This window comes from Echeneis naucrates, chromosome 3 (genome assembly GCF_900963305.1).
Source record: "Echeneis naucrates chromosome 3, fEcheNa1.1, whole genome shotgun sequence".
Taxonomy (NCBI): domain Eukaryota; kingdom Metazoa; phylum Chordata; class Actinopteri; order Carangiformes; family Echeneidae; genus Echeneis; species Echeneis naucrates.
The window spans coordinates 9,680,939-9,936,341 of NC_042513.1; the positions used below are offsets into that span (position 1 = coordinate 9,680,939).

Sequence of the window (255,403 nt, forward strand, 5' to 3'; positions counted from 1 at the left end):
TTTAAGCCGTGGTGTTCCAAGCAAGGCAAGATGTACTTGTCCGGCTAAAGTTAAAGATAGACATTCATTTAGAAAAGAGCTGAAGTCAAAGTAATAGCTCATGTTATAGCTGTAATTTATTTCCCTCTTGCGACGGCAGCAGGGCCACTTCCAGCCACTGTATCCATTATTTTTGTCATTTTCATGTGTGTTCCCTTAACAAAGGCTAAAGCTTGACCCATGAAACCCAAAATCACTACGATAAGACCTGGGCACTGAACGCCCACAGGCTTAACATGTGACAGAGTGAATGTGAGACATTGCAAGGACTCTAAACACTATGAAGAGGACGGGATGTACTTAGTGGCATATCACATGGAGCGATTCTGAGTTTGGAGCTGTATGTTTTTACATTGTTTTATTTCCTCCCTTTGCTTCCGGTTTGTAAATGAGATATTTACGTTGGATCAAATCCAAGTATCATCATCTCATTTCATGACAAACGAAACACTTTTGTGTCTATCAGTCACAAATGAACTTTGTGTTTAAAATTACTTGCAAACTTCTTTGGTTCAGCTCCATCTGTACTTTTTTTTTTAAACCATTCCCTCCAGCCTTATTTCTTTCTCTTTTTTTTTTTTTTGTTTGTTTTTTCTATAGTGTACTATGTTTTTCCACTTCTAGATGGAGATGATGAAGAACTTTGAGAAACCGTTTTTTAAGGGCTGTCAATGTCAACCGGACAGCTTAGTTCCCTTGAGGAATAAATCAGCACCCATGGACTCCCTGCGAAAGCGCATCAGAGCCCAAGCGTCCGTGCGGATGCTCACCTGGGAGAGGACGGCGGTCCTTCTGCTTTCTCCCTGATATAAATCAACAGGTGCGCCTGACAAATTACACACACTTCTCATCCAACTACATGCACCAAGAAAGTTTAACGCTGCGGCAAGTAGATTGTTACTGGGGGACGTCATTGTCATTGTGGGTTAATGGTTAATATGTTGAAGATTATAATAATTTTATTTTTCCACCCTACTGTTTACTGTCAGCATGTAAAATATAACCTTGAAACTTATAACCTTTAAAGTTCTTCCAAGAAAGTGAAAGTTAAAGGTGAACCGTAAGGGAGCAGCCGGGCGCAATATGGAGACTTTCAGTGCAGGGAGGACTGCCAATACATCAACAGACACAACGGACCTTGAATTTATGAGAGACTGGCTATAGCAAGTAAAATAGCAGGCAGCTGACAAATGGATACATTGCTGTTGTTGTGTGATCTGCTTCCCTCCCGTGTACCTTTACCTTTCAAGCTTGCTCATTTATCAGAAACAATGATTCACTATATTGGGGAATTGAAAGATCATTATTCTAGCAATCAGGCATTATGTCATTCTGGATGCATTTACAAGGCATTTTCATTTGACTGGACAACATCGGCCTCCATTCTTTTACACAGGTAGCTCCAGTTATTGAACATGGTGATTTAATTGTGGGAAGAAGGCTGAATCTTTACCTATCGATTGACTGACCTGAGTTACTTGTGTGATTTATTTTGGTAAATAATTTTATTGAGCACTTGACTTATACTTCCAGGACTGAACAAAAGACTTTGGAATTCTGTAAAAAGTCAAAAAAGTAAGCAAGTAAGTCGTAAAAGTAAAGTCCACTTGTGCATTTCCTCCGGGTACTCCAGTTTCCTCCCACCGTCCAAAGACATCATGTTTGGGTTAACTGGTGACTCTAAACTGTCTGTAGGTCTGAATGTGAGTGTGAGTGGTTGTTGGTCTCTGTCTGTCTCTGTGTGTTGGCCCTGTGATGGACTGGTGACCTGTCCAGGGTGAACCCCAGCCCTCGCCCGGAACATTTGGTGGGATTGGCTCCAGCACCCCCCAACGACCCGTAAACGGTAAGCGGTAGAAGATGGATGATTGATTGAATTAAATGAAGTCCACTTTCGGCATAATGTCATAATACAGTTTGTGTGAAGAAGAAATAGTTTTGTGTGTCCATCTACTTTAACCTGGTGAGTGTGTGGGAGATTTCAGTAAGAATTGCATCACGATAATCTGACATTAACTCAACATTTAAATCAAAATAACAGAAGAGGTCATGTTCTTTCCTAAAGTCCACAATTTCACCCAATTAAAGACCAAATTTCAGAGTCACAACGTCCATTTTGAGCAAGACCACTATATTACTGGATCCATATATGGGGAAAAAAAACTTAATGTTCAAGTCCCCCAGACCCTCAGACATCCTGCTGAGCCAGCAGTCCAAGAGACAATGCGGTTTGCTCTTGAGTTCAGATCAGGAACTTTATTGCATGTCATCCCCCTTTCTTTCTTTCTCTTCTCTCCCATCTATTATCTCATGAATACTTCAAATGAGACGTTAGGAATTTATTTATCTCAGCGTGTGGCTTTGGCCTGAGGGAATATTGAGGGATCGTGAATTATTTTTTCTCATTTGTCCTAATCTTTCACATGACCATCATTCACAGGCATCCACACGCTGAAATGATGAGAATCCCATTTTGCTTAGCAAGAGCAATATTCATAATGTATTAGTGTGAAGGGAATTGATCATCGATGATCATTTCTCTTCAGTTTTCATGCCTTTCCATACTCTGGTATGCAACACCTGCTCTTCTGATTTCCTCTTTACATTTTACAAGTGTGTCTAATTGCATTTTTGCAGAGTCTTTTTAAAGTTGATTTTAACAAGCTAGCTGCAACTTGTTAGGAGTGTTTGTACCGGATATTATGAGATTCAGTCGACTTTTATTGTCACAGGAAAAAATCTTTCACAACATAAAGAGACACTTTTCATGTGACATTTTTTTCATTATAACAATAAACATTTTCCTTCTTCCTCAAATTTCCTCCAGCTGCTGAAAAACATGCATTGAAATAATTTTATTGTTATAATTTCTGTGCTCCCATACAGTTGCAGTTTAAGACATGAGTCATCTTTACAACCACAAGACCTACCAAGTCCATTGCCCTATGGTACTAGTGAAAAAATATATTAAATAAAGTTCAGTGATTTTTTTTTTTTTTTTAACGACAGAACAAACAAAAGCCTCTAAATTCATACGCTGACAGCTGAAAAGTGAATAACAGCCCACTGGGCGTCCTTGTTGGGCACCTGAACGGTCAGCAGAGGCTCTGTGAACCTGTCGCCCCCCCTCACCCAAAAAAAAAAAAAAACCATCGAAATTAAAAAAAAAAAAAAACACAATAACCTCACGCTTGTCACCACCTCCCCGGGACCCCGCTGCTGCCTCCAGCGCTGGTGTGTGGTGCACCCTTAATGCGCCTCCGGTGCGCATCAGCAGGGACGCACGGAGGCGGAAGACAGTGCGCGCCCACTGGAAGCTGGCTGAGCCGCCGTGTTCCGCCCTGCCCCCCCCTGTGCGTCCGCACACACACCAAACACTGCTGCTGTGCATGAACGAGAAGTTGTTGGCACACGGAGAGCCTCCAAGGCAGCAGCTGTCTTCTTCCTACGGATTCTGTTCACGCCGGGAAAAATTGGACTCTCTCTTTTTTTTAATTTATTTATTATTATTATTATTTTTAAAGGTGAGGTGGAAAGACAACGAAGCTTTTTTTTTTTTTTTTTTTTGCGCTGAGGTGGATATACCAACATCTAAAGTGAGGAGTGATCTTTTTCTCTTGTCTTTTTTTTTTTTTTTTTTTTTTTTTTTGGTGGGGAGGTTTGTTTAAATTAACATCTGACATCAGGGTCTCTGTGTGTGGAGGAGGTGTTATTTTTTATTTTTTATTTATTTATTTTTTTTTGTTTAAAGAAAAAAGAATCCAATCTATCAAACAAGCCCATCTGGATTTCTCCCGTTTCGCTACCAAGGATTTCACTGATGGATGCGATGTGTAGGCTGCAGGTCGCCTTCTGTGCTCTGTCGGTGCTGTCCCTGTCATCAGCCGGAGAAAGCAAAGCGCGGAGCTGCAGCGAGGTTCGGCAGGCTTACAGCGCCAAAGGATTCAGCCCGGTCGATGCGCCTCATCAGGAAATATCAGGTAGGAGCGAGTGACCGATCGCCGAGACGCTTTTCTGGCGTCCACGTGTCACGTTTCAAACCATTTGATTGTGATCCACAACCTGAACCATGTGATCCTCTTGGAAAGCCCTTTTGGGGACATTTACCCCCCCCCACACTTCTGCAACTGTCCCGTTTCATTAAGGAGATCCAAGACAGAGTGTCAGCATTTGGTTTTGCAGCACAAGTCTTCATGAGAGACTTTATCATTTGTCTGGGTTCGTCTATTTATCTTTCCTCGGCTTGTTTTAGTCTTTTGTTTGTTTGTTTGTTTGTTTTTTAAGTATTTTTGATTAAAAAAAATCAATGGGTTGGGATTTTGGCAGTGATTTTTGCCAGTTGAAGGTCGTTATGACCCTCTACAGTCTCACGTTGATCAACCACAGCAAACTAGCGTTTATTATTTTCTCTCTTTCTTTGCCATGAAGTAGACCAAAAGGTGGACTTTATACCCCGAAACACCAAAAAGTAACACGAAATCCTAACCCAGCTCTTCAGTCTCATGCAGATGAAAATATACTAAAGATCCTTAAGACCTAAAATAATGGGCCAAAGTGGCATGGGATCACAATCTCACCCACTTCACCTTTTCCCTGTTTATGCATTTATTTTTACCCTGAAAAGAGAAGGCTACTCCCCCCTCTAAAGGCTACTTCACCCACATGTCATGTGAAATTATGAAATGGTGACTAATTTAACACCAGAGGTAAAAGCCCAACAATCATATGTGGCACCTCAGTGTGTAACTGAATGGCAGTCAGCCACTTATGAGATCAATGATAAATGAAGCCTCCTAAACAGAGATGGTGAAACAAAAGAGGGAGCAGAGAAATAGGTCCTGAAACCGGCTGCATACCTGTTGCTCACATTCAACAGAAGACCACAGAGCTTGTTGTGGTGGATCTGGATAAAAAGTGATTACTGTCTACCAGCAGGGGGCTGTATGCACTCAGCACGAAATACTCTCTCTTCATCCTGTTTTTTTTTTTTTCTTTCTTTCTTTCGTTATTTTCGATATTCCTCAAGACTACACCTTGGGTTTTAATTCATGTTCTTTGGTACAGCAGAGATATGGGGTTTAACTATCTGTTGTGTGGTAATCACATTTGTGGTCAAAGCAGGAAAGAAGATTAGTCAGTAAACATATTCTGCTTCATGATAGGGAAGAGGGGAAGCAGAGAGACCTGAAGTTAATCCCTCTATTGCCTCTTCCAGAAAACAGAGATACTGTATTGGTAATTGGCAGTGTCAGGCGGTAATGATCACAGAGCTGACTTATTTGGTTTTAATGTGGTTTTGGCTTGATGGGAATTTGATAGTTGTGTTACTGATCAAGCAATTGTGTGCCAGTCTATATCACTGTATATGTGTGAGGTATTTTGAGTGTGACAAATGCATCTCACGCCATTTTTTTACATTTTTTTTTTTCTTGGTGGGACTCTAAATTAATCAAAAGTATTTTCTTTTTGGCTTGTGTTGCTGCTGACTGTTCAGATATTTCAAAGAATGACAAAATAGAGAAACCTCTCTGGTTGGAAAATACAGGCAGGAAAAGTATGCATAAGGAGCCGTAAACTACAACTTCAAAAGCGAAAAGAAACGCTTTTTGCCTGTAACGATTCTACTCCAGCGGCAACGCGTTCAATTAATCAAAGGTTCATAAGGAGACATGTTCAGCAAATGACTCAAATTAAAAGAGCAGACCCTCTGATTAAACTCATTAGTCTTTTTGTTTTCAGAGACACTTACATGAAACACTTAAAAGCACTAATCTGTTGTTGCTACATTATTATTTTTGTGTGAGTATTTTTCCCTTGTAAAGATAAAGAATGGGGAATAGGACAGATGTGTTTCCCCGTGGTGTCGCCCCCCCCCCCCTTTCCCATTTGGTCACCAGTGTTGCCAAGTGATGGTTTGTGATTGAACTTTAGGTAGCAGATGTGAACATGTTATTAGTTTTAACTATATTAATTTGTGTGTGTGTGTGTGTGTGCGCTAAAATATTTAGCACTGGAACATGAACATGGTTCACTTAAGAATTTCTAACAACTGGTTGATATTTGGACTACTTGTTCGGCGCTGTTTGAGTATTTTAATACATCTGGAGACAGATTCTTGGACTTGCAGCTGTTTTTAGTCAGACATTTCTCGGAGTGAAAGTCATACAGTTGTCTGCTTTCTGACCACAGAGTAAATGTTGGTTTCCACCATCCCGGAGCAGGGAAAAGGATATCTTAGCAGCAATGCAGAGCACATAGAATATACATTAACAAAATTTGAATGTGTGTTAAAGATAAAAAAGCTTTTTGTCTATGTGTCCTATATGGTAGCCATCCTTGCTTTCTTTGTCAGATTGGTCTCATTACCTGCTGCTGAAATTCTGCAGGCCTTCTGTTATTGAATTATTGCAGAAATGTTTGATTTGCTGTCAAGGGCTCCGCAGTCATAAAACTTATCCAGAACATAAAAAACCTGGTAAACCATCAAAGTGGGAACCCCAAATTGATTTTTCAAGGATTACACCAGAAGGACGAGTCATTCATTTGTGGCTTTTTCTATCTTTTGATCTAACTCTGTAAAGTTACTGCTGGGTGATTTATTTAATTTTATTTATTTATTTTTCAGTGCTAGTCAATAAGTGAACAAGCTGATATAATTGTTTCTTTTGTAAATGTTTGTGATATGGTGTCACTCTACCTCAAATTAGCAGCACACATAGTTTTTATTTTGGGATCGAAATAACTATTTAGGACTGATGCAAAGAAAAGGTTGCTGGTAGAGTTCGGGGACTTGGGTAGAGAGTAACCATGCGATGGCACTCTGATTAAAGACAGCCACTTTCTCTTTTTTACCCAAGGACTCTTCACGGCTTGGGCTTGCTTATAACCCTAGGGTGGTGAGCTTTGGAGCCCAGTAAGAAAAATCTTCCTGCTCCAGACTAGTTTTGACACAGTTTGAGTCCTCCTGGTAGACTGCCAGAATCTTTTTGCAAGGAGAGAGAGATAGAGGGGGTGGAGGGGGGGGGGGGTTAGATAGAGAGGTTGTACTGAAATGCACTGCTCTATGTGGGGAGAATCTGAAGAATGTCTCAAAGTAGGTGGTGAACGGCTTCATTACACTGCACCAGTTTGAGCCTGTTATTCCTCTGCTCTCGTGTCTGTGTTGTCAATGAACCATTGCATGCCGGTGTGTTTTTATGCAGCAAGCAGCCAACAATACAGCTCTGCCTGTGAGGATCACCCTTGTGTGCATGTGTCAGATGTTAGCTATAATGTCATGCACACAATGCTGTTTGATTGTCAGCCCTTTGTTCATGAACACAAGGGCTCCTCAATGCTTCAGTCAGGCCCTGCCTTGGTGCTCCTGCTCTGAGGCTTTGCCGTTAATATCAACATCCACTAACACAGAGCAGTTGGGATTCTCATGGGTGGACTCAGCTCTTTGCTACAGCTTAGAAACAAAATCATTTGATGTGCTACAGTTACTATTAATGCACTGTCCGACTCTAATATTTCCTTTCTCAGGCATAACAATTACCTTTGGGGTTCATCTGTAGCAACCTGAAAGACAATTATTTGAGTTCTTGTAACAGAACTGTTATCAGCTCTTATACAGTACAAGCATACAGCATAATTTTTACCCCTCGTGTGAATTCCTGAGGCTATAGTTCTCTCTTTCTCACTGAGCTCTGCGCAGCTGTTTGCAGGTTTTCCGATGTGTGCAGTTCCCAAACTTAATTGAAACACAACCTAGCTTCCGTCCAGAGATCTCTGTTGTTTTTTGATAAATGAGTCTCGCGAACCTTTAGAATCCACCATAGTTGTTATTGTCAACATTCGACAGACATAAAGTGCGTGGCTGTTGTTCTGGAAATAAAAATCGCAACACTCATTACCATCTGAATGTAAGATTCTTATGAGGCTGCCGAAGATTTACTTAATCAGAACCATTTCTATACTGCGTATACAAAGCCCATGTTGTCGCACTGTTTTAGGAGAGATTGCATCTTTTTGAAATTAGACATGAGGAAAATTCAAATTAAATTTGAAATTAAATTTTTACTTTATTCATAACAGGATTGCTGTCTGCTGTATTCCTCTGTTGCAGGATTCAGCATTTCAGGTTTGTAGCTGTCTGTCATCATGCTGCACTTTTTGTCTCGATCATCAAGAATTTCATTTTATTTTAATCATATTTAACTGTCATTGCATTTCTTAGTGATAGAGTAGAGAGAGCGACACAGAAGGAATGGGAGATAGAGGGGATAACACGTAGCAAAAGTTTTCAGCTGGTTTCAAACCCAGACAGCTGTATTAAGGACCCTGCCATGAGATGTGATACCCGCTCTGCTGGGTGAGTGACTGCAGGACACTCTGTCTGGACAGAATGACACAGTATAGCACAAGAATATGGACGTTCAAGATATGATTGCTCTTCCGGTGTCTCACTCATCCGTTTTTTTTTATTTACTCATCATGTTGGGCAGCAATACAAAATAAATCTGAAGGTAATCTGTGTTCGCAGCCAGATACCTAATCACTAAATAATGGAATAAAATGAGAACTATAGTGAAAGAGTGGGAATACTCATCCAAAAGCTGGGGAGCTAGCTGAGGAAATAGCCATATGAAAATTAAGTGGGGCATCTTTTTTCCAAAGCACATTAAGATACTCTTGGTGCTTCCAAATTGGAGATAAGCCTCTTGCCAGCCTGTATACATCTTCAGAGAGAACGGTTAATTAGATGTGAGGGAGATTAGATTGTGTGTGTTTTGCATGTCTGTATATGTGCTTGCAGCAGTTAAGCACGCTTTCAGTGTCTTTCATTTTCGTTACATCTCTTTTGTGATTAAAAAGTGACAATACCGTTTTGTTTTTCATTTGCGGGAACAGATTGTGTGAATTAAACATCCAAATGAGTTGGACTGTCAATCTTGCATAGATCATTTTCCCTCTTTCTTTTTTTTTTTTTTTTTTTTTGTCAGATTTTCATGAATGAGAATGTCTGACAGTTGTCCTGACCTGAGAAATGTGTCAACCCTCAGCAGGCATTCATGCCTGAAATGCATGCAATGTCTGGAAGCTTCCAGGAAGCCGTCCTCAGTACCATGTATGGTGTTTTCTGAGTGGTTTGAAAAGCCTCTGGCTAGCATAAGAGACTGCTGGAGCACTTTTTTTCCAGTTTTCAATCAACTGCTGGCCTAATCAGTAATGGAAGGGGGATTACAGATCTTTAACCTCTCAAGCCTCGGGAGGAACCATAATATAGCAGCAAGAAGTTAAATGATAGATGTGATTATATGTATTGGGGTTAGCATGGAGAGAAAAGGGATCACAAGAAAATAAGCAGGCAAATAAACAAATTTGCTGAGAAAAAGAGCATATCAGGGTGGAGAGCCTCCTTGACTAAGAATGTGTTGAAATCATAACTATGAAGTGAGTGAGCAGCTCTGGGGTTTCAGGTATGCTGTAATATATCTGAATTTGACAGATTCGATATGGGAGTCATTGTGCTGTGGTTAATAGGAAAAACTTGAGCTAACAATAGGGGAAATTCACATGTGGTGCTCCTCTGAGGAAAGGCTTGTACTCTTGCATTTGTTTGTGGCGCAGGAATGTTGTTGAGGGCAGGTCGGGGTCACATTGTAACATAACTTGACATGGAGGGATTGTGGGCGGGCGGGTATTAAAGACTACAGGGCAGCTTTCCTTTTAATCGGCCCTTAGAATGAACTTAAAGCTGCATAAAATATGCTGTTTCTCATCAGTTCTTCTACTTTCATTCTCCAGCCATTTGGGTGTGTGTGTGGTTTTCCTGTCGTTATTCATTATGAATGTTAGAGAAAACAAGGCGTTTGGTTGTGTTTATGGTCCTTCCTTTTGCCCACAGCACATGTTTTGCCCCTGGGGGAAAGTCTCTGAATAGAAATCCCAAGCTTGACACCAATGATAAGGCTGGGAAGTGGAGGAAAAACCCACCTGGGTATATCATATCAAGGTGTCAAGGATGCAAATACATTTTGCACTGGGGATTTTTATTTTCCGAACAGACAGGTACACATGGCTGAGGTGATTTGCTAAATATGTTTTTCCCTCAGAGACTTGGACGTAAACAAGCATTAAGCTCAGATAAACATGATGGGCCAAGATTGTCATGGAAACATCAGATGCTGCCAACAAATGCAGACAACAATGGTGAAACTGGTGTCAGAGACTTGATGATGACACTGTTGTTGTTTTTCTCCTGCTGAAAGGTCTCCGTGATGGTTTCACTGTAGTAAAAACCACAGGGGGCTTTTGATGCATCAAAATCAATACTGTAGGAGCTTCAACATGCAGACATCTTTTAGCACAAAGAAAGCCGCAGTCGTACATCAATGGTTATCTTTAAGGCATGTGAACATCATTCAAGGCTCTAAATATAGGCATGCTTTTATTGCCCGACCATTGAAAACATTGGCATAATAAGTTAAAAAAAAAAAAAAAAGGGGCAAATGATTGTGAAACCAAGAAAAGCTTTTCTGTAAGTTCACATGGAAGTGTTTAAAAAAAATAGAACAAATAAGGTTCACAATGTCGTGTCATTTTGACATTGCCAGCTCTTCCCATACAAAGCCAACTGTGTGTCATTCTTTCTCAATAATTTCTCAATTCCTCCGTATGCCTGCACGTTTCAGCCGCACAAAAAAAATGTATCTCTACCACAATCTACATCGAAAAACATGTAATGAATCAGCGTGGAAGTATCAAGTCATCTCCCCCAAACAGCAGGGGAATGCCATTTTGTGTAAACTTGGGAATTTGTTGGCGTTGGAGTCTGTTTTCAGTGGTGCATCTGCTGCCCAGTGTCCTGATGCCTTTTTAAGGGGCTTTGAACAATTATGGAGCTCTATGGCACAAAGGAATTAACTAAAGCTTAAGCTACACAGAAAATATTGGCTAATGGCAGCAATTTATTTCTGGAATTGGTATTTTTGTACGATTTGTCGTTACAAAGTGTAGTGCAGGATGTAAGACTAGACTACTCCTTAATTAGAAGAGCTTTTGCGAGTAAGTAAATCAGTCACTTAATTATGCTCACAGTTATTTCCACTCACAGTCTCTAGTTTTACCAACACAACAGTTCTTTTCTGTTTTCCAACAAGGATCAATTAATTGTGTTGTGCAGACGAGAGTAAATCTGTGACGTTGCCTTGTACTCTGTGACCTGAAACACAAGGCGATGCTGTGTTTGCTTCCATCACCGGGGCAGCACCGCGGGTAGAAAGTGAAATTAACATACGACTGCATTGGGGATTCTGTTTAATTGTTATTGATTGCCAGAGGTAATAGAAATATGTGCATCCAGGTCATCCAGTATTTATGCAACTGTATTTACATACGTTCTGGGATTCATCTCGAAAGTGTTAATGATGCATTTTGTGCAAATGGTAGAATGAGAATGGACTCGTTTGACAGTTTACAGCCCAATTACCTTGACATGGATTGATTTACAGTGATTATATTGCATTCAGTATGGCAAGGGACCTCCAGCTGCAGGACTGCATGTCTTAAGTGAACAGATGATGAGGGCTCACCAAGTAAAGACACAAGAGGAAACCACTGTGCCTCCTTTGCAGAAGTCCAAGGACCTTTTGTAAATGGTATTTTTGAAGAGAGCAGTTGTTTCTGTGTCACACAGACAAAGCATGCTGTTCCAGTTATAAATGGGGAAATTTATACCGATTACATGAGTTCATGACTCAGTTTAGTGTGATCTCGTTCGTGCCTTTTTAGGTGGAAAGACTAATTGGAGGTCGTTATTATTTTTATGTTAATGTAAAAATATAGAGGGCTGGTCTTAACCCCAGGTCACATTTCTGGGCTTTAATTATAACATTAAACGATAGGCTTTCCACTAAAATGCTTTGGGGGATATAACGGCACTCCTGTGTGTCAGAGGCCTGCTCTTGGTTCATTCATCCCGTGTCTCCTCGCTTGCTTTTCACTCAGGTTAATGCACAAAGGTCGTTTTATTCTGTCATCGCTGGCAGCCAAAATTATATTAATGTTAATATGTGTGTTGGTGTGTGGATGTTTTCTGAAAAAACAAAGAAAATTTAGCATTTGGGCTCAACAGTTACTAAGATTCTTTGAAACAATATGTTGAAAAGATTTAGCACAATGGCTTGTAATGGTTGTACAGTATAACGTATGCATGATGCCGCCACATATTGTATTTTTCTATAAAAGCGGCTTCTAATGGAGCGTGTTGGATGTATGATTTGGAGAGTGCCGCAGAGCGACATTAGAAGTCATCTGGAACTAAAGAAGTACAGCAGGGGTGAACCAACAGTTCATTTAAATCATTGTGGCTGATGAGAGCGTAGGGCAGTCTTGCAGAAAAGATATCTGGGCTCACTAGTATCCCACCACTGATTCGAATGGGGCCACATAGTGCATCTCCAGGGAGTCGTGCCATCATGACTAATGTGACAAGTTCATATAACCTTAATGTGAGGACAGAACCAGTTGGAAGTCTTATCACTCTGAGATTCTTGATGAGGGCTGAGAAACAATATCTTCTGTCCTTGGTTTCCTTTATTCAAAGCCTGTAAGAAGGGACACACGTTTTGAAGGGACTAAGTCGGATATCTGGGTTAATGAGCCTATGCCCATGCTTTACGTTATATACACAGTTGAATTTCTCCGCGTGTCAAATGAAACATCTGTCATTGTAATGCTTCTTGGCACCGTCTTTTTCTCTGGCTCCTGGAGGGTGCTTGAATCTGAAGAGAAGCCAGCCTCATCTCCTGCTCCCAGATCCCCGCTGTTTCCTGTCCCCAATGCGGGCTGCCGGTAAATGAGTGGGCTGGTCATCTCACACCCTGCGGCTCTACCTCGGGCTTTTCGGACCACCAGCTGTTGTGTTTAGGACTGAGTCATGCACCAGTAAGCATGATGAATCCTGAGCAAAAGTACGAGGCCTTAACCTCTCCTTATGCCTCTTCTGCTCGTTACCTACTCTAATGTTGAGCAAATGTGATGAACTGTGGTGAAAACTTCAGACAAAATGCTATTTATTTTTTTTTATTATTTTTTTACCAGTCATCTTAAAGTTTAAGGGAGCTCCATTTTTTTTTTTTGATAGTTCATTTGAATAATTCTTCACCATGAAGCATTTGGCTAGCAAAGAGCATATGTGCACACTGAGCATGACAGAAATTGGGACTCATGAGGTATCGATTCGCCTGCTGTGGGCGTCTTTACCTGATGGACCTGCCTGTTCAGTCTGTAAAGCAGGCAGGGCCCGAGTGGCTTTCAGTGACCGGCAGGGCTTGCTAACACGATGTAAAGATTTTCCTGGCCACTAGTTTTTAGTGCAAGCCACCAGTTGGATAGGTTATTTATTCATTTTTTTTCAAATGTTTTTTGTGTGTACCTTTTTATATAGAAACACAACAACCTTTCAAACGCACAAGGATAATAATGAGTCTTCAAATATGAAATAACTTGATTCGGAAAATGTCAGTGACGCAAACATCCGCCTTTTTATATACAGTCTTTGAGGTATGCACATGAAGTGTTGAGTGTTTGTGGGCTCTTTTGAAGACTCTTTTTTTTTTTTTCCTTTCCTGATATACTGATGTAACTGACCTGTGTTAACCATGTTTGTTGACATTGGGATTGGTGTGTCACCTGACAGTGGCCATATGTCTGCTGTAAGACAGGAAATATTGTTGGAGAGTGCTTACCACGTGTGCTAGCAAACACATTGCTTCTCTGTATCTTTTTAAAAAAATATGTTTTATGCCTGAATGTCCCCAGTCAGGAGAAACTAAGACCTTCACATCAAATTGCTGTCTGCGAACATAAGAACCAATGATGTCCATCAGTGGATGACTGACTGTGGCCAGTTGCTGTGGTATTTTACCACTTGCGATCGTCAGAGCATTCAAAACGTGGTCTGCTTAGACTTTTTTGATTGATTAACGTTTGGTTGACTATCAGGGGTCACACCCAGCACTCAGGGAAACTTCACACTTTAAAGTTTTTCATAAGATTCTGCTCCAGGTTTTGTAAATCTGGTGAAAAATAAATCTTTATTTGCTTGACTATAGGGCAGCACAACGGCATAGTGGGTGGTGCTGTTGCCCCACAATAAGGGTTGTCAGTTCCACGCCTGGGCCCTTTCTGTGCGGAGTTTTCATGTTCTCCCCGTGCTTTCGTGGCTTTCCTCCTGGTACTCCGGTTTCCTCCCACCGTCCAAAGACATCATGTTTGGGTTAACTGGTGACTCTAAACTGTCCGTAGGTCTGACTGTGAGTGGCTGTTGGTCTCTGTCTGTCTCTGTGTGTTGGCCCTTCGATGGACAGGTGACACGTCCAGGGCGTACCCCGCCCTCACCCAGTGGAAATTGATAGGTGGTAGAAGATGATTGAGTGTTTTACAGACGTCAGCAGATACGCGAAACCACTCACCAGAGTACATCTGTACTGTTCTTAAAGATTTAACATGCTTAACTCTGGCAACTAGTCCTCTAATGTTTATATAAGGTGGGATAAGGTGATGGCTGTGTTCAAGGCCGTGGCTGTGGATATTTTCTGGAAACAGTGTAGTGCAGACTAATATGCAGTGGACTTGAAAACAGGTCTGTCAAAAGGATATTAGGTTGGTTTTTTTTTTTGTTTGTTTTTTTTTGCCACAACCATAAACTTGCACAGCACGTTGTAATAGAATTTTTTAGGTTGTAATTTCTCTTCAGAGGGCGCTACATTAGTATTTACTTTGTGTTTTAAATAAAGCTTCAATACAGGTAAACTGGGAAGTTGATTGTTAAATAAATCTGAGGTAACAAAGCTCGGATGTGAAATAATCACATGAATTCTCACATACTGTAGGATAACTGCTTCAGTCTATTCACTCAGTATGGGTTTTTCTTCTGCCGCTGAATTCGGCAGTTTGATGTAACTGGGGATCATGGGATCCGTTATCTTTATGAACCTTTTTATCTATAAGGGTAGGAAGAGGGTGAAAACAGTAAGGCGGAACCAGCAAGGGACTTCTTTAATATTCCTTTAGTCAGAAAGCGTTAATGAGTCTGTGTGTAATGATTTGGAAATACGTATGCCATTATTGTCTTATTTCCTCATACAGGGTTCATTACAGGCTCCATTGCAAATTCTGTTTTGGAAAATTGGTCATGTGCATTGCCTGAAGCGTTACAGTATATTGTACGTCTGCTTTTAATAGGCAGCACACATGATTGAAACTCCGGACCGTAAGTTCCACTCAAGGACTCAACCTGGAGGTGACTTACCTTTGCGGATTGAGACACACTGTAAATGTCAGAGTTATCATATATGTTAGTTGCAGACATGCTTATTAAAGCGTGAATGCATAAGAAATCAAGTTAAAGTTACTGAAGGTGCAAAATGATATTTCAAAAAAAAAAAAAAAAAAAAAAAAAGCACATGAGTCATCCAACCTGTACATCAGTGGGAGGGGGTGCAGCAGGTCCTGTGCTGCTCAGATTTCAAAGCATATTTGAAGCCACCTGGCTCCAGTTGATGGGAATTAATGTGAATTTCACTGGGATGTGCTTTAGACCCCAGAGTCATGAATCTGATTTGACTTTCTTTTTTTAGAAATTATATGTGTGTTAAGGATACTTTTTCTGTTCATTTTGTGTAATAATGGCATCAGCAAACACTCAGAGCTCTAAGTTGGATGGTTCATGTCATATTGTGCTTACTGTAAAAGTTCAGATGAAATGAAATTTATTTTCATGTGAAAATGTCAGACTTCATATACAGTATTTATTTATGATTCCCACCTCAGAGGGTATTTCTGTAACGCAAATCTCCACATATATAATACTTACATCTTTGTTATTTTAATGATGCTCCATTAGGTTGACAGATCTACTTTTTTATGTGCTGTACCTGACAATACTGTTGTATTACCACTATCCATCCTTCACACATTTCTGAATCGTGGTCTGGGACTTCTGTCTAATTCCATGTCATTTGAAGCATTTAGTTTTCAAATTTCCAGCTCAGTGCTTGTTTTTTATTTCGCTGAACTGGTTTTTCAGCACTGGACCTGGCTGGTGCAATTCTGTCATTGCGCAACATGGAAGGCCTCCAGCACTTGTCATCTTTGGGGAAATTCACTAAAAGATGTTTGGCAGAAAATAGGATGGGAAAACAGAAATGTTGGCCCTGTGGGTTTTCAGCCCAAACGAGGGCCCATTTATTGTCCACCATCCGTGTAGGCACGCAGTAAGAATACCTTTCTGATTAAAGACATACTCAAGATTATGTAGATGGAATTCACATTTAAAAGAATCCATTCCCTTATGTATCTAACATGCTGTCATTTTTGATGAAAGCCAGACTTTTTAACTGTAAACAAAACAGTCAGTGTCTTATACATGCAAATTGTTTTCATTAACCTCCACCTCCGCTGCTGTCATGTTTCATGTGCGCAGGCTGTTCATTAGGCTAAAAGGAGACCTGAGTTTACATCATATTGACAAGTGTGCCATAAACTTGAATAAATGTTTGATTTATTTCAGGGCAATAAGCTTTACCCTGCTGCATCTCACCATACTGTGAACCTTATATTTATCTATGCATAACTGCCGCACGCTGTTTCCAACTCGCAAAGTTGTTTCAAAGTTAGAATATCTTTAAGCAGTCTTCAAGTGTAGTAACATATGGTTGGAGCAATTGTGGGAATTATCTGTGTCATCTTGTTTGGACATATTCAATTTGGGTCTCAAGCCCCTGTGGAAATAGTTGAAAGTGGGTGATTTGGGTGATGGAGAGGAGATCCAGATGGCAGAGCAGCAGTGAGATTAATCGAGCTTGATGCATTTTTCCCACTTCAACATGCAGACAGATGTGATTTAACACCGTAATTGGATTTACTTCCAGTTCCCGGATTTCTCTTGACAAGTAATAACACCTTAGAAAGCATGAGCAAACGTGCTTGTAAAAACTCTAAATCCTCATTATTTCGTGTGTTCTTTCATCATCAAGTAATTATCACTCATCATCTCTTCAGGTTTAATAGGCTATAGAAGGCAGCCTCTTATGGGTTTTAATTAAAATGTTGCATACAGACATTTGTTTATTTTTTTTGTTTGTTGTTTATATTTTATTTTCAAAACGCTTACATTGTAAACAGGCCTGTTACTTTTTCTTTTTCTTTTTTTTTTAAACCTCCACAGATGACGACATGACGTAAAAGCATATGTAAAAGACGTGACAAACTAGAGAGGGAAAGAGGGAGAAGAAGGTGGGGGGGGGGGGCAGGTAGCCGCGGGAAGAAGTCTAGTGAGTGAGGAGACGGTAGAGAGAGAACCAAGAACTTGTACTGTAGCAGAAATTATCAAATGATGTATTGTGTTTCATTAACGGCAACAAGTTGAATCAGTACTTCTACTTAAGTACAGAATATGAGTACTTTTGTCACCTCTGGAGTGCTGGTAAGTCATCTCAGTGGGTTAAACATCACTTTCTGATCGTCATTTTTATTCATCAGTTTACTCTTTTGTGTAGAATGATTAAAAATATAATATATTTTGCAATAAACTGAGAAAAAGTACCAAGGGAGTCATCCGACAGTTTGTATCTCACATTTGCTTCCCTTTTAGAATACATTACTGTCCGTTTGTTTGGAATCAGAATATATCCCCTTACGTTCAGAGACCTTGACTCCTTCATCATTTTGCTGATTTAATAAGTTACTCTTTAAACAAAACATACCATGTGGAGTACTAAGATGACAACAGAATCTACTAGTTTTACCTTTTATAGCACAAAGCTTCTCCTTTGTGCATAACGCAACAGAGAACTCATTCTCTCTTATCATTCAACACACTTTAATTCAATTATGGAAGGCGACTGAGCAAAGCTTCGCCCTCTAATCTAGGTCATGTCACATAAAGAAATGGCCCCTTAAATATGCTGCTGCTCAAATAAAGAAAGGCCAGTCATGGCCCCGATGTGTGAGGGGCCTAAACTGTACCTGAGTCAATAGATCTCACCGATAGAGGTGTCACCGTTTCACTGAGGCTCGGCTGGTCTTATCTGAACCTGCCTGAGCGATTTAAGCCGAAGAAAGTAGAGTGAAAAAGAGAAATTGGCAAAAGACAAAGAACAGAACTGTCAGGGCCTTTCATTTAGAGAAAGTCTTTACCTAACCTAATAAATCTAGTAATCTTTCATCTGGGCTTCATTGCAGTGGGTTCTGTTGTAATGCTAACAGTACTCCGTTTTTTAATGGTTCTATGACCTTTAGTTCACAGAGAATCCGTAAAACCCCTAAAACCATTTTCTACCATCTGTGATTGAACATAAAAAATACAAGCGCTTTACCCAAGTTCTGAATGTGCTAATAAGACTGAGGAATGTGATCGTCTTAGACCCAATAGTGTGCCAACATTTACAACTTATGTATGTGCATTAGTCATGTTTGGATTGCATGTTTTACTTTCTAGTACTGCGTCAGAATGCAAAACAATATAAAACAGTAGTACAGCTACTAAAAATGGAAAAAAAGAAACAAGCCAATGGATTCTTCATGGGATCTGCCCTGTTGCTGAAATACAGTTTCCGGCATTTGCTGCTAGAGTTCATCCCGTTTCTTTCCCTTCACATTATTTCAATCACAGTGCCTCTTTGTCTGATAGTTCTTGAAAGTGCTTTATCAGATTGCTGGCATTGAAATTGGGGAAGTCTCCATTCAGTGAAAACCTTGCCTTTTGATAGTAGGACTTTCCCAGTAAATTATTGCTAAATCACTGTCAGCGTGATAGTGGCTAACATCTTCTGAATCATAAATTTATTCAGTCATACTTAAAATGACGCTTTTAAATAAGATACAGAGAATATGTCAATAGCTGTATGCTCGATAAAGGAAATAATGGTTTTTTGGAGAGAACCAAAAATGGGAACCGAAGTTGAAAAATAGATTGAATTATGGATATTGTGGGAGACTTGGCCCAGGAAAACTCAGCTACTGAATTGAAATGTCAAGAGCTTGGAACTGTTCCTACAGGCCTCTGCCCTCTGTTTAAGGCAATGAGTCTCTGCTCACTGGAGCCCGGCAGCAGCCCGACCTTAAGAGCAGAGACGAGCTGCTGCTCCAGAGGCAGCTCTGAATAAGACTGGATCTGGAATTTGGTGATAGATCGATGTGATAGTAAAAACGATTCATTCAAGATGGTGCTTCCCTGTTATTTAGTTGGCTCTCTGCTGAGCTGTGGAAACCCCAGTAACAGGCAGCAGTCTAACATATCCTGGAACTAGATAAAAGCGCAGCGTAATCTCATTCAAAATGTAGGTTACTTGCATAATACCTATTGTATATACACCAAAGTGTGCTCTTTCAGGCTCTTTCTGAGTACACTGGTTTCAGAGAAACAAACCTACAATAAACCTTGCAGTACAATAGACGGTGCCGCACCCTTGAGGAAATTAATTAAATTTTCTGCCTCAGTACACCTTTTTTATGAATTTTCAGCATGGATGAATAATAGATTTTTTTTTTTTCTCTCTCTTGACTTCATGATCTATTGGCTTGTTTGGCATGAAGCTCTGGCGAGAACGTCTTCACTTTATAAGTGCCGGCAAAAGTGGTCAAGGGATGTACCAGATGGTGTAGCATATATGCAGCTTGCCCTTTGGCCAGGTGGACCGGTTAAATCTTTTGGGAGTTATTCACCCTGTCTGGTGTTATACCCTCGATGGGCATAGAACAGCTTCTTTTCTCACAGCTTCGCTCTGATATTCTGGAGCTTTCCCATTTCCCCGCAACATATGTTTATAGTTATGGGGATTAAATTGGAAAAAAGGCTCTCCCTCTACTCTTTTAAATCACCCAAGTAGAAAATTATTTAGTAGTCATACAATTGTGTTGGGCCCTTTAAATCACTTCTTGGTGTCTGCCATTGGTGCTGTTATGAGACTAGAAATTTTACCTTTTGGTGCTTTGTGATCATGTTGATTTATAAAATACAAGGAATTCTGTCTCCTTGTATCTGAAGGTGTCTATCTGTAGTGGAAGCCTCTTTCTCGCTGTTACTGCAGCGGAACAATGCAGCTGAGCAGATTTATAGTGTCAGTGGAAGCAGAGATGGTTGATACTACTGCGGTACCTGATCAGTCCGACTAGCAGAGATTATTTGCTAGCTTGAAATTGAAACAAAAAATTAATTAAAAGGCAATTCAGTAGAAAAAGCTTTAACTGTAACAATGTCAAATAGCACTTAGGGAGATTGGTTTATTTTACCCCATTTTGATTATTCCATTAAATCTTCATTTAACTTGACCTAACATGTTGGAGTGGAAGCCTTAGGACCCCCTAAACCTCAGCTTTGAAGGCTTATCCTCAGCTTTTCCTTTGAAGCCTTATCATGAGCCGGCAAAGCAACTGAGACCAATTGGTGTTCGATTCAGTGCTCTTCGACTGTTGAGTGCCCACACCTTGTAGCACAACAAGGGATATACTGACCCACCTGCTGGCAGCTATGTAGCGGATGGCAAAGCAGAACATTTACTGAGTAAACACAAGTTAGAGTTGCATGACCATATGTCCATCTGTCCACTATCCACTTTATTTGAACATGTCAAAGAGTATGTTCTTTGAATTGAGCAAGTGTGAGTCTGAAAGGCACAACATTTCTGAGAAATCGCCCCTCAGTGCATTTTTGAACTTGGCATTCTCTATTATGGACTCATTATTTTTCCTGATTTCATCTTGGTAACACGATTAGGAAAACAAATGCTCTGTCTCTGTATGTCTTATCAATTTATCCCTTTTTTTTTTTTTGTTTGTTTCAGTTCGAGATTAGATGCAGTGGCTTTGAAATCAAAATGTGGGGTAGCACAGGGAGCGTAGTGGTTAGCACTGTCGCCCCACAATAAGGTCGCAGGTTGGGCTCCTGGCCTGGGTCCTTTCTGCGTGGAGTTTACGTGCTCTCCGTGGGTTTCCTCCAGGTACTCCGGTTTCCATCATGTTTGCACATCTTGACATCATGACATCATGTTTGGGTTAACTGGTGACTCTAAACTGTCTGTAGGTCTGACTGAGAGTGTGAGTGGTTGTTGGTCTCTGTCTGTCTCTGTGTGTTGGCCCTGTGATGGACTGCTGACCTGTCCAGGGTGAACCCCGCCCTTCACCCAAAGTGAGATGGGATTGGCTCCAGCACCCCGTGACCCAGAAATGGTAAAGCAGTAGAAGATGGAAAGTATTTCTATAATTTTCTTTTTTTTTTAAATCATTTTTAATAGAAAAAAATCATGTGTCTGGAGTGATCATACAGTTCTAACCTCTGTAAATGAAGTGGAACTGATGAGTAAAGATTTTCAGAACAGCTATTTATAAGTATGGCCATTTCTATGAAGACAACCTCAGTAGTAACATCAGTGTTACAACTTCACTTTCTTTTACTCACCATAAGCTGTCTCCAGATTTCATGCTAACTTCTAACAGCCCTGTGATGGCTGGACTGTCTCATATTAGTCCAGTACCAAGTCACTATCCTGAAAATACTATACTATACTTATTTTTTTGATTCCACGGAGGCTGAAATTCTTGCCAAACTGGAAATGTACTGGAAATACATGGCAAAATGTTTTTGACAGTTGTCACAGTGAGCCAAAGATCTCAACAGCAATGGTGTTGATAAAGGAACAGTTTATCTGTCTGTAAGGAGTTCTTAGTAGTGAGGAATAATGTATTTGCTTCTGCCAGTCATTTTCCTTGTCATTAAGAACCAGGAGAATAAAAGCATACAGTAGGGAAAATGTAGGCAGAGAAGCCCAGTAGCAGCCCTCATCTTTAATACATCTTAGAGACTTTAAAACTGTAAATCTTCCGTATCATCAGAGCGTCTGCTTCAATTGTTGAGCTTTAACATCACACAGCTCCCTGGCATGCTGCAGCCTCCTCTGACAGTTTTAATGAAACACTATTTAAAAAAAAAAGTATAAGAACTCTACCGTCCTTTACGCCTGTCTGTTGGACGTGATTGCAGTATGTGCCTACATATGAAACTTCAAACACGCATGCATGCTTCTTTAACATCAAGGGGTGACAACCGGAAGACAGGCCAAAGACAAGACATCTCTGGAATGAAGCGTAGCATATGATGTTGGTTCTTCTTTTGTCTCTGCATGATTGTAGTTTCATCCACTTCCTCAAATGACCCATTTGTGCCAGACTTTGGTTGTTTCTATGTTTAGAACATCCTAACACGTGATAATCTTTCATTATAAAGTAACATTTATAATGGATTGGGAGCTTTGGATTTTGTGAAAGGAGCTCTGTTTGCAGCTGATAACGTGCTAAATGAGCATTGTCTCACAAACTTTTCTTCAGTCATTGATCATCTTCATGCGGGCCTGTGTGAGCGTTCTGACACTGTAGTCAGCAATTTCATCTAATCACAATGCTCGGCTTCAGTCGGGTATTGCAGCTCGTGAAGTTAGTGATCCAGCGGAGTCGAACACATCTGCTCATCGGCAAGAAACTGAAGTAAACAACTAATGTGTGGTTGCATTTGTAAGATGAAGAATATTTCTTATGCCTTGCTTCTCTTTAATTAGGAAACATTTGAGATTATGCCAGAACATTTCATAGTGGAATCCTCGAAGAAAATTAGCATTTTTCCTCAATTATCTTGCCTTGTGTAATTACATATATTTAAATCTCTGTTCAGCCTGTTGTGAAAGATGTGCAGCCACAACATCTGACATCTGCACTTGAGGGAGGCGCAAAGACAAATCGCTACAGAAACAAGTTGCACTTGGACAAACATATGAGTAAAGGCCTCTTTAGTCTAGTTTCTCTCTAACGGCAATGACTTAACCATTGGCTGTTGGACGTGATTGCAACCACTTAATCATAAATCATAGATAAACCTTTGATTAAATAATGTATTATACATGTACGTACGCCTGTCTATTGTTGCGTGTGTGGATCCATGAATTTGTGATCAGGTGAAGGCTATAATGAATCATGAATGTGGGTAGAAATGGCAGACCTGAAGCCTCAGATACAGCTGTTATATTGGATATAAATACAGGAAGGCTTCTCTCTGGATCAAAAACATCTTAGCCACACTAATGCCCCTGTTGTTTTTTTTTTTTTTCACCCTGAGCTCACGTATTATATGCATTTCTCCAAAACTCAAAACGGCTGAATAAAACCTTTAGCTGACGGACAGGACACATTACCGAAAAAGATAAAGCTTAAAAGTGCAGTCCCACTTTGGGTTTTTAATAAATGTTCAAAAAGGGAAAGATTTAGTCTCAGTCCTGATTTGGCAAGCCATTTTAACAGATGTCATGGACGTGCTCTGGGACTGTTCCCAACTTCCCACTTGCCCCTCTTCACCTGCAGCCATCGGTAATGTGAGCAATAAAAACAGTTCTCAATATTTTTTTCTCTCCCTCAGGGCTCTTTTGCTACCAGCTCTACCTCCCAAAAAATTTGTGAAGGAGGCTGTTTATGTATGCATATTGTAACACAGGCTTTCAGATGAATTGCCGTGTGTTGACAGATTCCAAACAAGTCTAATATTCTTATATTAAAGTTGTCAAAATAGGTGGAAGAGTATTTATTATAAATCCTTCACATTTTTTTTTTTACAGCAGCTATAAAAAAAAATACCTGTACCACATAACATCAGTTACATCATACTGCTTTGAGAAAGGTGGAGACACACTGATTCTATTTATTTCATATTTAAACAGTTTTAATGTTTAAAATTTCTATCTTTTTTTTTTTTATCTGTTGAGCAATTGTGACTACACTTCCACAAAGAATTTGTTTAATTCTTCTCTGAATATATTTATTATAGGTTTTCAGCCTAAACAGACATCTGTGGCTTTCTGTTGTTTGTCCCCATTTTTGTTGGCACCGTTGGTATTGAGTCCTACAAGCTGAAATCAGCCTGACAGCATCTGAGCACAACTGTGATCTCACAAGCATGCAGTTTATTGACAGCTTGGCTTCAAATTTACATCTTGTGTACAAAGAAACCAACTAGAACATTACAGATACAGTCTAGTACACCTAAATCCTACGTAGATGTGAGGACAATAGTTCATTCAGGTAGGCGTTTATGCTTGTTTTGTACTTCTGAAACTGGGCTTAAGAACTATAAACAACGCTGATCTGCATTAGGATTTTGTGAAATTACACCACATTGCCAAAAGTATTCGTTCACCTGCCTTGACCTGCATATGAACTTAAGTGACATCCCATTCTTAATCCAGAGGGTTTAATGTGACGGCGGTCCACCTTTTGCAGCTATAACAGCTTCAACTCTTCTGGGAAGGCTTTCCAAAAGCTTTAGGATTGTGTTTATGGGATTTTTGATCATTCATCCAGAAGCGCATTTGTGAGGTCACACACTGATGTGGGACGCGAAGGCCAGGCTCTCAGTCTCCACTCTCATTCATCCCATAGCTTCTCTATCAGGCCAGTCCACCTCATCCATGGCTGTATGGACCGTGCTTCGAGCACTGGTGCACAGTCATGTTGGAACAGGAAGGGGCCATCTCCACACTGTTCCCACGAAGTAGGGAGCATGGAATTGTCCAGATATCTTACATACCAAGAGATTTTGGACAAATCTCGTTTGGTGTGTCAGTTTTGGTGAGTCAAGGCAGGTGATCGAATACTTTTGGCAATACAGCGCGTCGTGAAGAGTTCTGTGCTTTATTATTTTGGGAAAACTGCTATTTGTAGCCTGCTGTTAATTTGGGTATGTATCTTTAACATGGAAAGCAGCCCGACAAATAAAAAATGTGAGCAAAGGAGAGAAGGAGTAGCCTTCACATCATAAACATCCACCTCACACAGTAGCTGACTGCGAGCTAAATCCTTCATTTTAAGTTGGTTTATGACACAGCAGTCACAATTTTCAAAATGGTGAAAGCAGATGGATATGTCAAATGATATGTTAATTTAAAAAAAAAAAAAGAGTCAAAGGAGAATACAGTCGTGCATGACTTCTAAAGATGAACAATGTTTCTTTGTAGCTGTCATTCACACTTGAGGGCACTTTGTCTGTTATTGATCATACATATTTTTTTTTTTTGGCCAACCTTCACTTGGCAACAGTGGCATGCTTTTTATTTTGATAAAATAAATTATATAATAAATTATAAATTATATAATATAATTAATTATATTAATTATTATTATATAATTCAATAATAAACTATTACAGTTCAGAGCATCGGGGCTCCCTGTTGCAGTGTGATAAACTTAGACATTTTCACATGTGCCAAAGTTTTACGTAGGTATTATTTCCACACCTGCAATCCTTTAGGCTCGGGGAAATATAGCCCACAGGACTGAGGTGAGGTGTTCAGTTGGTTGTTTTATTTGCTAACAAGCTGCCAGTAGAATCTGATTCCAGGTCAGAAGTAGTTAATGGAAAAACCTTTACTCCAAAAACACAATGTGACTGGTACTTAAATGATGTGTCCGTGAATGGGAGCTCACATGAAAGCAAACACAACACAAAGTGGCATTACCTGTGGTTGGAAAAATATACAGCGATTGATTTCTGTCAGGAAAACTTGAAATTCAATAATGAAAAAAAGAAATTAACAAAATTGTGTCAGCCATGCTACACTAACCTCAAACCAAAATCCTGCATAATAGACCTTTCTTGACATGAATTGCAGCGATCAGAGCATGGAAGACAGATTTTTGCATTGTGGTTTGTGCCTCCACACACTTGAAACAAAGTGTGACAGCTGTCGCATTGTTGAGAATTGACACCATTGTTGTTTGTTAGAGAAACAAACAAAAACAACAACACAAAAAAAAAAAAAAAAAAAAAAAAAAAAAACCTTGAAGAATCACCAAAAAGAAATCAACTGCTGCATTGCAAACTAGCTGGTTGTCTTAGAGAGTTCGCGGCCAGGAGGCGTCTGCATTACTCTGGAGACAACGAGCTCGTGTTGAGCCGTTGACGGTGCACCTCATTACTGTAACCTGGTGCCTCTCTAAGGACTGATTAAGGATTAAGCACATTTGAGAGTGCCAGCACGTACATACTGCATCCTCTTTGTTTAATTATCCATGCACAGCTCCTTCATCTGCAGCTTACTGTATATGCATGCAGAGCATCAGTGGCCCTGCCCGCGCTCACATTGTGGAGTAAAATCCATCTGGAAAAAGTTTCAAAATCAGATGCCGTTCCTCACCAATCCCCCACTGGTGCGGTGGCGGGAAAAAAAAAGAAACTTAAAAAAAATATATTATCTTGTCTGTTTCATGCAACTGCTGGCCAGACTTTTTGTTCCTTAAACTTTGGATGTTGGCCTCAGATGTGGAACGGGAGGCCGCATATAATATATACAGCATGAAAGCAAAAACCTGGCTCCTCTAACATTATTCTGTTTTCTCGGAGCTAATCAAAGACCAATAATTGTTTCCCTAAGAGTTTGCAAAGCTGCTGCCTTCTTAAGATGTTGCTGCCCAGGAAGACAGGCAGTTAAAATGTGCGTACTTTTGGTCTTATGTCTGTCTTTCTCGCCTTTTTCTTTACAAATCTCTGCTTCTAACTAACATGTAATCCATGATGGAACCCGCAAGGCTTTCTCATAGGCTACTGATGCCAAGCTCAAAGTCAGAGCTTTACAATGAAGTGCTTCTTTATGAAATAACAACAAAACAAGGCCTGTAATGGAAATCATTTTTAATCTCATCACTAGAAGGAGAACATGACGCATTAGTTTGGAAGTGGGCATATTCTGGCTTCGGGGTTCTCTGCGTTTGAATAATTTATGAAGATTACTCACTTTCATTTTCTTACATCTCTGGCAGTTGTTAATATTCGGTTGATGGTGCAATTTCTGGTGAATTTAGTCAAATGCCAGGTTATTTTCTCATCTTTAAATGTGGTAGAGTGTGGCGCTGTCATGTTGCTTTGTTGATTTACAATCTGGTGTAAGCTTTTCAAGATCAACAAACATTCGAGTTGTGCGGGTTCTGTCAAAGAGGATAAACAATGAAAGTGAAAATCTCCTTGATAGTAAAGTCACTCATGGACTTTTTCCATTTTCGCCCTAAAGCTGTCCTGGTTTTGGATGTAATCTGTACTGCTTTAGGAATCTGCATCTATTTTGCTGAAATCAGTGTCGCCTCTAATCTCATGTTTCTCAGTCCCTATACAAATACTTGGTGATGCAGCCATCGCCGTGCTCTGAGATACAGCTTGCGTTCAATGCCTGATGGGCTGACCCTGGTTTCCATCAGATAACGGTGCAGATAATGACTGTGGCGTGATTTATTTATTTATTTTTTTCTTTTCAACATTCCAATGATTTTTTTTTTTTTTTGTGATTCCATTATTCATGCCCGTTACCGTCCCCAAAAATCAAGCTTGTAATCAATTTGTTTAATTATTATTTCATTAGTGATGCCACACCACTCAACACGTGGAGACATTTCAAAGAGTTTCATTATGCCATGAAGCTTAGATGAACACTTGGAACCCGCTCAACACCAAACGACACACTAAGTTCTAATTATGCATGCTAACTAGGTATTGGGAAAGGTTTTACTCTCAGAAGAGATGGGTCTCAAAGAGTTGCTTGAAGTTTGATAACCTCACTGAGGAGGACTCCCAGAATCACAGAAGTATTTTGATGAAAGACTCAGCCCAGCCTTTTGGAGAACCAACTCTTGTGCCAGTGGTGTGTGTAAAAACAGCGCTCTATGTCTTTGTCTCTGTCTTTTTCAGGTGAGCACCTGCGTGTCTGTACTCAGGAATACACCTGCTGCACATCCGAGATGGAGGACAAACTCAGCCAGCAGAGCAAACTGGATTTTGAGAGCCTGGTGGAGGACAGCAGTTACAACGTGAGGACGACATTTATCTCGAGGCATAAAAGGTTTGATGGTAAGCTTTAGAAGAATGGTTTGTTTTCATCTGTTTAACATGCAGGGACTGTCATACATTTAAGTTGTTATCCAGTCTCCACCACCTGGTCAGAGAGGTAAACACAGACTACTGATGGCATGATTAAGGATTACTATGGCCTTTGTGAATAGAATAATTCTTTTTTTGCTAAAGGAGAATCGGTTCATTTGTTAGGTTCATAACTTCAGTGAATAGAATCAGAGTGACTCGGTTTAATCAACAAAATGTTTTCTCGACAGTACGTACCAGACTTGTGGCAGGGGTTAAATTGGGCCAGGCTTCAGCTGTGGCACATAATCATAACCTGGATTTCAAATTATATCAATCAGATTTTGGGTCTATAGAGCCCCTCACCACATAAAAAATTTCAATTTAAGCACTCGTTGTGGCACATTAAAAAAAAAAAAAAAAAATCACTGATTTGGAGCTGTGAGACTTTAGCCTCTTCACTCAGGCATCTGTGTGTCTGCATAAGTATCTATGATCAGGTGTGAGAGGGAATCCAGGTCCTTCAATACGAAAAGCGAGACTCATAAATCTTGAAAAAGGAAAAGTTTTCTTTGGTTCTTGGCAAAGTGCGTGCACAAAAATCCACTTTCCTTTCTCTCCGTACATGTTAAGTGCTAACAAACTAAAAATTATGTGGCAGCATTAAACTGAAAATGAGAGCTGGAATGAGAGTGACTGATGTTTCACCTGGCCAAAAATCATGAAGAACATTTTCAAATTTTTCTCTTCTGAACATTGAATGATTCATCTTTTGGATTGGCAGTGGACTGAGGATAATGGCAACATGTCCCTGCAACTACAGTAGAACGGAAATTAAAGCATTGTTGCTTTACTTGGTAAGATTAGTTCATCTGTATAATTTAGAACATATAATTTGTATCAGAATTTAGTGCAATGTAATAGCCACATTTATGCGATTTTAAAAAAAAAAACTATAATAATAATGATAAATCACAAACTATCCAGAATCACATTTAGCTTCCAGGTGCTCAGTTGAAGCTGGCACAGATGGTCACCAGCAGCAGGTTATCTTTGCTGCTGCTGATTAGACTTAGTTCAGGGGGCAACTTGATAACAGGTCAAAATGTGAACAAGGGCAGAAAGCACCGCTCTGTAACACTGCCATGCTTGTTACAAACAAAGCCTTCAAGTTATGAAGAATAAGATGTGCCAGAGTTAGAAGTATATGTTGTTGTATCAGAAATAAAATTAATCAGCGTTTCGATGGCTATGAGAAATGAATTGCATTCGGCATCAGCGGGTAGTCAGACAACCACAGAAACTTGATTAGGGCCTCTCTCAGGGCTACTACTCTTTACTGTTGCATTAACTTTTGAATTGTTTCGTTTCTGTTAGTGCCCTGAACTTATTAACCTTCGATCCTGGCGTTGATTCCATGCAATAATAATAATGAAAATAATCATAATGAAAATAGAGGTGGGATCTTCAGACACAGAGTTTGAAGGATTTAATGGAAAACCTTTTATACGTCTTGGGAACTGTAGTGCCATCACGGGGTGCAACCCATTTTTAATTGATAGCTACAGGTTAAGCAAGTGTTTGAAATGCACGATAAAACGATATAAAAGCTGCAGCGAATTGCAACATTAATAGCGCCTCGTCACAGATGATGCCTCCAAGAACAATGTACTTACATCTGAACCGCTATACGGTAACATTGGTGACACAAATCACTTATGCAATTCCATCTTCTACACATGCCTATATTGCCAGGCCACTCATCACATCCCTTCTCCCTGCATTAAGCTCCCTCTAACTCATGGGGTTTGAATCATCCCTCATCAATTTTACATGCCCTCATTTCTGTCCCTAGTTATTTATAGGGCCCTATTATGAAAACCTTAACTTACTTTTTGATTACTGACTGCTTCCCCTGGAGGCCTGTGGGTTTTGATGCATTATTGAGCAATCCTGAAGCCATAAATGACTGTTGCACACCAGAATTAAGGTTTGGATATTTCGCAGAGCCCGTCAGCTTTTGCTTACATCTCTTCGTACGCCTTGCATTCTCCCAGAGAGACTCGGAGTCCGCTCATATTCCAGTCCAATTCACGCGCAGTGTGTAGGAAGAAACTCTCAACCAACTTCGCAGCACTGCAACCCCCTGCATTTTTTGGCTCAGTATGGTTACTGTATAACACCGTTTTTTTTGTTTGTTTGTTTGTTTGTTTTTTCCAGATTCTGAAATCAGTTTTGGTCTCCAATATGGAAGCAGGGAGCTGCATTGTATCTGTCAAAATTTAATTGCAGTGAATGAACCATGATAAAAGGTGCCTCATGCTTGGTCAAATGGCGTGAGACTGAAACCGCTGTACACACTGATTTGTGGCCACTAACAGCGTCAAACCGAACAGCTCGTGTATCATATGTTTAAAATGTCTCAATTTTAGTGGAAGGAACATTTTAGACAGATAATCCCTTGGCTTCAATAATCTCAAACACTGATATTAAACCTTGCATTCCGTTGTGCAAATGAATCCAATGGGTAACTTGCTTGGAAATGCGGATTAAAGATTGAAGGGTCCCGGAGTCATGTGTGATGCAGCCATTTGTTCATGGTGAGATGTGGCCAGGGGGATATAGCCCATTTGAAAGGCGAGGTCACACCAGATCAACTGGAAATGCAGAGCTTGTGAAATAGTTGCAGCTCATGGGGCTAGCTGACAAAGTGCTGCTCTTTGTGTATTAACATGCTACCCAACAGACAACAGACACACCAACTTATGCATCTGTCATAAGATTTCTCCATGACAACAGGTTTGCTTATATCAGCCAATCGCTACCCTGATGCTGAATTGAGGCAGTCTATTCCAGAAGTATGCTTTCATGGGGGCAGCCAGGGGTTAGGGCTTTTGCAGGTTCAGATCCCGGGCCTGGGGCCTTTCTGTGTGGAGTTTGCATGTCCTCTCCCACCGTCCAAAAACATGCATGTTTAGTTTGGTGGGTGACTCTAAATGGTCCGTAGGTCTGAGTGTGAGTGGTTGTTCATCTGTATGTCTCTGTGTGCTGGCCGTGAGATGGTGAGATGGAATGGGGACGTGTCCAGGGGGAACCCCGCCCTCATCCAGTGTGAGCCAGGATTGTTTTCAGCACCCCCCCCCCCCCCCCCCCCCCCATGATAGCAGATGAATGAATGAATACTTTCATGTCTGACTGCTGTCTCATGACTATTTACAAACATTGTTTTCCAGCACTGTGTTCTCTAGCAGGGCTCCCTCCTCTAAAACGGATTCTGGAAAAAGCAGATTCTGCAAGCTCTGATAGCATCTTTTCTTTTGGATTCTCCAGCTGCCCGTTCCCTCAAAGGTCAGAACTGTCAAGACAGTTTGCTCTCATTCTGTAGCAAGAATGCATGTGTCAGATTTTAGCAACCCAGCGCTTCAGGTCTGAACAGATTGGGTGGAATCCCAGTGACTCTAGCTGCTGTATTTCAATCTCTTCATTTTACTGGTGTTGCTCCAACATGATTCATTTGTATTATTAGTGCTATTATTATTTTTGTGTATAGTGTATATTAGTAATTAAAAATTGTCATTTATATCAATGCAATTAGGCCTCCATTCTAGGGTTTGTGAGAACTACCATTTGCTCTGTGGGAGCTTTGGAGATTAATGGAACAGTATTTGAAAGAGTTTGACTCATTTATATCTGGAGTATTTTATTTGTCATTTGAGCTTGTCATATAGTAGATACTCATTAGCTTCTGTTTGGTTGAAGTCTCTGTCTTCTCATGAGACCTCAGCAAGAGATTAGTGTGTGTGTGTGTGTGTGTGTGGTTGGTTGACTAAAGTCTGGATTGAGCAGCAGCCTTGGTTGACTGACTTCTTTGATCCTGCCCCAGCAGAGCTTCTCTGCTCAACGTTGAGAGCTGCGGCGCCCCTCATTCACTTCAACAATCCCTTATTCACATGCGACTGAAACCGAGGCTGACTCAAGCAGAGTCCCCTTCTCTCTAATCTGTGGTCTCTACAATTTCACCAGCTCTTTGTGGGCTGTGTAAGCTGGGAAACACAATGGAAAAACAGTGCCCAAGTTATAGCTTTCCATATTAATTCTTTTTCTGTAACATTTTATTTCCAGATGAAGCATCCTTTGTTAGACGAAGACAACGCCAAAACGCCAGGTACAGCTTTTCTGGTGCTCGTTTTTCAATGATAACTTAGGAGTTTCTAGATTTACTGCTTAGTGCATTGAAGTCCTCCTTGCATCACAAAAAATGAGTGAAGAATCTGAAGAATGGACGTCAAACGTCTTTGTTATGCATGAAACGGTAGGAAATGGGACCTGAAATATTTCTCTCTTCATCTTCAACACGGTTGGCCTGTGCCTGCTACTGTGGCTTCTTTTCAACAGAACGAGGGAGAACAAAGTGTTGAATCACAGTCAACAGTCCACTTCAAATAAGGATTCATACACATTTATTGTAGTGAAATCGTGCAGCGCTGCAGCACTCCCCGTGACCTGGAAACGGAGAAGCGGTGGAAGATGAATGAATGAATGTAGTCAAATAATGTAGTACGCAGCACGCACGCGCACACACACACACACACACACCTGCAGCTGTCACCTGTAGGGTTACCAGGGCAACGCCCTGAGAGGAGAGGCAGAGAGCTCTGAACGAGCTGATCTTTGGCTCGGTGAAGCCCTCAAAACAGCAACTCCTATCAGAGACCTGATCAGACAGTGATCGCCACAACATCTTCTTGAGGCAGTGCACGGTTTTTGGTGTTTCTACAGCCTAAAATGTGGACAAGACAGCGATGTAAAACACAGAAACTGTTCTGCTTTCCTCCTGAGGCGCACAGAACAAATTCTGTTTCGCTCACTGTTAAAGTAGACACATTGTCTGAAACGGGACAGGAATCTCTACAACTTCGGAAAAAAACTGTGGTGCTAGCTCACACTATGTGCCCTTCAGGATGATTTAATAACATTTTTGCTGATAATTTTCTGCTCAGCTCTGCACGCCCGTCTAACTGAGCATTCTGTGCGGTACACACCCATAAGAAAGTGGAAATTTGTCCTAATACTGCATGATACCTGAACTTGAATTTGCTGCCCAAAAAGTATAGAAGATATGAAATAGCTGAAAACTGCGATGGATAGACAAGATTATTGTCAACGTTTTCAAATTTGAACAGAGTTTGTAGCTAGAAGTATGGGAAAGTAATACACAAACATAATAGACACCCATTAATTTTTTTTGGTTTTTGTTTTTATTGGGGGGGGGGGGTGTATCCGGTAGAGAAAATAGATAGCACACTGATCGAGACCCAGCCACATGTTTTGATATCTGCTTTGCTGGGTTTTTCTCAAGCCCAGGACAAGTGGCGAATCATAATTTGGATTAAAGAAAAATAATGAGGAGGATGACAACAAACACAAATGCTGGTTTGACCCGAGGCAGTGATTATAATGCCTGGGAATACTTTAAACTAAGTTTTTATAAGATGAGTAAAAGTCATAATTGTAGGTGCATTCATAAAATATAAACCTGATCTTAGAGTGGCTTCCAATCTCAATCTAACCCTAAACTGCAACAACTCCTCCAGCCTGAATGATCATACCGGCTGTTTGTCCGCTTCATCTGACATGTCAGAAAGTGAACCAGACGATGATCGTGATTTTTACAGTCATAAATGACTTTTTGTTCCAATCACAATCGAACAGCGGTGTCCCCTGTGAACAGCCTGTATTGCGTTGGCCCTACCGTTCATCCCTATTGTCCAGAACAAAGACGTTTTTGCTTGCTGCTGTATACCACGCCTGGCTTGGTTACTACAGCTACAAGATGTTGCCCAAGAATAAAATGTAACCATTGCATGTAGTGAGCCGCTGGCACAGATAACCTACATATCTGCACAAGCATATGTATTTAGCCTTTGGAAACAAATATTACAGCTTCCACGCCCTTCAAGCATTTTACAAGATTGATTCTGCTTTTGTCTCAGACTGACCAGAGAAATGTTTTGCTTATTTGACACAATGCTGCAAGTGTGGAGTTTTGCCAACAAGTCTCTCTACGAGATGATGGATTATTTTCTTCTTCCTAACATCTTTTTGTGTGTCCCTACTAAAGAAAATCTTCCACTCTGCTTCGAAAATGAGACTTTGATGTTATTACTACAGTGCTATTGATTTTAGGAGTATGACTTTAAGATCTGAATTTATTCAATGCCAGGTGTAACAGAATATAATAAAGCATCCTTACTTCGAAGTATCACAAACTGAGTTTTTACATTTATTATTCATGTTTGGCATTCACTGAAGCACTTACCAAGTAAAAGTTTGAGAATTCCCAGCAATTCATAGATGACATCAAATGGTTACATCAAAACAGGATCTCAAAGGTCCTCATTATACTGTACTTGCCCTAGTTAGGCTCTGAGGTTATGTATTGGAATTATAATGCCACTTTTGCCTCTTTGAGTGTAATCCTCTTCAAAAAGCAAACAATTTGTTTGCTTAAAATTTTAGTGATCATCCTTAATATCGTCCTGGTGTAACGAATTATCTTTGTTTTGCTTCAGCAAACTTGAATGATAGCTTTAACACATTTAATTACAGCCTGACTGTTGCAGTACTGGAGTTCGTGGACTGACTTAGAGTTCCCATTATCTTTTGTGCATTATATAATAGCAAGCATTATTAATTTATACTATGAATAAATTGGATAAGGAGGTTACACAGTGCATGATTCTGATGGGTTTTGGCCTCATTTAGACATTAGAGACTGGGTAAAAGTTGGACTTCTGTGGCCTCCTAGATACTGATTTGGCAGAAGTAAAGCTGATGAATTACAGGGAGTTTCATTGGACACTAGGGGGGTGCCACTCATTAAATGGAAATGTAGAGAATCGCATCATATACTATATCAGGTTTCTTGAGATAAAGATTAAGTGACGATTAAGTGTAAATCTAATCTTGCTACTCATGGTGTCAACAATATTTATTAGTCTTGTGCAGTTAATCTGTATTTCTAGACTTTATTAATCTATAATGGGGATCATGATGACTCCACTTTAAATGGAAAATTCAGCAGGAAATTTAAAAAAAAAGAAAAAAAGCTCTCTAGATTTTCATGACCATTTCATGATCGGGCCACAGTAAATAGTTTTTATGGACTGTGGATGTGCGTTAGTAAAGTTAAAACAGCCCCAGAACCTGCATTGTTTATACCATGTTTGTTTGAGCGGAGCGTTCTTCCTCTGCTGCTCCATTGCTGCATACATTCGCATGTTGCCACCATCTATTATATCTATTTTTGGAAACAGTGTGACATCCGTAGCAGAAATCTGTATCACGTCACCTGTGAGACAAACAAAATTGCGGGCCCACTAGAAATCTCCACTGGATACTTTTAAAGTGTGTGCGCTGAAGTTGTGTCTGATCAGATTGCAATTGTCTATCCCACAGCATAACCCAAAACCTGCTTTCTTGTTTCGTGCAAAATGTGTAAATAGCAAGGCAGATGAGCATCTTTTCCCCTTAGAACATACAAAATCAAATCAAGTCATTATTTATACAGCAGAATATTCCCGAAGGACTGCACTTAAAAGAGCACTAGACACACTTTCCTTTGGCTGCTTATTGGTAAAAAGGAGAACAAATATAATCGGAAAATGCATTTTAAGAAACTAATACACTGAAACACTAAACTATTCACCTCCTTTTCCAGGACACATTACACCTGATGTTACAAATGGGCAAGTCTTGGTAAACATCCGATTCTCCGAGACCATCATTACACAGGATATGACACTAAATTACCCACGGAGCAGGACATTAGGGCCGTGGAAGGGCCACGCATCGATTTAACCCCTACAGTCCGTTGATGGAGCAGCAGCCACTGTGACAGTTGCATGTCCATTTCTAATGAAACCCAAAACCGTGTGGACTTGCAGTTCCTGGAAGTGTTCATAAATAAATAACCTCTGTTTTGGTGTCCCTGGGTTATCGTAAGTGAATGTCAGGATGATTGCAATCCTCTGAGGACTGAGGGAATGGGCTCTGTCCAGCAGTGCTTTAGCTGAGAGTTGGTGGCAGCCTCCATCATCCGGCACAGGCTGCAGTCCCGGTGTCACTTTTGTACTTCAGGATGGATGGGTTTATATGGCCTGGACTCTGTCCCACTGGTGAGCTTCAAGGAGAGCTGTAAAGAGGCATACCTTTCCACAGGCTGCTGTAGCAAAAAAAGAAAAAAAAAAGAAGAAATCTATGGACCTGCAGCAATGTGATTCTTCTTTTCAATGTATTTATTAAATTGCAACTTTGTGTCAGATATTGAAACACATATATCGTGAAAACTCACTTTCAAAAACATTCTATCCTCAGGATATTAAGTTTGCTGAGGCTACAGCAGCGATCGACCCACCTATTGAGAAAGATGAAAAATGTTACCCCCCTCCTGCTAAGATGCTGATTTGTTTCCCTCATAGACCCCCACTGTTCCATCTCCTTTTGATTCCCATGCATCATTTACAATTGACTGAATGTGATGGCCTTGACGTTGGCATCATTTTTAGTTTAGCATTCACTCAAGATGTGACAGTGAGTAATTGGCACGTCAGGCCTTACGTACAAATTGCAGCAGCAGTAATTTGACATCAGGAGTGCGAGAAGGTAAGGCAGTGATTATTCTTGCATTTCTGATAAAAGCTGAGATGTCAGCTCATTTCAGTCTATTCAATTAAGAATGAGATAGTTTGGTTTTTTGGGTTTTTTTTTTTTGGGGGGGCCGTTTATGAGATGGTCAAGAAGCCTCTCCTCTCAAAGTAAACCGCCTATAGGAGCATGTCTTCATTTTTAGGAAACAATAGGACAGTGATTGAATTGTTGGCCAGAATGTATGTGTGGTTTTAGGGATGGAGAGCTGCATAGTCTTGTTCTGTCCAAGTTTTGAAACGCATGCAGATGAGCACATTGTGGCTGGCTTGTTCTCTTTTGTGTAACTACACCAGGTGAAGAATTTGCAATTTAAATGGGGTCAGTGTTTAAAAAAAAAGAAAAAGAAAAAAAAAGTTTATTTCCTCGGGTGTTTAAAAAATTAGCGATGGAAGAAAATTGACTTTAGTGGTGTTGAGGAGGTTTTCATTTGTCTTAAGTATTAAATTATACACATCTACACATGCATTTATATAAGAAGGCTAAGTCATTTTCCAGGGACATAGCGGTACTATAGCAAGTTGTCAGCATCAAAATAAAAACCTTGTATGGTTATTATTATTATTTACTTTTTTTTTTTTTTTTTTTTTTTTTGGTTCATCCTGTGAAATATTTGTTCAGGTGTTCTGCTGCAGCTACATTCTCACACGCACTCACCATTTGCACACGTTTGTCCCAAAAGCCTTGAAAGAATTCTAGTCAATCATATTGTACATAAAAATGGCAGGGCAGAGGTAGAAGCTGCAATATTCTCATAAAATGGCTCTGAGTGAGTGAGATACTGCAGCTGTGCAGTGTGAGGCCATGACGGTGGCCCTCCTCATGCCTAGGCAAACCTAATCATCATCAAGAAATGACACAGTTGCCTAACAAGCATGAAAAAAAAGAAAGAGAAAAAAAAAAAAAACCTCTATTTCTTCTTTCTTTCTTCTGAGGACCTCGGTGACCTTATTCTCAGGTGCAAGAGACACTGCAGGATAGGATAGATTAGTCTGACAGAGCTCTGCCAGGAAGCTTTTATGGGAGGCAAGCACTCCAGCAGCAAGGATGAGACAAAGCTGCTTATCCATGGGGTCTCAGTAATGTAATGATGTGCACCGCCAATTTCCTCCTTGCTATTCAACAAGTGTGAATCTCATCCATGGAGGAAATCACTTTGATTTTCTGAGCCTTGCTAATTGACTTCTCAAGCCCCCTCTCAACGTTGAACTGTGTCAGATGTTGGATGGCACAGAAATGCCTGAAGCAAAGGAGGTAGCTTTTGTCAATATAATTAACTGAATAGAGAAAGGAGCTAGAGCTTAGAGATTTTGGTTTGGAGCCAAGCCTGAAAGTGCCTAACTTGGTAGCTACCTTTATATTGTACTACTCTGAATTAATTACATCATTGCTTTCCTGGGGTAATCCTTTAGTGTTATTGGATTGGAAGGCCAATGTCTAATGTCCTTGTCAACATTGACTGGGTGTTATCAATGTAATTATTATCTGAGTACTATATTCCAGCAGTTATATTAATCTACTTGAAAAGTAGATTGAAAGTGTTTTATTAGAAATATGGATTTCATGCATAGTTGAAGTGTCAAGCCTCTTCCATAATAAACAGGGCCTTATTAAACTTAAGAACTTTAGAAGAAATTGTAATAATATGTGGCTTACTGTATGCAAGAAAATAATATAAGCCAATTACTGTACCAGAAAAAAGTTTGGACACACTTCCCCGTTCTTTTAATGGGAAAAGTGCATCCAAACGTAGAATAATAACGTCCAATTAGTCTTTAAAAAGCTGATCAAAGTTGATGCTATTCTTTCTTCTTAAAACCTGCTGCCTTCATATAACTAAATATAAGTGGCATTACTTTAGACAGCATGCAACAAACCACCCACACATTAGTTTGTTTGTTTATTTTATTATTTTTATAATTAATTGTTTATGTACAGCTCAAGCAGTGCCGTAACATAATAAGGCTGGAATGAGTGAAGGAGTTGTTAAAGTTACCTTTTTGGCACACACAGTATTGGATGGTAAACCTCATGATGGAAATCAACAGGCATTTTTAGCCACAGCTATAACCATTTCCTCAAATTTGCTGCAAACACTCACTTGGGTGATTGACTCGATTTTTGGTAATGGAAGATGGAGTTCCCTGTGACCATAGAAAAACACTTGCTCTGACATAGTTGTTGACTTCACACATTAATGAACTGGAGCTGAAGGTCCAGTGGTTTTCAGACCGTGTTTTGCTGTGATGAACTGAATCTGCATTAGCTGGAATATGATAGAAATTTGCCTTTATTTCACAGTCCAGTTAACTGAATTAGTTGGAAATGTTCGCACGTCCTTTTTTCCCACTGTTTTTCTTGTGCTACCATGTTCACTTTAAAAGTTCATTTCCATTTCTAGCATGTTTCCAAGTGTTTACATTTTTAGTTACGAGAAGTTCATAGGCCGCAGTCGTTACATTGGCTTTGGGTTCATGATGATGGAGACTTTTTGCCTTGCAATAAACTCTGAGGGTTATACACGGTTATAGAAAAGCTCTGAGATGTAATCAGAGGAGTGTGGAGCAGATTTAGAAGTAGCTTACCTAACATTATATTTTTAATTTGCCAAAGCAGAATCCTCAAATATTGGACAGTAATCTGTCATGGTTTCTTTCATTGAGCAGTTCGAGATATTTACCAGTGCTTGTTTGCGATGATACGGCGGCTGTGCATTGTTTTTATTGCTAACAAAAGCTGATGTCTTTGATAAGCCAGTGAGAAAACTATTCAAACATTGATCGTCTCTTTTCTCAAGTCTCTTAGGGGAGGACACTGGCAGAGCTTTGCTGTGTTGGTAGTTCGGGGTTTAGTAACATTCTTTATATTTCAATGGTTTGTGAACAAATGGGATCACGTATCGACAAGCTTGCATCATCAAAGAGATTCAGCTGTTTATTTAGCAGAGAAATGAATTAAGAACCCAACACAAGGCACTGTAGGTACGTCAGCAAATCTACTCCAGAATATTTATGTTGTTTTTTTTTTTTGTTTTTTTTTTTTTAGTATACACACTACACAGTGATTTGAATTCCTCTACTATTGACTTCAACAGACTTTGCTAGAGTTTGTCTCAATAAACCAGTATTTTCCAGTATTCTTTTGGACAAGTGCAAGACAAATAACAAGAGCAACATGCACTGGATGGGGCTTGAGACTTGTTCCTTGAAGGACATTGGGTGGAGGTCAGCAGGTAAGGTGCGGCGATAAGAGATACAGCTCCACCCTCTGTTGGGGAATAGATAAAGAACCTGCTGACATTTGACCGACGAGGAAAAGGAAATGGAAACCAAAGTGAAAGATTGAATGGAGGTGCTGAGAAAGTGGCCTGCTGTAACAAATGACTTAAGGGATTGTTCAAAGTTACTTTTTTGGGTTAGTTTAAAATGCAGTTTGATACAGCTTCAAAGAAAATATTCAACAATGCCAGCTCACCAAGCTGTTGGATTGAATTATATTTCTTGGGCTATATTGCAGCCACTTTCTTTTACTCAAAAAGAGTACATGCCATGCTCACATAACATTGTGCATGCAGATTAACTGAAACAAGCAAAATATACTGTTATAATTGTTGTTATAATTTATAATCCACCTCAAAACGCATCTTCTGTATTTTATGAGTTGGAGACCGTGCTCCCAGGAGATGTTCGCCAAGAGGTGAGGAGCACCCTTTATTAATATCAAATTAATATAAACCTTAAATCCATCCCTTCCATGGCTTCACGTTTCTGCCTGTTTGCAGCCTTTATTTCCATACCCAAATACGCACAGTATCTCATTAATTAACACTCTGTGCGGAGGCAGGATACTGTCCATTTCTCCCTGCAAGAGTTAGGTGTGAGAACGTGCTGAAACTCTCCGAGCCTTATTAACTACAAAAACAAACCGACTATCTGCTGCCAATGGTTTGTATCATTTCCTTGAGCCAAGAAAATGCTCGGTATCTCGCAGAGTGAGACAAAGTCCCTGCTGGAGCAGGCAATCACTGAGGCAGATAGCGATACCAGGGGAAAGTTTCATGTTTTATGCGGCGTCTCTCGTGCTGAGTGGTGATGTTTTATATATTTCATTCCAGTCAAAGCAGAGGAAAATATTTGATTTATCTGCTGCAAGATCAGAGCTAGTGATTTTTAACAGGTTTGTAAATACAATGATCGAAATGTTTTAATACCACAGCCACCCTCGCAGCTCTGTGAGATGGTATTGAAGCACCACTTGCGTCAGCTTGCTAAAATGCTATAGAGATATACAGTAGTGATATTTCAATTTAACACCATAAACGTGTGATTTTTTTTAATTAATTAATTTATTTGTTTATTTATTTGGTCCCGAAATTTGTTGTGGATGCGCCTTGAAAAGTGAAAAGTCACACAGATTCCTCCCTTGGGTACACTGAATAATTGCAGAGAGATGCAGAGCAATCAGTCTGAAGGTTTTTGAGACGTTTCAGTTTGGGCCAAAATGTTGAACTAACTGGCTGAGACGATGACTTCATCCAACATACAACGTCACGTGTATACATCGCTCTCGCCTTGCATGCTTGAGGCCTTTTTTGTTGTTCTCTACCTTATCTTTTGAATTCAGCACTTCTGGCTTGGCTCGTAACAATGACTCACACTTCTCAAAATTGATAAACAACTCCTGCTCTCAGGAAATCTCGTACACAAACACGTAAAATCCATCTCAACACAACAGTCTTTTCGGTACTCATGAAAACATTTCCCCTCACCCCCAAAAAATAACTTGCACTTAAATGTCCAGAACAGGCAGTCTTGAACCTTTAGAGAGCAGACTAATAGGTTTGTCTGAGCAACACTAATGCTCCTCCTTGCCAAAGTGCTCATCATTCTTTCCTCCATGTAGTTAGTGGGCTTACATTAGGATTACAGGCCGTAAATATGAGTAAGCACAAGAATGGCGATCTTTTGCTTGATCCTGATAATTTGTGATACTAACATGCACACAGTTTTAAAACAGTCCACCCTGTCATTTATTTTGTTTATGTCCCTAAGTCATCAGTTTAGATGAATTCATATTCTACCTTTCTCTGCTGCACACCCGTATTTATGCTTTTGAGCCTCCTGTTGCAGTTATCCAGGGGATTTTGTAGAGAGCCTGGTGAGAGGCCATAAAAACTCATGTTTATTCAAGGGAATGAGAAATTTGTCTGCATGGATAAGATGCAATGCACAAGAAAAATGAAGCTCACAAAAGGTTAAACAAGCCAAAGAAATGTCATTAAAATGCCACTTAAACATGATTTGGCCTTTTGGATTCTTTCATCACATCAAACTTTTTGTCAGCGCTGTGGCTGGAATATGGGTGAAAATGCATTACGGTCTCACGAAAAGGTCAATCAAGATCTGGTTTGAAATAAAACCTGAGCTTTAAGATCAATTTTAAAAGAATACCTTTTATTCATCAGAGAGCTTAATTATTACAATTAAATTGTGATACTAAACATTATACAAAAATAGAAACAATATATTAATATATATTAATTAAAATTAAAATAATAGAATGAAATGATGAAAAACCCAAAAACATATAATTATAAACAGTTTCCTATGCAAGTTAAAATCCAAATAACCACATGTGCTGTAATTAACTGAGCCGTTTTTTGGTTTTATTTACGTTATGTTTCTGTCTAATTGTGTTGAAATGATGGTTTAATTAAATGTTTATGGATGGGATTATGCTGCCTACTCTCACTCACCCAGGGAGCTCTGCTTCATTTGATGCTTTTACGCTCATGACCTATTCAGGCCTGATGTTCCAGACACAAGGATTTAGGTCTGGTCGAGGAGAACGGGGGGTCAGAATACAGTAAAGAATGCAACTGAGACACGTGTGTGTCTATATCTGGTTTTAAAACAATCTGGAAAATAACAATGAAGGAATTATGACATTGGTCCTTTTTTCTTTTTTTTTTCTTTGTTCACAATAATGGCAGTCGCTGCATTGTTTAGTGCACTAACCTTGCTTAGACCTTACCATGTCTCCTTCTGAGACCTGATGATAAATGGTGAGGTATTTACATCTTTTCTGCAAATAGAACTGTGTCATACTGCTTTATCTTTGGTTCATGTGCTGGTCTGGCAAGTTTTATGATAATATTTATAATAAATAAAAGAAAAGCTGTCCTGTCACCCGCTTACAGATGTCCCAAAAAGTGGGCTACAAAGGAAATGTCTATTGGGCCACAGGGGAGTTTGTGTTTTTGTTGTTGTTTTTTATTTTTCCAGTTTTGTATTTTGCCACTGGGAAAACTTGGGCATCAAGCATCACAGGCGACGTGGTTCCAGATCTATGAATACATCAATTGCAGCCTCCAAAAATAATATAGGGCGACCTCAATGTTGCCCAAGGCGAAACCCAGGGCAAAAAAAAAAAAGGAAAGTTAATTACTTGTTGCCGCTCATAATGCTTACCATAGTGTTATTTGTGACGTCGGCTCAAATTGAGCCCTTGGCATTTTGTTTCCTCTCACTTGGATCAGGTGGCAACACAAGTAACTAGGTCTAACTTTGACTCCACCCATCTTCTCTGAGGTCAGTCTGTGCTAATTAGTTCAGCCACCCTGGCAATACCTCACCTTCATTTCTCACCGGATGCGAGCTACATCAGTTGCTGACCATGGAGGATTTCAGCCCTTCATTCCCGAGTCTCAGTTTGATGGGCCCCATTCACAACAAATAATAGGATCAGGATGGGTGTGGGTGCAACACAATCACTTGGACACGGCCTATAAACCTGTTTTCTCCCAAGTGCAGGAAACTTTGTTGGGGCTGTCAAATTTGGCTGCACAGGGCTGTTAAAAATGGCAAAAAGTTTGTTTCAGCTGAATAATTGTTTTTGGAATATCCAGATGTGATGATGTCAGTCTGAGTTCTTTTTCATGTTAATGGAAGTTTCTGCAGTTACTTAGTAATTTTGGAAGGAGTAAATCTTATCAGCCAATAAACATCCCACCATCAACATCATCAAACTGGCCTTAACTTTGCTGTGGCTGCTACAAACTGAGACTGAATTACAGTTGAATCGAGTGCACCAAAAGTTTGAGGATATAATTCTGAGCAAATATTTTAATTGCTTTGATAGTTATCTCCGATAACAGTATGAATTGTCACTTCCTTCACAATCTTATCTTAATCTTTGAAGTGTAATGCAATTAGCCGTCACTGATGTGATCCCCACATAACTAATTTCCATTGTGGTGAAAAGTGCTGCTCGTTACGGCGAAGCGGGTGCGTGACTGAGATTATTTTAGTCTGCAATTTTCCAGCTTTGCTGTAGCAGAGTTATCTTTTTGCCTCCTTTGTTATTGTGCTCAACAGATTCTTGGATTTCTCTCTTTTCTTACCAACTAGCTGTGTTCAGAGCAACTTGGGAGTGACCCATCCAAATCAGGTGATGTTATTAGCCTGAAAAATGAGGGACAGTGGAGGAGGTGACACAGCTTCAGCTTTCATTAACTCTAAATCACTTTCTACACACAGTGCACCAGTGCGCAAAGGTAATTAATTTCCTCAAGGGCAATTATTTTAGTGCTTTGACATAATGACAGGAACTCCTCAAAGTTCAATCTTGGTAGATAGTGTAGGTGGCTCTGATGGAAAATGATCCCCACAGGCATTATTTAGTCAGTGATGTGCTATCTCAGGTAATGAAATTCATTCACTAAAGACTGTTATATTTATTTCAGAGAACTTAATCTGTCAACTATCTAGAATAACTTCAAAAATACACCCTGGCAAGAGCAGTTAACATTCAGTAGTAACAGTGTTGACATACAAAGACAGAAAATAATAGAAATACGATGCAAAAGTCTTTATATTTGTCACATACTTGACCCTGGTTGCTGAAAGATGCGCACCAAGGGTTTAGTTTGGGAGAAAGCATCCTAACAGGAAATGACTTGATGACACATTTCCAACAAGCAGCCAGAAGGTCAGGACAGAAAAATATGGGGCTGTAGTTCAGCATTTAATGTTTATATTATGTTGTTTCATTAATGGTCATCAATTATAAGTCTAACAGTGCTAAGAAAGTCATTTTTATAGAGTTTTAAAAACCTGTTACAAGGACACTTCATACTCTAATTTGGCATCCTGAACATAAGCGAGGACAGATGAAACCTGTCCTTCACGCTGTGGGATACACCGATGGCACAGCTCCTGTGGTGTGCAGTGAAAGGCCCATGTGGTATACACTGCTCTGGTCCCATCCTCGTGGCACAGGCTACTGATGGGTGCAAGGAGTGATGATTGCACCCGGAAGAGCTGAGACTTGTTGATTTTTGACACCGATTGAGGAAAAAGATGTGAGAACTTGCAGACTATAAAGCTGTTGGGGTCATAGCCTTCCAAAGCACTTACATCCATCATTCCATGAGCCATCTTCTCCGTACGTGCTTGATGATAATGCCCGTTTGTTTGGCCAGTATTTTTACTGCTTTATTGCTTTGCTGGTCTCTTCTTTTTGATGAGGTTGCCAGGAAATGTCAATGTTCTGGCACTTGAATTGGATTAGACAATTTGTTATATCTCACTCAGTGGTGCTGCAGTCTCAGCGAGCCGGAAAATGAAACCCAAGCCATTTAAACACACCGACAACATTTGAAGTTGGAAATTTCATTACCGTCCAGAGTTCCTCTTTGAAAAATGTGTCCGGGATAACACATCAAACGAGTCAGCTGTGTAAGGGTTAGTGTGTCATCGTACCCCAGACAGAAAAAAAAATAAATATTGGTTTGGCCATATTTAGTAGCGCTGCATAATACTCTGGTCGGAATAAACAGAAAAGAGGATTGTCAGCATTAGTTACAGCCTAATGGAAGATCAGTCGCTAAGAATACTTCCTCCTCTGTTCTCCATTATTGTCCTTAGGACTTGCCTTTTGGCTTCAGTCTGCTCATAAAATTTACCACCATCCTTTATTTAAAAGGCAACTCCCTCCTGGTTCACACCATCATTCAGAAAGTCTTAACCATCATGGCCCTGTCCTATCCACACTAGAGGCAATCACAAATCACTGCTCTATTTAAATGATTTAGTTGCTCTTTCATCATGCTGTGTGCTCCTTCTAATGCCAGTGCCTTTAGCAATTTGACAATTGCTAAGGGATGATCCTAATTATTTTCTTTTGACAGATTTACCTTTCAGTTGCATACAATGGGTATTGTACCTGTCCTAACCAATAAACAAAGTATAAGCTTTGCTTTGCCTACATTGCGAAACAAAACAAATCAGAACGAATCAAAAAAAATATTGTTAAAGCTACACATATCAGATATCTATATGAAAGCATGGACAATAAAATACAGTATCCCCTACACAGGCAAAATTGGCTGTGCCAGTTTTTCAATATAATTTAATATCCAATTACAAATGCAGTTATATGTAGGTGAAATGGATTTGTTTGTATAGTAAGAGGTTTTCATCATGTTTTATCTGAAATATAAGCAAGAATAATAGTTCATATATATATATATATATATATATATATATATATATATATATAAATGATTTTATTGAATTGAACTGATCCTTTGGCAATGAATGGATAGTTGATTAATCAACATCCCTGAATATGTCCATTACTGTAGCAAAACTTGCACAAAATGCTGCAAATGAGCAAAACTTTAAAACGAAGAAAAAAAACAAAACATTTCCCTCACTGTGGCATTTTTACAAGCTAGTACATTTCTTCTAATCTGCTAACATTTCTCTGAGTCTGTTAATACTATTACACACAAAGCACAGACTCACACAAAATCACAAAATGCCCCTTCGGATAACCTTAAATACATTCGCTAAAGAATCACCATTGATAGTCACCCTAAAATCCGGAAGCAGAAATATACTTGCAGTTAATTTTGAATCTGAGCAATTGCATAAGACCGCCGCCTTCACCTTCACCACCATCCTTATTTATTGCTCCACTAAAGAGGTGAAAGCTAATCCCTGTAATTATATTAAAGTTATTATGATATATAAATTAACCCCAGATAGAGGTTGCAATGCTCAGTTGCATTTAGCAACACGTTATGCAGAATTTGTCCTGAATATTTGATTTTTCCCAAATTAGATCTCAGAGTCAGTAAACCCAAACAAGGAGCAGAATGTAATGACAAACCCTGCGGTGCTGTTGGCTGTGTCACCGAATTAGCCGTCACTCCGCGCCTGCTTAACGTACAGTAACAGCTATTTCCATCATGTAGCTCCTCTGTAGCGCTCACAACAACATGCAGATACAGTGAAGCAAAGCGCGTCTTATTACTGTATTTCTGTGATTTGTCCTGCCACTCAGACATGTAGTATTTCATCCTCCGCTGTGAGGGCATTACAGTCACAGTGTGTGATATAAATTCAAAGCACTAGGCAACAAGCTTTAATGTGACAGCTTTTCTTCATGTGAAAAATTAAGAAATGCGTGTGTGGCTCCACAATGAGGACGCCAGAATGTGAATCTCTGTGTTTGTGCTCGTTATCCCTGAATTTTTCAGGTAGAGCTCGTTTACCTAATGTAGCACCACTTGTTTTCCATTTATTTATTATTCAGGACACTTTAAAACCAAATCTTGGAATGAATGATTTCCAACCTGTAATATTACTTTTTTTTTTTTTTTTTTCCCCTCTTCGTGATTACAGTAAGTTTGCTGCAGTTGCAGACATGTTAACCCAAAATAATAAAACAATGTTTTTTTTTAACAACTTGAAAATTATTCATTCTTTATTTATTGGTTAGCTGGCTGCTTGCTGTTATGTCTAAAAGCCCTTTTTCCAAACACAAACATGTGACCCCCTCCCCCCTCCTCTCTGCTATCAGAGAGCATCAAGTACAGCCAAGTATTTCTTTGAGAACAGAGCACAGGCTCCCTTTCAATTCTGTCTGTCAGCTATCTGCATAAAAGTCCTCTGCACTCAACATTCCACTCAGAGATTTCAGCAGATATTCACTTCACTGACAGGAAAAAAATCGGTCTTTGTGGTGGGTGCAACTTTAATTTTAAAGATGTTTTAATTGAGCTGCCACTGTGTGATTGATGGGCTGTGAGAATCCCCACCCCACCCCCTCTTCTTTTATAACCTGCGACACAAAACTTTAATTACCAGCTCCTTGGACTGATACTGTCAGCTCCGGTGTGATATGCATCATGTATGTGGGGACAATGGATTTTTCCACCTGGTTGCCAGCTCCGTGCAGTATCACTGCGCACAATGTCATCAGTTGAAAATGCATTGTCATCAAAGTGGAGTGATATTGCCTTGGGGTTGAGTCCTTAGGTATTCATGTATTCCCTCATCTGTTTACACTCACTCGTAGCTTAAAGGGAGTTTGATTATGATTGATGAACAATCATGGATGGAGTGACCGACCATTTTAATCAACGTCTGCACTACGTCTATTGTTCATGCAAACAATTCATAAATTAGCTTCATTGTTTCTTCTTCTAAAAGAAGAAACAATGAAGTCAAGTGTCACTTCCTTATAGCTTTAAAAAATGAAAAACAAAAACAAAAAAAAAAAAAAGCTTGAACACCTTTAACAGTTTAGGCAATGCACTTCAGTTTAAATTTGGTCATGCCTTGGCCTAAATATTAATTTTGCCTAATGTAAAAAAAAAAAAAAAAAAGTTCCTGTATTTTACCAGAAATAAATCATTATGATTTTATAAGCTGTTATCCCACTATAACTGCAGTAATTCCATCAGTGTTGCTTAAACATGCTCGTAGAAGATGAGGTATTGTAGAGCATTATAGTCTGACATGCAATGGACTGGAAATTCTTTACCAAGTCTTAATAGAGACACATATAAAATTGAATGTGACTGCACTGACGTGCATAATTTGTTATGGTATTTTTTTTTTTTTATTGAACACAGAGAAATGCACATTACATTTATTGCACCCAATTTAGCTACATGGCCCTTGTTAATTTGTATATGCATCTGCTGATGCTGAAAGTGATGAGCAGCTTGTTTTGAAATGAAATCTTGAAAATGAACATGATAAAACAAGAAGGTTGTAAAAACTGAAGTTGCAGACAGATTATAAGGAGGTCTGTTCTTCTCCCTCAGCCTGCAACTTGAGCTGTTTTTTTTTTTTTTTTTTTCTCCCCCCCCCTCCTGGTTTGGGATTCATTTCCATTCTGGTTGTTATGCCACCATTCCCACCTTGAAGAACACCAGACTGAAACGCACCCCATGCCAGCTTGTGAGAGCACACTGGTCTCTCCTGAAGTCACTTTTAACTACAGATTACTGTTTTCCTTATTAATTTGGTACTCCTATTTATTTATTAATTTACTCAGTTCAGCTTTCACCAAATCTTGAAAAAAGATTGTAACAAGGAAAGAAAAGAAAGTCTGTGGCTGTTTACCATGTGCGTTCTGTCATTGGCCTCTGGCTGCTGCACTTAATGAAATACATGATGAGCAGGCGTCACACAACATCACCTTCATTGATTGAAACAGAAATGTAGGTCATTTCTGAAAGGAGCAAATAGTACAACAAGCCTGTGGTAAAGATAGCAGAGAGGTCACTTGTTTGGAATAAGGCTCCTTTGAATTTTGATCACTGCATAGAAGTTAGCCAAGCCTGCCATTGACATTGAGGCACCTCTTGAAAATGTGCAGCGCAGTCAGACCGGTGTAAGGTTATTGTTGCATTGAGTGCAAAATGACAGCTGTAGGTGAGAGGAGGTGTCAGTCATTTAGTCTTGCCTTCATCAAATGAAACAAAAACTCGACTTTCCACATTTTAAGACAAACTGCAATTCACCACGGTGGTTTCTATAGAGATGGACTCTTTGGTAGTCAGGTACCTTCAGGTGCTAATGCCACTTTAATTCACAACACTCTTCAAAAGTCATATTTCCAACTTGTAATCAATGTTTTCATAGCACTTGTTCATTTTAAAACCTGTTTCCTGCTGTTATTACAGACATGTCTGACCGAAAGCTCACCTCAACTGTCGAGCCATGACATTTACCCTGCAAATGCTGTATACTCATGGGTGCTCATTAAAGGCTGCTGACTTCTTGCACTGTGTGCATCTGCCATTGCTTGAGATTGATTTTAGACACCTACTGTTGCTTTGAATTCCTATTTGGTGGCATTCGTACTTATCACTTCAATCAGTGCCATGACTGTTTTCTTTTTTTATGTGTCTGTGTTCTCTGTTGCCTCCAATGACATTTCTCATCTTGTGTCATTAGGATATGTTAATTCACTGTAATTAAGGTCTTGTTATCCTGCTTTCCATTAATGAATGATTGGGATTCATCAACATCAGCGTGGTTGTGAATGAGAACAGATGTTTCTGAATGACTAATGAAGCAGGCACAAGTGTTTAGGCAGTGGCTCCTCGCGTGCAGAAATTCATAAGCAAACAGCGAGAAGCTTCACGCTGTCAGGCTCTGAATATAAACTCAAATACTGACACTGTGGCTTTAGTTTAGAGGGTACGACAGGTGCACGAAAAAATGTAAATATACAATATGCAGTTTGGAATAAGGAATATGTAGTAAAATAGGATATATGTTTATTATTTTGTTTGTATAAGGGTCCTTCAGCAATTAATTTAAATATCATTTTCCATCATTGGGCTTTGCTCCCTGTGATAGAGCTGGAGGTTTTACATGTGCTTTACAATTTCACTTCTCAGAAACGAACAAGTGAGTGTAAACCATGTAGCCAACCCCTGAATACGTCATGTGACATCAATCACATTTTATTCATCAGTCATCACTGAGAGGCTGACTAATAAAATAAAAATTCACTGTGACTTGATAAGAGCTTATATATATATATATATATGTTTTCATGAAATAAGTTTTTCGATAACAACTATTAATGTTGGTCATTGTTTGCTCTGCTCCTAATAGCAAACCAATTATCCACAAATAGAAGGGAAACACAGAACCAAAACATATTTGATGCTTGTTCGTCCATTCTTGCAATCTATTCAGCGTAATAAATTGAAGGGAAATTGTTATACACACACACACACACGCACACACACATGCACGCATATTCTGTTTTGTCCATCTTGTGCAGGTAGTGATTGCTGGAATGCTGGACAGAACAAAACTAAACATAATTGTACTGATATAGAGAACTGCTGGCTTTAAATCACCATATATGCACCGTTCACACAATGTTAACATGTACTGGAGGTTATATATATATTTAAGTTTGATCAATGAAAAAGTAAAAAAGTATTTATAGTATTACGTAGGGCTGAGATAACTGTTAAAGAAAAACATATATTTTAATAGGTAGCATTATAAAAAAAAATATGTTTGTCAAGGATGGTGTTTTTAAAATTTTCCCTTTTCGTACAACCTGGTGCACCGTGTATATTCACCATCTACTTGTCAGTGTGATATTTCTTCAGAAACATAAAAAAAAGTAATGATTGATGGGTTTGACAGAGCAAGGGGGATGTAGGTGTCAGTTGCTCACAGTGAAAGGGAACATGCTTTTTGTAGGCAGCCAATTTCTACCTGCAGTGTCGTGGGGGGTGCTGCATCCAATCCCAGCTAACGTTCCTGTCCAGGGCGGGGTACACCCTGGACAGGTCGCCAGTCCATCACAGGGCCAGCACACACACGAGCCATCATTCATAACTACGGGCAATTTAGAGTCACCAGTTAACCCCATGATGGCTTTGTACAGTGGGAGGAACGGAGTACCCGGACGAAACCCACACAGGCACGGGGAGAACATGCGCAGATAGTCCCACAGGGCTGGGAACTGAACTCACAACCTTTTTGTTGTGAGGACACAGCGCTAATTACTACTGTATGCCTCCATGCTGCCCTGATTCCAAATATTTTTTGTTATTCTTCCACAAGAATGGATGTTATGCATTTACGGTGCACTGGCAATTCATGTGTGTGAGGTTTTCCATGCAACTCTGGAACTACAGGTGACAGCTGCACGTGTGTGTGTGTGTGTGTGTGAAGGCAAGTGGTGAAAATAAATCCTTTAAGATAAGCTCAGTTTGTTGGTTCATCAAAAGCCTTTCCAACGTTACCTGCCGAAAGTAACCCTAAAATGTAGTTGCAGACAATTCTAGAAAACTTTTGTGTACACATGCTAGTTCTGCCCCAGAAACTTTTAGAATTTTTCCAACTTTTACCACTCAAGAGATTTGCATGAGTGTTGATTCCTAAATGTATTGTATCAGTGTGCATACACCCATGTATCGACATGTTTCCAACTCTTTAGACCCCAAAGGCGAGAGTGCCAAATGCTATCCAAGGTCAATAACCTAAGATAATTCCCTGGCCAAATATGTATTTTGGCCAGCAGAGAGCAATTCACTTTTCATGAATTAGCAGGCTGTAGCTGTTATCCAAACCCCCTCAGTAAAGTCTGTTTTCCAGGTAACCAGCTGTGAAAGTACATAAAAGTCCAACAGTAATGCAAGAAAAGAAAAGTGATGTAGTTTCTCATTTGTTCAAGAACTAGTGTCCCTAAATTGTATAACACTTTGTTAAATTGTTTAGATTTTTATTCAACTGATTTGATATTTTTCTATTAATTTTGACATGCATACCATTTACTTTAGTTTTTTATCTTTTGATGAAAATGCCCTTTAGATTCTGGATTCTGGATCTCGTGCTGATGAGTAGCATATCAGTTTTGTCACTGTTTAATTTGAGGAATTCGGATGGAAACCAGGATTTTATTTCTAGGAGGCAGTCTGTAAGGGAGGGCAGCACGGCGTCCTTTCTGTGCGGAGTTTGCATGTTCTCCCCGTGTCTGCATGGGTTTCCTCCCGCTGTCCAAAGAGATGCATGTATAGGTTAACTGGCGACGTTTAATTGACCATATGCGAGCATGGTTGTTTGTCTCTGTTTGTCCTTGTGTGTTGGCCCTGCGAGTTGTCCAGGGTGTACCCCGCCGCTCGCCCAATGTGAGCTGGGATTGGCTCCAGCAGCCCCGCAACCTGGATATGGATAAAGCGGATGAAGATGAGTGAGTGAGAGAGTCTGTGTCATCCTTGTAGCAATAGAAGTATATGTGATGTTTCCAGAAGGGGGAGTAGGTCAATGATGAAGAGCAGGGGCCCCAGGACAGAGCCCTGGGGAACACCTGTGGTGACTGGGAAAGGTTGTGATGTGAATTACTTAGGGTAAATAAACTTAGAGCAGCCAGAGAGGTGGGATATAAACCAGATGGTGGTGGGGGGGGGGGAGGGGGTGTTTGATGCCAATATAGAAGAGAATTACAGACTGATGATTTTTTTTTTTTTTCCCCCGGCTTTATTAGAAAGGTCTCAGGAAACGAGGGAGAGAGCAGAGGATGATGTGCACAAATGAGCTTAAGGTCAACAAAACTTTGGTATCAACGTCCACATAGGCATTTTTGCCATGAATAGCTGCTGTTGAACACCACAGAGGTAAAAGCATTTGAAACCCCTCTCCCACCACCTCTAAAAGAGATTTGCTCTCATTTTTATTCGTTGACATGTATTTATTTAGATTTAGTCATCTTGATTTCGTTTTTCTATTCTTTCACGTCTCGTCATATTTTGTTGATATTTGATATTTGACAAAAGCATTTTTGTGACAACACTGATTTAAAGGTAGTAAAAGCCAGCAGGTCTGACCACTGAAGTCAGGCAAGTTACCTCATTTGGACGTTGGAAGCGTCAAAATACCGCTGACAGCCTCAAGAGGCTTGTTTTTAGTCAGCTACATACAATAAAATCAAGGAAGCCCTGAATATCTTCAGCTGGTGTCACTCAGCACTGGATTATACCTGCCTGGAAGTAAAACATTAGCAGAGCCACATTTGTAGTCAAAATTGATGGGCTATTTAATCTGATGTAATTATTATCTGAGCACGCTTCTGCAGTATTCTCCTTTCACGGTACTGCACAGAGTTATGTGTGATCTGTTCTTAATGAGCACTAATGTCATTGCTGGAGATTTAATTAGTCTGTGTAAAAATGAATACATTTTGTAGCTTGAAACTTTTCTTTCCAGCACAATGCAAGCTTTCCGTGTTTTAATCATTTTATTTATTTTATTTTAATTTTAATCGTTTGAATTCAGTTTGAATTGCAATGGGCATTCACCAACCATGCAAACATGGAACCCCCCACCTCCATTTTTTTTAAAACCTATTTAGCAGACGTGGGCACATAAAAGTTCTTTTCTTTTCTCAAAGTGAGAAGTGTATAGGACACATAACAGCTTCTTTATTGAAGTATGTATATTTTTATGAATGTGTTTAATTTATTTTCAGTACTTCATAAATAACTTTAAGTGCATTGTTTTCAGTGTTAAAGTTGGACAGATGGTTTTGAAGGACTTCCAAACTAGTTTGGACTTGTTTACTTCTGCTTGCTTCTACAACTGCTATGTAAAAAAAAACAAAAAAAAAAAAAAAAACCCTACTTTTTCAGGATCCTACAATGTCAAGTATCATGAATAAAACATCTGGCCTACAAAAGATGGCATTGTTTGGATTCATAAATATAATATTCATAGATCAATAACAGGGAAGAAAGAAAGAAATAATGCTAATGTATATAATGGTGTTTCTTCTTTTGTATTTCCATATGTTACCAATCTCGTGAGCTCTTTAACTGGTTACACAGATACAGGATTATGTGTATAACACACAGGGGATAATGCGCCATTGATTCAAGTCTAATAGAAAAAAAATTGATGAAACGAGCCCTTCAGGCTCTTAATATTTAAACAAATGGTGTAATAGCAGGTCATTCAGCTGAGAAGAAACTAGAATAAGTGGCTAGGGACGTGTTTTAGGGACGGACATACTGTGCCATTTTAAAATAAAAAAAGGGCGTTGACTTAACAATGTGCAATAAAAGTGAGGAATACAAAGCTGGTCAAAGGAACCCAGAGCAAATCTATCGTGACCCCCGCCTATTTTAGAAGTGATGGGAAAGCAAACCTCTTATAACAAGCATAAACTGTGGAGTCAGAGGGTATGCAGATATAATCTACAGTAAATTTGGGAAGCAGTCATACTGGTGGTCTAACAGACTTTGCAAAACAGTGGATTATCCTCTCAGGGTTCAGGATTTCAGTCTCAGCAATTTCAAAGTACTTAAAGTCTGGCTGTCTGCATAAAAATATCTGAAAGTACATTTTATTTATGATGACGGTGATTATTTATTATTATTTTTTTGTATAATTTTCTTTTTGTTTTTAAATCATGACTTTACAGGCATTTTGCACTGGATCCTCAATGTACATTTAGTAGCCCACAAAATGTATTTCTTTTCCCTCCACAGTGAATCACGTCAACTTAATCTAAATAAAAAAAAAAACAAAAACAACTATAGAATAATCCTAAAATCATAATCTTACAATTATCTTGTCCTGTGGTCTCAATGTTTGCATTTTTTATTTTCATCTTCAATTCATCTACTGCTTCTGATATATTTGTTTTCTGTGATTGTGTGTAGTGCAGCTCTTGTTCATGAACAAAACTGACAGGATGTGAACTGACTCATCCCGCTCGATGGTCATAATACCACAGAAGCGAAGGGTGTTTTTTTTTTGTTTTGTTTTTTTTTAAAAAGGCCACAGTGTAGGGCTGGGACTGTTATCATTAACAAAGCAAAGAAATGTCAGGCTGCCAGAATACCCAACCAGGAGGCGAACCCATGAATAATGTTTTATTGGAATCCATGACACATGAAATGCATGCGGAAGAATATGTGACATTTGTTCATGGAGAGGTGCGTCATGATCTTCTTTACATTTTCGCCTGCGCACTCAGGAACAGGGGAGCCTATTAGCTAAGCGTCAGTGAGACTCCCCAGCTACTGCTTCTTCATTTTTTTTTTTTTCCCCCTCTCTGATTTTGTCTGTGTTGGCTGAGTTAATGCTTCAGTGATCAGGTGCTGACATGGAATACAGCCACTTTGGGTAGATGATGAAGGAACAATACTATTAATTGCTCTGAATGTTCAATTAGAATTATATTGTATGCATTTGTACATTTTGATGTCTATGTTTGAAGTAATCCACAATAGAAAATGGCACTTAATAAAAGACAAATTAGACTTTTAATACATTTCTGAAAAGACATCAGCAGGAACACCTTGACAGCATATCCTTCTTCAAACTATAATTTAGCATATATATCGTTTATATGCAGTGATCCTGACTCCCACATTATTGGCTCCTGGGTACTCACAATGTTGGGACTGAAAGCTATGGAAAGCTCAGGTCAGAGAATTTCTCACTGCTGTGATTCTTCACTGTTTATTTACTCTTGCACATCTATGCTTAACTCTTGCAAACCGGACATATCAGAAACCTTTTGGGTACGGAGCGGGTCGATTAGGACCCACCTCGAGAATTCCCTCATATTAAGTGTTGATACCAAATTTTGAATCACAGTTTTATTTAGAATGATTAAATAGCCTATCTGACGTTAATAAAGGCAGGATTAACCTTTAAAATATGTTCCATTGAGTGGGGAGAGTGTATTGGTTTTTTTTTTTTTTAGGTTTGGTTTTTTTTTTTTTAGGTTTTTGCTAAATTAGTTTTCGGAGCCAAACATCTATAACACAATATCATTTCTTTTTTTCAACAGCCATAGTGACAATATGTTTTATTGAAAATAAAAATTTTATGAATGTTCTGGAACAGTTGGAATTTACAAAATAATTTCTAACCATTGCAACCATTAAATGCTGCCCTCACAGCTATATCATAAAATTCAACATTAATTAGCACTGAACACAACATAAAAAAAAAGAAAGAGGAAAAAAAAAGACTCTCGAAACTCGCAGTCTTACAAACTCTGCATTCAAAGCAGTGGTAGACTTGTGTGAAACTTGCACACGTGTCTCCCACACTTGCAGCAGGTTGTCCCTTTTTCACAAGGCAGCAGTTGCATCGCTTCCTTTTCTGTCCCCTTGTGTTGGCTTCTTGTGGGACTTGATCAGGGCTCGGCTCAGATTGCTGCACAGCCCTTGCCAGCGCTGCTGAAGCTGCTGTGCGAGGAAGGTGCTGTCGCTTTTCAATGCGAGGAGTAGCAAGGGCCTTTCCAAGTTCGTCCAAAACTTGGTAGCCCTCCAGGTGTAGGGTTCGGCTCAGTCCATATAACGAAGGCATTTTAGACTGATACGTCAATGATATTGTAGAACAGCACGAGAGGCCCGCGACCGGTCCTCCTCCTGCAGCTGTCCAGGTTATCCACTCCTCCTGTTAACATTACAGTCAAGAATGATGGCTGGTTTTCTGTCCTCCCGAGCACTCACCTCTTCAGCTTTATAAAATGACTGATGATGTCATTCTTGTTCTTCTTTTGCAAATATGAGACCAGTGTGGTGTCCTCAGTGAAAGCAGACTTGGAAGAAAAGACCTCTCTCCCCTTTGGGTGCAATCAGAACGGGTGGCAGCTCAGGTTTGTTCCGCCTCACGGTGCCAAGGTGTCACGACAGTGTCACGACAGGTGACAGTTTCAAGGCCCCCCTTGAACTCTGTTACCTCCGTCCCATAGACAGCACGCACAGACATGGACTGGAGAGTCTCACAGTTTCAAGATTCCCTAAAACCACCATTTTCCTTGATTTGACACACACTGGTGGAGCAAAAATCCATCAGAACAGGTGCGGGTCAAACTTGAGCAAAAGTCTAAAATAAAAATGAAAGAATCACTTTTGGGATACTTTGGGTCACTTTAGGAAAACTCATCAAATTTCAGGCCCAAAGAATTATTTTTAGGGTATTTTTCCTGCTGTCGAATGTCCAAATGGGTCAGATTTGACCCGTGTAGTCTGTAAGGGTTAAGAGAGACAGTTAGTGCAACTTGGATGCCTGATCCTTTCTTATAATGTGAAACAAAGCGTAAACTAAGTGCGAGGGGGCTGCCGATCACCTAGCAGGTGGTGAAAGAAGAGATCTGATGTTCGCAGTCTTTGCACTCGCTGCAAATTCACAGTTGTGTGCAGGGAGCAACAAATGTGTCCTACAGTGAAGAAACGCCACAGCACACACTTAAATACCCTTCAATACCATTTATTGTGATGTATCCCACAATTCATAGCAATCTCAGCACGTATTAGGACTGATATGAAGCACAATTTTGACATATATGTATTATAATCTGTTCAAATACTACAAATTGTCAAAACTGGTTATCACATAACATTAACATTATCTGTGACTTGTGATAGAAAGTATAAATATGCTGCAACTCTACATCAAGTACTTAGAGAAATGAATCCTATCCATAAAAATGGAAATAACAATTTTAAGAATGTATGTGTGTCTGTCGTATGCACAGCAGCCAGAGGAGCTTCTACATAGCTCAATTTAATTTCACTGTGAAATGTATGACTCCTGAAATGTGTTCTGTCATCTGACAGTCAATGTGGTGCTGAACGGGCGATTCTAGTTCTGCTTACTCTGACCACAAATGCATGTTTTTCATTGATCAAGTGATAAGATAGTAGGACGAATCAACAGTACCAAAGTCAGCTCTGATATTATGTGGCACCAAACATTCAAAGAAGGCTTTTATGAGAAATACTGGGAATGTTAACAAATAACTATCGGCCGGCTTCCACAATAGAAAGAGATTAGATCAATTTGGTGGAATATACTGCAGGGAAAATATTACATGTTGGATATGAAAAAAACATCTTAAAACAATTACCATCCATAACCAACCTTAAGTAGGCTTATTGAAAAAATGTAAGTGAGTAAGTAGCTTGTGAGATATTCCACAGTCGGCAATCTTAAATTGACAAGTCTCTTTCTTGGTAATCTGGCTTTGAGACGTCAGTCAACCATTACCACGGGTAAAACCCAACTAGATGATTGGGTCTTCGATGTTGGGATGACAAAACAGGTTTTTAAAGGTCTTTAAGGATGTTGAAAGTCAAGTTTTATTATTTAATGCCCTGCTTTATAAGGTCTTCATACTAAAACAATAGCAAATATAATGATACAGAATGTATGTTTACCTTTTGATGCGCACCTTTGGCTTGAAACCTGTTCCTCACATTATTCAAAGTAAATTAATCTTTTTTCCATATGCTGTAACACAATATTCAGTCATCGACATTTAGGCCAGCTCGACAAATAAATAGTTTCAGTGAGAAACTAATGCATCTGGGAATAATGGTGGGTGTTCAGGATGATAAGGCATACTCTTGTCTATGTCTAAAACTTATGAACATTTGGATACAGTTAGCAATCAGATCCTTTACATTAATCATTCATGCTACTTGTGGCCATTATTTCTGCCATTAAATTATTTATGCTCTGGGCCAACTTTCTCCACATAATCAAGTACCTACTGTTGGCCTCTGTACATTCCTCCTGTATATGCAGATGGTGTCATAAGATAAGATTTTAAATTAATATATACTTCAAGCTAATCATACTTGCGCGTTTGTTTCTTTTAAATCTTTTGTCTGGCTTTTTCTTGTAGAATATGAAATCAGATACTGCAGTTGTTTGCATAATGACCCAGGCTCCTGTGTCCTTTCTTTCCCTTCCTCCCCTTACCCCAAACCATCCATCCATCCAGAGTTTTTCTTGGAACTGCTGGACAATTCTGAGAAGTCGCTCAACAGTATGTTCACACGGACATATGGGAAGCTGTACATGCAAAACTCAGAGGTGTTCCAGGACCTCTTCACCGAGCTAAAGCGTTACTACACAGGAGGCAACGTAAACTTGGAAGAGATGCTGAATGACTTCTGGTCCAGGCTGCTAGAGCGCATGTTCCAATTGCTCAACTCCCAGTACCACTTCACTGACGACTACCTGGAGTGTGCCAGCAAATACACAGACCAGCTAAAGCCCTTTGGGGACGTGCCCAGGAAACTCAAGGCCCAGGTCACCAGGGCCTTCATCGCAGCGAGGACATTTGTCCAGGGGCTAATGGTGGGCCGGGAAGTTGCCAGTCGGGTTGCCAAGGTGAGCTAAATAGTCTAGTACTGCTTGTTACAAGTAGGTCTACGCTTTTCAGCAGCACTGTATTTTGTTTTCAGATAAAAATAACAAATGCTGAAATCGTTGTATATATGTCTTTAATAGCAGAAGTCGCTGTAGCGCTGGGATGATTTCAAAGGGCATGTTGTGACGTACACAACATGTACATATGTGTGTATATATATATGTATATATATATATATGTATATATATATATATATATATATATATATATATATATATATATATATATATATATATATATAGTGAGTCCCTTTTTTCATACAGATGCTTTAGTTCACAGTACGCTGTATCCTCAATATTTCAGTCAAGCCAAGGTTTGCCAAACAAGATTAAAGCACATTTTCCTCCTGCGATTTCTCATATTTTTATTTGTGGTGTTTGTATTTTGTGTTCACTTTTTTTTTTCTTTTTTTTTTTTTTACTTGATGACAATTCTTCGTGACAATTTGTGACATCTTCCTTGCTGAGAGTTAATTAGATGGTTGAATACTTTAGTGGTGTTGTTTACAGTTTGGTTTTGGAAATTGTTTGGTTGGTAGGTTTCTGAAAAATTAATATGTTTTTGAAGCATTAGCATTTGCTTGAGATTAAAATGTGTTTTTAAAGGCTTAGAGGATATGTTTTCTAATTCCATGTTATACACAGAAAGTTATGCAATGGATGTCTAAAGTGTGGAAATTATATAACCAACTCTGTGTTCTTGTAGTGGCACACTCCATTCCACTTCTTCATCAAACGTTGGATCAATCATCAACATATGTTACATTTGGTTCAGAGTTTATAAAGCAGAGGTTAAAACCCAGTCCACCATTTATGAATATATAATATATTAGTAGCCATGCAAGAATATAATCCTTTTTCCTATTAAAGGATCAGCAGTTGCTGTGTTTCAGACGTATCTGCTGACATCAGCGTGCTAACCGCTTTACTCCATCTCCACATGTCTTAGAATTTCAGTTTGTGATACCAGCTGCTCTGTGAGTCAGTGTTGCTTCCAGTCTGTCCATAAGTTAATGTAAGAGCAGCTTCCTCCAAAACTATAGTTATGCTACAGCTCCTAGTGGCATTATTGTTATTACAGCTACTATTGCTAATAAAAAAAAAAATAATAATAAAAATAATAATAATAATAATAATAATAATAATTAATCAACATCATCATCATCATCACAAACCAGGTGAATGGTAATTTCATTAGACAACACTGAAGTGAAAAGATATCTCTATCAACATCAGAATAGAAATATCCCCGAAATCATTGCTGCTTAGCAAGTAAACTTTCAGTTTTCTCTCAGACAACAGAAAAAACACATAACTTGAAAAACTGGCTGTATAAATGGGTGCACTGTAAACAGGAGAATGGAGAGGATGAGAAAAGCAATACCAGTGAAGCAGTAGATAAAGGAATGAAGGCAAGTGATGCTAGGTAGAATGCAATTATGATACAACAATGACGTGAATTTACTAATTTATGTATTTATTAATTTATCATATCATATCATATAGAAACTTTTATCTGTAACTTTCCATTAAATTTCTCAAAGGGATTAGGAATGTGTATGTCTAAGTTCTTCCAGAGAAATCTGTGAACCAGATTTGGACTTTTATTCCTTTTAATGCAGATAATTGTGAAAGATAAACAACTGACATCCCAACATGTCATAGACGCATTATCTTAAGGTGACAGTCTACTGAAATCACCCCCCCCCACTGTACACTGCTGCCATGTATCATCTCTGAAGAGTCAGTCATCCTAAATTGTTTATCTTTGTCTTGCAGCTTGGATTCGCCAAACCTCAGTGGCTTAGCTATTTCAGACAAGGAGTTAAAATGAGCACCTCTTTACGTCTGTTTTAAAAGGCACCGTCAGTCTGGATCAAATCCCATACTCCCTGACTCATCATCAATTATGAAGCAGGAAACACTGGAATTACTGAAGGCTGTCAGGGTGGTGAATAGCCACAAAACTTGTGGTGAAAAGTTATTTAACATGACAAATCACCTTGACCTGAGAAGCACCCTCAGTCCCCGCTGCTGTGAGCGACAAAAAGCCACTTAAATCTACTTACAATGCAATCGCAGACTACATGCCAATTTTTCACTTCTCAGGCATAAGCAAAGTACGAGGCACTAACTGTTAAATTTTTTATCTGTAAGCGACAAGAATTTATGTACTTTCTGGTATAAGGCCACACTTGTGTTGTTGAAACTACAAACATCCTTAAGCTGTGTTTGGCTTCGAGAGTCCTCCATCAGTTTCTGTTATCTTAGCAGATCATTCAAGAGCAAATAGTTCTCCAAGATGCCCAATAGCTGGAATGCTGTAACAAGCAGACCTTCTGCTATAATAGCCCATAAACCTGAGAGTGGCCTCCATATAGACTATGTCAGGTTCATACTCCAGTTTCTAACTTCAAATTCTTAAGTTTGGGAACAGGGCAAATACAAGTCTGCACCAAACTCAGTGTAGTAAAAGACACATTTTATATCTAATGTCTAAAGTAGATATTTTAAAAAGAATTCTTTCTGATATGGACACTTCTCACATTTCTCGTATTAGAAAAGAGTCCACAAAGGCAGCACTATTGTTAAACTGTGAAACTGGTATTTATTGTTTTACCATCCCCTTTTTACCAACTAACAGCAGCAGATACTATATTTAAACTCTGCCGTTACATTTCATCAATTCCAAAGGATTTGTACTGTAAATTCAAACCCAAGCGGCAGCAGAGCCACCAGTAAATTGCCAAAAGATAATATCACGTCATGAATAGTTGCGTATTAAATCATCTCACAACATTTAGTGACTTTTCCTGCAGGTTTTAGCTGAAAGTGAAAGTATTTGTTTGTGATGGTTGTACAACAATTTTCAAGTATGTCCGCATTATACAGTATGAAATGGCTGTTTACTTTAATACAAGAGGGAACGCTGACGATGATCAGCCCCACATAATTACTGCTAACGGACAGTTCTCTGTGAATGGAAGTCAGGCCAGGAGATATTTCACCCCATAAAATAGGATTTGTACTCGACTTGGACTGAACAGTTTCCTGGACGTCGATCCTGGATTAAGAGCAGAATCTCTTTGGATTACAGTTTATGATGACCATTAAGAGTTTTATCCTGGGGGGTACTTAAACCACAGTCCGGCCACATTAAGACCTGCTCAGAGAAGATTGCTGGGATTTGGGCCCTCTGAACGGTTTAAAGTTCAGGCATTTAGAGCACTTATCACTCACTCTGCATTGGAAGCTGGCCTAGTCCGTGCTGCACGTTTAGGCATGAGGATGGAAGGAAGTAGGTTATTTTACACTGAGGGATTTCTTTATTTATTTATTTATTTTGATGGCTTATATTGTCATGCTGATCTCATTATACACTCATTTCCTACCACGAACTGTCAGATAATCTAACATTAAGCTTCAAGGCAGTTTCTAATCTTTATACAACGTTTACCTTAGATTAATGCGCTGCCAGATTACCAAGTCTTTGCTGACATGTGAAAAATACCAGTCAAGTGCATGTGGTTTATATATAAAAAAAAAAAAAAATCTTTTCTACTGCATCATCACTACCATACATCAATGCAGCCCACTCATTGCCAAGGCAAAAAAAAAAAAAAAAAAAAGTCAGCAGCATTTAGCACACAGACATGTTTCATTCTCTGTAAGTACCTTGAATTTATTGGACATGGCTAACCCATTCCTTATGTTGCCTCATCTAATAGTATGAAACCACAACTTTCAACACAAGTCAGAGAGCTCACACGCCATCCCATTTATTATTGTTATTTGTTCTGCACGAGGGGAAAGAGCGGACTCTCTTAGCAGTTCGTGACAAAGAACGAAAGCCCAGCCTTGAACAGCTCTGTCAACTTAGTTGCAGAGGGACAGAAGAATGTGTCTTTTGATGAGATGCGTCTGCTTTTTGAAGGTCTTACATCACACCCTACATTTTATTTTGAGTTTATTTCTGCAACTTCATTTCTTATGCGCAACGTATTAGGGAACAATAGTGTTCGTGAGGAGCTCTTTAGTATTTTTTTGCGTATGTGCACTGACGTTGTGGGTGCGCTACTCCTTTTGCATTACCGTGCTTGGGTGAAAGTAAACAGGAGGAGCGATGGGATACACCATCATGATCACTGAATGTTTTTATTCACTGTTTTTGAAAAGACAATGGACATATAATTTTGATAATGGTTATATCATTTCCGCAATGTTCCCTGATGCGCTTTGTCTAATTTCTCCATCCAGCAATCTGTGAAAATCTAATATTTTGGAGATTTAGGCTGTTTTGCATTTTTGAACGTCTGATAGTGACTGAGTGACATCATCAAGACTCAAACTGGATTGGAAATATCTCTTCTTTCTTCTTTTTAATTGCAATGTCAATGTATGGATGACAATAGTAGATTATTTGTTCATCTATGCATTACGAAAATGTGTTTTCTTGGACCCCTAAAGTAGAATTTCAAGCCCACAATAGGTTTGTATGGACGTATAAATATATGACAGCAAACTCCGTTTCGGGCAGGATGAGCCTCCTCTGTGCACGAGTTTGGTGCATCCATCTTTCTCAGCTGATGTCCATTTCTACAGATACACTGGACAATCTCATCTGTCTCCTTCTTTATCTCCCCCTCTCATGCTCCCTTTCTCTCTGTCTGTCTCCCTCCTTTTTTGCTGGCTCACAGCTCAAACAGCTTGCTGGGGATAAGGCCGCAGCTACAGTGCTGTGACAGCAGATGGCAACTGGCTCAATAGGTTGGCACATCATCGGGAAATGTGCTGCACCAAAGATGTCCCTTTTTAATTAAAAGATTTTGATCTGTGGTGAACTGCAGAAGATTTGGAAAAAATGAGAGATGGCATGTGGTTTGAAATAAAAAGACATGATATGAAAGAATAATAAAGACATACACTGTCCACTCCTTCCTGCAGTATTGCTCCCCACTATTTTACATACTGTTACTCGTCAAAATCCATCACTCCTGACTTAATCAGCTTCATAGTGAGTGGCAAGACATTTAGGAGAAAAAAAAACAACACAAAATTGTAAAAATGACAATGATATAAATATTGAAAAAAAAAAAATTAACAATTCTTTTTATCTGAGAAATAGTAAAAATACGTTACATCATCAGACTGTACCACAACAGATCACATCTTATGACTACTGCTTTGCACCTTGGTTCCAAGTGAATGGCACCACATCTTTGTTATAACAAGCACTTAGAGAGCGATGTCGGCACCGATGTTGTGACATTTGTCCGGAGGTTTCTTGGCAGCCACAAGAGACCTGTTTGCCTCTGACATTCAGGCTGAGCTGCAGACCTTCAGAATCAGATGGACGCACGGACGAGTGCCGCGCTTTAATCCAGCATGCATGCATGTATGGTTCCTTCTCGAAATGGTGAGTGGCTTGTCGGAGTATCTTGGGCTTGGCTTTTAATGTGTTTGCACTTGTCTTGGTAAATTAAAGAAACACTCCCCAACTGCTGCTGCAGACATGCCACCTAACATGGTATATGTCAGGGCAGATCAGCGGACGATCCCGTGCACCAAGAAAGACAGATTCAGGAGCTGACTGGTATGGGTCGCAGGGGCCCGCCAAGTACCACTGTGTCATTTCATGGAGGCGCAGCTGCTCACATGTGGATTATTCTGTCAGTCTCAGACATTCATTGATTTGACAGCGACTGATTTTAGTGCTATCTCTGTGGAAATGTCTTTGGCTCCATCTTACATTTAACATGCTGTGTGGGGAGATGCGATGAAAGTTCACAGAGAAGCGCGGAGCGGAGATGTGATTAGTCAAAGCACAACATGCTATAGAACGTGTTTCATTATCAATGACGTCTTAAGTGCATACACTTTCATATCCGCCCCTGTCTGTGACTGCATATGCTAAAGAATTAATATTCATCACAAGCTTACCCGTTTGCTCCATCTCAATCTCCAAATCTATTTTTTTCAACTGCCATCGTTGTGTTTGCAAAGACAAATATGTCAGTGAATGTCCGCCTGTTTGTGTGGGTCTTTGTGACGCTGTTCTAGCAACATGAAACTTGTCACTTCCACTGGATCAACATCTATTTTGTTAGGCATACATGAGACAGTAGACCGTAGTACTTAAAATTATAAGCATGTGCATTTGGGAATTGGCGGGTGGTGTCAGACTCCAAAAAATATATACTCATTTACAGCAAAGTAGGCCATTTATCTGCCCCATGCATTGGGAGCTATTTGAGCATTTTCTGCTCTGGCACCCTTGTGATTAAGACGTGGCTATGTTTAGGCACATAATAGTATTTGGGTAAGGTCAGATCTCCTTCATGCTTAAAGGAAAGCAATGCTTTTTTGGCGAGGGCAATGTTTGGAAGGCATTACAATAGAGCTCGTTCATCACAGAAATTGCTCCCTTGATCCTGAACCCCCTTTTGTTGCCTCACTGACCAGCCTGTTTCTGCAAAGCACTTGGATGTGCACAAGCACCCTGAATGTTTTCCCCTTCTGTAATGTTTGTCATACTTGATGCTTTCGTTTTCTCATTAAAATCAACATCACATGGGGTCCAGTAAGACAGGAACCATTTGCTATTGCCTCATTAACTTTACATGTCGACTCTTAGTGAATTTGTTTTTCGTGTTTTTAGGACTGGCATTTATAACTGATACGTCTGATAACTTCAGCAACATCCTCACAGACTGTTAATTAGTTTGTCTATTTGTCTTCTTTTGAGATCAAAATCATTTAAGTAGATTTTTTTTTTCCCCTTTGGACACATCCACAATATGCTGTCTTTTTTTTTTTATGTCGGGTGAGGTTGTTTTTCATATAATAGATTTATATATATTGCTCAGTAGAAGGTGTTCCTGTGTTGTTTTATACTGCCTGGCTCACCAGCATCCCTCATAGATGCACTGTCAGTAGGGAATCACATTAATCTCCTGTGAGACAAATCTAATCTAAATACTCAACTCAGGTTAAAAACAAGAAATCAAACTTTATCTCATGTGCAAATAAGTTGAGTGAGACAGTTACTGTAAGTGGAATAGAAGAGTGCATTACTTCCTGAAAACTTGTCTAACGTCTCACAAAATAAATCACAAGAAGCTTTTTCTTAGTTACAAGTACGATCATGAGCTATAAAACAACGGTTCGAGTTCTATTTTACATCCCATGGTATGTGATAAGCAGCAAATGTGCTTTATGTACTTTATGTTGAAAACATCAGCAACAATAAAAAAAAAAGCAACTGCAGATGCGCCGTAAAACCTTATTTTTCGCACCTTTGATGTAAAAGGAATTTTAAACACAACAGCTCATGGACAATGTTTGTCTAGCAGAACAAAGACGAACAGACACCTGCAACGAGGCTCATGTTTCTCATGAAAGCAGATGGTAGTCTGATTTACACAGTGACCAATCACTCATTCCCATTGACACTAATGGTTGTTGAATCGAGTGGGGACATTTGGGGCAGCAATGCGGTCTTACATCCGTGTCCAATCACTGCAAAGAAACACAACCTCACATGATAATTATGACAGAGCTATTGAGACAGTTTTTTGGCGACGGCCCCGCTGTCCCACAAGTGTTTCCCTTGATTGGCCTTGGTAACTTACAAAGTCATTGTCATTTCTCACAACTTCATCACTTGGTGGCACAAAGCAATTTTCTTCGTTGGTGTTCTTCCAGCTCTGTTCACCCTAAAGGGAATTTACACCGTACGTGCATGACAATACCGTCGGATAGACAAGGTGATACATTCAAAGAGCATCTTTTAGACTTAGTTCTCATTACAATACTGAGCCTCGTCTTTTTTTTTTTTTTTCTTTTTTTCTTTTTTTGTAATGATTCAGTTATCTCATATTGAATGCAGGTGAGTGTAATGGCTCCCGACTGTACCCTTTATAGGATGACTGGAGGAAGTGTTTGCTTTATTATTGCTCAGTCTTATTGAATTTGTAATCTAACATTTTTAATCCTCAATGAGGTTTATGCTCACATCAGGAGTCTGGCTTAACGTCTGACCACATCTTCAAGACTAATGAGTTGGCTGCTGTTCATGCCTCACCTCACCAAGTACCTTACAGTTCAACATGAGCAGTGCAGAATGGGGGGGGGAATCTAATCACATGGAATTTACATGCTTAAAATATGAAAGCCTTATGAAATGTGAGGTTTAAGGACGAATTCAATGTTGCTTATAATGAAAACATAATAACAACAAAAAAAGAGGAAAATTGTCAGCATCATTAGTGCTTTAAAGTGTATCTTTTTTTTGGGCGATAGGTGATCTCTACTTGTTATAGAGCAGAACCCCGCTCTCTTTGCTCTCCTTACAGTGTCATAGCACTTAAACTTCAGAAGAAAGCGTTCATGTTCTCATCTGAATCTGGATCGAAGGCACCTCGCCGCCCAACTATTACTTTCATCCTGCTGAGAAATATTCCAACCAGTCAAGTGTAAATAAATGCTAACAAGATTATCAGATTACTCCTCCTCCAGGGCATCCAGCAACTGCTGGGCACAGTTACTGCAATGATGTTAAAATCCCAATAAGATAATTGTGTTACGAGACACCATTTTCCTGTAAATTTTCCAAATTTTCACAAAGCTCAAGGGCAGCTTAAAACACTTTTCCTATTTTCAGTGTGAAATATTTTTCTGCAGTTGCCACTAAAAAGCCACACTGGGCATAAAGAGTGTAGCTGGAACAGGTCTATAGTAAAGAAAATTAGCTCAGTGTTTCCTTTCTTGTCTCTTAAATAGGCTGTCTGGAATCTCTACCAAGTTTAATTGAATTGACAGAAACACTTTCATCCCGGAACTTTTCTATTAATTATTTAAAATCCTCAGGGAAATACTGTATAAATACTGTACTATACGGGGCAGAAGAAAACGTTTGCTGGTACAAAATTGTAAAGAATGATTTATATTTTTATTCATTTTTGATGTTGAGCCTGCAATAGTTTTTTTTTTTGTTTTGTTTTTTTTTTATTGAGGCTCCCATGTTATCAAGTATATTCCACCTGTCGACAGTTTCTTTGTTTTATGATTGTTGTTTCAGTCGGCTTTTTGATGTCTTTGCGTGTGGTGTGGTGAACTGGGCTGGGCTGAGCCAGCAGAGAAAACAAAAAAGCACCACCTCTTCCTCTGTCTGTCCTCCCTGTGTCACTACTGCAAAAACATGTACATGAAAAATTAGCTGCTAAAATAAAATAATTCACATAACTTGGTAGGAAAATGTGATATTTAATCTGTGGGGTTTGAGTCGTTGGCGAGGGAGTGTCTCCTCCACGTCTCAATTACAAATAGACTGATGAATTGCATACAGCAGTCAGATCTGACTCATGGATTTCTATGTGTGTGATTTTTGTCAATACGGAGCGTAAATTCAGGATGTGTGGTTAACTGAAAGCTAAATGCTGTGGCTATGTGGGCTGCCTCTGGAGACTGTTAAGTACTGTACAAGCTGTGAGGAAGACAGAAGGCCACATTTAAAATTGAGGTTTGCTGTGTGTATATTCTATGAACAAATCATTAGATATACTTAAAAAAAAAAAAAAAGAACTATGATCTACGTAAATGTGTAATTCCGAGGAAAAAAAAAAATCTTTGGGAAAATAAGATGCTGTCTGTTCTGTCCAAAGCAAATGCTGTGATTGGTATTGACTTGGTTGTGTTCCTCCAAATGTGGCGAGAGCACCTGCCTGTTCCTTCTGTTTGTCTGCTAGTGTCTCCTCCGGTTTTTTCTCCGTCTGTTTCATCTGTATCTGTCTCCCAGTTTCCTTGGTATTTGTTTCCCTGCGTCTTTGGCAGCGTCTTCGGCTTTCCCACAGCATAGTCTTTCTCTGTTTGCTCTTCTTTGTACTTGGACTCACTCCAGCATTGCTGTTGAATGAAAAATTTTGTTAAATAGTCATTAATGTGCTACACAAAGTCTAATAACATCACGCTGATAATGAACATTTGATGGCACAATAATGAATGTAGAAATTATTAAGAGAAAATCATATATATACATTTTTCTTTAAGTCTCATTGTTTAGACTTTTGCTCACAGGATATTTGCATTGAGTGAATCGTTTCTTATATAGTGTTAACTAATTGTTTGAGGATGTGATTATTAATGTATTTCTCAACAACTATAACTCCTGCAGCCCCCTAAGACAAGGCTGGTATATGTAAACTAATAATGAACATCAACATAATACCTATTATTTATATGTAATAGTATAATATATAACAATTATAATATATACATAATATATCATACAATAACATATAATGTCTGGAAACTGTTGGCAAACCCATGAAAATGTCATGTTATAATGTATTGCATGACAACTGTGAAATGTGTCCAATCAAACTCACCGTGTTTGTGAGGAGTGATGTCAACAATTTACAAGAGCGCATACAAGCACCTGACATGTAGTGACAGAATTGACAACAACCAACCTCATTTGGCCCCCTTACAAGACGTTGCGTGATGTCAGCGGCAGATTGCAAATGTCAAAGATGGTTCATTTGATCCTTCTTGCTGGCTGCCAAGCAGAAGTGGAAACAAATACACTAATAGTGTGCATCTGTTTCTTCTGCCTCTCTGCTGCTGTATCGCCTCTCATCTCTTTTGCTCTCTCTCGCTCTCTTTCTCGCTCAGACACACACATTTGGATACACAGGTGGTGTGATCATTGTAGCAGTAAAATCAAAGACAAACTGCAATGTTAAAATCGCACCAAAGCTGGATGTGGCGTAATAGCACGACCTCAGATGTTGCCATGGAGCCACGAAGGTGTGCAAATTTCCTTTTTTAGTTCCTGCACACTTTAGCATCAATAGACTCTGTTTCATCAGGCTTTGAGCTGCTGCCTTCCAAATGTTTTCTTGTTTGTTTCTTTCGGTGGCATTAATTGGGGCAAAAGCGAAATCAATGAAAATGATCACATTATCAAATATAATGTGAGTCACATGCAAATTCATGCGACTCACAGAAAAAAGAATCTGGTATGTTGGAAATTAACCTCTCAATGACAAGAGAAATTAGAAGGAAGAAATTGAACTCAAAAATAAGGTAAAAAAAAAATATATCAACTTTGCACGTATTGCATATAAATTTTCCCTGGAAGAGTAATATCTCCTGTGTCCTTTTTACCATCAGGAGTTTTTTCTTTGATGTGGATATCACCAGACCAGGCGTTGGAGCGTAGATGTTGGTGGAGCCCATGCTGATTAAAGGCAAAGTTGTGATGGAGTCTGTTTTTCTTTTTTTTTTTTTTTTTTTTTTTTTAACAAATAAATAAATCATAAAAAAAATATAAATCTTAACTGGGAATAGAAAAAATTGCTTGTTTTCTCCGAAAGATTAGATTACATTTTCTTCTTTCTTTTTTTTTTTTTTTCTGACCCATCTCCTCAGATTTCATTTTTCTGTGATGGGTCTATTGGTCTTAAGCTGGCTGGCCCTTCCAGTAACCGTGCCGCTGGCCGATATTACCCACCGCCTCCCACACACAGACACTATCACACGTACACACTCCAGCAGGCTCGGGAGCGTTGGATGGACGAATTATAAAGTCAAGCATGAATACAGAGGCTGACAGGCCAATTATCTGATTTTTTTTTTTTTTTTTTTTTTTTTTGTGGGGGGGGGGGTTGTTCTGCACCTCACCTCTGGAAGGAAGCAGAAGTGAGAATCCTGTCACTTTCACTCAAGCTGATACAGTGACATGGCCCAATGACAAAAGGCGCACGGCCTTAACAAGGACACCAGATGGACGGAGTTGCAAACGTCATCTTGTCATATAGTTTTATCTGTTGTGTTTTCACGTTTTAAGCTTCAGAAGATGTGATGTAGAGCGGAGTTGTTTTTTGATCGCCCTCCTCATGGACCGTCAATTGGCAGTTACATTCCTTATTGTATACAGTTTTTCTTCCCTTAATGGGGGCTTGCAGTGGTCTCTGTTGAAACTTCATGATGTTTTGTAAATATTACTTTCTATAATCACTCTGGGAATCCTGAAGTCAGCATGCCATAAAATGAAGCCTGAAGGCTGATCAGCTTGAAAACACCTGATGTAACCGCAGAATGTGTCTTTCGCCCGTAGGTGAATGTGGTGCCAGCATGTGGCCGAGCCTTGACCAAGATGCTGTACTGTCCATACTGTCGCAGCCTGCCCGGGCTGAAACCCTGTCACAACTACTGCCACAACGTCATGAGGGGCTGTCTGGCAAACCAGGCCGATCTAGATCCTGAGTGGAACCTCTTCATCGGTAAGACCAAAAAAAAAAAAAAAAAAAAAATTCTGGCTCAATTTTTGTTTTCCTTTATAAACCTTTGTGTGTCTGTCCATCTGTCTGTCTGTCTGTCTGCCTGCATGTTACTTTTCCGAGGCAGTGCCTTTGAATGGTCTCTGTGGGATGACGTGTTGTGTTGGATTCAGCTTTAAAGGATTTACGGAGACAAAACTGAAACCTTATTTACACAACCATTCCCTTCGTTTCTGTTTTCCTGTCTAAATGTTGTTTGCTATTGCTGGAGCCCTGGCATGATGCTTAAAGCCTTGGCCCCTGCTGTTTGGGATTGATAAAGGGGAGCAGATTCTCGGGAAGCACATTTTGTATAGTGTTTCCAGCTAAGCTTGGTGAGTAATATAGTACTTCAGTCAGACAGTAAGTAGCTGGCTGCTGTAAGCCCTGTAAGCACTCTGTGTGCTGTAAGGAAGTACATACTGTAGAGTGTTGCCTCTGGATCTTTTGTAGGCCAGTGCTTTATTTGTCATGTACCTCAATCCCCCTCCACATTAACAGATTTATTCTTTTTTGAGGGGGGGGGGGGGCTACATCCCTGAAGACTCCGTGTCAAGTGAACTGTACCCCTCAGCTGTCGGCTGTTTTGTGACAGGCCTATCAGATGACGTACTGCTTGTTCTCTCTGATGGCACGTCTGAAGTCTCAGATCAACACAGGCCCCTGTGCACTGAAAGAAATGTCTCACAGCTTTATTACATGTGTTAAAAAGTAAGTGTTGTGTTCGTTTGTGAAGAGGCAAATCTATTGCTGCAAAGGGACACTGTACTTGACAGTAATGGGAGAAGCTGTTGCTGCAACAGATTGATGAATCTGGTTCGACAAAAACACTCTTGAGTGGTGTAGAACAAGAGGACTTTTAATTTTGCCAGTTCTGAGGGGTTTGTTTTTGTAAAGGTAGTGTTGCTGAGTTTATTATAATTAGAAATATGAAACCCAAAGGAAGTTTGTCTTCACCATGAAAGACATATTTTTGACTGGCATTTTGTATTCATTATCTGTTACTAAAGAACTTCGATTTGCTTACCGTGCAGCTTGCAAGAAATATTGATTTGCCTTTCAGAGACAACTTCTAAATGTATCACAGGTCACTTCTCACTTCTCACTTCTCACTTTGCACAACCTTCAATTTTTAAAGAACCCTCAATAGCGTTTACCTGACTCTGTCCGTCCTGTATTGACACCATCGATTGGTCAGGAGAAAAGAGACTGAAGGCTTTTTACAAATCTTTAAACTTCCACATTAAGGAAAAAGTCTGAAGCAGAGAAAAGTAAGATGAGGTTTGAAAACTGGATCATCCTGAATACAGCTATGTTGGGAACATTTATGTAATATATATATTTTTGTGTTTGTTTGTTTGTTTGTTGTTGGGTTTTTTTTTCATGTTTTGGCTGAAAAGAAACTGAAAAATAAAACGAGGCCATCTCATATATACATTTGTAGAAAAAGTCAAAATTGAGAAGTCTGTTGAAACATCTGTTTCTGGACAGAAATCTGGACACACCAAAAAAACTGAAAACAGAAAAAGAAAACTAAATTACGAATAATTAAAATGCAGTTAATTCACAAACAGTTTTAGTAACCGAATGATGGTTGGGTTAGGGTTAGGGTTTGTCATTAAACTCTAACACTTGTCATCCTAATCATCAAATAAAATCTGGGATTGCACAGTCAAAAATAGACACAGTGACTAAAAAGCACTTTTTTTTTTCTACACTTTGGTGGTGATACATGTCAAACAGGATTGAACAATATTTGGTCTATTTATGTGTTATTAGAATTAGAATTGCTGGTAACAATACGCTATACACTATATTTTCTGGTGAGATTGCTTGAATGAATTGTTTTGTATGCATTCATATATCTAATTTGTCATAGAAGATAGTGAAGAAGAAGTGTGGTCAATGAAAATGAATAAAAGCAACAATAGAACACATATTTTTAGTTGCCTGTGAAATATCTACTGTTTCTTTAGGGCTTTGCATCCTGTACAAAGACATTAAAATGTCAGTTAACATGGAGGTCACGAAAAATGTATGCGATGCAAAGTAAAATCAAACAAAGCCAGAAGCTTTGCTAATCTGAAATTCTAGGAAAGCTGACAAATGAGTAGCAGCTAGCAGTCTAACTATATCCTGATAAACAGCATTAGTTTGTGTATCAGGATGTCAGTATCGCACTTCAGCATTTCCCAGGAGAGGAGAGCAGATGTGCTGCTGCTGCTGTGTTCATTTCTGAAGTATGTGTAACACTGAAACAATAATGACCGTGGTGACTACTTTGTAGACTCCGTATCTATGTGCAGCGGGAAAAGAAGAATGATTGCAGCTTTCCCATTTCAAAATTACAGTGGCAGTACAGTATTTTAAAGTCGGTAAAGGGGACTTCAGGGCTGTGAATGGGAGACAGACTGTCGCTGAAGGATGAGCGTAGACCTGAGAAAGGATGTCACATATGTCATATACCTGCTCGTATCCATGCAGGGATTTTTGGCATCCACGCTTTCAGTCGCGTGTAAGTGTGTGTTTGTGTGCGAATGATCAGGGAAGGAATTCACGGTTTGTCCTATGGATGACCATGCCATCAGTCACCTGCCATCATGACAAATTTACCCAGCTCTGCATCATGAGAGACACATCATTATCATTTTTCTTGTCAGCACCTTGTTAAAACATCCTCTGAGAGAAGGCGGGAACGAAAGAGAGAGACAAAGGGAGAGAAAGAGACATGGAGACATACTGTTTTTTCAGGCTTAGGCCATTATCAGCGTCATTTTGATGTAATGATCTCGGCTACACATGACCAGAGTTAATGGGAGATTTTAATTGACTTGACTTGATAGAAGGTTTTTGGTCTGAACTTGCCTGTCAGCTAGGATCCGTCTGTGTTTGCTTGCTGTCGTCTCTGCAGGTCCTCAGACATGCTCCCACAAGCCCACAGACATGTGAGCATGGATCTTTACGTGTGGCCCTGTGATGGACTGGTCACCTGTCCACAGTGTGCTCTCACTCAGCCTGGATTGGCTCCAAATTGTTGAGTGTTTGAATTTATCCACAATATAGTGCATCAGAAAGGTTGGTGAATTCACAGTCCATGTAATTCTTGATACTAAAATAATATTGTCTGCATTTCATACATGTAACAAACAATAATGTGTCATTCAACAGGTATCACTGACGACACAAAGTGACAATGAATATCAAAATTTTCTGTTCACTGTCTCTACCTACAGCTGACAGACTCTAGTCAGTCAGTTCAGATGGTGAAAATGATTCTTTCCATTTCCATCTGCAAATATGTGAATCATTGGGCAAACATGAATGATGTTCATCGCTCCCAATGCAAAACAATAATCCACCATTAATCCTTATCAGCACTGGAGGTGCAATTACGCCAGTAACAAACTCATGCTGAAGCTCAGTAGAAACATGAAGCCAAGGTAATTTCTCAAAATGACAAGTTAAAATTGCTTCAAAATATTTTCAAAACAAGTAAGCCACTTTCATTCAATTCAAAAATGAATTATTCACTCCTTTAGTCAGTTCTCCACCTCCTTTGCCATCAAAGAGGTTAACAAACCATGAGTCTCATAGGAGCTACCAGTTCACATAATTAGGAGAGTGATATGCCATTGAATTTTTAAAAACAGGTCACACAAGACAGTTTTGAACACAGCCTAAGCCTGACTGGACCGTTTCTCTACTGCATTTTTAATTTGAACAAGATCAGACACTCTGGTCCTCCCAGTGACTCGAGCGCACTCATGCAGAAGCAAATCAGATTTCCAATGTTATATTTCCCATTTTTTTGGCTTGTGGTAGTTGTACAAAATCATACCAAGGAAATCAACTGTGTATCTGGATCAATACTATTAGTTAAATTATAAATAGATGAAAAAGAGCCTAGACCTACTTTTTGCCAGTATTATTCTTGTCAGTATTTTAATCCATGTACTTTCCCTGCAAAGGGGAAGACACCGGCCCAAATATTAAGAATGATTTTATAGGCACCTGCTCAGGATGAGTCTGGCGTATTTATTGAACACTCAGCACATTGAAAGTGGTCACATAAAAGTTGTTGATTTCTCACAGATTCACCCATGAATGAGTGCCCCATGCCTCGAGGGACTTAGGTAGGTACTATACATATTATATAACTGAAAACTCCCTTGGGCAAAGGAGGAAAAAAAATGGCGTTTTCCATTAGAAATTAATCAGGCATGGAGCCATACAGCCTCAAGCAAGAATTAAAAAAAAAAGAAAGAAAAAGAAGTTGGCACCATGCAGGCAGCAGTAAATGAATGCCATTACAAGAACTTTGTCAGTCAGTGGATGGATAAGTAGATGGATGGTAGGAAAAATGGACAGTTTATTTGCTAATATAGAAGGTAATTTAATTATTTCACCATTACATTAATCAAATACCAAAACAAATACATACCTGTCAGGATTAATGGCAGTTAAATGGAAAACAGAAGAGCAAGGCAGCTGAGCGCTCATAGTTAAAGTATGTAGATAATGTTGAGAATATAAATATCCATACTCTACCATTACCCGATGTGTGAATCCACCAGCAGCAACCCTGTATTCAAAGCTAAAAGATGTCAGTCAGATGGCAGTGTTGCTATTTAAAAAAAAAAACAAAAAAAAAAAAACAATAAAAATCAAAGCATTGACAGTCACATATTTCCAAAACTCTGTTGAAATATTTGTTGAGAATCCAAATCTGGCAGTAAGTACAAAGACAGATATAAACGTTTATCCTGAGTTAAACCTGAAGAGAATGCCCTCACTCCTCGAAAATGGTGCGGCCAATATAAAATTGAAACTTGAGCCTTTTCAAATCGAGCTTTGATCCTGGTCATTTCTGAAAGTTAACTGTTTTTGGCGTAGCCATCAAAACCCCATTGCTTCTCTACGTCTGCTGAGCTGAACCGGATATACACAGGTACGAATGTGCCATTACCTTAGCTTTTTATTATCACCATATTATCTTTATCACAGTTTTGGCTTCTCTTCTGTGGATTTTCTTTGTTAGTAGATTCCGTGAAATGTCATCTCAGATAAATAAGTAAACAAAAGCGCCCAACCCCCTGAACGGGCTCAGAGAAAAGCATCAGCTACAAACCACAGTGGTGTCCAAATCAAAAAGTAAAGAGTGCAGTTGGCATAGATGGTGCAAGCCGGCCTGTGTGCACTATACTGTGTCATTTTCTTTACAGGGTTAGGGCTTATGATTTATGTTGAGAACGCATTAAAGTTTAAGATGCCTTTCACCAACAGCGCCTTATTTTTAAAAACTGTTGCCATACTGGACAAAAAACCAGAAGTTATTTAAGCATGTAGAAATAACCCTTTCTCTGAGTACTTTATGTGGCTGACTCATATTCACAATCCATCAAATATTCATTGCGCTGTATGAAAAATAGGTTGTCAGAACTCAGCTGAACATATCATCTAGGTCTTTAGGGAATGAGGAGCAGAATTGCAACATATTTCCCCTTCACTTTTACTGAATTCCGCTGAGGCAATTTCTGCACTAGTAGGGTGGTACTCTGCTAAACATAAGCAGCTGAGGACTTCACAGGACTGAGGTCGGCCGCCCACAATGACCTCCAGCCAGCTCCTGATGAAATCAGCACGCCCAATTTCAGGCTCCAGTGTAAACAAATAGGAGTGCTCTTCAAAGGCAGAGACCACTACCAAGCAGAAGAGTCTATCTGGAGCTTTATTCACTCAGTAGATTCTAACAGCATGAGCACGTCTTAAATCATACGGAATACAGACTAAAACATGAAACAGTTAAGAAAAAAATAAATTCCTACAACCGGAACGCTCTCCAGTTGTAAATATTAGCTGGGGAAATGGAATATACGTAATAATTATAACAGGGTAAACAAAATGGATGCTCTACGTCACACATAATGGGTGCTTATCTTTTGTCTCATCAGTAGCAAGTCGCAGATTGATTTTGCAATTTTCGCCATAATTCGTGAAATTCTATGCAGAACAGATCGAATAGTAATTGTTTCATTGGTTATTCAGTTAAAGCCAAGTTCAAATCTCACCCAGCTATCACACACTCAGGATCTGTCCAGCAGCTTTGTGTCAAATCTGGTGAGGTTACTATGCAGTGTAGCTGTGTGTCAGACGGAGCCCCTGGATATTATTAGAACTTAATTCGGTGTTAATTGACAATTCCAGGTTTGCGCATTAATCTTTATGCTTTTAATTCACCTCTCTTCAGCCAGGCTACTGCTCTCTGCTCTATACTCACTTGTCCTCTAAATCACTCCCTTCAGTCAGACGGGTCAGCTTAATATCCTGCCCTGCCAATAGCCTGTGAGGAGGCAGAGACTTTATGTTCCTTAAGTCTCCTGACAGGCATTTTCAAATGCAGGCCCGAGGGCAGCAGCTCAACCTCATTCTGCAAAGGCAGGGCAGGACAGTCTTCCATGGTAATGACTTTCCACAGTGGCGGCCTACGCTGTAATTGCGACTGTATCTGTTCCACTGTAATTTGGAGATTCATGCCTCACTTATCCCGAATTATCTAATGTGTCAATTTTAAACGGCGCTTAAGATTTTCTAACTCAACCAGTTAAAGTTTGAAAGTTTAAAAACGGGCTCAGCGAATGATGTGCTGGGTTCATGTCCCATCTCCTACAGTCTGTGTTGGTTTCCTTCGACCACAGGAGCCATCTTTTGACTGAAGCTAAGTCGATCCCGTGGCCTCGATGAGAGAACACTTGGCAGTCATGTTGTTGAAGTCTGATAAGTGATTAGTGATTGTTACGTACAAGGACCTCTCGCCCTGATTTTGTTGAAGTGCTCCCAGAGTTCCTGCCAGCTTTCTGCTGTTGTGCTGAAAATGAATTGTGTTTGCTACGCTCAAACAATGAAATGAGTTAGTGATTGCAATGCAGTGTTTTGCTTTCGCTTACTTACTGTCCAAAACCTTAAAGTTAAACCCGAAGATGATCTGATCCTCTTAGCAAGTATTGTTTAGTTAGCGTCTGTTCCATAAATGCCATATCATCACCATATTATCAACAACCAGGGCATTGTCGTTTATTTTGATCCCCCGTACATCTTCCTGCTAAAAGCAGCAGCTGAAGTTGCTAACAGAAGAAGCATATAATGAATTGAGCCCTTTTCAAAAATGGAAGCAACTGGCTAAAGGAATTGACTTTTGTCTTTTTATAGTCTGTTGACAAAGATCTAAATTATTTCAATTAGTTAAATACTGCATTAATCAATCAGGCTCAACATGTGATCATGATGATGACTTAGAAATTAAGTACTCCAGCAAAAAGGTCATATTTACACACAGCATATTTAATCGCGTATGATCTAACGATTCACTTTGCCTTTCTGGAACTGGTGAAGAGCGAATGAGTGAGTACCCTTTCCCTGATTGGTTTAGATGCCTGCAGATGCCAGCGTGGACACAGAGACAAAAGTCTTCTTGATATTGCTGACCTTCCACTTAACCATTTCTAATCCCTCAAGCAACGCTCGGTGGATTTTTAGTTTTTTCGCAAGACAAGATGGAGTATAATGAAAATGCCAGACACGTAATCTTCATCGCTGACATCTCCCAGTGTTGACATGATCAATAGCACCGTCCCTGAGTATAAATTCGTTAATATCAGATTGCTTTAATGAAAACAAAGCTTGGCACCTGCATGGGTAAGCTAATCTGTTAGGGTATCGATTGACTTGCTGACTCATCCAGGATAATAAGGTCACTGACCCTGTGTTGTTGTTTGTTTGTTTGTTTGTTTTCTGGTTATTGCTGTTGTTGTTGATGATGATGTTCTACATTTGATTAAGTGCTGACATGAATGTTGGTGTGTCCTTAAGACATGAGCGATATTCAGTAAATCAAAAATGTGTCTGATTTCATCACCTAACAGATGTTTTGAAATGGGCATAATGGTAAAATTGGCAAAGCTGAAAGTCATGGTTGAAAGAAATAATTAAATGTCTGGGATGCAATTAAAATGTAATTAAAAGCATCAGACACAGACATTAAATCATTAATTTATTGATTACTTTCAAAATTAAGAGCACCAATGCAAAGTATTAAATAAATCAGAAGTCTAGTCATTCAATGACTGGAGCACTTTACAAATGTGAATCAATAATTTGCATTCTTTTAGAGGTTACTTTTTAGGGTCGCACATTTAAATTAAATTTGTACTATTGCTGTTTATTATCCTTCTCACACTCTGTGTGTGTGTGTGTGTGTGTGTGTCTGGTCAGGGAAGTCATTTGTTTGTGTTTATTCTGAGTGTACACATTTGGAGAAGGCCCCATCATTCAAAATGTTATTTGGACCCGCGTCTGAGCATAATGAGGTTTTTTGCAGTTGACTGTTGTTCATGCTCAAAGATGACGTGACCACATGATGTGTGTCCGTGTGTGTAACATCTGTTTTGACATGTGTCTTCTGTGTTGTGACAGATGCTATGTTACTGGTGGCAGACAGACTGGATGGACCCTTCAACATTGAAGCAGTTATAGAGCCTATTGACATCAAAATCTCTGAGGCTATCATGACCATGCAGGACAACAGCATGCAAGTGTCAGCCAAGGTACGGTATGATCAGCCGGCTTGGTTCAGCACGCTCTGAATTTTGTTTTCAAAAGACGCATATTTAAAACAATGTTTACCTAAATGCATCATTGCAACTTTTTCAACTTTTTTTTTTTTTTTCATTTCAACTTACCGAAGGGCTATGGCATTGGAAAAATCTGTCGTTGGGCACATCCGATGTTTTAAACATAAATTAAAAGCTCAGTGATATTTTTGTCATAAGCTTGGATGCAGTTCAGACCAAAGCGTTTATAGCAAGAAACATTTCATTTTGAAAATACTTACTGTAACCAGGACTTTCAATTGCAAGCGATGACATATACACAGTTCTTTCATGAATTTGCTGCTAATGTGACACTTTCTGGAACAGCAACATGGGCACTGATAGACAGCATTGGTTCCACACTGGCTCACAGGCCAGGAAAAAAGCTGTTAGCAAATTGACAAACACATTTCAGAGGAAAAATGTTAGTGGTGTACTCTACCGTTGAAAGATTTAGCCCCGGCTCTGTGCAATGTTCATGCTGTTTCAGGCTGCAGACAACCTACTTTGTAGCCATTCAGGACACCAATACAAACCTGCTTCCTAAAAGTCACTGTATATACAAATAATAAACATAATATACACATTATATATTTTTTTTTATTCAATATAATGAGGAAATATTTTGGCATGAACTTGCTAACATGCAAGAGCTGTAACTCATTTCTTCTTTAAACTCTTTCGAGTTTAAATAAAAAACATCCTTGAATTTTTTTAAATCTCTAGCAGCACTTTTGGATCAAACAGATGAGTTTTTTTCAGATCAAAAAGCAGGATTTTCAGTTTGCCCGTTAATTCTCATCCTTCGGCATATTCTGACCTATCTTCAGACACAGAGTTAGAAAGGTCAGCCTGAATTAGATGTTCCATTCTTTTCCATATCAAGAGGGCTGCAATTTACAATTTTGCCCATTGTCTTCACACTTCATGCTCCCTTCCCTGCAAGGTTATGCTCGGCTGACAGATTGCCACAAGATTACAATCTTTTCCCCACATTCGCATTTCATCCATATGTCACCTTTCCCGAGACGCTACATTTCGCTTAGTGCACTGGGCCACGATGTGCTGTGGTTCTATCCCTGCAGAATTGACCTGTTAAAAATTGGTTTGCATTTGTCAAGTACAGGATAGCGGAATTGTAATCATAGTGAAGAAGTGATAAATATTAGAGAAAAGACAGCTGGTGTTGTGACAGTCATGTAGCACATTAGACTGCTCAATCACATACTGAGCCAGGGGCCAGCACACCTCCCAGACAGGAATGCTAATGAGCTACAGCGCTTTTAGGCCCCAAGAGCCTCTATGGAACAATCCATTTTAAAACAATCAATTCTGACAATCAACCTCTGTGAACTACACATTGATTAATGTGAGACTTAAATAATAATAGATCTTTATTCCATGTTTCTCTTTTTAAAACGGGTGGTTCCAATCACACAATCTAATTGGTTCATAGGCGTTGAATAACAAGGGTATTCAAAAGATATGACCTCGAATTTCTTTTCACAGATTTATTATCACTCGGTGAATGACAAGCAACACAGTAACATAGAAAGGAAAACAAACAGTTGGATGACCGCTGGCTAGCGACTTGCAGCACTAGCAACAAAAGAGCAAGCAGGCAAACAGAAAAAAAAAATTTTGAAAAATGAAGTGATGAAACGTAGCAGTGCAGTATCTGCAGGCGGACCAGCAGGAGCTACTTTTTTGTATTTACTAAAAAATTCATAATTGTGAAAAAAAGTAAAGTTATTTGACTGTTACTTCATTAGCTCAGTTCATGCCGTGAAGCAGACGTACAATATCACATCGGGGATCGTTGAACAACGCCCCTCATCAGGGATGTAATGAGGACGCTCCACAGCCTGTTGTGAGCTGTAGCTTCAATATGTAACAAAACAACTTTACATTGTATTTCTGAAAAGTTTGATAACTTCAAAAGTCTTTAGAGTATTTTCCTTAAATATAGAGTACAGGCATTCCTCCACTTACACCATCCTTGACCTACGACGTTTAGAGTTTAAATTCCATCGATTATTGAGAAACCGTATTTTGACTTGTGTGGTTTGGCCTTCTTCAGCCTTTGCAACAGAAGAAAACTGTGTCATGCTGCAAAAGTAAGTCCTTGACTTACGACGCCACCTCACCTTATGACATTTTGAGTTTAAATAGCGTCATAAAGGTGAGTGGCGCTAGGAACTACTTCAACTCGTTCGGCAGATGAAAACTGCGTTTCAGGGTGACTATTTATGACTATGACTGGTCTGACTTACACCAAATTTAGACTTTCACCACGTCGCAAGAGCAGATCGTCGTCGTAGGTTAAGGCCCCCCTGGATAGGAAAATACTTAGAAAATATGTTATTGGGCACATAATATAATATAATATAATAGCATTTAACATAAATTAGAAGCTCTGTGATTTTTCTTTTTGTCATAAACTTGATTGCAGTTTAAAAGTTCATGCCGTCTCAGACTGCAGACAACTTTCTTTCAGCCCATTCAGGACAGCAATGCAAAGCACGATTTTTCTGATTATAAGAAACACACTGACACCGACTCTTCTCTGTCTCCTTTTAAGCATTTCTTTCATTGTGTTTGTCTCCTTCTCTGAACTCATTTTAGGTCTTTCAAGGCTGTGGCCAACCAAAACCATCAGGAATAGGCAGGTCTGCACGTGGCATCTCAGATGTGTTCAGTGCTCGCTTCAGACCGTACACACCTGAAGAGAGGCCAACCACTGCAGCTGGAACAAGTCTGGATAGACTGGTACGTGCATAAGAGCAACTATAATGTTGACTGGGATTTGGGTGGGTGGGGGTGGGGGGGTAAAATAATGAGATGACCAGTAGAGGTCCATTTAATTTACATTTAGTCTGTTAAATAGAAAAAATAATACTGATATAGAAGTAGATTTTAAGCAAGGTTGTCATACAAGTGAAAAGAAAATAGATCTTGTGTAACGTTATTTGTGTGAGACAGCCAGTGCATTTCCAGAATAACTGTTCTGCCTTCACTTGAACTGAATCAGATGGATTATTTATTTACCATGACATTTGGTTAAATCATTAAAGACAATGCTGGATGTTATTCTTTTCTCGACCGTATATTTGTTTTTCAGTAACAGCGTGAGAATGAAAATGTCTTTTGTGCTATTGGAGGAGGCATTCCTCATAGCAGCTTACTGATCTTACCAGAGCTCAAGTCCAAAGGCCAGAAAACAACTGAGATCCACAAGAACTATGCGTATACAGTCCAAATAGAACTCAGGCTCTGCATTGCATTTCTCCGAATTTTTATTCAGTGTCAAATAAATAAATAAAATATTAGCTCCCTTCAGGTCATGGTATGCACTTGTATCACAGGTACGTTCACGGAAGGCAGACGACCCTCTTATGTCTTATTAATAAGCACATACAGGATCACACACTGACTTTTATAAAACTGTTAAAAGAAGGTGGCAAAAAAGTTCAAGCATATAAACACACAGCTAATTTATGTTTTAATTATTATAATGTTTTTTCTTTTAGAAATAAAAAAAGGTACTCCTGGCTGCCTCCTCATATTGCATGGCCGTTGCTATGCAGCAGAAAAACAAGCTCCCATATATTTTTATTACATTACTTGGATTTTGTTTTTTGCATTTAGCTCTGCATGCCAGTAGGTCTCTAATGTGGCTAAATCAACAGTCGGTAGCATGTTTGGTTTTATTTCTATGTTATGATGCTGCTTGTCAGTCACACGGCGATATGGGCTTATGAAAAGTAATTCGACGTCACAGCCGTTGAGTACTTATTATTATTATTTATTATTAGTACTTATACTTATTATACAACACCTGTGAACCAAACAGATTGCTTGATTTGAGCTACCCTCATAAGATTAGGAAACTGCTAGAATCGAGTTGGGTTTTTTTTTTTTTTATTACATTTGAAAATGTACCAGTTTCAGTTACGTTGAGTGAATCTTGAAGAGTCTAAAATGATTCACTCATACATTGATGAAAAATGCTCAGACATTAATTCATGTTCCTGCATACGCCTGTTTTGAATATCTCCCTCTCTCTCTCTCTCTACCACTCTTCTCAACCCAACCGGTCGAGGCAGACAGCCGCCGCCCCTGACTGCTTTTTCCTTGCCACTGTTGCCAAGTGCTTGCTAATCAGGGATCTGTTGGTTCTCTTTAAATAATTTTATAAAGAGTTTGGTCTAGACCTGTTCTATATGTAAAGTGTCTAGATGTAACTTTGTTCTGATTTGGCGCTATACAAATAAATCTGATTTGATTTGATTAATTGTAGCTCTATAAGAAGATCACTGACACGTGCCCCAAGTTAGACTTCGTCATGAAAAACACATATGTTATACCGGGTCCCACAACCCTGAAATATTTACCCCTTTTGATACAAATCACACTGTGAATAAGCAGAGATAATGACTTTCATTCAGTATGAGCATCTGCAGTTTTGTCCGCAGTGAATTATTCCAGAGAAAGCTGTTGTTTTCAAATTCTTGGAACAATTCATCACTGTTAATGAACATGTAATTTTGTGGGATATAATGCTTGCACTGAAAGACAAGTTCGGGTTTTATGGTAGGATGCGGAATGGATATTATTAAGTCATCTTGTTTATGCTATCAGTTTATCTTTTGACCAATCCTTTTAGCAAATGCTGCCTTATGTAATCCTTGCACAGTGGGTGGGTAAAATCTTGTCCTTTTAAATAAAAGGTATACTGGATAATCCTCTGATGTATAAATTGTTTGCCAGGATTAAAAGAGAAAATTTGCAGGAGCAGAGAATTAGATTAAAGGGTGTTGTGTCTGTCTTTATAAGTAGCCCGCACCCAAAATTCAAGCTGTAATTTTAAGACATAAACATGTTGAGTGTCCTACAAAGCGCCAAAGCCATAAAAATGTTATTAATGTATTCGGCTTATCGTTACATACCAGTCTTGTTTGAAATTTCCAACCAAGCGATCCTCTTTGCTTCATAACATGCACATCAAAAGGGATGTGAGTTGGGAAAAAAATTACTAAAAGGCAAAAGCACATTTAAAGGAACTCCACAGGTTAATAATTCATCTTTACGTGCTCTCAGGCCTTCTCATGAAAGATGAGAGTTATTCTTCTAAAAAAAAGTGAGCTGGGTTGCTTTGGATGAGGCTTCTGACTCACTTAATGACATCTCACTTATCTTACACTCTATTTGCATTTTTTTATTGTGTATATCTGTATAAATGAAGGAGTTCATGTTACGGAAATATATCTGTTCCAGACCACCCCCCCCCCCCAAAAAAAAAAAAAAAAAAACATGAAGTGATTACAAGGATCTTGCTAAACTGTGTTGACTTTGTTTGCATTTTATCCTTTAAATTTATCTCCCAGTACAGCTCGCATATTGAATAAAGCGTTTTGAACGAGTAAAGCTCATGGTGAGACGAAGCTGGTGGATGGAATATTTCAGTGGAAACATTTGTCATATAATTTTTTGCTCCACTAACCACTAACGCCATTATTTTGCTCCGATTCACCTACTCTTCTTCCCTCAGTCCTGCTATTTCTCTGATGTCCAATTAAATGTCTCTCTTCTTCATTTCTCTGCTGCTCCCAGAGGGTTGTCTGGAGGACAATGCAACAAAGTGTAAGCCTTCCATTCCTCCTCTTACCTTCACCAAGTCATCTGTCTTGTGGTGTTTTAATCACCCTGCCCGTAGAGCTCCACTTCACATTATTCAAAGTTAATATTGACTGCTTGTTTGTGACATGGCTGCATATTTACTTTGGTTGAATTATTTAGCTTTCACTTCTGCCCGCAACTCGGTATGTATAATGGTCTTTTTATTTCTTATTTTGCCCTACAACAACGTTCTGAGTTTTTGAAACTCAGTAATTGTTCTCATGTATTATTATTATTTCCTTGTTGTCATTGCGTTTCCTTCACGTTTTTTCAACCAGTCAAAGACGCACTGGTTGATTGGAGATGCTGAAGTGTTTACTTGATTCCCCCCCACTATTATATAGCTTCACAATTTGACAGTCGTCACTGCTACTGAAATGTTTGGTACAGTAGCACGTTCCTACTCTGCCTTTACAGTACAGTATTTGGTGTAACATCAATACTTACATCCCGCTGAAAACCTTCAACACAGAGGACGAAATTCATTCATACAAGATGTGTACAAACTTGCTCACTTTACTCTGACACTGCATGTGATTAGGGCAGCAGATAAGTGCATCATAAGTGCAGGAATTGTGAGAGATCATCTGCCTTCAGGCTCAGAATCAAGGAGCAAAGTTTGGTAAGATACGTTTATGAATGACTGGAACACTTCCAGCCATGATTACATTATTTATTGAGTGTTTCCCCTTTAATCCATTTGTAGCAGGTCTGTCTTCTATAGCTCACATAAGACCCGAGAGTTGATAAGTGTTTACCTGCTGTTTAATCCACCTCCTTTTCCAACAGTGATTTAATTCTGAAATCAGTCTGTCTCTATGGGTCCTGTTGCCCATGTATGTATGTATGCCCCTTATGTAAGAGCTTTCTTTGCTTCCTTTGGATATTGTATTGTATACTGTAAATACACAAAGTAAAAGTAAAGCTCTCTTTTTGAGTGTAAAATTGGTTTTGTGTCTCTTCAACAGCCAGTGTCAAAAACATCTTATATCTTTTTGAGCAATCTTATCAGGATGTGTTACAATTTGAGAAATATTACTGCCGTTGCTTTTGGGACTAGATTGGGTTGGTCAGTTAACTCTGGTCCAGACTGAGATGTTTTCAGAATCCTTTTTCAGACATTCAGGATCCCCTGAGGTTTTATTGAATTGTGTTTATTGGGGTCATGCTAAGACTTGTTTTATCTTTTTTTTCCCAAGCCCGCTTGGAAACATGTAAAAATTTGATTTCTATCTCTTGCAATGATTTGTTCATAAAAATCCCTCAACTGCTCAACTGGATTCAGTTAAGACAATCTTTTGAAACATCTCGGGAGTGATTGAAGATCAAGGAAATCATGAAGAAATCTAATATCTAATATTTTGTTTAGTGTGGGAAGTGCAGTAGCAATTGTTGGGAGTTAGGAATAGATAATTGGAGGGGAGCTCTGCTGAAAAAGAAAAGCTCAGAGCAGGTCATTTTAAAAAGGGAAAGACTGAAGGAAATGCCTGTGAACTCAGTTCACCTTTCAAAATTGTTAACTATGAACATGAATTAGGCCATTTTAATCTATGCAAACTAAACCATGAGCTCACTCCAGTGTAGTGTGAACTTGCAACACGCTGACTGTGGCTCATAATAAGGTGCTGATGCCAAAAACCAATGGTTTTTTGTTGTTGTTGTTGTTGTTGTTGTTGTTTTTATGTGGGAGCTCGATGTGAGTGTTCAGCATCCAGTGAAACGTTTGAGTATATCCTCCGCTGTGTGTTGTGTATTCACATTTGTATTCAGCAAGAGTCGGGAAAAAGTCCAGACCCAGGGTGTCCAACAGCAACATTTATACTCCTCATTTATTTTGCCAGTGATGAGCAGATGTCTGATGACACAATTCTGACACCACTGACTTTGCTCTTGCTCAGCTTAAACTAACATCGCTGACAGGGCATTCATTTCAACTTCTCCATTCCACAAATGCTTGCAGGAAAAACACGATGGATGTTTCAGAGGGATTAAATTATTGATTTATTTGGCCAATCTCTAAATATTTTGAGACTCTAATGGGTTGTTTGTTGTTGAGCACCACTGGAATGGAGATTCAGATGGAAAGAAAGTGAATCTGTCATTAACAGTGGCCAGGCTTCTCTCCACACTCCATTTCACAATGTTTTAGCAGTGCTGTGCCAGGAAATGGCCTGGCAACAGCCATTTTTCTCAGAAAGAAAAAGTGTAAAATAAATGGTCAGTCTTTTATTTCTTTGATCACAGTAAGGCAGTGGTGATAATGAGCTCCTGTGTATGCTTCAGTGGGCATTTGTTGTTTGCATCCTCACTATACTTAGAATACTAAAATGTTAGTGGACATTTAAGGAGACACACTGTGAATCTGAATGAATGGATAGCAACCAAGAGCTGAACACCCTTCACATTGTCTAAGAGATTCCCAAATGAAACTTCCTTCATGCCTGTGTAATCAGTCATTGAGAAATCCTTCCACTCAGTGCACTTGCAGACACAAATGCCAATTCTAACCAATGGTAACACGGCCGAATTGGTTAAATCCATAACCAGTCATGCCATAAAATGGATCCAGTTACAGCTCTAATGAACTTCTGGCATGTACTGCAAATCGGGCCTCTACCATTTTTTTTTTCTCTCTAATGGCCACAAATTTTGTGTAGATCAGCAGGCGAACAAAGAACAAATGTTAAGGCCAGTTAATCACACTGGCATGCTAATTAAGTATAATGGGCATGCTGAGCTAATGCTTTAGCAGCAGTAGCAACTGCAATGTGTGACTGCTGTTGGGATTTTTAAACTTTGCGCAGTATTGTGCTGACAAAGATTTGGGAAAAAAATATTTAGTTGTTATTGGTGTCAGAAGACTCTTGACTTCTAATGGACTCTTCAGCGTTCCACTAACCGGAAGTTGTCGAAAATATTTCTACGTAAATAAAAATCGTATAATAAATCAATCTGTCTGAATATTATTGTAAAAGATCAGGCAGAATATGATTATACAAATTTAAAATATTTTATTGCCCTTTTTTTTTTTATGAAATCTAAATGAAATAATTCAGTTTAAAGCGAGATGGTACAACATAACTTTTCCGGCGTTTCACGATTCCCCCCTCCTGTCAGAGACTGTTGATGATCCTCAGGCTGAAAATGATGTTCACAGACGAACGGGATGCCTCGTTTATGCCAAACGTCAGCCCTTCATTTCGTTTTATAGCCCACAGCCACCGTTTCCTGAGATCCAAATCATTAGGAAACTGGTGAAAAGCTAATTCTGGTTGTATTTTCTTTGAGTTGCTACAATGCATAGAAATTCTATCGAAATGATTCAATAAAATGATCCAATATTGCTGTCAGTCAAATTTATATTAGATTTATTGCATGGAAATGAATGGCTCCCAACACAAGGTCAGTATTTTCCAGTGTGTATAGATGGACACGACAGGGAGATGTGAGAGCCAAAGACTGCTGCCCCTTCAGTTCCTTTACTACAGTACTGCGTGAATCCGAGGAATAACCACACATCAGCCACACCCCCTTTCAAGCCTGCCACAAATTTGGCAGGCTTGAATGGCGGTTTCACAGTGTCATTTTTGGCGGCCACAGAAGGCAGGATGTATCCTGTCAGGCCATTTTTTTCATTGCGACATTAAAAATCTATAATCCTATAAGGATTTTTTGTCGGCCTACATCTTCGTTTAATACTTAATCCCGATTAGTTTAAGATATTGGGATGTGTGAACTGGGCTGTCTCAATATACATATGGCTCCGTCAGTCAAATGTGTGTAATTGGTCTTGCTCATTCAACAGACACCTGCCTCCATTCTCTCATGAACATGAATTTTAAAGAAAGAGTATCTTTCCAGGGGTCTGTATCAGTGTTCTTGTTTTAGGCGAACACAAAAACACGAGGGCTACATAGCTATTGCGCTGTCCAGCTGTCTGGTTTATGAGCACAGTGTGGTCCATGCAGTGGGGAACACGCTTGTAAACTCCAAAACCTTGGTGATGTTTTGTTGTTTCCTAGTTTCAATCTCCCTCGGTTGCTTTCTTTGCATGTTCTTCTAGGCTCTTGCTGCTTGCTGCGGGAACGAACAAGAGAGAGAGCGCTGTGATTTTCACACCTACAGTACAAACTCAACAAAAACCTCCGACTGAGGTTGCAAACAGACTTCCTGTCAGATTTCCAATTATACTCACTTATGACAAATGATTGTGAGTGACAGCCTTTCATCATCTAAACATCTCAAACAGTAGGAGTTTGATTCGCATTTCAAAACCTGCCTGAAACAAACAAGCCTGACGTTGTGAAATGTGTAGCTCTCTCCACACAGACAACACGACGCAGGCTATTTCACCTTTGGTTGTTAGCAGGTTGTAATTTGTACTTGAATAAAAAGTAGAGGACAGCACTGATGTTCTGTTTCTGAATAAATTTCATGACAAACAATGACCTTGGCAACCACACGAGAGCTGCTGTTTATACAACAATCAATGAAAGCCATCGGACCTCTTGTCCTTCGACACTATATAAATGTTGCACTGTATGCAAGAAAGAGATTACCTAACATCCTGTGTAAGTGTTGAACGTACGCGTTGTGATGCTTTCCACAGACTTCAGTGTGGCATTTTCTTTGCTGTTCATTTGCCTCAGCAGTGAGTGCAAACTTCCTTGTAAAATAACCAGCAAATACTGTCAGAGCATTTCTGTTTACATTTAGCGTTGAGTATTGGCGGTGAACTCGGAGAAAAGCTGAACAATCAGATATGTCCACAGGGGTAAACAAGCAGACGTCAGTCACAATATTTCAAGAAAGATCAGCTCTACCTATTTTACACAAGATGTTCCCCCTCCCAGTCGGAGCATCACATTATTTCCATCTTTAGAGTAAATGAGTCTAATTACCCACCCCAAGCTAAATTTGGGCCCCGACTAGTCCACCACAACTTGGCTGCTTTATCCCCCTGAGCAGCTTTTCAGAAGTGGGTGCCAGAAAGCCACAGCACGCACAGGAATCTGCCTCACAGCTCATCTCCAGGCTGTTGAGTCCACTACTGATTCCTGTGGCACTGTAGCCTGCACATCTGCCTAAAGGTAGGAGGTGTTTACCTTGGTTTAACACAGCAGGGCCTTGTGAGGGAAACTCATTGGGCTGGTGGGATCAAATAAACCACAGTATGTCCAAGGAAATCCTATTTAGCACATTATTCAAAGCACTGAATCACAAAATGCCAGCCCATTGTGCCTGGGGTAAACTCAGCCAGTTGCTATGTACGTAACGAGGAACTGACCACTCTATGCCACTTCCCTTAAGAGGTTTACCTGCTTTATTTAAAAATACATCTTAAGCATGCTTATTCAAATCTCCCAGTGCAGGGGGACTGGCTGAAGCTGCAATACCGTTATGTAGCTCCGTCTTTATCCGTGTGGCCTAGAAACTGGGGAACGTTTGCCGATGTTTTTGTATGTCCGGCCTATTCATCACGGTGAAATAACACCACTGAACAACAGAGCCATTCTCTCACTTTCCACTTTGGTTTGAGGAATGTTAAAACATTTGCTGCAGAAATGTCATTGCAATTTAATGACAGGGTGTTTTGTTTTTTTGTTTTTTTTTTTGTTTTGTTTTTTTTGTCACTTTTGTGCATTTGGATGTTGTGATCATGTTTGGTCAGAGTTACAGGCTACAGTGTTTTTGTCACTGTGATAATTGGCTTTGGTACTACAAAAAAAGAAAGTACACACACTTGCTTTTCTGTCAATAACTGTAACCCACAGTCCATTGATACTGATGCCACCCCCACTGTAAATTCAATCTTTTACATTCTGCTTCATTCTCATGTTGGGGTTACCATTTCAATCTGTTCCAGCTTGTTATTGTTTTTTTTTGTTTTTTTTTGGTTTGTTTGTTTGTTTTGTTTTGTTTTTCATTTGTGGGGATGTTAATGCATGCATCAATTTGAACGTTTTATACATTTATCAAAACTTTAACCTAGTTGGGTTTGTAACTTTACCTAACAGAGAAGCATCCCTTTAAAGAGGCTTCACCCCCTCTCTAAATGGTGTGTTTACCCTTGGGATGGGACACAAAACCAGCTGTGTATGAAACTTCCATCTGTGCTTACATTAGTCAGGCCACGGTTCGTTTAACATGGATGTGCTGTACTTGAACTGCTCAGTATCCCGATCATTCGGGGGCCAGTTTTACTGCTTTATCATAACATGACTTTGGCTCTGGCCAGAAAGACAGAACTAAATAAACATAAACACATCGCAGTAATAGCAGTACGATTTAGCCATTATCTTTGAGTCGTTGTTTTTCTTTTCTTTTTCACCTTAATTCAGTCGCACAGTTTTAAGTTTAGGTTCATAAATAAATACAGTAGATTCTGAAGGTTTGCTTTCCAAGTTCAGCTCTCTCATTATAAGAATTGTGCTTTGTTGCTTTTTGTGTAAATTATAGTTGTGGTTTTCTATTGGATCAGTGAAGCAATACCTGAAATAAATGGCCTCCAAGATATATATATATATATATTTTTTTTTTTATTATTTATATTTTTGTCTCATTACTGGAATGACCTCATAAAACTGCTATAGATAATGGCTGCAGGGTTGGTCTGCACAGGTGTGTGTGTGTGTGTGTGTGTGTGTGTTTCATTCATTAGCACAGCAGTGGCGACAATGAAGTGCTAGATGTGATGCTGTGTATTTTGTTGGCTTGTAGCTCACCCAGGGACCCAATCAAGTCATTATCACTATGTTGACCCCTCTGTTATTCATCTTTGATTTTCTGTCTGAGTAATGAATCATTTACAAATTTAGAATCCCTTAGTAGCCTTTGTGCAGACTTTTAAAACAAACTGATGGTATGTTTTTGTCCAAACTGTCATTTTTATTTAATTATTTGATTATTTAATTATTTGTTTATTTGGTTGTTGTTTTTGCACCATAATAGGGTACATAGGAAAGGGTTAGACCAAAAACCATGCAGTGGAATATAGAAGCAGTTACCTAAAAGACAAAGCGTGTTTTATGTTGTGGTTGTTCATGTGCTTTTTCATGCATGTACTGTTACAACATAAAGTAACCTGTGAAAGAGATTTTAGGAATTGGTTAGTACTGTTGTTGGTTTATGATTAAATGGGTTAGGGTTAAGGTTAGGGTCAGACGGATCAGGCCATTTGCAGAGAATTCAATGATTTCAGCAAAAAGTTATTTACAGTTAAAAGGTTATATCGTATTTTTATACTTAAATACTCATACTGACATTGATTTCATAGTGAAAAACTGCTACTTTATATTTTTTCTTCAATAAGTCATATCAATAGGTCACAAGAACAGTTTTTTGAGCATCCCTAGTTTTTGCATATAGTTTTGCCCTAGCTCCAAATCCGACCATTAGCACCATAGATTTAGATTTCTAGAGTTTCTACAATTTGGTCAATTTCTGCTTTGACGCTGTCTATTCCACCAGAGCAGGATCGACAATGGTGAGACTGTCAGACGCAGAAGGGCACTTCTGAGGTCTGACAGACAGGCGGTAAATCTCTCGTTGGTTTTTCTAAATGGATGTCAGAGTTCTGGGACTTTGCATGTTCTCCCTGTTCCTGCGTGGGTTTCCTCCTGGTACTCTGGTTTCCTCCCATCATCCAAAGATATCATTTTGGGTTAACTGGTGACTCTAAACTGTCTGTAGGTCTGAGTGTGAGTGGTTGTTGGTCTCTGTCTGTCTCTGTGTGTTGTCCCTGTGATGGACTGGCGACCTGTCCAGGGTGACCACGCCCTGGCTTTGGCTCCAGCACTCCCCACAACCAGGAAACGGAAAAGCGGTAGATGGATGTCAGAGTTCTTCCATTCTGGCCCCTCACATGTTCACTTTTTCATTCATGTTTTAGACAGGTTTATGTTAATTAAATATCCTTGTGCAATGTGTCATCCTATGATGCATTCCAATCCCATACTAATACCAGCATTTATACAGCTTGTGTGACTATATTACAAATATAATTACAATCACATTAAGTGTACACACATACAAGCATGCAGAGCTGTAATAATCACAAAGGTTGTTGGGCAAAACAGCTGTCATGGGGAAATGCTGTGATTTGCATTCAGACTATGCCTGCTGGCTGAACTAACAGATGTGATATATATGAACCTCCACTAGCTGTGAAATGAGCTATATATGATCAAGGAAAAAGCTTAAGTATTGCATTAACTGGTCCACCAATTGTGAAGTGAGAATTGCAGCAGCAAAGCATTGTCTGAGTCTTCCTACTCGGCCAGAAGAGCCAATGAAGACCATTCTGCACTCGAATCCAGTGATGGATCAGCAAAATAACCCATAATCTTGAATCGCTTTAGTTAGTTGAGGCATTAAAAGTTGAGGCAGCAGCTGAATGAGTCCCCAAGTTGCTACAAATTGTTCTTCAGATACTTGCCTATTCTGCCAAGAACCCAGCCTATCTAAAAGAACTCAGAGGCCAGAGGTTTTGATTTCCCATGTCAGCCATTCCTCACACAAATCTGATCTAAAATTGATAACTTATCTTGTCTATGTGAAACAAAAAGGGCCAGCACTAACCCTAACCTCTGGACTTCCATGGTCCCACAACCGCAGCAAGGCCTGACTGCCCACTCCTTCCCATCTGAAAATCGTAATGCAAAACATATTTGATGTTCTCAGTGTTCTGGTCTGAGCATTTGAGGCTGCTTAGCTATCTTTCTACTCAGTACTAACTTCTTAGATGGACTTCTGTGCGTAACTTTGTTTTACTTAGGTCCACCACAAACGTTATAAACAGTTAAAATAATCAATTCCGTCTCCCTCGCATTTCTGTTTGCTGCTACCTGACACTCAAATCCTACGTGGGATGGGAGCTGCTTTGCCCAACCGCACAGCTGTCACACCACAGACCGTGTGTCTGATAACATTGATGTCCCAACGGCAAATCCAACATATATCCAATATAACCATGCTCCGCCAGACTCATTCATTCATTCATCCATCTTAACCACTTATCTGTTTCCCGCTCGTGGGGGTGTGCTGGAGCCAATCCCAGCTCACTCTGGGTGAGGTCAGGGTTCACCCTGGACAGGTCACCAGTCCATCACAGGGCCAACACACAGAGACAGACAGAGACCAACAACCACTCACACTCAGACCTACAGACAGTTTAGAGTCACCAATTAACCCAAACATGATGTCTTTGAATGGTGGGAGGAAAAACCCAGGCAGACACGGGGAGAGCATGCAAACTCCACACAGAAAGGCCCCAGAGCTGGGAATTGAACCCACACCTTTCTTATTGTGGGGCAACAGTGCTAACAGCTAACAGCACAATGCATAACATTGGTTGCTGTCTGCCCCCAACTGTTGTTGCCCAATGCACAAAGAAAAAAAAAAAAAAAAAAAAAAACAGACCACTGCAGCTTCTTCACTGAATGATGGACCCATGGGAGGATTTGAGCAAACTGTTTGGCAAATTGGATTACTGAACCTGCACAGAGCTAATGTGGACATCAGATGCCCTTAGTGAAGCTATTTTTAAAATATAATATTCTAAAGTGAACATCTTCCTACACCCACATAGTACTTTTGTCATTAGCCTGTAAAGCCAATGTGTGAATTCATGAGTAACCATTTATAGTTACCTTACCCTTAACAACTGACTAACATTCACCTGGGTTCAGAAATGGATACCTTGAATTATTCATTGACTCATGACGAAAGAGTGAACCTGAAGTTGAACAGTGATAACGTTTATTGCTATATCAGCAATTTTGTGGCAATGCAAGTGGTTGCATGAAAATAATCCTTCAAAGGAAAAAAGTATCTAAATAAATAAATATAAAACAAAGTTCAAAGTGTCCCTTCACTGTGGAATCCTCCTTTAAAGAATTAAAGATCAGGGCTTGCATCCCTCTAACTTTATTTCTTTAAGGAAAAGTAGATGAAGGTGACCTTTGACTTAATGTGTTAGTTCTTATCTGGTTCCTGAATCATTTGAATGAGTTGATGGTCCTGATGTCCTCAGAGGGCAGATTCAGGGCCAGCCACACCGCTTTTCAGTACCGTCCACAGTCAAATGTCTGTCAGGTCGGCATGGCGTTGACATTCAGTACGACTGGATCGTGGTCTAAAATAAATCAATATACACACAAAATGTAGACAGAATTACCATCTTCTCTTTCTGTTCATCATGAGACCTCATTACTTATCACCGTGTGCAAGATATTTTAACAATCAAAATGAAATAAATCAAATTGCATCTTCATCATTAACATTGCAGTGAGTGAATCCTCCTTTGACAAAATGATTTTAAAGTCAACAGAAATTATTATGATGCACCTTGAAGGCTACACCACACTGTCACTGCTTCACTGAGTTAGCTGCGGACATTTTCAGTGTTATTAGTAACCTTTTTTAAGACAGTCTAGGCAAACTGCAATGATAAAATCTGTACAACAGCAGTGTTAAACATAAGGTGCCGTTACTCGGATTGGTTCTAGAGAGAGTATCTTAATAAAGGTCAGCAACAAACTACAGTCAATGACAGCTAGTTTAGAGGTTTAGCTTAACAACTACATCCATGACTCACCTACTTGATAACAAACAACCATGAGCTAATCGGACTGAAATCAGTCTGTCCAGACAGTCTCAGACTGGTTTTCTGGTAATATGTGGTATTCTTGGGTTTTTTCTTGGGAAGTTTCCTCTGGTGCCTTTTTTTTTTTTTTTTACTTTACCTTTTGTGTGTTGTTTTTTTTCTTCCGTTGACTTAAATGTTTGGCTGTGAAGGACTCTGTGACTGGTGTCTGCTAAAAGAGCATCCTCAACAGAGAGGTTTTACCAGTGAAAGTGATCAGGCGTTTAGGGTTTAATCCCAATATAATGCTCACATGCAATATGTGTAGCATGCTGTTTAACTAAATAACCTTGTCTCCCAATAATCTTTTTGTTGGTCAGGCTGGCTTGCCACTTTGAGAATGAATTTGTGATAGCAAACGGCTGTGCAGCCTAACCCTAACCCAATATTTGTTTATCCTACAAAACAGCCTAAAAAATGTGGCTTGGGATGCTCTGCTATTTCTGCTGTAGTTGAAAAATCAACTCATATGAGACAGTGACCTGAGGCAACAGCTTTCTGCAGAGCAGTGCAGCAGTGAGTGAACTCTGAGCTGAGAGCTATTTAAACTGGAGTCAGACTCACTGTCCAGAGCACTCAAATGTTAATAATCTAAATAATTCAGTCTTAGCACAGAGTATATGTGTTTATGTGTGGATGCTTCTATTTATTTATAAGCAGGGTTTTTCACTACTGTAGTTGTACTGTAGATAAATGACGACTCGAAGCTCTCCCTTTTTGTGCATTTTTCTGGACATTGGTTATGGTTATTGGTAATTGGTTATGGAGCGACTTCCATCGGGCTCACAGCGCAGCAGGCGAAGTAACGAGACCACCGGGTCCCCTTGGATTGTTGTTGGAACTGGAAGGCAACGCAGACAGCGGAGGGAAAGAAGGCAGAGGCAGGGACGTCTAGGCTGAGGAAGCAACCACACAAGCCACCTGTGTCGACCCTGTATCTCTCCAACGCCAGACCCATGGTGCACAAAACAGAGGACTTTTGAAACTGCAACTGATGTAGTGACTGACACTGTTACCGTCAGTTGCTACTGCTGTGATTATTATGGAAAGATGGCTTCGCCCGTGGCTCCCCGATGCCAGTGTGCAACTTGCAGGCGGCACTGTAACCCGCTGGGATCGGACTGAGGAAGGGGGGGGCTCTGTATTTACGTGCATAATGACTGGTGTAACAACAGCGTGGTCATAGAATTGTTCTCCTGACCGGGAGTATGTGTCTGTCACATGCCGGCCTTTTTATTTACCTAGAGAGCTAACAGTAGTGGTTGTCACAGCTGTTTATATTCCACCTGATGCCAATGTTAACACGGCGCTCTCTCTCCTGCTGAACACAATGAATGAACAACAGCAGGCCACCTGATAGTGTGCGCATTATTCAGAAGGCCCACTTGAAGACTGTAGCCCCTGAAATTTGGGCTGGAAATGCACTTTCTGAGTTACAGAACTGTTTCGACCACACAAACTGGGATTTATTGAAACACCAGGACCTGGAAGTATTCGCAGCAACTACATTGGATTACGTCAAGTTCTGCGTTGGAAATGTGAGTGTGGATAGAAACATTTGGGGTTTTCCCATACTAAAAACCCTGGATGACCGGCCAGGTCCATGCACTCCTCAGAGGCCATGATGCTGCCTTCCATTCTGGCAACAGAGCACTATACAATGTGCTTACCTGAAAAGAGGAATTAAAAAGGCTAGGGCAGACTACAAGAGAAGTATAGAGACCCACTTCTCCAGCAATAACTCCAGGCAGGTGTGGTGAGGTCTACAGCACATCAGGGGACCTGAGTGTGTTACTCACAGAGGAACTTAACTGCTTTTTTGCTCGCTTTAAGTCACTGCAGCAACACTCAACCACTCCAATCCTCCCCCACCAGGGTCCAACACGCCGCAACTCACTGTAGAGGAGCATGACACGAGGAAGGTGCTCCTGGCAGTAAACCCCAGGAGGCTGCTGGCCCCAATGGGATATCCATCATGGTGCTCAGTGTGTGTGCCCACCGACTCTCGTCCATCTTCAACCGAATATTCAAAAAGGATAGTTGGCTGAGCAGTCGTATGTCAGCAGTGTGTACAGCAGGGGGCTAAGGACGCATCCTTGGGGGGAGCCAGTGATGGGGGAGGACATGATGCCATGGATTCTGACAGACTGTGGCCGGTGTGTTAAAAAGTCCAGTACCCAGTTGCAAAGGGAAGGTGTTCTTTGTTGGCTAGAGTATGCCGGATGATGGTTTGAAAATCGGAACTAAAGTCAGGGAAGAGGAGCCTCACAAAACAATCCCCACTTTCCAGGTGGGTGAGAGCAGAGTGTAGGACTGATGGCACTGCGTACGATGAAGAGCGGTTCTTTCTGCAGAGTGAGAGTGAGATGTTAAAAATCTCTGTCCACATTTTTAACATCTCATGAGTTCATGAGCACAGGCTTTCAGCACCCTTCACGGGATATTGTCCAGACCTGCTGCTTTTCATGTGTTGATGCATTGCAGAGTTCTTCTCACATCCTCAGCAGATACCCTGAGGGACAGCTCATCTGGTGGAGCAGCCAGTCTGGAGCTGGGGGCGGGGTTAGAGGCTTCCAAGCGGAGCACACTCAGCCGGGCTGTGTGTTCAGGCCCCTCCTGTACTGTCTCTACACTGCAGTCCATCCCACATTGACAACATCATTGTCAAGTTTGCGGACGACACTCTCAGTGGTTGGTTTAATCTCAGAGGGGGAGGTTAACAGCCCGCTGTTCAGTGTTCTGGCACTGTGCCATCAGAAAAAACAAGAGATCATCCTGGACTTAAGGAAGCACACAATAGAACCTGCCCCTGACATCAATGCTGAACCTGTAGAGAGGATCCACACCTTCAGGTTTCTTGGTGTCCTCACCTCTGCTGACCTGGCAGCAAACTGATGATAACCTTATACCACTCAGCCATTTAGAGCCTGCTGACTTACTATATTACTGGAAACTGCCCTGAGGCAGACAGGAGGAGGCTTCAGAGGATCACCAAAGTACCACAGAGAATTGTTGACGGCCCTGTTTCCTCATTGTATGGACATTTACATCTTCCATTGCCTCAGCAGTGCACAGAATATTATCAAAGACAGCTCACACCCTAGTTTCCAAATGTTTTACCTGTTGAACTCTGGCAGGTGCATCAATGCAGGTCCAAACAGACTCAAAAACAGTTTCTTCCCCAGAGCCATAAACACTCTAAACTCTCACATGCGCTGACGTTCACCAACTTCTCTTTCACTTATTGTGCAAAAGAGTCATCATGGGATCATTTTACCTACTGTTTATTCTGGTTTTATCAGGGTATTACTTGCACTGCACTTTTTCTACAGCACTTTACAGGAATAACATTTTTTAGAGTGTCTTTGGTTTAATAATGGTCATGTGTTGGTCATCAAACATGACACAAATATGATTTCTTGCAATCAATGCAATCCTGGTCAGGGTAAGCAATTTTGATATTAATATCAATATGACTGGGAGTTCAGTCAAAGAGAATTTTATTTCGAAGTAGTCCTCCTTTATCTGTCAGGGAGACTGTCTATAGCTCACACAGAAAGAGTGGGATCATCTGGTGGGCACAGGTATAGCCAGGTGTTCTCAGTGTACCAGCGATATGAGAAGCCAAACAGATGGATAATTGCATTCAAAGAGATGGCATTAATTGCAAAGTGAAGGGGGCCCAGTACCAAACCTTGGGGCACTCTGTTGCCTAGACATTGATTGGCGATATGGCCTAGGGCATGTTTTCGGGGGTGCATACCTGTTGCACCCCAGAGGTCTTGACACATTTTCTATAACAAAGGTAAATTAGAAAAAGGTTGTGTCCTTGAGCAGAGGAGACAGTTGATGGACATGTGCTTGCACTTTTTGAAGCCTTGCAGGCAATTAGAGCGCTGGGCATTTAACCAGCAGGGAATGGTTGTGGGCAGTTCAGATAATTGGTACTTTATGAACACCATCCTTTTTGGTGAAGAAGATATTGGCTGAGGGGTCTGTGTCTGGTAGATGTGGTGGTGGTTTGAGTAAGATTTTGAAGCTTTGTGGGTTTTACTTGGAAAGATGCTGCATTATACATTAATAGCCATCCATTCCCCAATTAATCATAAATGGGTTTATTTATTTATGTTTATGTTTATTTATGAGCTGTTTTTCATTTTGGCCTCCAGTTCACATTTCCTGTTTGCTGACACAAATTGAACCCTATTATTCTCAAATTAATGTCACATTGCTGGGGTTACATTTTAAAATTCAAGTAAAATGATGGCCGAGATCTGAGCTGATGCAGATTACGGTGACAGTGCCAGGGAGCCTCAGGCCATCATAAATCAATGCTACACCAGCATGTGTAAAAACTAACCAGCTTTGGTGACAAGATTACCACATCAAATATGAGGGCAGTCTCCTGCAGTAGTGTCCTGTTGGTGCAGGCCCCCTTTGCGTCCTTTTAACACTCAAAGCTTCGCTCTATGCTCTTTTCCAAATCTCCAGCTAACTAGGCCATGATGAAGGCTGTGTGTGTCTGTGTGTTTGTGTGTAGATGTATGTCTATGAATGTAGCTGCAAATACAAGATAAAGGAATGCTGCTGTTTATGGTCCTGAGGCATGATAGAGTCATCTTGATGACTCTTGCCCTCTCTGACCTGATTGTCCACCAGCCTCCAACATCAATACAGGCCATTTTACATCCTAAAGCAAATGCCTACCGCAAAGCGCAGTTGCTCCAACAGAGTGCAGCCATGGCAAACTCTATCTCTCTATCTATCTATCTGTGAATAATACAGCTGGAATAATCATTGTCTCTATTTAAACTAAATGACCTTTTATTGACAATTATATGTATATATAATATATCTATTGCCATCCTATAATACCAGGAGTTTCTGCCCCTCAGTAACATACCATACCAGTTTAACAGATCAATCAAAAAAAAAGGTCTACAGCCAATAAAGATTTCATCAGCCCTGTCTGTGCAAGAGAGAGTTTGCTCTGTGTGTGTGTGTGTGTGTGTGTGTGTTCTAAAACAGAAACCCAAACAGAATCTCCAGCCCAATAACCTCATTGTCTATATTATTAATATTATTGGGCTGCCTTACCAAAGTTTAAGTAAAAATATATACAAATTCATGAACTCATCTAAAACATTGCTAGCTTTGGATCCCATCAGGTGTGGTTTTTGAAAAATAAAAATCTTTTGAATTGTTTAAGGCAGATCATTTTTACATTTTTGCTTCTCGGAGCCTTGAAGAATTCGGCAACTGAAGGAGGTTGAAGTCTAAAACAGTTTACCCCAAAAAAAAAAAGAAAGCAATGCTGTTGAAAGCAAGATAATTTCATAAAGAAGGTTCTGACACCAAAACAATGTTTTGTCTCGCTAAAATACATTTTAACACGCACACACTCACATGCTCTCTCAATGAATATGTCATCTATGTGTGTGTAAGGCAGTTTTATAGCTTCACTGTGTTTTATAGCTTTATCGGAAACAGAATGAAGTTCCAAACTGTCGTAGATATAATTATCAAAACTATTTTTCCATGTTAATGATTAGAAAGAGAGAGCGAGAGGCTGAGAGGACGAAGAGGGTCTTACAAATCGCCATTCCTCATGGGTTTTTAATTTATTTATTTATTTTTTCGTCCCTTTGCTGGTCATCTGGTCAAATTCTCTGAAACCAGATGGAGTCGGTTAGGGGTGACTACTCGTGCCAAGTATCAAATTCAAAGCCCCCAAATTTGTCTTGGATGAATCAGAAATGAACACCGTATGGGTGGAAGTGGACAAGCAACAAAACAGGAAGAAAAAGAACTCCACTCCACTAGCACATACGTCTGGATTAGCCTACAAGAACACAAGAAAACGGGGTTGCTCAGTGTGCATAACTTTAATCTATACATGGATCTTTTTAAACTGTAACGCATAATTAACACCAGGATCATTTTGTCTTTCCATTTTCCTAGTGGCGTCTCATGAAATGAATTCATTTTGTTGCTGCAAAAGGCACTGTTACTAAGCAGGACAACTGGACACTCGAGTCATTTCTGTCCTCTGTTTCGTCCCACGGCAGGTGATTGACATCAAAGTGAAGTTGAAGGAGTCCAGGAGGTTCTGGTCTAACCTGCCCGATAGCATCTGCTCCAACAGCAAGCTCACGGAGTCTGATGATGAGCAGTGCTGGAACAGCCACACAAAGGGCAGGTGAGGACTTCTGCAACTGTATATTACCACAGCAAAGTCTCCCCACTTCGCAGCTGTCATCGCTTTGCCTGCCAGGGATTAAAATAGCCACACTGTGTTCCCACATTAACATTCTTTCTAAGTACAATGGCTGCTTCGTATGTGGAGAACTTCTATATAAGCTCTGAGCCTCTTATACTCAGGGGACTGTGGAGTTTCCAACACCTCTTATCACCACTGCAGTGAGTAGAGTATTGCTGAGCCGTACAGTAGATTGGACTGTTAGTTGTTTTCTGTGACAGTGAACCAGAGACACTGGCAAGGAAAATATATCACCCCATCGCTTTTATTGCACCAGATGGTGCAATAAAAGACATGTTAATTCTCTTGTTTGTGCCAATATCTTTTTAAGCATTGCTCTAAATCTAGTAGGTAAATTGATTTCTCAGCGACAGTAAAACACAAGTCTCAGACCATGGGAGGACCGTACTGGAAAGTCACAACTGCGCCGTTACAGTCCCACCAAACAAATTAGGTAAAGTTCAAACTCTGTGTTGAATGTTTAACTAAGACACAGCTGAAAGTAATCAGCAGGCCAGTGCACACTCAGATTTAACCAGCCATCATGAGGAAAACTGAAGGTCTCTTTTTAATTTCAGAGGGTGAGCTGTTCACCCACGTTTTCACATTATCAAGAGGTTATTAACATGTGGAGCTGTGGAAAAAGGGCAGCCAAGTCCTGGTCAAAACACGCTTGAAAGAAATGAAAACAATGGCCGTGCAAGAGACTGACACTGCAGGACCGGCAAATAAAACCAACTCTATCAACTCTGTAACATCTGTAATTGGATTAGATTGCTTTGGTTTGGGAGAGAGCTCTGGCACACAGCCACGTAAGAAACAAATCTGACTAGACAACAGAGGTAACTGGAGGGAAACTCCTCGACATGTCACAGTATATGAAGCGTTTTAAACCTGCATCAAACACGAGCAAATTGAGCGACATATTCTCTAAATCCCCGTCAGATGTGCAGCATCATTTTTTGTGGCTTTCTTCCTTTTAGATGTGTTTTCAAAGTGGTAAACGTGTTTTTACAGTCCGTTATATGTTGATGCAGTTGTCTCTGCTTCAGTATCATCAATGCTGCTTCAAAGCTTAGTTTATAGGTCGCTATTGTTTCTAACTTACAGTTCAGCACCACATTAGAGACTATGAATGTAAATTGAAGTGAAATCTAGAATCCATTCGAGAAAACATCATTGTTGCATACCATTTGTTTTTTTTCTTCTTCTTCTTTTTTTTTTTTGTTTCTTTTGTTTTGTTTTCTGTCCAGATATTTCCCTGAAGTGGTGAAGGAGGGTCTAACCAACCAAGTGAATAACCCAGAGGTGGATGTGGATATTACCAGACCTGACACACTGATCCGGCAGCAGATCATGGCTCTACGTGTTATGACCAACAAGCTAAAGAATGCCTACAACGGAAATGACATTTACTTCCAGGACTCAAGTAAGTTTTCCAATCTCCATTGGTGTTTTTGAATGTACAGAAAGACTAGATGAAATGAAGAATAATTATCTGAAGCAGAACACGGAGACAAACTTTTCTCTGTTCATTTCAGTCACTGAATGTCGGTTGTGAGACATGCCCTACTCACATTAAAAACACACAAAGAAAGATTAAATTCTATTGCTTGAATAAAATCTCAAGTGTGTTTACATAGCAACTCATCATACAGCCCTACAAGATGAATCGGTGTTGCACAGAGATTAGACTGACACTATTTGGGGAAAGTAAACAGCTGCAGGTATGGTGACTCAAACAATGATGTACTTCGCGCACAATGCCGTGATAGAAACCATCCTGTCTGTCTGATTCTCTGGATCCTCCTGAGCTGACAAGATGGAAGAACCCCGCATTGCAAATAAAATATGTGGCTGCGAGACAGCTGATGCCAAATTTTCTTTTCAGTTGCTGTCACATTTGTTTTCCTATTTATCTGTTAAACATCAGACACCCAGCGCTGAAGCGACTAAAATTGTTGCAGAAGGTTGCTGAAGGTTTTCCTGCTCTCATGCTCGCCTCTTTGGAGATCAGCCTTTCTTTCACATTGCAAATATCATTATTTCTTGCCCATTTTCAGTCATGTAAAAGCTGTTTTATGCTCTGTCAGCTGGAAAGGCCAGTCAAACTAGCTCTCATAACAAGTAGACATTTTGCTTTGCAGTCAATTAATTTCAATAAAGTCACAAGTCAGACAAAACTGATTTGGTCAGTTGGTCTGAACGGTCCAAACAGGAGGACGTATCATTGCTCATTAGCTCTGTGGCGCTGTACGCAGGTCAGTGGGACAAATACAGAGGAAATATTCTCCCATTCACAACCAGGCTAATTAGAGCTGTATTGAATAGTGCCGATTAGAGCGTGCACATTGTCAGCTAGCAAGCCCATCAGCTCCGTTAGCTCATGGCCAGCAGTCACTTAACCCATTTGAAGAACTTGCACACCAGTTAACGCTACTGCTACTTCTGTTGTAATTGCTTGCTTTCATCTTGATATGACACCCTAACACACAATTTCCGGCTTAGCTTTGCACAAAATTGAATGGAAACAGTGGAACCAGCAATAAACAAACTATGGAGAATCAACACTGAGCCTAACAGCACTATGACTGGAACGTGCTCACTTAATTCACTGGTGTTTATTCAGATATTAATCTGTGAACATTTGAGCAATTTAGATCACAAGAGTAATTAACTGATTTAACCGTCACCTCTTCACTCATACATACAAGGCAGCTTGTAGTAATTCAATATCATCAGTTCCCCATTTCCACGGACTAATTGCTTCCTGTGATGATGTTATATTTATGTATGTTTTTATAAATGTTTTGTTGTTTGTTTGCTTATTTGTTTGTTTTGTTGCTGCAGGTGACGAGGGCAGTAGTTCTGGCAGTGGCAGCGGCTGCTCTGATGGCTGCACAACAGAGTTAGTTTTTGTTGGAACAGAGGCTCCTGTAATTAGAGCTGACAGGAGTGATGAACGCACAGCAGTAGCAGCCGCTGCCAAGTCACTTTCTTGTGGACCCTCCCTGCTGCTGGTAATGGCTGCCCTCACACTCCCTCTGTGGGCAATGCAGACTCAGCGGAGATAATACACAAGCGTAGCCTGATCGCTGACTTTTATACTGTTACGTACAGTATGTTTAACAGCAAGTTCTACTGCTGTTCCCACACTGGACAAGTAGAACCTCCTGGAAACCTGTCAAGAATGGCTAACTGTATGGTAGGACTGGAAGTGAGTGCAGCGCTGCATCCTACTCGTCCCCCAGAGAATGCACGGGGACATTACTGAACCAGCTTTCACATCGCTTAAAAAAAAAAAAAAAGAAAAAAAAAAGTGGTGTTTTCTCATTAATCTAAAGTGGGTTTTGAAATCAAATGCTTCGCTTTATGAACGTGGTCCTATCTTGATGGCTGTGATTTTCCAGATGAAGGAGAATTTATTTTCCTTTTTCTTTGTATGAAGTTGTGAAATCGAGGCACCCATTTTGTCCTATTAGTCTTCTCCCCCTCAGACAAAAGGAGAAAGTCTTAATGTGTGCATGCGTGGAAATGATGTTAACTGACAAAAAAAAACAAACAAACAAACAAACAAAAAAAAAAAAACAACACAACAATTTTTGAGGTTTTTTTTTTTTTCCTTAACTGCAGGCTACACAGTTTTGGAATTGATGGTACAAGATTGTACAATGAAAGCAGTTTACCTGGTTTCCCGTTCAGTTGTATCAATGCAGCTTCAGGAAGCAGCCGTTCTTTCAGCCATTATAGTTTGCACAGATTATTTTTGTTGGCCTCGTGAGTTTATAAAGCTAAAGGAATCATCCACCCCATAGAGACAGAAGATCTATATTTTATGATAATTTAGTTGATTGTATTGCACTTAAAAACTGTTGGAGTATGTATTTCCCTGGAAGGACTGTAATCTTTCCATTTTAGTTGTGGCTACATTTTTAGAAATATATTTTTTTTGTTATTTGCTCACAGTTAAACACCAAAAGGAAGTTTTTGCAACAAGTAAGCAAGCCATTTTTTGGAATGATAGAGACCTTAATGATATTTTCATTTACTTTCTTGGTCTTTGTGCTTTTCATGATCCGTAGAGTTCATGTGCAGCACTCTGTCTCTGCATTCACATTTTATGAAGTAACACAATGAAATGTGCAAGCATTCCTTTGGCCAATGAATATGTCACATTTTAATAGTTGCTCCCGAAACCAATAAAATTCATCCATTCTCAAAAGTGAAAATTTGGCTCCAATGTACACGTGCACATGTAGAAACTTCCAGTGTGTAACCAGTCGTTTGGTAAGATGGTAAAAAAAACATAAATTGATCATTTAATAAGTGAGTTTGAAATATTGATAGATTAAAACAGTGATGTTATGAGCTGCCATAATTTTAGCCTAAACATGGTAACATAAACCTTTAAAATACGTAGGCATTACTACAACAGAGCCCATCTGCTGCAACTCATATATAATAGCAGAAGTTCAGAATACAAACATTTTAAGTGTAAAACTCACCAATGCATCACATCATGGATTTGGTAAAGATGCGTTGGTTCCTGTTGCAGCCCTAATCAGAATATACCCACCACCATACAGCCCCCATACATGTTGGCTTTGTGGTCATGTGCTATTACAGGACATGTAGAAAGTCAACAGCTATAAAAGGAGCAGGGAGCCAAGGTGAGAGGGCTGCGACTGAGCTTTAGAACAAGTGTTACTATTCATAACTTCCATTTATCTCCTGCGGGCTTTAACCTCTAACAGACCAAAGAGGCTTTGCGAGCCAAACCAATACCTTGAACTCTACCCGCACAACACAATGGTAATGACCTCTGGTAAAGGCAGATTCCAGAAATACTGCAGGTAAACTGTTGGGGGGAAAAAAGGGGGGGAAGAAATGTTCACTCTTACACAGAAGCGTCTCTGAGGCTGCCAAACTCACGCTGGAGTGTGTGTGAAGGATCCAAACCCATCAGCTCATAAGCACAAGGAATGCTCCTGAAATACTCTCACCGAGCCAGTAAGTCTCTTGGCTCCAAAAACACCTTACTCACAGCCTCAGCCTGCCGCTCTAACAAATTGTCATCTGATGTGAGCCTTTGGCTACCTGTCAGCTGCATAAAAAAACAACAAAAAAAAAACAAAAAAACTTTTGAGTTTCACCTCCCCTGAAAAAAAGAATATCTGATTTTCTTAGGCACAAGTCAGAGGCACTCGTAAACTGTGGTGCCTCTGTGGTTCGGGGTTCGGGGTTCTGCCGCAGACAGCACAATGAGAGCAATCTCTCCACAGTGGGCTCATACTGTAGCTCACAAGTGGGACCCCAAGCACAACAGGAGTCCCACTGCAAAACCATCGACCTCTGTCACCTCTGTTTTTGTGCACATATCTCTAGCTGGATGGGCACCGATTTCCCCTGTTGCTGTTTCAGTTACTATTGGAAAGTGGATGCAATGAGCTTTTTTTGTTCTTTTTGTGGATTGGTGAATGCAATTTGATCAGCAGCACACGCCACAGAGGCGACAGCGAGCCTGTTGAACCTCTCCTAGGTCAAAGCCTGCCAGAGAACCAGGAGGTGCAACTAAAACTAAACACACATAAAAGAGCTTACCCACCTTTCAATATCTAAAATAGTGTTTATTTAGCTGCTTATGCAGATGTTACATGAATAACCGTCTACGGCACTTTCTCCTGAACATTTTGGGCCGCGCGTAATCTGCCAGGTGATGGTAGCACAGAGAGCTTGTCGCCCAACTGTGAAACAAATAGTGGGTTAGACGTTTAGGTGTATATAAAGCAGTGACTATTTCAAATGTACTGAGTATTGAGTGATTTTTTTTTTATTAAAGTAACTAGCTGTCAGAGCTAATCTGTGCCAGCAATTTCCCTGCTCGGTCTGGATTGCAGATGACTGCATTAAAAAGAAGGTTTCACATCAAAATCTGGGTCTGTTTCACGAACTCAAGACACGCCGCTCTGTTGATCGAGAATTTTCTCATTTTTAGATTAAATGCTAATAAGGTGTCCTGTCCCTACTTTTGATTTCATGTTAAGTGCAGTGTCATGTTGTTTCCTAAAACTAGACTGAATTGTGCGGTAACAGTTCAAATGATGTATGTGCTTTGGTGATTCTATAATTTGTGAATGAAATAAAGATATAATACACAGAAGGAGGAGAGCGTCAATCAGAAACATTAACGGGTTATATGTCATAATTGGAATAATCCAGTTTTCGGCTGTATTGACAAAAGATTGCGGAGGCAGATAGTTCTGAGCCAAGCTCAGAGCTGAGGCCGAACAATCAGCAGAGTGTGTGTTTTGGGCGGGATCTTAGCCGTGTGGCTTCAGATACTGGCACCGCTGCTTCAACGCTGAGGCTTAATGGCTGGGTTTGTTCAACTCGGAAAAAAAAAAACAAAACAAAAAACTGCAGAAATATCTGCAGCCAACCGAGCACTCACAAAAGTGCCAGCGTGACATCAGCGATGGCATCATCAATCAGTTTTGGATGGGTGACGATGGTGCAGATTTTTACGAAGGTTTTTTAAAATACATTTCAGTTAATTAAGGAAAGGCCATCTTAGAGGAAGATCCTATTTCCCCCCCAAACGCTTGTATCGTTACAAAACAACTTCTGTCATAACAACAAGAAGTATGTTTTCCATTTTTCCACTGCCTTGTATATTCCTCTTTCTCCTAACAAGCTATGTAACCCCGTTCAGACACACTATTCACTGCCTGAAATGCTTCAGTGCTTAACTTAATTTGTTTGTGAGCTGTTTTTGTTTGTTTGTACTTTTCTCTTCTATGTCTCAGTCATTATTTGGCATTTGAAAAACTGAAAAAAAAAAAAAAAAAAAAGAGATTTTTCTAAAGAATGTTTAGAACAAAATGTTTTATGCAAGGTCTTCTCCATTTTGATGTTAATTGTTTGATGCACTTTTGCTGAAACGTATGCTGTGAGTGTGGTGCTGTTGTGATTTGCAGAATCAGATAAGTAAGGAGCACATTAAGGTTTCTGGAGCTGTCAGTGCACGCAGTTTCACGTGTTTGGGGGGTGGGGGGGGGTTGAAGTTGATAGTTATATAAGCAGACATGCCTTACCATTTTTTAAAAGACTAAAATGGATTGCTTATTTCGCTTTTGTTACACATTCTTGTATACAGAAAATAATACAAAGGTAATAATAAACATTTTAATAAAAGTGTTAATAAGAGTGTTTACTGTTCTTTTCTCACATCTGTTCAAATACGTTGCTTTGGGGCCATTTTAGGGGGTTTAATCATTCACGTTCTTTTCTGTAGAGAAACATGTATGAGCATTCGAGCCTGTATCAGTGATTAATCTGAGAGGTTTCACAATCATAGCAGGACAACACAAAGCGCCTGTTGCTAGGATAATGAGCATTGAAAAGGGTTTATTGATTTAGAAATGTGGTAGTAGTGTGACTTCCTGCCATATACAGGCTCCCATGGCAGATATTTGACTTTTCACAGTAGATAGCAAATAACATTTATAATGGCTCTGTTCTATTCAGGAGTCGCGGTGAGATTTCAAAGTGAGCAGGAACAGTACAACCGAAGCAGCTTTTGTTTTCTAATTGTCCATTGTCCATTTTTTAGTTTAAGCTTTCATTGTCTGTGCTGTGAGAAAATATTAACCCAACATGCAGAATATATGAGGTAAGACACCAAATTTCATATTCTCTTTCAGCATTAAAGAGCAGATTATGGTGGTGCTTCTTTTTTTACATATTAATGCATTTTGGAAAGCATGATGAAGGGCTGAGCTAATACAGTTCCAGGCTAAGTTACAGACGATGAATCCCTTCCTTAAAAATCATTACCGCATGAAGACTAATGAACTCTAATAACACCCTAATTCTAAAACAGCAATCACTTTATGTTTTATATCTTCTCCTTCCGTGTCTGTTCTGACCTGTTCTACACACAGCCTTCACAAATTACTTTGAACTTTAAAAATGGGACAAAATACTTCATTTTCAGACCTAATGTGGCACTGAGAGTTGTATGGAAAGTAACGCAATGATACATTATTAATCAAGCACAAAAATAATGTGTTCTGTCATTCTTCAACCCCATGCTACATTTAGATTAATGTGCTGTTTATATTTACAGAGCAACAAGATACATTCTAATGTTCCCCACATAAGCATGAATAAATAAAATTATTTTTCAATTACACCAAGAAACAGGTAGTTTCAAGCTCTCGTCAAACACAGTTAATTAAAGTGTTTACCTGTTATCCATCAGCCTTCTAACTTGGTCCTGCATCACGTTTTTGTCACGGGAGGAAGCAGAACGTCTGGCAGAGAGAAGAGACAGAAAGAAAAGCTTATTGCAGTGCCTCACGAAGAACAGCTGAACAGCTCCCCTAAACATCCATTTATTCACCTTCACATGACATCAGTGGGAACACAAAATGACTTCATGTTTGAACCAGAATCATCCACCATAATCTCTCTTTTTCTCTCTGTACAATTATTGTTTCAATAAGTGTTTCAGTTCTAGATTGCAATGTGAAAGGGCCAAACTCCAGATGAAACTCGCTGATGAACGTTAATGGATTCCAAAGACAGAGCTGAGGTGTTTTGGTTAGTTTATTTTTTATTTTTATTTTTTTTCCCCCTGTGGGATTCACTTGATAATTTTGGATTGCTTGTGCGTAAACCTATGTGACTGTAAAAAGGAATTAATTTCACTTCAATGTAGTGCTGGAGGAATATTGAAAAGTGCATTTTCTGCTGGAATAGTTTTTTTTTTTTTTTAATTAATGAAAAGAATTTGTTTCTACGTTTTATCTTAGCATGGGGATATTTGAAAAACTTTTATACAATGAGACAGTTTTAGAAATACATTTGTTTCAGTGATTGCAAAACAAGCAGGCCATAATGGCAGCTAGCCTACAATGATGATATGAGCAATAGATTCATAACATGGACTCTCTTATGTATATGGTTAATACCTTTATGACACCATTAAGAACCTTTGCCTTGTTCTCATGTAAATCTGAGGCCTCATAAGATAGAGAAAGGAAAGGAAATAATCAACTTACAAGTAACTGGCATTCGTTGATTTATTTCAGATTTCGCTGCTGCTTCAGGTGACTCCAACCAGGTGTCTGTGCGACAACAGTTTTTGTCAGGAACAAACACATCCAGGACACTTGGCAAGATGGAAACAAAACAGACTTGTCACCCATTGTTAGCTCACTGACTTAATGCGCCAACAACAGGAAGTAATGTTATACTTCCCGTTGCCTTCCAAAGCATTACCAGCTCAGGGTTAGCATATCATTAAGTCAGCAGCAGGTGTGGTTGCGTGTCTCTTTCTCAAAATGATATTCATCAACATATTGAATTTCAAGCATTGTTGGTTTCCTTCCCGTCAGCTAGATAAACAGTTACAATCTAATGTTGTTTTGGTTTAACTGAATCATCAGTTACCATCAGTTCATTCGATTAATAACTGTATTGTATGAGCAAATTAATGTCAATTGCAAGGCCTGAACAGGAGTAATCCTATCATTCAATGTATAAAAGCACATCAATAAATAGCTTTTTTAAAGCCTGATTTTCTCCAACAGTCTTACATAACAGATCTGGCAATGACACCGGTGCCTTTTAATTGCCCTTCACAACTCATAAAACTCATTGTTGGGTCTGAAAGTAGGGTGGTGACTGTAAATATTAAGGTCTGAGGACATGGTTAATGGATTCTCTGATGACACATTTCATCCAGGCTCTGATTGTAATTGCTTTTTACATGACAAGTAATAGTGTGAGGGCTTTAGAGACAGTGGAAAAATCCCTTGAAAATAGAGACCTATGAAATTAAACCTTGGTTTTCAATTTTCACTCCCAGAAGAATTGAGCAATTAAATTGATATAACCCAGTCCAATGTAGTTAGACATAAATAAGCTTCAATACACGACATCTTTTGCAGAAGCGTCATTAAAAAGTTCCCTGTTGTAAAATGTGTACTCCTTTGCTTCAACATGTAAGACCAGACATTGATGTTTTCGCCACCCATTCTCTCTATATTTACACTTCCCCTCGGAACCAACATGGCAGATTCAATACACCAGCGCGCTTGGTTACTACGAAATTGATATGAGTTTGCTCGGCAGAGTTTATTGTCATGAAAGCCTTGTTCGATGCCTGCAATTCAAAATGATTAAACTGCTAAGATATTACTACGTTGGTTATGTGTAATGACGTAATGATTCTTTTGGATATGTAGTTCCGTCCGAAAGATATGAAAATGTGTCCCTTCCTCATTACCCAGAGCCATTTGCAATTATGTTACACGGGCAAGCGCACTTTTTTACCAGTTTCATACATTAGAGGTTTGAAATAGATTCTAGCTCTGTCTCTTTCTGCAGTCTGTCTGTCTCTGGATTTAGGATAAAGACTGAATTACACAGCAGAACAGTCCTAGATAGCAGAGACAGAGGTTACCCTCCCCGATCTTTCCACACAAGAAATAGTTCTGTGCAAAACCGTCCCCAAGGGCCTTGCCACCTTGGTACTGACAGACTGTGTATTAGCATGCATCAGAGAACAGAGAGAACGGTTTTATCCTTTTAGACCCACCGCATGACTTGACAATGAGACCAACCTAGGGAAACCCATGCAGGAGATGTTGGACCTGTCACTGTGTCGATCCGTATTCATGCATGCTGCCACAGCAGAAGCATATGGCTCCTGTGTCAAAAGCTGCAACATGCTGCCCTTTTTTTATTCAAATGAAAGGAAACAAGGCAGCTTGGATTCATTAGCTCGGAAAATAGAACATTTGCAGTCGGTGACCCCAAACCTCAGGTTTGTAGAATTGATTTTCTTTTCCATTTACAAAGTTTCAAATGCTGATAATTGTTAATATGAACACGAAATGGTAAATGTGCTTCTAGTCTTCGAACAGAAAAACATCTTTTCTCCTCAACTATTCATTATTTTAGCATTTAATTAATTTCGAACAATATAAAAGGCTGAAATAATTACTTAATTAGTTGGGTGGCCAAATGAAAAAAAAAAAAAAAAAAAAAAAAAGAATAACTGGCAACAAAAAAAACATCCATCAATCATTAATCATCAAATACAAATATTAAATAACCTTCTAATTCCATTTTACATTAGAATAAGCTTGAAATAATTCTTTACTGAATGAACTCAACAACGGGGAAAATAACAGCACACAGCAATCATGACCTGCAGCTCTGCTTTAACATAGCTTATCAGTTTCTAGCATTATTCCACTATACAGTACAGGCCAAAGGTTTGGACACACCTTCTCATTCAAATGAATAGGAAAGTGTGTCCAAACTTTTGGCCTGTACTGTATTACAGAGGAAAACATTGTACTTTTTACTCAGCCTCATTTAGTTTGCATATTTTAGGTCACAAGTGTAGATATATTTCAGATTAAACCTGTGCAAAAATGATACATTTATGGAATAGAATTACTGTATTATATAGATTAATCTACCCTCAAGATATGATTTTTTAAATTGTTTCACTTTACCAAAATCAAATTGCTGCATTCATCTTCATGCATCAATATAGTCCAATAATACATTCTTTCTTTCTAAATTGGACTCAGTGGAATAAAATTTAATGATTAGTTTTATTTCTTTACTTGGAGTACACTTTGATGCAAATCTTTTGTTAAATTTGAACAAAATCACTTGACTAACAACAAAGCAAAATATAACATAAGTGTGTGAAACTGAAGAATTTCTTTCATATACTTGACATTCCAAAAGTTAGGAATCATAAATTATCTACAAAACCTTTGAAGTAATACTATCAAATTTTATGACAAATCTGTTGAATGATATATGATCGCCTGTTGCTAGTAAAAAGTTTGTGATGGTAAAAACAAAAATGAAATTATCACACTGTAGGGAAAAATCACCACTGTGGTCTTTGAACTGGGTTTCTCTTCTGGATTTGATTGGTTTGTTTTTTTTTTTGGCAACCATACAAATAAGTCATCTGCAATAGAAAAACCCGGATTGTGTTACAAATTTAAATGATCTGTTCAAATGATCAAACCCAATTTTCAAAAAAAATCTTTTAGGGACTTTTTGTTCGAAACTATTTGGCCATTTAGCGCCGCCTGTGGTGCTTCAGGTGTCTCCATGTCTGCACTGACTGCGGAACACTTCTCATCTTCTATGTGAGTGTGCTCTAATGTTTCATAGCCTCTCATTTGCACTTTTCTTGACATGATACGAGCAAAGGCATTACTTGTAGCTAAAAATACTGCACCCTGTCTAAAATGGTGTCATTTTTTATCATGTTTTCTTTTGTGTGTGGTGGCAAAGTGGCATCCAAAACCCTGATCTACTAAATGTTTCATTCATATAAGCGGCTGCTTCGCTGCCTAATTAAGAAGCATGAATAATGCAGCAGCTTGTGTCATAAATGGAACTGGCAGTGCCTCCGCTCTGGATGTAGAGAGAGAATGTGTCAGACCTCAGTCAGGAACTGGCATTAGGCAGGACACCTACCTTGCACCAGAGAACTCTGGGAAAATAAAGTGTGTGGAGATTGGCAGAAGGGGAATTAGGGGGCGATGTGCAGCAGAGGAGAAATATTAGAGAAGAGATTTAAGCATGACTTATGTGATCTGAATATTTGAAATTTTGGAGGTTGGCTCCCTTGGCAAATGGGTCAGTGGCCACAGGGATGGTCCAAGTAATGGCAGCCGTGCCTGTGTAGGCTGTGATAAGTAGGTCAGTAAATTACATGGAACTCCTCTTCCAAATCATCATTGAAAGTAATGATGGCGTAAGTGAAGCACTGCATGAATGCAAATATTTATTTTTTAATTCCCGAGGCCAAAATAGATGATGTTGAGTCTTTTAATGCAGCAATTATAATGTATTCACGAACAAATGTTTTTGTGCTTTAACACTACGGTTCAAGCAATGCGATTACTATATTTTTTACCCTATTTCATGCACATTTTAAGACTTAGTGGCGTCGGGGGGGCGGGGGTTCTCACTGTTTGCGAAATTAGCTCTCTGTTGTGTGGTGCACAACTGACCCTTCCAGGAGTACAGCTAAAGATGTGGGGTGGATGAAGTCTTCAGACACATCAGGAGGAATGGCAATTAAACACATCTTTGTTCTAAAAAACACAAAAGGTGATAAAATTTGTTCTGTTCTTTATACAGGGTAGTAAATGCCCCTCTTTGGTGAGTAGAAAACAAAATACAACCTGTTCTTTGATGCCATTAAATCCAATTTGTGGATGAAACAGTTTCATTTGAAGTTCAGTATCAATTTAATATATTTTATTTTTAAACGCTTGTCAGTTTTGTCTTTGCAAGGCACCTGCTGGTGTTTCTCTCTTCCACTCTAACTGGCCTAGATTTTTTTTTTTTGCATTAGACAGCGGGTTCACTTGACACCATAGCAGTATATCAAATAACATTTCCATTAATGTTAGACTCCTGCATACGCAAATTTCAAGTCCATTTATGATATTTACCAGCACACCTGATCCCAGTATAAAGGCAGCCCTCAAGGCTCATGTCTGCAGAGTTTCACGTTGAAAAGGCACACGCCTACAACTGATACTGTGCTAGTTGGCAAATATTTAAATGATGTGCAAAATAATATAAATCATCTATATGAGCTTCTGAACTGTTCAAAATGCATTAAATGCATTACATTAGCATGTTCGTGATGGACACAGAAACAGTAAAACTTTGTGTTGAAAACTCCACCATTGGAGAAAAAACAAGATGAGTGAAGAGGAAAGCCAGCGAGGGGGAAGGGATGAGAGGGATTTAATGTGAAACCTGTGCTCTAGTCCTGTCTGATAATCTGAAAGCAGTGGGTGGGAAAACAGCTTGAAAACACACACTGGTGAGATGGTGTGAGATCGCGAGACCGAGTGAGATTTTGATTCGTTAAATTGTGGCATCGCACTGCTAGATCAGATCAATAAGAAGAAGTTCTTTATTTGGATTATATCCTCAGATTCCCCAGATCACGCAGAAGTTCCCACACAACATTTTTAATTAAATTTAGAAATGAAAGAATATCTCCAGAGTGGAGGACCTGGAGATCCTCATCGACAGTCACTACCAGCGGTGCATCATGGAGCTTCCCTCAGACAACCCAATTAAAAAAAAACTGGATCTGCTCAGCTTGCTGCACCAGGAGATCAAGGACCTCAGAGTAAGCCTGGAGTTCTCACATCAACGCCGAGCTTCGAGCTGACGTCTCCTCCATTACAGTACAGTGGAGGTGAAACAGCTCAAAAAAGAAAACAAACTTCTAAAAGTAACTGTCCTTGACATGCAGTCCAGGTGTATGTGGGACAATCTGATCTTCTCAGGAATCTCAGAGAGCTCCCAGACAATCCAGAGGTCCTTCCAACAGAGGCCGTAAACAACATCACCTTCCACCGCGTCCACCGAGGAGGAAGCAGTCCCTGTTCTATCATCGCCAAGTTCGAGCATTTCCAACAGAAGGTGCTTATTAAGAGCAAAGGACGCAAACTTAAAGGCACTTCTTTTGGGATGAATGACCAATTCCTGAGAGAGATCAACGACAGGAGGAAAGGAACGCCGTCCGAAAGGAAAGAGGACTGCACTAACTGTAGACAAACTGTACGTTGATGGTCAGCTGTCCGGAGACGCCAACATCACCCCCTGGCTCTTCTGAAGGGAGTACCATGAAAGTACCATGAAAATATCAACTGGGCTATATATACCAACCAACGTTAAAGAAAAAAAAAGTTGTCAGTCACCACCCATCCTGTCACTCAGCCTGTTAGTGTCCCCCTGCTTTTCTTTCACCTTTCTCCCTCTCCTCCACACCAGTGTTGCCAACTCCTCAGTGAGGAAAGCAGCTAGTGACTGTCCTAAAAGTTGCTAGAACTCGCAAAATAACATAATCACTTAATTTGCATTATTTATTGACCAAAGGCGTGTAATTGTAATAGACACTGTGGGAGAGAGTCTAACGTCGGGGGAGAGACAAAAAGAGAGTAAAAAAAAAAAAACCACCTTAAATGCGTTTAGTGCTATCAATGAACTCTTCTGTTGATCCTTTCCTCTTTTTGCCTTTGAAATAGGCCATCACTTCTCTAAATGACTTCATGACTTTAATGCTTTGTCGAGAGCCTCATTAAATTGGCTAAATCAATCTAGTCCTGTATTGTTTAATGTTAGAATATAGGGTAACCAAATGTCCTTCCATGGGGAAACGTTGCATTTACATCCGGAGGGGGGGGATTCCTTTGCAGTCTGGATGGAGAACGGAAGGGTGAGGATCTCCTCTCTGCTCTGACAGCCTTTGGGACGAGGCCGCTGTAGCACCCACTGCTACACGTCAGTCTCCACTAAGACCAGAAAAAGTTGCTAGATTTGTCGCAAGTCGCTATTTTGAAAAAATTTTACTTAAGGGGTCTTAAAAGTCGCTAAATCTAGCGACAAAGTTGCCAAATTGGCAATACTGCTCCACACTCCCTTTCACTCACCCCCTCACCCCCCACATGTCCTCGATGCCCACGTCAGTAACTTTGCTGCTTCTTTTCCAGGTCTTGATGTTCAGTTTTTATGGCATTTCCTGTGACTTTGCTGAACACACCTCCCTCTAATATCCACACATTTACAATCCAGCATTCACTTCCAAAGTCCACTCTAATCACTGATTGTAGCCCTCTACATACTGACAGCAGCAGAAAGTTACACACAGACACATGCTGGCCGTTCGCCACAGAATGACTGAATGCTCTCTCTCTCTCCATGTCTTACTTAACTATAGTATCCTGGAATGTGCATGGCATTCACTCCTGAATCCTTCTAAATAGATTGTTCTCATAATTCAGCAAACATAAAGCAAAATTGCACAGAAAATCAACAGCAGCATACACCCAGTTATAATCAGTGATCATTCACTGATGTCCCTCCACCTTCAAACAGAATCCACCCACTTGGTGCTTTAACACCTCATTACTAAGGGATCCACAATTTGACTCGTTAATAAGGAAGGAATGGAAAAAGTTTTTGGAAACAAATGACTCTCCAAATGTATCTCCATCTTTGATTTGGGAAGCTGGGAAGGCTGTGATCAAAGGCAAAATTATATCTTATCTGTCTTACAAGGAAAAAAAACAAAACATTGAGGGTATGATAAAAAGGACTAACACAACAATATGCAACAAAATGGAATAAACTATTACGGACCCAACTAGAAAATGTGAAATTAGAAATAAAAAATATCCTTTAAAAATAAAACAACTCAGATACCAAAATTCTGAACATAACAACAAATCAGGCAAATGTCTTGCAAATCAACTCCAACCCAACAAAGAAAATTCTCTTGTAGCTGCAATTCAGGACTCAAACAGCAAATAGACGCAATCACCCAGGAAATCAGTCATATATTTTACAGCTTCTATCACGCTTCTGTATTCAACAACAAACAACCCAAACCTAGAAGACATTCAGGCCTTTCTCAGACATCTGTTTCAACTGACTGAGGAACAAAGAAACTAACTAACTAAAATATGCCTGCAGGTGAGGCGGATGGCTTCCCTGTTGAACTTATGAAACTCTGTCTCAAATTGTTTCGTAGGCAACTGGACTTGTATTTGTCTAAAAAGACGGTGAAGACGTTCATAACACTCTCAGGCAAAAACTGGTACATCCCAAGGACAAGATACCACACAACCAAAAAAGCAACCTGGTATATGCTGTCCAATGCAGTGATGAATGCAAAGACGTATATATTGGGGAGACTAAACAACCTTTAAACAAACACATGGCCCAACACAGAAGGGCAAACTCCTCAGGTCCTGTCTCGGCTGTCTATTCCCACCTAAAGAGAAAGGCACACTCCTTTGAAGACAGCAACGTCAAGATCTTGGACAGAGAGGACAGATGGTAAAAGAAGCCATCTATGTAAAAGTGGAAAAACCATCCCTTAACAGGGGAGGAGGTCTGCAACACCACCTATCTCCCGATTACAATATCGCCCTTTCATACCCAGGAGAATTAACAACTTAACCTCAGATGACTCAACGATCGTCGTTCACCAGGGGTACAACGACCGTTGTTCACATGTGACCACAACAATGGTCAACTGAAACCAGTACTTTTACAGGTACTTTTTGGTGAACACGCCCACAGAGGTTAAATATCTGGGTCTTTCTCCACTGCCTTGGTCAGACTAGTGCGGACTGGTAGACCAACTAACATGAACTGATGAAGCCCCTTGATAAAAGGCGAGACATCTTCATCGTCTTCTTAGACAAATACAAGTCCAGTTGCCTACGAATAGATGCTTTACAAATAACATTATAAGGTTCCTTAATTTGATAAGCATGTTGCAGTGAGGCAACACAGAAGTTGTTGTATCAATTGATGCAGAAAAAGCCTTTGACAAACTTAACTGGTCTGTCCTCTTTGCTACCTGCAAAAAAATTGGCTCTGGGGAGTCATTTATCCAGTGGGTATCCACACTGAATAACTCAGGCTACAGTCACCACAAAAGGCATCACATCACATCACATCACTCTGCAGAGGGGAACCAGACAATGCCCCCTCTCTCCTCTGCTGTGTGCTATATTCATCTAACCACTGGCATCAGCAACAGGTCAGAACACCAATATCAAAGGTATTCACAATTCACTCTACTTGCAACAACCTCAAAGATCATTACAGGAAGCATAACTGTATCTAAAATTTCTCAACCCTCTCTGACTACTCGATTAATCGGTCCAAATCAACAATATTACAAATAACAGAGAATGCTCGGACCCTGCAGATCTCCAACTTTCCTTCTCCACAGGCAATATTAAATACTTGGGTATAAATATCTCCAGAATTTCTACTATTGTAAAAATTCTACTCAGAGGACAAAAAGACAAAAATTTGCCTCGCTACCTTTCAAAAAGATAAATCCTAAGGAAGTTTGGATGCTCCAAATTTCATGAATTAATACCTGGTAAATCAATTGCAATATACCACTGAATGGATAAATCCAAATGCTGCTACTGTCACAACACCAGTATCTCTGACCTCCCCCTCATTACAATGACCCACAAGCATCATAACTGTTTCAAAAACCCATGATTGCCTCCGCACGCTCTGCTTGGTGGAAAACTCTAGAGACCACAGGCTGGTATTTAGGGAATGCACGCATACATGTGCGGTGTCACTTGCCATCTCATGTTGGGTCACGTCATGAAGAATTGATGAATCCTGCCTAAAATGGGCTGAGGTGCACTTTCATTCCTTCACTATGTACCCCCATTTTTGACTTGACTCCTCTGTTGGGACACCTTCACCTATCTGGACTTCCATCTCTCCAAAGATCTACACAGAAATCTTCTGGACTCTCTTAATCCTGAGTGAGGCGGCAGGAAAATCACAGGATCCTTCACTCCGTCAGTTCCTACCAGCACCAACTGTTTCCCTTCCCCTGTCCATCCTTCCACATCTTTCCCCTGTATTCACTGAGGTGTAGCACTGCCCACCCTGCCACACAAAGGTCATTTCACTCAATATAGATCAACAAACTAGCTTCCAGGGAGGGCTGCTGATGGTCACACACACACAGAAATAATAAAATATTGGGCTGCAAGAGTATAAGTGCATCAGTCTCAAAAAGTAACACTCCAATGCAGCACAAATGCAGAACAAACAATACTGATGAGTCTGTTTCATACGCAAAAAAAACCAAACAAAACTCAGAAAACGAGGGGATGAGCAGGTACAGACTGCAGTCTGCGGGAGATGGGATGTACACGTGTGTCCGCTTGTGTTATCATTAATGGCTGGAAACGCACAAGAAGAAACCTCTGTGACTTCTGGCACAGCACCATGGCTGAGATTGGTGCTCTGACTGCTCTCATTGTGCCTGAAATGAAAAATGAAATAAATGAATAACAGATATTATACAGTTGAATTATGAATAAGTTAATCTGCGAGGTTCTCAACCTCACTGTTGGATCCAGGATGTGAATGTTCACTAAAATATACCTGTGATTATCCATAATGGCTGCACTGTTATGGGTCAATGGAAGCACCTGAATTCCTCCTGCAGGCGTAGATACTGCCATTCCCTGCTTCAGTTTACAACAATAATTGGATTTATATATGTGCTAGGACGTGCACAGCAGAGGGATGCATGGGTTAGGTTTGTGTAGGAGGAATTTGCCAAGTGAGGCAGCCTAACATAAACTTCTGCCAAACTTGAAACGTCAGTGAACTCTAGCTGTGGTTTAATGTAGCAATCCAAAGAAAAAAATATGAAATGCAAAAACATTGTCAGTTTGATTTAATAATAATAATAGACCTGTACAACCTGAGCTAATGCAGTGTTACTGCATTAATAAAATGTCCATGGTTACAATAGACATCAGCCCTATTTAGCAAAATGTATCTCTTTGACTCGTTCAAAGTCATGTCCTGTAGTCACAATTAAGCTTTTGAAAACATTGTTTTTGCCATGAACAACTTGAAGAATGATATAAAGCCTTGTCTGTGTCTGCACTGTGATGATTAAACCTCCCATCTAAGCTGAGGCTTAACATTAGCTGTTGTCAAGGTCACAGCAATAATTTTGAGTGAAACAGAAACCTTGATGGGAATATGAAATTAATCTCTGTATAAGTTTAAGCGGTGCTCAGCACTATTCTCCTCAGAGGATCCCAGGAGCCCTCCCCGTTTTTCCGAGATAAAAGAGAGTGTTTCATAATATCTGAGGCTTTACCTCTGAGTCATTTTGAAGACACCAAAGTGTATTGTAATTCCCATCAGTCCAGCCCATGGAAAATATGTCAATAAGAGCTATTCAAAATACCCACTTCTCCCCTTTTAAAATTCATTTCATTAAAACCCCAATTTCTTGGCCCCTGGGTGAACAATCCTACTACTATCCAGGTTCTTCAACTTTCAAAAGAAAATGACAGCACTTTGAACACCTGTCGAAAATGAAAAGTGATATCACTGTTGATAAAGTTTGACTATAATCTTTAAAAAAAAAAAATAAAAAAAAAAAATATATATATATATCCCAGCATTTAATGTGATTGCCTGAGACTGAGTTTGGTTACCAATTACAGTAGAGGCCTTTAGTACAATGAACATTTCCAAATATCAAGGAGAATCACTTTATTATTATCTCTTTTTTCCCAGCCACAAGCAAAGTCCTCTTCCATGCATATAAGATGGATATTCTTTGGCTTGTGCATTGTGGTTTCCTCCAAACTAGACAAAGGTTCATTCCTTTAAGAGTTAATGCAAGTGTTTAATATCACTTGACCAACACTTTATGGACAGCAACTATATGCGGAGCAATAAAGAGTAAGCAACAAAAGAAAGTTGTTCACTGAAATATATTTCAAATCGTGTATATCCTTCTCTCACAGAAATAACATAATGACATTGCCGAAGTACTGTTGTTGTGATGAAGGAAACATGATTACTCGTAATTTTGGTGCTCCTAAAAATTGTTGTTTGGAAGATTGCTCTCAGACTTCATAAAACCAGCAGTTGAAACATCAAAGATCAGGGTTGTTACATTTGCATTCGTTGGGTAGTTAATGAAATCATCAAGGCAGCGCTCCTGCAGCAACGAGGCAGTAACTGTGAGGAGTCCATGACAACATCTAAACACTCGGAGGGTTTTAACTGGCGCATTGTACAGATAAAAGGCGGAGCTGGAAGATTCACTTTAAATGGCAGACTTCAAGGCAGCTGAATGGGCTGCAGCTGCCCAAAGAGCTGCACTCTAAGGAACTCCTATTCAACAGCATCAAGCACAGAGACCAACTTAAAGATATATACAGGTGCTGAAGGACTGAGCTGTAAATTAAAGAGCTATGAAGTTGCATCCTTATTCCTGTGGTCCAGACAGAACAACAGGAGAGATTAAAATCCTGACCTGTCTCTCCCGCTTCTAAAGGAATTACGTGCAATACCGCTGAAAAGGAGCTATGGTGAGAATCTATGCATGTGTCATTTTATTTTACAAAAGCACTAATATGTCATCTAATATATAATAAAGAACTGAAGCAAAGAAATATAGACCATTGTCTCTAGTTAGGATCTTCAAAGTTAGGAGTGTCATGAAAGTGTCAAATGCTAATGACACTGACAATCACTGGAACGGCAAACAGTTACTTTCAACTGCAGCAAGAGGAGGAGGCTGAACCAAGAACTTGGCCTGCTAACTGTCGCCAATGAAGAATATGGAGCATCGTTTTAATGTTCACTTTCCTTTTCTCTTCTAAACACATTTTATTATCCTGGGGGTTTGTTTAGAACCTGTCTGACTGCGAGACTGCTGCTGTCTTTCTGACCTATTTTTAACAGTTTTGTTATGTTCCAAGATCTCAGCAGTTACCTCGCTGAATACAATATGCGTTTCAACAGACAATCCTGTCTATGAGAGTGAAAGTTGCAACAAAAAGCAGTTTTTACCATTTTGAACCTAAGTAGAGATGTATGTGACGTATGAATCTGGAAAATGACGCCACCCATGGAACTGAATGCTGGACAGCAACCGCGCTATTCCCGACCTTGTGACACATTAGGACACCTGCTGGATGACACCCGTCTCGAAGAGGATGCGGTTTCATTAACATTGGCATCGGCATCTGGTCCCTTTCTGTCCTCTAGACAACTGTCACAATGTGTAGCAATAATAATCACACAAGCCATTAAATTGAACCGTTTTGCTTTAAGCACAGGAGAACGTGCATAACCTGACATCTACATTTAGCCTCAAGGCACCACAGTGTGTGGTGCTGCCTTTTGTCTAGCCAGACCCCGACCGCCATCATTCACACCGTTGTTCTGTTGAAGGTAGCTCTGTCTTTGATGGTTCCAACATGTAGATATAATCAGTTAATGGCAGCAGATGTGCCTGTAAAAACGCTTCATACAGACTGAAACATACACTTGGACACACTTTTCTATTCAATGGTAAAGTGTGTCCAAACTTTTGGCCGGTAGTGCAAAAGTGGAGAGTACAGCAAGAAATTATGTGCATGATTAAGCTCAGAGTTATCATTTCTAAACCTTGAGATGTAGTTTAAACAGCTCTGAGCTACGGCCGTGGCTCAGATGCTCAAAGTACCTCTGTGATATCACAATAAAAGTCTAATGTGGTTTATTAACAGAACAAATGACTAAAAACTGTTTCTTCCCCCAGGCTGTATCCCAGAGCTCCCCATAAGCCACCTGACAACCTCATGAACATTTGCACATGACTGCACTATTGTATCATATCCCACTACAAACATTACTAATTTCAATGTACATATGTATTTCCTTTTTACATTTTTTTTCTTTCCACTGTTTTAACATAGAAACACCGCAGTCAAATTCTTGCAATATTTTCCATATACCTGGCAATAAAACCAATTCTGATTCTGACAACTACTACTATGCACGCTTCAGGACAACTGCAGCGTGAGGAAGATCACAGGCTTTTAAAATATGATCATGCCATATGAAACTGAGTAACTGGGGAGATTGTGCCTTTGGCTGAAAAGAAAATTAAAAAGAATATAAAGTGGCATTGCAAATTAGAATCCAAATTACATTTTGCACTGCTAAGTGTTACGTAAAGATGAACAGGATTAGAAATGGTCACAGGTCACACACAGTACTCAAAGCATAAATGACTGGAAATATAACTCAATAAATTAAGTTCACATTATGATAGTAAAAATTAAAAATAATAATTTCTTTTACTGTTTTTTACACCATGAGGTGGTACAAATATTTCATTCCATTGGTCCCTATAGAATAAAACAGTTCATTTTAGCCCCATGGAGTGTCATCAGTTAATTTTCAAAATGAGATCTATTCAGTATAGTAGCTTCAATGTTGTCCCTGTTTATTGATGTGGTATATACATTTTCACTGACCCGTGAAATTTTGCTGCAAATGTATCTATATTTTATAGCTTTACAATTATTTTCACAATATATCTGAGGCAAAGAAACAATGTACTGTGCCACTGAATCCCTCTCGCTCCCAGCCACTGACCAGACATGCACGACCTATGTGAAACAATTCATTGTCCTTTTTTTTTTTTTCCCCCTTGCACAGAAAAACCTGCCAAGACCACACCAGCAGCATGCAGTCAGGTAGCAGGCAGAAGCAATTGGATTCTTCCTCACCGCCGGCTCCAGGAGCTATCAACTGCCACCCAGGCCGACGAAGGTTGAGAAGGATTGAGTTCGAAAGACGATAATAGACTCCTGAAGAAACTAATCTATTTCTAAAGAAGAAAGGAATATGAATCCTCTGTTGGAAGCCCACCTCTCTCCCTTCACTGTTCTTCTTAGTAAAGGTGTTTGGGGTCAAATTCGCAATTGAAATGTATCAAACTGATGCAGCAGGTGCTTTTAACCTGAAAAGAGAAACGCCATGAATGTTTCGTATACTTGTCTGATCATTCAGTTTTCAAAAACGCATATGATCACGTATTTGACAGGCTGCTGTGCTCTACAGATTTTTTTTACAAAGGGCTGAGAAAAGATCAGCAGATATTTCACAGGAGCAACACAGAGGGGGTGGTATAAGACTAACGGTCTATTTTAATGGTGTGATGACAGTTTGTTTCTTGTTTTCTTTCATTTCAATCCAACACCAAAATGAACCTTTTAGGCTACTCGACTCTTTACAGCAGTTGTAAAAACCCATTTGAGAAAAGCACAACATATGCTGTCTAGAGTGCACTGAAGTGTGATACGCGAAGTGAATGCTCATATGTATCCACAAAACCGTACATATCATTTGCAGGAATACAGATAAATTAATACAAAACCTTTACAAAGTATGCCATTGTTATTTGTCAAATTTGTCATTGGTAAGTAAATAATTATTAGCGTTCAATGCTAGGTAACTGGTAGGAAAAATATTCAGTTAATATTTGAAAAGCTGAATCGAGTGCTGCGTTACGGAGGCCAGTGTCGAGTCAAATCCACATGATGACTTAACTCGTACCTCGTCCTGCAGTTTGTGGAGGAGATTACGTCCACTGGTCCTTTCATTTCTGGATAAATAAGCTTGGAATGAAGTCTTGAAAAGTTTCATGCTGCAAAAAAGGCAGCTGTTACAAGGCCAGGGGAATATATAAACAAGGTAATATCAAGATCCAGATGCCTCCAGTCAGTCCAAGGCCTCTGGATTTGCCCTCCAATTTTGAATCCTTGGCAGGTGGATGATGATGGTAATGATTTTTGTTATCGCTGGTCACATCTGGATTTACTGTGAAGAGAGAAGAAAACCAAATGCTAGTCAGGATGTTGCTTTATATATGAAATCATGGGAGGTGTGTTATTTTTTGCCACTTTAACTCAGAAGATAAACGGGTTGCATACGCTTATTGTTCCTTCAGAGGGTTAAAAAAAACAAACTCCATCAATGACAGGGCAACATTAAAGGGAGTAAATCTTGTTTTTTCTGGTAATAGTCTCAATAGGGGATAAATTTCTTATTTAGCATGCTAATGCATAATTAATTGAGTTAATTTAGAGTTCATGGTCACTGTTAGAAAGGAAATGGTTACTTTCGTGTTAGATATTTTAAGGAAGAATTCACCATTTTTTATGGAATTTGTTGGTATAAATTGAGATGACATTTTTAAATATTCCATGTTCGGTGTCAGGTCTTCTCTAATCTGAAAAGAAATCAGCTATCAGGTTTGTCGTTTGTCGTACATCAGGATAACCATTAAGGGAGTTCATTTTCAACCAGCCTATTTATAGCAGCTATGGGGCACCTTCAGCCTTTATCGCTTACCCCGAGGTGCAGCAGAAAGCATCTTAGGTACTCCTGTGTGTCAACAGTCATTAGAGTCCCGAGGTGGTAAAGCTAAATGCACAGTCACCACAAATTAAAATAGAAAGAAAATAACGTAAATCAACAAAGGACTTCTGTATGGCAAATATTTTTTCACAGTATTTTCTGTTCAAGATTCTCTTCAAGCGTTCAGTATTTGTTTCATAAAACACCCAAAGTGACTGTAAGTCCTCCATCAGAAGAGGAGCAGGTGATGCTGCAGATATATGGTGCATTTAGCCACACTCACATGTCCAAACAGAAAGAGAACTATTTTAACCACCAAGAGACTATTAAGGTTTTAGTTAGATATTTTGTGATTTGGCATTTTATAATTCATCTGCGAGGTGCATTTGCTGCAGTACGTCGAAGTTCATCAGGCTGGTGTAAATGCTTTGTTCATATTGTCATGCTAAAAACCCCTGTTTTTCCTCAGGTAAAATTGGATAAGTTATGCTGAAATGATATAATTTCCATTTGATGAAAAAATAAGTGTGTGCTATTTTTTCTTATTGTGTTTGTAGCAACTTCTACAGTCGTATCGCTGAAGCAGAAAACATCAGTAGCTTTTCATAATCAGCCTTTGGTTCCTCAAACTGCTTTATCTGTTTGTGAAAGTTTGCTTCCTAAAGTCTGTCAAACTTCCAAATAAAAATCCACCCTGCCAAGTAATATGTCAGTCAGTCACAGCTGGACACTCTGTTGATGAGGTGAAGCTGCACATTAGACGGCTCATTTGTTAATTTTATTTTTGCCTGAAGGTGAACTGAGGAAGCTGAAAGTGGGAGGTGTAGTTGTAAGTGAAAGTGGAAACATTTAAAAAAACAGTTGAGACGAACTTAAATGCTCCGGCCCCAAGCTTAAGCAGAGTCCCCCCTCCTCCAAAAAAAAAAAAAAAAGTAAAGGAAAAAGAAACACACACACACACACCAACCTGTTTGTCTACACCTTTGAAATTACACTTTAACAGCAATGGATATCAATTTGGACAACTGCACCAGCCCGGCTGCCAACATCCATCTTGCTGTTTACGTCTCTTTGGAGGCCCCAAGTGTTGAGGTGCATGAAAAATGGCATCCTCTTTAGCCCAGCTGATATCACCTAAGGACACCCCAGGCTTCATCCTGCTTCATCTCCACAGGGACGGGGCGAGGCTGGACCTCAGTTGATGACCAAATGCTGCGGGTCTTTCCAGTCTCTGACCTAGGCCTCGGGGTCCTAAGTCATTTGTGGGCAGGATTACTCTAAACCAGACCCTATCACAGAATATAAAAACCGTGCTATCAAATCATCTCGCCAGTAGACAAACATTACCAGCTGTAGATGCCATTTGTATTCTGCCTGACTTCCAATTCCACTCTGTACAGTCCGCAAGAGTACCCTGAGAGAATACCCTTTTACATATTATACTACACATAACCTAATATAACATAAACATAGTACGATTGTGCTTTTAAATGTAAGTTTCGTATACAGCAGAGTGTGATAGGTGGGGGATGGAGAAAGAACAGGAGCAGGAGGAGAGACGATGCCATGGAAAACACAAACAAAACAGTATTGTTTAGCACTGCGGGAGAACTGGAGGTTCCAATGAGAAGTGAGTAGCACTGCGTAATGATAACTAAAGGTAACTCTTGCAGCAGCAGGCACTGAGCGGGAACATGGAGCAGAGATGATTCACCCTCTTGCAGATATAAGCGGTAGGAAATTGGTCTTGAAGGGAAAAGCAAGGAGAATAATGTTTCAATATAATATATTTGAGGAACTAGTTGATGTTTAGGAATACTTTGAGTATAACCTGAATCTTCGGTGTACAGGATGTACGCTTTATATTCCAAGCAGCTGTACAGAATACAAATATAATAAACATATGTCCATGTAAATACGTGGGATGATACTATAACATGGAATATAAAGTGAAGAAAATATGGCATGATAATTGTAACTACCGTAGTACTTTATTGGTTCTGATCTGGGGTCCTAAGAAAGCATGTCTGACGACACTGCAGTCCAACAAAGCACCAGCACTAATCACAACCTTATCGAAAATAAACTAGTTCTACTTTAACATTTAGTTTACCACCTTTACTACATCACCGGTTGTGTGTGGGGCCCACAATGCCAAGAATAATGGTTAGATATCTTAGGGAAAAGTGATTTTTCACGAGCACTCTGAGGTTTCACAACACGGCAGACGGTTAAGGCTGTAAAACTCTGCTCCATTTCATCCAGATTAGACAGTGTGGCATCTACACGAAAGGGATTTTTTTAGATACTGAAACAAATGCTCAAACACGGATTTGGAGTACTGGAATTTTGATTATACAGTACACACAGTTACAAACTAAGTTGGTGTTACTGTATATCAAACATACACACTCAGCTTTGACTCCGGCTGCTTTGCATCTTCAATAACCAGCATTACTGCTCAATCTCAAAATGGCTTCCTTTTATGAATGATAATGAAGGCTGAAACAAAGGAGCATATTGTCCCTAACCTGAAAGTTTGCAAATATCCTGAATATAACAACCTAATAGCACGGACACCTTTCGACTGCAATTAAGTGTCTACTTTTGGGATTCAAGCATGAGCATAACAGCTGTGGAAAATGGGGGTGCTGTAACGCCCCTATTATAACAGCAAGATGGCTTCACACCACCATATGCCCTCCCTCCCGTTTCGACAGCTAACTTACTTACTCATTGAAACTCATCGTTCAAGTTAGATTGATTGATTGATTGACTATAACGTACATTTTGAACACTATCATTTGCACATCACAGTGAAGAACATCTTGAAATCTACTGCATTAATTTTGGAAGGCAAAGGGTTTGCGGTACTCATGCGCCACCCCCACATTTAAAAGCACTGCTCCACCCTCGGGTTGCGCACATCTGATTTTGAATATTTTCTTGGAAAGTGTTGTTGAATTGTTATGTTTTAGTGAATCCTCGGCAAAGATGTTTTGAATGTTTGAAAAGGTACTTGGTCTGAAGAGAGACATAGGCTGGAAAGAGAGGCTTACAACTGAAGTGAAATCAATACAAGCTGATTCCCAAGGACTTGGACCAACAATGATCAATACCACACTAACTGCACCAGTAAAAAAAAAAAAACAAAAACACCTAACAACTGCAGTGGCGGAAAGGGCTTCCGTGTGATTATAAGAGGGTAAGCCTTTAGAGTTTTAATCTTCAGGTTGTTTATTTCCTCAACATTTTTAAATTTGTATTCGCAGCTTCCTTTAGTTTAGCGATTTCACTTCTTTGGGGATGTAAGTCATGTGGAAACTGTGCTCCTCTCTCAGTTTCCAGTGACTCCAAACTGTTAGTCATTTATTACAGTTAAAAATAAACGGCGCCTGAAGTGACGTGAGAATGAGAACATCACATTTGGTGAGATTATGTCCCATCACTGTGTGCTTTTTTTTTTTTTTTTTTTAAAGATAAAAATAAAATAGTGTTAACAGTCACAAAACCCGTGACAGATTGATATCTTTAATTAAATATTGGTGTACTTAATGTGCCTATAAAATACTAATAGTATACGAGTAATTCATATTTATGTGCAGGTTGCATTAAATCTAAGTGCAGCAACTTTAATGTACATTTGAAGGACTCACATTCAGTGGAAATGCTTACATGCAGCAAAAAGCACATGATGTTGTGAAAGGGCTCCGCTTTTGAGGAGATTATTGAAAAAAATCCAACAGCAACAAGGGATTTTCCTGAGAAAAGTGATCCCCGTAACACATTGTGGACATTGAAGTATTTACATTTCACTTGCACCTTTCGGCTTTGTTATTGTCAGTGCCTGTATCAGCCGGTTTATAATGAACACAAATATCAGATGACATAAATTTGAGGGAATAGGCTCCTACTGGGGGCCTTTTTATTTTGAGAGCTAAACCATCAGTGAGCGCAGGGACCTTTCAGCATGCTGTTGACTCTGGCCTGTGGTAGGAGCCTCACTATCATTTAGCCACATTGATTTCTGTGTTATTTGACAGTCTTATTAGACCGCCTGCTGCCAGGAATAAACCTTCAAATTGAACCTGAGTGAAGCGGTGGAATCTTTTTTTTTTTTTTTTTTTTTTCAGTCTGCTGTGAACAAATAAAGTTAGAAATTACACACCAGCATTGCAATAAGAAGAAGCAAGAACAAACACCAGTGATTCAATTCTCTGGTGGTTACTTTCAGAAATGTTTCAATATAATTAGAGGTTGAATGGTAGTCAGTATATAGACAGGGCTCGTATAAGGAGATTGCAATAGTATAAGTGAAATATATTATCCTATTGTAATCTGCCTATGGAACAATGTGTGTGTGTGTGTGCGTGTGTGTGTGTGAGAGACAGAAAAAAAAGCATGTGTGAAGTGTTATCCAATAGCCTCAATATACCTCCACTCTTTTTTCTCATTACCAGGAAAGTCCGTCATCACACTCCTAAATTGTTTGCAGCTGTTCATCTCTTTGACTTGTTCAGCCTTTCTCTGAATAAACAAATAATAATAATAACAATAATCAAAAAAATCAGCCTGTAGCATCTTTTATTTTGCAAAGGATGATAATGACTTATGGCTTTTGTTGATACAAATTAAAAACAGATGACTGAAGAAAGGAAGGAGCATTAATGTGAGAGTCTGATTAACTATTAAAATTTGGATATGGAGTGAAAATTGATGTCTATCACAAATCACGAATCGTGTATTCTACAAGCATCTACTGTTGTTAGACAGGATGATAATACCAGTCTCAAATATGTGTCATAATTCTGTGGTCTTTTTGTAAGTTTTTGTATGTTTTTTTTTAAGGCATTGAAAAGGAGTGATATATTTATATATATTATTTTTTGCTGTATGCACCAATGTTGCCCTTACTCTTTCATCTGAGGTCCATTTATGAATTACATATGTGGTCAGAGGTCTGGAACAAGGCAAGCAGACACAGAAACAAATCAATAAGCCAAGCAGTTATATAAACTTCAACACTAACTACCACCTCTCCGAAAATCCCTCATATAACTTAACCTACATACATTGAGCAGAACATGGATAGATTTATCCTGATTCACTGCTCAGTCTAGATCTGGACATGGGTCCTTACTAGACCTTTACAAATTCTTTTCCTCACTTTGTTGTTAAATCACAACCAATAAAAAGCACATTTGGCCAGGCAGGACACCTCCAAATCACAAAGGTTGATTATTATTGGTCTTCTTTCTGGCCTTGAGATAAGGATTTGTTCATCGCCTTTGGTATTGTATTGTAAAGCTGCAATTGTGTGGCAGAGTACCTTTCCACCAGGGTTATTATTAGATTAACAGATTAACATATTTCTGCACGGGAAATCATGCAGTAAATCAGCATGTACTGCATTTACTGCGCAGCGCAACTCCTCAATGTTTTCGTCCTCGCCCGTATTTTTAATCTCAGAATCTATTTCTATGATTTGATACAAATAGAAAATGCTTTTTATCAATACATGTACTTTAGCATCCAATCCAATCCATCAAATTAGACAGCATTTGACAGGTCTATGCTGCCATGTCAAACACGTCTTGCTTGAGCCGTCTGTGTGGTTGCATATTTTCTCCGAACAAGCATTGAATGCTAACATCTTTGTTCAGAAGGCCATTAAGGGCAGGAAAGCCCAACAGATCCACGGGAAGCCTCAAACTTCATCACCCCATAGATGATAATACAGAGAGCCATAGAGGGGAAAAAAATAGGTAAAATCATTCTTTTTACACGCTGAAACCCACACAGTAGCAAATACACCAGTATAAATGTTCTCAATAACATTCCATGAAGCATGTAATTAATGTACAGCAGTAAAAGCAGAGCCACTTTTCTACTCCAGGCAACACAAGTGTGAAACATTTGATTCAGTGCAATAGGATTTGTTGAACCAAAGATCACACACAATGTTGCAATAAAGAAATGTCATCAGTATTTTATAGTGGTCACAACACAAACCCAATATCGACAGATGTACTTCAAATTATAAGCCAGATGATGAATCATTTTTTAGACACGGTCGCAATGTGGCTGTCACGACTGAAAATAATAGTGAATTTGTCAGTTCGCTACTTTGGTAGAGGTTAAATTCCTAAAGAACTTCTTGATGGATTACCACCAAATGCCAACACAAGGTTTTTGTGTTCATGTCATTTTCTGTAAAATATCTCAGCAACTATGAGACCACAACAAACTCACATGAAGTAAGTTGTGGGAAAAAAAAACCTGTTTTTTTGCAGGTACTCCCTCCAGATGTGTGGGCTTTAAAGGTACTATAACTTCCTTCTGCAGGTTAGGGTAAACGGTGAGTCTAAAATTGTCACAGACGAGTGAGAGCGTGAAAGGTTGTTTGTCTCTGTATATCTCTATCTGTCTGTCCTGCGTTAGGCGGCCTGTCCATGGTGTGTCCAATGTCAGCGGGGACTGGCTCCGGCCCCCCTGAGACCCTGACAGATGAACGGTACTAATAATTGATAGAACTAGGAGAAGGACTACCCTGAAATGTATTTCAAATTCCCCTGAAGACGGCCTGTTATAACTCAAGCCAACTGTTAACTTTTCAATATTATTTCAAAATTCTCTTTTGTGCATCTTTTTAATATATGACCGAATGCTTGAAAATCTGGCCCAGGAGGCCCCGCCTGCAATTTGTGTTAATTGCAGGCGGGGCATTAACATGTGTTGGGACACTGACTAGAGTGCATGTAATTGCACTATAGCGTACCTGCAACATGCCAGAATAGCCTCAGAGCTATTACAATGGGCGCTTAATCTTGGCTGTGTTGGTAATTGTTATTATTATTATTATTATCATCAAATGTTATTATCTTGTCTTGTAGGACGAAAAGAAATTTTTTGAAAAGATCAGTAATATGCACTGAAGGACATATTTCTCAAATAGGTGAAATAGTTTGTTGATTGATGATTTTAAGTAGCTGATTAACATCCCTGCTGTCAAAGTAAGAGTTTGTTGCAGCAGGTTCAGAATTTAGTGTCGATAAAGTATAGTGCATATGCCTTCATGGCAGGAACATAATTACAACAACTTGGCTTGCTGATGCATTTTTAAGAATGCCTGGACAACAATAGCACCCAATAACAACAACAACAATACATATCAGTGAAATAGTTATATCATGACTTGGCTGCAGAAACAGCATTTGTTGAAGGATAAATGCCTGGGATTTGTTGTCAGTAAAAAAAAAAAACCCACACAAAAAAGTCTAATCCATTTTTCCTTTAAGAACTGACACATATTGTGTTTATATGATAGTTATATCAGACTAGAGATAAAATCAGCCATTTCAAAATGCTGACACTCTAACCCATGAGTACTCAGATCTCATTAGTACACGATTGCATGAGTACGAGGAGTAGTGCAGTGTGCCAGTGATGTGTCGGACTAAACCCATCTCCAAACTCCGCCGTCCCTTTCATCTTGACTGCACACCTGTAAACGATGGTAGTTTGCATTTAAGTAGGTGTCTCAAGGATCACACTCGATAACGCACACACACGGAACCACACGGTGAAAAGAATACCAGCAACACTGCTGCTACTGGAAAAATTTAATAAGCTGAACAACAATAGGAAATTCATAACTGTCTCCTAAACAGTTGAAGGTGACAGCGCTGAGGCAGCGGAAATCCTTGTTGGTAAATGCAGTGCATTTTTTTTGTACTGCGCTCTGAAAAGCAATCTGCGACTGGCTAGGTTGGTGAACACAAACATACTGAGTTTACTGACAGCACATCACACGACTGTTTGGATAGCAGAGATCATAATAATCTATTCGTGCTTTCTGTGGCTCTCCGCATCTTCCATCATGTAAGTTATTATAGTAAAACAAATGAGCATCGGAGTAACTACCTTGAGAATAAATCAGTGGAACAAAGTAAAATGACTGGCAAAAGTTTATACAATAAGGTTTTGAACAACTAAAAGAGACACACAAGTTGACTCTCACAATATAACCAGTCAGTTTCAGTCCAATCACCTTGAGTCAGGTCAGCTGTCTAATCTAATTTACCTGCTGTACTTAAAACTAACGATTTTCAAACAAATGGTCTGAACCCCTGATAAAACCAGCATCCATCCTGTTTGTGCAATTACAGAGGCATGGAGGCAGCAGAATGATTGAGTGCTTTGGTTATAACCTGTATGGCTCTGCTCCACATGCCACCGCGAGAGTGTTCATGTCCTGGATCCCATCACCCCAGCCTCTATTACATCCTCAGAGCAGTCAATATTTCAATATAACCAGTAAAAATGCACAATCCTTGAAAGGCCAACTACTACTTCAGTAGCGTGACCAAATATGAGTGCATTTCTTTAGTTTAGTGTGGATGATTTTCAAATATAAATAAGAATATGAAGATAGTAGGACAGCAGAAATTAGTTGAGTAATCAATTATTGGATAGTCAGAGAATCACCATGAGCTCATTCATTTTGATAATCAAATAATCATTTAAGCCATTTTTTCAAGCAAAAATGCCAGAATATTCACTAGTTCCAGATTCTCATCTCATGATTTCCTGTTTTTGTTTTTTCCATAGAGTATAGAGTATAGAGGTTCATTTTTTGCGATATGAATACATCCTGTTGAGGTGTGCAAAACTACGACTGCTTTTTGCTCTATTCTCATAGATGTCTAATGACTGCTGCACCACCACACCTGGCAATAAGCAGAATTCTACATTATTGCCTAAATCTCTTAACAATTTGACTGGCCAACGCAACAGAAAGCTTCCTGGCAAGTGATAAAAACCAAACTCCAAACAATGTTGTTAATATTGGATCGCATTGAGTCACCGAGCATTAACGAAAGGAGGGTGTGTGTTAAATTTTTTATGCGCATTTCCTTTTTTCACAGGAGGAAAACAAAACGCATGACCCTGATCAAATTGACATGCACTGGCAGAAGCTCGCATCCTCGAGTGCTAAGCTTGCTGAACTTCCTGCAACAGCAAACTGAATACCTCTGGTGCCACATAAACAGGACAAGGTCGTGCAGCTTTTTTCTCATTGACAAATATGTATCCAACAATTAATGGAGGTATTAATGGCCCTTTCTCAGTCACCTTCTTATGAACAATGGAGTCCCAAATGAACACAAAATATTTTAGTCAAAGTTACACTTGCAGGTATTTTACAAAGGAGACTTTGTGTATTAGGTGTGCTTGTTTTATCTTGGCTTAGAGGTTCCCAGTAGGTGGAGCTCACTTGAAAAAATGTCACATATTTCCACGCGCCAACATCTGAATCGCAACCAGACCGCTCTGACGCAAATCTGATCAAACCACACACACAGATTCTGATGGTTGAATAACCAAAACATAACAACATCTGAGGATATTTATTTCTGCGTCTCCCTAAGAATTTATATTGGGGAGAAATATTTAAGATTTCAAACCAACTCATCAGGAACCCTAGAGGGATGCTGGTTTTTGAGTGAGCTTTATCTGTGCTGCAACTATCAGTGTAAAAAATATCTGTGAATGATGGAGGAATGTTTTTTTTTTTTTTTTTTTGTGGCCAGCGTCTCATTTTCCATCTGGCTCTGTTTGTGGAGATTCCTGAGTGTGCCATACTACATTCCTACAGCCTTGCAGCTTTATGTAGGGGTTAGCTGCTGAGCTCATCATGGCGCTGACTGCATCAGCCACCAATTGGAAAGCGCTGGCCCCAGTTTATATTGTGCACACAATAAAGCAAACGCACATCCGGAGCAGTTGATGAAAAAAGGAGGATGCCACTAAGCCACAGGGGTCACTTTGAGTTTGACAGGTCTTAATGAAACACCTAGATCAAGAATGATTTGAGTTTGAGTAATCGGCTCATGTCAGCTTAATAAATAATCAAAGCTTTTTGTCATAAAGATGGCCTGGCATTAACCAAGCTTAAAGACACTTTGCTAATTAGCATGACCACATCACAACCAAATATTACCTTTTTCAGAAAATACAATTTGCATAATTAGATTTTTGAATTTGCGGCGTTCCCTCTCTTATTAACCTTCCATTAACCTTTAGAAAAACTGAAGCAGCTCTGAGCATTATTCCCTGGGACACCAAAAAAAAAAAAAAAAAGAAAACTCAGCCCACATTTATCAGAGCAGCTGTAGAATCGCTTATGGGTGATTAGGCCACTGATAGTGACTCACCTCACTGAAGATGAAAATCTCAAACAAGTGCCTCACCAGCAAAGTAGTTACAAAACAGCAAGCTTCATTTGAGTCTGCAACTTCTCCCTCACAATAATCTGAGTGGTTCATTTGTTGAGGGTCAATCAATCCTAGCAGAGACGTTGATAATCACAATTTAATTTAACAGTATATTGGTCAACTTGGTTTAGTATGTAGTTAGTGAAAGCAAATAACAGTTTGCAGATTTGCTTTGCAAAAAAATTTTAAAAGTCAGCTAAAAGTTCTTAGTATTTTTTTTTTTGAAACGTGATAAATTCATCGAGTGGAGCTCGAAGAACTTGATGTTTCTATCCCTCTGGTAAATAGGTCAAATTAATGCAGGTAGTCCACTGGGGGTCCTCCTTCTTTGAAATGTTGTTGATAAGATTATAGCATTCCCTGAGGGCTCACTGTTGATACCTGAGGCTAAATGTATAAACTATTCAAACACACGAAAAGTGTATGTATGTCACATCACGTCCACATATATTTCTCAATGTGGGTGGTGAGAATGTGCGTGAGGATCATTAAAGTGTGAATTTGGGTGGTATTTTTATTTAGATTTTTTTTTTTTTTTTTAGTTTAAAGAAACTTATGATTACAAAGTTATGCCTGAGTGGTTAAAAACCTTTTGTTGCTTCCAAAAACGTGCGCTTTCTTCACTTCACATCACTTGTTCACATCCAGTAAAATTGCACTTCTTTTTCTTCAGGTTCTACTTAAATGATTCAGCCATTTATCCCCAAAACATAACTAAATGCCAGCTCTTTATATCCAAAATAGGCAACTTGGGGATGCGATGAAAGCCCTTTAAACTAAATTGTGGGCCTGGTCTGAAGGCACGTACGTATCCAGAGAGCTCCTTGCCTTTCTGTCTTCATTTAGGAGCCCAGTTTTCCTCTTTCCCTTTAATGCCAATTGCTGCTTTTCTTTGTTGTCTAATCCATGTATTGAAAAACAAACCATAAACATCATTGGCACATCGTTTTCTAAATCTTTGAATCACATCAGATATAGACTTGATTTGGCGCTATATAAATAAATCTGATTTGATTTGATTTGATAATAAAATAATTTTCTAAAATTCTTTCATATAATTGTTAGAAATACGATTCATATATATGCTTGCTGAGCTGTAACAACGCTGATTATATTTAACTTGGGTGACAGAAAACCGCTACAGAAATCAATCACGGTCATCTTTAAAGGAATACTTTTTTCCATCGGCATATTGTCCAGCCTTGCTCTGAAAGTCCGCCTTTTTTTTTTTCCCCCCAACAACCATTCAATCTATCCTACTAGCTGCTAACACAGACCTACTTCACACCACTGGCTGTAATAAGATGCTTTATTGAATAGCCGATCAAACAGCAGGGTCAAGGAATGGTTTTATTAACAGAAGGACAGTCTCCACCTGTTACAAAACTTTTTCATAATGAGGCATCTTCTTTGCTTGTTTGTGGTTCGCCACACTCTAACAAGCTTATTGCTGCCCCCAGAGGCATCAGGGCAAAAAACACTGCCCGGTACTTTCATAAGAACCACAGCCATGGTGTAATTTTTCCAGCCTCTCTCAGGGGAGAAGCTGAAAATAGGAGAACCTGTACCAGACAAAAACCATGAAGGTAATTCATACCAAAGCTTTAAATGATAAGTAAATAAATAAAGATTAAAAAAAAAGAGACACCATGATGGTCCCATGTGTTTCTTAAGTGACAAATTGCATGCTTGAACAAATGTTAAGCTACTATCATGGCAATTATATGCAAATCCTGCAGCTTTAAATACTAATTGGTATTTACTTGAATTGCAAGTCTGTCTCAGCAATACTTAATACTATTTTTCTAGCAGCAAAATAAGTTTCTACACCGTTGAAGTACGTACAACTTGCATGGTGTGAGTACAGGGTCAGTGTCTATGGTTTTAAGATACTGTGCAGCTGTACTGAGATAAGTATGAAGGCCAAAAGTCCTTTTTATTTCTCAGGTGTTTTAATAGAACTGAATGCAGAATAATAGAGCAGAAGATTATGTCTTCAACGATGGTGCCTAAGGTGGGGGGGGGGGGCAGGAACCAGTGGTTGCTGTGTGGATAATTCATTCATTCATTCATCTTCAACTGCTTAGCCGTTTCCAGATCACTGGGTGCTGGAGCCAATCCCAGTCACAAAGCCCTCTATAGGAGCTGATTTCTTATTAGTGTGATATCATTTTTATTCAACCTTTTCATTGTTTTCAATATTTTGCAACATTTTGTAACCTTGGATCTGATAAATAATTAAATACTTGTTATAATTATCATATTATCATGACAGTTCTGTTCTCTGTGAATCTTCACTAAGATTAAAATCGTAGTGTTGCAGCAGTTTTTAGAGTGATGTTGATGTTATTGTGGTGCAGCCGGACTGTATTGTATTGTACAATGCTACTCTGGCAGAAAAATAGGTTTGCTCGAGCACACTTCTTTAATAAATGGACATATAGTTGTTTGTTATTTACTGGATTAACACAAGAGGAGTGGACTGTGTGTCAGGGGACTCCAGTCCAGGAGTTCAACCTATTCCTCCAGTTTAGCCGGGCTCACCCTGTGGTTGATTAACTTTGTGATCCATTAAGCGGCTTCATTCCCTCAGCAGGGAAGAAGTACCATCCAACCTTCCCTCTGAGGATTCAGGGAATCGCTTAAACTTCATCAAAGGGACTCCAAGGTGAACCGTGCTGCTGACTCTCAGTGAACAAAAAGCAGCCCTGCTGAATTTAGTGGAATATATGGCTGGTTCAAATATATTTGTTTTGTTTAAGGAGAGATAACACAACATCAAAAGCTTTGATACCGCCTTCATAAAATGACTGTCAATAACTGAGCTTGAGCCAATGAAGTCACAAAGTCAGCAGATTTTAAAGCTTTGTGACGCTAACTAGTTTTTTGCCCTAGAACCAGTTTTAAACACTGACTTAAAAATAATAATAAGCATTAAGAACTAAGTTAAACATGGAATATCGAAGTCTGCACTCAAGTGAAAATGGTCTTTGGGAACATGCAATATCTGCAACATCTCATTTGAACTCTGAAAAGTGCAAAAGAAGAACTTTAGTTCCCATCTTGAAAATTCGAAAGAAGGAAGCAACCCACAGGAATCGTTTGAGAATGTTTGGGGTGTTGACAGGGTGACTTAAAATTCTACTTGTAGCTTTCTTAAAACCAGCGTCTGCTGTGAAGTAGGGAAATTGATTTAGAACTCCAGTGTTTTCTGCCACATTAGTTATACAGACGGATTTTAGATAAAGTGAAAAGAGCAAAAACATTTAAGGAAAGAACATTTGTTTTTTCTTTAGGAAGCACAGTTTTGAATGATTCGGGTCTCTGGGGGAAAATTCTCATTCTGCTACAATAAGAAATGTACCAGAGAAACAAATGAACAGAAATGGTTAGATCTCTGCTTAATTTTTAAGAAAAGCACAGAGGCAAAAATACTTTCAACTCTGATTTTGATACTGCAATTAACTGTAATTATGTTGATATGATTAAGATTATAATCCAGGCATTTATATCCTCACTGTATGAAAACAAAGCTGGTGAGTTCTTTCCAGATGACACTTCTCTAACATAATGGTACATTTTACATCTGCTACATCTGGATATATTCACCCACTGTGAAGATTATCTGGGCTGGGAATAAGATACGGGTACCTTACAGCCACAATTTATATCAAGGGGGCTAATATTTCTTCACTAAACTTCCAAAAGGTAAATATTCCGTGGCAGTTGTGGTAAGGTAGCTCTCTTGATACATTGAACTTTTATATCAGGCACTATTTTGTCAAACAATCTCATGCAATTTTTTATTCTTTTTTTTTTTTTGTTTTGTTTTTTTAAATCAACAGATTGATGCTATAAAGGAGCCATCAGCTGCAATCATTTCTCATATTTCCTCCCTTCCAGTGCAACTATTTCCTGTGTTTTATTCCAACTCCGTTCGTTTGTTTTTTTTTCTTGTGCATTCCCTGTCGAAATCAAGTCAGTATTCATATCATTAGGAAAGAGATACAGGAGCCTAACACTGCAATGAACTGTGTGATGCTGGGAGGCCACAACTTTCATTTTTACTTTTCCTTAGCAAACCCAGACTAGGTGTGAACGTGGCATGAAATGAGGTACAGAAGCAGAGCCAATTGATAATTAATTAATGCTAGGCCTGACTGGAGGGCCCAGGCTCATCTGCTGCATGTCTCATCCAATATGCATGATTTACATGCAGGCTTCTTGCCACAGCAAACTTTCCACGCAATAGGGAGCATCAATGTGAAGTGGTGTGCACAGCCAGCACACAGACGAAGCAAGTATTATGGAGCAACACTCAGTAAATTTTGACAAATGCTCTTTGCACTTTGCCAACATGCAGTATATTTTATGCATAAGATCCAAACATACTATCAAATATATGAGCGCAGTCAATGCAATGAAATGTCAAAGGAACTCAGAGTGCTTAAACTTTGTTTTGTTAAACCTTTGCATGTCAAGATGAAGATTCGTGTTGAAAGGCCTTTATAATTTCATTTGAAATATTCATAAGCAAAGCAAAGCATAAACACCTTTGCTGTTTTGGGAACACTAAGTCGCAGAGGACACCATTTCTTTTTTAAACCCTGGTGTTTTATTAATGAATATGCTCTATAAAGATAAATCTGGTGCTGTTTGAACTAAGGCATGACTTTACATATTCCCCGTTTGTGGCATAGTAGGTCAAAATGGTTTTGCATTCATAGTAATTGAACCCATGTTATTGTTATGGATTGCAAATGTTGTGGAGTTTACTCATTGTAATGCAGTTGACAGATTGTACGGAGCACACAAGAACGAAAAGTCAGCCGGGACTGTAGGAGTACGTTTGTGGCTTGAGCATTTTATGATTGAGGAAATTGGTATGTTTAACAGCGTTTATCCAAAGCTGCTGGCCAGGCACAATGACAGAAAACCGGAACATCACAGTAAATGCTCTCTCCCGGCAGATGTGCGGAACAGTCTTCCATGGAACATCGGTCGCTTGTGATGGCGATTTCGTCTTGAGCGGAGCTGGGTGGAATGGGGATGATGATGGCCAGATGTTGGTTTTATCTTGTTCTTGATGGACTTGATGTAATGTTTAATGTGAGCTTGTGCGGTTTATTACAGCATTTGATTTTTTTTATGTTTAGAATTTAAGGATTGGTGTGCAGTCTCTGTTTTACAAAGCTGCAACAGAAAATTTCCACTCCGGGACAGTAAAATTAATGTTTCAAATAATCAGCCACTGCACAAAAACATTCTCTACCCTGAAGAAAATGATAATCACCACCTTTTCATAAGAAACGTCCAAAAGGTGCTAATTCATCTATGTTGATTTCTAAAGTTGATTTTATACTGTACTTTAACACACAGAAATGTTAACTTTCTGTGATATTCTTTTGTTAATGGAGTCAACAAAAACTTGAAACATCTCAACAAACATCAAAAACCTTGTGCTGCTGTGCAGTTCAACCACTGCAAACTACAATCTCAGTAACCTGAACAAACCGTAACTTTCAACAAATAAATGTATGACAGTCTATTAAAAGTGAAAATTATGATCTCTGTATAAGCAGACTTCATGGATGAGCTGTTATTTTGGATTGCTTCATATTTTAAAGTTTGCTATTGCTGTTATTAAACAATATAGCAAGGAAATGTTGGTGATTATAGTCAGAAGTGCAGAAGAGATTATGAGCAGTACATTTTCAGCATTTTGCAATCCTGTAATGTTCCCAAACATTTCTCAACACAAAGAAACGAGAAGTTCACATTTGAATCCCGAAAGAGAGCTTAAGGCAACGCATTCTGTCTGACACATCCATCCATTGTCTATATTGCCTATCCTTAGTGGTCACAGAGGGGGCTTGGGCTACATTTGGTCGAAGGTGATGGCGGGGTCTGTCCTGAACAGGTCATCTATTCACATTCGTCTATTGCAGGGCTAACATATACAGACATACAACCATCGACACTTAAACAGGTCACCAATTAATCTTCAACTAAACCCCCTCGATGTGAGGTAATGGCAGTCGCCACAGCAGCATCGTGCTCCCCCCATATGACACAGCTGTCCCTACATGAATTCAGCAGGTGGAGGAAACAGGACATCATTTTTTCCACCTGGCCAATCTGTCAGCCCCCCACCCAACATTGCCCATGTTACATTCAATAAATGCCTGGCTTTTCTCCAGAGTCCACAGCAGCATTATTAAACTGTCTAACAGTGTTAAAATGATAGATATCTCCAAAACTTTTGAACCCTAGCAAGCCCAAGTTACCTTAAAATGCATGACATGAAGAGATTGCTTGTGTGGACAATCACTTTAAGCAGTGAAATCAGGCACCACACATTAAATGTCTCTCTGTAGGCAGCCAGCAGAAAAATGACAGGTCAGGTACAATCTTAAAATAAATTCGATTGATATATACAATATGTTAGAAAATATATTTTGCCATTGTAAAAGAAAAACCCTCTGAAATTCCAAAGTATTGTCCCTGATGGGGAAAAAAGAACGGACAATCTATATGTTTAACTTATCATAATAATCAAAGTGAACTGACCATCAACCACTGTGAGTCTCTGCACTTTAATTCTCCATTAGCTTTTCTTGAAAGCGTTTTTCATTGTTGGAAGCCAGGCCTGTCATCCCCTCGCTGCATTAAAATTGCCTCCACATGCACAAGAGATTCACGAGAGACGATGTGAAGGTAAATTCGCCGTTAGTGTTTTCATTTTATGTCATCTTTCTACTATTCAAATCCATATCTAAGACATATTCCCTGCTACTGCTATTTTTCTTTAAAAACAGAGCTGCCTTTACCGTAAGCCAGGAAACACAATGAATTTGTCACAATTACAATGCCTGTATGGTATTTTTTTTTTTTTTATGGTGGATCAACATTAAATATTTCAAAGCACCGGAATGGTCACAATCCTTCAGATGGGAAAGCACTGATTGTAGACTGACTCATCCATCTTAGTAATTTGAATAAATGGATTTGTTAAGTTGTACCGTGACTGTGCACTGGCTAATTTCGTGATGGAGTCCTGACAAAGTATCTGCTCAAGCTCAAGCAGCCCCAAGAATATCGGCTTTTAAATGCCATTTACGATTACAGATTTACACCTGTAATGAAATTCCAGAAAACTCATTTACACAAAGAAATTCTGGAGCCAGGAAATAATATTCCAGCACAGAGCATGTATAATTATGTATAATATGCATAATTTAGTATAATGAAGCTGTCATACATTATTTTCCATGTGCGGGTAGCTGAGGATACAGTGCAGGTACAACTGAAGATTTCTGCCCTCGGCCCCTTGAAAAGGTTATTCTGGCCCTGACTGGTGCAACTCTATATAAAGTCTCAGGGTGGGATGTACAAAGTTTGAGCTGAATTTTTGAATTTCCCACTGAAAACCAGAAAAAAAACATATGTGACGCGAGTAAAAAAAAAAAAAAAAAAAAAATACACAAGCCGCCGCAAAAACACAACAGTTGAAAAGACAAGAGGGTTAATCCACAATTTTTAATGCTTAATGTAAACTGCACATATTGTGGCTGATTTGAAACAAAGCACACATAGCGCACACATAAAACAACATTCATGCATATTCTACACTGCAACACAGCCTAATTGTATTGGCTATAGTTCATTAATTATGCAATAGCTTGCTGACAGAAACTGGAGAACCTAAATCTGCTTCTGCCTCACAGTCGCAATCATGTCTGCTTGCCAATTTCCCACCAGGCCTTAGTGACAAGCCTGTGGATGGCGAGCGTGATAATGGATGGCTCTAATGGTCAAGCCTGGACCGCACATTAGGGAATCCGGTCGATTCTCAGTATTGCACACAGGAAGTGCTGCCAGCAATCAATGCTAGGCTAATGTGCGAAAAGGAGTAAGTAGAATGTCAGTGTTGGTAATCAATAACTATTCATTTTCTGCAACCACAATTCCACGCATAAGACACTTAGTATTGTGTGATTGGATAATTACCATGCCCAATTAAGGATCTGTGACACTAAGCGATGGACGGTGCGTGGAAAACATCAGCCACGGGGCACTAACGGAGGCACGTGCCAGACTCTGATCGACAGCTGGGATAGATCTTGATATCTCCAAACTGTAGGACGCCAGCTCAACCTATGAGTGTCAGATAATCCTCTCTCGTCCTTCACAGATAATAGATGTCTGTCCTTTCACACTTGGATCTAACAGGAATACAGGACAATGGCATGACCAATTTATATCCACAACATTTGTTGATAAGTCTAAACATCTTTCATGCTTACGCTCTACTGGATCAATAACAGATGTGGTGTTTCCATCTTCAGAAATAAAAAAAAGGAATAATATATTTACTATTAGAGAAACAGAAACCATCATGTAGTTTCCTATAACTTCACCCTTGTGACTCAAACATGTTTTGGAATCAAAGCGGCAGAAGGTCAGTACAGATTATCTTGTAGTGGAATGGAGTGACGTCCTAGATCTCTTTCCTCACAATCCAGCTAAATCCCGCCGATAATGTCAACATATTTAATTTTTATGACTCACACAAACACACAGAGTAATGTTGGCCATGGTGGCACTCAAATGTTTGAAATTACATCCAGCACACTCTAGCCCTGGAGTAGATCTGACTCTGACACTACATGCAGTAAGGCTCCCGCAGATCATGTCCTCCTCACAAGGAAAGATTCTTATCTCGCAAAAGCAATTTCTGCGTGCCATCATGCTCTGTAAAAATGTAATCCTCTTCCCACCAACTAGTCTCTGTTCCTCTCCCAAGGGAGGTTTTTCAAACACTTGGTTCAACCACCCTCTCTATTATAAATGATCCCTTAGTGTCGGGGGTTAATTTCCTCATAGTTTAAGCACGCCTTAGTTCAGCCCCCTCTAAAGAAAGGTAGTCTTGATCCCCACTGAAACAAAAACATCAGGTACAGGATCTCACACAAATGTCCTCAACCTGCAGCAGCTTTAGCTCCGACTCCAAAGTAAACTGATGCAACCCGTATTATCTTGCACTTTGCAATCAGAGGGCAGTGGGAAAACCCAGTGAGCCAACCTGAAATGATTTACAATGACAAGAAGTAGACTGCATAAATAATTCTGTTCCACCACTTAAACAGTAGAAACTATTTTTTTTTTATAGCTAATCAACATGAATCCTTGAATTTATTCAGCTACGCTAATCATAATAAGTACAGTCGGTGTAAAACTATTGACACTTCTCATCCTCAACAGTCTACATCTTGGTTATTTAGCACCAAGGGAGGGACCACTAAAATTTCTTCAACCTTGAGAAAATGGCAAACAAAGGAGGAGGTTACAAGATGCCTAATTTTCAGTGAGTGTACAGCAGCGGTGTTACTTTTACAAACATTCAGAGATACAGACCGACAGAGCTGCAGGTTAAAATTGTGTTCGGAACGCTCCCCTTTCTCGACTGTGAGCTCAAAGTTTCTTCTACTCACCTCTTCTGCCTAGTATGAATTTCGCTGCTACCCAGGCCACACAGCGCCTCAGCCTACACCACCCCAGCATCACAGTTCCTTGGGCGTGTGTTCTCGCGCCAAGACATGTCGGTATCCGATTGTGAGTTACATCATCTTTTACTGATTGGTGGTCAAAGATAAATAATAGTAAAGTGGCCACTTGGTGAAATGTATCCGGGACTGAGAGGCACATTACAATTATGATAAAAGCTAATTACCATGACGATGTCACTTTAGTGATTTCAGGATCTTAGTAATTCAACGCCAAATTGTTTACTTTCATCTGAGATGTAATAACTGGATTAGAGCTTGTAGATGCATGATGTAATCTCTTTCTGTAGCTGTTCCACAGAAAGCTCTTTGACGGACAATCACCAACTCATTCCCATTGTCACCACATAACATGTTCCAACTTGAACATTAGGTGCACATTAAAATACTAAAATGCAGGCTCATTATATTAATTCCACTGCGATGTTGTGTTTCATGATAGATATAATTAACTAAGACGAGCTCTGGTCATCGTTGACTAATCTTCATCTTGGACACAGGTGCTTTTTACATCCAATAATCAGTATAAATGACTACAAAATTTAAAGGACATACCAGGTGAGGTGTTGCAATTGTCTAGTCGAGTAACTCAATTTTAAAATAAGTAATTTAACAAACTTGCATATTGAATTAAAATTGGATGTTACCTTCTGAAGTAAATGTTACATTAATCACAGGACGAACAGAAAATCTTCAATCGGTTTCTCAGACAAAGCCCTTTGCCAGAAGAAATGCATTATGAAGGACATGCAAGCGTTGATTTCTACATTAAAATTAAAAAAGCAAGCGGAGAGAGTCTTGAGTCTTAACAGAGAACTTAATCATTCCGACCCCACAACATTTTGTCTTTATTTTTCTCACACTTTGAATGAACATGTTTGTAAGAAGTATTGAAATCAAATTAAGGCAAAATGTTGAGGTCAGGAATTTTGGACTCAAGCATTAAAAAGAAAAAAAAAAACAAAACAAAACTTACCACTCAAATCACCATTCAGTTCCACTGAATATACAGTTCTGACTGCTAAAGATTCTACATGTCTTTTTCAACCCAACTTCGATGTGTGTTTCAGCTAAAGCCTTGGCCTCTTGTTTTTGATGGTGCAATTACCAGTGAGTAAAATGTTCATTGTTCCTTTGCACCAAACAAGCTGAAACCATTATTAAACAGCTTGTATAAGCTGACCCAATTAACAGGTTTTTTTCCGTGCGTATAAAAGCTGCCAGAGTATTTGTTTTACTACTTTGCTTTTTCCTCATGTCGCTTTGGCAGAGGTCACCACATGTAAACTAATATACTAATATACTAATAATAAAGAAATAAATAAGAAATTGCAGAGAGCACAAAAAATTCTGTGCGTGCAAAGTGTTACAGTTTTGGCATGTGTGCCTTTTTTCAAAGCAATCATTCATTAATTGAAGTAATTCAAACGAAAATATGAGATTTGGCCTGAGATGGAAAACATTTTCTCCTGCTGCAAGAGGAAGCACAAAAGATAGTTAAACTGTTTGATTTAATGAGGCTCCTCCTCTGCTGGGCTGCACAGCTCCTGGGTATTTTGTTTACTCACTTGACAATATGGTGCACTATTAAAGCTAAAACCTACAATTATTCTTTGCCAAAACTTAAAACTGATGAAGCATTTCCCGTCCTTTGTGATTGCTGTCAATTGAAAAAGGGCTTTAATAAAAATCTCCACCTGTCGTGTCTCAGTTCCCCACACCGTGAATTTCAGTTTTGCGTCTTGGGCTAGTTTCACACCCACTGCCCCCTTGTTGTGCAACCCTGGGGCATCTAGGGGTGCATTCGTATGGACGGATTTTGGATGCTGACTTGCCAGTAAAGTGTCACAGATGAGTCTTTGTGGAAAAATGTACTGGCACGTCACCATGTGTTCAGATGTGTGACGGTAACATATGTTATGATGTCACAAAGGCCGTTTTAATTCTGAGGAAAAGATTTCAACCTGTAGCTGTGGTTGTTTGGCTCTGAGGGCTGAGGGGGGTTACTGGGATTGGGCCTTAGACATAATAACCAAAGCGGTGAAGACCAGGATATGATCAGTTTTGTGAAATATTAAATCAGTAGAGCACTGCAGAAAACACCAGAGATAAAGGCAAAGCCTTAACAGGCTCATCAACTGCTTGTACCAAAAAACCAAAAGCTCAACTGCTTACCTAATCAAAGTCAGGCTTCAGACAAGAAGACAGAAAATCCCAAAGGTGGTTGAACTGCTAAAGCTAATCAGAGACAGAGACTGAAATACAAAATAAAGTCTCCAGGAAATGACAGGTTGTGTAAATGTAGTCATTAGCATTCATATGTAAAATAAACAATTACTGGCTAGAAGAGGAAGATCCACCCGGTGATGTGAAGCCATTATAACTTTAATTCAGAGGGATGGAAAATTGTATGAACTAGTGGACTACCATACATGTGTTTTGCTAGGAGCCGCAAAGATCTATCTATCTATAGCATAGGTAAATTAATACAGGAATATGCTGCAATTAAAAAAAATTAAAGTAGAGGGATTCATAAAATATACAAGTTTCTAAATGTATAGTCAACATGGACATTTAATACATTTCAAACATACACAGAGACCTATTTTTTAGTTTTTGTTTCACATTTTCTTATGTGTGAGAGGTGACCAAGTATCTGATGGTCACAACACTTCATCACTCCATCAATCTATCAATCTGGGTTTAGTGGCAGAGAGGCCTGATAGAAGTCCCTCTTCAGTGGAAGTTAGCAGAGATGAATTTAAAGGACTCTCAGAAAGAAGATGCTTTGATCTGACAAAACCAAGATCTGTTTGACCTTAAGTCACAGAATTGTGTTTGGAGGAACCCGGACATTACTTGCAATTGGTTGTCCCTCTAGAAGTTTTTTCTTCTCTCTACACATAATCTATTGACACAATCCTGTCTCTGACTTCGAAAAGTGCCTCCTTCCATAAATGGAAAAGGCATTGTCAACCATGAGACCATGCAGGTGTGTCTCTTTCCACATCAGCCCAAAGAGCTGAATTCAGCATTCAGGTGGCCTCCAAGAGTACAGAGGACTAAAAGATGATGATGAAGAGGAATCAGCCACATTTCTACCTTCAAAGCAAGGAGTCTGTAGATTACAGATTATCTTAACATTTTTCCTTTTTAAAGAATTTGGAAATAAACAATAATGAAAGAATATCAAATATTGAATATAGATGGAGGGAGTATATTTTTCTTAGAGTAAGGTTACGACATGACAAAAGGGGAAAATGATGAATTCTTCTTAGCTTACACACAAAAAAAAATGGTTAGATTGGATTCAGCATGCAATATAAAGACTGACAAATATGGGCTGAGGAGACAGGTTTGTTAGATGGATTGTATATATAGTACCATCTCAGGATAAAAAGCTGAAAGTAACAACGCACAACTGATTTAATGTTGCTTCAACACTCAGAGCAGAGTTTTATAAATCTTGGAACGACACATGCTGCTTGAAATATTCCTGGGCAATCTAACTGCGTTAAAATGGATTAATAACAACTGAGAGATGGGCTGAGCTGGGCTGAGGGGATAGGTGTTCAATGTTCAGAATGACAATTTGACTTCTGACTCTTTCACTTAATTCTGATGTCTTTTTTTTTTTTTTTCACCTTCACCTCTTTTATACTATATTAGTACGTTAATTTAAATGGATATTTATTGAATTATATTATATTATATACACAGTTAAACTAACCGTAAAGTCAACCTTTCCTTCTCCGTTTTTTTGGTAAGGGATCACAGATCACTTATCTGAGTGATATGATCATGTGGTTGTAATACTGTTGACAGTACTACAGTTTCTGTTCCGGGTTCTTATCTTCTCCTCAGTTTCTGCATCGCTAGAAGCTACATCTTCATTCATTCATCCATTCATTCATTCATTTATTCATTCATTCATCTTTGACTGCTGGTCCGTTTCTGGGTCACAGGGTGTGGGAGCCAATCCCAGCTCATTCTGAGTGAGGTCAGGGTTCACCCTGGACAGGTCGCCAGTCCATCACGGGGCCAACACACAGAGACACACAGAGACCAACAACCACTCACACTCACACTCAGACCTACAGACAGTTTAGAGTCACCGGTTAACCCAAACACGATGTCTTTGGACGGTGGAAGGAAACCAACACAGGCACGGGGAGAACATACAAACTCCGACTCCAACAGCGCTAACCACTATGCCACCACGAAACTACAGCTTGTCTCAAATGGTAGAAATTGATGGAGGATTTCTTTGCACAAATATTTATGGAGCAAATTATATGGTTCCAACACAACATATAAGAACAGGCAGGTAGGGCTAAGAGGTCAGAACTATTTCATTAGTCAGAAGAAAATTCCGTGCAAAGTCTCCCATCTGCCTCCATTTTGAAATGGTTGAGTACCAGACCGTATGGAGTTTAAAGCAACTGAAATGGTAAAGAGCAATATGCAGTCAGTAGCTCTTCAGTAAGAGAGACCAGAGGACATTAGTAGGAGACATTCAGGCTAACAAGAAGGCCAAAAGTACAGGAATAAAAGTGAAGCACAAGAACAAGGTACATAGTGGTATTTTTGTGCTTTATCTTTTTGAGAGGAAAAAAAAAAAAAAATAAAAGAAAACTCCAGACCCGACTCGGTGCCAGTGTCATTATTAAGAAGAAAATGAGGCTACGGAAGCTGCAAGCATCCTGGACTTATCCAGAGTATGCTGGTGGGACAAACTAATGATGTTGGTGTTATCCTGTGATTCCTGGCACACAAAGTCTCCTATTGCCAACTCGAATCATTAAAACGGGGCACCATTCTGACTGAGCTCATCCCTTCATGGCCATAGTCTACCCTTTTTCAAAAGGATACTTAATGGACCATGTTACAAAGTACTCACTATGTCTAGCTTTCAAGAGAGTGACAATGACTTAAGTATACTCCACTGGCCTTCACACTCATATAAGCCCAACAAAGCACCTGGGAGGTTTGCAGTTTGAACACACATGAGACTTACAGGAACAGAGTGATGGAAGTGAGCGGAACAAACTAACATACAGTAGATGTATCAGTTTCCATTAAAATAGCCTGTGAATCTTTGCCTTCAAATAAAGCCAACTAAATAAATAAAGAAAAAATAAGTCAATTAAGCAGTGGAAAAATTCTTATTACTATTTCCATGAGCCCAAGAGAAACTGGACAAAAGGTGCAAAGCGTCATTTAACAGTCACAGAAGATGGAGGAATGAATGAATGAATGAATGAAAGAAATGCTCAATATTTTTGTTTAAGGAATTAAAAACTCACTTCACTGAAATACTTTTTAAATCATCATCATTTTTAAGATGATGATTTTATCAGAGGTGAGAAAGGACTCCCCAAATTAAAACATTGATGACTAATCACACATTTTCTCGTTAAGATCAGCTAGCAGCGAAAAAATGTTTCTGAAATCTGAAAAACTGCAAATTCCAATTCGTACGTAAAACCACATAGAACAATACAACATTAAAAACTTGGGCCGAATACATTTGAGCAATATGTTCTTCATGTGTAGTACTGTAAAACTTTGTGTAATGGCCTTTACTCCATCCTGAAAGCCTTTACCTATGTCAGTGCACCACAGCAGACCTGTGCTTGGCAATCAAGAGGTTGTTCAAGCTGAGTGGTGCTCGGTGCATTTATTCATTATTGAGAAACCATGTTCTTAATCATAATGCAACTGTTGCTGCGCAGTAAATGACAACCACAATTTTAACTCAAAATGATGACATCAAGGCTCCCATCTTCACTCACAACCAAGACAAACGTCATGCTATTGCAGCAATCTTTCTTGGTTCGATATCTGCTTCTTCCATTATCACTGAAGGTCAGCACAAAACAGCCGTCTGAGTCCACTCAGACGCCCTGTTGCTGCTGGCCAACTCAGATTTTCAACAGTTCACATGACATGTTTCTGTCAGTGAATGTGGATGTTTGCCAACGTGTAACCGCGCATCCTTCTGTGGCTGTGGATGTGAATACTACCGAAAGAAGATGTGAACTGAGATGCGGTAGGCATACCGTGTTTTGTTTTTTTTTTGGTTGGTTGGTTTTTTTTTTCCCGTGCCTGGAAGGTCAGGCAGACAGAGAGGAGGGATGATGGGAGAGCAGAGTGAGGGTCTGCCCAGGCTGCTGATGCACGTCCAAGGATGACCTTGGAGATCTAAGGATGAAGACTGAGTGAAATTTTCAGAGGACATGAAGAAGGAGGAGAAAAACCATGCCTGTGATATGTCTCCATGCTGACAAGTGTTCTGGGTCATGCAAAGGCGACTTTCATGACAGCACAAGCAGAAATATCCGTTCCCATACAAGGAAGGGCCGCAGTACATTTAATTAAGGCGGAAGTACACTCAAAATGCTGGCTGAATTTTGAAACCAAAGATGAATAATGTTACTGAATGTGGAATACGTAGGGTTAATTTCAAACAAAACATTCTGCTGCTTGGTAGCAGATGCAATAAATGTTGTTTTGGGCCATGCTGACTGTGCTATTGGGTTTTAGGACCAAGTGCATGCAAAGTGAGAGCACACTCAACCAGAAGCAGAATTACTTTGTACTTCGTCCTAATGAGTAAATGTTCCATTACATTAGCTTCTTTAGGTTTGATCGCAATCACAACATGTCAATACCGATCCAGAAAATAATAAAACAAAACATTTGCAAAGAGATCATGATAGCATATTTCAATCATTGTACGTGGCATTTGCACAGCCCTGCCGACCTCACCCAGACAAGCCTTGGCATCCAACAATAGTGCTTACTACTGTGCCAGCTCAACTCAACTCTTTTTGTTTTGGTTTTTTTTTTGGTTTTCCTGTGAATGCCAGCTGCAGATTGTTTTTACTAAATTGATGTGAAAACATAAATTTGTTGGACACAGTCATCACTATTGCATCATCATCATCATCATCATGAAAGGTGGAGGATTCTGAACAGACATTCTGATGACATCACCCAAGCTTTCTGTCATCACTACAGTAATAATGCTGCAGTGGGTGGCTACTATCGGCAGTGGAAAGAGAAGTATCATGTTAGTTTTGAGTAGATGAGTCAGATGCTAAAATCTGAAGCTAAAAGGTTTCATTAACACAAAATGGGTAAACCTTGCACCAGAGAAACTGCGGCCGATGAAGCCTTGAAAACGCAGCGCAGAGCTGGAATGGATAGGAGTTTTGTTGTCTTCATGAAACGTTCGGCATATGTGCCCACTGATAGAGCAAGCTTTTGGTAGATGGGCTGTCTAACACCTAGCTGATTATTAAAACTGTTCACACATTCATGTGTGCTTGCCCTTTTCATGGTTCATTAACACAATGAGATGTCCTTCCACATGCAAGCCGCAGCTCATTAAGCCTGCCGTTTAATCACGCAAGGTATGAGAAAATGATTTAAAAGCAGGAATGTGCTGTTAGAGATAATGACAACTTACTGTGGTTAGAGGGTTTTACCTTCAAAAAAAAATAATAACACAAACACCTGGTAGGGCAATGATAAAGAAAAAGCAAGGTTTCTATTATCTTACAGTACAAGTGTCATGTTTACTGCGGCAAATCAAAAAGCAATTGAATTTCATTTTCCTCCACACATGCTTTGAGTTAGAGCAGGCACTGACGTTCAAAGCCCATACAGTTCACTCAGCTTGATATTTCATCTGACAAAGAATCCAATCTGAGCTGTGACCATATGTTCATACACAGCAGATATTAATCTGCATGCTATCATCTGCCTGCTTTTATGGTTTACTAATGTGAAAGAGCACCTTTTCCCTTACCTTTACACGAGAGGCGGTAAAATATGTCATCTTTTCTGTGTACTTGGACAAGGATATGAAACAACGAGAAAGATGCCTGGAGTATTTGGAAAGTAAGAGTCAGGCCAGTCATACGTTATATCTGTGATCTATAACAAGTTATGATATTGCTGTGTCGTAACTGACTGGATACAATTAGACTTTACTTCCTCAATATTATCTATTGAGAAAGTCTAAATATAGGTCCAGGCTGTCCAGGGTTCTTTTGGTGTGACTATAGTTTAATCTGTTGATGCTTTTGAAATCAGTTTTAAAATGTTCTGTTAATTAATTATATTAAACTGTTAACATCTGAAACAAATAAAGTCTCCACGATTAAAATATCAAGCAAAGTCCAGGTGGACAGCTTCACAGGCTTTACATCCTAAACTCTCCAACTACTTTGATAAGTCACACACATCTATCATTTCCACTAGTTTAAAGCAGGCTGAGTTGGAGAAAATGGTGCATGATTATCCCTATGAGTTAGATAAGCCCACAGCAAACGGGGGAGGCATTCATGGTGAGTCACAAGAGACTGATTGCATAAACTAATCCCACAGTAAAGCTAAAACCTCAAAAACAATCTGTGGGTGAGTAGGAAACCACAGAGTTAATATGTTGTTTAAGGTAGTTCAGTAATCTATGGTAGTTTAATCATGTAGGCCATGTCATATTCAACAGAGAACAACAAATACGTAAAACACACAACATGGGAGATCTAAAGTAATGAGAAACTCGTTACTTTGAAGCATGAGAAGCACATTCAGAGCTTCAAGGAACAGATTAAATCTTTGAATTGAATTGAATATATATATATATATATATATATATACACACACATATACATATATTTTTTTTCTTTTAATGTGCAGTATATAGTTGTTAAAAGTTGAGGCCTGTCATGTTGAAAGCACAGTTTTAGCGTTGGGAGTTCTTAACAGCACTGTGTACCGGCTAGAATGCAGATCTTAAAGAAATAAATCTCAGTTTGAGGGTTTTTCAGATGCTCTCCACCACAATTTCAGCAGCAAAAGTCACACAGAACAGCCAGTGGTGTTGTGAGAAGAAGTGTGCCTTTTTGACCAATTACTCCTGAACTCTGAGGACTAGAATGAAATATTTACCCTGAGGTTTTTCAGCTCAAGTTAAATCCACAGGATGTAGTGATTTTATTTCTGCCGCTTGAGTTTTGAGAATCCAAACTGTTTGGCCTTGGTATACAAAATGAAAGTGACTCCTTTAACATTACATGCTACAGCAGTGTCCATTATTGAGCAGTACGGTCACCTTCGGGCCAACGAGGGCAGAGCAATTATTTATTTTTGCTGCAAAACTCACAACGCAGCTTCCTCAACTTTTGACCACATGTAAGCGTTAGGCTCTAAAATGGTAAGCAGAGAAGTCATATTGTATTTCATATATAATGAACTCTCGCCGTTTTCTTAAGCATAGTGGAGCACTGCAGCCTTTTCCAACATTCGCGATAAAATGAGGCCTTACTGTCTCTTTCAAGACAAATTTTGAAGAAGTTCCCAGTAAGATCATAGTGCCCATCGTGACAAATGGATCATCTCTAAATGGAAAATCTTAGCTGCACTTTAAAAATGAAAATGAGGTTGACGAGACTTAAAACTGCAAAATTGCTGAATTAACGATTATAAACTCATTAGCAAATAATTTTCTCCATAAGTTCTGGACCCCTCTAATGGCAGATGGATGTGTTCTTCCTGACAGAAAGCCTCATCTGTCTGGGATGACAGGAGCCATTTTACTAATGTACCCACAAATGCTCCATGTATCATAGAGTGTCCTTGACACTCACCTCACCTGCCGTCCTATACAGCGCCGCAAAAAACTACACAGGTTCATATCTTCCCAAATATTAACAATGCAGGTGTCCTTTCCATGTGTGTATGTTTGCAGCTTAACATCTCACAACCACGAAGGCTTCCTATACGTATTGTGCTGGCCATTATGTATTTTTGATGCTGCCACGTGTACGCCTGGTCTGAAGTATTCTTGCTCCCACAGCTATTTTCTGCTTTTTAAATACCAGCTAATGAGAGGAAAATGATGGATGCACAGTTTTTGTCCGCAGTCTTCATTTATCCATCTGGCCTCAGGATCGTGCAGTGGCAGTTCAACCCTTTCACGTCCAATTATTCTCCCTCCATTTGCCGCTGCCCTGTCATACTTCTCTACTCCAAATGGCTCTCCAATGCCATTGATATAGATCATCTTGTCATCCAGCCTGGTGGTTCGCATGTAGACAAGATGATTGGTGATAGCCTCCCTCGTGAACTTGTATCCTGTTTTCACTGCGATCTCACAGGAAAAACATCTATGCAAAACAGCAGCACTGTCACTCATTCACTTTAAGGACAGCTTTTAGTATTTCACTTCAGCTCAATTCAATTAAGGCGTTCACATAAAGAAGTCAGCAGGAATAGTGTTGGCCTTGTGTACAACAAGAACTCGCATTGAGCCTTAGTCTTAATGGTTGTTCATCCAGAGCATATCTGAGTATTATGGTGCTAATAAATTTTAGAAGTAGATGAGAAAGATCTGTGAGTGAGGTGTATTAGGTTTGACTTTGTATTCTTAACAAATTGAGTACATATTTCAATTTGAGGGTCGTTCACAACATGCTGACATTTAACACGGAGCATAAGCTTTTTTCTCCCAATTAGCTTAAAAGCATAGATTTTAGAGTAGCATTGTTCATATAAAATATTACATGTAGTTAATGCTAATTTTAATTTTTATTCCACTTGCACTATTTACTCATTTACAGGTACATTACAGCTCAAATGAGTAGTTTTGCACCTAGGATCTTAGTGAATGGATCATTTGTGCAGCCTTGCATTAATGCAGTCCTATTAGTTTCTTCACGTGGTGAATGTAGATTATTTCAGGACCCATTTGCTTTTGTAACGGTGACTGGCTCCAGCTATAGAGGACTGCAGTCTTGTTTTGGGTCAGTTAGCCACAGAGCTTCAGTGTTTCTTAATTACCGTTTCACCCAAACATGTGTCTGATCCTTTTCGTAGTTTCTTCTTGGTAAAGGAGGTTATTGAATTTTTTAAAAGTCAGCGTTGGAAAACAATGCAATCGACCTAAAATATCCTGTAGTGAGCTGATATATATACATAATACAATTAGTTAAGTCATTTAGCTGCAACCTGCGAGTACAACATAATTCCTGCTTTACTACAAGAATACAGCATCCAGGTGACCATGGTAGAAGGCAAAAGGCGAAAGATCCCAGAGACATTTCAGACTTTTATAATTCCTGTAGTGATTACATCGTTCAGAAGGTTAATTTGATTGAGCGATGATCAGACAACCTCTACCGCTTTACCTAGTGAAGCTTGCTTGTCAAAAGGTTATGAGGCGCTGTGCCGTAAATGATTTTGATCTAATTTTCACAGGCACAAAAGAGGGCAGGAGTCGCAGCAGGTCACCCAATTTGATCTAACACGTTAAGGAGGATAAAGGTCTTTGTAACGGGCACAGCCGTGTATTACAAAACGCTGTTAGGAAAATCCCAACGGGCCTAGGCGTCGACCTATTACTGTACATGTTCACCTAAGTGGCCGTGATGAAATTCCCTATTCTTCAGAGCTCTCATTTCAAGTTGGTGCGTATGCAACACTGTTTGGCAAATTTTTACCCACGTTCCCCGAATCCCCTGTGAATTCTGCCATTAGCACTTGACATTAGTTACTGGAGAAGTTCAACAGATGCAAGAGCCACATTCACCACTCATTTAGCGCCGGAATGTGAGTGAGGAACTCAGATAACATCAAGAGTTCTGTTGTTGAGACACAATTAATTAACAAGACTCATGCTAAAGGAGCCTCTGTCCTTCCCCTCATTGTGCTTAGCCGCTAGAAATCGATTTGTGTCTGTCTTGCAGCCGCTCCCTCTGACAGATGTCTTTTTGCAGTACAATGCTTATGCTGCAAGCGATCACAGTGTCTGCAGTGATAGCAAGACAGGCGAGAATAGAAGCCTGGAGCTCCCTGTTGGGGTCGGAGCATGAGAAGAGCCTCTTAATTGTTCTCCCCTGCAGATTTACGCGGCAGGTCGCAGCAGACGGCTAAGATTTCACACAGGATAAAGGGAAAACCCTTTTTGTATAGTACACAGAATGCAATCAGCCAGAAACTACAAAATAGGTTAACTTTTTTTTTTTTTTTTTTTTTTTTTTACGGATGCACTGTCAGTCAGTCAGTTGGTCCCCCACTGAATTATCTCAAAAGCTAAGAATAAGTTGGCATGAAATTCGATGAAATAGCTGAAGATCTGCTGCCACATCTGAATGAACGCAACATTATGATCACTCATACAGTAGCGCTCAGATGGAGGATCCAACTTTACCTCAACTCTCGACATCAGGTTCACATTTACAATTTTTATGGGAGAGTTTCAACAGCATTACACCTGCATCACATCCATATTGCAGCATTGTTATTTGGATGCTGACCCTAACATGTCTCAGTACAGCCTCACGGAACCTCAAGCACAGCTACAGACGTTTTCTGTTATCGGCTCACAACCGATCGATAAGCAACTCTGGTTAAATGGCGAAGCTGAATATTATTTTGATTATATTAAAGTGAATATATATCAAAGCCGAGCCTTGAAAGGCTTTTATGTGATTAAACCTGGTGTCTAATTATCTTATCAGCTCAAGCAAAAAGAAGGGCCGAGATAATGAACAATTTCTTCCCAGCTACTTGAGACCGTTTGGTTTCACCGTATTTAAACCAAATCATGCTCTGGATATCAAAGTTAAAATTTCTCTACCCACTCTTATTTATTTGGAAGCGAATTTCCACATTACGTTTAAGAGTTAAACACCTTTTTACAAAGCACACACAACCAAAGGCCCAAATAACATCCACAGACATCAGAGGTTGTTCTACAAGCACACTATTTGGCTAATTTAGTAATTAGTAATTATATCCAGCAGTGCTCACCGCTGCCATCTCACAGCAGCTCTAACATGGAAATTGTAGATTGTCACCAGAGTTAAATGCTCATTTAATTCAATTAGAAATGAAAGTCAGATGTGGTTGTTTATTGAGACGATTGACAGATGAGTATCAAATAATAAAACTGCTCCTGGTATGCGAGAAGCATAGTGAATTGCTTCTTGTCACATACGTACCATCTTCACACAGCAGTAATTCTGCCTAACGAGGATAATCCTTTAAATCAGGTTTCTATTGTCAGTATTGAGCTTATCCCATTTTATTTTCTTATCGTGCTGATCTATCGTCTGCATGTTCAGCTGATAAACATCAAAAACACAAAGGAAAGGGATTAGGTATAATTGCAGCAAAAGAGAAATCACATTTATATGGACACAGTTGCCATTTAGTGACAGCTGGTAACTAATCACAAACTCCTGTGCCTTCGTCATTATTAAATTATTTTATCTCCACCTCTCTTCTGCTGTCTGCCTTTTGTTGTTTGTTGATGACATGTTTGGTGAGATTGATTTTATTTAATCTTTGCTTTTGTTTTTGTTTTTTTTACTTGGTGATGTGGTTCCTTTTGTTCCTGGGTCTGTAGTTGTTGTTTAATATTTGATTGTTTGTCTCTTCGGCTTTCTGAGTTGAAGTTTTGCAAACAGGCTGGAATAAAAACCAAAATTTGTTGAAACTGCATCCTTCCCCCTCAGTGCTTTAGCCCCATGGTAGCTAATTTATCAACTGCATTCTTAGAACAAAATATAAAAATATAAGGACTCGAGTGGATCGTAAACTGCAACAAACAGAACAAAATATATTTCATTTTTATCATCCATGGAGAAGGGAGACAATTGTTGATTCTCAAGCAATTGGCAACAGTACTATTAGTGTAGCTGTTTTTGACTTTCGCTTCTTGCTTGACTGATCTGAGCAGATATGATCATCAGTGTATCTTAGACACAGCTAATTTGCTCCCTGCACTCAGAGCCATGTACTGCAGTAAACCATCCTGTAAGCTATTTAGCATGTCATGTCATCAGGCAGCGTTTGATCGCTCAAGTCAATGCTTTAATTACACATTCAACATTGTTGTGGTTCCCTGTTCCGGAGGGCTCTATTCAATGTTTTTTGAGCAAATATGGATAAAATGACAACATGAAAACAATGTCACAGCGTGAACAAACGTATTGGTTCTAATGGATTGACAGAGAATTATCACCTGGATATGCAGCTGCCCTCAGCTTCACAGAGCTTCATACAGTGACAGTTATTGACTAGATGGTGATTGTAAGAGGTGACGACATGTTCACACATTCTGGTTCCCTCATATGACCGAAAAAATAAAGAACAATTTTAAACAAAACAAAAGCTTCTGCAATTTTTAGGACGTTTTTCTCACGTTCATCTTCAACCGCTTATTCGTTTCTGGGTCATGGGGTGCTGGAGCCAATCCCAGCTCACTCTGAGTGAGGGGCGGGGTTCACCCTGGACAGGTCGCCAGTCCATCACAGGGCCAACACACAGAGACAGACAGAGACCAACAACCACTCACACTCAGACCTACAGACAGTTTAGAGTCACCAGTTAACCCAAACATGATGTCTTTGGACGGTGGGAGGAACATGACATGGGGAGAACATGAAAACTCTGCACAGAAAGGCCCCGGAGCTGGGAACTGAACCCACAACCTTCTTATTGTGGGGCAACAGCACTATCCACTACACAGCAGTCCTGCCCGTTTTTCCTCACAATCACTTTTAAAAAGAATTAAAGAATTATTATTCCCAACAAATGTTTCTGTCAACTTCCCTTGAGGTTGTTGGCCAAAACAAGATAAAAAAAACAAATAACAGATTGACATCTCCTCTACAATGGGCTGGTATAATTTGGTCTGCAAACTACATATTCATGCATTGTTACCAAATATTTAATCATCACTAACATTCTCATATGTATATAGTCAGAGGAGGGTTTAACAGTTTATATTAACCCCACAGTGAGTGCCGAAAGTGTCTACCTCAGTGACACCAATGATGGAGGATGATTCAGTGAACAGTGGGTTGCTTGTTCAGTGTGACCTACTTCATGCCTACAAGCTGAGAAGGTGTTTTGGACTAAACCTGATATTAAATCTTATGTTTAAATCATGCTAGAAGATGAATACAAATAAATAAACCATGGAAACATTGACAAACGGTATGAATAAAGAGGATTCAATCTATTATCTAATGCTAAGTAGTAGCAGCAGCAGCATTTTCAGATTTAGACAATAAAGAAAAAAGAAATGGAAGCAAAAATCCTACAGAAATAATCCTGCCAGGGGCCAAGCAGAGGTCTGGTTCAGGTGGAGGATCCTCAGTGTTTGTGTCAGGGTCAGGCAGCAGGGGAGAGATGTTCAACAGAGGTCACAGCAGACAGTGGAACATAAAAATGGGGGACAGGCTACAACAAGGAAAAGGCAGCGGCTCTACTGTGATGGGTGATAAATGTCAGAGCCTCCCTGAAGCCTCAGATGAACAATTGTTAAGCAGCTTCCTGAGCCCGAGCCGCAAAAGCCTCAAGACAGACTGACAAGCAGCAGAGGAAACATTTACACAGAGAGAACAGCTTGTTTGGATGACAAGCCCCTCCACTCCTTCCTCGGTGTCGCTCAAGGCAAAGTGAGGAAGGTGATTAATCAGGTTGTTAGCATGTTTGATGGAGAGAGGGGGAGGGAATAGAGGACATGTGCTGAGTGAGGGTGTTAAAGGTAACCAAACGAGGAGGAAAGCTCTGTCGCCGCTGTGATTCCTCGGGGGTTACTGATCCTTTGGAGCACAATAATTTCAATAATTTTTAAAGTAACGGCCCTTGATTGCAATAATGTCCCCCTAGCAACTATTATCTTTAATGACAATTACTATGGCTGTCATAAAACGTAGACTGGAGAGAGTCTTATTAAAATACAGTATTATGCCACAGCATCTTTCAATGCCTTCAGCGATCAAAAATTGTTTTTAAACTCCCCTACATAAAACGATAGCTAATGCTGAAATTTAAAAAGTAAAAGTACTCACATATGTAATACTTACTGTTTATTAATGTCAGTTTAATTCAGTTTGAGCTAATAATTTATGGAATTACATTTTTTAAAATCTTTTGTGTTTTGTTCATCTTGATCTATGTTTTTGCGCTACGTTTATTGGTATCAATACCAGTGTTGGTATCACTATTAGATCGATACTACCAGGATGAAATTGATTCCTTTGTTCCTGTTTCCCTTCTATGTTCTGTACGTTGAGTTTTACAACTTGCTCGCCACTAATAAATTTTTTATCTTTAACAACTCTGTAAAGCTTTTTTCAAAAAAGCCAGAGGAGAAGTAGAGAGTTATGATATTGGACCTAAACAAAACTTTAGTTTTGTGGACTTTGGTCTTAAAAATGCATGAAAAGTCTAGAGAGGGAAAAATTGTTTTGTTATTGTACAGTTATTTTCTGAACAAACCTCAGACTGAGGAAATAAGGAATTAAAATTTTCAGTGTTGATTTTTTATTTTGTGCATATTTAGTGTTTTGTTATTTTGTTATTTATTTGCCCAAGGTCTGCTCAAAATTTGTTCTGGTTTTTAAACATTCATATAATTAATTAACAGTGGAAAGCAAAAACCCCACAAACTCGCTTAGTGGTCAGAAAAGGTATTCAGATGTAGCATATGACGACACATTACTTGCTCCTACATGAAAGCACATTAGCTGCTTTTTTTTTTTTTTTTTTGGGGGGGGGGGGGGCTGTATTTATTTCATATTAGTTTGATAATAAATAAACAAAATGCAGTATTGCACATGCTTAGTTATAGAAATAAAATACAATACATATTAGATACAAACATACCTCCTCCGTACATATCAAATGGAGATCCCACATCAAGCTCTATCGATTAAACATTGTTAATCCCATTTGAACATTGTTGATTGGCTGGTCAATCACAAGATTAATTGGTTACTTTTTAAAATGACATAAGAATGAGACTTACATCTGGACACTCCAGAGACTTTCCTCTTCACCTCACTACCGCCTGATCCGCTGCAACCGTCCTCATCGTCACACTCACCGCTGTAATTTCCCTCAGCATCTCCACTGCCAGTTTCAATTTGGTCCAGTGAGCCCAGTTTAGGAATGGACTTCCCCTGCAACAGCTGGTCAGGACAGAACCGACAAAGAAGTTTACTTTTGCAGCTAAGACATATTAACTTACGTAAGGTGGTTGAAAATCATTTATTTTCATATTCACATTTAACATTCACAACAGGCTACAGTTAAGAAGGTCCTCTAATGGCAAGGGCGGTACAGACTATGCTTTCAGAAAATGAAGAGAAAAACAGAAAAAATTCCAGAGCTGCTGATTCATTTGCTAATTAGCTGCATTCCCCTAAAATGATAAAAGAAAACTAAAAAAACTAAATGAAAGTTATGGCGAGCTGTGCCCTAATTTCAGATTTTTAAACCAATTAGATCCAGAAATTTCAAAAACTACCTTTTTGCTTTGTTCATTTTGAAACGTTCCCTATTTTGATACTTGTGACAATTGTGACCGCTCCGTAATAGTATGTGCTGTGAAAAGAATATTGTGTTAGGCGGTCTGTCCCTGCCACACACAGTCAAATTTTGCTGCCTGGTGGAAGTGACCTCCTTCTGTTCGTTTGAAAATGCTCTGATTGTCTAAACACAGATTACCTCACATGGCCGTATGTAATTAGATTGTGCAGGGCAGGAATACAGAACACTTTCAAGCAAAGGGGAACATTGGTAATTTATAATTCATAACAAGATTTTTTTTTTTTTTCCTTCAGTTTATGCTGCTCAGCCGGCTCTGTTCATTTCATTCCAGTTAGCCTTGATACTGCGACTAAAACACCTAAACCTGTCAAGTCTTATTGAATTGAATTCCCGGTCTTCAACACAAATAACAGAACACTCTGTCCTTAACTCTTAGATACACAAGTAAGAAGTTACGTAAAGCTTTTTGAAGTTACTATCGAAACCCCCTACAGAATATTCTTACTGACTTGTAAAGCAACCAATCATAAGGATTTAAGATAAAATAAGATAATCCTTTAGGCCCTGTGATGGACTGGTGTCCTGTCCAGGGTGGATTGGGTCCAGAACACCCCGCAACCTGGAAACAGATAAGCGGTTGAAGATGAACGAATGCATGAATGAAGATAATCCTTTATTTGCCCCTTGGTGGTGAAATTTGTCATTGTGGTCATTAAAATTTACATCATTTCTTTTTCACAATAAGGAGCCGTTAAAAAACTAAATAAAATCTCGGGCCGGAGAATTAGAGTTAATCATTTAGCACCAAAATGATGAGACTTTAGACAAACTAGACGAGCTACGTGACGCTGACTCTTCTCTTCTACAGCAGCCTGCAGGGCAATTGAACTTTCTGCTGTGGTTCTGTGGAGGAGAATCTAAATCACAGACTGCGTGATACCAAGGGAAATACATTCACTAATTGGCTCATTTAAATTCATGATGCGTCAATGGAAACAAGAGAGAATGCTTTGTGTTGATCAGAAAGGTGGTGTCTATGCTAATTAGTTACTGCTGTGGTTCAGTGCAGGGGAGCAGAGAAGTGTCAGGGCTGCTCCCATGTCTGAGCTGGGATGCATCTATGAGGAAATTAGCCAGACTGGAGTCTCTCCCTCCTCAAAACTGATGGGTTAGAAGATGGAGAACATTGAGGGTCTTGGGCAAACTAAGTGCTCCCCACATGGGAGCATGAGTGCGATTTTCTTTCCAGCTGCGTCAGAAATCAGACCGAATGTTGAATACGTAATGCGGAACAAAGAATTTCTGTGGTGCATAAGATCGACCTGGTCTGGACGTTTCACTGCATTTTAACTGTGCAGGAGTTATGGCTCGCAACATGCCCTTCAATCTAAATGACCATATGGATTTTGTGTCAGATTAGCCAGAATCAGAATCAGATGACCATCGTCATCATGGTTACAATTATAAACATTTGGTTAAAGCCGTATAATTGTAGTGCTAAAAGAAAAATGAAACCCAACTCTCCTCAACATTGTTTTTTGTTGCACACTACTTCAACTGACTTCCTCCTTTTTTAGTCCATAATGACTACAGTTGTACAGGGGTATGGTTCGTAATAACCCGTTTACACCGATCACCTACTGCCTCAGTTCTTACAGTCTCACTGCCCAAGGACTAAGTATGTAGCGTTCAAACACCAACAACTCTGGCTCTCATTTGCAAAGTGGACATGTCACAATAATTAGTGTGCATATGGAAGATGATATTCAGGCTGAGCTTAAAAACTAACTAGGTATAGTTCATAGTTAAAGCTTAGGAAGTGTGTATAAATGAGCCTGTGCGAGTGAGTGAGTAAAGTGCTGCTTTACACAGACGAACTCAATCACACGACCTTAGATCAAAACATGACTCTAGAATCACAGCCTTATTCGATGGCAACTCTGGATGACTATGCACGTTACTGGCTTCAATTTTTCTTGATCTGTTTGCAATATTAAAAATTGGACGGTGTCAACCTTATCCTGAGTATGTGGAAAGTGAAATAAAGGCGTCTTCATTGTCGACTAGTTACTGCAGTCATGCATTTCCCAAATTTAGCTGTAATTCCTGGAGTACAGAAATCTGTAATTAATAATTAACAGATTTTCTTTTATATATTTAAAAGAACATTTAAGCATGTGTTTTGGTTTGTGGAGTTACTGGCAACTGACACGATTTGCATCAAACAGTCAATAATTAATAAAGTCCCGTTAGCTAATGATAGTCTGTTTCACAACACACTCATTTATTTGGAAGGATTTGCCATGTTTGAGGAAAGAAAGCAGTCAGTCAGTCAGCACACAACATCGTTCTTTTCCTCTTCTGAGTCTGGGGAGTAACCGCTGTGCTTTTGATTGTGCTGAGCATCTGTACTTTCTAACACACAATGAACTCAGCCTGAAGAACCTAACAATGTTATTAGCTTCCCTTCTGTGAATGGTCTGGGGTTTGGACTAACACTGGGCTTGTGGCATTGGTGCGCTGATTCGTGCATCTGCAGATCACAAAAAGCTCAGAGGAGGAACCCCTGGGCCGCCCTTTGGCTGTTATTGCACTGTGTGGAGAGTTGGCGCCATCCGACTAATACCGATGACTCGTTTCACAAACAAAACTGCCCACATGCGAAGAAACTGTACCATCTTCTGAGACATCCCAGAGGCTGATCATTTTATTTGACACATTTTCTGCAAATCCCTACAGTATGGCTCAAACTCCCTAGCACACAGCTTCATCTTTAGATTTCAAGAAATCTAGTATGCGGAGGCATCGGTGTGCAGCCAACCTTTCATCCCATTCTTTTGAATTGCAGCAAATCTGAACTTTAAGGAGCAGACAGAGCCTTTAGTCTCATTTAGAGACAAGTATTCATAGCTGATTTGTCGTTTTCAATTAGCAGTTACACTTTAACTTCCATTTGCTCTAGCTGCTGTTTAATGCAAATTCAAACACTTTCTCCATCTGTTGCACATTAAAAATACTTATAATTTAAGCAATTATTCAGACACAAAATACAGTCTTGACAAATGAAAGAGAAATGCACAAACCGACTTTGGCCAAAAATAAAAAAAAAGGAAATAAGAAGTGTTATTGTCCTCAGTGGCTCAGTACACCTATTCAGTGGTAACGACGCCTCTAAGACCTTTGGCTGGCCCCTATCCAAACTTCTTTCAGAGGATGAACCGTTACAATGCAGCCCTTTCACAGTAAAAGTTTCAAAGCCCATGATATTTAATGGTGAGTGTGTTTAACCCTACTCTGATTTAGCACACCTGGATGTTATAATGGTTTCAACAACACGTCTCGAATGGGATCCTTCAATGTACAAGAGGTCAGTTTGTTAAGATGGAGTCGATTTAATTGTTGAGAAGAATCAATGAGTTTGTCTTGTGCTCTTTTTGAGCTCACAGAGTTGATTACCTCTCAACCTAGAAAATAAATCCTGATATAGGTCATATAGACAGAAAAAAGTGCTACAATACATCTACTGGCTGTGTGATCACAGGCTGGAAGTGATTCAAAAATTGCTTCCTTGGTTAAGTAATATCCTTTTTCCAACAATTACTGGGTCTACCTGGATTTTTTATTTTTTTTAATAGGGGTAAACTTGCTGATAAATCAATTGACTCCTTTTACTCTGCCAGTACAGTTTGCCTTTCTCTGCTGACTAACTTGTCATCACACACACACACACACACACACACACACACACACACACACACACACACACACACACACACAGGTAAGGGGAAAAGTGAACTTCTAGCCAATGTACACAGTGTTAAAACTGAACTGTCACATCTCCAGGTAGGTGTTCCCCTAAAAATCTTGGAACCTTCCTGAGATGCTTCAGTCAGGGACTGTATGTTTTTATGACTTATTTCAAGGCTTTGGCTCATACTCAGAAAGAGGTATACTGTCGCCTGGTTTAATAAGAGCTCTGTGTCTGTTCTCAGGGAGACGTTATACAGCAGGAAAGGAGGCACAAATGAACACCTTCACCTGAGTGTTGTATTTACACTAATAACAGTCTGAGCCAGAGCCATTTTATACCTGTGTCTTCTGCTGCTATTTGACCTGGGTTCAAACTATGAAGCCTTTTCCACTGCCAACAAAAGCAGCATGTCAATATGTCTTTTGACCAGTGGAAATGGGGTTATATGATTTTTCACTTAGTGGAAGCCATGTAGGCCAGACTCAAAACTGTAGGAGGGACATTGCCTGTTTCCTGACATTTACTCACACACACTATATTCAGGTCACCAATACGTGAAATCATTTGTAAATGTTGGATAAAAGCTCTTTCTGTAATTTTCTCAACAGCTGATGAGCTCATCATTCAATCTGGTGAAAAACATTCCTGGTTCCATGAGGAAAAATCATTTGAGACAATGGTGACAGTAAAATTAGTTAACTAAAAAATGTTACCCGGCTAATACACTACACTAGTACAATCTTGGTTAAAAACAAGACTAGGTAAACAGTCTTAATGAAGATCTCAGGAGTTAGCGTTAGCATCTCACTCCAAGTTGTGTTAGTTGTCAGAGCTGTCGGTGTGGCTGCAGCCTTGTTATCACGAGACATTCCTTTGGTTACCACCACACTCCACCCAAACCACCTTGGCTACCTGATGTATTTTACACATTTTTAAACTCACCAATGTACACTTCACAATTTCTTTTTTATTCAAAGTGTTTCCTCAGGAAATCATAACCAAGGTTGTAATTTGTGAGGCGTCTCAAAAGATTGGGAATGGGACTCCAGGCTTGGCTTAACTGCGGTTACTATAGGGACTATATTTTCTGTATCACAGTGCACAGCTTTGGCAATACTGACTACCCATGACTGGAAACTGCAGGAGAATGCTGCAAACCCAGCATCAAAAAATTTACTGGCACAGATCCACTGTGGCTTCATGACATCTTCATTACCTACTGCATAGGAAAAGCCCAAAGCATTATAAAGGACACCAGTCAACCAGCCCACACACTATTCTCACTGCTGCCATCTGCTACCAGAGCATTAAATCACACACCACCTGTTTCAGACACTGTTTTTCCCCACAGGTAGACGGAATATAATGAATAATAATACACACACACACACACACAAACACACAAGTACAGGCAGTAAAAGTGTACCAACAGTGCTTACGGCCGTATGTTTTTACTCTGAGATTTTTATCAACTTATCATAAAATCTATTGTTTTGTTTTGTTTTTAATTTGTTTTCCAATACTGAAAGTGAGACAGTGTAACAATTTAATTTATTATACACGGATAAACTTTATGTTGTTATATCCCTCTGGTTTAATTTAAGCAGGCCTACTTCATTTTGGTTTAAGTGTGAGAGATGAGGTAACCATGACCTTTGACCATTGAATTTTGATCAGTTCATTGCTGAGTCCAAGTGAATATTTGTAACAAAATTGAAGAAATTCCCCTCAGGTGTTCCTGAAATTTTCATGAGAATATTTGAGAGAAATAGTATAATTCCACTTTTTAGGTCACCGAAGTAACTGCAAATGATGATATTACCATACACTTTTAGTTGTCAATCTGTTGTGAACTGAATGCAAATGTGTTTATCTCCTTTCTCTTTAACTCTTTTGCAGGGCAAAAATAACTACATATGGATTTTTATTTTTTTATTTTTTTAAAGAAGGGCTGTCAAAGTTCAATAGATTATATTATTCAAATGTGATTTTCTTCTCTTTTGTAATACTGCGAAACTTGAATTTAGCAACTTCATAACACGTCACATGAAGAGGATTATCCTGCTGTTGCTAAAACTGGCTCTTAACCATGAAAAAGCACAGGAGACCACATGAGATGAAGTCGCTATCTACAGGTATGCAGCTTAGCTGGATTTGTCTTTGAATGTTTGTTTGGTTGTTTGTTTGTTTTTAGAGACTTGAGTAAATGAATGAAGCTATGAGTTGAAACACAAGTTATTGCGCGAGGTTTGTCACTTCAAGCCCAACCAGCCCTGACATGTCTTTACAGATTCCTCGCTGAATATCAGTATGAATAAGCCAAATAAACCAAATTTGTTGCACATCTTTGATCATTATAACCAAAATTGCTTTTTTCTTTTTTTAATGTCTTGATGTTTAGGAGTACGACAAATAACGTGAAGTTATCACCAGTGTTAATCCTTTGGTTCAGGAAAGAGGAGAAAGCACATGAATAATTTACAAGCGTAACTGCTGGTCAGCCACCACATCAATGACTGGTAAATAATTCAGCCCACAGACTGGATGAGGAGCTGCCTGCCCCTGATTTTGATTGAGAGACAGAGGGACAGGGCCCATATATGGATTCCTGAAAGGTTTTACCACATCAAGAGGAGAGGACAGACAAGGAGGAGAGGAGCCAACAAATAATTCATGGGAAAGAGGTGCTGATGAGCAACATGGTGAAATCTACAGTTTGTACTCTCAGATTGCATGATGAATTTGTCAATAGCTGCACTGCTGTTTTGTGTTTTCCTGCAGTCGTGGCTGTGGAATAGTAATGATACATTTCCATTTTGCTCTGTGAAAACTGGGAGCAGTTCCTGCACTTCATTTACTCAAGGTCAGGGGCAAATAAATGGAAATAGTGAAAAGCATTTCTGATATGTAGATGAAAAATATGAAAATCAACATTTGCATGGACACATCGTTCTTATCCTCATAAAAATGCCCAACATTGGAAACTTTAAAGTTAATAGAATTGCACTTTCATCCATATTTCACCGTATACTTCCCCCTTTCTCTCCTATCATTAAACTAGGCTACTTGCTATTCATGCACAGATGCATGTGTACTTTACGTTTCATCTCATTAATAAGGTGCACCAATACTTTAAGTATTTATAGAAGTAATACACTGTTGGGGGTAAATTCATATGGGCACGCAGTTAAGTCACGTGAACAAGTGTGGAGCAAGTGTGCATACTGCTATTTGTAATGCAATGTAACCAGTCTGGGGCAGCACGGCGGCGTAGTGGTTAGCCGTGGTTAGCACTCTTGCCCCACAATAAGAAGGTCGTGGGTTCGGTTCCCGGCCTGAGTCCTTTCTGTGCGGAGTTTGCATGAGTGGGTGAGTGTAACCAGTCTGTAAAATGAATTGTACCAGATGTGCAATATAAAGATCTGAAATTATGAGACAACTTCAAACTCTTCAGGCTGGCACAGATAAACCCTGCACAGGGTCGCCACGCAAACGGCACGATTCCCACGTTAGTAAGATCTGATCAAACAAAGCACGTCTTTAGACTGTGAGAGGAGAGAACCTTCTCAGTTACAGGAAGAGACAACAGTTATGTTACTTGTTATGTCAAACAGCCCTTTTCAGTCCATTCTCATCAGGCTGGTGCAAAAGATAAACATTCTATTTTGGGATGTTTCAATCAGCACAATCTCCAAGGGTTACAACAACTTTTTACGTATAAACGCGTATTCAGAAAGAAAACTATCCTGAATTAAACGGCACATGAAGCAGCAATGGTAATGGTGAGCTGTTTTTTTTTTGTGCCATTGAGAAAATAAATTGTGATGCAGGAAGTCCAACTTGACAAACAGCAGTGATCGAAGGTTAATCAAAAACCAAACAGCGGTTTACAAAATCCCCCATCAGGATACCAGTTATCGCAACTACTCTATTTTTTACTGCCACAATTATGCGATAAGCGGTTGTTCCTGTGGCAAAGTGATTTACCAGGAATGTGTGCTTGGATGTATCTGATGGGCCTATGCAGCATTTCGCCAGACATCATATTACAGCTGAGCCTTGTCTAACTGAAGAGAGCTGCATTTTTTCTTCCCCCACACAGCTCTCCAGATGTACCAGTACATCCTGTGCTGACTCTGCAAAGACAGGGCTCCTCTCTGTTGGTGGAAGGGGCTCCATACACACGAGGCAAGAAAGCAGAGTCACCACCACAGGCTAGAAATGCCCTTGAGTGTTGGTTTATACATTTTTATCTGCTAGTGCTTGCGCTTAAAAACACTTCAAGCATTGGCATCTTAGCACTGGACATTTTTCACGTTTATTTACGGTGAAATGATACACTCCAAACTTTGGACGGAAGCTTTGGCTTCTGTTTGTGATTTGAGTACATACGTTGCAGATTGCTTTGGACAAAGGCCATACTGTATGAGGATGACGCATTATCTGCTAACTTTTTATTCTTGTTTGACGACGGTCAAACACTAATCAGAGTCAACTTGGACTAAACGAGAAGGCACTTTGGTTTCGCCTGTGTATCGTTACCGCCATTCACTCGGTTTGGATTTACAAATGACAATGACAGCTTTTTTTCCATACACATGCTGCAATTTGTGTTTCATTGCAGTTCTAGGGGAAAATACAATGATAAACAGATTGGAAACCTTTTGTCAAAAAGCGGATTGGTGAAAGCTTTGGTGTGTTGTTGACATTCACTGAACGTTCATAGCTCACCAAAGTCATTGGGGGTCATCCTCAGGCACCCTGGTGTCTGTATAAAATCTGTAACAATCTTTCTGTCCAGAAAACAAACCACAATTTTCTTGGAAACCTGTTTTTTAATTAATTACTATCACTCTACATCCTATTATATAAAAAGGTGAAAACCACATATTAAGAGTAATCGTAATGGTAAGATGTGGCGGAAACGCTGCTGAAGTTTCACTGTCTCTTTGTTTTATGCCAGTTAATTCAATAGATGCATCACATTTTCAGGGATTTTACAGTAGACTGTTTTTGTTGGTTGATTTTTAGCCCATTCATTTTAAGCATACATCTTTATTCACATATTAATAAAATGCCTGTAATATATATCCAGGTAAACTCTGCAGAAATGTTCCTGGAGGAAAATATTGGTCACGACCGTCATCACATTTGAAATGTTCCAGTGGGTTCTTCAAAAATTCAAGACAATACAAAAATGAACTGTGGAGGTGTTGAGAACGGAATATTACTCAGAGACGGGAGCAAAAACACGGAATACACTGCTTTCATTCAAGCGATGAATTTGAAAATCATTTCGAGTCAGACCTATGTTAGTTCCTTTATGCACCAGGGCATCAACTTTCCAACTTAAAGAAAAGTGAAATATTTTGAGACTAAGAAACTAAGATTTCAAACCAGAAAGAAAAACATCCTCATCAAACAAACATTAATGTTGAAAATGAAAAAATATTAACAATGTCAGTTAGCATTAAAGAAAAATTAAATTTACTCATAACATTAGTCCATTTATTAAGTCAGTCCAGTTCCTTCAGTCAAACTGGGAGATACAGCTCCAGTTTTGTTTCCTTTGTACATCAGTTGTATTTGTACTGTGTTCAAATTTATATTTTCACATGGACAGTGGGCCAGTTGAAATTGTGAATATAGTTGATCAAACTAAAAATTCATCTTATTCTAAAGATCTCCAGTGTTGGGCACGTTGCTTTAAAAAAGTAATTAGTTGTAGTTACTTCTCTCAAAAAGTTATTGAGTGAGAACATTTTAAAAGTCATTTAAGGGTCATTTAAGTCATTTTAGGGAAAGTAACAACTGTGTTAAATTTTTTTAATGTACAAATATAGATTTTTTTCACATTTTTTTTCCTGTTAATGAAACTTTAACTTTAAAAATTCAACAGTTGATTGAATTATTTATCATAAAAAAAAGAATATGATATATTTTCAAATGAGTGCAAAAGGCACCTAAAACAATTCATTATTAACAAAAACACTGTAACGTCTACTTCCAGTTTGGAAACTCTACCTTTGAATTTTTTCAAGTTGTAAAGTTTCACCTTTCTTGCTTTTCTTTAATTATATGATAAGATAATCAGTTGGGCTGAGTTGTTAATCATGCTTTGTCTCTTATTTGTTACAGCAAATCATTTGCAGCAAACAATCGCTGAATATTTAAGCTCTTAAAATTGAAACTTCCCAGAGCCATAAGGACACGAAGGAACACAAAATATGCTCAGAAAAAAGTGAAAGCACACAGCGAATGTCAACAAGCCAAACCGGGAGCTTTCAAATGGTTATGATATAGATTTATGTGTTCTGACATGCCACAGATGGTGTGAATTAGTCGGAGGGGGGGCGGGTGGGGGTGTCAGCACAAGGTCAAGGGAGATGCCCTGGCCTTCAGCCCGTTGTTCGCAGAACCTAAGCAACAGATGCACAAAGCTGCTGTTGTTGCTGCAGTGAAACAACAGAGGTGGCCACAGGCAGCTGCTCCTGAAGCTGGAGCAGAGATATCTTATAAACCTTAATCTTATCAACCTGACAGATAAATATCTTAAAGGATCCACAGCTGGACAAATGCACATCAAAGCAGACTTGGTACGGCAACAGCTACATTGATTTTGACAAAGCAGAAAAAGGATTTTGTAAATATGAAGCTACAAACCAGATAAAATGGGGTTTTAAATGTGTGATGATTGATTTTTTTTTTTTATTTTTTTTTTTTTCATTGCTTGGAGATGATATCGCATTTGAGACTAGTTCTGCATTAGTCAGTGCTTACCAATACTAGAGGATATAAACGATTTCTTTTGTCAAGGACTATTGAGAGGTAAAGTGTGAAAGGCTTCAGCGTGGTGAGCAGTCATTTCTTTTTAAAGCAGCAGTCAGTGTTCCTTAGGGAACATGCCAAAAGCTGACAGGAGATATTTTGTGTTCCACAGAGTGAAAAGAAACACAGAGAATTAGCAGACTGCCTGGGGAGACGTTTAGCAAATGTCTTACAAAAGTGAGAGCAATCAAATAAAAAGGGGAAACTGTTCAAAGTACAGACTGCAAATATGTAAGAATGAGACAGTCTCACCTGATTGATGTGTTTCAGTTTGTCAATGATTTGATTTATCACAGGGTCCGCTTCCTTTACTTTCACTTCAGGGTTGGCGCTCTGAGCTTTGATCCCATTGCCGACGACACGGAGGGTGTAGCTGTGAAGAAAGTAAAGTAGATATGTCAGTGTTTTAAACCACACACACACACACACACACACACACACACACACACAAGTTTCAAGCTGTTATAAAAATAAACTACAGTCTAGACTGAAATTAGTCATCATCAACAATCTAATTATGCCATATATCTACACAACTGTAATTGTGCTTTAACGCAAGTACATGAACTGGGTACATTTTCCACTAGTGAGAAACACAATGTGTCAGAAGCAAACTCCACAGAAACTCTATTATCTATTCTTTTCTAGTGGCACAAAACAAAGAGATGCTCAATATGCTGGCCTCACACAAAGGTGTTTATAATTTATCTGTGAGACTACAAATGAAATACCCCGAGGTTAAAGTGGATTTGTGCCATACACAAGACATGATTCTCACACACACATATGCTCACGAAGGCTGTCTCTGCCGCTTTAATGCACGGTTATATAATTGCTCATCAAAGCGCTACAGTTAGATATTGATTTACATTTTGAGACATTAGATTTCCATATGCAGCATTAATGCATGTTTAAAAGCTGTTACTTGTTGTTATAGCCCGGTAAACAGGCTTCAGTTCACCTCAAGGAGTCCTGACTCCTAAGCTTCAGTCCAGACTGGGACCTCGGCAGCTGGTGTGTGAGCAAACCTTGCTCAAATCTCAATCACCAGCATATCATTTGATCAAACTAGTAGATCAAGGTAAAGTCACTCATGGATGAAAATTCATCAAGTGTGTGTGTGTGTGCACGCACATGGGTGTATGCCGCAGATCTGAGAAGGTGCGGATAGCCAAGGTTTTGGCTCAAGGCCTATTTGATCTTAGAATGCCTGAATGGGAAAAGAACAGCTAAAAAATAAATAAATAAATAAAAAATCTTAGCATCTAACACAGACGTGCTCTTCAAGCTGTGCAAGGTCAGGAAGGAAAAAAAAAAAACAAAACGTATTAATAAATGAAGAGCAGGAAGCGTATGTGCCTAGTTTATGTAAAAGGTGGGTGGCAGAATTCAAATTCAGTCAGGGTTTCTGTTGTTGAGATGTAATTTTGATGTTAATTTCCTCCCAACCGGAGCTCCTAAGTGTGATTAGCTTTGGGGAGATACAGCTGCCATTGAATGTCCTTTTTTACATTTTAATCAGTGGTCTGCTGTCAGCATCGTTTTTTGTTTTTTTGTTTTTTTTGGGGGGGTTTGTTTTTTTATAGGATTTTCTTCTCTTTGTGTGGTGTCTGTTCTTGTCGTCTCAGCTCCGACTGCTGTCGGTCCTCTGGCAGTCATGTCAAATTAAATATTAAAATGAACATTTGAAATCTGTCTGCAATAGCAACACTTGGTAAATTTTAACAACAGATGCTCAAAGATGGCCATCCAGCAGACGGTGGTGGGAGAAAGGGGCCTTTCTGTGTTTGTGTGTTCTCTCTCAGTGGGTTAGCCCATCGATAGCCTGGTGACCTGTCCACAGTGTAATCCAACCTTTATCCAACGGCAGGTGGGATTAGCTCCAGCTCCCCCGTGACTCTGCATGAAAAGGTATACATAACAGATTGATGGATGCCCAAAGCATTTGGTGGGCATATTATTATGGAAGCAAAAAAATGACTAACAAAAATAAATAAATGTGAGATAATTAAATTCAAGGAGGATAAGTAAATAAATATGATGGCAGGTTGACCTTTCACTTGTCAAGAAATAAGTAATTATCAGAAAAAAAAAAAAAAAAAAAAGCCTGGACGTGAGGGACTGGAAACATGATCACCAGCTGTGTGTTGGATTTTAGAGCATGTCATCGTAGTGAATTACGTTTTTTTTTTTATTTTCTCTCAACAACAACTTTCTTGTGCACACCTTAGCACTACTGATTGACCAAAAAGCGTAAGCCTGATGGTGAGAGCTCCGTTTGCCTTGATGCAGCAGGCGTTTGTGGTTAGAAAGGGACGTGTTTGGGACTAAGCGGCCCCTGAACCGTGTCTTCTAAAGCCTTGATCCAGCTGCTTCCAGCTCTATTTAATCCCCAGACACACCTGCTGAGATTGAGATTGTGTGTGCAATAACTGGAAGCAAGATAGTCCTTATTGAGTCGGGCACAACTATAAATTGTCAACAGTTCACCTAGTAAGAAAAAAATAAAAGGTAAAAAAATAAAATAAATCTGCAGGAAAAGGGAGATAACTTGGTCCACTTGCCCTTGCATGCTTTGATAATCTCATAGGTTGCCTATAGTTATCATCAAATTCCACCCTGCCTCGCAGATAGCACAAAATCCAACTTTTTGTGACCTTTACTGCTGTTTTTTTCTTCCTTTCTGTAGACTGTGATTAATGGCAGATTGAAAAGATTACATCAGAGCCATCTGTCCCCAGTTCCACTCAATGAAAATGGGTGCGGCTACATAACTGTATATTTAAAAACAAACAAACAAAAAAAAACAAAGCCCTGCGACTAGTACGAAAAGTGTTTACATATTGTGGAAATCGTTGTTATGCATGAATCTAGATGCAGCTAAAAATGAAGCACTTAAAAAAAATATATATATATATCCTTCTTAAACATGCACATACATAAAGGAAGCTGCTCTTACATTCAGTGAGCAGCATATTTCATTAGGCCATAGAGATCCATAACCTCAAACACATGCAATCTCTCCTACACAGCAAGCTGCAGGGCTGGCAACACACTGTAAGACTCAGGGGGTTGCAACAGCAGGAACTAAGGGCGTGCTCCTTAAAAGGTATCACAGAGGGAAAATAAACATTGGTCATAGTCATTTTATGTCTTTGAAGCGAGTGGAAAGCTTACAGTAGCATCAGCCACAACCTACAAGAGGATATCCAACAGCTGAGTGATTGCCTATGTCTCTGTGGACCAGCAGCAGGATCCTATAATCCATATCCTTCTCCCCAAAGGGACGCTTGGTTTGCATCTCATCTCTGCTCTCTCTGCTGTTCAGCCCTAGATTAAAAATTTCAATCATTTTATTCTTGGCTTTTCTCCCCACCTCACTCGGCTATATTTGTCTGCGAAAGTGCGAAACCTTCACATCTGAATCCGAGGCCTTATTCCTTGATTTCAGGACAGAGTAGGACTGGCACGTCAGGGTAATTAACTTCAATCACAGCACAGGCGGAGAAGGACTCTTTTTCCCTGACTGCCACTCAAGCATTCTACTTCTGTGGTTGTGTATAAAACAGATGCAAGATGCAGCCTAAAATACGATCCTCGGAATGGATCTTATTCGCCCAGTTTAACATGCATTCTTACATTTTAAATCAAGGCAGTATTTCAGTCTGCTTGTTGAGGTTCCTTGACGTACTCAACTGTCAGCTGGTGAACGCTCACATCATTTGACTTGCAAGTCACAGACAGGCTCAAATGATTTTATATCTACTGCTTTGCCTCGGATGCCTTTGAGGTATCAATAGTAACTTGCAAGAGAGCAAGTCTGTTAATTATTTGCATGAGTTTGCATGAATAATGAATAATTAATGTGGTGACATAAATGGTATAAATGTTTTTTCACTACGCACACACATTCATCTTCCTTCCTTTACAAACCTTGAAAGAAACTGTTGGACATCTAATTATTAGAGAAAGGCATTTTTTTTTTAAAGTAACTTCAAATGTTGAGCAGGAGCTGAGTAGCTAAGGACATAAATGAGGTTGATGATACATGGTTCACGGTTAGCTGGGCGAGAAACAAAGCTGGCCAGCGGTTAATAGGCCAGAAGACAATACCTGAGGAAACAAAACTCTTTCTGGCTCATTGCTGAGCGCAGGATCTGGGTGAATTCACTAGGAACCCCCCAAAAAGCCCATTCACTTCAGCTCAAAAGGACAAAAAAAAAACTTCAGGCAAGACAATACAACATGTGCAGTTCAATGTGTAAACTCAACAAGAGGGCCACGCATCAAACAAGCATCTGCTTGGTGCAATAACCCAGAGTTAATATGGCAATAAAGAAAGCAACACACATACTGACTCCACACTAATTAAATCATACATCACGATTTCCACACCTCCTGCTGAGAAAGAGTGTATGTTTATGTTCCGCAGTATGTACAGTCAGCCAAAGTTTTCCAACATCCTTCCGAGAGACTTTGTTTCTTTGTATCAGATAATTTAATGGCCTGACAAAACTTTTCCACAGCATTTGTAAATAGGTATTTTCATGAATGATTATTTTAAATCAGAATTACGACATTTGCTGGTACATGTATCTACAATTGTGTACTTTTACTGAGAGCTGCGACAAAGAGGATAATACAACAGCAGTCAACAGTGCCTCTGGCAAAGATTTAGCTCCAAACATCACTACTGCCATGTTTGTTCCAATTACTAGGAAGCCGTGAGCCTTGAAGTTGTATTGACTTTTGCCAGTGAGACACTGTGGAATTACCCAGACTGAGCTGTTTGAACAAGGTGGCAGCTGTAATTAATATGGTGTGGTAGTTGGTCGGTGGGTAATAGGCATTTTGTGTCAGGAATATGTACTTAGGCAGTCACACTGAGGTGTTGGGGCTTGCTCTTATGAAGATAGATTCATCACATATTCATAAACGCAAGGTTTTACAGGACCGCAAAATTGCTAAAGGAGGAAAATAAAGTAATATGTAAATGCTGTAATGGCTAACAACCATAATTTCCACGTTAAATAGTTACATTTTATTTGCATATGTTTTATGTTGAGTGGGTGAGGATTCTGGAGATCTTGCCAGTCTTTATTATTCTTGTTCAGTGGCTCTGACTGTGGCAACCAGGCATTACAGGAGACAATAGAGACGTACAAGATCAGGATCAGGGAGCTTCTCGTGCATTTCCAAACAACAGTGGGGGGGGGGGGGGGGGGGGGGGGGCATCTCTCACAATCAAACGTTCAGCACATCACTGTCAACAGAAAAGGTAAATCACAGACAAAGACGTGTATTATACTCAGCAGTGCTGGTGAATCAACCAAGATTGTGCTTGACTTTGGTTTGCATTAAATACTGTGTGAAACTATTTTTGTTCAAAGTGTAGGTGAAATTGATGTAAAAGCTCAAACAACAATGCAACTTCTTCCACGTTAACCAATCTACTGTACATGATCTTACCTATTCTTTATTTTTCGATCAAATGATGCCACACGGGGATCATTTCACACTTTCATTTTAATGAGGCCAATAGCCAGCACACATCTCAAGTCTGTAAACCCCCCTGAAAGCATCGCAGAAAGATTTAAGATGCGAGAAATGTGCAAAGGTAATGACACATAATCAATATAACAAGGAAACAAGAAACAGGCTACACGCTATAACTGCCGGCATCAAGTCAATACATTCATCCAATAATGTAAAAAATGAAGTTACAACACTATGCCACTAGTGGATAATGATGTTAATGATGGTGATATCAAAGTCAATGACACATTTTAATAATGTGGCTGCACTTCAAGTGGTTTGCATGATGAAAAACACACCCAATAAATAAACACTGATTGCTGCATGTTCAAGGTTATTGCAGTGTCTTTTGTTTTTTGTTTTATTCTGATTGTTGCTACGACAGCACAGCGCACATTAATATCGGTTATATCCATCTGTATATAAACAGGATTCTATCAAGGTTTCAGACAGACCCAAACAAACAAGTGCCAGCATATGGCTTGGCACTTTTCCTAACACTGACGCCCAAAGCCAAACCCACCTCACATTCACAGAAATCCATTACTAGGGCTGTAAAAGTGTGTGGTATATTGTACCGATAATTTCCACTACAAAGCTAAGTGGCTCTGTGTGAACTATTGCGTCAGACACACTGTTAATGTCCAATAGATATCAGAGGTCCTCAAATAGCAATGGAACTTTTATAACAGCTCCTAAATATTTGAGCTTTATGGAAGGTAATAAGGACAGATGAAAAAGATGGCTATCTAGGAGTACAATGGCCTCATAAAAGCAGATGGTCACCAAAAGAGGGATTTTTGAAAGATGTTAATGTCTCACAGGGGCAGCAATGTTCAGGATTACACAGATGTTCTAAAAGCAGGGCAGAAAGTAAAAGACTTATCAGAGCTTTTATGAAATCAGTAATTGACATGCTTGCATCCGAGCTAATGTTCTCGTGTATTTTCTTTACAATGTATAAATAACATTTATTTTCTATCTGTCTGCAAGTTTTATTTTACTGCTGGACCCAAAAAGCATTTCCTGCAGACTTTCATGAACTGATTTTCTGGTCTCAGTCCAGTGTAGATTATCAAAATCGTCACTCTGATGATTTTCCTCTCTGGCACAAAACTTAAGAGGCTTAGTCATCTTTGCCATCTTCATCCACTGACTGGGCCTGTCCAAAATTTCAACACCTGCTCATTGGAGATGTACAGAAAAATGATTGGCAGGATCATTAGGAATTTGATAAGAGTTCTGTAATCATGCATAAACAACAAGCCAAGGGCAGCATCCTTATTTCCCAGGCTATCAAATAACCCAGGCAGCAAAATGTCAAGTCTTAAGAAAACACTTGAAAAATGATTGGACTTCCAATTTCAATAGCACTGTTTCATAAAAAGCCATTTATCCAAGCCGGCCACGGAGCCAAAAGAAGCACATGCAGATTACAATAAGGACTGGAGAGGCATGCTTCAGCACTTTTGCTCTGAAATATTTAAGCCAGATATTAACATGTAATTTTTCAACACTATGCTCAGCAGTGCTACAATTTCCGCAGACTGTAAATTATTAGGCTTTCACTCTCAAAAGTATGAGCAGGAGAAAACACACAAATTCCGCTGCAATTTAAAATGCATTTAGATCTGCATCCATGTTATATATAACGCTGGCAGAGTAAGTGCAAATTGGATACAGTAGAAAAATTCAACATGGCTGATTGTTTCCCTTGTTAACTCGGATACCTGCGGCTGTAAATTTGGGGGATTGGTAAAGGAAGAATTTGACTAACTTCAGTTAAAACAAGCAAATGCACTGCAGGAAAAAAAAAAAAACATTTTTTTTTCCCCATGTTAAAATACAGATCTGCTAGCTATCACATCAAAACTAAATGTATCCAAAGTATCAAAGGAGAAAGAGAACACCCTGCTAGTTTTCCACTATTACTGTATGTGGAGACATACTATGTCATCTCTGGCCACAGCTGGTACTAAATAACATTAAAAAAAAAATAAAAAAAAAAAACATTTAGACGCAAAACAGACAGGTATCTCTGAAAAAATGGTAAGGGCCAAAAATAGAGCTACGATGAAAATGACCGTTGGACTCAGAGGTGGCACGGTGACCAGGTGCCGGGTGGCACGGTGGGATGGTGGTTAGTGCTGTTCTGGGTTCAATTCCTGGGCCTTTCTTTGTGGAGCTTCCTCCGGGTGCTCCAGTTTCCTCCCACAACCCAAAAGACATGTGAGTCTCCGTTTATTGGAGAGTCTAAATTGCCCGTAGTTGTGAGCGATGGCTTGTCTCTGTATGTTGGCCCTGTGATGGACTGGCGACCTGTCCAGGGTGAACCCCGCTCTGTCCTGGAACGTTAGCTGGGATTGGATGCAGCAACAAATAAGTGGTATAGAAAGCGAATCCATGCTGTTGTTTCCTGTGTCTGTGTAAACAAGCTCAGGCTTCTGTAATTAGTTTGCTATACTAGAGTCAAAAATACTTTATTTGGTGAAAGCGGATGATATGTCCGATTTTTCAAAGCAGACATAGCAGGATGGATGGCAGACATCCTTCATACGGTGCATACAGATGTGCAGCATGACCAAAAGCAGATCACAAATATAAATTAAACAAAACGAGAAGATTAGCCCAATAATATGTAGATATAAGGGAACAGTTTATGTGACAATGTGCAAATTCAGAGTTCTGCAGAGGCCCATTGCAGAGCATTGTAGACTTTTTGTCACTGTTCAACCACAGCCGACAGGAACAAGCATCCACATCTGTTGTTCCACCTCAGTCCCTACACCTGAGAAAAAGCTCACTAATTCACTAATCTTCAACAGCTTATCCATTTCCTGGTTGCGGGAGTGCTGGAGCCAATCCCAGCTCACGTTGGGTGAGGGTGGGGTCACCCTGGACAGGTCACCAGTCCATCACAGGGCCAACACACAGAGACAGACAGAGACCAACAACCACTCACACTCACACTCAGACCTACAGACAGTTTAGAGTCACCAGTTAACCCAAACATGATGTCTTTGGACGGTGGGAGGAAACCCACACAGACACGGGGAGAACCTGAAAGGCCAGAGGCCGAGAACCGAACCAGCGACCTTCTTGTTGTGGGGCAACACCCTTCTGACAGAAAATCAGTCTAATCATCCCTGTATTTGTATTTGTGGATATTTTCCCTTACCATTCTTTGGAACAGTGGCTGAAATGGGCGAGGGGGGGGGGGGGGGCTAATGATAGGAAACGTCCTGCCTTGTATTGAAAGTTCAATGTGAATGTCAACTGCCTGAGTGATTAGAGATTATTTCAAGGCCTCTTCAGATCAAGACCTTTGTGTCAGCACTAGAAATCAAACAAGTGCAGCAGCAGGGGAGTAGAGAATGTAAGTGGAATAAATGTATCATACAGCAAAAATATCAAGGCTGTGTGAGGTTAGCATTGGTCAATTCATTTATTTAACTCAATCACATAAGGGACGATGATAGTCAATAGTCCTTTGTCAGATGTTCCAATGTATTCCATAATTATATCCCCCTGTTGAAAACCTACTACATTGGGAAAAAAGCATCTACAGTTCAGATAAATGCTAATATAATACATTTGATTTGTCCATGCTGTACTGGCAGTAGCAGCTTTTTTTTTTTTTTTTTTTTAATACCACGTCGCATAATTCTAGGGGAAGCAAAACAAATTACTGTCGTTTTAATTAAGAAAACAGGCATTAATCGGCCTTTCCTAATCATTTTGTGAGTAACTGTGGTGGTTTCAAGCTGTACCCAGCTAAAGAGTGAAAACAGCATTGTGGAGTTGGTCCATTGCTCTCTGCAATATTTCAAATTGTCCCACTCAAACCTTCCCACACTGACTATTTTGGAGGCCCATCGCTGCTCTTGCTGTTAAAACACAATGCATGTTACAACTTCATAATAGGAGTCAACACCTGTTTTGCCAGTTAAATACTTTCAATTTGAAGTTGAAGCAGCAGGTGGCCTGTGGTAATACACCAAACTGCTGCTGGCCAACCACAGAAAACATCAAAAGGGAAAATTTGTGTTTCATCGCTGCACACAACAATCTCAGGGACTGTGATGGCATATAAAGAGAAATTGTAGTAATTCTGTCTGTTCTTTGTTGTTTGTTTGGGTTTTTTCTGGTAAACTATCGGTTTGCCAAGTTTAATTTTTGTTTGTTTGTTTGTTTTTTTTTTTAATCACAATGTGTGTGCAAAGTGTGCTTGTCAATAGGAGCTGATAGCCTGTCGCGTGTTAATCCAATTTAAAACTTTTGCCGCAGTGTGGGGTCACTCAGCCTAGTGGCCTGTGGATACTTTCAACTGTGTGGGCACTGTACAGCTGACCAGGTCAGTCACCTGTGTTTCTTCATAACGGTTAACATGTTAAAAAAAAAAAAAAAAAGGTGAAATTATGAGGGGGGAAAAAAAAATTATTCAAGTAATTCATTTTTTCATTCATTAAGAAGTTATAATGAAAAAAAAGTGGCAAATAGGAAACACTACTTCAGATTTACCTGGTATTAAGAAAAAGTGCTTCTCTGTAGAGTCTAGAGTCTATTTATGTCCAGGAGAAATCCATGATGTATGGCAATGGGACACCACACCATATGCCCCGATGAATACTCTAACCTGATGAGGTTTCATTGGAATTTCCCACCTGACTGATCCAAACATCGGACCTGCATCAGGCAGAGGACTCTCTGTTTGTGCATGACAAACAGTGTGCCCTTAATATAGCAGATACTTATAGTTTTTTAAAAACACTAAGCGGGGAGTGACGACTGTGTCGGTCTGAAATCGGGTGACTGAAAAATTAAACCAGCATGTACTAAAAAGTAGAGTAACTGAGCTAAGATAAATTATGCTTGGACTGCTATTTATCAAAAAATGATAGCCTTCATGAAGGCAGAACTGACTTAAGCTCGGTCTAAATAATAAACTATACTCAAGTGACAAATGAAAGGAAAACCCTGAAAAAAAATGTATGAGGACATAAGATGACAATGTCCCCTTTCACAGGACACAAGGGGACACAGAATTGCTTAATTATTGAAAATGATGTGAATTATTCACTACGGCCATGACAGTCACCAAAACTGAACCCAAACCAAGACTCAGAAGGACTGCAAACGTTTTTCCTCAATGCTGAAGCAAGAGGAGTGAGAACGAACAAACATAGTTGGACTGTTTCAAATTTTCCTCTGCGTCATATCACCAATCTTTCTTGAGAGACAGTAAAACTGCTCGGCCTAAGTCGATTTTATAGCTGACTGATCACATACATCTCTCCGTCTGCATCTGTGTTTATGTTTCAACACAGTATCTACCCCCACACTCATCTCTGTATAGGCAATCGCATGAGAATAATACAGCTGCAAAACAGCACCTCTTGCCGCTAGAACAGCTCTTAAACTACTGTTAAAACTCCCCCTCCTCAAGGTCCATCGCAATTATGCCTATCCCCCCCATCTCCTTCTGTTTAATGTCAAATCACTTTGTGTACTTTCGCCTCAGGGAGAAGACACCGTTGAATTTCCTTTTGTAATAAATCAAACACGTAGCAATTTTTGGATGCCATGGTCCGAGCTGCTGTGATATTTATTATTATTATTTATTATTTTCTAAAAAAAAAAAAAAAAAAAAAAAAGCCTCAAACAAAATATTTATTGAATTAAAGAGGGATAAGAAGGGATGTGCAGCCAGAGAGCCGTTTTGATGCAAAACACACAGGCATATTCAATAAACAGCTCATGCTCTTTTGGATGTGTTTTTCAGTATAATTAAAGTTGTTTATTTATTTGAAGAGCACCAATTTAGCTGATCCTTATTAGCACAAACTATGATATGCTTCCTTGTTGACTATAGATTTTCATGGAGGGAAAGTAATTCATCTTCCCGCTGTCATCCTTGTACAAATAAGCCTACAACACACACACTTTGTGAAGATCATCATAATTTATCTGAGAAGGATCATACATCATCCTTCACCACAACTTTGCAGTTCCATTTCATGAACAATACCTCCTTCATGAACACTACTTTGGATTGCGTGCCATTGGTTTGATGGGTTAATCTATTCGATGAGATTTTTAGATAACAAGCCCCAGGGTCGACCGTGAAATTTTGTGATTACCATCTGTCCTGTTTCTGGGCTTTAACAACATGCCCTCACTGCTGGGCTCAGTGATTAAGATTCAGTGCTTTCTCAAAGAGACTCATTTACCGCTGCCACTAGGTCCTTTTCTTACAATGAAGTGCAATTTAGAAGTCAAAACGGTGTCTTCACTTCAAAGGGCACAATCATTGCTTAACAGTGACAATTAATTATCATTCTACAGATCTGACCCCAAGAGTAACGTTCACTTCTATAAATAAATAAATAAATATATATATATATATATATCAGTTATCACAGACCACAGGCTTCGGTACAACTAGTCTAGCACCAAATCCATAATTTATCTTAGACCATGGTGCAGATTACAGTCTCGATTGATAGCTGCTCAATAAGGAAATTTATACATATAGCCTACCTACCAATACAAAATAATGATGTAATAACATAACTGCTAACAACGAGTGATGTGCCTGAAAATGACACCAATAAAGCATGGCAATACATAGAGAATGAAAACATAACATGAAGAAATGGTGCGCCAATACTTTTGGAATAAAACAATAGCTGCAAATAACAATTCTTTTAATTATTCTGTCTATGTCCTCAACCGAGCGAGTAATTGTTTTCTTCTATTAAATGTCAAGCTTGTTCAGCTTGTCTCAACAGCTGAAGACCGAAGATATTCAGTTCACTATGAAAGATTACAAAGCAAAATAAGTGCACAGCCGAGGAGCTAAATCCAGGGAAAGTGCAAGTACATCAGGTCAGCTTTGTAGAAGACTAAATAACGTGATAGAAATATGTGATAAAAGACACACACACACACAAAACAACTGAGAAGTTTAAAGAAGAATCCTCGCAGAGCAAATTCAAGTGTTACAGATATACTGTAATGAGAATTTATCTTATTTTATCTCTCACACACACACACACACACACACACACACACACACACACACACACACACACACACACACACACACACACACACACACACACACACATTCCATTCTTGCAATTCTGTAAAACGTCAAGAGTGACAAATGGAACATGCAAGGTATTTGGGTTTTCTCATTTTTTGACTGAGGAAGGTTTCCAAGCTTTGTGGCAAGCAGCAGCGCTAATCTTCACAACCTCCTCACACTTCTTCAGCTAGTGTCAACAGCACTGTGAGTCAGTTAGCCATTCATATGCTGCTACAGATGGTCCCATCCCTCTTCTTCAGCCTAGCCGTTGACATGATTCATGGGGCTCTGTGTCTTGATTTAGGGTCTCTTTCATATTTCTTCTCGCCCACAGCAGAGAGGCATTTCTCTAAGACAACCCTGAGGCAATGACCCTGGTCTGCCTGACAGGGAAAAAAAACCCTCTGGTCTGCCATGTCTACAAGGGAGGAAAAAAGAGCTCTATTGGGCAAAACTGAACCCAACACACACACACACACACACACACACACACACACATATATATATATATACACATACATATATACATACATACAGACAGAGCAGTCAAACTCATAAGCACAGAATCAGGATATAGTGGACAATTGCAAATATGTAAATAAACACAAATTTATGTCTCAACCAACTAATTACCAAATCTGAAACAGACTGTTAGCCTTCACTTAACTTTGCCTCTAAAGTGGCTGCTGTTATTTTCACTCCCAACAACAGTCAACAGAGTAAACATGTCACGAAAAATTAAGCTCCCAGTCGGCGGTGATTGTTTCTCCATTCAATCTTGGTTTGTTAAATTCTTATAATAATAACCCCGCATGTTTCTCTTCTATCTGGAGTCAACATTTTCCTCCAATGTAGTCTCTCCGGGCTACAAATTGGCCTGTCAGAGAGAACTGTAAGGAAGGACTGTGCACACCACTTCCTTATCGCTACCAGTAAATTACCTCAGAATCAGATACAGTCTGCCAACCCACAGAAATTCCACCTAACAGACACCAAGAGAGAAAGACAGAGGGAGACGGAAAAGAGAGCTCAAGAGAAGAAGGTGGGGGTGCATTTGTGTCAAGACATGACAAGAGGAGAGGAGCCCCCACGGAGACTGATAGTTTCAGCGGCTCTCAAAGGTCATCTGCTGTTATCTAAAGATCACCCTCAGTCGCCAACATTCGACTTTTTACACTCTGCACAGCGGCTGAAGTCAAGCACCTGTCAATCATAACTTTCATAACCTGCAGCTACAACAAGTAGCTGCAATCAATCCAAAGCGCCAGTCCTCTGTTTACACAACAATATAGACACATCACCACCTGCAGGAGTCAGCAAAATGTAGAATTTAGCATTAATGTTTCTCTGGCTCTTTAAGAAGAGTTTAGCCCCAATACTGAATTTGATCAATAAGTTAATGGGAAAATAAAAGCAATGAATTGATTATGATTTTTTTTTTTTTTCTCCCCTCAAAATTGAAGAGGAAATTACCACCCCCGAACACCTGGCGCTCAACTATTATTTTTTTTTCTACGGAAGTGTTGTCTGTGTATGCCAACAACTAACAAGTATTGTCGCTATCAGTTAATCTGCCAATTACTTTTGGAAGCAAATCGTGAAAAATGTCCAATCAAGCTGACTTAGCCCAAGGTGAGAGCTACATTATAATGAGATGTTTGTCTAACGCAAAGTCAGCAACTCAAATACAGTACTTGAAAACCAAAACATATTTACATTGGAGAAAATGAAGCCAGTTTGCTTTGGCATTTGGTTTAAGTACCTAAATGATTTTAGTGATTTATTTTCCGTTGGTTGACTCATCGTACAACTGTAACATGTTGATGGAAAATTTACATAAGAAACACATCTGCTTCTTTTATGCCAAACCAGTTTAATGAATGGCACATTTTGTTGGCAATAGCATTGGTGGTCAGAGCTACTATGAATGTGAAATGTGATCGTTATCAAAAATAAAATTTTGAAATTACAACTCACATGAAAGCTTGAACAGTTGGTCAACCAATTCAATCACCACATAATAATGTTACTGCAGTCAATGAATCGTTTAGAAAACGCCAAAATTCTGGCACAAACCTCTCTTTGTATCCAGTAATGGTCATTTTTCTGTGGTTTGGAATATTGTTTACACAAAAGGAATCATTCGAAATGATGATTTTAAATAAAACATTATTTATTATTTATTATTATTAAAATTATCATTATCTGCTGCCCTGTTTCCCAGCCAGCTTCACTCTAGTCTATTTATTTAAAACACTGGTCTTCCTGCTTGAAACAGACTCACATTTCTTTAAATATCTCACCTCATTAATTATTGAAACATTAGGTCTGCCGTTACTGCAACAACCTAATTCTCTAGAGTAGATGAACAAAAACACATAAGTAGCCAACTAAAAAAAAAAAAAAAGTTAAGCATTTTATGCATTAAAAAAAACAAAAAAACGAAACAAAACAACACAGTCTTATGACTGTTCATTCATTTCTCCTGGACCACAAGTTTACTGGCTCATCGCTGCATCTTTTTAATTCTTAATTTCTTCTAATTCTTTTTGACATTTCCCTGCTGTTTTGATGCATCTATTGAAAGACTTTTGAAACACACAGTATGTGAATCAACCCACATCACTGTAGGCGACGCTGTGCTAATAAGATGTAATGTTCCTCAAAGGTTACAATCCCATTTTGTCCCCCTCAGCTGACCACCACCACATCGTCTCCTCCTGCTTCCTTAGGTGATGGAAAATAAGTGGCCTCAGAGAGTCCTCACTTTCAGCAGCTTGTGGTGTGAAGGTACGATTAAAGTTGAGGTGAGTCATCTTGATGCACGCGGCGGCGGCAGCCTTTTCACATGCGCCGAGGGACACACGCGCTGTGGCTCAGACGTGCTTCGACTCCGCTCTGCAGCATTGTGGGGAGCAGCTCCAGCGTGGTGGAACTGAGCAGATGGTGAACGTATGCAGCACTCATGCATGCCATCATCACCTTCATTAGCTGAAGGTGACATATGACATCATCTGGCCCGTGTGCATTATGGGGGCTAAAAAGAGTTGTTTGCTTCTTCTTGTTTTTATTGCTGCATGGTTCAAGGTTGTTGATGGGAGGTATCATGAGTAATCACAACCTCTTCTACACTTCACCCCCCCCCCACACACACACACATACAGAATCCCACACAGACGCCCAAACAAACACACACACACACACACACACACACCTTCCGCTGGCTACTCCTCTTCAAGCCTCCCCCATTCCCGCCGCCTTCCAGCATTAAGGTAAATAAGGGCTTCCAGCAGAGAGCCAATGAGCACGGGCCACTGAGCAGAGATCCATGTTTGTGTTGCCTTTCTCCCTGGACCATGCTCGTTTATCTTGGCTGTCAGGTTAAGGGCGGATTCAGAGAAGGTGAAACTTTTTTTTTTCTCTCTTCTCTCTCTCTCTCTCTTTCTCGCGCTCTCTCTCTCTTTCTTTCTTTTAATAGGGCTGGCTTGGTTTCCACAGAAACTGCAGGACAACATTACAGGGGACAGTGATAAGGGAGCATAACTCTCAGGTCTTGGGGCACCCTGCAGCATGCCACATTATTGTTGGAGACATTTGTGTTTACATCGGAGAAATGGTTGAGCTTTAGATTAATTCTTAGGGAGCCTTCGGCCTCACACCTTTTACTGTGGGAGGTTAAGATTAATGAGAGCATATTCACACCTAACGTTCAGTTTAGGTCAGGAGCTAAAAGGTAGGCTTCAACTTCAACTGAAGAGGTGCTGAGTCTTCTGTGGCTATATCCCCTTCCCCTGCCATACCACCAGAAACGACCAATTACCATCATGTGTTTTTTGATCATGAAGTGATTTTACATTATGAAACATTTAAAGATGGGGAACAGATTGACTGGTTGTGGTGTCATAAATAATAAAACACCAAACAGCATAAAGGTGGCCTTTTAAAGTGTCAGTATTCCAAATGCAAGCCACCTACAGGTTCAGGAGAGTCTTCAGGCTACAGGTGCATAAAGAAGAAACAAATTTCACAGGTAATGAATACTTAATGACGACTACATTTTTCACTTTGTGGATGTAAAGCATGTTAGGTGAACAAATGAGTGGACAAATCAAAAGAAATGGAAAGTACCACACAGATTGTCAGAAGCCTGCAGCTGTTAGAGAAACCAGGACAATGATGAATAGATATAAGCCTTTGTTTCCACCCACAGCTATGGAAGAGAGAATTTGAGTTTCTTCCACAGCAGAACTCACTGCAGATACACGGGCCACATGTATGTCATTAAAATGAAATGAAATAATGCACCTTTGATAAGAGGGCGTGCTACTAATTCATGTGCAGGCATGCTCAGAGCTGCTGCAGCAAAGTGTTGAATTGGACATTAGATGTGAGCTTTCACTCTGTATTCATCCCAATGTCACAACTGTCTCTGTAAGGGACTATAGAGAAAAATACATTGGCAGCTCTCAATACACAAAGAAATATGAACTTCATTCTACATTTCCTCTACTCAATCTGCATTAATAATGTATTCTTAACCAGTCATTGGTGCAGGAATGTTTCTGCAAAGAACAGTTCGAGGGTGCCTTCAAAAGGGTGGGTGTTTTCAAAACAATATTACTTTGCCCATGTGATTAAACAACATCCATCTTCATCCGCTTATCCGGGGTCGGGTCGCGGTGATTAAACAACAATGCAGGACTTTTATGACAACACAAATGGATCCCATTCATGCAGAGGGTTTTCTCACCAAAGAAGAGCTACCTTTCCTCCAGCTTTATGAGCATTAACTTCACTTCTTTGTTCCACTGTTTTTCAGAGACCTTTGATTTATATCTGAGCTAAAGAGGAAGAGTGGTCCGTGGGGACCAAATGTGTATGTGTCAAAGTGCGTGTGTGTGTGTTTGCACTGCGGTAGAAGGAGGCTTGCTGATATCATACACAGGGGCGAGGGTACGTGCTCTGACAGCTCATTACTGAACAATAAGGCCTTGGCTGTTAGTGTCCTGCTACCTGGCACACTGCAGGGTCGCAATCTACTCCAGATGCTGGAGGCAGGCATCCAACTCGTGGTGGATGTTGGGGGCGGGGGGGGGGGGGGGGGGTTGCTCAGCTTATTCCTGAACACCCCCCTCCCCACAACTCAATTTAGTCAGTCAGACAGACTTCTTGATTCTGTCACTTGGGATAATCGTCAGGATGTGGTACTCTGACCAAGCCCCTGCATCTAAACCCAGGCAGGATATAAGGTCATGTTGAAGTGGAACTCTAGCCATGCAGCACCCAGACCTCAAGTGCTCCAGTGGTTTTGTGGTTATCTGCAGTAGCCAGCTGTCGCAATCCAGAGCTCTTTAGGAACGTCTCCTCACCTCCTCTCTGCCTCTCATCTTCTCTCCTCGCTCTTAATCAAAACCATCCAATGAGCCCATCTGTATGCGTCCTTTAGTCTTTCGTAGGACGTGTTAATCATCATTTGTTGTTTGTTGTTCTTCGTGTTTGTCCCAAAAAAATTAAGCTGAAATAGTCAAATCAAGGCAGCACGGTTAGCACTGTAGCCCCACAGCACGAAGGTCGCAGGTGCAGTTTCCTGGCCTGGGGCCTTTCTGTGCAGAGCTCTCCCCTTTTGTTTCCTGCTCCTACCATCCAGAGACATCATGTTTAGCACCCCCCCACGACGTGGAAACGGAAAAACGGCGGAAGATGAATGAATGAACAAATGAGTCAAATCAGTGTCTGTGAGGTATGAGCCAGATTCCTTCAACAAGACAGGCAGGAGAAGGTAAAACCCACAGATGCTTTTCAATTCAACTGTGTGAGGCAATATTGAGGTGCCAGGGGTTTCACAGTTTTCACAGGACGTAAAGAAACGAGTCTTACTTTCTCACACGAGAGTGTGTAAGAGGAGAGCTATGCATAATATATTTGACAGTGCATGTTTAAAAGGTTATTCTCTCCCATTCAAAATTAAGTCAATTCATCACTGCAAGGTGAGACGTGATGCTCTGCAGTGAGTCTACATATCATTTAAATTTTGTTCTCCGTCTGTCACTGTCAGGGACAACATAGATCATCAGAACTGATATAGAGGAGATGTGGAGTGATCAGCAGGTGGAGTGTGTGTGTGTGTGCGCGTGTTTGTGTGAGTGTGTCATTGCACGTAATCCCAAGTGCAGAGCTCCACCTGCTGGTCAGATGGTCAAGGTGAGCCGCAACAGCACCACACCGGGGCTGAAGCACAAAAGCGTCAAGATTTACAACCATAACGACCGCAGCCATCACACAACATGGAAGCCCATGGGTTTGTCAGCGGGATTATTAATGGGTCAAAAGTGGGCAGCACTGAACAAAGAAAGCCAGCTGTGAAGATGTGGTTATTTGAGGCTGCACATCTGGATACCTGTCTACCAGATGTACATGCAGTGTGAATTTGACACAATATAATTATTTTTAACCCTTGGGATTTGTTGAAATGGGCTCCACGTCTCAACTGCTTGGAGTCGAACAGTAAAAATAACACCTGTCCATTTTTTCTTTTCAAAATTATACAACTGGCAACTTTCTCTTTGCCTTAAAGTTGGCTTTTCAGATTTAATGTAAGTGGCAGAATGCAGAAATGGCACTAAGGCAGTTTTCTATTGGTAAATACAGAAATGTTGTTCAGAGACTTCAGAGGTCATGATATGATTAAAAGCAGAGAAATATCTTTCGGTAACATCACTGTGGGTTTACTTTGCTTGGTTCTTTGTCTCCTCGATAATTTATCTAAATTCAATACAGGGATGGAAACTTGGCCCTTTGGATCACTGACCTGGATCACTGACAAGGGGGCAAAAACGGAAAAGGTTGTTGGGAAGCCGTGCAACATTTTATTATTCAGCATATGCGGTCCCCTGATGGGAGTACTGTGTGGATTTCACAGTGAGGCGCAGACAGCGACGAACTAAGTTCCCTGAGCAGGCTGCGTTAACCTAAGCTCTTGATGCTTCTTCGGTGGATTCCTATTAGTAGAGCTTAAATGCTGTCATTTCAGTTAAGCCAAGGCAAATCACCTGAGCTTCACAAACCAGAAGGACGAAGGAAGTTTAAATTAGACAAACGGAGAAATGGGCAATTGACGGAGGAGTCGTGCAATAATTTGAATGGAAGAGAAGTAAAACATGGGAGCACAGACATACTTCTACAACATCAATCCCTTCCTCTGTTAACTGGCTGCACACTGTGAAGAGGTCTGCTCTGTGACTTTGAGGCTCTCATTACCATGTGATTAAGCTCTTCAGGATTAATTGGGCAGCAAAAGACACAGGAAAGGTCAAAGGTCAGTGCTCACACAGCCCTTCTAGCATGAAGGGTGACCTATTAAATTAAAGGCCACACTCAAATCTGCTGCCCGTCTTCAAGCATCTTTTCAGTATATATACACACACACAAATACACACGCAGCATTATCCTGCACTACTTATAACTGCGTGTTAAATTTCAACAACATGCAAGGTCAGTTGCCTTAATATTGTGAAGATAAAAAAAAGAAAAAGAGAATTGTACTCAATTAGAAAAAGATACTTTGAAAACATAAACACACCGCCACAAACCACCGGTGTGTGTTGGCAGCTGTAACACAGACTGCAGGTGGGGATGAATTTAAACCCTGGACTAGGTAATCATGAATAAAACATCACACTCATACTTGTTGAGGCTGTAGCTTTTTAATACTACTATACCTTCTGGTTGTTGTCTCACACTGGCACTGACAGTTTAAAAAAAATAAATAAATTAAATTAAATATATATATATATATATATATGTGTGTGTATTAATACAAATGTAATAATAAAATGAAAAATAGATTTTAGACCTTGCACATGCTCACATCTAAGTTTTAAAATCTGGTGTCGAACTTAATTAGCAAGTAAATGTGTGGCAAGTGAAAAGGAATGAGGACCCCTGCTATCATGTTGTCTATGCGTATGTGTTGCATTTGTGTCTGTGCATGCTTGTATGGAGGGAACTGCTCACAGCAACATGGCATGTCTTTATTTGTGTGTAACCATGACAGACGACATAAGCATGCGGGAATGTGTTAACCTTTCTGCCCAAATGCCGACACTGTCGCCAAACAACAAAGATTATCAACACTGTAGTGCCACAGCTGTATGTGGGGGTTGAGTATAGATTGTAATTTTTCCGCCCTATTGCTAATAGATTCCTGGGCTCTTGTAGCTACACTTGATAAAAGCATTTCACTCTTATTAAATCTAAATAACATTTCCACTTTCAAATATATTAATATCAGTGTTAGGACTGGATCATATGAGTAGTTGTATGTTCAAAAGGTTCCTCATAATGATGAGCCCACAGAGAAATATCAACCTCCTCTGCATCTCCCTTCAGTGTCGTTGAACTCCTTACATTTATGTCACGCAGCAGTTTCAGTTCACCCTCCCAGCTCTGATCAGTATCATTTTCAGCCACAGCACGCAGTTGTTTTCATCATAATAATCTCTGAAAAGCCTACTGTACACAATCAGCTCAGCGGCAAACAGCAGACACACAAAGTCGGCCACTGGCGTGTGGAAAGAGTGGAGCGTTTAACAACTGAAGAGCCAGGCCTTTCTCCTGGGAGTCGGCAGATGCCAAAAACAGAGCAGAACTTAAATTCCTCAGATGGACACAAACACATCTCCAAATGACCGTTAGCATTGCTCCATGTCTGCCTGCTATCCGTCGGGTGTTTGAATGGGCTGTAAACACTATGTTCACAGCTTGTTTCTTCTGCTTCCAAATATGGCAGCTTTTTATAAAAAAAAAAAAAAAAAAAAAGCTTCTCAACTGTGAAGCAACCATACAAAAGAACCGCTGCCTACTATCTACAATTCTAAAGTAATTCCAAGGTCAGCAATCGGTTTACAGAAAATAAACATCACAGCAACTCTTATAAGGCATTCAAAGTCATCTTCCTTCAATGTCAATTTCTAACCATACCGGAACATCTGAGGCAATACAGTAGTTTCTTCTTCTCTTACTTAGCATCATTCTTCCTGCAAACTAATTACTAACTAACTAACACCTTAAAAGCCTTAATTTTACCGGATTAATGCAGTTAGAATTAGCTGTCCCAGAAAGTGTCAAGAATATTGATAAGCCCGAATAATAATCGAAAAATTTCACAGTGGTCACAGTAGTAACAGTAGCAGGGGACAGTTGAGGAGACTAAAAAAAGAGAGTGAAAGAATTTGCTTACTAAATCCCCCCAGAGGCAAGACCCCATCATGTGTATTAACATAGACACTAAGATGAAAGCTGCTTGTGTTTTCCTCTATGATCTTATCTGATTGTTCTTTATCTGCTGCTAGATCAGAGCAATAAGAAGAGGTCCTTTATTGGGATTAAATCCTCGGATTGCCCGGATCACACAGAAGTTACGGCACGGAATTTAAAATGAAAGAATATCTCCAGAGTGGAGGACCTGGAGATCTTCGTCGACAGTCACTACCAGCGGTGCATCATGGGGCTTCCCTCAGACAACCCAGCCAAGTGGAAGAAGGTCGACTACTCCACAGACACACAGGATCTCATAACCACTGAGCTCCCTGTGCTCGAATCTATTAATAAAAAAAAAAAAACTGGATCTGCTCAGCTTGCTGCACCAGGAGATCAAGGACCTCAGAGTAAGCCTGGAGTTCTCACATCAACACCGAGCTTCGAGCTGACGTCTCCTCCATTACAGTACAGTGGAGGTGAAACAGCTCAAAAAAGAAAACAAACTTCTAAAAGTAACTGTCCTTGACATGCAGTCCAGGTGTATGTGGGACAATCTGATCTTCTCAGGAATCTCAGAGAGCTCCCAGACAATCCAGAGGTCCTTCCAACAGAGGCCGTAAACAACATCACCTTCCACCACGTCCACCGAGGAGGAAGCAGTCCCTGTTCTATCATCGCCAAGTTCGAGCATTTCCAACAGAAGGTGCTTATTAAGAGCAAAGGACGCAAACTTAAAGGCACTTCTTTTGGGATGAATGACCAATTCCTGAGAGAGATCAACGACAGGAGGAAAGGAACGCCGTCCGAAAGGAAAGAGGACTGCACTAACTGTAGACAAACTGTACGTTGACACCAACGTCACCCCCTGGCTCTCTTCTGAAGGACCTGCCTTATTAGCAACCATGCCTGGTGGCATATACATGTACCTTCCCTGCACTATAGTATTAGTCTGCACTTCTCAGGTTATAACTGCTGAATATGGCAATGTTTTTATTTCCCTCCACATCCAGGATCACTACAGCGGCTCCCCACAGCCACAGCACCTTGAGCATGCATTAGGGGGTGTTCCTCTCCTCCTCACCACAGCCCGTTAGCCCTTCAGCCCTGAGGGCGCTCTGCTGGTGCCTGCCCGCAAGGGCATTGCTGGAACTCCCAGGTGGTTCTCTTTGGCCAGTGGGGTGCCAGCACCAACTGTTTCCCCTCCCCTGTCCATCCTTCTGCACCTTCTCTGTCCTTTATCCCCCCCTGTATTCACTGAGGTGTAGCACTGCCCTCCCTGCCACACAAAGGTCATTTCACTCAATATAGATCAACAAACTAGCTTCCAGGGAGGGCTGCTGATGGTCACACACACACACACACACACACAGCAATAATAAAATATTTAGCTGCAAGAGTACAAGTGCATCAGTCTCATATAATGTTGATACCCTGTGGTGTTAAACTGAGGACAAATGCAGACAAAAGAAAATGTGTCCTCCTGTGTCATGTTTTTATGGCCAATGTTTTTTGTCTTTTTTTTTTTTTTTTTTTACATCAAATGAGGCAAAGCTCTGGAGCAAAGCATATCATCTTTGAGACCATAAAACAATCTGTGACAGCACACATATAGAGCCATTATGAAAGCATCTACACACTCTCTAATGTACAGTTTCTCACACTCTCTCTCTCACACACACACACACACACACACACACACCGACCAAACCAATCGTTTAGGGTCTCCGAGGCCTCGCTAAGCTTCTGTAAATCAGCCACCAACCTGTAGTGAGTTTTATTCCCCCCTCTCTCAGCGGATGTTGGGTTATGACCCACAGGCAGCAGGTTATTTATTGCTTTTGTCTCAACTTGTGTTGACTCCCGACCACTTGACTATGGTTCTTGGCTAATAGAAAGCAGCACAAGGTTGTAGATCTGCAGAAAGCCCACTGAGCTGCAGGGACTCGCCCTCCTTCGAGAAAAACCCGTCCCTTAAGATGCAACTCATCCCCTTACTCCTCAGTCGTCTTCCTCTGATTTTCAGGAAAGACTCAATCGAAATGAAAATCTATGAGTAAACTGGAGGTGAATGAGCATCCATCAATAAGTGTTTTTGTGAATTATGCAAAAAGACCTGTGAAACACCCACAGACCAGAAGAGCTTCCCATAGGCTGCTGAAACAGCTTGCGGTCTGTCTCTTTCTCCAACAACACAAGACACATCTCTTCTTGGAGATGGCTCTCGCTTTTGTTGTGGAAACTCGAGGTGTAATGTTGAAAAAAATAAATAAATAACAAAAGAAGAGTGTAAACTGTTACTGTGAGAACGACACTGAACCCTAATTGTTTATCTGCACAGCAATGCCATTTTAATGAGCAAACTTTGAAGTGTATTTATATCTTTCTTTCCAATAATTTTACTTGTATCATTTGTATATAAATGAGTAAATATGGAATGTATTTTATGCTTTTATGCCAGTGAATGCTTGGGCATGTCTGTCTGTTGTCATATAGCTGTAATTAGCACACACCAAAAATTACCTGTGCCTGAAAAATAGACACACAGAGCTCTACAAGGACTACAGATGGGCAACCAAAAAAAACAAAAAAAAAAAAACAAAATGAGAAACAGAAATGGAGCCACTTATGCTTTCAAGAAAAGCATAAGTGGCAAATGGTTAGAAGAAAATTTCATTTGTTTCTCCAAGTTCTCTTACCAAAGAACAATGTTTATCCCTAAAATCAAGTTGGCATGGCCTCTTAACACATTTTGACGCTAAAGTTGCGTCAGTTTTATTTGTCTGTCATCTGTATTACTAATTTACAACATACCTTTTCACCATGTCAGTGCCATTCCAGCAGGACACTCCGTCACTGGAGGCCAGTTCGCTCACACACAGTTGATCTGCCAAGCCACCATAGTAGGTGCGATAGTGCCGTAGACTGTTGAGAAATTCCCTAAAAAAAGAAAAAAAAGCAGCCACATATAAACACATAATTAATTCAAATTTCTAACTATTTTACATACTAATTGAAGATTTAGTGAGCCAAAACTAGTTACTCTTTTTCTATGGACACATTTGTCAGCTGTTATCCTTACTTTCTCCTCACAGCAAGCGAGTCTCCTGATGCTCTGATAGGGGCTGTACGAGGGATGGATTCTCTGCTGCTGCTGTGCTGGATGGTCGCTGACCATGCAGACTTCCTGCTTGGTGGGCCACATAGTTTATGTACCTATTACCCAAAGAGACAGACACAAATTTAGATCTAAACACTCCAGTTGAAACATGCATTTTGAGACTTCGCAAATCTTGTTTAACTGTACTGGTGCGTGACAAGCGCGCCTTATTTTAGCTGCAGGAGTGACAGATGCTTATACTAAGTCCATTAGAGCAGCCAAGCCTATCGCCTCCAATTTCTGTATGTACTGCATGTGCAGTCTAACAAGCAGCAGTCGCACCAGTCGACCACTAGATAGAGCTGTGGCGTCTCAATTAGTTCAGTAGAGACGGCAGCTCAAGAACATTTATTACGCCAGAAGCAGCATCAAAAGACACAGAAAGTTACGTTAGAATAAAGACATTTTGGGTTAAATTTTGCTTAAAGTATGACAATGGATAAAGTCTTCCTTATTTAAATAAACATGTCTGAGCCCAAGGAGCCTGTATTTCTCTGTTAATGCTACTAATGTGGATGTTTTTTTGCAGAGGGTTGGCCTGCTCTTGTCTGACCAACCTGTTTTTGTGTGTAGTATATGCTATTTCAACCAAACTGACTATCTGACATGATGCTAACAAAGTGAATAGCAGTATATTTCTATGTAAACCCTGCCGGATTTACTGATGGTACTGGTTTTCATCTCCCACTCAGCCCCGCTACAATCACATCAAAGATGATCTGACCTGTGCTGAGATGCGGGGTCCATTTTTCTGAGCTTGTCCAACAGCATCATGAAGCAGCGTGTGAATTCCAAGAAGGACTTTCTCTAAATCCTGAGGTCCATGCATCCGTGCTGACAGGCCCTCCAGCGAGCGAACAAACTCCCTCCAGTGGGTATCTATCTCTGCCATGCTTGCCAAACATCCCCGCATCACGTTGAGGCAGTAACCCATGCAGGGCTTGGACTGGGTTAAGCCCTGTGAAGCATGTTACTTCAGTAACAGAAATCAGCGATGCTGGCAAAGACTTGTTTTTAATTCAGATCCATAAACTCGCTTCTTACCTGGCAGTGAGGACAGTAGTGCACCTTGAGCAGGGCCCGTCTGCACTCACGGCTCAGCTGCAAGTGGTCTGTAGTATTTATGACCTCAATGCCGAGGTGCAGGGCTTGAAGGAGAAGTTTCCCAGAGACCCCAGAACGAGCAAGTTGATCCGCCAAGAGGCTGGGAGCCCCCCCAAACGGTCTGACTTCACGCCTTGAGGACCTCACACACTCGGCATAGCCGAGTGATATGTCGCTGAGTCCTGGGTTGATGAGGTGATTGTAGACCAGGGGGAAAAGAGCATCGAAGAATTGCTGCACCAACTCATCCACATTGAGCTCCGACCCCAGCAGGAAGAGACTTATGTCAGTGAAGAGCTCCCGCACAGGGCCCACAGCCTGATCAGCCATGCTGCGGTAGGACACCTGAAGGACAGCATTAGTGTGATTCTCCGCCTGCCTCATTAGAACCTCAAAGGTCTCTGTGGGATGAAGAGCAGGAGAAAGAGAGGCAAAAGATTACAAAGGGACCTGGGTTTATTTCAACACATAATTGTCTTTATCTTGCTTCAAAAGGTAAGTCGTCCCTGCTGAGAGGAGAAGAGAGAGAGAGAGGGAGGCTGAAGATTTCTCATCTTTCCAGAGACAAAATAAAATGAGTGGGAAGCAGTTTGCTCTCTAATCAAAATCTGCACTTATTTATTGAAAAGAAAGGGCTTACACACAACAGAGTGGGAACTGCTGCCATACAATATGAACAGACTTGCAGTATGAATAGCATTTTAGTAAACGGACAACTTCTATCAAAGCAGTGTGGAATCTGCTTGAGCTCTTGGAGTGAGAACAAGAGCAGGTGGATAAAGCAGAGGAGACACATGGAAGAGGAGGTTAAGAGACCGAAATGTGGCAGAAGAAATGGTCAGGGGAGACAGGAAGACTGGAAAATGGGATCTTCACAAATTAATTTCTCTGATAATAAGCAGTGCACACTGTTTGCTATTATACAAGCATGCATACGCGAGTCCCATCTTTGGTTTTGCAGGGATATAATGCTCACTTTTACCCCAAAGGCGTGTATTCACTGTCCTCATCACATGATCTGGCACTCATCTTTATCATTCAGCTCAGCTGTATGTGGCACTCCTGAAAACGCTTCTGTCTGAAGGAATTGAAGGCGGCTGCAACAGGAGGGGAAAACAAAAACAAAACGCCGTCGCCACTTTGATCACCACAGGTTTGTATCCGCTGCAGGGGCAAAAATCAAGCTTTGTTTGTGAGTGTGTTTTAGAGGCAGTTCTTTGGGAAAGTATGGCAATGCATCCAACAGGGAAAACATATCCAGGTGTGCCAAAGACACAAATAAAAACTGACTCCCATGGTCACCAACAAATTCAGACCATGACTTTGGCTGAAGCTCAGCTATAGGAAGGATATTTTAGTCAGGCATATGTGCCGTGTTCACGTGTTAATGTCATAAGATGGCCCAAAATGAAGGCTGCACTATTAGCAGCTAAGGAGTTGATTTAAATATTAATTAAAATGACCATATTTATTCAGTGTAGCACTGAGAAAATGATTACCTTTAACAATCGACTTTTGGCTACAGAACTGCTGAATTTGTCAGCGTCAGATGACAATGACCCCCTGCGACAGCGGTTTTAGGGGAAAATCAATATATAACAGCAAACTGAAGCGAGCAAAGAAGATCACACGTCAGACTACTCCATTAGATTTTAGGTTTCCGGTAAAAGATGGAAAGCACTGAACCCAGCTGTTCTCGGTTCATTCAAGTGTCTCAATAAATCATGACAGTGAATGAGTATGCACGACGACAGGACGCTAAACTAAGTAGAGTAATTCTTAATGGTATCACCTGTGCTTTTTCCTGCTCTGACAAACCAAAGATCAGTGTGGTCAAACCCACATGATTCCATCTACACTGTAAGACTATCCACAGTCAGGCTGTTCACTCGCTATTGCATGTGTAAGGTCAACCGGTTGGTAATTACATTTGCTCTTAAAGTTTTTACAACCAGGCAGCGACACTCTAATTATTATCATAAGATTACATGATATGATTTGATATGATATGATTTGACATGTGAATATGAGCATGCTCTGTGTTTCAATGTTTGCAACACGTTTGCCACTATCCCTTTGTCTCACTTTATTTAGCTTTCCTCTCAACTAATACCTGAGCCATGGCTCACATCATGTGCTTGTCATGAGGTGTGAGGAAATAGTCAGGGTGAAGGCCCGAAGCTGCCTAGGAGGCTGGGAGTCTGGTGGGGCGTGGGTGGGACCAGTGTGATGAGGGCTTAGACGGTCAAGTGCTGAACAATATGCGATGAAGCGTAAAAGGCCCAAATAAAGCCCCCTCCCGCTCCCCAAGCAGAAAATGGGTCTGGTGTGTCAATAGGCAGCGTTAAATAATGTACCAAGATATTCCTCGAGTTTGCGGTTCTTTTGCAGTTCCAACTTAGATGTGATAGGTCTAACAAGATCTATCACATCAATGTGGGAACCACCGAAGAATTGCGCACACAAACACACACACACACACAAACACAAACACACACACATACACACGGCAAGCTCACCTGTCAGAGCCCAACACAGAAAACAGAGAGAGAATGTGTAAAGAATGGCAGCAGCAAGAGAGGCAGCTGCGAAAGTGTTGTGTTAATGTCATGGGTGTGTGTGTATGTGTGTGACTCTGAATGAAATAGACAGATAGAGGGAAGCAGCTCAGACAGGCAGAGAAAGAAATATGTGCTCGTGGAGTACAGTTGGAGATTACTGCAGTCGTGGAATGAATGAAGCAGAGCAGGCAGTGTTATGAAGAGTCCCACAGGGATTAGAGCTCGTGCTTCGGGGAGGTTTAGCACATCAGTTTGTGGGGTTAATGAATCTTACCTATCATACCACATAACGAAAATCTGTGGAGTAAACAGATTTGTCTGTGTTGTGTCTCCATCTCTCACCGCTTTCTTTTTTGTTTTGCTTCCTAATCTTGTCATTGAGTCCCGTATCATTCACCCCCCAGTAATAGCAAGCTACATAAAGGCAAACTTAAAAAGGCATAGATAATAAGTTGATCAGAAATTCTGCTGTCTAAACAACTCTGCTCTATTAGAGGAACACCCACTCACAGAAGTTTCAAACTATCCTGGCGGTGCTAGTAACATTTTTACAAAAAGAGATTGGAAAGATGTGTCTCTCACTTGGAGCCCAAGACTAGCAGCCAGGCTTCTGGGCAAGCCTGGGGATACAGATAACAGGAGGAGAGAAGGAGAAAAGGGAAGAGTAATATAAAAGCATTGTGCAAGAAGATGAGCAGAGCATGCATAGTTTACCCTTTTCAACCTGCTCAGATCCCCTGTTCAAATTCAAAGCAAACAGCCCATCTCTCTTCCAAGCTGCTGTAATCAATACTTTATTTTGACAGCGGATCAAGTAACTAAGTGTGATGACAGAGGATTCCTTCATAGTGACAAACCTGCCAGAAATTCAATTTGTTTTTGTTTTACAGCCACAACTAGAGATGGGCGATATGACTCAAAACTAACGCCACGATATTTATATTATTGATGATGTTTAAAAAAAGAAAAGAAAAAAAAAAAAAGAAAGATTTCTGTCTCTCGTTTAATAATTCTAGTTAAACAAGAAAGCAGTCATTCCACCTTTTCGTTTTGAATTTAACTGTTCCAACAGTTTCAAATACTGTACTGCAATAGCATACTGATCAGACAAATATGACACCAGATACAGGTTTTAATTCTGTGGCCAATCAGTGTTTGACTGATTGCTGGGGATCATCCTGATATATTGGCTGTAATGTAACAATTACAAAGCACTCTCAGTTAAATTCCCTACCAGCTGAGCTTTTCTCCATGTCTAAAAGGCTTTTAAATTTGATCCAATTTTCTTCTTCCTTTCTCCTATAATTAGCGTGCTTCTCATTCTCATCTTTAATGTAGGATGATCTTGTTAAATGTGACAAGGGTAGCTAACCAAGTGATGAGTTACACTTAAGGTCAGCACTTCTAGAAATTAGCACCAACTCAAAAAAATAGGATTTTTTTTTTTTTTTTCACTTGATAATACCATCTCTCTGTCTGCACCCTACCACACAAATCAAATGAAATCAAATTTATTTGTATAGCGCCAAATCATAACAAAGTTACATCAAGGCACTTTACATATAGAGCAGGTCTAGACCAAACTCTTTATAAATTGATTTAAAGAGACCTGACAGATCCCCACAAGACAAAATAAAGATGTGAGAAAAGTATTAATCTGCAGACATTATTACATACAGCAGAAACAGCCAAATCAGTACAAGTAAAGCCTGTTGAGGAATAAAATGGCAGGTGTTGCTTTCTCCACCAGAGGGAGACATTTTTTATTTTACTATGCACACATGCTGAAAATTAGATATGCAAGATGTTGACATGAAAACAAACAGCTGGTAAGAACTGACTTTAGACGTGTTGCATGGTCAGTCTAACTACTACCATCGGCAAAGGTATTAATACTGACTTTTTCTTTAAAACATAAAGCTGAAATATTAAACGTATAAGCAGCATTAAAGCGGCCACTTTGAAGTTGCCAGGTTTACAGTTCTCAAATGCCACCAGCTGACTTCAGCTGAGCTGGTGAGCTGATGAGCAGCGCAAAGATGCCTTTGACTAAGATGATTCACTCTCTCTGAATGGCTGCAACCACAACAGAGAAGCCTGGTGACATCTGATAGCCTGCAGAAAAGGCTATTCTCCATCTAGAAAAGATGAGTCAGAGGCTCTGTGGGTTGGGCTGATCCCAGAGCAGAGGACGCACAATGAAAGTCAATGACTTACAGGGTGGCACAGTCAGTACAGTCAACAGAAATCTATGTCTTTAATTGTGGCATTCCAAAAGACGGGGGGGGGGAAGCACCCCATGCTTTGTTGTTTCAGGATGTAGTTTGATGATATTGTTTTCTGCACAAATGTTTGTGGTTAGTATGAAGAAGCAGAAGAAGGTCAGACACATATTGCTTTAAAATGTGAGAAGAAACACCAGAAAGCTTCCGTCTATTGAATCTCTTTCCTGTGAAGTACAATGTAACCACCACAGCAGAAGTTTGGGCTTTCTTGCAGGGTTTTTTTTTTTTTCTCCTGTTCATTTAAATAATTTTTTTAAACCCAATTTAAATCTGGGAAAATGCTCATTTGCAATTAATCTTTTATTAGATTTTTTTCTCAATAAATTGAATTGCGTCTTGAGGAGATAATCAATTGGAAGAATACTAAATAAACAGCGTCTCCACATTCCCTAAAATTATCGGATTGCACAGATCCATGAAAATGTTAGAAAGAGCTAATACCTGGTGAAGGCCACAAAGCAAAACATGTTAACCTAACAATAAATGCAATAAAGGACTTATGTACTGTGAGACGTTGCTATGGTTTTGACCTTTTCCTGTGTTTTCCCTTTTCCATGAATCTCGCAAGTTAGTAAAGAAAAACCCTCACTTGGCATGTGAATATTAATAAATAAATCAAAGAAATAACAGACAAACTATTCCCATTTGCATTTGATTATGTCCATTACTCTTAGCTTGACATTTTATTTTTTGGCTGAACCTCAACAATCCTATACTATACTTTCCTATACTTTTCCTATAAACTGTTCCCAAAAATGTGGACATTTGCCTTGTAAATGTAAATCACCTGCCTTTCTCTCAGGCTGTAAACTGGAGGCTGACCGAGTTATCCCAACAAACTAACAGACTCTTCAGCTGTGGGACACAGAATGTAAAAATAAACCTGCTTGTTATCTGGAAAAGAAGCTGCAGTACAAATTTGCAACAACAGAAAACTTATTCACCAAAAACCACAGAATGTAGGACTGTCAGGGTTTGATAAGAGTTTTGGAAAAAAAAAATAATAATAAAAATAAAATCTGATTTTTAGCTTTTCTGGCATGACCAATTTTTCGACCAACTTGCTAGGTTTTGGAAAAAAGAATCAAGCTCACACACACACACACACACACACACACACACACACACACACACACACACACACACACACACACACACACACACACACACACACACACACACACACACACACACACACAGAGAGCTCTCCGAGTCTGAGCCAAATGTGTGGCAGCCACACCTGGCTACATGAGCTTGCTGCTCAGAAAGCAAAATAAGGCATGAGCAGACAGAAGAGTGACAAGAAAGCAGATAAGGCAAACAAACTAGATTTTGCGTCAAGACAACACTATCATACACACAAACAAGCACGCACATAGTCTGACAGTGTCCTGATTTGGCTTGAGACCTTGGTTAAGTACAAAGTGTTATTTAGTGTGGATGAGTGAGTTTAGCGTACCTGTCTGTTCTGATCTAAAAACAAACCACCACATAAACCTGGCTATATATATATCTATATATATATAGATATATATATGTGTGTGTATGTATGAATGTATGTATGTATGCATGCATGCATGCATGTGTGTGTGTGTGTGTGTGTTAAGACATGTGCAAGCCTGTTTTCATGTAGAGGGGGACAGAAAAGGCCATCTTAAAGTCTCGCATTTCTAAATGCTTCTCCAAGTCAGTTTCAGCCTTCTGGATTGTCGATCTGCCTCGTTTTTAACCACAAACAGCAAGTTGCTCACCACTCTGACCTCAGACAGTTGAGAGAAGAAAAAAAAAAAGGTTCCTGGGAAGTTTTCCCTTCTTCAGTTTCATTAAAGGGGGCATTGTTGTAAAACTAAAAACAGCCGCCTTGATGTGTTACTCAGACGTGTTAATCAGGCTTTCTCAAAAAGAGAGAGGACAGAGGATTCAAGAAAAGGAGAGATGATGAGAGGAGAGAATAATGAAGGAGAGGAGCAGGAGAAAAGGAGATGAAGGAAAAATGAAAAATGGGAACGCAAAAGGAAAGGAAATGACAGAAAAGCCACATTAAGACATGAGTCTTTTTAATATATTTTGCCTGGAGTGAGGCTCCATCAGCTTTCGTGTACGTCCTCCTCCACAACAATAAACTCTGCCCTCCCAACATACATTAATAACCGCCAAACAGAGAGTATTGAGCTCTCCTGTCATAAATCTCACAACATCTGAAGTACACGAGGAGACACTTCCCTCTGTCTGTCGCTGTCTTTTCCTCGCCATTTTGCTCCCACCCCCTCCCTCTCTATGCTGCTCTCCATTTCCTCCAGAAGGCTTAAAAGTCAATATTTGAGGATCTGTTGCAGGTCTTGAACACTTCAAAGAGCACAGAGCTCTGCTGTGAACATAGCCTTTAATATGCCGTTCAGGAGAAGAGGCAGAGAGAGTCACAGGGACGTGTGTGCGCGCTATGAATAGGTCAAACAGCCTTTAAAATATGCTGCATGTCTAGAAACACAGCTCAGGTTTAGCACATTAGAAGATTTTCAGAGCACACACATATGAACCCCGACAGGTAAAAGAGGGAGGCAGAGCTGCCACAATTTTCAGAGCTGGAGTGAAAATAATATGATCATAATAGAGCTTTCATTAGCTTTCAAAGGTGGCTCTGTGTGAGGCAGTTGAAGGTTTCCTGCGGCTGGCCTTTAGGGAGCTGTTAGATGCCAGTGGAGGAGCCAGCAGGGCTGTCATAAGCCTCAATAGAGGAGCTAATGCACACAGCATGCCTCTGATTACTCTGTTGAACTGGATAATTACATCAGATTCATAAAAAGATGATACAGAACATTCCATTCAAGGCTCTCAAAGTGGTAAGGTGCGCAAACAATGATGAAATTAAAAAGAAAAGCACCTTTCATAGAAATACACTTCAACCTTGCGAAGTGTGACAGACTGACAAAGATCTTTTAACTTAAGAAGTGTTTCAGAGTACTGCTACTGAAAATGCAGTTAAAAATGATTGTAGGTTTATTGCTGTTTGCTAATTGATTGTAGAGCATTTTATGAAGCTCCAACAACTTGACCAGCTCATTCTCTTTTCTATTATACTCACAGGTAGTTAAATAACTATTTGTAGCATCGTCCTCAGCTCCACTGGCAGCCAACATCAGGAAGCTCTTGAAGTTATGTATATATGCTCACTCTTAAGTGCTGCTTTGGGAGAGACGTAGAGAAATTTATAAGAGACCATATAAATTCTCGTAACTTCAAAGATTGATTGTTATCAGGACACAGAGCACTGATCTTATCTTCACTGGAAAAACTGGGAGCTGATGAAGAAAACGACGATGCTCTCTTCTCTTTTCCCAGCTGTCATGTTTTAAGTATGTACATTAATATTTTCTCTGCTACGCTAAGGAATAAATATTCAACATCCGATTCTTGATCAGTTTTGCATGTTAATACAGATCAAACATCAGAGAAGTTATTCATACCACCTTGTCTCAACGTGTAATGTGTTATCATAATTTGCATTTGTTGCTTCTGTTATTTATATGAATGGAGCATCAGCAGTCTGCTGATTATGTAATAATGAAAGGTTATTTCAATATATCCAAGAGATTCTTGGGCATCAGATCTAGATCATTTACATATTTGATTTAAGCTTTACAGTAAATTTAATAAAATAATAATATTTGAGAACATTTTTGAGAAATTCCCAAAGTTCAACCTGACATCCACATACATACATACATACCACGCTCAGCAGTAAAACCAACATTCATTTGGCACTCTTGCCAGGATACTGGTGATAAGCAAGACAATTATGCCATTATATCTGCCCTGCAGAAGGGCAGGATGGGAGGGGGGGGCAGTGGGAGCAGACAGTAGACTTGGTGTGTTGATGTGTGTTGCTGTGTGTTGCTTGTGTTTAGGATTTCATTCCCCAGACGACTACAGCCTAATCCCTGGAGACTCCTTCCTTACTTAGGAAAAAGTTCCTCTCGTCAGACTGACCAAGGAAGTAATTTCTAACAGCGATGGAGCAGCAATGACAAGCACAATCCTAAGAAAAATGCCAAGAGTTATATTGAGCTGGGGGGCGGGGGGGCATGACACTGATGTTTCCATAAAAACCACACTGTGTTGGTCTCAGTAGCAGTTACAGAAAGTCATGTTTCTGAAACAAATGTCCTGACATATCACAACAGCCCTAACTTGTGGAATCAGACATCTAAATTATTTTAAGAACAAATGAGTTTTACTTCTGGGCTACTTCCAAAAAGAAAAGAAAAAAAAAAAAAGCTACCAACAAATCAAAGTAACATGGTCTTTGTGGAGAGCTGAGAGTGTGACCTCACTCTTTGCTCCTCAGTGTTGCAGATTTTAGTTGCACAGTCAGCTCTCCTACACAAACATCACACTGGAATATCACACACTGCTGGACTCCCAGCAGGTATACACCATAAATCTGTAAAGGGGAAAAAAAACTGCTGTAAAAGGTACAGTTTCTATTTAGCAGTGCGCTTTGTCATCGAATCCAAAAAAACTGCCCTAAGACTAGCTAGCAGCCATAAATCTCCATCTCAAATGGGCACACAGGAGACAAACAATGTAAAGTGCTGACAAGTGTGTGTATTTTTAGGTTTCATCTCTATGTAGTGAGTGGCTGCAATGCAGTGTGTCTCTGAGTGTGTGTGTTTGTGTGTATTCATATCTCCAACTGTTGCTGCACGCATATGGGACGCACAGCAGTCGTCCAAGATTTGTGTGCTAACCGAATTGGATCTCCTGTGTAGCAATAAACCAAACACAAACACTGTTGCAGAATATAAATAAGTTAACAACCAGTGTCACATATGACATTGTAACATCAGTAGTTTTCTCTTGGTACGAGAGAAAAAGATGTCAGGTATGAAAGAGAAGAACATATCCTTCATCCTCCAGCACGGAAACATGAAATTGTGCTGATATAGAGAGGATATTTTCTGTTAGAGTCAGATGAGAAGATCAATAGCACTCTAAAGTCTGTCAGTTAAAAATTAAGATACAGCCAGAAGCTGCTTCATGCAGCATGAAAGCTGGAAAAAAGCCAGTTGTGTGTGGCATTTATACATTACAACTTCGTTTCTGTGAAGTGAAAGACCTAATCTATCATCTCATCTGACCAGATAGTGCTTCAGCATCCTCTCATAGCTGGACCACCTTGTTTAACCTTCTCCTTCTGCAACTTCAGACTGAGATTGGCAGATGGAGGGAAGCTAATTTTTGAGATAAATTCTATAATGCAAGCTTCAGCAGCATGGCGGTTAGCACTGTTGACCCCCAATAAGAAGGTTGCGGGTTCGGTTCCCAGCTCTGGGGCCTTTCTGTGCAGGCCTTGCATGTTCTTTCAGTCCAAAGACATCATGTTTGGGTTAACTGGTGACTCTAAACTGTCTGTAGGTCTGAGTGTGAGTGTGAGTGGTTGTTGGTCTCTGTCTGTCTCTGTGTGTTGGCCCTGTGATGGACTGTGACCTGTCCAGGGTGACCCCGCCCCTCACCCAGTGAGAGCTGGGATTGGCTGCACGCCCCCAGCCCAGAAACAGATAAACATAAGAGGATGAATGAATGATTCTACTATGCATTTGTTAACCCCGCCCTCTTGATAAAAATAGGGTAACCAGAGTCCTATTTCACATTGCGCAGAGCAAAACAAGCACTTTGGTTGGGGCTAGGAGAAGAGAACATATAGCAGAGGTGCTAGTAAACAAGATTCAGACAGGACAGAGCTTTAAGTTTAAGCTAAGATAACTAGTAATTAAATCGGTATCCAATTTTTTTATCCTCTGCCAGAAGACACGAGCAACTGGCCAAAGCGTTTAACCAATTCTGTAATCACTGAGAGCTAAAAGACGATTAGAAATGTGTTGTGCTAACTAGCACGTCTGACACAGAAACTCCAACAAGAAACAGAAGGAAAACAGGCTGACTACATTGTTTCTTTGTAGCAGGCCGAACGCCTGGATTGTTGAAGGGTATTGACTCTGAATAATCCTGCTTCCCTCTAAATCCTTATCCTCTGACTTCAAACGCTGTCCAAGGACTTTCAATAGAATCTGGCATCTCCCCAACTTTCTCTCCATCAGTTGCTCTTTCTTCCTCACATTCTTTTTCCCCTTCTGTCCTCCCCTGGATCAACTGTCCAGCCTTGAATCACAAAGCCATAACCAGATTCTGTGGGAATCTCGAAGAGAGGCCCCTGTACGCTCCTACACACACACACACACACACACACACACACACACACACACACACACAAACACACACACACACACACACACACTATGAGAGTGACAACAAAGAGGGCATGGCAGTAGACCTGCCGGACAAAGAGTGTGCTGAATGAAAGGTCCCACACAAAGGAGCAGAGAGCAGGTTAGAGAGGATTTGAGGGCCCACAGTGGGAATCAACTTGTGAAATCTTCAAACTAATCTAATATTTTCACACATTCATCTTGCAAAGTGTGCAAGGTTTATTTCAATTGGAATCAGTGTTTTGACGATAATTATATGATTTAGGCCGGTCAATTTACTCTTACAGGTTAATGTGCTAACACTTTGCCTCATTTTGTACAGCTGTAGTTTGTACAGATGTCTTTGTCTGCAATAAAGGTGAAGTCAGGGTATCAACAAGGCTCTGTATCCTCCAGGGGTCATTTAAAAAAAAAAAAAAATCATGGTTATCCACAGATAACCTGCTGGGAGAGCTAAAAGAAAAATCAAGGGATGACCAAAATCATAAATTTTGGGTCTACACTAAAAATTAAAAAAAATAAAATAGATAAAAACTGCTGTTTTACCCCTAAAACCTATTTATAATCTCACACCTCTTATGCTGTGCTGTTGGACGTTCTTGCACAATCAGTAGCAAGTATCTGAAATAATAAAACAATGGGAAGCTTCCTTCTGAGGCAGCCTGGTTTTTCTTGAGGGGACAGAAACATGAGAAATGTTGATTTTTAAGACAAAAGATCCTAAAACCCAACGTCCTATGAAAAGCATTTTTTTTTTCCTGATGGAGGCGAGCAGCCAATTTGTGACAATAATAGAAACTTTACTGGAAAAGAACACTGTGTTGCTGCAGGCTGTGGTGCAGTGCTGTTCAGGGCTGGTCTCAGCACAATATCTGTCCTTGGTAAGAAATTACTATTTTGAGCTTGAAATTCTGGGAGATATGTAGATTGTAAATGGAGCACTTGGGTACGCAAGTGTGGCGGCTCTTCCAGCACTGCTGTTGGAGTAATGTTTTGCACAACATCCCTGGAAGAACAGCATTATAATCACACTGAGATATTACAACAAATATAGAAGAAAGGTGGGCAGCACATTGGTGCCGCATTAACACTGTCGCCTGGGTCCGAAAGCCAGACCTGGAGCCTTTCTGTTTGACGTTTGCATGTTTTCCCTGCGCCTACCCGAAGCGGTGAATGTGAGGACAAATGGGTTGTTTGCTTCTGAATGTCTCTTTAGCTCCAGTTCCCACGCAATGCTACTGCAGAAGCAGGAACGATAGATAGAATAGGTGTGTTTATCCGAAGGCAAGTTGGATACAAATTATTTGTGTGCAGTTGGAGGACATTGCTACTGTAAACCTAAATGGTGCAACTTTACTAACTTAACATTTTGTTCAATGTCTTCAATATTTTACCCACATGACAATAAAGAGTGACAAAACGAGAACAAAAGAGACTAACTAACGTATTTCACCTTTATTCATCCCTGTTGGTTTGTAGTAATGTTGATGAGTCCCCACACAGCAGCAGGATCGAAAATCAATACCCTAAAAGATCGTTGTGTCCATTTGTTGACACTGGCAATTAGGCCACAAATTAAATAAAGAATATTCACAATTCATCACAGCCTGATTTCCTCATGTAGACAAACAGGTGAGAATATAGGACCTGGCTTCAGATCCAACTAAATTTGCAATTAACGAAGGCCCGGAGAGCCCAGGGCCCTGAGGATGTTACCCACCTTATCCAATAATCTAATTTTGCCCCCAGGGGTCTTTATAAGGGCCTGTTTTCGAAATGAAGTAAAACCAGGCTTTCAGCAACACAGCATGCATATGGAGGAGCAGAAGCCAAAGGAAGTTTGTTCATTCAGCTTCATACATGTAAGCAAAAAATAAGATAATGTCCATTCATCCTTTAATGTGGCGACTTTAAATTATTTATTACATCATAAATTATTAGTAAAGTCTGACTGTTAAGTGTGGTTTTATAGGTTCATAAAATCCCCCTGCTGCTCAGAAGTGCTAAATGGTAGCAAGGTGCCATATTGGCTGTGCCATATCACAGCCATTCTCGAAATAAAAGAAAGGTTATTCGTCATTCCTTTCCTCACAAAGAGCCGTCTCCTGCGGTGGACAGGAAGAGTAATTTCTTTTTCCTCTAGGTCACGTCTCTTCTCCTGCTGAAATTAGCATGCTAACTCATCCTGCCATGTCTTGTAATACTACTTTACAACAATGACTCACTGTAGGATCCGTTTTGTTCTTCAAAAAAGGAGGAAGATGAAGAAGGGGCCTGATGAGAGACGGCATTATAACGTCCTCCTGTAAATGCTATAATGACTGAGTCTCTCAGCAAGCAGCCATTATCACCACCACCACAACCTGCTGCACCTGGCAAGAAACTTCAGTGTGTACTTCAAGCATCTTTAAAGGTACAACTGTATTAGATGAAATATCACTAGGTCACAAATAGGGTTGAACGATTTTGGGAAATAATCTAATTGCAATTTTTTTTCTCCAATATTGCGATTTTTAAAAAAGTTATTATTTTATCCCTTTTTTTTTTTTTTTTTTTCTCAACAAAACATCATGAATGATTTTAATATGGCCAACAAAATTTTAGATGCATTTAGTAGAGAATGTTCTTTACCATAGGCCGGGTGTCCTTGTTAGAATTAAAAGATCACAGGTCAAAGGTCACAATAAGATGCAAGAGTGGAAATAAATAAATAATGTTTATTTAACTGCTCAATACAGAAACATAAGAAAAACAAATCTTTAGCTTTACCTTTATGTATTTGAAAGAAGAAAAAAAAAGGTACTGTTTAAAAAGTGCATACAATTAAACAGTACCTTTTTTTTTTTCTAAAATAAAGAAATAAAGATATTTTTAAATGACATCTATCTTACTGCTCCCAAGTCAGTAACATTTTAGTAACATTACCGAAACACACAATTTGACTCTACTACTTTGAAATTATTTTGGAAAATCACAGTAAATAAAGTTATAAATAAATAGATGGACAAACACACATACTGTACCATTTATCAATGCAGTGAACACAGACTTGGTCACCGTGCTGAGAGGCACCATATCTTCAGCAATGAACTCAGTTATTTCCTGAGTGACATCCCCGAGCCATTTAGGACTGCGCTCATACGGAGCGACTCTTTCAAACATGTCGGGCAGTGATGCCTGTCGTAAATGTCTATGTGGTGTTTTTTTAAGTGCTGGAAGAGGTTTGTTGTGTTGCCCCGTGAAGAAGCAACAGTAGCACAGCATGTTCTGTGCAGCATCTTCCTTTTTTAAAGCTGAAATAATTCCACACCGCTGATGTGCCGTTCCTCATCAAGACTAAAGTCGCCGTTGAGTCAGTCTCTGATGGTTCCACTCACCCAGAGGCCATTGCGCAACAAGCTAAGGTGCAGCCTCGTCACTAAGGTGACAAAGGGGTGTTTTCACAGTAAACTAACCTGATTTTCCCATCTTCTCAGATGGGAGGATGAGAATGTTCTCTGCCAATGGAGGCACCTCCTGAGTTCAACATTTCAGTTCCACCAGAAATATTCCTCTTTTAGGTTAAACATGTCTCAATATCTATCTCAGAGGTGGGTGTTAAGGTTAGGGTTAAACTTACTTCCCTGGATTTAACCAGAATGTATGCACTTAAACGAGAAAACCTTGAAAACTGTCAATTCAACACAAGTTCAAACAACCTCATCAGCCTATTGAGATCTTTTTGGCATGGTCTGTTGCACTAATTTGACAGCTGGTTGTCGTGTCCTTGGTCTCCCAACCAAGCTGTGGGCCCACTGTCATTCTACCCACTTCATTTGAAAGAGGAAAAGATGTGTAGTGGGTTCTTTAAAAACTAGTGAACCTAACATTTATGTGTGATTCAGTGATTCAGCCTTTTAACCCTGCAACTGTTTGATCTTCCTTCCATCAGCACCACTTCAGCTCCGGACGAAGCAGTAGCACACAACTAGAGAAATGCAAACAAAAAAAGTAAAGGGTGGCCGACTGCATCTACGGGATTTCCTGTTCCGTGTTGTTGTTATGTTGTTATTTTTTTTTCCCCCACCACAGACTAGAAACCAAAATGAGACATTGACTGGAAGGGAGACCACAAGCCCCAGAATGTTAATGGTCAAAACAGCTTCATGCCACAGACATGAGCAACAGTAGCATGAAATTTATAACAGCCGGCCTCAACATGCTCATCAAGCGGTCATGTGTACTGGAAGTAGTTTTAGCAGCAATTATGAAAATCTGAAACAAACTTTATCATGTATATTTTTTAAGTTCCCTTGGTTGTCTGCCTTCATTCTTATCAAACAATGACTAACTTCAAACTTAACTTTCCCAAAATCTTCAATGATCAAAGAATCGGCCATTTATTGCCAACATTCATTTCCCTACATGATTCCCATACTTTTTTTTTTTTTTTTTTTATGAGATAAGAGGTCCAAAACCCTCAAATATTAGTGCCGACTAACTTTTGATTGTGATACAACATATAGCAGTAAGTAATTCAATGTCTTTCATGTGTTCAATTTGTAAACACATAGAAATGTGGATGTAGTTCAAACCTTCTGAATAATCGATCGTCATCGATATATATTATTCATGTTATATTCCTACTTGGTGTGTGTAGAAATATTTTAGCTCAGTTGAGCCATAACTGACGCTCACACCAGCAGGGACCACATTATAATAAAATCTTTACATTATAATGGAAGACACACTGATTATAGTAATTACAGAACGGGAGTATCCTTAAGTTGAACACAGCAGTACACAGGCTTTTAAAGCTTTTCCTGGTGGAAGGCATTCCTCTGATCTGGTGATCTTAAACCATTGGTTAGACTGTGATTTGAGCGCCCCCCCTCAGGCACTCTGCTCAGGCATCTCAACAGCTGATTCACTGTGTTTGAGTTTTATTTGACTCCTGCCCCATGGGATGCTGGGATTGCACAGGTTGGTTGCCATGGGTTTAAGACAAACTTGCGCAGGATGAAAAAAAGATCCCCTCTAAAGCCCTGCTCAGCGGGGTGCATACTTTGGTGCATTGTGTGGATGGTTTGCAGGAACCTCACAACCGATGAATGAAAACATGCAGTCCTGAGAGACTTACTGACAGGCCAGCAGCAGAAAGTGAGGGGGGGGGGGGTGTTCTGGAAAGCTCAGAGGCTGACAGCTTGAGAGTATGCCATCAGCTAAGTGTTTATTCTTTTCATTTTCTCCGGCCTGATAGTAAACTTATCTTTTGGCTGTGAAATGACTTGAAAGGCAGGTTCATGTAAGGACGAGATATTAAATCTTTTGGCACATTTCTCTAAAGAAAAGAGAACAATGTAACGAACCATTACTGCAGGATGAGCTGCGCTTTGAAGCTCTACTCGTAATTAACTGCTAAGGCGCTTGTTTTAGTTATTTGCATTAGGCATTATGCTCAAAGTATTGAACACTTTTTTGAGACAAAGCATGTCCTCGAAGGTGTTTTTCCTACGGTGGCCCATTACAAGAACAAAAACACAAGCGTTAAGTCCCCCAGGAAAAAGTATTCTAAATAGCATTTTATGGGTTAGTTTTATTTCTCAGTGTCTCCTGAATGTTTCGCAGTTATCCATCTACATTCCTCTGATTTCGTCATTCCTCTCTCTCTCTTCAGATGCATCATTTAAAGACGCCTAATTGAAGGCTTTGCTAAGGACAAATGACCACATTAGCCTGCCCCCTTTTAACTCGCCCGTCATCCTGTCTGTGGTTGTAATGCATTATACACTCTGTTTGTTCTCTGTTGTCTCTCAAATTACACTGCTGGTTGCCAATCATTCTGAAACTAAATATATTTTGCTTGTCTTTTCTGCATACTTACAACTTACAGCAGCCGCCTGAAGGACAAACCTTCGCCGTGAGTTTTTCACCTGTGCTCCATACAAGCACTGAGGGCCGTCAGTCTAAGTAAAATTTTATTTCACCTACAAGATGATCTGTTAAGTTGTTGGATGTTCTCTTCTTCTATTATAATCTGGAAACCCAAACACACAAGATGAATAACAAGCAATTTGCTTGCTTATTAGTTCTTCATAATTGAACACTCCTAAAATAACAAGATGAAATGCTGGACAGCAGTCATTTTTTTCCCCCGCTGTAAAGATTTAAGAACCTGGCAAACAAATCCGTCCCTCTGTGCTTACCATACTGGTGCAACAGTGAATTTTTTTCCATGTGATAAAGACTCCTAAAACCTCTACGGTCTAATAGAACAATGCCACGTGGGTGGCACTGTGCGTGTAAAAAGAGATATTTTTGGCTTACGGCCAAAAAGGCTTCACCCACATTTGAGCAAGTATCAACTTTTGCCAATACAGATTTGCTTCAAAAGCAAAACCAACAATGTTAAGCAGGTGGAGCAGAATAGATTAGAATAAACATGTCATTAAACTGACATGTGATCGAAGCCACCACTTTAAAGAAAAAAATAAAAAATAAAAAATTTACTTCAAAAGTGTTGACTTTGAAAGCTAAGGAGGAACATTTTTGAATGAATCTATTTTTATTGCTATCAGCTGATGGTGGTATATGCATTCATTTTGGAGGCCATGAATCATTTGATAAGTCAGGAAAAGGCACGCCTAAATTAAGAAATGATTTAAACAATGATTGATCACAAGCATAGTTGTCACAATAAGGATTTGAAAACAATAATGATTTAAAGTAATATTTAATAAGTAAGATTCAGATGCTACACAGCCCCGATGGCCCAATAGGAAACTTTGAATGGCAAACTTCTGTAGCCACTTGTATTAGGCTGTGAGGGTGTTGGAACAGCCGCCCCTGTTTGAGGACTGATGCGAGCTGATGTTGATGGGGTATTCTGTTTGGTTTGGCAGGAGTACACACTCTCATTCCACAGAAGACGCCATGTGAGTGCAACTCATTTTGTGTGTTGTGTCCAAGCCACTACCAGTTTGTGCAACTGTATTTCACCATCAGTTCCTAAACTGTTGAAGGGGCTACAAAGAAAAATAGAGCTACAGAAAACCCATCAACATTGACTTAATCTTGCTAATAAGTTTGTCAAAGTGCTGTGACAAAAAAACCCCACTGTTTACACGTTGTGATGTTCTTGGGTATGCAACTGAAATCTGAAAAGACACAATTAAAGTACGTGCTGGATTTTTTCCAATGTGAAATGATACATTGTAAACAAAAAAAAAAATAAAATCACAGTACCAGCACAAGAAATCTTGCTGCCAGGAGACCGTGCAAGTGCTGTTTCAGCTCTCAATTTTGGATGGACACACCCGTTAGCCGTCGCCATTTTGTTTATGTGCGAAAAAACACTGACAAGATTTTTTGTTTTCGATTGAATTTGGATAAATTCTTGTTGTGCCATTAATGTTGCTTCAAAAATGCCACGCTATTTGAATTTTGTATGTCATGCTGCTGTGACAGAGTTGGAATTTTGTTTGTTTAATTTCAGACATATTTTGAACATATATTAACACATTCCTATATATCCATTTTACATTGGACTCATTGAATTTCCCATACATAAAAAAAATAAATAAATAAAGAAAACTACCAACATCGCTAACAGCGCATGTTGTCGTGTTCCTTCAATACAATGAATGTAGGCAATGGAAGCTATGTTGAGTTAATATCACACCATATATTAACTTGATTTTAAAATGTGTATAAATTCACATTTATAAGGGTTAGGATTAGGGTTAGTCTGACAAAAATATAACAGGGCTCTGCTGTTTGGGGAAATTAACATGCTTAAAAAGTGGAATTACATACATGTGACCCATTTTTGGAGATGTACTTCCTCAGTTGCTACTAAGCTGGGACTATATGCCCTCAGCAACCAAGCAATTCAAGTGACATTGAGGTCAGCAGTGTTTACAACTTTGGTTCAAGGTAACAGGTTTTTAAAGGTGCCACCATTCATAAACATCTGCATAAATGCTAAACATCAACACTTTTATCTTCAAAGCCTTTGTACACACATGAAACATCTGATGACAAAAAAAGGGCATTGCCCCTGCAAACCGCAACTAAAGTACTGTGATCATGTGAGACTTTCCTATAAATCAGTTGAGCTCAGGAGGAGGATAACAGCACATCTTTAAACTAAGAGATGTCATTAAAGTGAATTGCCTTAATGACATGTCTGCAACTGTACATTCAAGTCATAAGCTCCATATTTGCTGCCCACTCCCTTCAGCCATCACACGACAGCTATCAGCTCAACAGGGAGAAACATCCCACACCGGGCAACAACAGCACGCAGACACAGACAAGTTGGTGCATGCCAGTCAACTGTCAGCCAATGCTGAGTGGAGAGGACAGGGGGGGAAAAAAAACTGAGAAAGAAGAGTTTAAAGATAAAATGCAAAAAAAAAAAAGAAAGTGACTATGGCTGTTTCCAGCAGCCTAAGTGTGAGAGTTTTCTTTTATTACCTAGGATATCAAATGACAGGGCCCAGAAAGTGAGGCTGGTAGCAGGCCCCTGTTAACATCCCTGACAGTCATTTACCCATTCAGCTGCTCTCTGGAGTCTCCTGCAGAACCCGCAAATCTGTCTAATCTCATGATCAGACTGTGGAAGGAGGAAAGACCTCGCTCTGTTCACTCCAAAGTGAAGCACCGCTGCACACACACAACCACACACTGGCTCATCCACTGTTTTTACAGCACCCACACAAACACTAACTCTTCAACATATACTCAGAAGTACAAACAAACATCTGCACACGTGCAATTATCCATATAAACACAAGTGTGTCTATGTCAGAACCCATTTAAGAAGTTTAACCCTCACAGCAGTGATCCCTAAAGACACAACCCAGTTAATTCTTACCTTGAAACGCAGCCACGTTACTTGAGATTAGAAATTTCAGGCTGGTGCTGGACATCTGGAGAAGGTTCTGGATGTCTCTCCGGGCCGCAACCTGGTACTTTTCCTCCATCTTTTTGTTGCAGCAGGTCAAGTTCTTCGACATACACACCTGAAGGTCTGATCCTAGGGGTCATTGGGAATAAACATTATGATCCCAAAATACAGACTCTGGGAATAAAAAGTAACAAGACTAATACTATGGGTGGCTCAGTGTTTGCCTAACAGTACGAAAGACATACATTTCTGTTTGGAATTTCACAGCTCCAGTTAATGATGCTAAAACAGAAGTTTTCTTGTTGTTCAATACAAGAGGAGTGTTTATGCTGACTGATTAAATTACTATTGAATAGATTGATGAATGACCTAAACATAGTTATTATAGCAAACAGAATCCTTTTGTAAGGATAAAGAGTCTTAACAGCTGGTGCGTGGTGGATTTTAGTCTTTCAAACTTCACCAGGGTTTCTACTTTTTCTGAAAAAAAAATAAATAAATGAGCTTTGTTAATTAAAATGAATGCTGTTATACAAAAGTAGCCTTAATTGGGTTTGCTCTTACACTTTACATAGAAAAAGGATTTGACCTTTTGAATTGCTCAAAGGTATGAATCTTGCAGCATGTGTAGCTATTCTAAGTATAATTTGACTGGCAACTCTCCAGACTGAGTGGCAGTGCTTCTTTCTTTAGCAGCATCAGCAAGAGCTCCAGCCTACAAGTCTATAGTCACACTAGCAGCATCATGTGAGGAGCATCAGGAGCCCAACAGTCCAGTCAAATGGGGACAGGAAAAGTCACAGCATCACTAGTATCAGCAGACTGGGAACCATGAATGTATGTTAACAAATGCGCGTGTTGATCAATTCTATGTCTGGACCGAAGTGGCAGACAAACCACCACTAGTCATAGCCTTTGAAGTATCAAGTGATCAAAATGATGGCTGTGTGAAATAACAGTGATGACTTCAAAGTCGCATAACCCAAATGGATCGGGTAAAACCATACAATACTTGTGTTTTTCTAGCAGTGTACAAGTTTGTGTTTGCTTAAGTGGAACAAGAAACATCAGCATACTGGGGAAAGATCTGACGCAAACCTGTGTCGCATCACAAAGTGATGCATCAGATTTTTCCCCACGAATAAATCTAAGCAATCTGCACGCCTACAGGGCCATCAAAACATCTTTAAAGCTACCTTAAACTTTGCAAAAGCCTCTCTGACATGCCTAGGCAGAGCTGTTTCCAGAGACGATATCAGTCCCCTACGAGCTTCAAGAGTGAGGAGGGAGCTGAAACGTCGATGGCACACGCAGTGGAGGAATTCAAACTCTTCCAGATAAGACAGCATGAAAGCACCTCAGGCTTTGCTTTTCTAAGCTAAACACTTCTCAGAACTATTTCCACTTCCAGAAGCACAGACAGCAGCTATTTTTTGGGGCAAGGTGATAGTTTCTGACCTAAAGTGAGGGCACTTCTTATCAGGTAGGCAGGGGAAAACAGGGAAACAGCTCTCTCAGACTCTTGGAACCATTCAGGTTCTTCCTCAGAAGCCCATACACAATTACAGATAACGTATAAAATTAAACTCGAACTCTGGTCATCTCACATTACTCTAACTTGCATTTAATGTATTTCAGCACATTAACCTTTGTCCGTCAAATAAATGGTATTAATCTTTGATTGCCAGTGTTGACATGAATTTGTACTTGGAAGTACCTTGTAACTGCTGCCAGAAAAGGTCAGAGGAGATGCAGCCTTAAGCAGAAGCAAGTGTGTTTACAGCATGAGTAGCTACTGAACCAGGAGCATATCATCGCTTGAACTGCAGGAGGCACCCACTGCACACAATTTATCGCATAGAAGGTCCTTTTCTGCCCACATTTGTACAAAGAGCAGCCCAGAGGTTTTAATAGGCACAGGCTCGTTTAAAGGGCAGGAGTGGTGATGGAATTATAAGTGTTATTCAGAGGTTTAGGACGCATTTCAGGGTTTCCTGTCAATTAAACAGGTTTCCTCGCAACTGCAGAGGAGAGGAGTGATGAAGTTTATAGGGAGCAGTTTGTGGCGGGGTGGTATTCAACACCATTAAAATTTACTTTTCCAAGAAACAACAGTGGGAGTAGCAGCGCGGTTTCCACTCAATAAAAGCCCACACAAAATATCTACACCCATACTTCAACCCCCCCAAAAGACATATTGAGTGGAAATGCATTATGAGGTGGTGTCCAGGTAGTTCAGTGAAGCCTATAATCACTGAACTCTGCATAAAATAACGCATGTTTAACCCAGAATGCAACTAACCCGTTTCAAACAGCCAAAGGTGTAGAGTTTATTTTTGTTGCAACCGACATTTAATCTCGGGATCTTTATTTCCTTTCTCTCACAGGATTAAAACAGCAGATTTGTTTCAATTATTCAATGTACCCCTGATAATACAATAAAGTTAATTCAATTTTAAGTGAAACTAAAAAGAAGCATAATAAACTGTTAAGGATTTGTGCTATTTGATTAACACAACTGCAATGCCTGTGAAATGTTTGTTTTTTTGTTGTTTTTTTTTTTAAAGGTGTATTTTGTCACTACAAAGAGTAGCCACTTAATACGACAGAAAATGGCAGGTTTAAAAGCTGCACTGCGGTCCATAAGCCTTGCAGGATGGTAATATTGTGTCGAATAACTTTTCCAGAACATTTCTCTCAGTCAGGGGTTGACAGGTGATGTAAATGAAGAAGATGGGGGGGTAGAAAAAAGAATAATAATGTTCTGTGAGTTTGAGTTATGGGCTGGTTTATGAGAATTTCACTGATTCCAAGAGGAAAAAAAACGCCAACACGCGCGCGCGGCCACAAACACAAACACACACATATTGTTCCTCAATTTGGAAGTTTAACGTCAACATACCTGATCTGGGATTTGTGGGCACTAATTGAATTGGTCCAATTTGGCCGAGTTGGAAAACTTTACGCACTTCGTCGCATTTGTTTGGGCTCCCAAAGCCTGATCCACAGCAGGAGATCAGCAGGAACAGACAGGACGTCCACAGAGCACTCATCTTAATGAACCGCCGGGGAAATAGTTCCGAGTGAGACGCCTGGTCAGAAGTTTTAATGGAGGGGTCGGGGGGCCTCTAAACCTCCTGTGGTAGTCCGCGTCTCAGGTGTGCCGCGTCCACATTTCAGGTCTCAGGATCCAGCGTCGACCATGAGGCGCTCTGCGTGTCGCTGTGGAGGAAACGCCGCAGCTGATCATTCAGATCCTGACTCCCAGAGAAAGTTGCTGCGGTGCGACTCGCCAGACGGCAGCATGTTGTCCAAGTTGGCCGGACCGACAGCAGAGGCGGTACCGAGGTTACCTGCAACCCCGAGCCGGACCCGCGGCGGATCACCGGCCGGACAGCGACATCTAGCGGCCGGGCCCGGGGCTCAGATCAACACCGACGGGCTTCGTGACGGGTGATTGATCTCCTGGACAGAAATGATGTCAACGTTGTTTACGGACTGGTTTGGTTTATTCGTGCTGATTTCCGGGTACATACATGTAGGCAGAGGAGGGGCAAGGTAAAAAAAATATATAAAAAAAACTGCCAAACTTAATCGACTTTTTCTTTTAGTCATTTAGACTGACCAAAAGTGGGGAAATAAAATGGCTCTGTATGATTTCATAAACAGCACACATTGCTGCTGCGCTGTTTCCATGCAATGGTCTTGAATAATGTAAAATGCTTACATCTTGTTCTTAAATTATTCAATATGTTGTCCACGTATTTATTTCCAACCAGATATTTTTAAAGAAATGATGATGCCGAAACATCGCGTTAAAGGACTGCAAATCATAATTTTATAATGCATTTTTGGCTCGTCTTTTTTAACCTCCCTGGCTGCTCCACAGCACCCTACAGGTCCGGGCGGATGACCACCCATCCTGTGTGTCATATAGTGTCATAACTGTTATGACACTATATAAATAAATTTAATGGTCTAACATTAAAGGCTTAATTTGGTAGGAAAAGCAGTTTAGGCAAAACTCTAAATTTAATTTACACTAAACATTTAGGGCATTAAGACCCCCACCACCCAAAAAAGATACTATCTTCATTTTAAACCTTTCCAAATATCTTTACATTAAGTCCAACTATATCTAGCTCAATACATATTCATGCTGAAAACACCTGTAACTCCCAAGATCATAAATACTGAGATGTGCACATGGGATAGAGGACCAAAAAAGGATTTAAGAAATTTATTAAAGAACAATCAAGATATATACAATTTTACTGACCAAAACATTACAGATGACATAATCAAGTGCAAAAACTCTTGATAGGGGTCAGATCGGCTTCATCTCCTCGTTCCTACACAGGCCGGGACAAGTGCAATACTGTCAGGTTAATAGCATTGCTACTAATCCCCACCTGCACAGAAAGGGACGTCTCAACATTTACGACAACAACCCCCCCCTCCACACACACAAAAAAAAAAATATCTTTTATCAAGCATAATTCACCAGTTTAGTCAGTTTTGCATGGATTTGCACAGCAAAGATGAGTTAAAGCTGAATGCAAACCAGCAAAACTGACCAAGTGATGATTACCAGCCAAGCCTTAGATGACTATAGGTATCCATCCTTCAGAGAGATGCAGTTAGTTAGAAGTACTTCAAGTGCTTACATTGCAGTAGATAGGAGAAAAACACTACCTGCACTATAAGCACTTTAGTACTGCTCAAACTTAGGTCAGTGTGAACACTGGAAAAACTCCTGGTTTTTAAACAGCATTTCAAAGTATATTGTGCAAATCAAGAGCAGATCAGCTTGATGTGACACCCCCAAAAACCAAACATCTAAGCAGGTGGAGAGCAAGCAGGCCACCATCAGTTTTGCATAGATTTGCACAACTCATCTATTCTTGTAGTGCAACTATGCAAAACTAGCAGAGAACTGCAAGATATTTGAGCCCAATTAGAAAAATTTTTAATTGTCTGGTGCTGCATATCACAGCCCCTTATGCCAGAAGGAGCACTTAGGGCAGTAGGTGCTAGTCTATTTCACTATCTGCACTAGATGCACCTTAGCACAAAGACGGTACTTCAAATGACACGAAACATGGGGGGGGGGGGGAGAATGTGAACACCAGTGTCGGGGTATTGCTGTAAGTGCCTCCATTGCAGTAGGTATGACATAGTACTACCTGCACTGTAAGCACTTTGACAATACACAGACGCATTTTAGCATCACTGCCCTCCAGCACCATGGGATTGATGGCCATCCTGCTCCGTGATTGGCCGGGGCGTGGAGGCCCTACACTTCGTGGTGGACCTGAAATATACAGAAAGTGCACATTGAAGAGCTCATCAGAGACAATAAATAGCAGTTTGGCACTGCAACAAGTCACACAGAGAGGAAGATGATAGCGCATATTTAATCAATTCATTGTGATGTGTCTTTTTTCAGAATCGTTCAAAAAAAAAGAAAAAAAAAAGATGTGGGATCTGCACTTTTCACCATCAGACACGTGCATTGGTTCACTCTGGATCCCACCGGATGGTTGTTGTGCCACTAGATATGTTATGATTTATTGTAGCGGCACGAGGTCAGTGAAAACATGAATGAGCAGCCTGCGGCCCGCGTCCCTGCAACACGGGAGCGCCTGCGCGGGGCACGGTGTTGTTCACCCCTCCCCCACCGCCTTTAACATGGCGCCTCGAAGTGCGCCAACCTTAGCAATAAACGGCTTTAAAAAACCGAGCAGGCTGAACGCAAACACGGTGGTTGCACGTTTGAAAATAATTGTATTTTTAAAATAAAAAAAGAAATACAAAACAGGGGTGTGGGAAACACGTGTGTCTGCGTGCGGTGTGCTTCAGAGGAAGTACCGCAGCCCGACGACTCGGAGCGTGTAGAAAGAAAACGCTGGCGTCCATGCAGGAGCAGGAGGCTAGCTGCTGCTGCTTGAGCTGGTGCTAGCCTGGTTATTAAAAAAAAAAAAAAAAAAAAAAAAAAATCAGGAAGGAAGGGGGGAAAAACATGGCAAATCGTGTTTACGTTACTCCAGTTTGGTGGTGCTGCCGCGGGGAGGTGGCACGGGGGCAGTCGGGGGTGTTTCACGGCGAAACGGCAGGCTAAAATGTTCGTGTCTGGCTCTCCGGATAATAAAAACTGGGCTCGAGTTTGACGACACTGGTTAGCTGCTAGCCAACAACAAACGAGCACACGTTTTGAAAATAACGCCAACGGAGCTTCTGCTCCGCCGTGCTGGCCTCATTTCCCCACTCTTAGGTCCAATTCACCGGACTACCTGCATTTATAAGGGTTATTTCGCTATGCCCCCCCTCCTCCTCCTCCGCCCTAAAAAAACAACATTAAAAAAACCCCACCGGGGTAAGTTGGCGAGGCTAGGCTAGCTAAGCTAAAACGCGCGGCCTAAAACTGCCCCATGTGCTGCTGCTTTGTTCTGGGGGGCACTTTAACTCACACACCACTGCACTCGAGTCTGAGCGGCGAATTTAACACACATTTCCACAATTATTCCCCCAAATATCGCCCTGCGGTGTTTTATCTAAACTGTTTAAAGAGGCTGGGCATTTTTAAACTAGTCGGCGGAGGGAGCTCCGGACGAGCTCCTTTCAAATCTCCCTCATTCCCTCAATGGTGGAGCTGAGGGGGCTGCCATGCGCCTCACGTTACACTGTTTTCATCGCCAACATCTCATTTATGTCTTCGCTGTTTGGAAACCCCCGCACCAGCGCGATATCCACAGGCGTAAAAACAAACGTAAAACACACCATCGGGGTTTCCATTCACCGACAACAGAGATTAAAAAATAAACCCGAAACCCGACTTCCTTTTTGCCGATAAACATGCGCTCGGCAGACACTCACCAGCCGAAATCCACCATCTTCGCTCACTTGCTTGGGCTGCCGTGTTAGTCTCTCACCGACAAATAGAGGAGAGAGAAAAAAGAGAAGAATCAATACGTAACTATCCCGAAAACTTTTCTACCGCCGGACAAAAAAAAAAAAGAAAAGAGAAAAAGAAAAAACGACATACAAAGTGAAATCCGAGCCGATCGTCAGTGAATTTTTCAACAGCACACAATCGCTGCTTTAAAAAAAAAAAAAAAAAAAAGAAAAGATTGCGGGGTTAGGAAAGTGGCGCGAAGGCGACCAGTTGGTAACCATGTGGGTGAATGAAGGGCGGCTCCCACTGAACGTAAATATGTAGCTACAACCCCCAACTCTCCACATTAGCATACATAAACTACGGTACTTCCGACACACGGCTCCGACCAGCCTCTCCCGAGGAAGAAGCAGATGGAGTTGGTGGCTGATCGCTGCTGTTTTCCTCCTCCATCAGCATTAACCTACCAATATATATATATATATATATATATATATATATATATATATATATATATATATATATATATATATATGTATGTATGTGTGTATACATACATACATATGTGTGTTTGTGTGATGCTCGACGGCAGCCTCCTCGGTTTGTTGCAGCCCGATGGACATCCCAAGTTTTGCACGAAACGAAAAAAAAAAAAAAAAAAAAAAAAAAAGACAAATGATCACAAATAAGCCAGAGAGTCGCTGCTGGTGCTGTTAATTCATTTTGTAGATTGAGCCACGTCGGGAAATTTGTTTAACTTCCAAAATAAAAACACTAATTAACCTGTTGCTGCAGCACCATATTGTAAAATCACACCTTTAAAAAAAGGAACAGTAGTTGTGTTTTTGCTTTTTAAAAAAAAAAAAAAAGCCTATTCATGAGCAAGTGTATGTCATACATAAAGATAAAAAAGTAAATTCAGTCAGCGACCATAACAGTAGGATGAAGGTGTTTCAGAATATTTTTTTAGACAGAGACAATTTAAAATATATATGTTCATATGTTTTGAAAAAAGGACTTCAATAAAACATATTTAAATCGTAGGTTAATGGTGATATCCCCAAACTGAGCTTTAGGATAAGTTTTATTTTATTTGATATGATTTATAGAAGCACAGATATCAACGTTGAGTTGCAACCAGTCTTATTTTTAAGACTTTATCCAAACACCCACAAAAATGTCAATATTTCAACAAAAAATAATTTCAAACTGAATGAAAACAACATCTGCAATTACAATATACATTTCTTAATAACTATTGATACAATGAGTGAAACAGCTGAGAACGTTTTTAGAATTCCTTTCAAGAACTGTTAAATATGTATATATATTTAAGTTTGGTTTGTTAGTAATATTTTTTGTTTTGCCAGTAGTGTGGTTCATGAGTCATTGTTTCGGAGGATCATAAAATGTTATGAATAACTTTTTTATTTACATTTCTTTCAGACACATTAAGATGTATGCAACATTTGACGCTTTTGAGAGTTGTTGCTCATTTGCCTGGTTTTCCTCTTAGACTGAAAACAAAATTTCTGGATCTTGTGGAGGCTTCAAAAGCAAACAACATAACCCAACAAACCACAACAGAGGCGCAGTCAAATACTCAGACAACTAATCTGGGGCCTTCAGACAGGAGGAAGGGACCAGGCTTTTTCTGCATCTAGTCAAAAGTAAAAATTTAAAATTTATTTGAATGTCCAAAATGTAAGAACTGTTCAAATGCTTTGTTTTGTTTTTTTGTGAGATATATAAAGTATAAATCAATAAAGGCCTCCAATAAAGTTTTCTGATATTTGTGGTAAGCTGCAAAATTCATTTACAAAGATTTATGCGCAATTGATGTGTTGTGGACTGTTTTGAAGAAAAGCTCCCAAACTTCAATAAGCCGTCTTTTTAAATCAGTTTATTGGGATTGGCACTTTGAGGAGAATGAGTTAGTCTTCTTTACCAGACAAAATCCTAAAGATCATTTTCCCATGAGTGTAATATATTACTGAAATTGCGTACCTGACTGCTCCTTATATCGGCAGTATTTTTAGCCAGAAATGGCGTACAGTCAAAACTGCTACCATGTTAACTCTTTTACTTTACTTATTTGAAATAAGCCCTCACATTAAAATATATATGATAGCCAATAAAATAAAATGTACAATTCCACACATGGAAAAGCTAATTCATAAGAAAAACAAGAATGGTCCTTTTTCATATTCAGATGTTTGTGAGTTCAGTTAATCATAGTTTCATCTCAATAGTTTTTTTAAGGCCTACTGATGCAAAATTAATATAGTCTAATATTTTCAATCTTTTTCCATCATCAGTAGAATAAAACTTTAGGTGCTGTGCGAGCTCCTACTGTAGGTTTAAAAAAAAAAAAGTCCTTCTGAATCAGCTATGCTTCTCTTCACGACACAAAGATATAAATACAGTGAAATTAATGGAAAAAGAGGGTTTTTTTTAAAAAAACACCCAATACACTTTTATTGAATTTTGATAACACATAGATAACCTTGTGGAACCTTATGAGCTTGAAATACGTTTCCATCTTTTTCCAATTAAACTGCGCCTTTCATTAGAGCCGAATGGTGGTTTGATGAAGGGCCGCGAGGACCTTCACCCTTTTATTATCTCCTAAAATATGTTGAACCCTTTGAATTGTCATTTGCTGTATGATCCAGTATGCCAGCTGGCCAGCAGAGGGAACTAAATACTGTACAATAACAAAATTATGTTTTTAACTGTAAGAAGACACACTAACCACAACTTCCCCATTACTGGAGATTCTGTTGTGTTAAAAAAAAAGTCATTGTTGTGCAATCCGCTAAGATTCAGGGAGAAGAACTCAAGCGAAGAAGCAAATCAATAAGTCTAATGTTTCAGCTTGTTTTACTGTAAAGCTCCAGTGTGCATCACGCTGATGTTTCTGTAAACTAAGACAGACATGGAGAAGGCTATTATGGCCCAGCTTCAGTTCACAGTCCCTCCAACTGAACAAAATCTAGAGAACTTGTTACCCTGAAACCACAGCATCTGTTCTTCTCCACTTCCCTGGCCACTGTTGTTGGAGTGTGAGTGCTCACTCATGACCCCCCAACCCCCAACACAACACAGTTCCTCTGCATATGGAAGTGAGGTGTGGGGGGGGGGGGGGGGGACACAGGGAGGTTGTAGACTTCACATTGTCCCATGAGGTAAGATAAAAGCTTATGCTTCCACTTATTAAACACCACCCTTCTCCACTCAAGCTCTGAGCTCGCATTACATATCAGTCAGAGATATAGCAGAGCAGATATCAGTTGCAAAAACATCTTAGGACAACGATCGTGGAATAGTTTATATTATTTGGGATAAAGATGATGGGTAACCTGCCGTATATACACAAACAATATGAAATAACTGTAATTTCGTCTCTGTAGAACGAACCAGGGAATTGACTCTCAAGGCAAAATAAAAAACTTAAAGCCACATATTGGCCACACTGCTCTTACAGTTAAGACCGTACTTGAGATCCAAAACATCCCTTCTCATGCAGCACCACTTCTGCCCCCCTTCTTTTTGGTAAAATGGCCTACCATACCCAAGCCCCTCCCACAACAGGGGCCATGAGCCTGGGGGTCTCTGTTTTGTTCTTCCTATAGAAGCCCGGCCACCATTGTCTCAGCATGACCCCGGGGTCAACTGAACTCACCTCGCCCGACCGCAGCTCATTCAGCTGTGAGGCTTCACATGGAACAAAAAACATCTCACAAGAGCAAGGATCATTCCTAGCGAGGGGGTGGGATATGCACATGAACACAAACGAGCATGCTCTGCAGTGCTTCGGAGTCACAGTAAAATTTGTGCTACATTGTTTTTTCACAATGTTGTAAGACATTAGAGTTGCGAACAAGTTGCTTAAAGTGATGAGGAAAGCAGTTTCAGTGAATCAAATGCAGGGTTGTTTATTTAAATGTATATTCATTGTATAGTCAGAATAGTCTTTAATTCCCCATCAGAGCATTACGACTGGTTTAGATTGGCCAAAACACACCAAGTCTATTAATGAAATCAATTACAGAAAGGATTAATGAAGCAATCTGTGGCACGCTTTCAATGCATTTCCTTCAGGTATTTTAAATACAGCATTTGCCTCGGGGTAAATTGTGTTTTGCTGCAGGACAAGAATGAGGTCACTCAAACCTTTCACCTGCAGTTCTTTTGTATCAGGCTTTAGACCAAAAAGAAAAGTGGTCCGCAGAGAACATAACATAATTCTCTCAGAAGTTTTACTGCAGTTTTTCCATCAAAAGAAGCTATTTAATTCTTTTTACAAACTAAGTCTCTTTATTCTTTCTGGAAAGACCCTGCTCAGTATTAGCTGAGCAGTGTCCTTGTGTGATGCAATGAGCGCATGTCTTGAAGACCCCCCCATTTTGGCTTCCTGCACTCGGAGACAATAGTGTCCCTTGTGGAGAGGAAGCTCATTGAAGCTGACAGGTTGAAAATGTGTTGCATGATGTGGCCGAAGGAGCATGAAACATGTTCACCCATGGATGCCGTGTGCAGTGCCACAGGAGAGGCTGTGGAACAATTAAATGCTGAGTGCTTTATGTTGAAATATATTTTCTTTCCCTTTGGGTATAATATAGGGACTTTTATTGACAGATTACATCTTAAAATGAGTTTTAACTTTAAAGTTTAGTAACAGTTTTTGTGTATCTGTTCTCTTAACAGTTTAAAGACTTTCATGAGGTCAATAACTATTCAACCCACACGTCCCAGTAAACCATATCAAACTGTTTTTTGCATGCTGTTATTTTTCATCCATCCATCCTAATAAGACCAGGTAAAAAAAAAAGAAAAAAACAACTCATTATGCCATTCCAAGCTGTAGAGTGACACCGACTTTCCCAAGGGCACCATTTGAAGTGTAATGAAGAGGCATGTTCCTCTGGGCAGAGCCTAATTTTATGCCTTCAAAAATCATTCAGAAAATGGCTTTTCGTTTCAACACAGTTCCAGATCAGCCAGAGCGGAAATGTGCCAGAACAGACATGTTCGAAAAATCACTATAATGCACTATAAATGTGGAATGGGACTATGAAAGTCAAATAAACGCTGGTTCTGCTCCAACATTCAGCTTTAATTCATCACAGCGTGTACCTGTTGACATGTACTTAGGAATTTTGAAACCACAAGGGTCAAAGAGGGAGCGCTACATTTATTCAGAATCAAAATGTCTTATCGCACGGTGCTACTTTTACTTTTTTGGTCCTTGTTGGCTTTGGGAGGCAGAGGGGGAAAGTGAAACTGAGACTACTAAGAACTTATCTGGTTTTGATGAACTTGTGGGACATAGCAAAACATCTCCTGTGTTGACTCATTCAATTTCACAGAAGGATTTTTATAAGCCACAGCTCTTTATGCAGTATGTTGTATTAAAAATGTTTTTAATTGTGTTTCAATTGAGGACATTTCATTAAAAAAAAAAAGAATATGAATTCAATCCCTTGAAATTGTTTTCCTTTAATAGACGTTCATGATTTTTATTCCACTTCCAACTAAGTTTACGGTAGTTATGAAAAATCTATATTCAAGCACTCACAAATTTTGAGCACTGTAAGTTAATGTCACTTTTTTTCCCCAAACATATCAATAAATGAAATAAAATACACTGATACTGTACATTTGAAGGTACCACATTCAGTGGCAGAGAAACAACAGATTTTTTTGTCAAATAAAAACCAAAGCTGATTAGCATTTGCTGAACACTTCTCACAGGAAACCGAGCACAGTTACTGAATGACATGTCATGACTCCTTCCTCTCACTTCACCTGGAAAACAAAGCAATTAAACAGCTTTCTGTGCACTTGATGGAGTGTGACCGGAGAAAGCAAAAGATTTGACTGGCGATGGTCAATGCAACACAGTTCGCAGACTAAACCTGCCACATTTCTTCACATGCTTCAAACTTTACTACATCTCCTGGGATGCGTTGCGTGACTGGACTTCGGCCCAACGGTGACCACAATGGCTGAAATGTATTATCAACTATCAGCAAAAGACCGGCATTACAGCAGCACTAGACTTTGTAGTAGATATTGGTGGGACTCTGGGGCGTTATCTCCTGAACAATGTACACTGGGGGGCCATAGTCGCCGCTCACACGCTCATAGTGTCGGCAGACCATGCTGTCAGGGGCCCGCAGAGGAAAGGCCATATCGCTGCGATCTGAGCCATTGTTGTCACTGCTGACGCTGTCCCGCTTTGGCACAGCCAAAGTGTTGAGGGACACCGAGGCGGACTGCTGGCTCTCGGGGACACAGTGTCGGTGACGGTGCCTCCACAGCAGGGCCAGCAGAATCATGATGACCAGAAGGAGGATCACACAGCCGGAGAAAACCCATATGAACAGTCCTGACTCAGAGCCACCGCTGCCACTGGGGTTTGTTTGTCCTGCTTCTGATCCCGTGGCTGTCATGGGGAACAGAGGAGAGGCCAGGGATGGGGGAGAAGGAGAAACTGAAATGAAAGACTGTATAAAAACATGCAATAGAGCGGTTTAAAAACAGTTTCACCCAGTTTATACCCTGGTGCAGCCCAATCAGTGTGGGTAAACATGAAAAGCCTCTGTCAAAATTGGACACTGGAAAATATGCTGTAATCCTTCGTGTCACACTGATGAACAGCCTGATGTGTTGGCGCTCACTGAACGGGCCAGAGAGCCGTGAACCAAGTTTGATACACGGAAGAATAATCCCAAAAATAAAGATGCTTATTTGGTCTTTGGGTTCCTGTCAGAATGAGTATGTTTGTGGAGTCACAAGATGCAACAGATAAAAGATTTGACTTTGTGGAACTTATCAGTCACATCTGCTGCATGAAATTCATACATATGTTAAATGTTAAAAAGCGCCCACTGCTGCCTCTATGTGTTTCTGCTTGCTTATTTGCCATTACATAGAAATAAAACAAATTAATTCCTTCCCTCCCATGCTGATGTTGAAAAAAAGAAAAAAAAAACAACAAAACAAAGTATTGATTTCTCAGATAGATGTTGTCAGGGCATCCAAACTACAGCAAACACTTTTCGTGCACCAATTTAAACACAAACAAAAGCAACACCACTGTACACAATCTTTCATCATGAAGGAAATTGCAGTTTATTCTAAGCTGATCCTGAAATACATTCTCCAGCTGTTGTAAATACTCATTCATGCATTAAATTGATGGCTAAGAATAGCCCTTAACACATTTAATCCTGTCTGAGATGCTAAAAATGGCAGTCTCATTTTTAAAGACAATATTTTGCCCTAGAAGGTTTGTATTTGTGGACTGTTCATAAAGATTTATACCTTCACTAGAATCCAATGGGCTGAGAACCAGGGAGAGAGCACGGAAGTTAGAGGGGTTTTTTTTTTTGTGTGTTTGTTTTTTGACATGAGCAAAATTTACTACTTCACAGTCATAAGTTTTAACCTTTCAGAATGTCAGCTTTAATGAACCGATCAAACAAGCAAAAATCTAACAACTATGGCCACATTGTAAAGGGTGAAAAGGTCTTTCAAAAACAATGATACACCTGCACATATTCTCTTGGCAATACTTTTAATTTCTCATATGACTTTTGCTTTTTTACCATTATCTTTGGCAGAGGCGTCCTTGTCCTTGGACTTCAGCCTTGTGGACGGGAACCTGGTTGGGGACTCCTGGAAAGTTGAAGGTGGATCTGAAGCACCTGGAATATAAACCGGGAAAGTTTTTTAATGTTAAGTGTTACTGTCAGGCAGAGTGGTGTCATGACAAAATGTCCCATTTGAACATACATCTTCTTGCTGCATGATTGGTGTGTGCACTGTTAGTCCCCCAGAATCAAAGCAAGAAGAGCTTCCTACTTGATGGACTGGTTATTTTTGCATGGACAGCCATTCAGGTAAAAACGCATAACAGGAGAAGAAGGGGAACCACTTCCTTCTCCCATTCCCTGCGGACAACACATTGATTCAGCTTTCCAGCTGTCTTTTCTATTTGAAACTATTCATATGAATATGTGTACCTTAGTGAACCCAAGAGGAATTCTGGGAACGAACTATGCTACCACCTTTACTGTTGTATAAGGAAGTGTGTTCTCAAGTCTCAGGAAAATGACAGCGCTTAAGTAATCTGATATTTCATTTGGGCGTGGAATGTTCTCCCCCTGCCTGTGTGGGTTTCCTCCAGGTACTCCGGTTTCCTCCCACCATCCAAAGACATCATTTTGGGTTAACCGGTGACTCTAAACTGTCTGTAGGTCTGAGTGTGAGTGTGAGTGGTTGTTGGTCTCTGTCTGTCTCTGTGTGTTGGCCCTGTGATGGACTGGTGACCTGTCCAGGGTGAACCCCGCCCCTCACTCAGAGTGAGCTGGGATTGGCCCCAGCACTCCCCGCTACCCAGAAACGGTAAAGCAATTGAAGAAGAATTAGGTAATTAATTAACTGATCAAGAATATTTTTAATATACTTGTGTTTTACCTGCATATTTACAATTATGTTACTTTATACTATATATACACAAATAACTTATGATGACTTATTTTGTAAATTTAAATTTAAAATGAAAAATATGACAATTTCAAAAAAAATTTACCACAATTTTAAAAGACATCTCAATAAAACAGGGCTTTCCAACCATTTTAAACTGTGATCCTCACATTCATTATTTAATATGAGACACTTTTCAGGTAAAGCTATTTAGTCTTTCATAAACAATGCAAACATTTTGTAGTTTCATAGTTAAATATCTCTACGCTGTAAACTGTACAGTAAGGTGCAGTTTACAAATTAATGGCAAGATTAATAACCTAATATATGAGAATGTATCAAATACTTTGGTTTTTATAGTTGAAGGACATTTTTCTGTTAATGCTTCTGTGCTTTTACTTCAGTGGATGGCTGATGCAGGACTTCCAGTTGTATATTTTTACACTGCTGTACTGGCACTTTGATTAAATAAAGGATCTGAATGTTTCTTCCCCCAATATTTTCATCAAAGGGTCCCTCAGCGTTAAGGAAGTGCAGCACTAAACAACTGGAGTGGAGAGAAAGATGTCCGTTCGAAGGAAAACGTGGAGGCTGTCTTAAAAGAGACAAACCAAACCGAATTTCCTCAAACCAAATGGGCTTTGAGTAGACTTGAATGAAATTTAATTTCACTGCATTTGCATTAATTAGCTCCTGATTTAATTTTAAATCACTCACTTCACATCTAATATGAACTAAAAAACGGCCACATGATTGTGTTTTCAGTTCTGCGGGCAATAGTAAAAATCTAAATGCGAGACTGGAAACAGCAATGACTGACGGTACTTTTTAATATACGTGGACGAGATTACAACTGAATCTGAGTTATTAATGCGATCTGCTGCAGTTTACACCAGCAGTGTTTGTAAACACAGCAGAAAAACAGCCCCACATTTCCAGTTGAGAAACACCCTAACTGCTGATTTCTCATCTCTAACTCGACCCCTTGAATAATTTATAGGAATAATACAAAATATTTCTGGGATCAGAAAATTGCATTTCGAGGCTTTTACAGATTTAGCTTTTAACATTTCAGTAGCATGCTCAGAAACACAGCATCTGTCAATTTCTTTGATCATGTGGCACTCAATAACACGCCCAAGTCCAACGTATGCTATTCTACACTAAAATTGCTTGTTTCCTCATGTAGTGTTACTAGTGAATTCATAAATAACCATGCGATTAGTTTAAAAATAAAACACTTCAATACATTCCTATGTGAATATTAAATTACAGTGATTTAAATGAACTGGGGATAAAAAGGAACCATCAACTATATATATATATATATATATATATATATATATATATATATATATATATATATATACATATATATACCATATATATATATATATATATATATATATACACACAGTCCAAACGATGGCATGCAAGATTACACTGAATGCCTTAAACTGCCAGTGGTTTGAATTAGGGATTTCACATAATTCATGAATGCCGTCTGCCTTCAAGAGAATGAGTCGATGATCTAGATTATCTGACCACTTAGTAATGCCAGAAAGGAGGTGGCATTATTGTATTACGAATGTAACAAACAGAATCGCACAATTGTTTCTGTTGTTCCTTTTGCACTGTTTGTCAGACAGCTGTGTGCCTGCTTGTCTGTCTTTCACCCACTTGGCCAGTTGTATACACATGCTGGCACATATACAAAAGCAAATTACTCACTTCGGCCGACTCTCAACACCAGCTTCATGGATTTAGTTTTACACACCCCTCCTTTGGTGTTATCCAGACCTTGCAGGGCCCCTGTGGAAGTGGCTGATACACAGAGAGTGGAGGCAAACATTAAGCTTGTATTTCCTGCAGTCATCCATATATAAGATTATCAAGCAATACATAATTCTGTGAGGACTGTTTCAGTGGCTGTGTGTTGCATCATTTATGTATGAAGATGCAGAAACACAGAGCAAAAATTCAGAACTTACATGTGGCATACTGACATCCACACATAAAGCTGAAGATGCATTTAGGGCTCCACCAAATAAAAATGTACTTTTTTAGTTATTAGCAAATAAGACAAAAGGTCTCCACATAAATTCTTTACATTTAAGACATTTAAGGTCGACAGTGTTTCATTTTTTCCTTCATATAAACGATTCTCACTCAATCAATCAGTAAAGATTGTGCTTGCAGCTAAAATGAATGCGATCTAATATAACAGCCCTGCAATAAGTAAGGAAAAATGAAGGTTATCATGGAAAAATTTCCATTAAACTGATTAAAATAATCCAATTCAACATCAACACAAACAACTTTCTCAAAAATGAAAACACAATCAGCAGCATTCAGGAGCAGCAACTTTCATGAAAGTAGGATTTATAAGACTGCTGTATTAGTCCGCTTTAATGTTCCTAATAAACTGCCAGCTTGTAAATCTCCTGCTAAATCGACTGACTAATGATTTCAGCTTTTGGTACTTTTGAACAAAATGAACAGATAATAGACTAACCAGCCATGTATAAAAATAACTAAAAGACACACACAGACACACACACCAAGAACTCTTGTTCACCCCTGTCACACACATTCTCACACAAATATGCACACACACACACACACACATAGACTTGTTAGCAGCATTTAGGTCAGATAACAACATCTCACAGGCAACAAGCCACGTTGGCATGAAAGCTCCCATCAAATCTGCCTGATGCTGTAAAAGCCTTGTGTGATTTGGGGCATGTAAGCCCTTGGAATCACACTAGCCTTCCAGAGAGAAGTCTGTGCTGTCAGAGCGTGGCGAGGTGGATGAGGCTACATGGTCAGACTTGCTCTCTATCTCATGCATCACTTGCCACTAAGATGCTGGTTTAACCGACAGCGGTCCAATAACGAGGCCACATTTTTTGATTCTGAAGCAAACTGACAAATGGAGAGGGAGCCAAGGATGATGGCCTCGTCTGCTCCCAGGGGAGCGAGGGGGGGGGGGGGGGAAGAGGAAAAAGAAACAGTTGCTGGCATTGATTGAAAATAATACTCCACTTGTAGCGACCAGCAGCTGCAACTGAGCGATGAAGATTCTGCATGTGTTCATATGCACAGAGACAAATACAAGCATGGCAGGTTGTCACCTAGACTGACTTACAGGTGATATAATAGTCCCTCCCCTTGAGGAACTCCAGACCCCACAGGTTGGGGCTGAACTCCTGAAACTTGAATGTGAACTTGACATCCTGGTGAGGCTTGTCACAGTTTAGCAGAGGTGTGTCCGTCTTGTCAATGGTGCAGCTCTCTATCTGACTTCGGGACACCAGGTACACTCTGTAGAATTCCTCCTTCCTGTCCGAAGAAGCGCCTGCCCGGGGACACACAATGTCCATCTTGTCCCCTATCTGAGGATATAGAACCAGACCCTGACCTGGAGCAAACCTGTGAATAAGAGTGTGACAGGAGGATAAAAGAGAGAATAAATGGAATTGCAACTGACCTGTTCAACAACACACTGAAACCGTCACCATTCGATCCTTTCCTTCTATAAATTCACTGCGAAGAGACAACATTTTTAAGTTTTCAATGAGAGCTTCCATCTTTGAAGGCTGTAAACTCTCCTGGCATTAGTCGATGAATTAACAATTAGAAATCAATGAAAAATACTTACCAGAATTGTTAAAAAAGGGAAGCTCACAGTGATGTTTTCTTTAGCTGCTTTTATTTGAGGACAAAACCAAAGATAGATCCATTCAATTTTAATGCTGAAAAGATAATTATCCTGCAACTATTTTGATCATTGAGTGGGTGTTTGTCATTTTCCAAGCAAACAAATCTCCAGTTTCAGCTGCTCACTGCAGGTGTCCTTTGTCTTCTGTGATAGTAAACTAAATATCTATGGATTTTGCATGGCATTTGTACATACCAAGCAGGATACAGTCGCCAGCTGTGCTTTAAGAATATGTGATCAGTATGTTTTCCCATTTTTTAGAATTTTTCTGGCAAAATAGTTGATCAATAGGTCGACACAAAACAATTGAATCATTAAATGATGCAGAAAAGCAGAAAAGGAGCACACCCACACACCGGAGAAGCTGGAAACAAATGTTTTGGGGGTTTTTTTTTTTTTTGCCTCATACGTTATTTTACCGTTCATTCAGCCGCACTGATGGCTTTGAAATGAAACATAAATTCTGTAGCTGTTGGGTCACACCACACGCACGGAAGCCAGCTGCACAAAGTTCGTCCAGTGTGGAAACTGATGCATCCAACCTACTTTGCATTGGAGCCGGTCCAGTGGATGGACTCCAGAGTGGCGGCGCGACAGCTGCAGATGATGGCCAGCAGGATCAGGGCACCGCGGCTCCAGGCGCTTCCCCCCATCCCTGGCAGGCAGCACGGCGGCTCGGTATCATGGAGCGGAGTGCAAACGCCTCCTCCTCATGTCTCCAGCGGCCACAGGTGCGCGCAGACGGTCCATCCCTGAGCCAGAGCCGCCCAAGTCCCGAGTCCTCCTCCTCCTCCCCCTGCAGCGGGATGAAATCCTCCACATTGTGCGTAATTGGCTAGAAAAATCCATCCGTGTGACGAAACCCGAGTATTGAGGACAGAGATGATGCTGGAGTATTTAGCCATCAGCTGACTGACCGGTCCGCCCAGACGCACCGGGAGGACCGTCCACTGCCCCCCCATGAACCTTAAAAAGCGAAGCTGTCAAACTTTGTCTATAGGAACAGTATAGATTGCACTGATAGAAAAAGACGGAAAATATGTACTCAACGTATATTTTCGATCCAAAAAAGTCACATTCAGTGAGCGATTTTTAGTTTTAGAAGGTTGCACTTTGGTTACTTTGGTAAATGTATCTTCTACGGCACAGCAGCGTGGTGTTAAAGATGCCCACCGTTTTATTGTTGAAGGAAAACATGAAAACAGGTTATCGATGCAGCTCAACTTATTTTACTTATAGCTTCAACTGCTCTTAGGACAAAAAAAAAGAACAACAACAAAAAAACAAACCGCCAGTCCAAGGCAAAGACCTTCAGACCTCCCCTGCTGGATGCAATTGTCCAAAACAACACTGAAATAAATATCAAATATCTTCCCAGGGACTACAACATAAATGTTGTCCTGCATGGCAGTATAATTGTGACTAGAGAATGTAAAACAATGCTTGACCTGTCATTTCTTTAAAATAACCCTCCAGACAAAACAAGACGCTCTTCCTTTTGACAGTTAGAATGAGGTCAGTGGATTTAAGTTCATTTCAATGTTTTTGTTTTTTTTTGTTTTACTTAGTACTTTACTACTGTAAACCATGTGATCTCTTCACAAACCACTGTGGTGTGCAGGCAGGTCTTCCTCTTACAGTTATCTGACACAATCATTTCTCTCATCTCACCTCACACTCAGTGGAGACATGACATATTCTGACTCATGACTGTACCTTAAATCCTTCCATGTACATCATTTCCATGCCACAAGTTAGCCTCAACTATCCGGATTATGAGTAAAATTTCTTTTCAGTTAGGGTGTGACTGGTTTGTGACACTAACATTTGAAAATATGAACCTATGAACCGTTTCCCTTTTTGTTTTTCATTTGGTGAAATCCCTGAATCGCGACAGGTAACTCGACCTTACATTCAGGCAGGTGCTTTACTTTAGTTTAATTTTTTTTTTTTTTTTAACTTTGCTTTTTTCAGTCTTGACCCATTGCATACGTAAGGGAGAGTAACAGTCTACGTTACTGTGTCCATTCTTCAGAGAATAATCTGCCACAGTGCATATTAAACAAACAGTATATCGGTTTATCTATAGTATCCTGCAGAAGCAAAAGATAAACCAGGTGTGTAGCCAACGCACACTTTACACTCCCTGACAAAAGCCTTGTCGCTTATCCACGTCGTAGGAACAACAAATAATAGCTTCACTTGTAGTTGATCAGTTGAAATCAGAAATGGCTTATATTAAAGGCAAAGGCCTCTAGATTACGCTTATTGTACCAAAATAAAGTTGTGTATCATTCATTGAGATTAATTAGAAATGCCAGATTTTGTCTTGTCGTGTCTTTCAACGATTCAACCAATCGCATTAAATTAGAGCTCCACCTGTGACAAATACTGGAATGAACACATTCCCAGGTGTGCATAAAAAGACACAACAGACCTTCACGTGAAGTGCAACCTGACCTCTGACAACATGCCAAGGAGGCAACCACAGACCAAAATGCTGATCATCAAGAGCCTGAAGAACAAGTCTGCTGCTGAGGTAGCAGACATCTTCACTGTATCCAAACGTCAAGAGGAGAGGATAAAAGAAAGATTTGAAGAAACTGGTGACGTCCATGACAAGCCCAGGTCAGGCAAAACGCGTAAGGCAACTGTTTGAGACAGTTCAAGGCAACAAAGAATTTGTGTTGCATTTGCCAAGGCCCACAGCTTGCAGAAAGGACGGACAGTGGAAAAGTGGCAGAAGGTAGATTTTTCCGATGAATCATCCATTGAACTGCTTCCCAGTCGCCACAAAGCCTGCAGAGGACCCGTTGGAACCCTCATGGACCCAAGATTCACCTAGAAAACAGTCACATTTGGTGGAGGAAAAATCATGGTCGGGGTAAAAATCCAGTATAGGGGTGTGTGTGCGAGAGATCTGCAGAGTGGATAGCAACATCAACAGCCTGAAGAATCAAGGGAGGGCATATTGTTCAGCAGGATGGCATTCCCTCTCATACTTCAGCCTCCAACATCAAAGTTCCTCAAAGCGAAAAAGGTGAAGGTGGTCCAGGATTGGCCAGCCCAGTCAACATGAACATGAACATTATTCAGCATGTCTGGGGTAAGATGAAGGAGGAGGCTTGGAAGATGAAACCAAAGAATCTTGATGAACTCTGGGTGTCCTGCAAGACTGCTTTGTTTGCCATTCCAGATTGACTTCATCAAGAATTTGAGTCGCTGCCAAGACGTATGGATGTAGTCCTCCAAGCTCACGTGAGTCATACATGATATTAGTTCTTTTTCCCCGAGGCACCATGTCTTTGTGTTTGTGTTTTCAAAACAAAGTATCATTTCTACCGTTCATTATTTTTGTATGCGACAAGACTTTTGTCCAAGCAAAATCTGACCTTTCTGTCCTAATTAAATGATAAAAATCAATGAATGATAAGCCATTTCTGATTCCAACTGATCTACTACAAGGGAAGTTATTATTTGCTCAACAAGACTTCTGTCAGGGACTGTATAGTCCATATACTGATGCCAGTGTATGAACATACGCTGGGTTAGAATCAGAATCAGAATTCTTAATTTATCCCTCGATGGATATCGCTCCAATTTCCAGATCAATAAGTAAATAAATTAAATAATACTCGGTGAGAAATAAAATCAAATAACAGAATAAAAAAGATGGAAAAGAAACAATATAATTAAAACAAAATACTTATTTGTAGCTCCCTGAATGAGGTTTAGCAATGTCTCTACCTGTCCCAATCCTAGTCTTAGTGAATTTTCTGACTATTTCAGTGCACTCTTTCTGCTGAATGCTCTCTGCTCAGCAACATCTCCACCGTGGAATTAAACCCTTTTACGGGCCTTTGCACTACGTCCCTGCTCACTGCTACTGGAACTAGTATCTCGTCAGACATTGCTTGTTCACACAGGTCAAAGCTAACCAGTACCCGGCCCTGAAAGGGGATTTCTGAGCCACTCTGAGCTCTGAAGTCCAGCCGTTCATGCTCAATGACACGACGGAGTCCTGCATCAGGGAGGTTTTGGGATTTCCACATCTCACTCATGATTATGGAGATTTGTGCTCCTGCGTCCCATAAGGCTGGAGTCTTAACATTTCATTTTTCCCCAGACGAGACACTTCTTAGCTACCGACTCACTTGTGTTTTGGATTGTTTCTTTTGAGTTTACCTTTAGGCTATGAAGGAAATGAGAGCTGATGAGTGGTTATCTTTACTTTTACAGATTCAGTTTGAGTCAGTTTTGGGACTGCCCTCGGTCACTACCTCTGCTAGATTGCCTAAGGTTTCTGTCTGCCCCCCTTCTGATATGCCGCACATTGCCTCTTTGGTTTTCTAAAAGCATTGGCTGGAGCTTCGGTTTGGACACCAACAGTTTTTCTACCGTGCTGGACAAGGCAGACCACTGGGCCTGTGAGCTCCTTAATTGTTGGGAGCAAAGGGATTCTTTTAAATCGGTTTGTGAGGTTTTAATGGGATTATGGTTGTCAAAGAGTAATTTTAATCCCCACCTATCTCTACTGTGCTAAACTTGCCCTACGACTGACTTAATTTGTTGCTTTGTTCTTTTGAGCCATGTCGTTTTTCCCTTCTAGATATCTCCTCAGTTTCAAGCCGGGATTTACAGCATGTACACCAAAGTCTATAGTTTCCTCTTCTCAACAGCCCTTCGCTACACCACCAGCTCTATTACATGAAGGCCGAGCAGCGTAACTTCCATTTGCAACAGAAACTCCACTTGGTGCTCCAACATCTTGCCTGTCACATTGTGAATTGTCAACACTTGAAGAAAAACAACAAAAACAGACAGTGCAGATAACATTAGCTCCCTTAGTTGAATTGTAGCTCACACAATAATCAATAATCTTAATCTCAGTGGAACCTCCAGTGTATTACACCAGCTAATGTGCAGCAGCGTGGCGTGGAGTATGTTTGCCTTTTTATTTATTTAAATAGGACTGGCAAAAATGAAACTTTCATGCTGCCCCCTACTGTACAAAAGAACATAAGTTATACATTTTTTTGTTTTAATTGAGCAGACAATTTCCCTCCTTTTTTTTGTTTGTTTCAACTTCAACTCATTTGAAATATATGTGGATACACACACACACACACACACACACACACACACACACACACACACACACACATATGCAAATATAATTATTCCCCAGCTCTCATCTAGGTAACTGTATGAGGACGTTCAGGACAGAAACTACAGATTTGACCAATCAAGCTTCCTGTGGTCTCTGCTATTGTTGGGAAATAGTGATGGTGATGAATAGAAAGACTGGTGAAAGCTCTGACTCAGTGATGACAGAGCCTACTCTGACGTGGGTACACAGGGTTGTAAATAAGTACAAAGAGATGGCCATGTGCTGAAGAAGGGGGGGGGGGGGCCTTCACTGGATCCTGAAGTTGTTGTATTGTTGATGTTATTTTGCTGCAACATGCATCAATGCATTGAAACTCATTGTTGAACAGATGAGATGGGTTTTCTTTTAAATCCTTTATATACTGTATTTAAAGAGCAAAGGCTGTAATCCCTCTCATTTTCAGGATTTCAGCAAGTCTGAACTAGTGTCAAAGTGGTTTAAAAGATTACAGAAGGAATCTGTCACAAGACTAAAGCACCACAAATGATGGCTGATCTGCACAGAAATGTCCGCCTTTCTGTCAGGAACAGGCTGTGCTGTATGTGTTCAATGCGCTTGCAACATATTTCATATTTATAATTCATTTAAACTTCAAGTTTTGTTGACACAGACTACAGAAAAAAGAGATGAAGAGAATTTTTTCTCATGTAAACACAAATATATATAAGTCTGACTTTTGGTTTCACTAAAACAAACTTCAGAAACACATCTCTCTGATGTTTTGGACTTATTTTATTTGACTTTCCTGTTTTGGGTCCAGCAGCAGTGAAAACACATTTACAGGCCATATTTCACCCATTTCAACAAAACTTCAGTTAAATCAGGTATCAGTTGGGTATAAATCTGCTATTAGTCAAAAATCATCTTACCAACAAAAAGACATGAAACAGAAAGAGCAAAGTGAATTTCACTACAAAAGAAATATCCATAATTTTCTTCGAGTAACGATTAAGGTTTTGCTTTGTTGATGTCAAAACACCCAGAGGGTCTGGTTTGGTTAGGTTTGGTTTTGTAGTCTTTAACTAGATGTGCTCTGATTTAGAATTGTTTTTCTTTCTTTCCCTCTAATTGGTGCAATTTCAGATACAATCCTCACTGGTGGGACCAATTTATGAACAAGAGAAAAATCACAGCTTAGGACAGATCATGAGTCTTATACAAACCTAAAACTCTGACTACATATCCTAATAAAAACTATATATATGACTGACACCAAACCATCAACTTTCGCGAGGTCAATTTTCATCTTTAAGAAAAAGAATTTATTGCCACATAGTTATCGATATGCGTGATGAATACTCTAGAGAGGATAATGCACTTTTTTCAGTTTTCCTGTATCGAATTTTGAGACAAATTGTTTAGACTTTCTATCTCTACAGCCAATTAGGCTGCTTTCTTTGCCAGAAATAAAAAACTCAATGTTCCCTGTATACTATAGGACAAGTGAAATACACTGTCTTGGTAAAAAAACAAAAAAAACAAAACGTGGTGCTGAGAAACTGCTGGAAATCTGTTAAAAAAAACAAAAAAAACACAAGGAGAGACATCCGGGACTCTAACCCAGGTAAGGCTTCATTGGCAAAGGCCAAAAAAGACCCCGCACAACAAGGTCAAACTCATGTTTTCATAGAAAGGCCACCTTCTCTCCGGTATCATGTGCTATGAATAAATGACACCAAGACAGAGGTCTCAGAGAATCGATTTGCTTATGGACTACGGATGGAAGCCCATGAGCAAATGGGCATCTGGTCTACGGTAAATCTTGGTGAGAAGGTTATATAATGTTGTGGGGCTGCTTCACTGCCTCTGGTGCTGAACTCAAAAGATTATCCAGCAATTTTTGAGCAAAATAGCACAGAGCATCAAGAGGTGCAAAAAATCACTCAAAGGTGTGTTTTACTTCAAAGAAAAACAGGTTCTGTGTCCATGACTCCAGCATCTTGAAAGCTTCATAGAGAACTGGTCCACCAAACAGTTATTCCATCACTCCGTCAGTCTGCAGGCTCATCCCTCCATCTCAGCGGCAGCAGAGTGAGTTTTTCCCAAATTGAAGCTAATGCTAACATGTCAGGCGTTTGGTAATAAACAACCCCTATCACGATTAGCATTAACCTCAACCTGGGACTGGACAGGGACGCTGCAGCATCATTCCCCTGCTTACCTCGGTGCTGTTGCTCAGATGACTGAGGACGTCCTGCAGGGGGCGGCATAGATTACTAAATGTCTTTGGGCACCATTCACACATTTGAAGTGTGGAGTTTCATTCACAAGCATTCAAACATAAGTGTCTCGGCGATATTGTGAATTTGTAGCAATTTCAAAGTCAAGTTAAAGTCAGCGTTACAGTCGATGCCATGAGTACCGGACATACACAGACACTGAAATTGCTGGACTCCCTGAGGCCCACAGTGCAACAGCAACAATAGGAATAATTTACATTAGAGTTATAATAGAACAGATTGTGGTCCAAATAAGACACTCTACTCATGTTTCTATAAAATCTTAAGAGACAGCTGGCTCATTAATTACAAAAACAAATATACCACAGTGTAAATACGTAAAGCAATCTGAACAAGGATTTTCTAACTTGAGTTCATTTTTCAGCTTGTAGAAGCTGAGATTCAAAAAGATTTGCTAAGACCCCATTTCGGACCCTTTCTGTGTCTGCTCTTGACTTGTCTGGGAGTAATAGAAACCTGTGACACGCGGGGTTTAAACCCATGAGCAGAAACAGAATATGCCAGGTGCTGTCGTGTGTCAACTCCGGTTTAGAGGGCACAAATTTAAACCAAGACGTGAGGAAGTAGGTCTGCGTGTGTTATAATGATAGGTAGATACTGACCTGTCACCACAGCCACTGCACTTCCTGTCTCAGCAGCTGGCGTTCCTCTCTTGTGCTCAGTACTTCTCTCTTCTCTCTCCGCTCCACCCTCTGTGTTTCTCACTCGCGCACGTACACGATCAACAGTAAACCGAAATGAGGTTTTACATTTCTTTTATACACTTGTGTGACTCATTCAAAAATCCCCTTCTAACCGAATGACTATCAAAAAGAATAAGAATATCTATCATAAAGTGTAAGAGAGATCCCAGTTAAAAATTTATGCAAAATCCCACCTACAGAAGTTATAGTCATTTCTTGGATTTGAACGAGTTATTTACAGTTTTGTAAATTTGTTGTCCGAGGTAGAATTTATGATGGAATTTTTTTTTTTTTTAAGATTTTCTGATTCAACTATATTTTCAAATGTGCAGCAACGATTTGGCAGGTGAACAGGTTCAATGTGATATAAAGGTCTACGTTGTGATAGTTTGTCTGTGGAAACAAACCCACTCTGACTGAAACTGTCAGTTTACATTTCTAACATTTTCCACTGTTTCAAGTAAGAGTGGATAAAAAAAATGAAAAGTTTGTGATTCTTCACTTAGAAATGAGAATGAAACTGTGCCCTAAATTGATACTTTACTAATTCCGTAGTATGACCTTCTGCATGGTTTAGATACCTAAAAACATTAGGATTTTTATTTTTTTTTTCCCCCAGATTTTATAATGATGTTTGTGTCATTTCTGGGGGTGTTTCACCATCCACATATAATTTAAATATTTCCCAATGTCGAACAGCTTCTCCATAAATGCTCTAGATCAACACCCAACAATTAACATATAATAACTCGAAAAACAACCATATTTGCATCAGCCATACCAGAGAGCAGTATGGAAGCTACAGGCAGTGACAGCAGGGCCAAAACTGAACCAAGCAAATTAGCATGTTAACTTCAAGGTGTGACATAAATAGTAGAACAAGTCCAGTGTCATTACGCAACACCGTTGGAGACAGCTCTTCGATGAAAAGGATTGCTGAATTTGCAATGATTCTCCAAGACTTGATAAATAATAAGTGTGGTAAGTAGACAGGTGTTAAGGGTATTTACGAAAGAGCAAAATCTCAGAGTTTTGGACTACTTGGATTTGATCTTACAAGCACTTTGAGGCTATATTGGGTATAGATGGGATGTAAATAATAATAATGGCAGCATTCTGACATGCTGATCTTTAGCAGGTATAAGGTTTACAAGTTTAATAAAGCACATTGCTATGATAACAATTGCTAATGGACATTAAAAATTAAGTCTAGGAGCTGACATATTTCAAGAATGGACCTGCTGATACTAAGATAATAAAATTGGACGCATACCAAGTTTCAAGGAAACTTTTCAAAGAGTCTGAGATACAGTAAGGCACACAAGATCTGAGTGCCTTCGTGTAGCGCTTGTGGCATGAGAAGAAAAAGTTCCCAGCGCTTATGGTGCACAGAAGTGTCATTTTGTTTGCTCAGTATCGTGGCCTTGAATAAAGGAGAGCACATTTATCATTACTTCGTTTACAGCTTTACTAACAACGATGTCAAGCACAAATTTCTCATTGCACCCCCTGTAAGATCACAGATCATTATGACAAGTCGAGTTGTGAGATGTATCTGTTTTCTGTTTTTCAGTTATAGGAGTGTCATGGGGGATTTTGAAAGGAACTCTTTTCCACTAAATGACTATGATCCTGCATGCTGTCCACACTATGTGCCTCCGACACTGCCTGTAAATTAGTCCAGAATCTTCTTGCCCACAGTGTTTGCTGTGGTAACCAGGGTAAGGTAAACAAGTCATACTGCCACTTCTCAGAAGAGAAGGTGCCTCCCCATTCATTCTCACAACCTAACCCCCCCTCACAGTTCTCCCCAACAATGAGTGGTGCTATGGGACATGCCATTCAGTTCCCTTCTGCCTGAGTGTAAAAAAAAAAAAAAAAAAAAAAAAGCACACACATAAGAAGAGACAGACTGATGGTGAAGTACTTAAAGGGAAAAGGTTACAAGTAGATGAAGAGGTGGGGGAAGAAGCAAAACTGTGACAGGGACATCCCCTTTCACTGAGAGGAAATTCTTAAAGTCTAATATGCCAGCTGAAATTAATTTTTCACTTTTGTCTTCCTTTCTTATATATTACAAGGTTCATGAGGAAATCACTTTAGAAGTTTCCCCATTGGTCTATCAATCCCCTTCAAGAGGAAATGACATGACTTTGTGATTTTAAGGGGAAAGCAGATGCTAATCTTCTTTTGAAATTAGCTGAAAGGGACAGGACATAGAATTTCACCGAACATACATTCTTTGTGTCTATTTGTCTCATCAAAAAAAGGAAAGAGTGTATTTCAGTGCAGCACTGTTTCAGTGTTTCCACGTAGGCAATCGGAGGGCCTGATTTCACCCTGTCTTCCTGTCATATGTGGGATATGCATGAAAGGCCCAACAGACATGCAGCTGATGAGATCTGATAACTTTTCTAGCTCTCTATGCCGTCATCCTGTCTCAGTCTGCGTGTCTAGCACATGTGGCATCAGGCAGACACGACACAGACAGAGCTTATTATGGATTCTTTGAAGGACATGTACTTTATTTTCATATTATCTTCAGCTTCTGTTTCAGGTCAAAAACACAAGAATAATAACCAATAGAACCGATAAACACTGATCACCAAAGACCAATGCTGAAAGCTCTTTCATTTCATTCATCTAAAATAAGAACATTCAGAGGAAGTGTGGGTGGACTTCCGAGATGGAAAGATCAACGCTACAAATTTGTTTAAAATATATATTCACAGATCTCAAATTTCTGGTTTTCGAAAATACTCGCCCACCACATTTTGCCACATTCCCACACAGTTTATCACCTATTTCATACATAATAGTTTGTATTGTAAACTTCTTTCACTGTCACCAAATAACTGAATGAAAAGGGATTTCTCTTTAGCTTCGAACAAAATCAGGACTTCAGTGTGTTTTGATAAGTTTTATTGATTTGTTTATTTTTGAACATCAAGTATTTTTATTATTGTGCCTTTTGTAGAGTCGTCCTTGGGTAATGGAAGGATCTATAAAATGCTATTGGAGGAGGAATACACAGGAACACCAAAGGAGCTAAAGCTTGATTCAATTCAAAGTCCTCCATGTCCTTACCCACATCCCTACATTCCCCGGCAACTAAAATGTCTGCAAAGCAACAGACAGAACCTTGAAGCCAAGTCTTTGGGAAGCTTTTTCTTTACCTTTTTTTCACCGAACATTGAATTAAAGAACATTACAGCATGAGCAAGAGGAATTTAGAAATGGTCAGCTCCCTCCAAGTCATTCCTCCGGCTTACAGACCTGAGTAGCAGTAGTAGTAGTAATAGTAGTAGTAGACTGAAGTTGTGTAGTAAAAAAGAAAGAGAATAACTTTTAGATTAAAAAAGTGCATCTGTCAAATAGGCTTATATTTTAAAGGAAGGAAGGAAAAACTTAGTACAGAGAGTGGAAATGTTGCTTGCTTACCGACAGGTTGATCACTATGTGTGTTTTGTGCATTAAAAGCAGACTGTTAAATAGTTTCTTAAAAACACAGCAAGTGGTCTGTCAGGAAATAAGGAAATCAAATGTGGTGAGATGAGACTGAACTGACTGAACTGCATGTGTACAAGGCCGAACTGTGACACCACCGGTCAAGCCAGGAACTGTCAGAGCAAGATGACACGATTCTCTTCGAAGAATGTGTGTATTGGATTTTAGAGAAAAGAGGAGGAACCTCCCCTCCTTTAGGTAAAAAGCCGGGGCGTTCCACTCACAATATAAACCGATCACTGAAGCCAGCAAGTCAGCCTGGTCTGGAGCAAGCTCAGGTTTGTGTCCAGTTTTCATTGGAATGGACCCTGTTGCACTAAGTTCACCTTGCCCCAGTAATTTTGGGTATATTTTCTTGACATACTAATACGGCATCATACTGACATATATTGGATACAAAGAGAAATAAAGGTTTCTGGTCACAACTGGTCCTGGTCTGAACTTAATGTTTTCGCTAACAGTGTATATGATTTTAATCTAAAGCAGTTTGAGATTCTTGAGAGTGGTTTGTTGCAGGTAGTGCCGGAATCCATGAGTTATTCATAACTATATATTTGCAGATACACATTATGTGCCAAATATGCTCTGAAATAATAACGCAGTTTTGTAATTTTGATTTCATGGGAAATGGTCATCAGGACAACGGTTCAGCTACTTTTGTTTGGGTTTCATGATTAATTTTAACGATTTCGGAAAATGATTTGTCCAAAATAAGAGATTTAGTTGGTTGGTCCTTCATATTTGACCAATCCTTTGTGTAAATCTGTTAAGAAAATGCTGAAGAGCCTCTAATCATGTGGAATTAAAAAGGATTGGGTTTTTGTCGTTGTCCAAAATTTGTAATTTAAATTTCACAGTGAAATTATTGAGCTATCATGAACACGTGTTTTAACCCCATCTCCCACACAAAAGTGACAAGCAGCAATATCTATCAAAAATATGCTTCATTCCATGGATCAAAGGCAGCAATAGCTAATAAATGGATGCCACTAAACAATGAAATTACCTTTATGATTGTTTCAAATTCTAAGGTAATAAATAAACTAGGAAACAGGGAAAGGAGCTTGTGAATTAAGATTCAAGTCCTGTTTCAGTCAACTCACAAAAGGTTGGCTTAAAAAGACCCATCTAATTCCTGGAGAGATAATAATAGTAATAACAAAAAAAAAAAAGAAAAAAAGAAAAAAGACAAAATGACTAATATGATATTGTTTACCAATTAAACTACACTGCCACCTACTGGTGAAGATCAATCATAGAAACATTCTGGCATCAATATGCTGACCAATACAAAAATCACAAATGATATAGGAGCTTTCTTTCATTAAACACATGATGATGAAGGAAATGATGTCAATAGAAGCTTTGTGCTTATTCGAGGTCACAGAGAGTGACATGGTTAGAGTTTGCATATGCTGTGGGCCACAGGGCAGGACAACTGTCCTACCGGTTCCTACTGTTTTGTTTTTTTAATCATAATAACATGATCTGCAATGAATACCTTCATGATACATTTTTAAATTTATGATAACCAAGTTTGTTTTTCTATTTAGACTGTAGGAAGGACAGAGCAGGGAGATAAAAAGGAGAGGCGTTGGACTTACTTATATTATATTAAACTTATATTATGAGCCAAAAAACAGAATTTGATGGTATTTTTGGAGAGACTTAATTGAAGGCCCAAATTGCTGGATCACTTGAGTCTCCCATCAAGTAGCTCAAAGAAGTATGTAACAAGTTTCTCAACAACAAGGCCAACAGAAAAGTTACAGTGACTAATTGAAATGTACAATGATCTTTTTTTAATATTCTGGCCATAATATAAATGATAGCTCACTTGCTGCCATGTCATCCAGCATCACATGCAGTCTCCCCTCTCGCTGGAGAAAAGGAAAAGGTGCTGTCTTCTTTTGGTCTTGTTATCTACAATTAAAGGATAATCTTAAAATAGCTAATAAACTTGGAAAACTTAGAGAGCATGGGCTTTTTGGAAAAACCTGTTGGAAAAGAAAACAAGAATTTGCTTTTATGACAAATCCAACAGAGCTATAGTGCCCTCAGAAAATATCCAGAAATGTATTTACTTAATTATTTACTTGAAAAAATATTTATATTATCCCTAAACTTAAGAAATTAGGAAACTACACGTTTGCACTGCATTGTTTTTTTTTTTTCCTCATTACATGAAGTCACCACATAATTGATCACTTTAAAATCAGCTTATCAGCAAACTAGCACAATGTTACACAGTTTGATTCTATCCATGCCTCATCATAGTCAAATCACAATGAAAAGCGTGGGTAAGTTGGTAAGTCTTATGTCTTGACATTTAAAACTCATGGCAGTGCTCTATTATCTAAAGGTTGAAATTTCTGAACTTTCAATTTTATCTAAGCAGTGGACTTCAGCAGTAGTTTGCTATCGAAAATGTTTTAAATAAAGATTATAGCTAAATGTTTATTCATGAAGCTCAACAACATTTTTTCATGTCATGAAATTAAGTTTCACAGGTAATTTAAAATTCAAGGGCCAAACATTTTTTCATTCACCTAAAAATTTCTGGTTTCTGAGCAAATGTTATTAAAAATGTTGCATTTTAATTTAGCAGCTAATTAGATATGTTCAAGGATGTGCAAATTTAGCAGGAAAAAGAATTAATCAGCTGCTGGGTAAAAATAACCTAACCAACTGTTCAGCTGCAAATGCAAACTGCAAATGA

At 39.8% G+C, this 255,403-nt stretch overlaps 3 protein-coding genes across 3 annotated transcripts; 1 reads left to right on the forward strand and 2 right to left on the reverse strand.

Annotated features, from left to right (window-relative positions):
• The first annotated feature begins 3,859 nt into the window (after positions 1 to 3,859).
• LOC115041265 (glypican-6-like) lies at positions 3,860 to 106,426 on the forward strand. Its single transcript, XM_029498610.1, has 10 exons — positions 3,860 to 4,019; positions 27,800 to 27,958; positions 59,258 to 59,649; positions 71,807 to 71,972; positions 80,478 to 80,608; positions 83,279 to 83,422; positions 86,267 to 86,296; positions 103,046 to 103,176; positions 104,490 to 104,665; positions 106,087 to 106,426. Exons 1-10 carry the CDS (start codon positions 3,860 to 3,862, stop codon positions 106,308 to 106,310), a joined length of 1,713 nt encoding a protein of 570 aa, XP_029354470.1. The 3' UTR covers positions 106,311 to 106,426.
• Positions 106,427 to 125,952: 19,526 nt separating this feature from the next.
• gpc5a (glypican 5a) lies at positions 125,953 to 225,302 on the reverse strand. Its single transcript, XM_029499060.1, has 9 exons — positions 224,872 to 225,302; positions 221,937 to 222,098; positions 201,908 to 202,368; positions 201,588 to 201,821; positions 200,786 to 200,919; positions 200,518 to 200,643; positions 176,076 to 176,196; positions 164,721 to 164,883; positions 125,953 to 127,503 (listed from the first exon to the last, which is right to left on the reverse strand). The coding sequence occupies exons 1-9, from the start codon at positions 225,020 to 225,022 to the stop codon at positions 127,349 to 127,351; spliced, it is 1,707 nt and encodes a 568-aa protein (XP_029354920.1). The 5' UTR covers positions 225,023 to 225,302; the 3' UTR covers positions 125,953 to 127,348.
• A 9,579-nt stretch (positions 225,303 to 234,881) lies between these two features.
• On the reverse strand, positions 234,882 to 241,737 carry LOC115041174 (ephrin-B2a-like). The gene is made up of 5 exons (XM_029498498.1): positions 241,631 to 241,737; positions 240,512 to 240,795; positions 239,092 to 239,184; positions 236,481 to 236,579; positions 234,882 to 235,315 (listed from the first exon to the last, which is right to left on the reverse strand). The coding sequence occupies exons 1-5, from the start codon at positions 241,735 to 241,737 to the stop codon at positions 234,924 to 234,926; spliced, it is 975 nt and encodes a 324-aa protein (XP_029354358.1). The 3' UTR covers positions 234,882 to 234,923.
• Between the last annotated feature and the right edge of the window lie 13,666 nt (positions 241,738 to 255,403).

Coding starts and splice junctions, on each gene's coding strand:
- LOC115041174 (XM_029498498.1), bottom strand. CDS start 241,737: ATGGGGGGAAGCGCCTGGAGCCGCGGTGCCCTGATCCTGCTGGCCATC. Junction 240,796..241,630: donor TGGACCGGCTCCAATGCAAA/GTAGGTTGGATG, acceptor TCTTATTCACAG/GTTTGCTCCAGGTCAGGGTC. Junction 236,580..239,091: donor GGTGTTGAGAGTCGGCCGAA/GTGAGTAATTTG, acceptor TTTATATTCCAG/GTGCTTCAGATCCACCTTCA.
- gpc5a (XM_029499060.1), bottom strand. CDS start 225,022: ATGAGTGCTCTGTGGACGTCCTGTCTGTTCCTGCTGATCTCCTGCTGT. Junction 222,099..224,871: donor GCCCACAAATCCCAGATCAG/GTATGTTGACGT, acceptor AATGACCCCTAG/GATCAGACCTTCAGGTGTGT. Junction 200,920..201,587: donor GACCCCGCATCTCAGCACAG/GTCAGATCATCT, acceptor TTTGGGTAATAG/GTACATAAACTATGTGGCCC.
- LOC115041265 (XM_029498610.1), top strand. CDS start 3,860: ATGGATGCGATGTGTAGGCTGCAGGTCGCCTTCTGTGCTCTGTCGGTG. Junction 27,959..59,257: donor GAGGCATAAAAGGTTTGATG/GTAAGCTTTAGA, acceptor CCATCCATCCAG/AGTTTTTCTTGGAACTGCTG. Junction 103,177..104,489: donor AACAGCCACACAAAGGGCAG/GTGAGGACTTCT, acceptor TTTTCTGTCCAG/ATATTTCCCTGAAGTGGTGA.